Below are 257,943 nucleotides of genomic sequence, written 5' to 3'. Positions count from 1 at the left end.
AAAACTTCTCAGTGTGTGTGTGTGTGTGTGTGTGTGTGTGTATGAAAAATGTTGAAATCTTTACTTAGTATAGAGTTGGTCTTCTGTGTATAAAGTGAATTAAAATTGAATCTTAATGGAGAATGGGACTGGGAATGGGGAGAGGAAAGAGGAGGTATGGTGGGAGTGGGAGGGTGGGTATGGTGGGAAGAATCACTATATTCCTAATGTTGTACTTATGAAATTTGTATTCCTTAAATAAAAGGTTTCTTTGTGGGGGAAAAAAACTATATATGGGAAGTGGATTCAGTTCAATAGGGATGCACTGAATGGCTTAAATTCAAGTGAAGGTCTGTGTGGATATACAGGCTCGAGGTTTAGGAGACAGTGGTGTAAAAAAGGAAAGACTAAGAGCTTCCTGGGTGGCATCACAAGGGAGAATTGTGAGCCATTACAGGGCTTTGGGTGAGCACTGACCACCCGCTGATGTGGCAAAGATGCAATATAGTGATAATAAATATCTCTGAAAGGTATCAAATGCAATGGTACAAGGGCCAGGAGACCCAACTTTTTGTTCCGTACCCTCCATGTCCATGTGGTTCTAGACATTTACCCTCTTTGGGTTTCAGATTCCACAGTTATTGGTGAAGATCATTCCTGTATGCACACTTTCTAGTATGCCTTGAGTCCCAACAAGATAACACATGTGAAAACATATGCAATCAAAAAGGGCTGTGTGAGCATTTCTTGGCTGCTTCATTCATTTGTTTTCCAATTTTTTTTGGATGACCTAACATGCAGAGGGCATGATGCCAATAGTTGTCAGTCATACATAATACCATTAAAAAAGTTAAAGTTGAAAATAACAGTAGTCATCTGCTTGAATCATATGACTCCAGATGACATATTCTGTAAATCCAGTTAGTGAAAGATGGTTTGAATACAGTTGAAGAGGCACAGTTGTGGGGAGCAACCCGGACTGGACTGAGTTACTGGAATTAAGACTTATTCTATGCATCTGCTCTCCCACAATATGGCGCTGAGAAGGGAGAGACGGCTTCTGCACAGCTGCCTCCAGTTCAACCAATAGGCAGCAGGACCTGCTCCTGATTGGAGGAGAGCAGCGTACTCGGCATGTGGGCAGCCGAGTTAGGATTGGCAGAGGAGGACTATAAAGGAGGAGAGAGACGGCATGCACCAGGAACATCTAAGAGGAACATCTAAGGGGAACACCTGTGCAGCCCCCGAGAGAGCCGGCCAGCGGTGTGCCGCTCCCCTGCGGAAGTGGGGAATGTGGCAGGGGGAACCGCCCTTCCACAGAGGTGGAAGGGATGGTAGCCAACCCGGGAAGAACCAGCAGCAAACCCGGGGAGGGCCGAGCAGACGAAAGAACAGCGCAGGGTCCTGTGTCGTTCCTCCACGAAGACGGGGAGCGACACACAGTGGATACAACAAAGGTGGTTTTGTAAGAGGTGACAACTGAGTTGGTGTTATGGCTTGAATTTGGGAGCACACAAAATTTTCACATTGGTGACCTTATTTGGAACAGGGTAATTGCAGATGTAATTAAGTCAAGATGATGTCATACTGCAGTAGTAAGATGGGCCCACATTCCAAGAACTTTGTGGATAAACATATACACACACAGGGAAAGCCGTATGAGGATGGAAGTTTCGCCTTGACAAGTTAAGGATGAGGCCTAGAACAGATCTTCAAGGGAGGATGGCTCTGCCACTGCCTTGATGTTAGAATGCAGCCTCCAGAACTTCGAGATGATCCAGTTCTGCTGTGTAAGCCACTGAGTTGGTGGTGCTTTATTATGGCAGCCTTGGTGTAATCCAATCAGTTATGTGGAAATGCAAGGCAGACACAGATAGATGTGTATGGATAGATACAGTTATATGCTAAGAATGGATATATTCGTACATTTATTGTTATAATTAAGCTAACAACATGCAAATAAATATAACCTTTATAATACAATAATACAGTACTAAGGATCTAAACATTGGTACATAGTAAGTACCAAATAAATGTTTATTGAATCAGCATATAAGAAGAATAAAGGAGATCACAGAGAAATGGACTGGTATCAAATCTGTGTTTTAATCTGTTTCATGAAACCAACCCTCAACTTACCACACACAGAAAAATATCAGGAAAGTCCACAATTTTGTTAAAAATGCTACTTAACCTTTGTTTATTCTGTCTAGGAAAACAAAGAAATAAAATGAAAAATGTCACCGAACAGAAATTCAAAGTTTGCAAAACTCAAAGCTCTGAAAAAAATGGCCCTTCAAAAGACTGAAAGCTGTAATCCCGAGAGACCACCGCCATAATAAATACTTCTCACACAACCTGGAGCTCCTGAGCACAAAGCCTCCAATTAAAAGCCCTGAAGACCAAGGTCCTCTATTTCTTCACAGCAAGAGCAGCAATTGTCAAATTAATACAGGAAGTATACTCCTAAATCAAGTTGTTGCAAATCTGCTCCTAGAGGAAGCACGTGGAGCTTTCACAATCGCTGTCAAGGAAAATGAATCTCGATTTGCTCAACACATTTTGACTTTGTAATTTTCAAGATTAACCCTTGCCTTTGCCTGACCCAAATAAAGGCAAGCTTTAAAGATGCACTTTAGAATTAGGGAGGTATGGGCCGGCGCCGCGGCTCACTAGGCTAATCCTCCGCCTTGCAGCGCCGGCACACCGGGTTCTAGTCCCGGTCAGGGCGCCGGATTCTGTCCCGGTTGCCCCTCTTCCAGGCCAGCTCTCTGCTGTGGCCAGGGAGTGCAATGGAGGATGGCCCAAGTGCTTGGGCCCTGCACCCCATGGGAGACCAGGAGAAGTACCTGGCTCCTGCCATCGGATCAGTGCCGTGCGCCATCCGCAGGACGCCGGCCGCGGCGGCCATTGGAGGGTGAACCAACGGCAAAGGAAGACCTTTGTCTCTCTCTCTCTCTCTCTCTCACTGTCCACTCTGCCTGTCCAAAAAAAAAAAAAAGAATTAGGAAGTTATGTATGTTCAGAGCAGATGGTAGGAGAGCTAATTGCTTGTGTGTGTGTCCACTACAGGTGTGTGTGTGTGTTAAGGATGTGTGTGTGAGGGCAGTTAATTCAGGAAAAAGGGCTCATCTAGTGGTGGTGGTGTGGCTTGCAACTTTGTCAAGAGGGACACTAAATAGGGAAATGAGTCAGCTTTCAAGAGGAAAATGGCACAGATCTATCAATAGCCGACTGTGTGACCTTAGGAGAAGTAGCTTAATTTCTCTGGCTTCAGATGGCTTCAGAATCTTCATCTGCAAAACTAAAAGACTAAATCATGTAATGTTTAAAGTCACTTTCAGTACTTAATTTAAATTTAAAGTCACTTTCAGTACTTAATTGAAAAGGGAATGGAAGAATTACTTGTTGTAATGGTTAGGATACCTCATGGGACTCCCGCATCCCCTATCAGAATACTTAGGTCCAAGTCTCAGCTCTATCCCTGATTCCAGCTTTCTCCTGTTGTGAACCCTGGGAGGCAGTGATAATGGCCCAACTAATTGGAGCCCTGTCACCCACAGGGGAGACCCAGACAGAGTTCCAGGCTTCTGGTTTTGGCCTGGCCCAACCTTAACTGTTATAGGCATTTGAGGAGTGAACCAGTGAATGGGAGATCTCTGTCAGTCTTTTCTCCCTCTTGGTTTCCTTTTCTAGCCTTCAAATAATATAGATAGATAGATAGATAGATAGATAGATAGATAGATAGATAGATATTTTCATATATTTATATATATTTTAAAGATTTTATTTTTTTGAGAGGTAGAGTTACAGAGAGAGACAGAGAGGAAAAAGTCTTCCATCCACTGGTTCACTCCCCAGATGGCCTCAACCGCAGAGCTGATTTGATTTGATCCAGGAGCTTCTTCTGGGTCTCCAATATGGGTGCAGGGGCCCAAGCACTTGGGCCATCCTCTACTACTTTCCCAGGTCATAGCAGAGAGCTGGATTGGAAGAGGAGCAGCTAGGACACAAACCGGCACCCATATGGGATTCTGGCACTACAGACAGAGGCTTAACCCACTAGGCTACAGCGCCGGCCCCATTTTTTCTTTTTTTTTTTTTTTAAGATTTTAGAAAATGAATAAATATAATTTTAAAACAAATAATTAAATTAAAATGTCTAAAGTTTGGAGGAATGAAGAATGTTATGAGTTCTGCAGAAACAGAAAAGAAGCTATGTCCCAAGAAATGCTATTATATTCATATTTGAAGTACCCAGTACACAACTGTATACATTGTAAACACTTCTAAATAATGATGAATGAAATCACCATATGGATCAACTAATGATCTGTCAGTCAAGTATCTGTTCATCCATCACACCCTCAGCCCTGGACTGCCTGATTATCTTACTAACAAGTGAGGACTTTAGCACTTGATTATGGCAAACAAATTCTCTCTAAATAATTCAATTTACATTTATTTGCATATTCACTTGGTCATTCATTTTTCCACCCATTAAAGGAGCAATCAGTACAGTGAAGCATGATGTTGCCATTCATGATGTAAAGTGACAATGACAGTGACAGGATGGCCCTTCCTCTCATGAAGTTTACAATCTAGTAGGATGAAAATGAAACAAGCTGGGGACCAGCACTGTGGTGTAGCAAGTAAAGTCGCTGCCTGCAGTGCTGGCATCCCATGTGGGTGCTGGTTCTAGTCCTGGCTGCTCCACTTCTGATCCAGCTCTCTGCTGTGGCCTGGGAAAGCAGTGGAAGATGGCCCAAGTGCTTGGGCCCCTGCACCTGAGTGGAAGACCCGGAAGAAGTTCCTGGCTCCTGGCTTCAGATTGGTGCAGCTCCGGCTGTTGCAGCCATCTGGGGAGTGAACAAGTGGATGGAAGACCTCTCTCTCTCTCTCTCTCTCTCTCTTTCTCTGATTAGGACTAGCCAGACAGAGATGGGGAAGGAGAGGATTGCAGCAGTGGAAACAACGTGTGCAAAGTTCTAGAAGAGATTGCAGGAGATGGCAGATCCCAGGGAATGAAAGTTATCTAGACAGCTCTCAGCACAGGGAAGGACAGTCACGTGGAGGAGGTAGGCACTTGGGCTAAGCCAAATTGGCGGCCATGGTGTTGCAGCTGCTAATGTAACATGATGAGATGTGCATTCTGAGAGCTGACTATTGCTCAGTGGTTCTCACCTAGGTAGTCATATAATTGACGTAGGCAGATTTTTAAAATGTAATGCTTAGTCCTATTCCAAAACAATTATTTTAACTCCTTTCAGGTGGAATCTGGACACTAGCATGTGTCAAAGTTCCTCAGATTATTCTGTTGTGCAGCCAAGGGTCAGAGCTACTGGAAGGGAAATCATCTATGTTGATACTAATGTTTAAAAGGGGAGTAGACCTCTGGCCTAACAGCTAAAACACTGTTAAGAAGTTTAAGAAGTTAAGAAGTCCACGACCCACATCAGTGTGCTGGGGTTTAATTTCCTGCTCCAGCTCCTGATTCCAGGTTCCTGCTAATGCAAACCCCAGAAGACAGCAGTGATGGCTCACGTAAGTAGGTTCCTGCCACCCACATGGGAGACTAGGATTGCATTCCAGGCTCCCAGTTTCAGCCATAGCTGGAGGGCCATTGCAGGTATTTGGGATGGGAGCTGTCTGTCTACCTATCACATGAGTAAAATTCTAAAATTTTAAAATTATAAAGGACGAAAGATATGGCGCAAGGAATGCAGGGATGGAGAAAGGGAAGAAGAGAGGGAAGGAAATGTGGGGCAAGGCCCTGAAGTTAGCATAACCAGTGACCAGATAAGCTGACATTCTGTACATTCTGATATGATGATGCATCACAAGCAACCCAACGTAGCTCTGCAATATGCCTGCCAAAATGCATAAGTGAACCTCATCATGAGTCAACACAAGCTCAAATTCTGCTCTCTTCAAAGAAATGTTATGAAAAGACAGAGAAAGTGGCTACATAATATACATGGAGGCCGGCGCCGCAGCTCACTAGGCTAATCCTCCGCCTGTGGTGCTGGCACCCAGGGTTCTAGTCCCTGTCGGGGCACCGGTTCTGTCCCGGTTGCTCCTCTTCCAGTCCAGCTCTCTGCTGTGGCCCGGGAAGGCAGTGGAGGATGGCCCAAGTGATTGGACCCTGCACCCACATGGGAGACCAGGAGGAAGAACCTGGCTCCTGGTTTCGGACCAGTGCAGCGCACCAGCCGTAGCGGCCATTTTGGGGGTGAACCAATGGAAGGAAGACCTTTCTCTCTCTCTCTCTCTCTCTCTCTCTCTCTCTCACTGTCTGACTCTGCCTGCCCCCCAAAAAATATATATATACATGGAGACTCAAGGCCATTTATGATCCTGGATTGACTTCTAAACTGGGAGTGGGGGTAGAGGGCAGAATTGGGAGGATAGGCTAAATTTGAATGTCGACTGCACATTATAAAATAATATTGAATCAATATTAACTTCCATGAATTGGATCATTGCTCTGTGATTAGATACAAGGATATTTGTTCTTAGGAGCTATATGGTGAAGTGTTTAGAATAAAAGTCATGATGTCTGCAACATTTACAACTGGTTTATTAATAATAAAATATTTCATGACAAAGATAACTATACACATGCATATATTATTGTACTATTCTTGCAATTCTTCTGTAGCCTTATATTTGTTTTCTGAGATAGAAATTACAGGAAAAGTACAAGTTTGAGGATTAGAGCCTGAGAAACCGTGGCGAGGACAGCCTCACTCAGGGCGGCCACTGTCTCCAGGCTCACTGCGGTGTTCACGCCTAGGAGTCGCGGAGCACCCGCCATTCCTGCCCAGACGCCCATTGCTGCCCTGTTTTGCAGCATAACATTCATTTCCTGGTTACTGGCCAGTCATTCCTCTATAAGTATCTGCAACAGCGAAGCACACAGGCTTGAACCACTGCAGTCCTTCACCTTAAGTCCAACATAAAAAATTCCTGAGACTTCCTTGGAGTTAATGTGACAAAGGTGGTGCCGTAAAAGATCCAGTGCTCAGGCATTTCTAAGGTCTGAGGAAAGGCTTCTGGTCCAGCTGTTAACTTTTCCTAGCAAACTTGTGGTAAGCAGGCCAGAGGTCTCTACTCAATATCTATTCCCTGCCTCTTCCTTGCTAACAGAACCCCGTATCACACAGAAGGGCATTGTGTCCAATAGTAGATTCCCTTTCAGGCAGAAATGGCCGTGTGACCAATTCTGGCCAACAGAACTGCAAGTAGAAGACTGTTGAGGACAATGGATAGGCTTTTGCTCTATCTGATAGGATGGGAAAGGTGTTCCCTTTTTCCTTTCCCCTGTGTCATATGTGGATGTGAAAACCAGAGTGGCTGAGGGAAAGCCTAGGAAAACCTCTGAAAGTCCAATATCAGGAACTGCTTTTTCATAATTTCATCTTATGTGATAAAAAAATACATTCATTTAGGCATAACTTAGTTCTGTTACGTGCCACCAAATCCATTGCTAACAGATGCAGACAATTAGGAACATGACAGCAATGCTAGGTTACCGAGAACCATTTAAGAGCGTGTTTTATCAAGAACTGGCTATTCGTGTGTGTCAGAGTATATTTTCTTGTTTTGTGTTTGGAGAGGATGGAAGGAAGAAGGAGAGATATCAAGCCAGGAAGATCAGTGCAGACAAGCCTTCTACCCACTGTTCACAGAAAGCTGTGCCCGCAATCACAGTCCTGTGTTTTGCTTCTTTTTATGCTTTGAACTTAAAAGAACAGGTGAGGGCTGTTCTCTTTGTGCTTTCTCTGTTACCTGGAAAGTGTCCTTTGTATATGTGTTTCTTCTTATGTAGGAAAAATAAATGAAAAACAAAACAAAAATCTCCAATTGTCTTTTATTGCTTAGTTTTAAGTGGAATTTTTGGGATCATCTTTTCTGAATTTGAAAGAGATCATTGCTTCCTTGAAACCCTGATTAACCAGGGGAACTCTGCAGCTGAGCAGATGAGATGAGGAGAAAGAAGAACAACACATAATGATACCACCTGCCTTGCTGTTCTCTATTCTTCCATTTTTGTAAATAAAAAATGGGGTAACACATTGGGGAAAATGTAGACAGTAAGAGAATAAATGTAATATTTTGGCACTAGAAAAATAAACTAAGTCCCTAGATGTCAGTCCTTTGCAGGTAGTATCCAAACACTACCATAAGGCTATTCTATTTATTTTTTTTTAAAAAAAAAGGTTCACTCTGATAGTCAAGTAATGGAGATTTGTTATACCATGGCCATATGTGTCATTAAAGAGAGAGTGAAAGCAAGACAAACAGAAAGAGGCAGGGAGGAGAGACAGAGAGAGAGAGAGAGAGAGAGCTCAAAAGTGAGATGTTATATAACATAGCCAGTCTGAGTTTGGACCTATGAGGTCATTCTAGAGCAAAACCAGGATTGGGATTCTTTTATCTCAACAGCAGTGTACTGAATTCTCATCTAAATGCAATTTGAACAGCCTGCAGCTGTTTCTGTGTTTCTACACTCAACTTTTTCACTCCCTACTGACAATTTACCTCTTCTCAATTTTCTTCATGACTTTCGTGTGTCTCCTGCTTTAAACCTTGTTGTATTCTTTCAGCTTCCACTGCCAACCAAACAATTCTTAGAACTACTCAGTCCAAAATTTAGAGCCAGAATCTGAAGTGGCCCAATTCACTACAGTAGTATTGGCTGTGTCAAAGGCCACAGGTGCCCTTGGATAAGGTTTCTGTCTTTGATTTGATTATTGTAGCTGGAAACAGTCATTTAGGAATAGGCAAGATGACTTTACTTCAGTAATGACCATGGATGGGCTAGGCTCTTTTAAAAGAGGAATTTGGAGGTAACCAAGGGCTCATTAAATACTTGTGAATGACATCAAAAACAAGGAGACACAACAATTCTGCTGGTAAGAGGCCAGCGTTGTGACAGTGTGTTAAACTGCTGCTTGTGACATCAGCATTCCATGTTAAAGTGCTGGTTCTAGTCCCAGTTACTCCACCTCCTATCCAGCTTCCTTCTGATGTCCATGGGAAGGCAGCAGAGTACAGCCCAAGCCACCATGTGGGAGACCAGCATGGAGCGCCAGGCTCTTGGCTTCAGCCTGGCTCAGACCAGACTGCTACAACAACCATTTGGGGAGTGAATCAGTGAATGGAAGATCTGCCCCCCTCCTCCTGCCCTCCCTGTTCTGTGTCACTCTGTCTTCCAAATAAATAAATCTTTAAACAATAGTGAATATATTGGTATGCACAGAATAACTCCCTATTCAAAGAAGCCAGACACACGGGGTAAAATGAGATACTAAATAAGCTGGTGACTAGTTGATTGGGTTTAGAAAGATGACTGCTATTTCCCTGTGGTGGTTCCAAATGACTGGGTTGATTTTCTCTCAGACATTTAGTACCACATTCTTGGAAAAACCTTGGCACTTTTACCTGGAATGTAAATGTCAAACTGTCAAACATCATTAAAAAAAGCTTTAAAATAATTTTTGAAAAAAGCTTTATAGGAAAGAAGAATGCATAAACACAATAAAGAGGTCAAATACAAATGCCAATCAAAAAGGAGGTGAAATAGACCAATGCTCAGCCAGTTTCTCCCTATAATAAACTTAATTGTGTTTGGAATTTAATCTACATAATTTGTTCTGTTTCAAACTGCATTTAGAATAATATCCTGTTAATAATTTGTAGATTTTTAGACAATGCGCCCATCAGCAGAGACATCTTTTCTGCACTACGATTTGTTCTTTTAAGCAATATCTTTAAAAAAATAACAACTATCCTGATTATATTTATAAGGCAATTTTATTTAAACTAGTCATCTAGGATATTTTCCTTCTTTCCCTATTTCCTTCGCTGTGGAAGTCTTGGAGTTGAAAGGCATGCTCTCCACATTCATTTTCATTGTTTTGGAAGTGCATTCCTCCCTCCTTTCTTTGGTATTAATTGTAGCGTGTGTGACAATCTATCTTAGGTCTCAAAATAGCTGAGGATTCATTAGGTTTCCTTTCATTGTCTCTTCGCTGTTTATACTTTTCTCTATTGCTCTGCAGGGAAAAAAAAAAAACACTATCTTCCTGTAACACCTTTAATCATCTCTTAATATTCTCTACAATTTTTACATGGAATGCACAGTAGGCACTTCTGAGGGCAAAGGCCAAGTGGGATCATTCCTTCAAAATTCATGAAGTGCCTACTAAGTGTTTAGTGCTGTGCTGCCTGCTTCCCCAGATAGTTTGCGGCCTTTCTTCTTCAAGCCTCTCAAGGTTATGATTTACACAAGAGCACACAGCTAGTAAGAGGCAGAGCAGCTGTATCACAGATAGACTTTGGAAAATAAAATTACAGTGTAATTTACCTCTGCGAGTATATTTTAGGATGTTGTAATATTGTAAAGTCAATAAATACTTTTTAAAACGTCATTTACTAGTCTGATTTATTTTTCACTTTACATCAACTGTATTTCATCTTTCTGTCGGCCTGCTTGCCTGTAAGACTTTGGGTTTCCTGGGGGAAGGTAGGGATTGGGGGAGCATCCAAGATGCACCCTTGATTCTGCCAAATTTAAAAATGAAGTCCTTTTTACATTCAGAATGACAGCTACTGACTGACCTCATGAGTGATGTCACAAACACCTTTCAAAGACAACCGAGTATTTTACATGATTTAAATTCTAGATTCTAGGGGATGGTGCTGTGGCACTGTGGGTTACGCCTCCACCTGCAGTGCCAGCAACCCATATAGGTGTTAGTTCAAGTCCCAGCTGCTCCACTTCAAATCCAGCTCCCTGCTAATGCACCTGGGAAAGCGGCAAGGATGGCACCCACATGGGAGACCCTGAAAAAGCTCCTAGCTCTTGGCTTCAGCCTGACCCAGCCCCAGCCATTGGGGCCATTTGGGGAATGAAAGATATCTCTCTCTCTCGCTCGCTCTCTCTCTCTTCTTTTCCTTCTCTCTTTGAATCTCTGCCTTTCAAATAAATAAATAAATCTTTGAAAATAATAAATCAATTCTAGATTGTGAATGTGTTATTGGTCAGTTCTAGGTTGTCTGCTCCTGTCCCTCTGCAGCAAGTCTCACCAATGGATCAAGCCCCCACCTTGAAGTCAGCAATGATTAAACGTTATGTGTCAATCTGACCTGGTCACAAGGAATCCAAGCAATTGGTCAAGCATTATTTTGGGTGTTTTGGGTCAAGCATTATCAAGGTGTTTTCAGACGAGATTATTGTTTATAGTAGTAGGCTGAATAAAGCGGATTACCTCCACAGGTGGGTAGGCTCATCCAATCAGCTGAAGGCCTAAATAGAACAAAAACACTGACTCTTCCGGAATTAGAAAGAATTCGTTCTGCCTGATGTCCTCTGATCTGGACAAAGGTGTTTTTGTTTTTTTCTTTTTCTTTCCTTTGCCTTCATACTTGAACTGAAATTATTATTAAAATCTTGGTCCTCCTTAATGGTGCCAAATCAAAATAAGAAAGACATAGTTTGGAAGTAAAAGGGGGAGATTCCAAGATAGTGGATAAAGGAACAACATACTGTGCTAGGCTAGGAATAAATAGTTTTTTTTAAAAAAGTGTAGCAAGTGCTCCTTCAGGGAAGAATTGGAGAAAACCTACAAGAGGAAGAGGAGTGCCATGGACCTGTGTGGAGGGTGTGGACAGACAGTACAAACAAGAGCATGGTGTGCATCCAGACTGGAGTCCTGGGGGCCAGCAATTGCTAGTGATTGCCCACAAACCCACAGAAGTAGAGGGGACATGCTTATCTCACCCCAGCTTCCCCATAACAGCACCTGATACCTGGCTGAGAAAGGACAGGTGCCATTTTGGGTTTGAGAGGGAGCCGCAGAAGACTTTGTGCTTGTGCAGAGCAGCTGGCTGAGACAGGACGCCATCTTATTCGCAGTACTGGCGGCAGTGGCAGGGAGAGAGCAACATCTTGTGTACTTGTGTGATCCAGGGATTCTAGCAGAGGGAAAAATCCACAGTTTCCACAGACTTTGAGCCTGGCTGGGAGGTGGCTGGGCATCCACATAGGATGGGGAGGTGCCCCCAGCCTCCCAATATCAAGACGTCTAGGCAGAGCTGGCTCTGGGAACATCTGTCTCACCATTGACAGGACAGGTTGGCAGGGCAGAGTGAAACCTCTACACCCAGCAACTGTAGGAACCTTGTGTGCTGAGACTGTGGGGCCTCTGTGGTTACATGAGAAGGTACAGGGTATAGCCAGATCTCTGGGCAATTGCTGAGTGTGACTCCACAAACTTGGAGCTCCTTGCTTGCCTAGGACAAGTCATTGCAGTGGGAACTGTGCTCACAGTGAGTACTGTGCAGATCTTCGGTGGAGAGCATGAATGCTGAACACCCTGGGGGCTAACACCTGGGCATTGCTCAGCTTGAAGCAGAGGAGGTAAGGGATGATCATACCAACAGAGGTGACCATTCCCCCCACCTTTCTGTTAACAAGAGATATATCACTCCCAACTTGGGTGTGATATATCACTCCACCTTGGGTCACTGACCAGAGCTCCCTGGCCATACCTACCACACACCTATTGGTATTCACTGAAAGTGCAAACATTCAACTAAGCCACAGAGACATAGCTCAAAGATTAAAGCCATCAGAGCCAAAAAACAACAACTCCACAAATGCCTAAAATAAATGTAGAAATTCAACAAACAAAAATAAGGAAGACACCATGACTCCCCTCAAAGGAACAGAAAAACATTTCAACATTAGAATGTGAAGATGAAGAGTTTGAAGTAATTCCAGAAACAGAATTCAAAAAATTAATCACAGAATTACTCAAAAGCCATCAGAAGAAAACCATACATGACATGAATGAAAATTTTTCCCATGAAATTGAGATTATAAAGAGAAATCAAAATGAAATTTTAGAAATGAAGAATTCAATGAATCAAATAAAAAAATGTTGTAGAAAGCCTTAACAGCAGGCTTGGCAAGGCAGAAGAGAGAATATCCTAACTCGAAGACAAATCTTTGGAAATCTTACAGTCAGACCAAAAAAAAAAAAAAAAAAGAAGAAGAAGAAGAAGAAAAGAAAAAAGAGAAAACTTCAAAACAGTGTTTGATAGGGCCAGCACTGTGGTGTACTTGGTTAAGCCTCCACTTGTGGCACCAACATCCCATACGCACACCAGTTCTAGTCCCAGTTGCTCCTCTTTTGATCCAACTCTTAGCTTATGGCCTGGGTAGCAGTGGAAGATGGCCCAATTGTTTGGGTCCCTGAACCCATATAGGAGACCTGGAAGAAGCTCCTGGTTCCTGCCTTCAGACTGGCTCAGCTCCAGCTGTTGCAGCCATCTGGGGAGTGAACAAGCTGATAGATGATCTTTCTCTTTGTCTATCCCTCTCTCTGTCTGTAACTCTACCTCTCAAAGAGATAACTAAAATTTTATAAAAAAATAATTTTGGAGAGTTATTAGATATTATCAAACCACCCAACATATGGGTCTTATGAATTCCTGAAGGTGTGGAAAGAGAGACTTGACTAGAAGGCCTATTTAGTAAAATAAATATAGAACACTCCAATTTGGAGAAAGAAAAGAATGTCTAAGTAGAGAAAGCACATAGAGCTCCTAATAGACATGACCAGAAAGACTTTCACCATGACACACTGTAGTCAAACTCTCCACAGTAAATAATAAAGAAAAGATTCTAAAATGTGAATGAGAGAAATGCCAGATTACTTTCAGAGGATCTCCAATTAGATTAACAGCGAATTCTCATTAGAAACCCTAAAGGCTAGAAAATAATGGCAAGATATAGTCCAAGTCTTAAGAAAAAAAAAAAAACTGTCAACCTGGAATACTGTACCCTGCAAAGTTCTCATTTATGAATGAAGGTGAAATAAAGACCTTCCATAAAAAACAGAAATTGAAATAATTTTTCACCACTCATCCAGCCTTACAAAAGATGCTTAAGGATGCGCTACACAAAGAAACACAGAAAGATAGCCATCATTATCAAAGAATGTGAAAGCAGAAAATTCCCCAGTAAAAGTATAAAAGAAATCCAAAAAAACCAATAGGAATATTTATGGAAAAATGGCAGGTCCAAGTCATTACTTATCAATAGTCACCCTGAATGTAAATGGCCTCGATTTTCCAGTTAATAGATACAGACTGGCTGAATGGATTAAAAAACAAGACCTATATTTTTGCTGCCTACAAAAAAGATACATGCAGACTGAAAGTGAAAGGATGGAAAAAGATATTCCACGCTAAATGAAAGCAAAAAAGAGCAGGTGTTGTCATCCTAATATCAGACAAAATAGACTTCAACATAAAAACTGTTAAAAGAGATGAAGAATAAGTAAGGGATCAATTCAACAGGAAGAAATGACTATAATAAATGTATATGCACCCAATTATAGGGTGCATGGCTATTTAAAAAAATTAATGGATCTAAAAGGAGACATAGATTCCAATATAATAGTTACAGGGCACTTCAACACCCACTTTCATCAATGGATATATCAACTAGACAGAAAATCAACAAAGAAACAATAGGTCTAATCAACACTATGAACCAAATGGACCTAATGGATCTCTACAGAACATTGCATCCCACAGTTTTAGAATACACATTCTTCTTGTTAGTAAATGGAACCTTCTCTAGGATGGACCACATGTTAGGCCATAAAGCAAGTCTCAGAAAATTAAAAAAAAAAATTGAAATGCATCTCCTCTGACCACAATGGAATGAACCTGGAAATCAACAACTCAAGAATCTCTAGATCATATGCAAACACATGGAGACTGAACAACATGTTCCTGAATGAACAGTGGGTGATAAAAGTAATCAGAAGAGAAAACAAAAAAATTTCTGGAAACAAGTGACGACAATAAATCATATCAAAACTTATAGAATATATCAAAGGAACTGTCAAGAGGGGAGTTTATAGCAATTGGTGCCTACATGAAAAAATTGGAAAGGTACCAAATAAGTGAGCTATCAATGTATCTCAAGGACCTAGAAAAACAACAAACAAGCTTCAAATTAGAAATAATGAAATAATTAAAATTAGAGAAAAAATAAAAAAAGTTGAAATAAAAAAATATGAAATAGCAGTGAAATGAAGAGCTGGTTTTTTGAAAAAATAAACAAAATGGATACACCATTGGCCCAACTAACCAGAAAAGAGAGAAAGACCCAAATCAATCAAAGCAGACAATAGATACCACAGAGATAAAAAGAATCAATAGGAATTACTAAAAAGAGCTGTATGCCAACTAATTGGGAAATTAGAAGAAATTGATAGATTCCTAGATACATATAATCTACCAAAATTGAGTCATGAAGACACAGAAAACCTAAACAGACCAATAAACAAGACAGAAATTGAATCAGTAATAAAGATCCTCCCAAAAAAGATAAGCCCAGGACCAGATGGCTTCACTGCTGAATTCTACCTGGCATTTAAAGTAAGACTAATTCCAGGGCCAGCACCATGGCGCAATAAGTTAATCCTCCACCTGCGGCACCAGCATCCTATGTGGGCCCCGATTCTAGTCCCAACTGCTCCACTTCCTATCCAGCTCTCTACTATGGCCTGGGAAAGCAGTGGAAGATGGCCCAAGTGCTTGGGCCCCTGCACCCACATGGGAGACCGGGAGGAGGCTCCTGGCTCCCAGCATTGGATCGGTGCAGCTCTGCCCATTGTGGCCATTTGGGGGAGTGAACCAACAGAAGGAAGACCTCTCTCTCTCTCTGCCTCTCCCTCTCACTGTCTGTAACTTTACCTCTCAAATAAATAAATAAAATCTTTAAAAAAATAAAGTAAGACTAATTCCAATTCTTCTCAAGCTATTCAGAACAATTGAAAGGGAGGTAATCTTCCAAAACTCCTTCTACGAAGCCTGTATCACCTTAATTCCTAAGCCAGAAAAAGAAAAAAACAGAGAAAGAGAACTATTGACCAATATCTCTCATGAACATAGGTGCAAAAATTCTCAAAAAAAAATTAGCTAATAGAATGACAGCACATCAGAAAGATCATTCACCGAGACCAAGTGGGAGTTATCCCTGGTATGCAGGGATGGTTCAACATTTGCAAATCAATAAATGTGATACATCACCTTAACAAAATGAAGAACAAAAACCATGTGGTTATCTCAATAGATGCAGAGAAAGCATTCGATAAAATGCAACATCCTTTCATGATGAAAATCTTAAGAAAACTGGATATAGAAGGAACATTCCTCCACATAATCAAGGCAATTTATGACAAACCCCACAGCCAGCATCCTTTTGAATAGGTAAAAGCTGGAAGAATTCTCCCTAAGATACAAGACCAAACAAGGATGTGCCGTGGTCCAGCCTCGGCAGTTTCAGGGGGTCCCAAAGGAAGGGAGGTGTCGGAGAAGAAGGAGACATTGAAGATGAGGTTTAGGTAGCAAGGGAAGGCATCACTCTGCTGTTCCTTCTCATAGCTTTATTTCATACTCTTTTTACACATATTTTTCATTAAGCCTTCTTCCTCCTAAGCCTCTATTCTTTCTGAGAAAGAACGCATCACAAATGATCGTCTATGCGTAACCTTTCTCTATTAATCTTGTTTTGTTTCATTTTCCTTTCATGGCCTCATTATAACCTTCCCATTAATCTTTTCTCTATTCATAGTGGATGCATCAGCTATATGAAACTTTGCTTAACTTATCTAAAGGTTCTAGAAAAAAAAAAGCCTAAGTTTTTATATGTTAATTGATTTATTTCAAAAGGTTAAAACTGTACAGAGAAAATTCTAATGATTATATCCTATTTTTCTAAAGGTAAATCACACCCCTAACAGCCATGTTTTTTATAGGACCTATTCCATTGCCTAATGGAAGAGCTCCTTGTTCTTTGTTCTACATTTCCAACCAGGGGCATAACATTCTAACCTTTGTAAGAATGGCAGTGCTTGTACATCAGTCTACTTGTCATAATATTAACTAGGTGCCTACCATTCTCATCATACACTCCTGTGTAAGGCAGGGGGGGAAGGGGTTGTGGGAACAAGCACCTGCATGCTCTTTATGTTCTATTTTCTTATAAAACTCCTCATTACTTATGTTCTTAATACTATTTTGCTCTAGACAAATTTTGGAAGATTCCCCTCTTATTTTTCCAGTCACCTCCTATAATTCATTTTTTTTTTACAAGGAACAACAATTTTGCTTACATTGATATCCATGATTCTTACAACCAAACCCAATGACTACATCATTATTAAGCCTATTAAAAACAACAAAGGAGATGGCTTCACTTCAGTCAGGGGCTTCCTGCTTTGCAGAATTCCCCTTCCTCCAGCTGTGACTGTATCATACAGCATGAATAACATTGCCTCCACCAAATATGCCCACTCTCACCATTGCTATTTAAATATAGGCCTGGAAGTTTTAGCCTGAGCCATTAGTCAAGAAAAATTAATCAAAGTGATACAAATTGGAAAGGAGAAAGTCAAACTATCCCTATTTGCAGATGATATGATTCTATATACAGGGGATCCAAAAGACTCCACTGAAAGATAATTGAAACTAATAAAAGAGTTTGGTAAAGTTGCAGGGTATAAAATTAACACAGAAAAATCAATAACCTTTGTATATACAGACAGTGTCATAGCTGAGAAAGAACTTTTAAGATCAGTGCCATTCACAATAGCTCCAAAAAGAATTAAATACCTTGGAATAAATTTAGCCAAGGACGTCAAATATCTCTACAATGACAATTACAAAACACTAAAGAAAGAAATAGAAGAAGACATTTATTTATTTTTATTCTTTTTTTTTTTTTTTGATAGGCAGAGTTAGACAGTGAGAAAGAGAGAGACAGACAGAAAGGCCTTCCTTCCATTGGTTCACCCCCTAAATGGCCACTACGGCTGGCTGGCGCACTGCGGCCGGCATGCTGTGCTGATCTGAAGCCAGGAGCCAGGTGCTTCTTCCTTGTCTCCCATGCGGGTGCAGGGCCCAAGCACTTGGGCCATCCTCCACTGCCTTCCCAGGCCACAGCAGAGAGCTGGAATGGAAGAGGAGTAACCAGGACAGAATCTGGCACCCCAATAGAAACTAAAACCCCAGGTGCTGGCACCGCAGGTGGAAGATTAGCCAAATGAGCTGTGGCGCTGGCTTAAGAAGACATTTAAAGATGGAAAAATCTTCCATGTTCATGGGTTGGAAGAATCAACATCATCAAACTTCCCACACTGCCAAAAACAATTTACAGATTATATGTAATCCCAATCAAAATATGAATGACATTCTTCACATATTTAGAAAAACTGATGATAAAATTCATATAGAAACACAAGAGACCCCCAATGGCTAAAGCAATCTTATACAACAGAAACAAAGGAGGAACCACCACAATACCTGATTTCAATAAATACTACAGGACATTTATAATCAAAGCAGCCTGGAATTGTCACAAAAATAGAAACTGCAGAAATCAATCTACATATCTACAACTGACTAATCTGACAAAGGAGCTAAAATCAACCCCTGGGGAAGCAACAGTCTCTTTTACAAAGGATACTGGGGTAACTGGATCTTCACATTCAGGAGTATGAAACCATACCTTACACCTTACACAAAAATCCACTCAAAATGGATCAAAGATTTAAATCTACAACTCGATACTATCAAATTATTAGAGAACATTGGGGAAACTCTGCAAGACATTGGCATAAGCAAAGACTTCTTAAAAAAGACCCCAGAAGCACAATCAAAGCCAAAATTGACAAACAGAATTACATCAAGCTGAGAAGCTTCTGTACTGCAAAAGAAACAGTCATGTGAAGAGGCAACTGACAGAATGGGAGAAAATATCTGCAAACTACACAACTGATAAAGGGCTAACATCCAGAATCTATAAAAAGCTCAAGAAATTCAACAACAATAAAACAAACAACCCAGTTAAGACATGGGCAAAGGACTTGAACTGCTATTATAGCCATCTGAGAAGTGAACCAGTGGATGGAAGACACCTCTCTCTCTACCTCTGCCTCTCTGTAACTCTGCCTTTCAAATAAATAAATAAATCTTTAAAAAAATAAAATTTTGTGACTGGAACATCCCCATGGAGAGAAAGGCCAGTTTGAGCTATATATTTCTGAGAATAAATTTACAGCTCATATCTCAAGAGAGATTTTCACAGGGGACAAATAGTATAAATATCTGAATTTGAGAGTAAGTTCATACCATTGTGATATGAAGACACTTCTGAAAGTTCATGGAAAATGGAATTATAAGATAATTTTTTGGTGATAGATATTTTTGAAATTATACATGAGGATGAATTAATCATCCCACTGTAATAAATCTGACATCCTTGAATAGTTAAGCTTATGAAAAATTAGAGTAAGACATCTTAATTAATTCTGTACTTCATGTAAGTGTGGAGTAAGTTCTGGCCACACAAAACTTGCTGAAGAAAGCATGTGTGTGAACTCTCTGACATGTAGTGGCCTCTGTCTGCTGTGTTTCAAAGGATTTATAAGCTGTACAACTGATTCACACAATGATGCAGAATGAGCTCAGGTCACTCAGAAATTTTGTTTGCTTGTTTAACTTGAAAGCTAGCTTCCTTGCCCTTGAATATTTCAAAAAGGTTTTATTAATAGTACCCACAAAGTGAAATAAATTATATTTTTCTCATTTGGAAACATAACACCCAAAACCTGAAAATCTGTGCCATGTATTTACTCCGCCTGTGCTTTATTCAACTTGGCCTCAAAATTGAGCATGGTAAAATTTCTGTGTTTTAGTTTCTCCACTTGTAAACAATTCTGTATAACAATTGTTACCAAAAACCAACCAAGGTTTATTATATATTCATTCACTTATCTTAGATAAATGATCATTTCTTTTTTTAAAGTAATTTTTAAGATATTTATTTATTTATTTATTTGAATGTCAGAATTACATACAGAGAGGAAAGGCAGAGAAAGAGAGAAAGGTCTTCCACCTGCTGGTTTACTCCCTAATTGCCTGCAATGACCAGAGTTGCACTGATCTGAAGCCAGGAGCCAGGAGCTTCTTCCAGGTCTGCCACGCGGGTGCAGGGGCCCAAGGACTTGGGCCATCTTCTGCTGCTTTCCCAGGCCATAGCAGCAAGCCGGATCAGAAGAGGAGCAGCTGGGACTTGAACTGGTGCCCATATGAGATGTCAGCACTGCAGGCAACGGCTTTACCCACTACACCACATTGCCGATCCCTGTGATCACTTCTTAACTTTTTTTCTCACCCTCTAAAATATTGCAGCTTTGAAAGTTAACTGAAAACACAGCTTGAGAACCAGAGATTTTTCCTCACAAAAAATATTGTAAACTGATTTTCCCATCTTGTATTTGTGGAGGAAATGGGGGGAAATCTGTATTGCGCCATCTTGCACAGGACTTTCTCAAGAAAAATATCACTTCTAATGATAATACTTGGTGAACAATTCAGATGGGTGGGCAGATCCATCTTATCAGTTTAGTGCTGTGTTGATCATATGTGAATTATTCCTGATTTAAAGGAGCTTTTCAAAAATTTTTAAGATTAGACTTCTTTAGAAAAGTAGTAATTTGATAGAAAAGAAACCTCATGGAAGGTTTTCAGTAGTAAATGCAAAGTTGACATTTGGAAGTGATAGTTAACATAGGTTTCATTCCCCCCCAATTTCTTAGTACTAGAGCCAAATACCATTTAGCCGATAGAAATCTTATCTTTAAAGTTTCATTTACTTGCTTTATTATAAATCTGCAGATAACAGCTTGAATTACACAAATACATAGAAGAGTAAAGTATTTCTTTCCCTAGCTCTCAATTTGTCTTCATCATTTCAGTCCTACAGCTAGTAGGGCATCGCTTTGGGCAAGGATTGATTTACTTCAGGAGGTTCAGCCATCTCCTTTAAGCATTTCTTTCCTCTTAGGGAAGATCGTTAAAGTATACTAATTGTGAGAACTGGCAGGATTTGTAAGCTGCTTTACCAACATGAATCTCGATTTTTCTGGTTTACAATCTTAGACTATGAAGTTATTCTATAGGAAGGTAAGCATTATTTTGCAGAGATAGCCTTATATAAAAATGTACTTGTTGATGAAGTGTCTTTAAAACTGATAAAACAAGCAAAACTAGTTTCTATAATGCTTATTTTTCTTCATTCGTTTACACATTGAATCTTACAGAATCAAAAAATAAGAAAAGTGAGATAAAAAAGGGAAAAGTAGAAAAAGACTACTGTCATTTATTAAATAGGTGGGAATTAAAGGATATGTTTTCAAAAACTGATACACCAGGTAGGAAAAGTTTAAATAAGACAAAAAGGGAGGGGACCAACATACTATAAAACACTAATGAAAAGGAACAATTAGGATAAAAATATAAACCTTCCTAGGGAACAAAAATAATGTTTAAAAAATGCAAAAAGTACCCACTGAAATAGAGAAAGATACTTGGCAACTGTAACAGCACAAAGAAATCATAATAAATAGTATAAAAGAATTAAGCCCAACTGTAATAATCATATCACCAAATGTGAATGAATGGGTTTAACTCAAGGTCAAAGACACACTTTAAAAATCATAAAAAAGACATAGTAGGACACTTTAAAATATGAAAATGCACATTTCACATTTAGGATATAACAAGTTTATAACACATTAACATAGTAACTACCTATATAAAATAAAACTATGAAAGATACAAAGAAAAATAGAAACACACTACTCAAAGGAAACTTTCAAACACAATACAAGTAAAGGGAATGAAAAAATAAGGCTATTAAAAGATTAAACAACATAATAAGGTAGACTTTTTGGCTATACAATGGGTATTATATAAAAATGGCAGAGAATATACAATCTTCTTATGTATTTGTGAACTGTTCACATGTATAATGAAAGAATTAACCATATATCAGGGCACAAAGAAAACATCAGCAGATACCACAAAGTAAAATTACACAAACAATGTTTGGTGATCACAATGAAGTAAGAACAAATTAAAACTGAACCCTAAACATCCTTTGACTTGGAAATTAAAGATAATTCTTTGAAATTAATTCTTAGGCAAATAGGAAATATAAGTAAAAGTTACAGAATTTAAGAAAATAAATGTATCTCTTGGATAAATTCTAAGTAGTAATCAGAGAAATTTTCAGAGCATTAAGTATATCAATTTAAAAAATGAATTCCCAGGGCTGGCACTGTGGCATAGTAACCTGCAGCAATGGCATCCCTTACGGGCACTGGCTTGAGTCTAATGTGTCTGGAAAAGCAGTGGAAGATGGCCCAAGGGCTTGGGTCCCTGCATCCACACGGGAAACCTGGATGAAGCTCCTGGCTCCTGGCTTTGATCCGGCCCAGCTCTGGCCCTTGCAGCCATGTGGGGAGTGAACCAGCAGATTGAAGACTTCTCTCTCTCTGCCTCTGCCTCTCCTATTCTGTAAATACACCTTTCAAATAAATAAATCTTAAAAAAAAAAAAAAAGAATTCTCAACTAAAAAGCTAGAAGAAAAACAAAGAGAAGAGCAAGTTTAAGAGTACAAATTAAGAGAAATTATTCTGTTTAAAAAAAAGGGGGGGGGGGGTCCAGCGCTGTGGTATACTACGCTAAGCCATAACCCGGCTGCTCCTCTTCTGATGCAGCTCTCTGTCTATGGCCTGGGAAAAAGTAGATGATGGCCCAAGTGCTTGGGCACCTTCACCTTCATGGGAGATCCAGAAAATGCTCCTGTCTCCTGGCTTCAGCCGTTGTGGCCATGTGGGGAGTAAACCAGCATATGGAAGACGTTTGTCTCTGTCTCTCCTTCTCTCTCTCTGGAACTCTACCTCTCAAATAAATAAATAAAATCTTTAAAAAATTATGTCAAATTAATGAGTAGAATCCTGTAAAATGAGAACATTATAATTTTTTTAAAAAAGGAGACATTGCAAATTTATATAGGCTGAAAGTGAAAGGATGGAAAAAGATACTCCATGCTAATAGAAAGCAAAAATTAACAATTGGGATTGTGTCAAGCTGAGATGTTTCAGAAAGAAACACTCAGCAAAGTGATGAGGCAACCAACAGAATGGGATAAAATATTTGCAAACTATGCAACTGATAAAGGGTAACATCCAGAATCTATAAAGAGCTGAAGAAATTCAACAACAACAAAACAAACAATCCAGTTAAGAAATGGGCAAAGGACTTGAATAGGCATTTTTCAAGAGAGGAAATTTCAATAGCCAATAGACATGTAAAAATACTCAGGATCACTAGCCATCAGGGAAATGCAAATCAAAACCGCAATGAGGTTTTACCTCACTCCAGTTAGAATGGCTTTCATACAAAAAACAACAAACAACAAATGCTGGTGGGGGTGTAGGGAAAAGGGTACTCCAATCTACTGTTGGTGGGAATGTACACTGGTTCAGCCACTGTGGAAGACAGTATGGAGATACCTCAGAGATCTGAATACAGACCTACCATAAGATCCAGCCAACCCACTCCTGGGAATTTACCCAAACCAAAAGAAATCACCATCTGAAAGAGTTATCTGAACCCCAATGTTCATTGCAGCTTAATTCATAATAGCTAAGATATAGAACCAACCCAGATTTCCATCAGCTGTTGACTGTATAAAGAAATTATGGTATATATACACACTATGGAGTACTACTCAGCTGTAAAATAAATAAATAATTAATTAATAAAATCCTGTCTTTTGCAACAAGATGGATACAACTGGACTTAGTGAAATAAGCCAGTCCTAAAAAGACAGATACCGTATGTTTTTTCTGATCTGGAGTAACTAATAGAATACCTGAAATGTCATGTTTTGGAGTGAAATGGACATTGTGAGATTCAATGATCGTCTACAACCCTTGTCTCTTCTGTGGAGCAACAGTGTTTTCTCCTTCATACTATCTGTTGAACTTTTTACTTGGTTTAGTGTTAACCTTAGGATCATAAAGTAAACGGGAAACAGATATCTGTAAAAATTAAGAGTGGGAATGTGAGAGGGAGGAGGCCGAAGGGTTGGAGCATGGGTGGGAGGTAGGGTGGGGTGGCAAGTGATCACTGTGTCTCTAAATCTGTTTATATGAAATACATGAAACTTGTATAACTAAGAGAAATTTTTAAAAATTTAAAAAAGTAAGAAATGATAAGGGAAAAATAGCTATTGACAAAGTTTTAAAAACATTTAAAACACAGATTATTACTTTAATGGAAATACACTTGAAAACTAGGACAAAATGGATATTTCTTTTAAAATCATATTTTAAGAAGTTGACCCATGTAGATAGAAAGTTATGGAAACTAGTTTGCATAGACGATAAATTAAGTAACTCTCTCCTCAAAGAAGCACCAAGCCATTTTATATATCTCATAATTTTTTTTAAAAAAGTTTGCATTGAAAAAAAGTCAAAACTACAAAAAGATATAAGAATGGTCCTTAGACATGAAACATGTTTAATCTTACTCAGCATAAGAGAAATGCTAATCAAAGAAAGGCAAAATAAGATACCATTTTTCACTTATCAAACTGGCAAAAAGTCCCAAGATTGATAATGTCTCATTGAGGCTGGGAAAAAAGTTGAATGTGGAATGCTGTAATCTTTACAGAGAGGAAATTAACAATATCTAATAAAGCATATTTATGCATATATCTTTTGACTCAGTAATCACTTTCTAGGAACCTCCTCTGAAGATAAACATTAAGGAAAATAAAAATACATATGTATGGCCATTCATTGTAGCATTATGTCTGTTTTTACAAAACATTAAAAACTCCCTAGGTGCTCATGTAAACTGACCAGATAAACTATTGCACCTTCACACCATGGAACATCATGAAACAAACAAAAAACATGAGAAGGATTTCTATGAACTTACATGGCAGTGGTTTCCAGACACAGTAAATGATAAATGCAGAGTACCTAAGAGCATGTGTGTGCAATAGCTAATAATCACTTGAAAAGATGATTAACATCATTGTCATTAGAAAAATGCAAATTGAAACTGCAATGAGATACCATTTCACACTAGAATGTTTATAATAATAAAATCGGTCATTAACAAATGACGAGGTAGGGAAATGGGGAATGATCAAACATTGTTGATACAGATATAAAATGGTACAGCCACTTGGAAAATAGTTTGGCAATTTCTTTTTTTTTTCTTTTTTTTTTTTTTATTTTTGACAGGCAGAGTGGACAGTGAGAGAGAGAGACAGAGAGAGAAAGGTCTTCCTTTGCCGCTGGTTCACCCTCCAATGGCCGCCGCTGCAGCCGGCGCACCGCGCTGATCCTGGCAGGAGCCAGGAGCCAGGTGCTTTTCCTGGTCTCCCATGGGGTGCAGGGCCCAAGCACCTGGGCCATCCTCCACTGCACTCCCTGGCCATAGCAGAGAGCTGGCCTGGAAGAGGGGCAACCGGGACAGAATCCGGCGCCCCAACCGGGACTAGAACCCGGTGTGCCGGCGCCGCAAGGTGGAGGATTAGTTGGCAATTTCTTAAAAGTTAAATATAGGCCAGCGCTGCGGCTCACTGGGCTAATCCTCTGCCTGCGGCGCCGGCACCCCGGATTCTAGTCCCGGTTGGGGCGCCGGATTCTGTCCCGGTTGCTCCTCTTCCAGTCCAGCTCTCTGCTGTGGCCTGGGAGTGCAGTGGAGGATGGCCCAAGTGCTTGGGCCCTGCACCCGCTTGGGAGACCAGGATAAGTACCTGGCTCCTGGCTTCAGATCGGCACAGCACAGAGGCCCCAACGCGCCGGCCGTGGCTGCCACTTGCGGGGTGAACCAACGGAAAAAGGAAGACCTCTCTCTCTCATCAAAAAAAAAAAAAAAAGTTAAATATAAACTTAACATACAAGCCAGCAGTTGCACTCCTAGGTATCTACCCACACATGAAAACTCATGTCCACAAAAGGTTTGTGTACGAAAGCTCAGACCACCATAGCTGGCATTGTGGTGCAGTAGGTTGAGCTGACAATTGTGAATCAGGCATCTCATATCAGAGTGCAGATTTGTGTTCTGGCTGCTCTGCTTCTGACCCAGCTTCCTGCTAATGCACCTGAGAAGGCAAGGAAACATAGCCAAAGTACATGGGTCCCTGCCAGCCACATGGGAAACCAGGATGGCGCTTCTGGCTCCTAGCTTCCATCTGGCCCAGCCCTGGCTATGGCAGGCATTTGGAGTGTATACCAGTCGATGGAGGATCTCTGTCTTTCCCTCTGTTTCTGTTTGTCAAATCAATAAATCTTTTCTTTATAAGAGAAATCAAGTCTATGAAATATTAAATAGACAAAATCTGACATAAAATGGGACACTATTCAGTAATAATAGTTATAAAATATTAACATATGCTATGACAAGGATGAACTCAAAAATATACCAAGTAAAAAAGCCACACTCAAAACACAATACATTGTATAATTACATTTGTCCAGCAAAGTTAAACTTACAGGAAGAGGAAGTAGTTAGAGGTTGCCTGCAGCTCGGAATGGAGGGAAAGCTCTAACTGGCTGTGAGGGATTTTTAGGAATGATGAACATTTTGCAAAGCTGGATTATAGTTAGGTTGTATTAATTCCATAAATTTATCCAAAATCATTGCACACATTTAAGAGGGGTCATTTTTGTGGAATTATATTATTTCTCAATAAAGGTTTTTTAGAGAACATACATATGGATTTTATGGTTAAAAATACACAGCAGTAAAGTTTCCATTCTTTTTTTTAAGAGCATGTATATAAAGTGACCATCCAAGTTTGTACGTTTGTCCTGGTTTTAGCACTAAAAGCTTCTATCCCAAGAACTGACATCTAGGCAAACCACATGGCTGGTCTCCTTACATGGATGCCACTTTTTGTTCAGGAAAGAAATGTGGCTGGGGAGAGGGACATGTATTCATTGTTTTTCTTTCTGAAGACAAAACACAGGTTGGTGTAAGGTGGGGAGAGTGGCATAGACCTCAGAAAACAGTGAATTTGGATACCTCTAAGGGTTGGGGATGGGACAGAAGAGATACGAGTCACACTTTGCTGTGTGTATGTTTTGGTGTGATTCTGACTTCTAAACACTTGTTAAGGTTCTACATATATCAAAAATAAAATTAGGGGTGGGTGTTTGGCCAAGTAGTGAAGATGCTGCCTCGAATGGCCACGTCTTGCATCTGAGTGCCTGTGTTTAAGTCTCAGCTCTGCTTCTGATTTCAACTTCCTGCTAATGTGCACCCTGTAACACAGCAGGTGATGGCTCAAGTACATGGACCTTCCTATTCCCATCCATGTGGGAGGCCCACATTGAGTTCTGGGTTCTTGGTTTTGGCTTGGCCCAGCCCTGGGTATTTCAGGAATTTAATGAGTGAACCAGCAGATGGGAGACCTCTCTGTGCCTGTCTTCCTCTCTGCCTTTTCAATAAATAATTTAAAAATTAAGTTAAATCGGCCGGCGCCTTGGCTCACTAGGCTAATCCTCTGCCTTGTGGCGCAGGCACACCGGGTTCTAGTCCCGGTCGGGGTGCTGGATTCTGTCCCAGTTGCCCCTCTTCCAGGCCAGCTCTCTGCTGTGGCCAGGGAGTGCAGTGGAGGATGGCCCAAGTACTTGGGCCCTGTACCCCATGGGAAACCAGGATAAGCACCTGGCTCCTGCCATCAGATCAGCGTGGTGCGCCGGCCGCAGCGCGCCGGCCGCGGCGGCCAGTGGAGAGTGAACCAACAGCAAAGGAAGACCTTTCTCTCTGTCTCTCTCTCTCACTGTCCACTCTGCCTGTCAAAAAATAAAAATAAAATAAAATAAAATAAAGTTAAATCAACAAAGGTGGGAAGGGGGTTGAGAGAGGACCTTAAGCCTGAAAACAAAACAAAACAAAAAGTACAACTATTTTTGAATAAATAATGCAATCACAGCAAAGGACAAAAAAAATTTTTAAAATACATAACATGGGGCTGGTGCTATGGCACCGGTTAATCATCTGCCTTTGGTGCCAGCATCCCATATGAGCACTGCTTCTAGTCCCAGCTGCTTCTCTTCTCTTCTGATCTAGTTCTCTGCTAATGCTTGGGGCCCTGCACCCACACTGAAGACCCAGAAGAAGCTCCTGGCTCCTGGCTGCGGATCAGCCCAGTTCCAGCCATTGTGGCCATTTGGGGAGTGAACCAGTAGACGGAAGACCTTTCTGTCTCTCTCCCTCACTCTCTGTAACTTTACCTCTCAAATAAATAAACAAAATCTTAAAACACACACACACATAACGTAACTAGTATTCTCAGGCAAGGGTGCAAGTAGGGATGGAGTTGCAACAATTACTTGCTATGGGCAAAAATAATTCTAAAACTATGCTATATATCTAAAAGGGTTGTGCAAGTGGATAAACTGATTGGGGGAAGAAATCAGGATTTTGAGGGCCAGAAAAATATGGATTGGGGAAGGCACAAAAGAACCTTGTGGGATGGCTTGGAATTGGAAGTACTGATGTGAATTCATGATTTCTGAAACAAAATGTAATGTGTAAACAAGCATATTAAATTGTATGTGCGTGGATAGTAGAGTATATGCAAATATACACTTTACAGTTCTTATTTTGCGCCTTCTGACCTTTTTGGTAAATATTTATTTACTTAACTTATTTAAAGGGTAGACCAAGAGAGGGAAGGAAGGAGGGAGAGAATCCATCTTCCATCTGCAGGTTCATTCCCTAAATGGCCACAATGGCGGGGGCTGATCTAGGCTAAAGGCAGGAGCCTGGAACTCCATCTGTGTCTCCCACATGGGTGGCTGGGGCCCAAATACTTGAGCCATCACCCACTGCATTTCCAGGCACATTAGCAGGGAGCTGGGTCAGAAGTGGAGCAGCTGGGACTGGAACCGGCACACCACCATGGAATGCCGTTGTCACAGGCCTACCCCACTGCACCACAAAGCTGGCAGCTCCTTCTTTTGTTTCCTCATCTTAAAAACTGTTTATAAGGGAACCCATTTTTCTTCAGTTAATGTAACAAAGACCGCACTGACATGGTTATGTTCTTACGAACCTCATTTCCTTAGGGATGAAGTAGTTGGTATCACTAAAGTATCTTGAACTATATGGAGCTTATGTTGAGAAATAGTTTACATTTTTTATTTTTACTGCCATTTTTACAAGAAACTGTCCCTTCATACATGGCATTTTGTAGTTTATTTTCAGGAAATGGTGATCCTGGCCAACTTGACTGAAGAGTCGCTGGGACCTTTTTCTGTCTGCTGAGTGGCCTAGTAGCACACTCAGGAGTGAGCAAAATCAGCATCCAAATCTAGGGATCTAGCCACACTCCCCAGGGTTCCTCAGAGAAACTGTAGATTCCAGATGCTGGAACATCCTTGGCATAACACACTGCTCAAAACAAGATGCCAAGTCTACCAGAGTAAGAGATGCCATGCTTTTGTGAATATACATGGATGAATGGACTGCAGGAAAGAGGGCTCCTGCTTGCAGGAGAATGCGGAGTACCAAGTGGTACATGTGGAAGGAATGCTGGAGTTGGAAAATCATGCCGCAACTAACAAGCTAAATACTAAGCAAGAATCAACTGGTGTAAAGTGAGAGAAAACCTTACCATGTATCTAAGAATGCTTATTACTAAAGGGTATTTGGCATAGCTGGTAAAAGGCTGGTTAACAGGACCAGGTAGCACAGCTTCCTGCTAATGCATACCTTGGGACAGCAGGTATAGATAGCTCAAGTAGTTGGGGCCCTTCCACAGAAGCTTGAATTAAGTTCCTGGCTCCAGGTTTTTGCCTGGTTCAGTTCAAGCTGTTGTGGGCACTCTGGGAGTGAGCCAGAGAATGGGAGATCTCTCAAGTTTTAATTGCTTATTGGTTGTAAAAATTGGTAACTACAGGGTCTGCACTGTGTAGTGGGTTAAGTCACTGCCTGCATTGCTGGCTGGGAAAGCAATAAAAGATGGCCCAAGTATAGGGGCCCCAGCCACCCACGTGGGAAATGCACATGGAGTCCTGGACCTGCCCTGTCCATTTTTGGCTATGTGGGGAGAGAACCAGTGGACAGGTCTCTTTTCCTCTTTGTGTAGCTCTGTGTTCCAAATAAACAAGTGAACAGTGAAGAGACAGACAGACAGACCCTGGAAAAACCAAACATCATCTTGACCAAGTGAGCCAAACTGACATCACCAAGAGGGATATTGAGCATCCTGAGAAGGCATCCTGTAACGACTGCTATCAATGACATCGTATTCTAACCCAGAATGCATAACCGGAAACTGATCATGAGGAAATCCAAAATGAGGAAAATTCCATGAAAAGCAGGGAGGGAGACAGGACAGTAAACTTAAAAAACATGTTAATGCCATGTAAGGCAAGAGTGGCCATGGAAATGATCCAAAGAAAAGGAGATTTAAGTGGTGGCAGGCGGCAAATAAACAACTAAATGAAAAAACAAAGGTTAAAAGTTTAACAGGTAAATCCAGGTAAAGGGTATATGGATGTTCTTTGTACTATTCTTAAGATGAATAAATTTAGATTTGTGAAAAATACATTATCCTCATGCTTTTCATGTTCCTGAGCACCAGGCAGAGGTTTCTCAGATTGGCATGTGGGAATTAGCACCCTACACAGCTGTATGTTCAGCAATGGGAGGGAGCATGGTTCGGTGGAAAGAACATGAAGTCTGGACACACACACTGAATTCAAACCCTGGTCCCAGCAGTTGCTAAGTGGGGATCCTAAATTCTCTTAGATACCTCAACTGCAGGACAGACAGCTAAGTCATAACACTGTTAAGATAAATAAACAAATGCTAACTACAATAGTGCTGAACACAGAAAGGGCTCAACAAATGCACCTCCTTTTCTTCCTTTCCCCTGGAGCTACCTTTCACTTCTCTGACAATCTCACAAGGGCCACACATGAATATAAAATCTTCTGAAACTAAGTCTTTTCTGGAGGTACATTTCAGGCAAACTGAATCCAGAAATCCTGGGTAATGGAATGAAAGAGGTTTATAAAAACAAGTGGTTTGGGGCCTGCGTTGTGGTGTAGCAGGTAAAAGCTGGCCACCTGTGACAGTGGCAGCCCATATGGCCACCAATTATAGAGTCCCAGCTGTTTCACTTCTGATTCAGCTCCCTGCTATTGTGCCTGGAAAAGCAGAAGATGGGCCCCTGCCACACATGTGAGACCTGGAAGAAGCTCCTGGCTCCTGGCTTTGGACCAGCACAGCTTCAGCAGTTGTAGCCATCTGAAGAGTGAACCAGTGGATGGAAGATCTCTCTCTCTGTAATTCTGATTTTCAAGTAAATAAATAAAGCTTAAAAAAAAAAAAAAAGAAAAGCCCAAAAGTGGTTGGGTCATGCCTGCTAACTGGTCAGTCCTGTTCAGAGTAAAAACAACAGGAGGAATGCTGACAGTATTTTCTTTATGCTAGAAAAGCCTACTGCAAATAAAACACTATCTTTTTCTCTTCACATATTCACAAGCCTATTCTGCAAATGAACATCCATCTACTTCCTAGAGTGAATGATAGCTTATTCCAAAAACAAATACCGAAGAATATCAATTCTATTTGTTTTATAAGTTATCTTTGAAGAAATGAAAGCCATTCAATAAAAAACCCATATATTAAGGAATTTCAAACAACTGTCTATTAGTTTTTTTCTCTTTCCACATATTTCTTGTTCATATTTAACAGATGACTCACTTTTATGTTGCCAATGATAATAATTCTATAAAAATCTACTTTTAAAAATGGAGAAAACAATTAAAATAACTAAATTGCATTATAGCAAAAAAAGTCATTGCCAACAGATTTAGTTTTACATTTAAAATCTTTATGAAAGATAAACAAATTCTGAATTTTCCTTTATTTTATAATTGAAAAATGAAATCACTTAACATGAATACTTGATACATAATTTCCTTGAAATCTCTCTATGGTGAAACAAATTGTACATATTAAAGAGTGTAAATAATATTGACACTCATGACAATTTCAAAGCAACTATAGGCATAACTTCAAATTACTATTAATTGTGGCTATTTTTGAAAAAAAATTGTGCACACAGCATACCAAAAAGACTCAGTGTCTCAATCAACATCGTCAGAGTTCAAAATATCAAATCCATGTTGTCAGAGTTAAAAAAATGTGGCATCATAGTGTGAAGACACTATACATTGCCATATCTTTCTCAGAAGTTTCTTAAAACAGGTTGGAAATAATGGAAAAATATTGAGTAGTAATCACTAACAAAAATACTTCCATGACTACTTTTTGCCCAAAGTGATTAAGGGCAAAAAATAGGAAATCTTGTTGCTTTATTAAGTGATAAACTGCTAATAAGCTCCCCTTAGAAGTTCTTTAGACATTATACCAAGTTGTCTTGGTCTTCTGATCATATATATATATACACACACATATATATGCATTTTTCTTCAAGTAAAGAAATGTTTAACAGATGTAAACTATTTATTGGATATTTGCCACCAAATATTGTTAAATACATTATCTTGCAGCATATCGCTTTCAAGTTAAAATGTCAGAAACAAACACCAATATTTACAATTCTTTTAAGGAATGTTATATAATGACACATTAAGGCGTAAATTCTTTTGGCTTATAATTCTTAAAAGAATGATAATAGCAAAAGTGATGCAAAATCTTCAGTGTGAGATTATGGTTAAGCTACATTTTACAAAAATATGGTGTAAGATGGCAATAATCCCATTCAACATCCTGGATTCGATCCCTTCAGCAGGGACTGATAATTTATACAGTCAAACTTTAAAATTTACAGATAAAGCAGTTCAATACTGCCACTGAGAAGTACATCTCTTAACATATACAACTTTCAGGCCACAGTTTTGAAGGTCTGAAGTATCAAGTTGGTTTGATGAATTAGTCGGTTGGCACTTATGAACACATTTATTGCCCTGTTTAAAAAGAAAAGAATGAGTGTTAATTTCATTTAAAAAATCTACCTCTTTAAAATATTTATACTTAATGTCACATATACTAATAGTAGTGATTAAATCAATTAAGGAAAAAATACACATTAGCATTATTATAACTTTTATTATACCTTGGATGTAATGGTTTTGCAGCATTTACAACTACTGTATCTAGGAATTACTGCCCCCTCGTGGTGGTGGCTGGCAATAAAGCACTGGAGGACTGCTGCTGATAGGCGGTGCCTCAATATCCACAGTTCTTTTTACATGCCAGACAAGTGACTGGTCAAAGAGGAGGATTCAGATGTGGTCTGTGGTTTCACAGAAGTTAAAATAAAATCAGGTATAGCCAAAGAGACAAGCTTCATGGAAGTTAATGAAATAAAATCTTTGATGGCCAAATGGAAGATTCAGAGATGGTCTCCAGCTGGTTTCATAGAAATTTAAGAAAATAAAGTTTGGTAAAGCATTATAGTCAGTCTCAAAATCAGTTGTCAACAGGCATGGATTCTTGGCAAAATTACTTCTAATTTGATTCATCCCAGTCTCTGCTACTATCTTTCAAAAAAAAAAAAAAAAGAAAATTCTAAACTACTTTTAGAATCAATATACTTTTATTTTAAACCAAAACAATCATGTAGTTTTAACATTTGGTATCTGAAAATGTACAAAAATATGTTCGTAAAAATTGTCTTATACTCCACCAAATTCAAATAGCCCATCTTCCCGTGACAAGGGCACAGAGCTGATCGGTTAGTTCCATTGTATGGCCTTATCAGTTTCTTGGTGTCATAGCTTGAGCTTGTCTCTTCATCACAGACATTTTTCTCAAATAGGAGGGACCAGGAAAAATTAGTGAAGTCAATGCAAATCCATCCCTCAACTGAAAGACGGCTTAACGATCAGGCTGTCATGATACATTATTCATTAACAAAGAACTGGAAATTAAAGAAGCTGCTGAATGGAGAAAAAGTAGCAACAAAGGAGCCTGAATACTCCATGTGTATAATGAACAATTTCATATTTATGAAAATTAGGCTTCAAATTAATTCCTACCTTTCAATGCACTTATTCCACAACAGATCTGAATCAGTAAGAATCAGAAACACTGATTCCATCATGAAAGTTATTCCTTTAATATGTTTTTGGTTATATGGACTTAGCATAAGAGATCAAGAAGAAACAAAAAAGTTTATTTTCAGAACACAACTGCTAGCTTTCTAACTAAGCTACTATGGTGCATTTTCCTTATAAATTTATACAAAATAAAATAAAACCACTAATAAAATATCTCAATATCTTTAATTCATAACATAAATGTAAATATTTCAATCTGTGAATTGTTAAAATTGACTCTGAATATTAGTAGAATCCTAACATATTGTTTTTAAATGTTATTACTGTAATAGTGGGACCTTTATAGGAAACCTAAAACCTCACTGGTAGGATAGCATGTTTGAAGCCCTTATTTAGATCATTATTCTGAATGTAAGCAGTTAGTGCTGTCTACAAAATTCCTAGCATGAACATCCTGTCATACAGTACTGCAGATGACATGCCATGCCCTCTTCATCTAAGCATGCATTACATGTATGCAGAAGCAAATATCTGGAAACACATAAAATTTCTTGGTTTTCTACAGTGTCAGCAACCAATTGTATGTTAATGCTAAAATTAATGTCTAATTTACATTTTTAATATATGGTACCATGAAAGCCAATTTAAGCTCCCCACCTTCCAGGACAGTGGATCACAATCGTTCCAGCAATTAAACATCACCTGGAGTGCTTTTCCAAATCACCTAAATCCTGGCCTACAACTCCAAGCTGATGGAATCAAAATCTCTGAAAGTGGAGGCTACGCAATGATTTTTAAAACTGACTCCAAGCAACTCTTAACATACAGACAGGACTGAAAACCACTGCTTTGACTTTGGTGCAGTTCTCAACAGACCTGCAAGTGCAGTATCACCTGAAAACTTCTTTGAAATGAAAACTCTTGGGTTCTACCCCAGAGCTACTGAATCAGATGTCACTGAAGTCTAAATATCACTGCTTCAGGGGTTGATAAAATAGGTCAGAAAACTAAGAATGCTTTCACATTTTTAATTGGTTACCAAAAAACAAGCACAAAAAATTAAAAGGAGGCTATTACGTGACAGGTGAAAATTATAATGCTCCATTAACTATACATAAAGTTTTATTAGAACAAAGCCACATCCATTTGTTTCCACATTATCTTTGGCTGCTCTTGCGCTACAACAGCAAAGGTGAAGCAATCATTGACACAGGGCCAGCGCATCTAGAATATTCAATCTCTGGTTCTTTTAAGGAAAAGTAACAACTGCTCTAGACTACTTATAATTGGATTAGCAACTACTCATTCTCTATCTTTAACAGTTGGCTTTCACTACCAGTTGCCTTGAGTATTAACATAGTAAGAGTTTATTATCATGTAAAGCCACATCCTCCATTTAAAAGAAAAGGATAAATGCTGTTACTCACTTGCCATCTTTAAAATACGTTTTCAGAGTATCACTGAAACTTTTGGAGTACTTTACAAATTCTTTCTTTTGGTGTTCAAGTGCCTACAGAAATGAAAAATAATTTTAAGAAATATTAAGTAGGAAAAATATCACAAAAGACAAAGATAGGAAATTACAAAGAATAAAGGATGAACTTTGTTTTACAGGTAAGCATTTTTAAGACTATCTCTTTTAACACATGAAACAGAATACTTAAACTCAAGGACAAACCCAAGAGTTAATTACACAAAATGATAAAATCATTTCCAATAATCAAACCCTGTTAATGTTCAAATCAATTAAAAAAAAAAAAAAAACCCTAAGTCTAAGCCAGCAACTAGGGTGGCAACTAGCAAGATTTCTACTAAACTTACCCTGCGGTTCTGGTATTGATATTTCTTGAAGACATTATTCACTGTATCAAGAAGTTCCTTTATTGCACTAGCTATGTCCCTGTTGGCAAAGGAAAACAATATTTTTAACATCAGCTACATTTGAAAGAAACCTGTGAGCAGATGCGTTTGTGTGAGTATAGGAACTACTAATCAGAATGCACTCTTTTTTATCATACGTCCACTTCAGCAAGAGCCCACATCTGACTAGCTGCTGGGAATGGGGGTTGCAGCCTGCACTTTCCTGATCCTGATTCTCTTGCACTGCTGACTAAATACTGCCAACCAACACCAAATCATCAACTTTAAACACAGCATTACTTACTTACCTGACAGTGTAAGAAGGTAATCACACCTATGTTTTCCTGTCTTTTCTAGTTTTAGATTTTTCCCCCCTTGGGCTACTATAAGTGAATTTAAGACACTGGGTTTTTCCACGTATGCTATCTCCAAGAACAATGTTTATGACAGTTTCTAACACATATAAGTAATTTCTGTGTTTCCCAACGTGACAAGCATATACCTGATTGTCCTGAAGTTTAAAATATTTTCTCCTGAAACATTCCTCACCTCGGAGGCAACATTCCTCCTCCTCATTTCTCTCAGACACATTTACCACTTATCTAACAACTAAGTATTTTCCTCTTCCAACCCTCTGCTGTCACCACTTCCTTTAAAATGTTATTTAAATTACTTGGAGAGACAGTATCAGATAGTGTTCCACCTAACCTTTTAAGCAATTATCCTTTACCTACAAATCCAAGTCCATCAACACTTTCCTCCCCGTTCTAAAGAGAGAAAGCAGTAAAATCAATTTCTTCATTTAGTTGACTATTCTTCCTATAGATGCATCATTTTCTAAAGCTTTGTCTACCTATGCCCCTTTGAATTTCCACATTTAAACTTCAGAGCAATTGTTTTTTTCTGTCAAACTGAACTTTATGTCAACCTCCAGTCTCAAATAGCCTCACAGACTCTTAAGCAAGTTTTCTTTTTTTCACATCTATTCTCTTGTCTGTTAAGTCATTCCAAAAACTTCTGCTGTCCAAATGCAATGTGAATGTAAAGACATGAGTTAACAAGATATAAATCTAGACCAATTCAAACATAACCTTTTATTACTGACATTTTAATCACAAATATTAGATTGAAATATTTTTTTCTTTTTTCAAGATTTTATTTATTTATTTGAGAGGTAGAGTTACATTACAGAGAGTGAGAAGGAGTGACAAAGATCTTTCATCTGCTGGTTCACTCCCCAAATGGCTGCAATGGCCAGAGCTGGGCCAATACTTTAAAGCCAGGAGCCAGAAGCAAGCTCCCCGCCAGGCCAGTCTCCCATGTGGGTGCAGGGGCCCAGGCATTTGGGCCATCTTCTACTGCTTTCCCAGGCCATAGCAGAGAGCTGGATCAGAAGAGGAGCAGCCCGGACCTGAACAGGAGCCCATATGGGATGCCAGCACTACAGGCAGAGGATTAACCTGTGCCACAGCACTGGCCCAGGATTGCAGTAATTTCATACCAAAAGAATTTCAGCTTTATGTGAAGAAAAATATACTCAATCCTCAGAATTCTGTGTGTGTCTGTATATGTGTTTCCCAGCATATTTTTCCAGTAAATAAACAGGTAGAAACTCTAAGAATTACAGGCCTTACAACATTTGGTACTTAAAAACTAATATTTTAGCCTACTATGAAGTAATGACATTTTCATTAAATATTTCAATGAATATTTACTTAGTACCTCTATTTTTCTAGCAATAGCAAGTCAAACATTGATATTAAGCTGAAATATTAAAATATCACATATTGGGGTAGTGTAATAAATTTTACAGATATACTACCTTGTCCATTTAGGTTTTTTTTTTTTTTGCTTTTAGTTTGGTAACAGCAGTCTATAAATTACATTATTGTTCTCTTCAAGCAAGCTGAATTCTCTGCATTGCTGTGATGGACATCAATCCATTATTATTTAATATAATGGTGTCAATACAACTATCCTATTATCTGAGAAAAACCTATGATTTCAACAAATAAAAAATATCAAATCTCTGAATACACAAGGTTCTCCCAATCCACAACAAGGCTATTTAAAATGGAATACAATGGAACCAAAATTACACACCGATCAGACAAGTAAGCTGTTTATACACAGCCTCATAGTAAAGTACATTTCAACATTCTGCTAAAAAGAGATTATAAAAATGTGGCTGCAGGCTAATCAACGAGATGAACATGTACTCCACATACACTGACAATGGCTGGATTCTAGAAATCAAAGGAGTAGTTCTGAAAGATGTTGTTTAACTCCCTTGAAAGGAAGAAAACAGGCAGAGGGTGGAAAAGGAGGGAACTTGCTAGACCCTATCCCAGATCTCCTACTAAGTATTAAAACTCTGTACTTTTAATAAAAGAGGAGGAGAAAAACACCAAAATTCTTAAATCATTCTGTTGATGAGCCAGGGTTGAAAAACTACTGCTGTTTAGGAACCCAGAGCTTCGATTTGATGCTTTCTTGGCAAAGGAATTTATAAAAATATTCTATTGACCAAAGTTATTTTTCCCTAAGCCTGGCCTACTATTTGGAATGTTAACATTAAAATGCTGAAAAATATTCTCTAAAAATAATCTGCAATAATTTATACCAAATATTATGGTATCTGTATGTATACAGAAAAACATTTATTTATTGCACCAAGGTCTGCACAAGGGAAGCTAAATGACATTAATTACCTGAGTTTATTTCCTACAAAAGAAAACTCTAGCGCTTGCATACACACACACACACACACACACACACACTTCAGACAATTAACCAGATAAAGAACAGGGTAAAATAACTATCATGTAATTACGTACAGTTTGGAGCAGATGGATTCTGTGATAAGCAACAGACAGTATGAGCAGAATGAAAAGAAATTTAGTAATTTGCAGCTATACAGTAGGGCAACTTTTGGAAAACATACAGTGAAAAAAACAGGCATCAGAGAAACTGTAAACATACATCTCATAAAAAACTGCATGGAAAAGTAAAAATTTTAACCACGCTACTAAAATCTGTCCTTCTTTTCCATGCTCTTTGGTCTAGAATGGACAGTTCTGGAAGAAATTCTGAAGCCATGAAGAAAATGCCTTACTTCAAACAAACCGGTGAAATCTGGCCAAATATACAAATGTAGACTGCAAAGAATAAACATATAAATCCAGGGCTTTTTTAATCTATTAAGCAACCAGTGTTCACTGGTCACCACTAATTGGAACATATTAAACTTAAAACAATTTAATAAAACATGTGCACAGCTTAGCTGTAGTCAAGCAAACATTCATTACTCAAATATATTAATTCATAGTGCTAGATGTGCTGTAAGTCTGTTAGAGTCTGTGCTGGTCTTTATGCATCATTTCAATTCTCCCAAGTAATGCCCCTTACTTTCAGATGCAGAAATAGAATGTTAGAAGCAAAGCAACTATATCCAAGGCCACACAGCTAAATATTGGAATGGAAATTCAAAAAATTTTTAAAAAGGATTTTTATTTATTTATTTATTTGAGAGGTAGAGTGAGAGAGAGAGAGAGGCCACAAAGGCCAGAGCTGGGTCAATCTGAAGCCAGGAGCCAGGAGGTACTTCCAGGTCTCCCACATGGGATCAGGGGCCCAAGTAGTTGGGCCATCTTCCACTGCTTTCCCAGGCCATTAGCAGAGAAATGGATCAGAAGAGGAGCAGCCAGGACACATACCAGAGCCCATATGGGATGTCATCACTGAAGGCAGATGCTTAGCCTACTATGCCACAGCACCAGCCCTGAAAATCCAAACTTAAGTCTGATAAAGATATCAAAAAAGTGAATATTTATTATCTGCCAAGAATGTTTTTATTGCTTTAATAAAACCTGCAGTGTCACCGGTTAATACGTGGTGTAGTAAATGTATGATATATGCTTACTGAAAAACGTTGCTAAAATAAATGAAGAAGGTATCTCAATGTGAGAGAACTTCAAAAAGTTCACAGAAAAGGGAAATGAAAGCAAAGTTTACTTTAGTGCAAAACATTTTGGAAATTCATGGATAGAGGCAGTCTGAAAAAAATTTATAGGAAATCCATATATAAAAAACAACTGTATGGATTTCAAAATAATGGCTCCAAAATAAACTGTAAAAAGGAAACTTAAAGAGAGCGAGAGAGAAAATGAATGAATATGCATGCGCACACTAGATCTTCCATTTGCTGGTTCATTCCCCAAATGCCTCTGGCCAGCCAGGGCTAGACCAAGCTGAAGCCTAGAATTCCATCTAGACTCCTGCATAAGCGACAGGGACCCAAGGACGTCAGTCACCACCTACTACCTCCCAGGATGCACATTAGCAGGAAGCTGGATGGGAGGCAGAGCTGGGACTTGAATCCAGAAACTCCAATAATGGGATGCGATTTAACTGCTACATCAAATGCTTATACTTAAATTTATCATTTAATTCCAGTCTCAATTAACATTTTGAAGTACTCTCATATGAGGAATCAAAATATGATTGAAGCAAAATAGTACAATAAAATATGGTGAGCCTGAAAGACAAGTCATTTTATATTTTGGTGTAATTTTATCCACTAATTTCCCAAACAATTAATGGTGATAAAAACATGTATAGAATATATTAATATATATCACAATGATAGAAATAATTATACCTTAGCCATCTATACTATTTATACATGGCTGAAATTTTACTCTCAGAAATAATATACACACACACACAAAAGAAATAATATACACAACACACTGACCAAATTATCCCTTCTAAGATAGAAAACAAATTTTCATCACCATTACCCTTATTTCAGTTGTGCTGAGTAGACTCCAGAAAACACAACTGAGATATTTCTACTATTTCCCCATATATGAGACAAGCCCCAATAAAGCCTTTATTAATGACTAAGTGGCTGTTAAGAACATGGTTTTCATTTTTCAAAGACTCATTTATTTATTTGAAAGAGCAACAGAAGGAGGGGAGGAGAGATCTATCTGCTGGTTCACTCCCCAAATGGCTACAAAAGCCAGGTCTGGGCCAGGCTGAAGCCAGGAGTGAAGAATTCCATCCTGGTCTTCCACACAGGTGTCAAAGGCCAAAGTACTTGGGGCATCTTCTGCTAACTTCCCAGGTACATTAGCAGAAAGCAGCATTGGAAGTAGACCAGCTGGGACTCAGACACTCAGACAGGGGAGATGTTGGCATCCACGAGCAGAGGCTGCACGACATGCTGGCCCCAAGAACACAGTTTTTAAACTCTAATAACCTTGCAGCTACCCAGAGTTTTGCAGAAATGTCTAGAGACTTACTAGGGGGAAAGAGAGTGGTACAGTATTAGGATAAAGGTATGGGCCTACCATTTCTATCCCAGCTTCAAGCACAATACTCATCTCTCTTTTAAATGGCACTGTGCTAAAAATAAGATGTCCTTTACCACAGTTCTTTCAAACTTTTTCACTCTCCGCATTAGTCATTATAAATTCATGATTGGGAAGTAGCAGAGAAGACCCTAGCAAAGAATGCATGGGGTTCGTATCTATCCACAACTTTCTAGTTCTGTGATCTTGGGAAGGTTCCCTAATTTCTTGTACCTCCATTTTCTCAACTGTTACAGCAGTTTACATTAATAAAGTACTAAAAAGAGTGGTGTGCTTAGCATATAATAGCTGCTATAAGTGACTGCTATTATTATTAAGATTATACTGATTCTACAAAACTCTACTTCAGTGACCTCAAGCAAACTCTGCTGAAATTATTTATCTATTTATCTGAAAGGCAGAGAGGGAAAGAGAGATCTATCTGCTGGCTCCAAATGCACCTAGCAGCATGGGCCAGGCCAGACCAAATCTATGTGGTTGTTTCATGGGGGTGGCAGGAACCCAAGTACTTAGAGCCATCACCTGCTACGTTCCAGTGTATGCATTAGCGTGAAATTAGAATTGGAAGCAAAGCTGGGATGAGAATCTAGGCACTTAGATATGGGGTGCAGGCATCCCAAGCAACAGCAGCTGCACCAAATAACTATCCTGAGAATATTTATAGATATGTAGCATGATTCATACAAATATGATTATCAAAATAGGTGAAACATATCAAATGAACTGAAACTCTAGAAACAAACTGTCTAAACAACCAAATAATAACAAAGTGGGATCACTGGCAATTTATTCTTTTATGGGCCAATCATCTTTACTTTAACTATACTAGATGAAAAAGAACACTGCATAAGCAGTTGATGATCTTCCCTTTTCTCATATTAAAAATAGCTAAAGGAAGCTGGAGCTTTCCTATAAAGGTAAACTTTAAGGCCCTTAGTAACTGTCCCTTGTGACACAGATTTTGGCTATTTAAAGGCTTTTTATTTTCCTGATCTTCAATTACTGCCAAAGAGGAGGAGAGCTGTTCCTTGAGTTGGATATGTACCATGAACCCTTATTTTCTAAAATGGGACAGCTTCCACTCCTTATACAATGCAAAACAGACATCCTCAGTAGCTAAAATAACATTTCCCAATGTGAATTACAAAGAATTCTATTTCTGAAAAACAAATGTTAATTTTTTTCCAAATGAAACTCCTTAGGTTCCTGAAAGTTAACACATACAATGCAGCCTCTTTCAGAAAAAGACCTGTGCTAACCTTTCCTTTCTAGAAATTTCTAGCTACAGTTTTATCAAAATGTTGTATTGACAGTGACAGTATAATCATTCCCAGCTTGTTTTATTTTTCCACTGAGGCTAAAAAAAAAATTACCAGACTCTGGTTTAAAGATATTTATGCAGTAAAAGTACTATGTCTGGAGTCCCCTCTGACACACTGTAGCCCAGAGGAGACTGTGTCTGGGCTGAGAAACACTACTCTAAGATGACCCCTCTTAATTACTGCTCAGCAGCCAGCCTCCTGGCCCCATGCACAGTATGAATCTTATTTACTTCAAAGGCAAGGATCTGGAGGTTCAAAATTTAGAATAAGCTAAGTTGCCTTCAGGAGTATATTACTTTATGCAATTTCTTAAATAAAAACAATTTTGCTATCTCATTACCAATCTCTCTAGATTTATCTAATCTCGCTGCTCATTTTAACTTGACAATTATATTTTTCCATTATTCACACAGTTCAAACTATATATTGGTTTATGCACATTTCATTCATTTCTATTGTTAAATTGAACATTCTAAAAACTGTTATTGTACTCTGCAGCAAAAAGCCATAGCTTAGAACTTCAAATTTTATTTCAAATCAATATCATACCAAAATCAAAACATCTAGAATAAGTGGTACTTTTGATATACTTTTAAGAAAAGAAGACTCAAAAAAAAAAAAAAAAAAGAGAGAGAGAGAGAGAGAGAGAGAAAGATAAAAAAAAAAAGAAAATCACTTACTTGATTGTCTGCAGAAACCTCACTCTATCATTGATCTCATCTGGGATCTTACTGAGAATCTGTTTAAGTGCCCGTGCCTTTTCATTTAGGTCCTGGAATTCTGCCTCTGGTCGTTCAATCATGTACTCTGATAAAACAGACAGATAATAAAAACCACCATGAACTTCCCTGCAGGTCTACTGCAAGAATTCCCAACCACTGGTCAAAGGAAGGTAAGAAGGAAAAAAGTTAGATGATTAGGAAAGACAAGGCTTGTAAAGCAGAATGTATTAGAGCTCAACTTAGTCCAGAAACATTAATGCTCACTCCACTTAAAAGTATCAGATCAGAAACTAAACATTTTCACTTTGAAGTAAATAAATTTCACAATATTCTAAAATATGAATTAGAAAGGGAAGTTTAAAAAGTTCATTAGTGTGCTGGAGCTACATTTCACAAAGAAACCTTAAAATAATTAGGGACATTCATAAATTATGCAAAGCTTATATACAAGAACACTTCAAAAAGTTTGTGGAAAACTAGTGTTAAAAGTATGAGTTTAGGGCCAGCGCCGCGGCTCACTAGGCTAATCCTCCGCCTAGCGGCGCCGGCACACCGGGTTCTAGTCCCGGTCGGGGCGCCGGATTCTGTCCCGGTTGCCCCTCTTCCAGGCCAGCCCTCTGCTGTGGCCAGGGAGTGCAGTGGAGGATGGCCCAGGTGCTTGGGCCCTGCACCCCATGGGAGACCAGGAAAAGCACCTGGCTCCTGGCTCCTGCCATCGGATCAGCGCGGTGCGCCGGCCGCAGCGGCCATTGGAGGGTGAACCAACGGCAAAGGAAGATCTTTCTCTCTGTCTCTCTCTCTCACTGTCCACTCTGCCTGTCAAAAAAATAAAAAGTATGAGTTTATTTTGGTGTCAAAAAATTTTGAAATCCATGCAAAAGTTTTTCATAATACACTTCTCACATATTATGAAAAAAAATTTTTCACCAAAATATTGCTCTGTACCAAAATAAACTAATAGTTTTAATTTCATTTTCCATGAACATTCTGAAGCACCCTTTTATGTCTGCAAATGGGAAAAGGGAGTTTAATAACCAAAACTCATACACTGTATGTAAACTGGTTCAGAACCTCAAACAACTTACAAAAATATTTAGAATATTCTTGGAATCTCACTTCAAAACATGAGGAAGATGGGTAGCCTAGTGGTTGAGAAGGCCACATCCCATATTGGAATACCAAAGTTTAACACCCAGCTCTAGCTAGGACCCGATTCCAGCTTCTTGCTAATATGCAGAACCTACCCCTGGCCGGATGCTGCAGGCATTTAGGGAGTTCGAACACTAGATAGGATGCTCTTTTCCTGTGTCTCTTAAATAAATAGCTCAATTTTTAAAATGCCACCAGATATCTAACAAAATGCTGGGATCACAGTAGAGTACTTTTGAAAAGGAAGTTTGATCACACAAGGCAGAGGCAAAATAACTCACCAAGTGGTACATTGTAGACTGGGATGTATTACAACTCTACCAATTCATCAATATGTTATGGGCTAACAGTCTAAATAACAATGAGGGCCATCTTAGAAATCTTAAGACTCAGTTGAAATAGCAACTTTCTGTTTTCCCTTAATAAATAAACTGAGTAACTATACCTCTACATTTTTTTAACTAGTGGGAAAATGGCAACTATTTTAAGTGAAACTCATAAAAGGCAGAGAAAAAGGAGAAAAGCAGTCAAAAATGATTATTATATTGCTTTCCCAAATCTGTGCTTGAAAGAAAAAAATAACCATTCCATAGAGCTCCTCTTTTGGTAAAACTGGAACTGCAAAACATTTTACCAGTAGGGAAAAAAGTAAGAACATGCAGTATAACTACTTTAAGTAATTAAATCTGACAAATATAAAATAAAAACAATTATCAATTTATATAATTTGTTTCCATCATAATCACAATAAAAAAGAATAAAGAAAGAAGGGAAGACTTTGCCAAATAAAACCAAGCAATGTTCTTTCTTCTGTGATACCTTCTACGTCATCAGCTGCCATTCGAAGAAGGGATTCAGTGAAGTTAACTTCTACACTTTTTTTCTCTAGAATTTTCATAATGATGTCTTGTGTGAGACCTGGATTTTCTTTTTCAGCCTATGAGAAAGAGAGTTAGTTTTGAAATACAGACATACAATTGGCATTCTGTAGTCAAAATGTAAAGTTTAAGGGCCAGCACTGTGGTGTAGTAGGCTAAGCCTCCGCTTATGGCACTAGCATCCCATATGGATGCTGGTTGTGTCCTGGCTGCTCCTCTTCAGATTCAGCACTCTGCTACGGCCTGGGAAATCAGTACAAGACGGCCCAGTACTCCGGCCCCTGCACCCATGTGGAAGACCTAGAAGAAGCTCCAGGCTCCTGGCTTCAGATTGGCCCAGCCGCAGCCATTGTGGGCATTTGGGGCAGTGAACCAGAGGATGGAAGATCTGTCTGTCTCTCCCTCTCTATGTCTGTGACTCTACCTCTCAAATAAAGAAAATAAAATCTTAAAAAAAAAAAAAAAAAAAAAGGAGAAAGGTAAAAAATGCAAAGTTTATAATCTATTGGGTACTTCTTAGACAATTTATAAAGGACAGAAATTGTAGTAGAGCTACTGTTATAATGGTATTAATTTATGTTTTGTTAGAGGCTTGTGCACCCATTTAGTTTCTACTATGACCTTGGTTCCATTTTCCATTTGAAGACAAAGTATTTAGTATTTCCCATTGGTTCAGTTACACTCATGCAATTGAACTAGTAAGAAAGACAGAAAAAAGACTATATATATATATATATATATATATATATATATAAAAGTATATATCTTGGAAATTTATAAATTACTCTTCTCAGGGATTGGTGTTGTGGGGTAGCAGGTAAAGCAGCCACTTGCAACGCCAGCATCCCATATGAGTCCCACTGCTTCATTTCCAACCCAGTTCCCTGCTAATGGCTTGGGAAAGCAACAGATTATGGCCCATGTTAGGGCCCCTGCCACCCATGTGGAGGATCCAGAAGAGGCTCCTGGCTCCTGGTTTTGGCCTGACCCAGAGGTGGCCGTTGTAGCTATCTGGTGAGTGAACCAACAGATGGAGAAGATTGACGCCGCTCCACAACCCCTCTCTCTCTAACTGACTTTCAAAATAAATAAATAAATACTTTTTAAAAAGTACTCTTTTCATTAGTTTAAATACAATTAGGGTTTTTGGCTAATATTTCAATGTAAGAATCAAGCAATAACTCATCTTACCAGTATTTTCCAGATTCCTTGCATTTAAATTAATACAATGCCAAGAAAAGCAAAACACAAAACAAAAATTTAACATTTCTTTTGCAGATTTTATTGAAGCTAAACAATCCCTTAACTAGTTTCCTATGCAATTACTTTCATTTCCTCTTTTATTTTCATAGCAAGAATATTTCCTTCACCAATTTTTAGGATATCATTAATCCTTTAACTACTTTCTAAGCTTGTTTCACTACTAGTTTGCACTGGTTTTATTGTTATTTAGACTCCCTAGGCACTACAATCTATTTGCCCTTTCAAGACTGAGAGTAAAGAGTTCTGAGTTTTCCAAAGTTAATTTTCAGATTCACGTTTTCTTCAGTAATTCTGACCTATTTTCTTATTACTTTTTAAAATTTGTAATCATACTCAGTTTGTTTCTATTAAGCTCTCAGTTTTAATCATTATGCTAATTTTCTTTCTTCTTTGCTCTAATATCAACCAGTAAAAAAACACAATTTATGATTTTATTCAGACTGTAATCTTTTTACTTCTTTATGTGTCAAGCACACTTAATCCACTTCCTCTTCAATTCACTTGTCATATCACAGGAGATACAGGTTTCTTCTGTTCCTATTGCTCTTTCCATTATAACACCTTGTTTCTCATTAGATCTCAAGTATCAAAAACTGAAAGGTTGTGGAACAAAATGGGAAAAGAAAATACACACATTTATCTCAATCCTGGGATCATTTTAACTGCTGTCAAGTGCCATTAAGGGGAAGCATTCTGAGAGACAATAACCTTTATAACCTGTTTTGATTTTTCCATCCAAGAATATATTTAAGATAACATCTATTTTAAAAAACAAAGCAAAACAGGATTTGCCTTTAAAAGAAATGTTGTCTAAATATGGCTTAATATGCATGAGTATTAATTTGGTGAATTGCCATAAAATTACATAGCATTTCACAATAGTAGTTTATCTTTCTTAGGTATGATTAAATATACCTACATAATGAATTATCTTGGGAGGCAAGGAAGCATTCTTTATGCTTGCAGGAAATGCCAGAAAGACATCCCTCTCATTAAATTAAAGTAAGGTGATGAATAGATTAAATGCTGAAAATCTGAGAATAAAGTTCTAAATACTAAATTGGACTCTACTGCCAACTGCCAAACCTGGAGTACTACAAAAGTCTAACAGAAATCCCTAACTTTCTCAGTTCACAGTGTTCCTAATGTTTAAAACAAAACCAAAAAAAAAATAGTAACAAGAAAAACAAAACAAAACAAACAAAAAAAAATAGTGCTGTCCACTAAATAGTTGTGTTCAAATAATTTAAAAATCATACAAGGAAAAATACCCAAAATGAAAGGCAAATATTTTATTTCATTCTTAAAACACAACATGGTTACTTATTAAGGGGATGCATGTGTCTAGTAGGCACTGTACAATTTCTCAAATACTGAATTTAGATTGGACCCTGCCACCTTCATTTCCTCTTACACAATTATTTTCTTGTGGTACTTCCTTTTTATCACAACAGGGATCAAAAGTTCAGCTTCAAAAGATATGACATCATGCACAGGAATGTAGCTCAATCTAACATGTTGAAACTACAAACTACCTCAAGTTTGTAGCTCATGGTAAGGACCACTATATGCCTTTAAATTTTAAAATATTTCTGGACACCATTCTGAGTCTGTGCCTGGACACACAGTATAGAATAGCAATCTTACTATCTTCTGGCAGAAGTTCTGGTTAAGCTGTTTACTTCTTAGTTTTAAAGCTTAAAGTTACCCAATGCCTTTGACAAACAAATAGATTTGTTCTTAAATCAGATACTCTAACCATCTATACCTGCCGGTTTTCTCCCAGAATACAACCTTGAACCCTTGGGTGTCTAATCTTTATAAAGACTCCAGTTGTGACAGAAAAAACATCCCAGGCCAGCGCCACGGCTCACTAGGCTAATCCTCCGCCTGCACACCAAGTTCTAGTCCCAGTCGGGGAGCAGGATTCTGTCCCGGTTGCTCCTCTTCCAGGCCAGCTCTCTGCTGTGGCCCGGGAAGGCAGTGGAGGACAGCCCAAGTGTTTGGGCCCTGCACCCACATGGGAGACCAGGAGAGGCACCTGGCTCCTGGCTTCAGATCAGCGTGGTGTGCTGGCCGCAGCAGCCATTGGGGGTGAACCAACAGAAAAAGGAATACCTTTCTGTCTCTCTCTCACACTGTCCACTCTGCCTGTCAAAAAAAAAAAAAAAAACAAAAAACAAAAAACAACAAAAAAAAAACCATCCCACAGGGCAGTAACATGCACTCTTGTGATTCAGTGATTCTCAACAGTGAGAAACAGGACAACAAATCAGAGGGATGCTAGAGGGGGACAATGGTGACTGGGACTCAAGGAGAAAACATATCTTCAGGGTTATTTTGTGAAAAACTATTTTAATCTTTTTCTCCAAATAATGAAAACAGATAAACGATTGATAAAAAGCACTGTTGCTGTGCACCAAGAACTGGGAAACAGATATAAAAAGATTTTGTGGTTGGGTGAAGTTTTTGCCATCATTTTTTATGAATTTATAGTTTAAAAAAAAAGCCACAAAAATCTTCATGCTTATTACGCATACCCTCTTATAATATTGTTTGAAATGTATCAACTTAAATGTAATAGTTAAAAATAAACCAAATCCAAGACTGGCTAATTCCCCTTCCTCCAAAATAACCACCTCCATCCCCAATGAAGAATCTGTGCTAAGCTGCCATCTGCAGTGCCAGCATCCCATGTGGATGCCAGTTCAAGTCCTGGCTGCTTTGCTTCCAATCCAGCTCCCTGCTAATGGCTTGGGAAAGCAGTGGAAGATGGTCGAAGTCCTTGGGCCCCTGCACCCATGTGGGAGATCCAGAAAAAGCTCCCGGCTCCTGGCTTCAGCCTGGCCCAGCCTCAGGCCATTGTAGCCATTTGGGGAGAGAACGAGAAGATGGAATCTCTTTCTCTTTCTCTCTCTTTTCCCTCTCTGTAACTCTTTCAAATAAATAAATAAATCTTAAAAATATCTGTGCTTGGGCCAATAAATAAATATAACCAAACATTACCTATGATCAAATCATATCTATCACAGTCATACAATTATACATCAGTGTTAAATCATTAGCTTATATGTCGGGATGATAATAATAATAATAAAATGAGCCTCATGCAACGGAGTATTGTATCTCTTATGAATGTCATTAAAGATATCATCAAGGCCTCAGACAGGGTTCTTTTTATGAATACTCATAGGATAAACTTCTGTCTGTTCCTGGTACCAGGAAAGTTATATAACCAGCATTTGCCTTACCAATACTACAGTGTGTAAAAGATTATTTTTCCTTCTTTTGCCACAAAGATACTTAAAAAACTATCATATTTTCCTAGCAACCAAATGTGTCATTCCAAAATTATACTGATAATTCAAGAAGAAAAACAACAAAAAAATATTGATTAATAGTGATGCATCCTAAGGTCTCTCCATTAACTCAAAGATTCAGCAGAATGTATTTTGTTTTCTTTATTTTTTTAAACTTTTAATCAACACATAATAATAATTGTTGGGTATAATACATTTCAAAAGAAGTATGCAATGTTTAATAATCACATCAGGGTTAATTGGTCTAATTCTAACTTCAAATATTTATCATTTCTTTGTTTTGTTGGAAACAGTCAAAATCCTCTCTGCTATTTTGAATCATAGAATTAATTGTCAACCACAGTTAATGTACTATGCCATAGAACAATACAAGTTATTTCTTTTATCTAAATCCCTGTACCCATTAATCACCTCTATCTTCCTCTCCTCCTTCTCAGCCTCTAATAAGTATTATTTTATTTTTTACTTCTATAAGAAGCTTTGGCAGGAAGTTTTTTAATGGTTAGTATATATACGTAAACATACACTGTACCACAAATTATTAGACACATCAAAATTGCTCTATTCTGGGGCCAGCGCCATGGCTCACTTGGTTAATCCTGAGCTGCACCAGCATCCCATATGGGCACTGGGTTCTAGTCCCAGCTGCTCCTCTTCCAGTCCAGCTCTCTGCTGTGGCCCGGGAAGGCAGTGGAGGATGGCCCAAGTGCTTGGGCCCTGCACCCCCATGGGAGACCAGGAGAAGCACCTGGCTCCTGGCTTTGGATTGGAGTAGCTCCAGCTGTAGCGGCCATTTGGGGGGTGAACCAACGGAAGGAAGACCTTTCTCTCTGTCTCTCCCTCTCACTGTCTGTAATTCTACCTGTCAAATAAATAAATAAAAAAAAATTGCTCTACTCTAACATACACAATTTAAATTCTTGTGTTGCTGTGAGATGTCCAATGACATTACTCATGCTACATTAAAGAAGTAGTGTTAACAAACTAATCCTTTTCGCCATAAGAAGAAATCAAACTGAATGGACTTATAATTTCAATTCCAATAAAACTTAACTATAAATTTAATCTACATTTAAACATTACATATTTTTTCCTGAAAAATAAGAAATTACTGACAAGAATAAATGCCAAGTAAATATTAAAATTTTGGGCATATTTATATATATTTGAGGAGGGAGTCATGGATAAAGTTTTATACAAAAGAGCACACAATTTTACACTAAGTTCTCTAGAGTAGACATATTCAATACAAATACTATGTGGGTCACAAAAATGAGCCGCCTATGTACTTCAGTTTTTTAGTGGGACCATTAAAAAAGACAAAAAGCAGTGAAATTATTTTAATAGTGCCACCAAAATGCTATCATCTCAGAAATACTGAATTAATTGAAAATGCTTCTTACTAAAACAACTTATATTCTTCTTATATGAAGTCATCAAAATTGGTGAGTATTTTATACTTAAAACACATCTCAATTTGAACTAGTCATATTTATGTGCTCAACTGCAACATGTGGCTAGTGATAATCGACTGAAAGCTCAGGTCCAAAGGCAATGAAAAAACTCTGTCACACAAACAGGTATTATTTTCCCTCCTAAAAACATTATGTTTGATAATTAAGCAATATGAAAAACATCTTTTCAAGACATGTGTTTACCAGTTAGTTTTCAACAAGTCAAATAATAGGCAGAAAGAATTCAAAAATATGCCCTAAAGCAAACAAGAGGGTAGCACTCTTAATTCAGAAGTTAGTTTCAACAGCACAAAGGACTGAGGAGATGAATGCTAAGAAAACAGCATTTGTTCTAGCTCACCTTTTCAAAGTGTTTTAAGTTTTATGGAGTAAGGTAGCTAAAAAGTTTTCACTAAAAGAATATAAGTTTGCAACTACAAGGTATTCACATTTATATAAAAATACTTTAATTGTCATAATAAATTATTTGCACCTTACCTTAATGAAAGCAGCTCTCAGTGTCTGAGCTGCAGACAGATTTACTCGTTCTAGCTGCAATAAAAATTTAAAATTAGTAATATGAATTTTCTAGAGAAAAGCACATTTCTCATATTCTACTCTGTAGTAATCATACTGATGTTTCTATCATCCAGTGAACAAAAGCATCTATTAATAATGGTAAATCATCAATAATTCTTCAAATAGGTTACCTAAAATTTTCAATGGAAACCATGAAAAATTATGTATTCAGTTATTTTAGTCTTTAAAGTCAGTTACACTCTTACCTTACAATTACATCTAAGTGCAGAATGAAAAATATCTTGTCATTAAAAAATAATAAATATATTTACTTGAATTATTAAATAGGGAGGCTTAAAGTTAGGTTCTCAACGTTGACACAGCTGCAGTTTTGTTGGGCAAATACATGTCAAGTATGTGTGTTTGTGTGTGTGTTACATGTGTGTGTTTATGCATGTGTACTGGATGTTAAATGATCAATACCATGAAAACATTTGCTATGTAGGCTTCCTATTTATCACCTTACTCCTTTCTAATTGCTGTTCAGTTTCTCAACCAGGGATAAAATGGAGTTTAGTCTTTTTAATTAATAAGTTTGATACTCAGTTGAAAACTATGGATCCTCTGGATTTCAGAGAAGCTTATATCTGTCCTTTATTTCATTACGATTAGGAAACGGTTATATAAAACACTGAACCAAATGTTCAATCCAAGTGTTTTATTTTTACATCATGTATAAATATGTGAGGTTTACAATTTCGAAAGACTTATGTTCCTATAAAAGAGCTTATACAATTCATTTTTCAGTGAATCAGAGAACACATAGAATTTCATAAAAATAACTCTACTCATTGTAGAGTTCACTGGCAGAATAACTAGCTTTAGTTAAATTCAGATTTCCACAATCCTAAAAATTGGGTTAATCAACTCAGTAAAACTCAACCATGTATATATATATTTTTTTACCTGGGATAATAAGAAAGATTGAAAAATAATATAATCTATATAGATTTCATGCAACAAAATGTTATGAACATATTTTGTACTATGCAACAAATAGCCGCCCTTCAATCCTATCAGTAATGAAAGTCCAAGTTCTACTTAATAAATTTCACACAAACACACGTGCACATCTTAAATCAATTATCTTCTGAACAACACAGAAATAACAAGAACCACATCACCCTACCAACTATTTACCTTAAGCACAAAGCACAAGCAACAAAATCTGCCAAAATAATTTATTTCCCCCAAAACAACAAAACCATTCCGGTTAGCAATTAACATGGCTTCTAAAAATCTTATAAAAGCTAATATTGCCTCAGTAGTAAGAAGGAAGGCACAAAAAGACTCAAAAAGCAAATACAGCTACATAGTTTACAAATTTTACAAAGTATGGGAGCAGGCATTAGGGAGCAGTGGGTTAAGCCACTGCCTTTGACACCAGTACCTGATATGGGTACTGATTTTCAAATCCCAACTGCTCCACTTCTGACCCAGCTCCCTTGCTAACGCTCCTGGGAAAGCAGTGGAGGATGGCTCAAGTGCTTGAGTCCCTGCCACCATGTTAGTGACCTGGATCAATCTATGCTCCTGGCTTTGACTTAGCCCAGCTCTAGCAGGCCACTGAAGCCATTTGGGGAATGAACTAGTGGATAGAAAATCTCTCTCCCTCTCTCTGTAATTCTACTTTTCAATAAAAAAAAATCTTAAAAAAACAAATTGACAAAGGATGTTTCCAGAAATGAAAAAGGTTTTCTACTTCCACATAGTTCATATAATTACAATGAATACTATTTAAGATTAAAATAACAACATGGCTCATCAGATCTCCATTTTTTGGTTGTACAAAGCAGGCAGTGGCAGAGAGACAAGATGAGTGTTCATCCTGAGAGGAAACCATTTCCTTATTTGGGTTTAGACCACACTGACCTCTTAACCAAGGTCTGAGTCAGATGTATGCCTTCAATTATCAGTATTATTAATTCATTCTGTACTGCCCTGACTGGTATGTAAAAGGGGCAAGGCAAATAAAAGAGGTGTAAAAAACTTAATAAAGAGCTAATAAAATGATCCAAGACAGACATCAATATCTCTAGATTTCTAGATTAAGTTTGCATGTGTGTACCTTACAAAAAAGGGGAAAGCAACAGAAGTCTAGACCTTTGAACTATGAAGGACCTCACCAGAACTCTGCTGAGAATCATACTGGGAAATATTTTATACACATACACCTTGCATAAACTCCACAGGCTTTCTTAATTATATGGTACCCACACCATCCAGGACAGTGTCAGGCATATAGGCACTTACATATTGTTTCAAATGAAGCAAATCCCTCATTCATAAACTAATCTAAAGCATTCTGATATTAATGCGTAATTTTAGTCTGTCTTACTTAGGAGCAAATATGTTACCTCCTCTCCTACTATAAACTGCTTTTCTTTCAGGCCCCTCATTTGTGACAAATGATTTCATAAAAATCATGTACATGTCCATCTTACCAAGGGTTTTTATGACAGTAGCAAGTTCCGATAATAACATTGTAACAACTATGATTTACTAAGCACTTACAATGGATTTAAGCTTATACAAAAATATAACATCTCCAATCCTCAAAATAAATCTGTAACTAGCTATCATCATCTTCATTTCACAGAGAAAGTTAGTTTGTATAAAAGTATCCAATGTTAAAAAGCTAGTACAGATTCAGGATTCATACCAGATTTGCAGCTCCAAAACCTGCTACAAGTCACTAATTCCAACCTGACTCCCTAACATGTGAGAATTTCACAGTTAACAGCAAAATGAAACTTAAAAAGCTTATTTTGGTGCAAAAAATTTACAAACCCATAGTTTTTGCATAATATGCCTTTCCATGAACCCTTTGAAGACTTCTCATACTCTCTTTGCAGACTGCAGTCTACTCTATCACTGAGTCTCTTAAACCAACACATTCTTTTTACCAAATGCAAAGATGGGATAGCAAAGAGATACAAAGATATACCCTATAGTTCTGGACCCCCAGAAGATCAGCTTAAATAAGCAGTTATATGAAGTGACTAGATCACACTCAACTGAAGTACAAAGTCTTTATAATGATGGGATTTGAACTGGTCATTCCCCCCCCCTCCCCCCAAGAAACCTTTTATTTAAGGAGTACAAATTTTATAAGTACAACTTTAGGATTATAGTGATTCTTCCCACCATACCTGCCCTCCCATCCCGACTCCCACCCTCTCCTCCCTCTCCCATTCCCAGTCCCATTCTCCATTAAGATTCATTTTCAATTAACTTTATACACAGAAGACCAACTCTATACTAAGTAAAGATTTCAACATTTTTTCACACACACAAACACTCAAAAATACTGTTTGATAACAAGTTTTACAGTTAATTCTCATAATACAACTCACTGAGGACAGGGCTCTTGCATGGAAAGTAAGTGCACAGTGACTCCTGCTGTTAATTTAACAATTAACACTGTTATGTATGACATCAGTGATCACCGAGGCTCTTAACATGAGCTGCCATGGCTATGTAAGCCTTTTGAATCCACAATCTCTGTCAGTATTTAGACAAGGCCATTAGCAAGAGGGAAGTTCTCTCTTCCCTTCAGAGAAAAGTACATCCTTTGATGGCCATTTCTTTCCACTGGAGTCTCACTCACAGAGATCCTTCATGTAGGACATTTTTTTTGCCTCAGTGTCTGAGCTGGTCTTTAAATAGTAGGGCCTGGCCTCATGGGAATACCTTTCTTGGAATTTTTCCCATTGTGAGGTTTCTTTGGGGCTCTGTAACACATGGGGACGTGATGATTATGTCTACGTTAGGGAAACCTAAGCATTTCCATTTTGTATCTAGTACTTTTAACTGAGTTCAGTGCCTTTTTTTTTTTTTTTTTTTTTTTTTTGGCTAGGGTATCTTTAAAGAACCAATGCAGTAATTTTTCTCAAGTTATTGATAGCTCATAATCCATATTTTGGGTCTAAGAGAAAAGAAACATACAACCACATTTTACGTTAATGGATGTCAAGACAGGGACAGATAATGCTTGGGCCTCATACATATCTGACTTCCTTGTCACCGGTAAAAGAGGGAAAGAAAACCAGAATGAGTGAAAAGCATAACATCTCATCCCACCAAGAAGGAAAAGTATCTGCTGACACACATTTGGAAAGAACAGACAGATTGGAGGAAGCTAACATTAGGTTTTGCCTCAGTTCCACATACTGCCTACTCAGTTTTATGAACTCCTTTGGCTCATAAACTGTTTCTATTCTTTGCAGTTTTTGATAGCACTTAATATCAACTGCAAACTTCTCTAATTTACATTCTTTGGTTGATTTGTGAAAATATTTTAAAAGCTCACACATTAATTTCTAATCCACAGAGATCTTATTTAATAAATTGCTTCTTCTGGAAATATCAGTTCATTCTTACACTTTTCTAGCATCAAGCTAGTGTCCTAAATCCGCAACTAAAAAAAAAATCCACTTTGTCTTTTGCTCAAGTTTGAAAGAGTCTTTCATAAAATCTTGTGTCTTTTTAAAGGTCAAAATAATAAGCTTAACTGGTTCTGAATTGTCTACAAATCCACCTGTTTTTTCAAAGTTAGGTAAGATGTGATATTCCCATGTTGATAATCCTGTCTCTATACCCTCTTCACAAAGATTACAGATCCTGTTTCCTTTTTTTTTGTTTGTATAAGATTTATTTATTTATTACTTGAGAGTCAGAGTTACACAGAGAGAGGAGAGGCAGAGAGAGAGAGGTCTTCCATCCCATGGTTCACTCCCCAACTAGCCACAACGGCCGGAACTGCACCAATCTGAAGCCAGGAGCCAGGAGCCTCTTCCAGGTCTCCCACACAGGTGCAGGGGCCCAAGGACTTGGGCCATCTTCCAGTGTTCTCCCAGGCCATAGCAGAGAGCTGGATGGGAAGTGGAGCAGCAAGGACTGGAACAGGCATCCATATGGGATGCCAGCACTTCAGGCCAGGGCATTAACCCGCTGCGCCACAATGCCGACCCCGATCCTGTTTCTTAAAAGAAATTAAACTGGACCAAGTCACAATAACGTAAACGCCAACTACATCTCCTATGATACAAATAAGAATGAAGTGCATTAGGTAGAAAAGTACGTATGTCAGAGGAACAGAAGTATAGGTGAAAGGGACTGCCCACTTGCTTTTTAACTGCCACAGAGAAAGCAAATTGGCTGTGTTGTGAACATACTAAGTTCACAAATGTTTCTCAAAGAGTCAGTTCTTGGGACTGCTAAGCTGTCTGGAAAAAAAAAAAAGGAAAAAGGTAAGCAGAGCCACCTAACTAGTCTAAAAACATTCCATTAAAACATTGCTTGCAAGCATACCAATTTCTATGGTCTGATAACAAATTGTGTCAGAAAATATACGTGAAAGACTCTAACACTTACTGTGTACCCAGTACTATGCTAAACATTTTATAATACCTTAACTCATTTATTTCAGAGCTGTGAAAATTAGTATACTATTGTTCATGTGCACTTTACAGATAAGCAACAGAGACAAGGTTATTCAGCCTAGTGGGTGGAGAGCAGTAATTCAAGTATAAAATGCTAGGGCCAGTGCCATGGCGCTCTAGGTTAATCCTCTGCCTGTGGTGCCAGCATTCCATATGGGTGCCGGTTCTAGTCCCAGTTGCTCCTCTTCCAGTCCAGCTCTCTGCTGTGGCCTGGGAAGGCAGAGGAGGATGGCCCAAGTGCTTGGGCCCTGCACCCGCATGGGAGACCGGGAGGAGGCACCTGGCTCCTGTCTTCGGATCGGCATAGCTCAAGCCTTTGCAGCCATTTGGAGGGGTGAACCAACGGAAGGAAGACCTTTCTCTCTGTCTCTCTCACTGTCTGTAACTTTACCTGTCAAATAAATAAATAAAAATCTTTAAAAAAAAAACAAATATAAGATGCTAACTACGATCATATCTGGATGATGGGATTACATTGTGAAGCACGTTTATAAAAGTCAAAGTTTGAGGTCTGATTGTTTTTCAACAGAAAAACAAACAAAAAAAAGTTAATTAGGTAAAGCTGGAGAAATATTACCAGGTATCATTGTTTACTAAGAATAGTTACAAGCTGCATATCTGCCAAGAGTCAATTAGATGCTTCTGCATGCAAGGATACTATTTATTCAGAAGTATACTTTTGTGTGATCTTTAGTTCCCAAATTATTTATTTCTGAAAACATGACAAATCTTGCTTCAGAAACCGTATTTCATCTTAAAACAATTCCTCTAAAAGGTCATACAAAAAGACTCCCAGTTTAACTTCTCTTGGAATGAAGAACTGAATCACAGCTCTCTCCTTCGTATATGAAGAATCAGTAAGCAATAATAGCTACATGAGAATGTGATCTAAGACTTGGCATGTTTCTAGAAAGCGTCCATCCCATTATGCAAGAAGACGACCTATTTCACTGTAATTTACAACACAACCAATATACTTGGACTCTGAACTCCACAGCAGCTGATTAAACAAGAAGTCTACTCCTTCTCAGCTGTCTGGCGTAGCTTTATTAAATCTAGCCAAGCATCAAGCTCCCAGAATTCCATAAATAACTTTGCCTTGTAAGCTGGAATAACAGTACTAAAATTTTGCCAGTTTTAAGGATGTCTTACTAGCTAAAAATCCTTTAAAAAGACATTTCTGGACTACCATGGTAGCTATTATAGATCTAAAAACAAAGAATAAAAGAATAATCTTTTTAATTCTTACAATACGTTATAGACAAGATTTAGTGAATCATTTAGCTTCAGAATACAACATTCTTCCTCACTGTGGTACTATTATTTTCAGGTAGGTTAATTTGACAATCGATTTTATCTTTAAATCTGAACAGCACAGTAAAATAGAGCCAAACTAAGCTAGAATTTCCCCATTAGTACATTTACAGAGAAATTCATGAATGAATCACAGTTAGATATTAATATTTAGTTGTTCAGGTATCTTATTTGCATAATACAATCACACATTGGAATGAACAGAGAACAATGCTAGAATGGAATGAGGTAGTTTGTAACTAAACACTTCACACTTGAAGGTACAATAATTACTTATCCCATTCCTAAATGAAGACCTAGGCATTTACTATGCCTAAACCTCTACAGTTCTGAACATGTTTGAATACACCACAACAGAAATAATTTTTTTTAAAGTTTGATAATGTGATGTCAAATCAGCAAATTCAATTTGAGTTTCAGACATGACGATTTGCTGCAGTGTATCTCAGCCTGTCACTTTCAGTCATTTCGTTCTCAAACTTAACATCTTACAAATAGCTCTCAGATGTAGCAATGCTTGCTAATTCTGGGTCCATTAATCTATACAGGAAAATACTTCAAAAGCTTCATAGGAAATTTGATAAATCTATATTCAAAAAACTTTTTAAATCTATGCATAATTTATTCATAATTGGAATTTTTCCATATCTTTTTGATGATCCTTCACAGGCAGAGATCTCAAAAATTTTTACAACAAAATAAATATATTTTAATTTGATTTTCTGTGAACTTTGTGAAGTACTCTTGTATGTTTTCAGATCTCATTGGAAGAGAATCACTGTCATTATTTACAGAAGAGATTACTGGTCCATTTGTAACAACTTCTTTTTATTTCAAGTTAATGTCCCTTACACTTAAATAAAATAAGAAAAAGTTTATCAATATTATTACAAATTTCATTTTTCCAGAATGCCACAGAACTCTTTTGCAAAGTCAAGATTCAAATAATAGCCATTTTTTCTATCTACAGAAAGACCACTCAAATTGCTAGAATAATAGTTTTTTTCATTTACTAGGAGTTCAAAGTGAAGATTTACATGTAAATTTTTCTCCTTCCAAGTAAAGACTCAAAATATCATATAAATACAGAAAATTCTCCCCAACAATTTTGCCCAACAGCCCAAGTCAGGTACATAGACGTGAAGCTGGAGTACTTCAGGGTAAAAATGCGATAATAGTTCTTAGAGTATCTAGGAAGTTCAAACTCTAATTATCATCAAGATAGGTCACTCATCAGTTTTCAGCGACTATCTGCTTACCTCATTGTTGCTACAAAAATAATTAAATAATTAGTTTGCTTAAATATCTTTGTTCCCTAATAGTCATGAGAACAGACATGCTGTTTTTTTTTTTCTTGTTCATACCTCCAGACTCTAACAGAGTATTTGCAAGTAAATACTGAGAACTGAAGCACCTGCTTCTAGTTATAGCTACTTGCAAAACACAAATAAAATATCAGAACAAAACTAGTGGAATTATTCCCTAAAGTGTTGGCTACAGCTACCATAGATAGGTACTAAAGGAGTGCCTCCAATACTAACGTGGTAGCTACAGAACAAGAACAGGGTTTTCAAAAGACGCTGCAACACTCCTAAACTGCCCTACTGCCTATACAGCTAAGTTTAGTCATGAGCCTAAGATCATGCAAATGAGATGTAAATAGAGTTCCTTTCAAAAGGAGTATTTTAAAGAAGTGAACTCAGTTGGAAACAGAATCCCACACTCTGTTACACTTTCTACCCTTCCAGATGAGATAGTTCAGGACATGATGATGATGATGATGATGGAGCATCAGCAATTACCCTGTGTGGTGAGGTGACCTTGATAATGGAAGCTGAAGAACAGTACCATGGAACAGATAAGAATCTAAGTTTCTAATGATATTGAATCATGGTAATACTAGCCCTGGAGCACTTGGCTCTAGAATCTTCCTTGTTATGTTACAGAGCCACCATTTTTAATTTTCCTTTGTGATCATCAAACCTAACACTATTTAAATGTCAAAAATTCCAAAATGTATATCTAAACTGGGAACTAGATCTGTAGTTTTCATAGTGAAGTGGATAAATATATCATTCTGATGCCAAGACTTATGATCATAACAAGTATCAACTACAAATCCAATAATGTGGGAAAAATGGTTCTGAAATCTCAAATCTTGCTCTAATAAAAATATTTTACAAAAGAGGATAAAAAATTAGAAATGATGAGGGCTTGCAGCCATAATAGGAATAAGGTTAATGATACTGAAAGCTAATTAGATTATACTAAAGTAGCAAGGAAAAGTAATTATTAAACAAAAAAGGCTAAATCCCCTGAATTTCTAGTCAAATGATCTACAGATGATTTCAGATTTGGGTAATTTTAGGAAATAATTTCAATTTTAGGGCTTCACCATTAGAGAGAGAGGGATTAATTAAATGATCTCCAAGTGCTTTCTAGCTCCAGAATCCACTACATACCTTGATAAATTAATTTAAAAGAAAAATCTAAAATGTACTGACATTAGGTCCAAGACAATTCCTCCATCACAAAAGCAACCACATCTTCTCCAGATACTGAGCAATGGTATCTTCTAAACAGAAATAACAAAAACGCTTAATAGGATTTTCCTGCCTATTCCTGCTAGCTACCTACCTTGAATGTAATTACCTCCTATTCTTCAACTGTCTCTTATTTCTCTCTTTCAGATCTTACCATATAGGTTTCTTCTTCAAAAAGCCTGTCCTGACTCCTAAAATGTCCTGCTATTTTTTTCTTAGTTAACATTTTTTTGGACTTCATTGTACTTACAACAATTTTTGATTTATTTGTGCTTTCATTCAATGACCAACTCTCCCACTATGATGCAACCTTTAGAAGGGAGTCATATATTTGTTTGGTGTGGTTTTCACTGTATTATGCCCTGACATAATGCCTAGCACATAGATGTAGTTCATTTATCCAAGTATTTTATATGTGAAAGGATAAACAAGCAATAAATGATGCAGTGATGCAGGCATTCAGGAATTGCACAGATCACATGTGGCAATGTTTATTCACTTACCTCATTAAACACAGGATACATAACTGCATAGAGAGGCATAGAAACCATGGAAGTGGTCTCAGCTTCATTCTTCATCTCTTCCATTGTCATCCTCATTCAAAAGCCAACTACAGTAGAAAAAGCAGTGCTAAAATGCAGAGGAATCTTCATTCACTGCAGTGTTTCTTTTCTCTCTTGGTGTGAAATGGGGAACAAAACATACACTGACCTAGTGAAGGAGGAACAGAAGACAGCAATTAACTATATTAAGGAAAAACAATAAAAATCAATAATTTTCCTCTCCAAATTATAGACGTCCTAATTTATGGAAAACTCATTTATTAGTATATTTTACCTGAACCCTGCTCAATAAGACATCTAGCTTTTCCTCCACAAACTCAAATATTGCCTCTTCCCACTGCTTACCTTCCCCTGGTTAGGTACTACTTCACAAAGCAGTGATTCAAGAACTGCTTTAACTTGAACTTAACAGTTCTCTATGGGGGTCGGCACTGTGGCACAGCGGGTTAACGTCTTGGCCTGAAGCACCAGCATCCCATATGGGCGCCGGTTCTAGTCCCAGCTGCTCCACTTCCCATCCAGCTCTCTGCTATGGCCTGGGAAAGCAGTAGAAGATGGCCCAAGCCTTTGGGCCCCTGCACCTGCGTGGGAGACCTGGAGGAAGCTCCTGGCTCCTGGCTTCGGATCGGCGCAGCTCCGGCTGTTGCAGCCATCTTGGGGATTGAATCAGCAGATGGAAGACCCCTCTCCCTTTCTCTCTCTCTCTTTCTCTCTCTCTCTCTCTGCCTCTCCTTCAATGTGTAACTCTTTCAAATAAATAAATAAATAAATCTTTAGAAAAAAAAAAGTGAGAGAGAAAAAAAAGCTTACAGATGCTCAAAGTTTTGGGTTCAAATCAAGAATTCAACAATATCAAGACATTGTTTTGAGAGTTTTAGAAATATGCTCCTTTTCAAAATACAACTACTTATTTCCTTTGCCAAGGTAAAAAATATCCCCAGTCATGAAGTGAAAGAGTATTAGTAGTGGCAAATCTGTATTAAACAAATTCATTAATACTGAAAATTTAATACTACTTAAAAAGCATTTTCATACATAAAATAATTTTTACATGAAGTTGGTCCTCACAGTAACTTACTTTACAGCTATAACTTCATTTTTACAGATTCGAAAGCAGGCTCAGATTATAAATAACTTGCCTAAGATCACACATGCAGAGATCTAAAACTTGATCTCAGGACTTTAACTCTACATTAGACAACCTCACATCACAAAACCAAGTTTAAAGTGGAAATAAAAATAAGTCCCACAAACCCCACCCACCATCACCACTTCCCCAATAAAGTATTTGGGAGTTATTTTTTCACTAATAGATGTATGAGCTTTGTGGTGCAATAGGTTAAGTCAGCATTCCATTTTGAAGCCCCGGTTTGAATCCAGCTTCTCAGGTTCCCTTCCAGCTTCCTGCTAATCCATATGGGAAGGCAGAGGAAGATGTGAGAAACCAGGATAGAGTTCCTGGCTCCAGGCCCTGGCCTGCCCCAGTCCTGGCCATTGTGGCCATTTGGTGAGTGAACCAGCAGATGGAAGATCTCTTTCACTCTCAGTCTCTCCATCTCTCATTCTGTTATACTCTGCCTTTCATGGAGAGGTTTTGTTTGTGTCTGAGCTGAAAATTGCTCCCACACTTCTCAAAACAACAAAAAGCCAATTCTTAAATTTTATTCTATAGGGCAAGAGAAAATCATTACTTGATCCGATGTAAGTACATGCTTTGGTCAAAGGGACAATGGAAGAGAAACTGAAGGCAGTGACCTGATATATCACTGTAAGAGTCAAACAAGGCTGGAATAATCATGAAGAGGAAATAGCTACATACTCATATTAACTGGTGTCCTGTTGTTCCTATTTCACTAATTAATATGACTCTTGGTGATCCACTTTTCCACCTAGAAATGAACTGAAAATACTATTCCATAATAAATTTGAACAAAGAGAGGAGCTAAAATGCAGTGATGCCAGTCAAAATGAAAAGGATGGAATGACTGTAGAGTATGAAGAGCAGAAGACATATTATCAATGAAAATGCAAATGAGATACAGCAAAACAAGGACTAGCAACAGAACTTTAACAGCTACCTCATTCAATTACAGAAAAAAGTATCTTAATAAGGGAAAACAGAAAATGAAAACTTTTGATTGCTATGGGAGAATTGGGAGAGAGAATCAGCATCACAAAAAAAATAGGAGTTTCAAAGAGAAGGTGGCCAAAATTTGTAAATGCTGTTGAACATGGACAATAATAAATGAAATACTAATAGGGATAGCAGGCACAATGGAATCACTTTTTGTTTTTTATTCTTTTAAACACACATGCACATCACTGCAGATACAAAAGCTGACAGTTAAGTGGCTAGTCACTTTCAGAATTCTTGATGACATCTCTACCTAGATACGCCAACAAACTTGTTCAAATACTTAATTTTTACCTTTTATAAATACATTGAACTTTTTTAAAGTTGCATTTTATAAATCTCTCCTCTAAGACTTATTTTATAGTACTATCAGCTGTCCTTTGTCATCAAAAAGAACAGTATTTTAACAGCATTATAAGCTAATAGTAGGTGGCTGGTCAATACCACATAGAACTACCTTCTAATATTGTTTCTATGGAAAATGCTCCAATTAGTCAATTTAGAACTCAACACTGGAGAAAACACAATCACAATCCTAGTTTAGGAAGGTACTCACTACTTCAATAGCATTTACAGGACATTAAAGTCAACACTACCAATAAGAATTTTAAATATTGAATTATTCTCCCAGTTTTGATTCAACTGTAAGTTAAAATATGTTTCTGTCATTCTTTCCAGTTGTATTTTAAGTTGAAATGGTTCAACAAGGATCAGATGAGCTGAGTGAGATGTGAGGCCTTACCTTCCCCTTTGACAGGATCCCTCCCTTTCAATTTAGTGGCACATTAGCAAAGTTTCAGCCTTTTCAGTATACTGGGTTCTGGGATGAGTGTTGATCATGCAGATGAAGACAGTTGAAGATCACTGGCTCCAAGGGCCTTAAAAAGTGATCTCATCCACCCCATATCTACAGTAAAAACCAAAGTACAAAAAGGGTGCAGTGACTTTCCCCTGGTCAATTTCTAGCTAAAAATAAGCAGTGAAAATGTGAGAGACTGTTATGGTGACAACAATAGCAAGAACCACTTTATCTTCATTTCAGATGTGTTGCTTTGGGAGAAAATTTTACAGTTCAAAGCAAGATTTGTGTTTGATCAATTAGCATCCACAGAATCAAAAAGAGACAGAGAACCAGAACTGGAGATGACAAGATCTTAAACATAAACTTGTAAACAAAATTTTCTTCAAACACCCCTTGTGATTTTGGGAACTCAAAATAGATTACAAGAAACCTTCTCATTTTATACTTTTTCCCTTATTTCCTTAAAGATATTCAAAACAGCACTGCTAACTTCTAACACAAGATGAATCAGCTTTAAATATCTTCTTGGGCTGACGACTATTATTGCTTGGTTAGAGTGAGAAGGCAAAAAGAAAAAAAAGCCCCTGCCATTCTACTGCCAAACTCTAAGACTTGGTGTATCGGTACCCTGCTCTACCAACTAGAGTGTGCTCATTTAAAGAGCTACACTCTTTCTATCTCAGGGCTCAGAATCAGCACTTCCTTAAACAGTCTCACTTTAGTCCGTCTGGGGCATGAGATAACTCTAGCACCAAAGTTATTTTACTCCCAAATAAAAGGAGTGGCCAAACAGAAGTTCTTGTTACTGGTATATGCAGTTCTTTGGTAGAAACAAGGCTTCCTAAGTGAATTCTACACTTACAATATGAATAGATGGGTATTCTGTTGTTGTTGTCTTTCTCTACAGGTTCAATGCAGCACATAGCCCTTCACTTGGTCTCAAATTCTTATAATTCCCACAATATCCCTTCCTAAAAAGGAGGCTATTCATTGATTATTTACTTAAATTTTCAACAAAATGCTCATGAACATTAAAGAGTTTATTCATTCTAGATAGGAATAGGGTTAGAGTTAGGGTTATTTATATTCCCATTTACAAGTATTTATGTTCCCACTTATAAGTGTATTTCTTTCTACTATAAAGACCGTAGAGTCAGCACAGCAGGCACATAGCAGATACTTAATTGCTGTTAAATAAATGAATGAGATAAGAGAAGGGTAATTTATAAGTTGAATCAGTCTTGCTAATACTCTTCCAATATCAAGGTTAGCAAAATAAAAATAAACATAAAATCTAAAATGTCTAGACTCATTCATAATTAATTAGTTTTTAACTTAAAAAAATTATTTGGGAGGCAGAGGGAGAAAGACAAGACTACGCTGCCATCAGCTGGTTCACTCCACAGATGCCTACAGTGGCTCTGGGCTGAGCCAGGGGTCAAAGCAAGGAACTCAATTCACATCTCCCGAAAGAGCCGCAGGAATCCAATCACTTGGGTCATCATTGCTACCCACTGGGGTAGACAGTTGAAGATCACTGGCTTCTTAGCAAGAAGCTGCAGTCAGCTCCCTAAACCAGGTGGGTATCAAACCCAGGCACTCAGATTTGGACACAGTTATCTGAATGAAAAACATCTTAATTTCTAAGCCAAATGCCCACCCCTTACTTTGTTAGCCATTCCAAGCTCTTCCCACTATAGCAAACAGAGAATACAACCTTCAAATGATTACAAATAAAATCAGGATTCCAACAAAAGAAATTTACAAGGAAATCAAGTAAAACTCTCAAGGTAACAGTGAACAAGTGTTTCAGTTCCTAAATGTTGGAAGATCTGAACTATCACAATTTCAGTCCCTATTAAAAATACTTATTTGGGGACTGGTGTTATGGCATAGTGGGTTAAGCCACTGCTTACCACACTGGCATCCCCTATCAGAGCAATGGTTTGAATCCCAGTTGCTCCACTTCCTATACAGCTCTCTAATGCACCTGAGAAGGCAGCAGAAAATGGCCCAAGTTCTTGGGTCCCTGCTACCCTGTGGGAGACTGGGATGGAGTTCTGGGCTCCTAGCTTTGACCTGGAGCAGTCTCAACCATGGCCATCTAGGGAGTGAACCAGTAGATGGAAGATCTCTATCTTTCTCTCTACCTCTTTCTTGCTCTCCTGCTCTTACTCTGTCAAATAAATAAATAAATAAATCTTTTAAAAGTGCTCATTTGCAAGATTGTTCATTCCAAACCTCCAGGGAAGATTCCAGGGATCTGCATTTCTGACAGGTAACTCAGATGATTCTTATAAACATGTCAGGCTAGGAACCATAGGGATGGCAAGCACAGTGGTTAGAGTCAGAAAAACTAGCTGCTAAGACCAATCTCAGGGATATGGATGAAACTGTTTGACTAAGCACCTGAGTTTACAGTTCAAATTTTGTGGAAGTCTCACTTATATCATATGCCTTATTTCTCTATTAGAAACAAAAAGAGGGTGAAACTGTATAATCTTAAAGGCCTTGATACTCAAAGATTTCATTACTGGTTATCTATTGTAAGTTCAAAAGTAATTTCATGGGAATTTTTTTTTAAAGAAGCCTCACATTAGATCATAAAAACTATTTAAAAATTCGAGTAAAGATGTCCTTCCCAAGAGCTGGTTGATTCAGTGTTTCAAATAACTGACAAGCCATTGCTTCCTCTCAATATGAAAGCATCAAGAATCATACCCATCAGATTCCTAGACAAACTAGATTTTTTTCCAAGATTCTCTAAATCACAACCTATCTATTTCACACAGATGGAAAGGTTGGCACTTGCTATCATAACCTTCACATCTTTTAGGGCCTTCTCATGTTGAAATGCTATAGCTATTTCCAAATGAGATAAAAGATTTAGAGGAGAAAGCTAGTTGAGAAAAGCGGGGCAGCAGAATGCAGTAAGTGAGGGATGCTACTGAGACTAAAATGAACTTAAGTCTTTAGAATATATATTACCTCTCTCTCCTTCCTTCCTCTTCAAATTTTATTTTCTATAATTCAAGGTCTTCCATTCTACAGGTTTTCTTAATAAGGTTATGCATAACTTAAACCTCCCTGAACATGCACTAGTCAGTTTAGTAAACAGATTTTTGCATTTAAGGGACATCTAGAAATAATCTCCTGTTCATTTGTGTAATTTATAGCACTTTGACTATATATGAAAAAGCACCTTCTCTCTGAGTATGTCACTTCACCTTTCTATGCTTTAGCTTCTTTTTAAGACTGAGAACAATGGAGCTGTATACCTAAAAGAGATATAGTTAAAATGAGGCAATTTCTAAACCAAACAGAAATTCTGTTAAATGGCTTTAGGTTATTAAGTACTGTATTTCTGCACTTTTAAACAACTACATAACTAAAGTAGACATTCCAAAATGAACTCTCACTTCATTGGGAAGTTTAACCCCCTCAATCAAACCTAGAAAGGCACCCTCTGTTAAGCCACATCTTCCAGGTAGCTGATAGTACTAACTGGTTCAAGAGCTCTAGCTTTGTTTTTTTCTCAAGATAAAAAAAAAAAAAAGACAAAATCTTCAACATCTCAACATATACAACTGATAAGAAAAGTATCTGCTAAGCCATTAAGAAGTCACAGAGGTTCTACCTAAAACACCATCTCAACTTCAATTAAAATGTCTTTGAGGGACCTGCACCGTGGCTCACTTGGTTAATCCTCTGCCTGCAGCGCCGATATCCCATACAGGCACAGGGTTCTTGTCCCGATTGCTCCTCTGCTGTGGCCTGGGAGGGCAGTGGAGGATGGCCCGAGTGCTTGGGCCCCTGCACCCACATGGGAGACCAGGAAGAAGCACCTGGTTCCTGGCTTCGGATGGGCGCAGCGCCAGCCGTAGCGGCCATTAGGGGAGTGAACCAACGGAAGGAAGACCATTCTCTCTGTCTATAACTCTACCTGTCAAATAAAAAAAAAAATGTCTTTGAAAACAAACACTGGAAAATGAGAGCACCATGCTTCATGATGGAAAAGTACCTAAATGAAAAGTGCTATAAATGTGACTCCATCAGCTTTATCATTCACTGTCAATCGGAGTATGTCTGTAACAGATAGGTGTTCCTTAACTGAAGAGCAGAACTGGCTCTAAACATATGCCTATAAATCAGTCATTTCAAAGCAAAAATTTATTTTTCTATAGAGAGTTAAGGTTCTAAGAAAAACTTCAAAGTCTACAACATTACCTAAAGTCAAATAAGAATAGAAGTGTTTGAGTCATACCCAGCAACATTAAGAACACTGTTACATGAGAGGTGGGGATAGTTTTCTTATGACATGGGACTAATACCTCTCACTTAAGATTGTTGTGAATATTAAATGCAGTTACAGATGAAGTGTTTAGAAGAGTGCATGGCACACAGTAATTATTCAATATTAGCTATAATAATTAAGCACAGAAAAATGCACACACAGTCTAATCTAGGATAACAAGTTCAGGTCTCTCTCGAAGGCAGGCCTCCTCCACAACTCTTGAAAGCCAGATAAATGAAGGAAGAATATTTGGAAACTCTTTATGATAGTAGACTTTCTTAAAACAAAACCAAAAACTTTTAATAAAATCCTATATATGAGAACAAACACACTAAATTGGTCATTCATCCAATAAACATATTAAGCAACTATTTTACCAGCCCCTCTCTTTCACAGGAGCTCCTAAACACCTCCTCCTCCATATCTGAGAACCACTACCCTAGAACAATCGGGACAAAAACATTTTCACCAATGCATTATGAAGAATAAACATGAGTGACCCTAACAGTAAGGTTAACGGCTAGCAAAGGACATCTGGATCCATATTTTTTCATGCTTGAGTTCCAGTTTTCAAGCTCTAAAGAGTAAATTTACCCTTACTATTGTCACACATGCTAATGAGTCCAAGAAACTTAAATGTGAAGACATTTAAATGTGAAGAGATTTTAAAAGCAAAAATAGCCATTATATATTATCTAATTCGCTCTCCAAGTTTTATAATTTAGAGACAAAAATCCAAAGAAATTCACATTAAAAAACAAAGGTGGGCACTGTAGTGGAGTGGGTTAAGCTGCAGCCTGGCACACCTTTCTGTGATGCCTGCATCCTCTGATTGCCAATTCAAGTCACAGTTACTCTGCAATTCTGATCTAGCTTTGTGCTAATGCACCTGGGAGGCAGCAGATGGCTTAAGTACCTGGTTTCCTGCCACCCACATAGAAGACCTAGATGGACTTCCTGGCTCCCAGCTTAGGCCTAGCCCAGTACCAGCTGTTACAAGCATTTGGGGAGCAAACCAGTGGATAGATGGACGGATCTATCAGTCCGCCTTTCAAATATAAATAAACCTAAAAAAAAAAAATGGTGATATGTATTTTAACCAAACATGCTATTGCGGCCTATTGTACTTTAGCAAGATAGTCTGCCCATCTGACCTACTACTAGTAGACTAACCTACCATCTGTGTCATCCATAGCTCAACCAGCATATAGTCAAGAACTCCAGAAACAAAATACAAGTATCTAGAAACTGAAGAGGGCATGTGGCTGTTTCAATAGAGGCATTAGAACACACAGCAGCACAAGTTTGTGGATCTCCAATTTGGTCAGCTGAGATCTGACACCGTAAAAGTTCACTCCATCACGTCAAGTGTACACTCTTACATATTTTGGGGGATGCTGTTTCTTAATACTGAAATTTATAAAATAGACAGGAAGTAATTATTTTTTTCCACATGCAAATGTACCTTATAGAGCAGGATAAATGCTCTGATTTCTAACAAAAAGACCCAAGTTTGGTTTTTTTGCTCAGTTATGTAATACTACTTAAATAACTTAATCTCTCTGAATTCAGTGGGAAATTAATGTAAGTACTCACCTCACAAGGTTGAGTACTGAATGTATATAAAACAATACAGTGGCTGGTATGCCTTATAAACAATTCATTTTGATACTGATATTTTATATAAAATTCTATGAACATGACATGTGAAAGGGCTGTAGCTAGGGTAAGACAAACCAGACACCTAGAGCACAAACTCTGACTTTCTTGACATGCTGGGTTAGTGCCTTCTTAAATTTTGCACCTTAAGTGTCTCTCTTGCCTCATCCTAGTTCTGTACCTACACAGTATATACAAGTATGGTCTTAATATTGATATCACAATGTCATAAAGACCACTTATACACCATATTTTCACAACCTTTTCTTCCCCATTTGCCAAAATGGTGTGTAAATTATTTGGGTCACCAGAAGTCACATATACTCATATCATCCAAAGAAAATTACTTAGTTTTGTAATACATAAAGGAATTTGGCCATCTGATGCATTTTACAACTATTTGTCAGGCTGCTTTAAAATCACTCTTCATTGTCTTAATGTACATGGGTCAACTTACTAAAGGAAGACATGGCCCAGAAGCAGGCTGGGTAGCAGAGTGAAATCAAGACAGGATCAATGACCTTCTTGAGATAATTCATAAATGGAGATAATCTATATAAGATAATCAAAGGTTAACAACAGAATCAAAGAGCTCATTACCTCGGAATTAGCTGATGGGAAGTGGGAGGAACAATAAAAATAACAACTGGCTCCTAAAATAGTCTGAAACAACTAGTTCAGGGAGAAAAACAAACATCGCCTTATAGTTGTGACAATCCTTACATCTTTTTACCCTATTCCAATGTCTACATTTTGCTAAATCCTGGTCTGAAATTTTGACAGGAATGCTTGGAAGGCAGGACATAAATCTGTCCCCTTCCACATGTCCATAGTTTGCCCCTAAATTTTCAATCTTTTGTGGCTCATAAACCAAATAATGCCTAACTGAATGGCCAGTTAGTATTTGAGGTGCATGTCTATTTCTTAATTAGTATTTTTGTTAATTCTACAAAATAAAGTAAAAGCTTCCCTTTAAAATCCCTCAGAAACTAAACAAAACAAGAGCCCTCAGAGTTCTTTATGCGTCTACGTACAACTGAAGGAATCTGTACTACCTAGAGTCTGTCTACTTGCTCTGCATCATTTATAATCTTAGATGCTACTATTTAATTCAACAACTGCCTGACTCTTCTAACTAACTGCCCAAGATCTACTATAAAAACATATATTCTCTTTGGCTTACAAAAGTTTTTATAACAAAAACACTTCCACAAGGCACTAAATGTTAATATTAGCCCCAGATAACAAAATCGCCTCTGGCTCATGTGTTTAACATTGGGTGCCAATGAAGCAAAGGTTCTATCTTGATGATACCATTTAATTTCACCTTTAGCTCCCAACTGATCTTAAATGCAAATGCTATCAGTCACAAAAAATGAGGGAGACAGAATGGTTATCTCTTTATATTATATTTACAGTTCCTCCCCTAATCTTCACTTTGCACAAGTTTAATTCATTTTCTAAGGAAGTATATTCAAAATTAAGGTAGCATCCTGGAAGTACACCAACTTTCAAACATACCAAAATGCCAATGTTAATATGGATAAAAACATCCACAAAGCATGTCTGAATAAAAGACTACAGCATTATTCAAAATCCTTTGGAATTAAGAGAGTCTTGTGACAATCTGAAAGGGTATAGGGAGCAGTTGCTGCCTAAAGGCTGGGTCTGACTCATTGAACATTCCCAACTGGCTTTAGCTGTAGTAACTTATATAACTCCGGGATGACAGCAAGGGTGTAACATTGTAGGATCTTGTCATTCCTTAGCTCCAACCTCAGTTGGATTCCAGGTCATTCTAACCTAAGATCAGATGGCTGGCTGAGTAAGGCAGGGAGAGATATTTCAAAGTGGAACCAGAATTCAAATTTCTTCTTCTCAGCAATGGCCCAAAACTATCAAATGAGAAAGGCTAAATGCCCATACGATGAACTTCCATCCCCCTTTTTTTTTTATCTAGTAAAGTATAAACTCCACAAAGAGAAATTTTATTAATTTTTGTATTTCTTAACATGTAGCATAGTACTCTGCATAGTCAAAGTCAGCAAAGGTGTTGGAGACTTCGTGATGAAAAGTCAGATGTAGTCCACGCCCTTGAGGATGTACAGTCTTGCAGGGAATAGACAGCAAAGAAATACAATGACATGTCAGGATGCTGTGTTGTCTAAGACTCCAGGGAGCACATCTGTGTGATGTTATACACTCACTTACATAACTTATACAAGTTCAAGGTACAAAATTTTTTTATAGAAGACAAAAAAGAAAAACACTGAAGTATATAGGTGATACTAATTCCATTCCATCAGTCCCAGAATGAGAAAGTTAAAAGACACATGGATCTGCTACACGCCTAACAGACTGAAAGCCACTGGACCTCTCATAGTGAACAGCTCACACAGCAACTATGACTAACTACATGTATAATATATGCATTTCTTTTCTAACATGGTCTGAGTAACAAGTCAAGTACTTCACATAGCATTGAAAGGAAAACTAATCTATTCCAACCATAAAGAAAAACTGTCTACATTAAGGCTGTCAGTCAACAGATTAAAAGTCAAGTTTGAATAGTAAGGAATATCTGCCCGCTACAATAAAGATAGTCTGTCACCGCAATACTAAGGTTAACTGTCTCCAATGGAATTCGATCACTAACATCATGTTTACTACAATGGCTAAAAACATGATCTCTTGAGTCAGCAGCCTAGATTCAAACCCTAATTCCAAAGCAATTACTGGTCTTGTGACCTTGAGCAAGTCCTTTAACCTCTTTGTAGTTTCCTCTTTTTTTTTTTTTTGGACAGGCAGAGTGGACAGTGAGAGAGAGAGACAGAAAGAATGTAGTTTCCTCATTTACAAATGGGGATAATAGTGCTCTACCTCACAGGATTGTAAAATTACATGACATCACTTAAAAACCTCAGCATGAGGCCAGTCACTCAGCTATTACTTCCTAACTTCTGGCCAAGGTATCAGATACCAGTTCTTTCCAATGTAGATTTAAGGTAATTTCACACATACTATATACTCAATAAATACATGGTAAGTGGATGAACCCAAGGATTATTACTATGCAACTTAGACTTACCTCTGGCAAACTTATTTCCAAGGGACTGGTCTGACTAAGTGGCAATGACTACCATTTTATATGTTCCACTCTTGTTACCCAGTAAGTCCTCGGTTTGCTCTATTTCCTTTCTCTCCATTTCCTCTCTCTTCTATAACCCATATAGCAACATCTAATTCTAGGTAACAGTGTAAGAATAAAATTGAAGAGATTCAAATCATTTTTAGGTAGTTACAAATCTGGTTATCCATGTCAAAAACGAAGGGTTACCTTGAAAAAATAAGATATTAACATCACAATATACCCAAGTTATATTTAAATTTTTTAGGGTAAGTGAGAAAACAACTTCATAGAAACAAAAATGAACCACCAAACCACACTGCTTATGGTCAGCAAATAAAATTTTTCTCATTGCTGCAATAAAGATGCTTTCATTTTTTACACTGTGTGTTCATGCATGAATATACAGTCCTAAAGCATAAGCCTCTAAGACTGCAACTTTGACATTACAAAGGCAGTAACATACATAATCACACTATTTAAATTCTACATCACTTTTAGTTTATATATTACAGGGAAACAATTATTTAACAGAGAACTGGTCTAAAATCTTAGTAACATTACCTATCAAAATAATTTTAACACTACAATAACATGAATATAAGAAGTAGTACATGAAGGGCTGGCACTATGGCATAGAGGACTAAGCCTCCACCTGCAGTGCTGGCATCCCATATGGGCAATAGATCCTGTCCTGGCTGCTCCTCTTCCAATCCAGCTCTCCGCATATGGCCTGGGAAAGCAGTGAAAGATGACCCAAGCGCTTGGGCACTTCTGCACCCCTGTGGGAGACCTGGAAGGGGCTCTTGGCTCTGAATGGGTCCAGCACTGGCTGTTGCAACCATTTGGGGAGTGAACCAGCAGATGGAGGACCTTTCTCTTTGTCTCTCCTTCTCTCTTTAACTCTCTCTCAAATAAACAAACAAAATCTTAAAAAAATAAAATAAAATAGTACATCAGTTCTATCTTCCACATACTGGGTATGCTAAGTAAATACGAAAATTTTATCCACCATCCAAATGACATTAGAATTGACTTTTAAGAAAGTTAAGTTTAAGACTTAGTAAAGAATTATATTCAGTAACAAAAACGGGGAGGGTTATCAATTTTGAAGCCAAATACCAACAATCGCTTTTTCAGTATCTTATGGAAAAGTGAATCAGAAAATCCACGAATATATATAAGGCTACAGCAAATTAGGGCTGTTGAATTTCTTCCATTACTGTGGTACTGTAACAGGCTATAAAATTTGTTTTCAAAACCAAAACCTAACAAAATGTATTCCTTAAGTCTCTTGACTTAAGGCAAATAATACATTACCTGAAGATCCTCTCAATAGTAATGAATTTTTTCAAGAAGCCCAATATACAAGTTACTCTGAAACAAGAAATACTCAATTTCACAAAGTCACCTTACAGAAAGCAAGTGATTAATAAATATAAAATTGACAGGAAGATAGTTAACAACAAGCAAACAAGCAAGCAAACAAAAAGATAAAGAGACAAGGGAAAAAGCACCATCATTTCCATACAGAAAGCTCCCTATCCTGATTTCAGAAACCTCAAATACAAAATGAAGATCATTCTAAAATTTTTATTAAATATCTGTAAAGAACGCCTTTGTATCTATTCTTTAAATTTCTTAAGCATGTTCCCACATGCTTCAATCCTTTATGTAGGCAGGAAGCTTATCTCTTTTATTCATTTCTGAATTTCTGTTTCTAGCAAAGTGACAGAAACACTGTGAATGAATATACTCATTTATTCATTCAGCAAATATTTACTGAACACTTACATCGTGCCATGTACCATTTAAGTACAGGAGTAGGATACACGACAAATCAGAGAGCCCTGCTCAGGTAGCTTAAAGTCCAGTGAGAGAAACAAATATTTACCAAATAAATCAGAAATAATTAAGATCCTCTTGTGATGATGCCACAAAGCAGTACAGAGTATAGTGAAGATACAGTGGAGACCTATTCTGGTTTTGGAAAGGAGCAGTTCAAGGTTAGGGAAGGCTCCCTTTAGGAATGACATTTAAAATGAAACTTGAAAAGTGTCTAGGATTTGGTCAGATTTGAGAACAGTCCAGGCAGTGAAACAAAACATGTGCAAAGGCCCTGAAGTCAGTAAGGACTTAAGTATTTAGTAACTGAAAGGGCTGACAAATGAGAAAGGCTGGAAATCAAAGCATATTGTCAACAGTAAATAAGAGTCAAAAGGGTTATAACCTTTGAACATTTAAGTCACGTTATGTGTTTTCTCACCAAAAGGAAATAATCTCAGAAACTAAGTCCTATTCCATAATATTAAAGATGCAGTTAGAAGATCCAGATTACCCATGCCTTGTTCCCACCAGTTACCAGCTACATGACCTTGAGCAAGTAAACCCAACTGAATCTCTTCAGTCTTTTTAAAAAGGCACTCAACCTATGCCATCTACTGAGACTACAGTGATAAATACAACATGGCCTCTCTTCTTCTATTTGTAAACCCCAAAATGAGAACAAATGTGGATAACAGTAAAGTGCACACAGATGCACACATCACTCTGTGAACTCTCTTAATTATCCAATATGCAAATGATCACTGTACTCAAGCATGTGGCCGGAAGATGATAAATGTAAGAGAAACATTCCAATGACATTCCAGCAGAGGTGAAATATCAAAACTGAAATGAATCTCAGAGATACAGAAAAATTCATGGTAAACTGAACCAAGAACAAAAACTGATATATGCTGAACAAGTAAATTATATTAACTTCACTTATTTCCAGAATTTCTCTAGTTCAAAAACTCTTTTCATAACCACACAGCTGCATGCCAAAAGTCAGAACTCATTTCACACCGTGCCCAACAAAAGCAAATATTTACACTGCCATCTAGAAAATGTATTAACATTCTTGCTTACCACCACTTACTAATGCATCTATGGTCTACTTAAACTACTTCACCTTTCTAATTTGACACAAAGCCAGTTAACTCCACACAATTTTCCACCTGTTTGGTTGACTCTTCCTTACAGGTGCACTATTTTGCTTATGGTGCTTATTATTCTCGATTTCACTTGATTCTATACTATCATACCTCTCCTTCCATTTTAAAGTTGTATCAATTTCCAGACCATCTTAACTTCCATAATATGGGAATATGATACATTTGATCCTAGAAAATATTGCTGCATTTAAAAATTACACACATTGCTAACATTAATATTTATAGTGTGTTCAAAATACAATGTATTTCAATGATCAACTTAGATAACAATAAACCATGACAGATGATTGCCAACTGCAAATAGAATATTTATGAATATAAACTTAATGTGAAAAAATCCTGACATCAATGAACATATTCCTACATTTCTATTAAAAAAAAAAAAACTATTCAGTATTAATACTGAGGAGCTGTCCTGGGTCGTAACAATTACAGGAGATAAGACTGGGAGAGGTGCATTAGTTTCTACTCCATATGAAATGTGTCCTGCTTTTCCATTCTTTAATACAAACTAAGAATGACTTAAAAGTCACAGATAGGGGCTGGCACTGTAGCGCTGCAGATTAAAGCCCTGGCCTGAAGCGCCAGCAGCCCATACGGGTGCCAGTTCTGGTTCCAGCTGCTCCACTTCTAATCCAGCTCTCTGCTATGGCCTGGGATAGCAGTAGAAGATGGCCCAAGTCCTTGGGCCCCTACACCCACGTGGGAGACCTGAAGGAAGCTCCTGGCTTCAGATCAGCACAGCTCCAGTGGTTGTAGCCATCTGGGGAGTGAACTGTTGGATGGAAGACCTCTCTCTCTGTCTCTACCTCTCTCTGTAATTCTTTCAAATAAATAAAAATAAATCTTTAAAAAAATTTAAAAAGTCACAGATGATGCTGAGAAAATTAAAATATGTAAGAGCCTCATTCTTTTATTTACACACACACACACAGAATCAAAGAGGGGAAAAGCAAATGAATCTCAAAAATATGTTACCTCCAAGAAATGCAATGTTATCTTCTTTTCTAGTAATGAGCACACTAAACTCTCCTTAATGCTGCATTATTTGAAACAAAAAAAAAGTGTACAGTAAGTTTTGTTAAAGAATTCCATCCCCACTGTTCTCAGTTTTACAACATGAGAGTGGAAAAACCACCTAAGGCAGGAAGGGAAAGAATATATCCTTTTCACAGTAAGGATGGAATACACTGTTTAAATGACTTTCTCCTATTTCACTATCTACTTTTAAAAATGGACTGTGGGAGAAGTCGATCGTTAATATAGCCCCAATAAAGGACAAAATACGTAACTGATACTGATCCTTTTTACTTTTCAAAAAGGTCAGAGAAAGTGCTTCAGTGAGGAATTTCACCCCAGTTTAGAAAAAAAAGAGAGAGAGAGAGGAAAAAAAAAAGTCACCCTTCAATCACTCATAGCTTCTTAGAAATCCATAAAATACCATTACTGTGTCACTTCCTCCACCTTCCTCAAGAAACACGGCCCGTCTCCGCACTTTGTGACTCCGCCGGCATCTCTGTCCTGTTCAGGACCAAGTCCCTGCCTGTGTGACCTTGGGCACGTCATTTACTCCCTCAATTTCTTCAACAGCATCCTGACGGGAAAGCTCTTCGAAAGCAGTTCCAGCCGTAAACAAACCTATCTTGGGTATCACACCCTCAACAGGGTCGAGCGGTTCTGCTCAGGGACCCCATCTCAAAACACTCAGAATCCGCCGATCTGTCAACATTTGACTCTTCCTACTCCGTTCTCCTTTTCCTTCAAAGGGCATAACCCCAGTCACCCCGGAGCGAAGACTTCCAAGCAACCCCTCCTTCCCCAGCCACACTTACGAAGCCAGGGGGAAACAGCAGCCTCACCTCTCCTGCCCCAAGCCACACCTTCGGAGGACCCCACCCCAGGCACATCCGCCCTCTCTCCTCTCGGGGGGAACCAGAGGCCAACCTCGCCCTTCCCCTCCGCCCCCACCTAGAGCACACTTCCTGGAGGCGTCCAGGCCCGAGCGGGGCGGGCAGGCGGCATTTACAAACCCGCTTTACGCCACTCGCGTAGGGTAACCTCGCTTACGCCCATAGGGCCCCGCTCCCAGCCCCGTCCGCTCCGCCAGCCAGTACCAAGCCCGAGTGCCTCAGCCCCGGCCCCTGTGTGACCCCAGACCTCTTCCACCGCGCGCGGAGACACGGGGATAGGGGCAGAACACCCGCACCTTACCGGCAACTGAGGCACTGACTTCACTTCCCACCTTTGGAGCCCTCTTCAACTCCCGGATCAATTCACTCCGGCGACGCCGGAAGGACCCGAGAGGAACCAGGCGTTGTCCGGAATCCTGCCCAGCCGGAGAGGCGCAGTGGCCTATGGGGACTCGTAGTCTCGCTCGCCGGCGTCGTCTGCAATTCCTGCGCTCCTAGGACTACACTTCCCGGCAGGCCATACGGCAGAGCCTAAGGCGATGGGTGGGGACACTCGTAGCCAATAGTAGGAGAGTTCCCGGCCTTTGCGGGAGGAGGTGAGAGGGAGAGAGAGGGTGCCAGGCTAGGGGAGGAAGGGCGGGGCCGGCTCTCACCTGCGCCAATCAGGGTGCAGGGTCGGCCCCGTAGGCGCCTCACCCAAGGAGGGGGCGGGCTGCCGGAGGAGAAGACGGAAGCGGGTGGGGGGGCCCGAGGTAGGGAACGTGGGGCCGGTGGAATGGGTCTGCAGCGCGGGCAGAGAGGGAGCCTGGAGTGCAGGGAGTGCGGGGACGCTCCGCGGCCGGGATAAGCAGCTCCGCCAAGCCCCAGACCCGCAGGTTGGGGAGCGATGGGCTGAGCCTGGGCTACCTGCGGAGGCGCCAGGGCGCGGCAAGGGAACAAGTCCAGGTGTGAGAGCGGGGAGAGGGTGGGAGGAAAGGGGGACCCCCGGTACGAGGGAAGCGGCTGGAGCAGCTTCCAAAGTGCAGGGAGCGGGCAGGGACCCGGGCGGCAGCAGCAGGAACAGCAGGGGGAGGAGCAACAGCTGCCCAGTTCGCCAACTGGAGGAGGGAGAGGCGGAGCTTGGGTCCCGGTGGAAGCCGAAGGCGCAGCCTGGACCGTAGTTTCCCGGGAGAGACCCGAGCAGGAGCGGGAGCTGAGCGGAGTGCAGTCCCTTCGAGCCTCAGCTCCAGCCGTCCGCCGAGGGTGGCAGGTGTGCGGGAGGTAAGCGTGGGCGCGTTTTCCGGGGCGTCCGCACACTGCCCGGGAGGAAGCGTCTTTGCACAGCAGTTGCAGCAGGGCACAGCTCAGACCGTCTGCCTTCGGCTGGAAAAACCGGGGCAAACCCTTTCGGGTGAAAGATGCACATTTTTGGACTTTGAGGAGGAAAAAAAAAAAAAAGAAAGAAAGGTCGCTTGACCCTGGGTATAAAGGGTGTGGTTAGTGTTTTTGGTTTGAGTTGCACGATTCAAACTGTTGTGGGAGGTCTCAAGATTAAGGGAACCCCTACTGATTGAGGACAGGGTGGACGGTATTCTGGATCGGTACGTAGCTGATGAAAAGCAAACGTCTCGTCGTTGATACAGAATTACTTCCGAACTGTATCCCTAGAAAATAACTTTGCGTTCTTCTTCAGCGTCTGCGGGTACGTTGGATGCTGAGATTGTCCGCTGCGGACCTGTTATCCAAGGTGGTTGTAATGCAGGTCCGTAGAATTCCGAGATCTGTATTAAGCTAATGCAGTCAGGAACAGCGGGATAGGATGGGTGCTCCCTGAACCTGTGGGAAGTATAACTTTTGCCAGTAATAGTGTAAAAATGTGTTTTAGTGGATGGGCACTTAGCTTTCCTTCCAGCGACTCTGGAATATTGGAACAAAGACCTGGACTCAGCCTACAGTGGGAACATATGGTGTACATCATTGCTGCTCCTTATTCGCTCATTTGTGTCCAGTGATATGTGTACATTTCAGAAAACAAGAGGACAAGGAAAGCTGTCTGAGGATCTTTTCTGTGTTTAGTGCATACGTGCTAAATGTTTACCCTTTGTATGAATTATGATGGGTTCAGGTTAAAAACATCATAAAATAAGAGTTTATTCTCAGAATTAAGCCATGTGTATATTTCTTTGAGTGTAATTATAATAGTACTTATGGGTGGAAATATGGTGTAGATGGAAATATGCTGAAGATAAAAGGTGCATCTAGCTTTGTGTAACTGACAAAAATTGCAGGCTTTTCTCTTTAGAAAAGTAGTAGGATCTATCTGGTGAGTTCATTTTTCATTTTCTTTTTGTTACAGAGTTCCCCAGATTACATGGCTTTTAATCATAGTAGGGTATTGCAGCACATTTTGTTCTGAAATGCCTTTACTGTGATAGTTGTATATTTCAGTCTGGGAATACTTTCATCTAGGTTTTTTTGAACTAGGGTCAATAAAATGGAGTAATTATCTTTTATTTTCCAGTTTTCCTGATTTACCTAGGATTTTCAATTTTATTTTTGTACTGCACACATTTGTTTTTGAAAAGAAATGGCTCAAAGGAATTCTCTGTTTAAAGTTCAGTCCTACTGAGTGCTACTACTGAAAAGCTTAAGTGACTTACCAGTATATACATACTCCATCTTTCCCACACTCACACTGCAGAACTATGGAGACAGACAAATCTTAGCAAAATAGCTGCTCTTAGATTGACCCGGAGCTGATCAGGTAAGTATTAGCAGCAACAAAGAGCTTAGGAGAATGAAAAAGCCACTGTAGCCACTAAAATTAGCAGCCATGGTAAGAGTCAGATTTTTATCTTTGCTACACCATTGGAGAATCTTATTAATCCACATAGCTGCTATGACTCTGTAAAATTATTTTGGTAGGAAAAACTGGGTACTAGGGTTTAGTGAGGCTTGCAAAAAGATCACATTTGTCCTTGTTATTTGTGATTAAGTGGATTGTCCTGAATCAGAATCTTCTATTCTCTTGTAGTCTGTACTACTAATTCATTTTATTAAACTCAATATTAACTGTAGCCAGGTTATTTCTCTCATGTATTAGTAATAGTAATGATAATTCATTTTATACTGGCAACGGAATTCTTACAAAGCCTTTGTCAAAAGATATTTTTGCAAGAGTTTTGTTGACAATAACCAAGCATATGAATAGAAAATAAGTATCACAAAGGTTGAAATTCAGATATACTTTGAAACCCAACTCTTTACAGGTCTTCTGCTCTGAGGTATATAAAAAGATAAGAATCTCATCAGAAAGGGATGAGTTTGTAGTATTAAGGTACTGAATTTTTCACGTTTTTCCAAGGTTTTGATCCTTTTTATTGTGTCAATTAGAGAAATTGGGTTGTTGTATCTTTTGAGAGTAAGAAGATCATGCTTTTATGTGAGAGAAAAACATTAGCAGTGTATGGTGCTTAGACATTTGTTTATTACCTTGAACTCTTGACTGATCTTAATTGATATTCACATTCCATCTTCAACTTTTCTTGATTGATGTTGAGAAGTTCACTATATATCACTTTATAAGTATATATAAAATAATACCTATGTTAAAAGCATATTTACATATTTTCTTGATTTTTGCTGCTACATTTGTCTATCAGTGAATATATGATATGTAGAGAAGGAAAAGCCACAGAGTACAGAATGTCTCTCTTGAATGCAAATTGCTCTGATGTTATTCTTTATCCAAAACTTGGTTAATTTCAAATTACAGTATATCTTGGATTCATCTTTCAATTTAAAATTCTGACTCAAAGCTTATTGAGTAAAAATAATTGAGTAGCATAGGTTTCTAACAGGAGGATTCACTGATGCATGCAGCATAAAAGAACAAGCTCTAAGTGGTCAAATTCTAAGGGTTTTGGTGAGGAGAGACAGGAGGATAGACGTGAAGAAAGCTGAGAAACATACCCTCAGCAAGAATGAAAAGAGATGTGATACTTTTTGTTAAATGCCTATGAGGGATTCCATGCCCTTTTCATTCCAATCATTGATCTCTAGAGACTACATCCCGTGGCTGGAGACATTATTTCAGAATTTTCATTTTAGCTGGAATCAGAGTGATATTAATTCTTTAGATTTTGAGTAATCATAGGTTATTAAAGTATTAAAGATTCTATATGTATGCATTCAGTTGTAAGTAAAACATTATTCAGAAAAATGTGAAAATGAAGTGAAAAGCTGAAGTAGTGTTTTCCATCTTATAACAGAGATATTTGAACCAGAGAAGAATGAGCCAGAGAGCCCTTTCCTTTGATTTTCTGTTGTTTTCCTGCCCTTTTCTTCTTGAATTTTTTCCATCCCTTCCTTTCTTTCCTTCTTGCTTTCTGTAAATTCAAAAGATTAAAGGAATCATGATCAACTGTTTTGTTTGTTTTGTTTTGTTTTTAATCTTACCTTTAATATTTCAAGAATTTAGTCTTTAAAGTTTGGAAAATGTATTTCATGTAACAAAATTATTAGCTTCTGGAGACCACATATGTTTTCTCTCTGGCTAGTCTTGAGCATTTTATGTCATGCTCAGCATAACCACTTACTGAATTAGAGCTGTTGGCCAACAATAATGTATACCTTGATATATTTTGCACTTTGATAGACCAGAGTCAGTTGACCTCACAGAAGGATTACTATGCTTAAGTCTTTCTGAGAATGTCCTGTTCTACTTAACTTTTGCAAAAGTATTGATTGAACAAAATTTGATTCAGAGTGTGAGTACCATGAAGACATCATAACATTGAGTGTCAGTATTTTTAGATTCATCTCAGAGATAGGGAACATGGATGAGAGGAAAGGGCTCTCCTACTGGTGGCATCCTAGGTCTACATTATATAGCCAGGGAATCACAGACGTGGCCTTACCACCATTTAACCTTAGGTCACTGGAGATGCTATGTTTATTGAAGCTTACCTTGAGAAAGCATATTTCATTCTATAAATACTGAATTTGTCCTTTAATTTTTCTGTTAAGCCTCTACCATAAAAGACGTTAGACTGATTTTGTTTAAGTGCATGTGGAGTTGGGCATTTATTGTTTTTGCATTTGACCTTCCAGAAGTAAATTAATCTGACTAGTGTTAGAATTAAGAATTCAGTATGTTTTCTCCCTCATGATTTGAAGACCTGAACAGTTCTAGTTCACTGTTCTTTAATTCTTTCTAGTGAAATTAATAGAGGCAGATATTTCACTGTTTTTGTTTGCTTTTTTAGCTTACTTAATACTAGCATGCTGATGGTTACGGATTGGTTGAGAACTGATGATTAATCTTCCTCGTTCATATTCCTTTGGCTTTATTCTGAATGGTTAGCACTGTGCTTTGTGTAGTTAGCTGAGTTCATAACTGTCTTCTTCACCAGATACGTAGTCTCTTTAAAACTGAGATTCACTGACCTTTGGACTTAACCTTGAGAGTCTTACACATGGTCCACATTGTGTAGGTTGCAGCGGTTTAACTGTTTGGCAACCTGTAATGAAGCATCAATTTTACAAACAAGTACAACTAGAAGAATGAATTTTTCTCAGACATATATTTTAGGACCAGATTTAGTCCTATGCCCACAACAGTTGCTGATATTATAGTTCTGAATGAATAGAGCAAAGAATGCTATTAACTGCAGTCTTGTATCCATATATGTGCTTTAGATACAGATTTACTCATTGGATACCATTGGAATTTTGGTGGTCTCTTCTGTCTTTGCATCTAAAATTCTGCTGACTTTAAGTAACATCTGCTATACACATACTTTTTTATGCCTTTTTTTACCTAACACATAGAAATAAAGACAGAAAAAAACAGATGAAAGTAGTATGAGGCTTTATCTTAACTAAAAATTAACTGGTATTGAATGTTCTATTTTTAGTTAAATAGTTACTAATGGTTAATAAACCTGAGTCACAAGGGTATATTTCATCTTTGGGCCATTTTAGGGAAGAGATACATTTTAAAAGCAGGTGTTAATGGCCCTCACTGCTGGCCTTCAGTGCAGCTGAACTGCTGAAGCTTGCGTGGTTCCTGCAGCTCCGGCCACTGCTTGGAGGCCCCCTTCTGGTTCGATTTAGGAAAAGAACCTTCTGAGCTCCTCACAGCTCTTAATTTAGTGTGCAAAAGAAAGCTGATGGAATTTATTTTGATTTAATAACCTCATTTTCCTAAGTGTATTGTTTTTCCCAGACATATCTCACACCAGAGTTCCCAGTAGCAGGAGCTCAAATGTCACAAAGTGATTTATACAGCACAACCTAGTAATTCAATGAGTACTAATCAACTTGTAGTCCATTTCTCCCCAGCATCTTGGATTTTTTTCAGTGCAGCTGGAAGAGCTCACTGGAACACTTCTGATATTTTATCCATATTGATTACTTCTGTCATTTCTAGATAACCTAAGTTTTGTTGTTTGCTTTTAGGTATTTTAACCGTACTTAACCTGAAAAGCTAATTTGATTGGCTTTCCCCCTACCTATCAGTAATTTGATATACATATTGTATTATGATGTTTAATTTTTGTGTACTTCACAAAGTATTTTAAGATCATTTAAGCAATTAATGTTTATTAAGAGAAATCAACCTTCCAGTTAAGAACCACTGCCTAGTATCCTAAATTGCTTACAGATAGTAAATCATATATTCCATGTCTAGGGAAGATTAAAACTATCTTATATCATAAGTCCTTTTACATATAATACCAGATGACATTTGTACAGTACTATCATTCTCACAGCTACTTAACATTGGAATAATTTTTGTTTGGGTTAAATCAGGAACATTTTAAAAGTCATATGATGAATTCTTGAGCATAATGTGTATCACATTGAAGTAAGAAAAGTAATTCTGTATTTCAAAGTTTCTGCTATGTTTGTAAAGCCCTAATAATATTAATAAAATTAACATTTTAAAAGATTGGGAAAGGAAACTTCAGGATCATCTTAAAAGCATTTTATTCCTTACATTATGTGACTCCAAACTGAATAATAATTTTAAAAGTAGCTTTAAATTATACATCACTTAGCAGTGCTTTCAGCTGCAAGTTTTAGGCACACTAACATAAAACAATAGGGTTTATTTTTCTAGAATAAGAATTCTAAATTCTAGAATTTAGAGCTTTCTGTAAGATAGTTGCTTCTGCTATTCTAGATATCACATTCTAGTTGAAGGAAAGAAGAAGGTGGACTGGCTATACCTATTGAGTCTTTCTCTTAATTAGGAGATAAAATCTTTCCCGAAGACTTCCAGCAAAAGCCCACTGTGCACTTCCTGACCCGTGTCATGTGGCTACCACTAGGATTAAGGGCTGTGAGACAGGAAGGACTTTTCATCTCTGTGATTAGGTGGAGCCGGGAGCAGGGAACAGAGATTTGAAAATGACTTTTGCATATCTGTCTATAGGCTCTGTCATAGTCTGATTAAAACCATGTTAACTTTAAATTTTGTTTGTCTCCTTCTATAAACTTGCTGCTGGTGTTTTGTGTGTTTAATTGGGGTTTTGGGTTTTTGTTTTATTTGATAGAAGATTACCAAATTTCAACTTTCTAAAGGCATTCCTTGGAGACCAATGTTATCTTTGGGTAAAAGGCCACTTGTATAAATATTTTTCTGTAAAATTTGATGATTCCGTTATACATCTGCTTTAAACCTTAAGATATTCAAGAATCTGTTTGTATAGATAGCACTAAAATATTAATATAATGCAAATGAAAGACAAATTGAATGTTAGGTAATCCTTTTAGGAAGATTTACATAGCTTCCTGACAAAAGAAAATCAGGCATTGTTCCCTAAAGAAAAACTCACTCTAAAAATGTGTTACTCTGGAAAATGGTGTTATTATCTGATACTAAAATGTGAAAAATACTGTCAACATCCATAGGATGATTATTACCTTAAAGTATGACTCATTAATAGTATGACACATTTTGGACTCAAGATTTTGATGAATTATGATTCCCTGAGATAGGAAAGCCCAACAGAGAGACTGAAACAAATACATTGATTTTCATTTCCCCTGCCTGGAAACTTCAGACTCAAGGATGTTGATCTTAGAAGCCTGACTGTCTTGCAGTTGTCTTTGCAGCTCCATATTGATACTTTTCATTGTCTAGTTTTTACTGGACTCCTTTAGTGAGTGGCTTAATTGGGATAAAACTCTTCATATACGGTCACTTGTAGATTTCAGAACTTTTCCGTAGTCAATCTGTATCATGAGTTTGGGTGCTATAGAGAGATAACAAAATATATGAAGTCCCTTATTGCTTGGCATAATCTTTTGTCAATCTAGTTAGCAAAGAAAACATTGTAGGGTAGGTTTATAGAAAAACAAGAATGTGTGGCTTAAGGCTATGATAATATTGTGTAAGTCCAGAAGCAGAATTGATCTATACCATAGTCAGGGAAGGCTTTGAGGAAGAATTAGGGCAAAGTGCTATCTTGGTTGATTGCAAGAAATGACAAACAATGGCCTGCAAGCACACTACCTTTGTTTGTAAATAGTTTTAATGGAACACAGCTTTCCTGCTCATTTACATATTGTTTATACTGCTCTCTCACTACAACAGCAAGGTTGAATCATTGAGATGAAACCTAACTGGCCCATAAGCCTAAGATAGTTCCTGTCTGGCCCTATTAAAAAAGTTTGTCAAGCACTGGTTCAGCTCTTCATTCAGATAAAACTGTGTTCAAATTTTTGTTTTATAATGACTAGCTGTATGATACTATGTTAATTAATCTCTCTAAACCTTGATTTTGTGATAGGTAACTTGATTCAAAGATTGTTTAGATTGATAGAATGAGATTTCCCAGAGAGTGCATTGCCCAGTAGCTGGCATGTAGTAAATGCTCGTTAAATGATAGTTTATTTAATGTTAGATTTTCTCTTACTAGGATTTATTATTTTGAGTTATACTTTTGAGTTATGAAAATATGTTTTTGAAGATCTGTATTTAACTGTCCCCTCAGTGCTAAAACAGATATTCAGGAAACTAGGAAAAGTATCTTCTCATTGAAAGAAATTTTTTTCAAGAATGTACAAAATGTACATTCTTACAGCTGGAGTCAGAAAAGAGCCAAGCAAACTGTGTATGGAAAAGTGCAACAACACTTTTAAGATAGTTAATTAAGACTGAGCAGGACAGTGAAGATTATAGGAAGCCATACAAGTTTAAAAAAAATTAAGGCTAGCTGGCACCACGGGTCACTTGGCTAATCCTCTGCCTGCGGGGCCGGCACCCCAGGTTCTAGTCCCAGTTGGGGCACCAGATTCTGTTCTGGTTGCTCCTCTTCCAGTCCAGCTCTCTGCTGTGGCCCAGGTCCTTGGACCCTGCATCCCCATAGGAGACCAGGAGGAATCACCTGGCTCCTGGATTCGGATCCGTGCAGTGCCAGTCGTAGCGGCTATTTGGGAGGTGAACCAATGGAAGAAAGACCTTTCTCTCTGTCTCTCTCTCTTACTGTCTAACTCTGCCTGTCAAAAAAAAAAATGTAGTTTTTTTGTGAGTGAAGGAAAGTGCTATTTAAAAGTGAATGTAGTAAACATCATTACTAATCTTACAGAAGTAAAAAGAGTTAGGAAACACTGTGAACAATTAAATGTCCACAAACTAGATAACCTAGATGAGTGAACTGCTGGAAAGACACAAATTACTGAAATCAACTTAACAAATAGAAAATCCGAATATAGAATTAGAATTTCCCCATAAGATGTTGCAAACCAAATCTGGCAACAAGTAAAAAGAATTATATATCATGATCAAGTTGAGTTTATTCCAAGAATGCAAGGTTGGTTTAACATGGGAGTCAATGTAGTAATATATCATGCCGATAGAATAAAAGACACATATTTATCTTAATAAAGAGAATTATTTGACAAAATGCAGCATACTTTTTTGATAAAAAACATTCAGAAACTTAGGACTAGCAAGGAACCTCCTCAACATGTTAAAAATCATCTACAAAAACCTCAGCTAAACCTCATATTTAATGGAGAATGCCTGATATTTCCCCTTAAGATTAGGAATAAGACAAAAATATCTGCTCTCACATTTCTGTTCACCATTGTATTAGAGGTTCTAGCCAGGGCAATTACACAAAAATAAGAAATAAAAAGCATCCAGATAGGAAAAGAAGAAGTAAATTCATATTCACAAATGATTTTGTGTTTAGAAAATCCTAAAACATCCCCCAAAATACTATTAGAACTGGTAAGTTCAACAAGATTACAGGATACAAAGTCAATGTAAAAAAATTATATGTGAAAATCCAAAGTGACATTCTTTAAAAATTCATTTACAAAAGCACAAAAGGATAAAATACTGAGAAACAAATGAAGCAAAAGAAGTACAAGCCTTGTACACCCAAAATGCTGAATGACACAGACATCACCTAAAGAAAGAAGACCTAAATAAATTGAAAAATATTGCATGTTATGAATAGGAAGACAATATTGTTAAGATGACAATATTTTCTAAATTAACCTACAGTGAATCCAAATATTAGATGCCTTTTGGGGGGAAATGATAAGCTGATCTTAAACTTTATGGAAATATAAGGCATCCTGACATCTATGTCAATGGAATAGAATTGAGAGTCCAGAAACAAATCCCTAACATTTGTGGTCAATTGACATCCACAAGTGTACTAAAATAATACAGTGGAGATACTCTTCAACAACTGTTACTGGGACAATTATTTCTTCATGCAAACAACTAAAATTGGGCTCTACCTCAAACCATATAAAAAAATGTAACCTAGATTGAATCCAAGGTCCAAATTTCAGAGCTGGAACTAGTTATAAGAATTAAATTTTTTTTTTTTTTTTGACAGGCAGAGTGGACAGTGAGAGAGAGACAGAGAGAGAAAGGTCTTCCTTTTTCATCAGTTCACCCCCCCCAATGGCTGCTGTGGCCAGTGCACCACGCCAATCCGAAGCCAGGAGCCAGGTGCTTCTCCTGGTCTCCCATGCGTGTGCAGGGCCCAAGCACTTAGGCCATCCTCCACTGCACTTCCGGGCCACAGCAGAGAGCTGGACTGGAAGAGGGGCAACCGGGACAGAATCTGGCGCCCCGACCGGGACTAGAACCCGGGGTGCCGGCGCCACAGGTGGATGATTAGCCTATTGAGCCACGGTGCCGGCCCAGAATTATAAATTCTTATGAGAAAACACAGAAGTAAATTATTGTTACCTTTGCCTTAGATAATGGTTTCTTAGATATGACACTAAAAGTACAAGTGACAAAATACAAAAAGTTCAACTTAAAAACTTGCTTTTCAAAGTACACAACCAAGAAGTAAAAAACTGCAGAAGGGGAGAAAATATTTGCAAATCAAGCATTTGAGAAGAGTCTCTATCCAAAGTCCATAAATAACTCTTACAACTTAGTAATAAAAAGATACTCCATTAAAAAATTAGACTAAGCAGAAAGGTTTTAGCCTACTGGTTAAGTCATCAGTCAAGATGTCTGCATTCCTAGATCAGAGAAATTGGGTTTGCCACCTGGCTCCAACTCTTGACTCTAGCTTCCTGCTAATACAGACTCTGGGAGGCATTGGTGATGGGTCAAGTAATTGGGCTCCTCCACTCACTTCCCTCTTCACCACGGCTTTCCTCCTCACACAAACCCAGGAAATCTGGAATGAGTTCTTGCCTTTGACCTACCCAACCCAGCTCTAGCTGTTGTGAAACAGTAGAAGTGAGTGTGTGCTCTTTCTGTCTCTGTGTCCTGCCTGCCCCCTCACAAAAAAAATAATTTTTAAAAGTATGCAAAGAATTTGGATAGGTTTCTTTTTTCAAACAAGGTATATAAGTGACTAAAAACAGGAAAAGATAGGCAGCATCATTGGTTACTAAGTAAATGTGAATCAAAATTGTAGTAAGATACTACTTAACATCCAATAGGATGGTTAAATCTAAAAGTCAATGGCAAGTATTAGTAAGGGTAAGGAGAAATTGGAATGTCATAAATTCTTGGTTGGATTGCAAAATGATGCTGCCTTTTTTTTTTTTTTTTTTTTTTTTTTGACAGGCAGAGTGGACAGTGAGAGAGAGAGACAGAGAGAAAGGTCTTCCTTTTGCCGTTGGTTCACCCTCCAATGGCCGCCGCGGCCCGCGCACTGCGGCCGGCGCACCGCGCTGATCCGATGGCAGGAGCCAGGAGCCAGGTGCTTTTCCTGGTCTCCCATGGGGTGCAGGGCCCAAGCACCTGGGCCATCCTCCACTGCACTCCCTGGCCACAGCAGAGAGCTGGCCTGGAAGAGGGGCAACCGGGACAGAATCCGGCGCCCCGACCGGGACTAGAACCCGGTGTGCCGGCGCCGCTAGGCGGAGGATTAGCCTACTGAGCCGCGGCGCCGGCCTGATGCTGCCATTTTAAAATATAGTTTGACCATTCCTCAAAATGTTTACTACAGAGTTAGCTTATAACCTAGCAATTCTGGGGGCGTATGACCAAGACAGTTGAAAAAATAAGTCAACACAAAAACTATGAACATGGGGACCGGAGCCATGGCGCACTAGGTTAATCCTCTGCCTGCGGTGCCGGCATCCCATATGGGTGCTGGTTCTGGTCCCGGTTGCTCCTCTTCCAGTCCAGCTCTCTGCTGTGGCCTGGGAAAGCAGTGGAGGAAAGACCGGGAGGAAGCAGCACCTGGCTCCTGATTTCAGATCGGTGCAGCTCAAACCCTTGCGGCCATTTGGGGGGTGAACCAGCGGAAGGAAGACCTCTCTCTCTCTCTCTCTCTCACTCACTTACTATAACTGTACCTGTCAAATAAATAAATAAAAATCTTAAAAAAAAAAACTGAACATGAATGTTCATGACAGATTATTCATAGTAATGAAAAAGTGGAAGCTATCCAGTGTACATCAACTAACATAAAAACAATGTTTTATAGCCATAAAATGAAATATTATTTGACCATTGAAAGAAAAGAAGTTCTTATAGATGTTACAATACAGATGGCCCTTGAAAACATGCCAAGCAACAATAACAGAGACAACAGACCACAAGTTGTTTGAAATAGCCAGAATAGACAAACCCATAAAGGTGTAAAGTAGATTAGTGCTAAGGGACAGAGGGGAATGGGAAGTTACTGCTAATGGTTATGGGATTTCTCTCTGGGGTGATGAGGTATTATAAAAATACTGGTGATGATTGCACAACTTTATGATCATATTAAAAACTACTGAGTTGTGCACCTTAAAAGGGTAAATTTTATAGTATGTGAATTACAAGTAAGTTTCATTTTCCGTGAATTTTTTGAAGACTTAGTATATATAACAAGCTACAGTAATTGTTATCTTTACAATCATGTGACTATAAGGCCAATGACTTAAAACCATAAACCTAGTTTCACTTTAAACATAATAGTGCATCAGCTGATAAATTTTAAGTAATGTTTTCCTCTTTATTCTCTTTAGAATATGACTTGTAAATGAAAACCATTAACAGGAAGAGCTCATTAATCAAATGGATCTGGAATTCCCGCTGATACACACCATAGAACTCAGGAAATAAGCCTCCAAATCCAGCCAAATCCCTTGCTGTAAAATTCACTTTATTCATCCATTAGTCCCTTAAGCCCTTATTCAGAGGCTGTTTACTTTTAATAAACTGTTTAATTTACTGTTTAATGCTATTTAATTTGTATATTTAGACAAATTAACAATAATTCGATGTCATAAACCAAAAATGAGAGAGGAAAAGAACTGTGGAACTAAGAAAGCAGGTTGTCTGAAGGAAGCCTGCTCTGATAACTCAGAGGTCCAGAAACGTGCCATGAGACAGCATGTAGTGCTCAGCAGGTATTAGTGGATGACAGAAGGATAGAGCTCGTAAGTTCAGAAAGATGACCTTCAGACAAGACAAAGAGGAGAAAGATGACCTTCATATGTGTCAAAGAGAGTATGTTGTTTGGGAAGAAAAAAGTGAATTACACATTTTCTTAAAGTTTCATGCAAATGGCTAAAATAAAAAGAAATTTTGGTGCTTAAGCAGTAAATTCACATCTGTTGACAGAATACCTAGCCTGGATGACTTAGAAAAAAAGCTTTGCTTTTTCTGTGTATAACTACATTTATATTTCACCCAAATATCTAAAATCGTGGTGAATGTTGGAATGTTTGCTCTAAAAGAGTGCATATTAAAGATTAAGTATCCATTATGTAAAATTTCTCCTTTCCTGGTTGAATTTAGGAAGCTCTGCAAGAAGTATTATTTCAACCATGGAGTTTTTAGCATGGGAAAATAGAAACAAGATGACTGCACATAGAAATTAATGAAATAGAAAAGGCAACATTGAAAATGTATTTAAATGTATTTTTAAATGTATTTAAAACCTTGTTTAGGCCAGCTCACTAGGCTAATCCTCCGCCTGCGGCGCTGGCACCCTGGGTTCTAGTCCTGGTTGGGGCGCCAAGAGTCTGTCCTGGTTGCTCCTCTTCCAGTCCAGCTCTCTGTGTGGCCTGGGGAGTCATTGGAGGATGGCCCAAGTGTTTGGGCCCTGCACCCACATGAGAGACCACGAAGAAGCACCTGGCTCCTGGCTTCTGATCAGCGCAGTGTGCTGGCCATAGCAGCCATTTGGGGGGTGAACCAATGGAAGGAAGACCTTTGTCTCTGTCTCTCTCTCTCTCATTCTCACTGTTTAAGTCTGCCTGTCAAAAAAAAAAAAAAAAAAAAAAAAAAAAAACCTTGTTTGGCAGATACTTGTTTGTCCATCATGTAAGGACTTTTGTTAGTATGTGAAGAGAAAGTGAAAGGTTTTAAAGAAGCAGTGGGTTTTGCATAGAGGGAAATCCAGAATCCTTCACTGTTTTTTGAGACTGGACTTTTGCTATGACCTAAACACGACACTGGTATATTTTCATACATACCTTATCCCCATTAATTTTTGAAACAATCCTGTGAGACAGGCACTATTGTAATCCCCATTTCAGAAATAAGGAAAGTGAGGTATACAAAGTTACATGTGGTTTCCCAGGTATCCCCACCTAGTGCCAACTTTGCATTTGTTTCTAGCTTGCATGGTTCTTCAATACAACCACTGTTTCAGAAGTAACCAAAATCTTCTGTGTATTGTACAGAAGGTCCATTGTTACTATACAGTATTTGTGTATTGCACCTTGCATTTTGCAACAGTGAATTCTCCTGCACTTATGAAACTTAAAAAGGACAGTTACATTTGGAAATCTGAGCCCTTAAAACATATAATAAAATCAAGATATAAAAATTCTAATTTCAGATAAAACTAGAGAACATCTAGGGATAATGCAAAAAAAAAAAATTAAAAATACACTGCAGTATTACTTTAAATAAGGTAACTCTCAAATTGGCAGCTTAACAGAAAGATCCCCTTACCTCACCTCATCTGAATTGAATTGTGCTTTGCAGAGTTTATATTTTGGAAAACAAAATATTTTTATTATGTGAGAGATAGACTCTTGATTTCTACAGACCCCACCACTCTGTATTCCACTGCCCTAGTGCATATTCATGTTATCTGCTAGGACACTAAAAACTTGGAGTTTCTTAGAAATTTAAATTATGAACTCTTTGATCAATTTAAAGTATGGTACTGAGTTAATATAATTTATAGAGTGTGGCTGTTTTTTTTAAATTAGAAGATCTGTGATTATACAAAGTAACTGTATCAAACTGTATCAAAGCTTAGATGCCACAAGCTAAGATTAAATTATAAAGCAGTCAACCATCTCTATTAATTTTCTTTAAATGTTTTTCTCCCTGTAGAAAGGAGAAGGGAATCAGAGTTTTCTAAAGCCAAATGAAAAATTCAAGATGTATAAAATTGCAGGTGCTTACATGGCTGAATATGTAGATTTTTCAGGAAAAATTATTGAGAGTATAAATAATCAGAACATAATAGGTTGTCAATGTCATTTTCAGGCTGTCAGCTTGATTGTCAGGGTAAAACTAATTGGTAAGTGGTATGCAATATTTTCATGTATGATTTCTTCTAAAGTCTTTTCAAGTATGTATGGCAATAAGCCTTAATAATAATAATAGCAAAAAATTATCCTTCATATGTGAAGGGGCAACATTTTAGAGCTGTATGGTGTCTTATATAAATGCATTTTTCCCCAAATTTTGTTATGTGAAGTTAAACTTTTGAAATTGCCAATATTTTTCACCTACCAAAAAGAAAACCAGCTCATATGGCTTAATCTAATATATTAGTTATTCTAAAATAGATAATGTTGTTCCAAATAGAGAAAGTAGATTTCAATAGAAATTAAAGTACAGGTTTGATTCTAGTTACTAATAAACATGTGTGCCTGTTTTATGCCAAAATCAGAGCACTTGGATGATCATTTTCCCTTTTCATTCTCTTCAGTCCTGCATTTGTTGGGATTTCCCAGAGCTTGGTCATAGGCTTTCTCCTCTTCTCCATAGTCCCTGAGAAATCTCATCTGTCCTGATAGTTTCCAGGATACTCATAACTTCCAAATGTATCTTTATTCCAAACCTAAACTCTGAACTCTGAACTCTTGCCTTGTTTATCCAACTACTTCCTTAACTCTGCAAGTGAATGACTTCATAGGCATCTCAGATATACCTGTTCAAAACAAAACTACCCAACCCTTCTCACCCATCTCTGCTCTGGGTCCAGTCTTCTCCATTTCAGCAAAGGCACCTCCACCCTCACTCAGTTGACCCAGGTGACAGCTGTAAGTCATCCTGACTCACCCTTCCTTTCTGCTATCTGTGTCCTGTCTAGTCAGTCTCTTAAATGAAGATATCCAAAATCATCTCCCCTTCAGCCAACTTACTCTGCTATCTCCTCTCACCCTGAATTGTCGCAGTAACCACCACATTTGTCCTTCGTCTTCTCTGCTGGACACCCTTTACTCCATCCTGTAAATCCTGGCTTCTTACATTGTATTGCGTTTAGAGAAAAAGGTAGCATCATTTCTGCCTACAAGGCCCCATATCACCTGGTTCCTACCTACTTAAGCCATCCATCTCTTTGCCTTGTGCTCACTGCTTTTGTTTTTTAGTTCCTAGAAGTCATAAAACTCTTTCCTGTCCTCAGGCCTTCCATCTTCTCTCCTGGAGTACTGCTGCTCTCCTTAACTCTTCATTTATCCTTCATCTCCCAGTTTAAATGACACTTGCTGAAGGAGGCCTTCCTTGATCCCCTCCCCAGCCAAAAATGGGTCCCCATTATTGCTTCACACAGCACATTATTATTTTGTCTTCATTGTACTTAGTGCATTTTATAGTTAGATACTCAGATGTGTTTGTTTGTTTGTTTTTAACAGGTAGAGTTATAGACAGTGAGAGAGAGAGAGAAAGAAAGGTCTTCTTTGTGTTGGTTCACTCCCCAAATGGCCACCACGGCAGATGCTGTGCAGATCCAAAGCCAGGAGCCAGGTGCTTCTTTCTAGTCTCCCATGCGGGTGCAGGGGCCCAAGTACTCAGGCCATCCTCCACTGCCTTCCCAGGCCTCAGCAGAGAGCTGGACTGGAAGAAGAGCAACCAGGACTAGAACCCGGCGCCCATATGGGATGCCGGCCCCTCAGGCAGAGGATTAACCAAGTGAGCCACAGCGCTGGCCCTTTAGATGTATTTCTTTGCTTAATATGAGCTCCACAGGTGAGGACCTTCGTCTCTTCTGTCCTGTGCCTGGAATACAACACATGCTGTCTGCTAGACGTGTAAAACATGGTCTTTGTTGGAAGTTGGTGTTTGAGGAAACCAGATTATTCAGCAAAGGACATGGTGATGAGGGGGTCTCAGCATGTGGCATGGTGCCTGGGACAGAGGGTTTGTTTCAAATTACAGCTGCTTTTGGGGTGATTAAATTTTTCCAAGCACCTAGATTGTAAGCTTTTAACAAGCAGATACTTTGTTTTCTTTACTGTTGTATCTCCATGCCTAGAAAAGTGCTTGGTAAATAGTAGGTGCTTAATAAATATTTGTTGAGTGATTGGACTTCTGTTTGCTCTTTTACAAAGTTCCTTTCTCACTACTTTGTAGGAATAATAAAAAAAATATAGCTGGAGCTCAGTAAACCTGATAAATATCCAGAAACCTTACTGCCTTTTTGAAAACATAATTCCCTCTCTTATAACAGCATTGATTCTCAAAAGCTCTGGACTCCCGTGAAGATTCTGGGTGGAGGGGGGGGTCGATGGTAATGAGGGTAATGAGGTTAGGTGGATAAATTAGAGTCACCTCTGTGCCTTTTGAAAATATTTATCTATTTACTTTACTAGAAATGCAGAGTGACAGAGGGAGGGACAGAATTCTTCAATCTGCTGATGGACTCCCAAGATATCCGCAACAGCCAGGACTTGCACGGGCCAGAGCCAGGAGCGCCATCTGAGTCTCCCACACAGGTAGCAGGGACCCAAGTGTTTCAGTCATCATCTGCTGACTTCTCAGGATAATTAACAGGAAGCAGAGTCAGAAGCAAAGGAGCTAGGACTTGAACTAAGCACACCATGATTGGCTGTGGGCGACCCAAGAAGTGGCTTAGCACCACAACACCTGCTCCTGTGCCCTTTTTCAAGCTACCTAAGTGTGTGCCTCTTGTCCATTATCTGTTACACATTGACTTTTTTTATAGGAATAGTCAATATTCCTTAGGTGTGCTGAGACAAAGGTTGAAAATATGTTAAATCAGGGCCGATGCTGTGGTGCAGCAGGTTAAAGCCTTGGCCTGAAACGCCAGCATCCCATATGGGCACCGCTTCTATTCCTGGCTGCTCCTCTTCTAATCCAGCTCTCTGCTATGGCCTGGGAAAGCAGTAGAAGATGGCCCAAGTCCTTGGGACCCTGCACACGTGTGGGAGACCTGAAAGAAGCTCCTGGCTCCTGGCTTCAGATCGGTACAGCTCTGGCCGTTGGAACCATCTGGGGAGTGAACCAGCAGATGGAAGACCTCTCTTTGTCTCTGCCTCTCCTTCTCTGTGTAACTCTGACTTTCAAATAAATAAATCTTTAAAAAAAAGGAAATGCGTTAATTCTATCTTGAAATGAATGTGGATGGAATATAGTTCATAAATGATGACTGTATATCAGAGGATTGTCAGTGTGCCTCTGCTACAGTACACATGAAGATATTTCAAAATGTCCATGGACATATTGAATTTAAAGTTACATCTTAGGGCAAAAACAGTTTGAAATTTGCATATTACAGCACTTCAAAAAAATTGTGAAAATACATATTATGGTAAAACCTTGTGTGAATGTAATTTTTCCCAAGAATTTTTTAAGATCTATTTTTCCATGAAATTTTCAAAGTATCCTGGTATATGTATAAAGAAGCTATAGAATGATTATTTAGTGATGCTGCTTTTTTTTTTCTTTTCTGCTAAGAAAGCCAGAATGCATGCTTGATTGATTATTCCTTTGGGTTTCTTGGATTTAATTCTAAACACTGTTGCTAGCCCATAATTTTTTAAAGGACAGAGAGGAATGTATTTCTTACTCTGCAAAAGCATGTTAATCATACTCAAGCCCCGTTTTCAAGAAAAATATTTATACTATAAATGACTGTGCTTGGGAGAGACTCAGTTATGCCACATTTACCATTCTTTTATGTAGTTTAAAAATTTGTGAGCTCTGCAGTCATTTTTATATCAGTTAATTAGGCATGAAATCCAGGAAGGAGAAAGGAATGTGGGTTAGAATCACCACAGGATGTCACAAATCCCAGAAATGGGAAAAGTGAGAATTCAACAACCAGCTGAACCACACATTACAGCCAGACCCTGAGCTACTGAGATGCTGCTTCACCAATTGGAATAGATGAAAGTGTCTCTTAAAGCCCTCTGCTGGTCTATGATTGTAAAATGTTTACAAACACTTTGATTGTTTATGCAGTTGAAGTATTTAAGCCCTTGAAAGGGCCCTGCTGGCTTCTATGGGGCACACACTCAAGGAACAAACTCTAGCATAAAGCTATATTTTCTGTAGTACATGGAGGCTGTTCAAATTTAAATATAAATGTCAACATAGACTAACAAGGGTTTATGAGTTGGCTTTAAAGAAATTAACAGTGCAAAATCTGAATTTACACATGGTTGGGAAGTGTTGAGAGTGCCCTAGTCAGAGAGAGCCATTAGAGTTGTTTTTTTTTTTTTTTTTTTTTTTTAAGATTTTATTTATTTACTTGAGAGGTAGAATTACAGTGAGAGGGAGAGACAGAAAGGTCTTCCATCTGCTGGTTCACTCCCCAAATGGCCCCAATGGCCAGAGCTGGGTTGATCCAAAGCCAGGAGCCAGGAGCTGCTTCTGGGTCTCCCACATGCGTGCAGGGGCCCAAGCACTTGAGCCATCTTCTACTGCTTTCCCAGGCCATAGCAGAGTGCTGGATAGGAAGAGGAGCTGCTGGGACTGGAACCGGCGCCCATGTAGGATGCCGACACTGCAGACAGAGGATTAACCTGCACCACAGTGCCGGCTAGATTCATTAGATTTAAAACTACCATGTTAGACATGAAAACTACTTCTAGTACAACTATATTCAAGTAATGATGTTAGTTGAACACAGCCTCATTATTTTAGTGATAGCATAAATAATTTTCAGGCTGCTACCCTGTAGGGCTCTCAGAATTGTCCACCTAACTCCTCTGTGGAATTTCTCCGTTTTTACTGTTCTGCATGCCCACCATGGGGTTCCGGTTAAACTGCCTTTGTGATCCCCTACCCTGAGTAGCTATTTGGTCCGGATTTCCAGCAGCATTTTTCTTTCCTTATTGAAGGATAAGCTAGTTGGCTCCATGGATTACTTTTCTTCCTTTCCTATTGTTCACAAATATCCAATCTCCCTGCAGCCTCCGGCAGTTCAATGAGCCATTCTGTTGTCTGATCTGATATTTCCAAAGCTTTCATTCAACAAATCCAATTCCTTCTTGATTTATATTTTAGTCTTTCAACAGGTTACTGGATCAAATCTTTCACCATAAACATTAACACATATATTGACATATATATTTATTGAGTTTATCTGTATGGGAAATAAAGATGCATTTTAATGCAAGATGTATTTTAGGGAAACAGTTTGGAAGCACTCTCTAATTGAGAAACCTTGAAAGAAAGCACACAGCTTTGTGACGATCACTCTGCTTGACCTCCTTTTAGAGTAATTTCAGATTTTTTTAATCTGTAGTACACCTTCACCACTGATTTGAAGTAGGTAAAAGTGACCAAGAGTACTTGCAGATTCAGTATTTTAAAGTAAATTTACAGGGACAAGCCCTGTGGCACAGCAGGTTAAAGCCCAGGCCTGCAGTGCTAGCATCCCATAAGGGCACTGGTTCAGTTCCTGGCTGCTCCACTTCCAATCCAGCTCTCTGCTATGGCCTGGGAGAGCAGTATAAGATGGCCCAAGTCCTTGGGCCCCTGCACCCACGTGGAAGACCTGGAGGAGACTCCTGGCTCCTGGCTTCCGGTCAACGCAGCTCTGGCTGTTGCAGCCATCTGTGGAGTGAACCATGAGATGGAAGACCTCTTTCTCTCTCTGTGCCTCTCCTCTCTCTCTCTCTCTCTCTCTCTCTCTCTCTCTCTCTCTCTGCCTCTGCATCTCTGTAACTCTGCCTTTCAAATAAATAAATGTCTAAAAAATAAAATAAATTCACAAGAGAAAAATCAGTGCTTGCTTTAAAAATAATAAAGTGGCAGACTACCTCAGAAGATACAGCTATACTTTATTTTAAAAATATGTTATTTTAGGTTAAGAGTTTGAGACAGAACCATAAGAAGTCTGGTTGACCCTGGATTCATGTACAATGCTGATCAGTGTCACTGGCTATTCATGCTTGGGATTGCAGTAAATGTAAAATGTGAATTTGATACTTTGGCATAAGTAGTCTTTTTAAAATATCTGCTTTTTGTCTATTTTTTACTTTCTTCTCTGTGATCCCTGAGATTCTAATATTACTGAAATACTTTAGGCTTAGGTTAATAAATTGAAAGCTTATATTATTAGCCACTAAAACAAATAGGAATTGCTAATCTCCTAAAATTCTTTTCTTAATTAAACCTCCAAATAAATGCACTTGGCCATCTGTCAAAATATAAGGTATTTTCTTATTTTGGAAGACATAGGTAAGCATATGCCCTTTGCAATTAATGTGCCATGCCCCTGGTAATAGCAAAGGAAGCAATTTCTAGTCCACCACTACAATTACATAGATTAGCTAATTGATTTTCATTAATCAAAATAAAACCAAAAACCTGAGTGGTTAAATGATGCAAGCAACTTTATTCCTCAGATTTTAAAATTAATGAATTCCGAGTCTCAGCTGACTTCATTATGTTACAAATCTAAGCCACTATGTGAAAAATTCTGACTCCGTGTAAATGAGGTTTTTGACCCATAGGGAATCAGCTCTATGAGATTCAGTGAGTATTTAAGCAGCTACAAAGGATTTTAAGAGAGAAAAGTCCATCTATTACTGACTAGGATATTTTGAGAAAAAGACACATTGAATAGCAACCTTTAAATAATCAAGTTGGTTAATTACAAATGACTTTGGTGCTAGATAGAATTTTTTTTAAGATTTATCCATTTATTTGGAAGGCAGAGTTACAGAGAGGCAGAGAGAGAGAGGGAGAGGGAGAGGGAGAGGGCGAGAGGGCTTCCATCCACTGGTTCACTTCCCAGATGGCCGCAACACAGCTGGAGCTGTGCTGAACCAGAGCCAGGAGCCAGGAGCTTCCCCGGGCCTCCCACTCAGGTGCAGGGGCCCAAGGACCTGGGCCATCCTCCACTGCCCTCCCAGGCCACAGCAGAGAGCTGGATCGGAAGAGGAACAGCTGGGACTTCGGCACCACAGGTGGTGGTCCCACCCTCCGGGCCATAGCACTGGCTGTGCTAGATAGACTCTTGAAGATCAAAGACCAACCCTCTTATTTTACTTATGAGGCCCAGAACTTAGCTTTTAAGACAAAGTTTTTGTTTAATATATATTGATTTACTTGAATGGCAAATTTACAGCAAGAGAGAGGTAGAGAGAGAGAGGTCTTCTATCCACTGGTTCACTCTGCAAATGGCCTCAATGGCAAGGGCTGTGCCTTGCCAAAGCCTGGAGCCGGAAGCTTCTTCACACATGGCTGCATGAGCCCAACCACTTGGGCCGTCCTTTGCTGCTTTCCCAGGCACATTAGCAGGGAGCTGGATTGGAAGTGGAGCAGCCAGAACTGGAACAGATAGCCATTTAGGATGCCAGCATCACAGGTAGTAGCTTAACTTGCTATGCCACAACACTATTCCCGAAGACCAGCTGTTTTAAACGACTGCAAGGTCAACGAAGTCAGTGGAATAGTGTTTACATAGTGCTTAGGAAGTGTTAAACATTCAAAGTCCATGTGAAGAATTAATAAATGACTCAGTGACCTAACAGTACAGGAATGCTGATTGTTGCACAGAGATTGGTGTTGTACAAATCACACTCAAGTTTTATTTTACTTGTTTCCAGAAAGTTCTCTAGTTTTTTTTTAAGTTTTTAATTATTTATTTATTTAAGAGACTCAGAAATAGAGGAAACTTCCAACTGCTGCTTCACTACTCAAAATGTTTACAAGAGCTAGTGCAGGGCCACGCCAAAGCCAAGAACCCAGGAACTCAGTCCTGCTCTTATAACTGAGTGGCTGGGACTCAACTACTCAAGTACTGCTGTCTCCCAGGGTTCACCTGTGCACACACATGTTATGGAATTTTTGAACTTGTAATTATACTTTATGCTGGCCTCTGTATATTCAGATGAAAGGATATGAACATCCTTAAATATCCTTCTTGACAATTGCCAAATGACCGCATTTCCAGAAAAGTATAAATCTATATCCTTGTAAGTGTTTTTGTCTTCATTCTTTGACTTGCAAATGTCTGGATCCAGTGCCCTATGTTCCCTGATAGCCCCACACATTTCTTTTTCTTCTCTATCTGGCCCCAAGACATAGGATATTTAATACATAATCTTAAAAGTATCCACCCACAAGATGATTTTTCACAGATAAAAGCAAACTAAGGATGCATGATAACTAAATACAGTGTGGGATCCTAGATGGAACCCTGGACTAGGAGCACTTTATGAGTGGAATAATTAGAGAAAATGAACAAGGGTGACACCCATTAATTAGTAGGTCTGTATCAGTGTTTATTTACTGGTTTTGATTGTTGCTTTTTAGGTATAAGTAAGATGTTAACATCTAGAGAAACTGAATGTAGGGTACATGGAGTCTCTATTTTTTTCAACTTCTTTGTAAGTCTGAAATGATTTTAAATAGAATTAAAGGGCTGGCACTATGGTATTATAGGCTAAGCCTCTGCCTGCAGCACCAGCATCACATATGGGCAATGATTTGTGTCCCAGTTGCTCCTCTTCCAATCCAGCTCTCTGGTTGCTTATGGCTTGGGAAAGCAGTGGAAGATGGCCCAAGTGCTTAGGCCCTTGCACCCCATTGGGGAGACCCAGAAGCTCTTGGCTTCTGGCTTTGGATTGGCCCAGTTTCAGCCATTGCGGCCATTTGGAGAAAGAACCATCGGATGGAAGATCTTTCTGTCTCTCCTTCTCTCTCTCTCTAACTCCACCTCTCAAATAAATAAAATCTTAAACTTGAAAGTTGTATTTATAAAATGCATGAAGTATGCATACCTTAAGTAAAAGGTTTCTAGGTTAAAAAATTAAAAGTATCTTTAAATAAATAAAAAGATTATAATAATTTCTTATATTTAAATGGCCATTTATAACACAAGTTTAAAAGATAGGGAAACCCCTTATGATCCACACTTAACACAAGAAATGGATGCCAACCATTTCAATGACTTGCCCAAGGCTACACATTACTTAGTCAGGGCTTCTGTTACATCATGTTTTCCTCACTACAGAAACTGCTTGGCTTTACTGTTCCATGCTCATAATGACTTCATGTTTTATGTACCTGGAGCCTGTATTCCATCAAGAGGTAGAGATTTGCCATTGAAAGCATAAATTAGTGGTGGAGTAAGAATTCAAGGCCAAGCCTTCTCACTCTTAACCTAATTTTCTCTTTGTTTTAATTTCAAAATTGTAACTGCTTTTCTCTGTCATTCCCCAAACATGTATTTAGAATCTGCTGTGAAAGCACAGCACCTAGCAGTATGTGTGTAAGAATGGATATGACTAGTTGAGGGACATCTTCAGTCAGGTAAGTTTGGAAAAAGTGGAAGCTGGTCAGCTAATAGGTGCTGGCAATATTGTTCTAAGCAGGGATGGTGCTAACTTACCCTTCAGAGAGGACATTAAGAAAGAGTACATCAGAACTGGCCAGCATCTTCATGGTTTCTTCTTACCTCTGAAAAAATGTAGTGCCCTTCTGCCAATGAAGGACCACTTACAGACTGTTGTTTGAAAATAAACTATTTTCTTCACATTAAGTTTGCTTTGGGGTTTGTTTTCTAATCCACTTAAAATTCTGCTTCACTACCTAGTTTGAATTGTCCTCATGTCTCTGTGGTTCAACTGGCTGGCATTCTCATTTCGGTTTGGTGCCATCAATTGGATCTCACCAACCTAGCAATGGTTCTGTAGAAGGGCCTCCTCCCAGATGGATAATTAATGTCAGGAGGAAATGTGCCTGCCTAGCTTTGGAACGTTGGGCGTCACACACAGCTCTGACACCAAGGAAGCAGAAGGCAACTGACAGGACAATAAGTATAACCTCCAATCCTCTGGGAACCTGGTTCCAAGCTGTCTGCGGTGTGGGTTTGGTGGGTGGGGAGGTTGGAGGAGAAGAGAAAAAGAGTATATGGACTGTTTTTGTAACTTTTAATGTGTTCAAACTCTATGGGTTAAGTGGAACATCTCTTCTGAATTCATCTAATCTGGCCAAGGTTACACAATTCAAATGAACTGAATTTACCTTTCCATCGTTGGTTTCACACATTGTTCAGGTTAACAATCAGTATCATGGAGATTGAAGGATTGCATTTCAGATCCATTCGTTACAATTCTGCACATGACCAGGTAGTCAAATTCATAGAGTAAGACCAGATGATGATTCTCTGCAGAGCAGGTAGTTTTGGATCTCTAGCTTTCAAGTGCTATTGTTTTGTTGTCAGGTGGGAAATATGCATCTGTATCTGACTAAGATTTCACACTAGTACACAAGCTGTTCCTGATGTACAATTAAGGCAGACAAACTCTTATTCAAGAACCCTCTTCAACCTATCCTGGATGGGAAGACAACAGTGTCTCTTATAAGTCTAACTCAGTTGTGATCTTTCACTCTGAGCCTGACTTCTGACATTTGAATACTAGACTTAGTACATTTGAGATCACAGAGTTTATTGGACATTTATGCATTGCAAATCTAGCCACTAGGTTGAGGCTTAAAGAGTCCCAGTAACAAGCTCAAAGATTGGTAATGGCAGTTTCAGTCTGCTAAACTATTCATTGTGCCCAGGTTAAAAACTTTATAGGCTTCTATTTAATGGCTGATGCCTTTGCCCAGATTCTCTGTTGATAAAACTGCATTCTCAGCTGTGTCAGTTTCCAGTTGTATCACCAAAAAAAATCAATGGAAAAGCTGGAAGCCATGTTAGCCTTTCAGATTTGACTAATGTGGTAGGATCACATTGAGTTAAGTAATGCTTTTATTATGTGACTTACATATGCCTTATATAGTACATTATATTATGATTACTAATTCTACATTAGCCCTCTAACACTTGTATATTCCACTGGTGTCCTAATTTCATGACATTAGAGTGATTTCTGTTGCATAAATGATAGCTTTCATTGCTTATAAATTGTGATTCGACACACTCAATGATGTCTTCTTCAAATGTATATTGCATTGATTGCATCTGGCAGCCCCATATGGTCTAACTTAGTTACAACCCTTCCAACTAAATTATGGTTGGAAACCCACTTCTGGGGTGCAGCTCAGCTATCTATTAAATTTCTCAGTGACATTCAGAACATGAAAAAATTTTAAGAGAATAAATTTGCAATACAAGTGGGAACAGAGGAGAAGATTTTCAATCTGTATTAATTTATTTTTTGAAATTCATTACTTGTGTAATTGACTTTCCAAGCTAATTCTAACCAAAGATGAGTAACACTGCCTTGGCAAGTGCTAAGATATTTCCATATGTTTAGGCAGAAATACCTAGTTGGATTCGTATATACAAGTAGAGTGCTGTGAAAAATGCTCTTAAGGCATGTTCTCCAGCACCTCCTCTCATCTTGGGCTTGCCAAAGACATTCCTTTCTATTTCATGGAGAAAAGGGACCCATCCGTGGTCACCCACAACCACCTGCCCCCTTCTAAAAATATGTGTATTCATGTACGTTGCTTTTTCTCCTCTTTCTGTGGAGCCTGGTCTGTGCTTCTGTCAAAGGTCATCCATTTGACTCGCCATCTACATCTCATCCCCTCTCCTGTCTTCACAATACTGCTCCTGCTGTGCTCCTCTTTCCTAAACAATAAGTTCCCTCTCTCCTGAATGATTACCACTGGCAACAAATGTCCTACTTTTCTTCTAACTTTTTTGTTGTTTATTTCTTTTCATTTATTTGAAAGCACAGCAGAGAGAGAAAGAAACTTCTATCCACTGGTTCACTCCCCAAATGACAACAATGGCAGGGGCTGCTGGGCCAGGCTGAAAACCAGGAGCCAATAGTTCCATCTAGATTTCCCACATGGGTGGCAGAGGTCCAAATACTTGGGCAATCTTCCACTGCTTTCCCAGGCACATAGGCAGGGAGCTGGATCAGAAGAACAGCAGCTGGGACTGGAATGAAACTGATGCTCAGATATGGGAAGTTGCATTGCAGGCAGCAGCTTACTTCCTGCTATGCCACAATGCAGGCCCTAGAAGCCAGAAGGTTTATCCAGGTGGCCCACGTGGGTGGCAGCAACCGAGTACTTAAGCCTTCATCGTGTGTCTGCCAGGTTGTGCACTAATAGGAAGCTGGATCAAAGGTGGAGGCAGGACTCAATCCCAGGCACTCGGATGTGGAATGCAGATGTCCCAAGTGGTAGCTTAACCAGCTGTGCCACAATGCCTATCCTATCTTAAACGAACAAGCAAAGAAAACCCTCTCTTGACTACCCACTTGTTCATTCAGTTGTTGTCCCATTTCTCCATTCTTCAAAAGAATTGGCTTTGCTCAGTTCCTAAATCTCTTCTCCCAGTTGTTCCTACACTCTAGACTTTCTCTCACTCTTGGCCTCTGTGTTCCCTGTATGTTGGCTTCTTCAGACTAACCAGACACATTGAACAGCAGCATTTGCCTTTCCTAATCCCAGACCTCAGACCTCAGCTGTCTGGGACTTGCTTCTTCCACCTTCCTCCTTGAAACCTGGTCCAAAAATCACCTATTTGGTGCAGACTTCCTAATCTTTCTTAAAATTGCAATCCTCCCTCACTCATTCACTCTTTTCCCCATTCTCAGAGATTTTTCTTACCCCATCATATTGATTACATTCTAGAACACTATAACTTACTTTCTCTTTAAAAAAAAAAAAAAAAAAGACGTATGTATTTATTTATGTGAAAGAGTGACAAAGAGAATGGGAGAGAGTGAGAGATTGTCCGAGTTGCCACTACAGCCAAGGGGGCCAGGCCAAAGCCGGGAACCAGAAATTCCAACTGGGTCTCCCATGCAAGTGGCAGGGCCCCAAGCAATTGGGCTATCTTCCACTGGTTTCTGAGGTGCATTAGCAGGGAGCTGGATCAGAAGCAGAGCAGCCACAACTCAGATTGGTGCTCTGTTATGACGTAAACAACTCAAACTGGCAGCAGCAGCAGCAGCTTAACCCACTGTACCACAATACCAGCCCCTGTAATTCCTGTTCTAAAGCTTTAATACAGGAGCTTTTGAAAGATTGAATTGTTTGACAGATCGAGTAGATAAAAGTCTTCTTTAAGAATGCCCCAGGCCAAGAAGATGTCAGGGGGAAGGGACCCAGGCTTTGAAGCCAGGCCCAACTGACTCTGCCAGCTCTTTCTTTTCTGTGTGATTCTAGGTGATATATTCAAAGTTTCCGTTGACCCAGATGTCAATAGGAGTGCCCAGTCTTCCTGAGTGAGGCACATATGGCTCCTGCCTTCGTAGAGCTTACAGTCTGGGGAGGGAATAAGTATTCAACAATAATCCTAGAAACAAATGCAAAAAACTGTAGCCACTAAATTGTGAAGGAGTAAAGGAACTGGCTTGTAAAGTCCCTAGCTGCTAATTAGTGCTCCAGATATTCCTTGCCCCACTTCTCTCGATCGCCACTGCCTGTTTGAGATGCAGTTCTACCCACAGGGCATTCTCTCAACTGGAGTGTGTCCAGCAGTCACCTGAAACATTCTTTGAGGATACAAGCAACTGAGGCCGATGTCTGCAATTTCTGCTTCCAGAATTTGGTGATGTGGCCCCAAAACTGCATTTTAACCACCTCTTAAATTCTCATGCAGAAGTCACCAGTCCTCAAACTAAGAAGTACTGATTAGAAAAAATAATTTTATTGTCTCCCCTTTTAATAATAGGTTATAAAAACATTATTTTTAAAGATTTATTCATTTATATATTTGTAAGTCAGAAGTACAAAAAGAGGAAAGAGAGAAATCTTCCATCCAGTGGTTCATTCCTCAAATGGCCACAACAGCCAGAGCTGGGCCGGGCCAGAGCCAGGAGCCAGGAGCCAGGAGCTTCCTCTGGATCTCTCCAGGTGGGTGCAGTAGCCCAAGAACTTGGGCCATCTTCCACTGTTTCCCAGGCACATTAGCAGAGAGCTGGATCAGAAATGGAGCAGCAGGGTCTCAAACTGATGCCCATTAGGGATGCCCGGCACTGCAGATGGAGGCTTAATTTCTACACCAAAATACCTGCCCCCCTATAAGAACATTTTAAAGTCATGACATTCTGAATAAATTATGCTATCCCAGAAGCCATTTTTGTTAGGACTTTGGCTTCACATTAAAGATATTATTGATCGTTGGAGACCCCACACACCTAGTATGATTATACTAGCATCTAATCTTAAAATAATTCATCCCAAGGACACTGTTGTCTGGTAGCTTTATTGCAAAAAAAAAAAAAAAAAAAAAAAAAACAAAAAAAACCTAAAAGTCCTAAAATGCAAAAAACTACCATTAATTTTAATGGCCAAAAAGTAAGGAACAGAAAAGAGAGTCACAGCCATCAAGAAAATTGACCTCAGAGAGCCTTCCTGCCAGGAACACTGAAGGCAGCAGTCCACAGATGGTGCCGATGAGTGCGATTACCAAGCCATGCAGACTCAAATATAAACATAATTTCACTCTCAGCCTAATTACACTTGGTCAGAGGGTTTGGAAATATGGCCTGTGGCTATGTCCCACAATAAGGTCATATACCAACACAAATATTTCTTAGTAAATAGAAAGTAATTTGGATATTACTCAGTTCAAAATTGGTGAAGGGGCAGGTGTTCAGAGTGTGTGGGTTCGAGTCCCAGCTCTGTTCCTGATTCCAGCTTCCTGCAAGTGAGCACCCTGGGAAGGACCAGGTGATGGCTCAGGCAGTCAGGTTCCTGTCACCCAAGTGAGACACCCAGATTGAGTTCTGAGCCGCTGGCTTTGGCCTGGCCCAGCTAGGCTGATGCAGGCATTGGGCAGTACATCAGCAGGTGGGAATTTACTCTGTCTCTTTGCTTCTCTCTCTCACCAACTCTGCCTTTCAAAAAATACAAATAAATAATAATTTAGAAAAAGAATTTGTGAACTGAAAAATCTGACTTGGGGGTTGAAAACAAAAGTATATCAATAATAATGTATTATTTTTTGAAAAACTACAGTGTCATAGCTTTATCCAAGAATAAATTTGTTTTTCCATATATTTGTATTTTCTAGGCTAAATAGATTCCATTTAGTATTCCAGTGTTTTGTCTTGTATGGCTTATGTTTATCTAACTTATTATGCATATTCCTCCTGGACCTACTGAGGAAAGTAAGTTAGTAGTTTTGAGATGGTTTGAAGGCACCGTCATGAATATCCAGTACTGAGCACTGCAGTAATGCATGATCCTCATAGGAGACAAGCTTATGACAATGGTCATGGACTTTAAGGTCTTTTGTCACATCTGCATGGTTTTTTTATTTGCTACAGACCAATATTTCTTCCTAAAGTTAGTGTGCCTGTCTCTACAAGCCTGTTCCTCTAATGTGTTTTCTTTTAATGTCCAAAGATAAGAAGCTAAAACATAACAAGCATGCATGTTAATATTGCACATAATATAAAAGTAAACATTCCGGGAAAGGGAACAGAGCTGACCGTCTTGAGTTTATAAATTTGTTATCCTTATGGATTTCATTTTTAACTGGTTAAAGTTCTGAAAGTTTTTGCTTATTTTAGTTTTTCAGTTGTAGTCTGAAAATTTCTGGAGAGAAACACTTTAATGTTGTGATCTTTATATAAGTGACGTACCCCAAACCATAGGCATATTCCGTAACTTTTAGAAGTGACAGCTTTTGTGCCTCATCCATTACTTTCCCACAAGACAAAGAACCTTAGGGTAATTCTCTAATGTTAAAAATTAAGCCTTAATATTATTTTTATCAATCTGATAGATAACGGTACCTCTGTGCATTTTTATTTTAATATTGAAAAGTTCAACCACATTTGTATGTGTTTAAGAACAATTTGTAAAATACAGGGGAGGCATTTAGCCTTGTGGTTAAGATGACCCATGTTCCCCATCGGAGTACCCGGGTGTGATAACTGGCTTCAGCTCAGGATTCCAGATTCCTGGTTATGCAGACTCTGGGAAGGTAATGGTGATGCTCAAGTAGTTATGTGCTAATGCACCCGGCAGGCAGCAAATGATGACGCAGGTACTTAGGTCCTTACCACGCATGTAAGAGGACTTGGTGGAGTTCTAGGCTCTTGGCTTTGACCTGGCCCAGCCTAACCTTTTATGAGCATTTGAGAAGTGGACTAATAGATGGGAAACCCTGCCCCTCTCTCATCTGCCTTTCAAATAAATATTTTTAACAAGATAAAATACATAAATATGCACATATTATATATATCTATCTGTATATATTACATATACAATACAGTCATAAATTTTGCACATATGAATAAGTATATGTAAAGCTGAAAAAATTAAGACTATATATGTATATGTTTACGTATGAACATGTTTAAAATTTCCATATCTCCCTGCAATTTTAAAGTTTCATTTTTACTTTTAGTTGAATCCATCTAGATTTTATTTAGATTTGAAGTACAAAGTATGAATTTTCTTCATTTTGTTGAATATGTGAACATCCTGTTCTCCCAACACCAATTATTTCTTACTGAAAAATTTTTCTTAACCCACATTTAAAATGACATTTTAAAATGTCAAATTTTATTATATACTAAATTATATTTCAATCCTCTCAATTAAAATTATTGTAGCTTTTTAATGTATTTTAGTATCCCATCACTGTTGGTTTTTGAATTTTATTTATTTATTTGAGAGGCAGAGAGCCTCCATCCATTGGTTCATTCCTCAGATTCCCTTGGACTGGGCCAATTTGACTCATTTCAGGTCTCCCACATGGGTGGCAGGAACACAATTACTTGAGTCATTACCGCGTCCTCCCAGGATCTGCATTAGCAGGAAGCTGGAGTCAGGTGCTACAGGTGGGTATTCAACCCAGAGACTCTATTATGGGATGGGAGCACTCCAACAAAAGTCAGGGACATCCCATTTGGGGTCTTAACCACTAGGACAAACACCCACCCCCCATTTTCTTTATTCTCAGAATCTTGTTAGCTGTTTTTGCTGCTTAATTTTTTCTACATGAATTTTAGCATTTTTCCTAATTATTTATTTTAGAAGATTTATTTATTTATTTTGAAAGGCAGAGCCTGATAGAGAGAGAGGGAGAGACAGAAAGATCTTTTGAATGCTCCTACACTCCCAAAATGGTCCAAGTGGCCTGGGGCTAGGTCAGGTCAAAGCCAGGAGCCTGGAATTCTATTCTGGTCTCCCACATGGGTGCCAGGGACCCATGCACTTGGGCAATCTGCTGCTGCTTTCCCAGAAGCATTAGCAAGGATCAGAAGTGAAACAGCCGGGTCTCAAACCAGTACTCATATGGAATGCTGTCTTCTCCGGTAGTGGATTAACCCTATGTGCCACAACACCAGCCCCTATTTTTTTTTTTTTAATTTATTTATTTAGTTTGAAAGTCAGAGATACAGAGTGAAGGCGAGAGACAGAGAAATCTTCCATCTACTGCTTCACTCCCCGGATGGCCACAATGATCAAGGCTGTGCCAGGCCGAAACCAGGAGCTTCACTGGGGTCTCCCACATGGGTGGCAGGGACCCAAACTCTTGGGCCATATTCTGCTGCTTTCCCGGGCAATTATTAGGAAGCTGGATTGGAAATGGAGCAGCCGGGGCACAAACCAATGCCCATATGGGATGCTGGCATCACAGGCGGCAGCTTTACTCACTAAGCCACAATGCCAGCCCTGGGCCCCTATTTTTTTTAAAGGTACTAGTTTTGTTGAAACTATATGATATATAAAAATATAAAAAATAAACTATATGATATAAAATGATATATATGATATAAAATCGGGAGAACAGAATTAAGAATAAGGTATCAATTTCCATTTATCTTTTCCAAGTTGTCTGTCTCACAGTTACTGTAAACGATTTACAGGTTGTTTGTTTCAACCAGGATCCAAATAAAACCAGGCATTGTCAATGCGTTGATATGTCTTTCAAATCTTTTAAGCCAGCTGTCTCTCTGCTTCCCAGATTCTCACTGCCATTTATTCCTTCATTTGTTTGTTGACATTGGATCAATCTAACCTGTGGATTCTCCCATCAGTTGAGTCTTGCTGATTGTACCCCATAGTACTGTTAAACATGTTCATCTATCCTGATTTTGAAAAGGATGTTGCATAAGAGATGAAGTATTCTTGTTTCTTTTTTTTTTTTTTTTTGCCCTCTTTCCTCAGCAGCATTTTAACTTTTCTTTGGTATAGGTATTTCTTATTTATTTTTTAGTGTATTCCTAGGGCTTTGAATGATATAATCTCTGTGGAGGCAATTTGGCTGTACTTACCAAATTACAAGTGCATGTATCTTTTGACCTAGCAATTTAACTTCTAGGAATCTTTCCTGCAGAGATAATTACACACCTATGAAATGACATATTTATAAAATTACTCATTGCCGTATTTTTTGTAATAACAAAATTTGCAATAATCTAAATTCCCTTTGGTAGGAGACAAATTAAATAAATTATGGCATATCCATACAGGGAAATGCTGTGAAACTGATAACAAAGAAAATGAGGAAATTCTTTTTTTTTTTTTTTTTTTTTTTTGACAGGCAGAATGGACAGCGAGAGAAAGAGAGACAGAGAGAAAGGTCTTCCTTTTCCGTTGGTTCACCCCCCAATGGCCACTGCGGCCGGCGCCAGGAGCCAGGTGCTTCCTCCTGGTCTCCCATGCGGGTGCAGGGCCCAACCACCTGGGCCATCCTCCACTGCACTCCCGGGCCACAGCAGAGAGCTGGCCTGGAAGAGGAGCAACCGGGACAGAATCTGGTGCCCCAACCGGGACTAGAACCGGGAGTGCCTGCGCCACAGGCGGAGGATTAGCCTAGTGAGCCACGGAGCCGGCCTGGAAATTCTTTATGTAATGATAGGAAGTAGACTCCAACGTATGTTGCAAATCAGTGTATATAAAATGTTTCTTATTATTTCTGGAAGAAAGGAGGTAATACATATAGTGTGTATGCATCACGAGTTATCTTTGGAAATAGTGTTGGTTGGTCCCATCAAGGAGAAACAGGGCTAACAGACAAGGAAATATGGAAAAGGATGTGCTTCTTAATACCTGTTGAATTTTGTACTCTGTCAATGTTTTTACCTATTTAACTCTTCTTAGTAAAAAAAAAATAAATCCATGTACAGTAATGTATTAAATGGTAGCTTAAAATCCTAAGTAACATGTTTTACACTTAAGATTTATTATGGCATTATTTAGAGGTAGAACCCGTATATTAAGGGGAATAAGATTTCATCCAAACATTAAGGGATACCTTGCTAGCAAGTAAGACAATCGAAAATGGAGATGGACAGCTCTGGATCACACGTGGATTTTTGCACAGTCTTGTACATTTAATTCCTGCATTAAATTAGTGGAAACAAACCGTACAACCTCTAAGTCGTATCCACCAAAACAGCATGGTGTAGTTAAGTGATGTGGACTTTGAAAACATCAGATGAAAGTTCAGGTCTTCTAAACTTGGTAGTTTTCAGTTTCTTAATCTACATAATGGGATTACCTCCATGTACCTGCAGACTTGTCATGAGGATTAGCAATCATTTTTATGATATTTAGAGGCCTAGTTTATTGTTTTATTATTCCAGCTCTAGAATACCATTATTAAATGATCTCTAGGGAGAAAATTGAGCTCAAAGGATACATTTTATGAGAACTCTCTTTTGATTTTGCAATTTAGACATGTCTATGGTATTTTTGAATTTTATTAAAATTTCTTAGATCTTCTTCCTCAAGGCATTCACATATGAACTCCATATGCAATACTGGAAATGAAAAAATATGTCAGTTTTGTTGTGGGGACAGAATACCCAACTGGGTTTACTCTAAGTTCTTGTCTTGGTATGAGAGAGGATTCAAAGCAGAAACGTAGATTAAGTGCAAGACCAAGACCAAGATTTATTTACATAAACAGAACACATTCAGACAGGAAAATGGACAGTGGGAAGAGTGGTGTCCACTGCTGCTGTGCCACTGAAGCTCCAGCTATCCCTTTATCAGGTAGGAGGGAGTGCCCTCCTGTACATATGTGGTGGAATGTGGGCAAGGCTTCAGTTCAGGTGGTGCTGGTGGCATCTCCACGTGGAGCTCAGCTATGCACGTGGTGGGAATGCCATCCTGTGTATGGTGAGGAAGTAAGGCTCGGGTTTTGCCAAGCCGGCAGCCATGTGGGGTCGGCATGGAAATCGGGGTTTTGGAATCCGTGTCCCTGGCAGGGAGACTACTGCTCTCTCAGCTCCTTTTCCGTGAACTCCCTGCCTCACCCACATCAGCATCTCCCATCCTGTTTGGATGACCTGTCCCATACTAGTCTGGAATTGACTTTGACTCTCACTGTTTTTTCTTATTAAGAATATGAAATGGTATATTTAAATACAGATCTATATTTTGTCACCATCTATAATCCGTGATGCTCATGACAAACTGATGCCCATTTTCTGTGGGATCAATTATCTGTATTTTTTAAAAACATCAACTCCAGGAAATTCATTCCGCCTAGAGGTTAAGGGGCTGGTTAAGATGCCCGTGTCCTACAGTGGAATGCCTGGGTTTGATTCCTAGTTCCAGTTCTTGACTCCAGCTTCCTGCCAATGCAGTCCCTGGCAGGCAGTTGTTTTGGCTCACATAATAAGGTTTCTGCCACCTATGCGGGAGACCGGAATTGAATGTAAGCCAACTGTAGGTATTTGGGGCATGAACCATCAGAGAGAAGTTCTCTGTCGCCATCACTCTCAAATAAATATTTTTTTAAAGTTAAGCCAGAGAACTTTCATTTTATTAAAATTTCCTTATACACAAATCACATCACATGATAAACTCTGACATACATCTTACAATCTTATTCTCTGAAATTTCTCTGGCACAACTAGGTTCCATTTTAGATAAGCTTAAGCTGCTTATATGTAAGAAGCAATCAAAAGTTAAAAAAAAAATAGACTTCTTCCAGTGATAATGTAAGAGGGAAAGCAGCGCATCCTGGCAGTGTGCCCAGGTTGTGGGCACTGGTGCTCACAAGACAGGATCCATCAGCTAGCCCCCAATCTGCCTGTGCAATGAGGGGAAAACCTTAAAGTGCCTATATAAGGAGCTTGATAACGGATTCCTATCAGTGAGGACTGTTACTCTATGAGATTCAAAAGAAAATAATTAAAGCTATTTCTCTAAAGATCTCTGAAGAGTGGCCCATTTCCAGTTGTGCTGCCTTAGACTTGTTCCCTGCTTACCCAACATAAACACTGCTGACTTCTTGACACCTCTTCCTGCATACTTTTTAAAAGTTACTCCTGTTCTGGAAAATCACAGGGAAATGTTACCAGGATATTTTCATAGAGCCTTTTTGTCTCTACTTGTGTTTTGCTTGATTGCTGCACTCTGCAATAGAAATCACAAGTTGCCTTTGCAGTCACTTGATGATGAGCAGCAGGAAGAAACCAGGGTACTCTCTGGAAATCCCCTTATTACAGTGTGTAGGCAGGTTTATAAATAGAAGGAGCAGGCAGATACTTTCAGATAGCACTAACATAACATTAGTCAGTGTCAGGGACATATTTAATTATAAGTTTGGGAGGGGGGTTAAAACACTAAGCAATAAAATCATTTTTCAACACATTTTTTCTTTCACCTTCCTTATAGTATGTGGTTGTGGTAAAGACCTTCAAAATGCAATGTACGTAACTCAATTTCCCCCAAGTTTAAAAAAAAAAAAAAAGTGTGAGCCAAGAGTATCTTTGTGACTAAGAAAGAACCACTTAATTTAGGCTGGTGTTCTATATCAATGAGGAAGTTCTTTCCGTCAATTTCTAACATTTCCTGGACAGGTGAAGTTAAAAGAATTCTTAGAGGAAATCATAATAAATAATTTTTCCAGATTTCTAAATTAATAATACATTCTGTAAATCATCAAAACAACCATAGGACAAATGAAATAGCAAATGACATATGAAAATGCTAATACGTTTAACAGGTAGCAAACACTCAGTGCCAGGTTGAGGCATGCAAAGTTACTAATATTTGACCACTTTGGCTGACTTAAATAAAGGAGGGATGGAGGGAGGGAGGAAGGAAAATGAAGGGAGGGAAGGAGAGAGAGAAGGAGAGAGGAGAGGAAGGGCGAAAAAAAAGAAGAGGAAGAGAGGGAGGGAGGAAAGAAAGAGGATGGATGGATGGATGGATGGAGGGGAAATAACCAGAGAGAAGGGGAGGGGGGGGGAGAAAGGAGTGGAGAGGGAGGGAGGAAGGCAGGGAGAAAAGAAAGAGGGAAGAGGGAGGGAGGAGGGAACCCTCCATATGTATAACCAAAATCTAGTTTGATATGAGACACTTTGGTGTGGGTAGCCGACAGCCCCATACACATTGTCCTCTATTGAGATACTATGTTATGGTAGTGTGGTTCTCAGTATTTTAAAATTGACATTGAATGCTCTAAAAAAAGTCTTTCTGTAAAAATTGATTTTCTTCAAATCTGTGCGCTAATACATTCTCAGAAAATTTTGCCTCATTCCCCAGCTCTTCAGGATATAGTCAAGTGTCGCTTTAACACTTGAAGATGTGACAAACTACAACTCCTTCCATTAGCAAAATAATTGAGAAGTGAATGACCTCACATCTGAGTATTTTTAGATTTTCAGGAACGTGGCCAACACTGAAAGATTTTATTATACAAGCAACATTTCAATTATGAAAAATCAGAATGTCCATTTTTTAAAAAAATCTGAATGAAAAGCTAAATATCTGTGTGAACAATGTGAACCTAACACATACAGGAAAACGCCACAAAAGTCAATTATGTCATCCTTTTGTCTTCTGTTTCCTTAGTACCTAGCACAGGGGCTAGCCTGTAGTTGGCAAGGATGTCTATATTTAATGAATGAAATAATGGAGTGAATGAAATTCTAAGTATTGCATTCACAATTCAGTATTTCTTTAGCTAAGAAGTACTGCACAAGAAGTTTTTCGGTAACAGTGACTCCCTTTCTCACCTATAAAGATGAGGCAGACAAGATGTTTCCAGCATGAACATCCCACAGTCTTGTAGAAAGCAAAGCCCATTGCCTGAGGGAGGAACAAACAGTAGAGGTTTCTTAAACCCTGAAAGGGAAAATTAGGACCATTAATGCCTTGGCTTAGTTCCATAATGGTCTTGATTAATGATGAGTTTTTACTCATCTCTCTGAAACTACTGGCAGAAATTTTGTCGTAGGGCTTGTGTGTCACTTGGTTAGCTGTTCTGACACAAATCCAAAGGAAATCACTTACTGGCAAGTACAAATTCCCCCAGGTTATGCCAAAGAGAATTATTCATTACCATTTTAGGGATGGTCCAAATCACATTTCCAGGAGGATGGGGGACTAGCCAGCTCAGTGGGTTTTGTTGGCTCTGACTTTATGTTCCATAGTAATCACCTGCTTTAACCAAAAGCCTTTGGAGTTCAAACCAGAGCCCTTCTATTATTTGAAATCTCCTGAAGAAAGTTTGTTTTTAAATTAAAAAAAAATCTCTCATTGCCTCTTTAGTCCAGTTGTAAGAATCCTTGCTAGATAAGCTTAGCAAAAATCCTTCACCCTTACTCTGATCAGATTTCTCATTCCCCAAGCCTCATGTGTTACTACCCTGGGCTCCCTCCACCCAGCGTCCTCTGAAGTCAGGGTAGGCAGAATTGCCCCTACTCCTCATGTTTTGCATTTCTGACCTCTTCCCTGCTCCTTGGCTATAACACCGACTTGTTCTGTGTTTGGAGTTATCCTCAGTCTCTGCACTACTGCAAAACCCCCATTGCAGTCGTCCTTCTTGAAAAACTCTCTTACTGTTCTTAGTACATTTCAAGAATAATTATTTCTTTACCAACATTATTCTGATTTTTTATTTATTTCAAGTGTTTTTTTATTTATTTATTTTCATCTACTTTGAAAGACAGAGTGAAGAGGGAGAGAGAAAGAGAGAGAGGTTTTCCGTCTACTGTACATTCCCAAATGCCTGCAGTATCCATGGCTGGGCCAGGACAAAGCCAGGAGTCTGCAACTCTATCCCAGTTGGCAGATCCTCAAGCACTTAAGCCATCATATCCTGCTTCCCAGGCTGCATAAGCAGGAAGCTGGATTGGAAGCAGAGTAGCCAGGACTTGAACTGACATTAAGATATGAGAAGCAGATGTCCCAAGTGGCAGTTTCACCCACTGTGCCATAGTACCTGCACTATTCTAACTTTTTAAAGGACACAAAGTAATTCAGTATTTTAACTTTTAATTTTTGAAATTTTGTATGGTCTAAGATAGGAAAAGGATTGACCAGAGATATATTTATTTTGTTTCTAATTGTTGAGTCAGAACAGTTTCCCAAGAGCTTATTATAGTTGTGAAATATCTTTAAGATTTACAGCCTTTGTCTGCCACTAAACAGGTGATGTTGCAGCCCAGGCCAGCTCCTACAAAAATTCAAAAATTTAGAAGTCTCAAGCACTTCCAAAGAAAGGGTGACTTTTCTTCTGTGCTGCAGTTCGTCTTCAATTAGGCTTCTCCTGATGCTGGGACACTGAAACAGTGTAGTAAACACATACCAGGGAAGAGTGTCTGGTGCTGTTATTAAGCAGTTGCCTGGGCTGCAGCACCTCCCATATCAGAGTGCTTAGATTTGACTCCTGTCTCACTTCTGATTGCAGCTTTCTGCTAATGCACACTCCGGGAGGCAGCAGGTGATGGCTCAAGTTCTTAGGTCTCTGCCACCCACCTGGGAGATTCAGATTGAGTTCATGGCATTAGTCTGACACATCTCCAGCTGTCAGGGTCATTTGGGGAATGAACTGGCAGATGGGAAATGCCTTTCTGATTCTCTTGTTTTTCCTTTCAGGTAACATAAATAAATAATAACTTGAAAATATATGTATACCAAAATATTGTAGAAATTCTGGGTTTTTTTTTGGCACCTTATTTCCTTGGTTGTTTCCTTACATTCCCAAGACTGACCTAAATAGGCAGATCACCAGGCCTGACTGTGCTCTTGTATAAGTGCAAAACACTTTGGAATTTTACTCTTGTAATGCAGTAAGATCACTGCTGGTTGCTGTTAATCGGTAAGTCCCAGCTACAGAGTTCTACCAAATCACTTTGGGCTATCACTGGTATGGAACCAATTCAGCCAGTAATTAAGGAATGCCTAGTACTTAAGAAAAGGGCAACGTTTCAGTTCCTTTCTACTCTGATCATTGGATTATCCCATAAAAGCAAAAACATTGTTGGAAAGAAAAATTTCTAGTTCTAAGGATTTAAAAAAGCAGTTAACGGACAATTTTTTTTTTGACGGGCAGAGTTAGACAGTGAGAGAGACAGAGAGAAAGGTCTTCCTTCCATTGGTTTACCCCCCAAATGGCTGCTACAGCCGGCGCGCTGCGCCTATCCAAAGCCAGGAGCCAGGTACTTCCTTCTGGTCTCCCATGCGGGTGCAGGGCCCAAGCACTTGGGCCATCCTCCACTGCCTTCCCAGGCCACAGCAGAGAGCTGGACTGGAAGAGGAGCAACCGGGACACAACAGGTGCCCTGACCAGGACTAGAACCTGGGGTGCCAGTGCCGCAGGTGGAGGATTAGCCTAGTCAGCCACGGCGCTGGCCAAGGACAATTATTTTTAATAGGTTATAATCTTGACTTTCATGCAAATAAAAGTGAACATGTGTCAAACATTTTGTTTAGCTTATTAATGAGAGAACCAATAAGATGTATGATGAATTAAGCTGAGAATCTAAAAGGCATACAAGCATGTAAGCCTACCAGAAATAACACAATTAATTTGCTTAATAGATGCAAAATTGGTCAATATCCACAGGGCAGTAATAAGTTGCATTCTACCATAAGTGTGTGATGTTCATTTTAGTAGAAAAGAATTTTTTCCTTCACTATCAGCCTTCTACAACTTAGGGAGTTGTGAAATTGTTCAAAGGAAGAATGCAGACCAGAGTCAGACAAGTCAGAAGTGTATTTTTGGGGCTGACATGGTGGCACCATGGGTTAAGCTGCTGCCTGCAACACTGGCATCCCATATGAACACAAGTTCAAGTCCCAGTTGCAACACTTCTGATCCAGCTCCCTGCTAATGCACCTGAGGAGGCAACAGAAGATGACCTAGGTACTTGGGCCCTGTCACCCACTTGAGAGACCCAGATGGAGTTTCTGGTTCCTGGCTTTGGCCTGCCCCAGCCCCGACTGTTGTGGCTATTTGGAGAATGAACCAAAGGATGGAAGATCGATCTCTCTCTCTCTCTCTCTCCCTCTCTCTCTCCCTTCCTCCCTCCCTCCCTCATTCCTGCCTCGTAATTCTGCCCTTCAAATAAAGTAAATCATTAAAAAAAGAAAGTGTATGTTTTTCAGACAATGCCATTTACTATCCAAAACACTCAGTCATCATCTTAGCCTATTTCCAAGTCTTTCATAACTTTTCTGTTAAATTACATCCTTTTTTTAAAAAAATATTTGTTTGTTTATTTAAAAGGCAGCATGACTGAGAGAAGGAGAGACAGAGTGAGAAATATCTTCCATCCATTAGTTCACTCCCCAAATTCCTACAACAGCCACATAATCTGCTTTGCCATAACGCCCACTGGTTTATAAGTTACTCTCTCCATGGTTCTGCCCTTTTGATTTATCCAGCCATTTGCTCAAGGTTACCTCATTTGAGAGATACTCAAAGAACATTTCTTTTTGCTTAATTCAGTAGTTCAGAGAGAAATAACATAAACATGTATCCTATTGAAAACTGCAAGTTAAGAGCGTGTGGGCTGTGTGGCTAGAGACAAATGTGAAAAAAGAGAAGAAAGGGTCAAATCACGGACATTTGAACTTACCCTGTGGAGGTTTGGCCGACTGACTGGCTTGGTTTGAAGCAGATTGACAATAGGCAGACTAACGGGAGAAAAGCTGTGAAGAAATTTATTAGTGTGCATATGCACAAGAACCATACAAAGTATGAGAACTCAACAAAAAGCTAGAAGCTTGAGGCTTATATCCCCACTTCATTGGTGAGAGAGATGTGGGAGAATCAGGTGGCTTAGAGAAATAGTAAATGATTTGGGGGAGATGCATGGATGGAGGAGATGCAGATTAGCTTGGAGAATGATTCCTTTTGAAATTTGAATGAGCCATAGAGGCTGACCATATTTTTGGACAGTCAGTCCAAGTGTGGGTACATTCCTTGATCTTCTTTCTGAGATGGAGAATGACATTTCAGAGATAGGAAGGCACAGAAGGCAATTGTGTTTCCTGCGGTGGGTCTGGTCTTAAGGCAGATAAAATATCAAAATGAAGGCTCTTCCATCATAGGTGGTTTTCAAAGAACCTTCAATTTAAACCAACACACCAAGGTGCCATATTTTGGGGTACTATTTTCTGAGCACTAACAGTATCCTAGTTTTATTGATGTGATTACAGAATTAAACCTCTTTGTTGTCTTTTTCTCTTGGTTTTGACCCATTGGTTTTATGAAACATCTCAATTTAGAAGCAGTTTTTAGGAAGAAAGAAAATTTAAAATAGAAAAAAAATTTGCACTTCTTAAAAAAAAGAAAAGCAGAGGCATATATTTATTTATACCATGATGTGTTACCCCTTTGGTAAGTGAAAGTTTAAATTTAAACCTTCTTACCATTCTTCTGATTCACTTTTGCCCATCATTCATCATGCTCATGACATGATACTTTCATAATGCATTTTCTGATTGAAACCCTTTTAGTGCCTTTGTGATTGAAAATGTAATCATAGGCATTTCAAAGAATCCTGGGATATTCTCTACATTTCCATTTGATTATTTGTGTAATCCACCCCCACACTCCTACCCTACACACACATTTCAACTTAATTATGTACCTGAGGTTACACAGCTAATTTTCAAAATCATCAGGAAGCTCTGACAGTTTAGCACCTGAGCAATCATCCTCCTGAGTCACTCACCTTTCTCTCTTTGAGAACTATGATTTATTCTGAGAGATTTGGCAAATTCTCAGCCTTTAACTGTACTGCTTGGCATCTAACAGATAGTCCTTTTGTGTATCCCAAGGACAAAAGATTTATCTACTTGCACAGATTTATCTATTTGCATGTGTCTTCTATTCTTGGATCCTTCGTAAAATATGTGGTCGTTGTTTTGCAAGAAAATCAGTTGGATCCTTTCTTGAGTGATGAATATTTGCATTGCTTACCGTAAATTTACATCCTTTATGACCCTTTCTGTTCTATTCTGTATACACGGAATGTCCTAGTGAGAATAGTTCCAGATTCAAGTGTAAGAAAAAACTCAACTGTGAGAGGCAGCACCACTAAGTCAACCGAGGAACACAGTTAAACAAATAGCCTAAAGCTCACACCTGCCGGGCTATGACACTTGCACAGGAAGTGACAGCTGTGTCACAGCTTCCCTTTGTGCCTGAGGACTCACTAGCTTCTGTGGACATTGATAATCAAATTTATTCCAATTTCAGAAAAGTTAAAAATGAGGGAGGGATGAAGCGCCATTCGCAGTGCAACTGAGGAAATTTACTAAATGATAGGTTGCTAAAGTGCAGATTGTTTCAAAAGGTGCTTTTTTTTTTTGCTTGAAAACTCCTTTGCCTGATTTCCCGCCTCACTGCTGCTGACCGAAACTTAAACCTTTCTCTCAGTGAAGTAAGAAAATACGGTGTGCACCTTGTTTGTGCTTTCACCAAGTGCACTAGTGCTAACTGAAGTGAAAGCAATGCTTTACAAAGTTGGAGTGGAACACACCCATCAGTCCTAAAGTTCTTACCAAAATATGGCAAACTGAAAAAAGAGTAGTGAATTGCATCCGTCCATGCAAATTTTTTAAAAAGATTTATTTATTTATTTGAAAGTCAGAGTTACACAGAGAGAAGGAGAGACTGAGAGAGAGAGAGGTCGTCCATCCTCTGGTCCCCAATTGGCTGCAAGGGCCAGAGCTGTACCGATCTGAAGCCAGGAGCCAGGAGCTTCCTCCAGGTCTCCCACATGGTGCGGGGGCCCAAGGCCTTGGGCTGTCTTCTACTGCTTTTCCAGGCCATAGCAGAGAGCTGAATCGGAAATGGCACAGCCAGGTTTTGAACCAGCACCCATATGGGATGTCGGCACTGCAGGTGGTAGCTTTACCCACTGTGCCACAGTGCTGGCCCCTAAATATACCCCCTTTAAAGGTCTTATTTTCATGTTGAAATGTTCATTGTTTTATGTGATTGAAATAGGTGTTGTTTTCATTATTTTTCTTACTCCTACCCCAGTACATTGACTTGATAAAATGAAAATTTAGGAGCTATATGTTGATTCCTTCAATCAAAGGAACTGCTAGTCCTTTGCATGCAAAAAAAAAAAAAAAAAGTCTGAAAATTCACAGGCAGGAGGACTTCAAAATAATATTATTTATTTTAGGTATTTATTTTTAGTTATTTCTTATGGCTTTTTTTTTAACAGCAAAAAGACCTTCAGTCATTTTTCTCAATTACTGAAATTTAACTTATAATTAAAAAACCATTAAAAAAAACTTTAAATAGTTGGGTGATCAGGAAAGCCTAATGGAGTAATGAATAATCAATCTCCATAAGATTAACCTTCAGGCAAATTGAAAAAAAAATCTTTTTAGAGTGTTAATTTTTAGTTTTGTGATGTCTTGTACCTCAGTTACAATATTTAGTTCCCTATTTTAATAAGTATTTTCAGAAGTATTTTATACAATGAGGGTACTTCAAAAAGCTTGTGGAAAATGGAATTAAAAGATAAATTTATTTTGGTGCAAAAAAATGAAATCTATGCATACATACATACAAGAAGTTTATAGAAAATATACATGAAAAAAATCTGCAGATTCCAAAATTTTTTGCACCAAAATAAACCTCTTTTTTGAAACTCGCATTACATTTTAGTTTTTTATTTATTTTCCATTTTAATTGAAAGGCAGGCAGAGACAGAGACAGGTAGAGAGAAATCTTCCATCCGCTAGTTCATTCCCCCACTGCAACAGCCAGTACTAGGCCAGGCTGAAAGCAGGACCACAGAACTCAGTCAAAGTTTTCCATGGGGGTAGCAGGACCCAGGTATTTAAACCATCATCTGCTGCCTCCCGGGGTGCACATTAGCAGGAAGCTGGTTCAGAAGTGGAGTAGCTGGGACTTGAAGCAGATACTCCAATATGGAATGTGGCCACCCCAAGTGACAACTTCACCACTGTGCCATATGCTGTCCCCAAACTTACCTTTTAATTCCATTTTTCCATGAACTTTCTGAAGTGTTTTCATCCATACATACATACAACCTATCCTTCACTGGCAACAATGAGGAAAAATGTGAGAATTAATGATCACCTATTCATTGCTTACTACTTCTACCTTTTCTACTACCACAGCACTGTTACTGTTATACTGCAGCCCCCTGTTGTTTTTATGTAAAAGTATTTTTCATTCAGTAGCTTCAGAATAATGCTCTGTGTGAGAGTAACACATTTGAGAATCTATTGATTATTATTATTAAAACTGGGGCCCTGGCATTTTGTAGACTGATGTTAATACACTCATGTTTGGATACCACCTTTTGTGATTGCTCAAGGTGATGTACTTGTTGTTAATGCATCACATGCCCAGCCATTGCATTGTGCCAGAGTTGGTGACAGTGTCACTTTGTCAGGTTGGAAGGATGGTCTCACACTCAATGAGGAAACACTTTGTCAAAGGGAATAAATAATGGAAATGAGCTTCTACCTCTGGGCTCAGATTAAATTAGCCTTGAGATCAGTTCAGGTGTGGCAGCTTCTCTTGCTGTTCCTTCTAATGCAGCATCATGGACCTGCATCTCATGCAATGTTAATTCAATAAATATTCATTTGGCTCCTAGTATGTGTAACTCATTAGGTTCTTATTCTGATTATCTTAAGAAGTACAAAGATGAATACACTTTCACTTTTGTTTCAAAAAGACTAGGAAAGGACATGATGCATGCATAAAATTTTCTATAAAGAAGGAGGCGGTCATGTGTACTATTGGTGAAACAGGATAAAAATTTCCCCCAGAGGCAGAGGAAAATGCCATTTGAACTGAAGAACCAGAGGGTATTCATGAAGGAGATGAAAGAGGAACAGAATCTTGTGGAGTACCTAGGATTTGAACTTATGAAACTGGTCTGGAATTGTTCCAGAAGCAGATTTAGATAAGCCAGCAACAGGAGAGGGACACTGTGGGAAATGAGCCGCAAAAGGGAATCTGACTAGAACTGCAGGATCCGTGAAGGAGAAGGGTGGGTAGAAAGTTGCACTGGGTCACAGTGTACAGGAGTAGGGATTTTGACTTTTGGTCTACAACATGGAAGAGCTTCTGAGGCTTTGTAAATATAGGCATAAGCTGGCCGTAGGGTACATCAAAACAGTTAACCTGAAGGCTATTCATATGCTGGATTGAACAGGGCAGTAACGTAGGGTTCAGAGAATGGCTGGTGTAGTCACTGAGAATGAATTGAGAGAAAGAACTGCTCCTGCAGCCATGGAAATGGTCATGGGGTGGTGGGAGGGGTGGTGCTGGGAGTGCAGTATGGAACGAGTGTCAGCCTGCCTCATGCTGTGACAACAGAATGCCACAGACTGGGTAACGCATAAAGAGTATAAATCTACTGACTCAGTACTAGAGGCTGGGAGACCAGGATTGAGGAGCCAGCTTATGCAGAGGGCCTTCTTGCTACATCATTGCACGACAGAAGGGCAAAGAGGGCAAGAGAGAGCGGAGGGGAGCTGAACTCCACCCAATCCCATGATAATGAGCCTATTTCTGCAATAACAGCATTAATCATAAACACCTTCCACGAGACCCCACCTCCCAACAGCACCACATGGGGGATGAAGTTGCCAACACATGAACTACTGGAAACACATACAGACCACCTCATTAAGTGTCAGCACATTGTTGAGCATGAGGAAAAAAAGGTTAAGAAGGGTCAGAGACTTTGATGTTTTAAGAAAAAAGAATGAGTTTGATAGATACAGACCCCTGTTTGAGCTACCTTGAATTAGAAGTGCCAGCAGAAGTTGAAGAGTAAACATCCCAAGAACAGTTAGCAATGCACGTTAGAAATTAATACAATAAATAAATAAATCTAGAGCTAGAATTTTTCTTATTTGAGAGAAGAGATTGAATAGGGAATTGAAGTACTTTTTATTTGAGAGTTCGTGAGGGGACATGAGGAATGTTTTACGGAGAACAATGGAGGCCAGGACTGGATGCTTGGAGAACACATGCATTTACAAGGTAGGACAGGGAAAGGAAATTCACTACCATACCACCACTGAACTCTGCACCCCATTGCCATTCAGAAAACGCACTCAAAAGTAATCAGAGGCAGCCGAGGTAGAGAGGCCAGGACTTCAGGGCTGGGGGAAGTGGAATCAGAAAGGCTGGACCAGCCTAATGGAAGTGATTTTGTTTGCAAACTGGAATGCTTACCTTCCAAAAAGAAAAGATCATGTGGCTGTGGATAAACATGTGTTTCCAGTTCAGAGTTCTTTCAAAACAATTTCCTGTAATAACCAGCCCCCACCACTCACAGCCACATGGCTTCTGATTTCTTAGCAGAAGATGTAATCAAGAGCCTGCTGCTCACCTCCCTGGAAGTACCCTTTCCCACAAAGTTGATGAGCACTCTTTACAGGAGCCCTCTACAAGCCTGAAGGATGCATTTGTGGCTTTGACATCTCTGTGGCCCCCAGGAAGAGAAACCATCAGACCTACAGTTCCACCAAACACTACATAATTCTGCATCTGGACCATCTGCCATGGACCAGAGGGTTCTTAACATGAAGTCAGTGAATGCAATCTTCTGTTATCCGGTACATGCATTTTTTAAGGGATGGTTTACCCATCCCTTCATCCTTAAAAGGCTGTCTTTCCTTAAAAATATAAGAACCACTTAGTGCATGGTACATTCATATACAATGGTAGAAGTTCCTGGAGGACAACATCCTTTATATATTTTGATGTCTTGGCCGAATGAATGGATAACAGTGCTACATTAGATGGGCCAGAGGGAATGATGAACTCCTCACATTGACTCTACTGCCTCTTGTTTGACTTGGCAAATATACCTAGACAGAAAACATAGTGGCTGGCGCCATGGCTCAATAGGCTAATCATCCGCCTGCAGCACCGGCACCCTGAGTTCTAGTCCTGGTCAGGGCTCCAGATTCTGTCCCAGTTGCTCCTCTTCCAGTCCAGCTCTCTGCTGTGGCCAGGGAGTGCAGTGGAGGATGGCCCAAGTGCTTGGGCCCTGCACACACATGGGAGACCAGGAGAAGCACCTGGCTCCTGGCTTCAGATCAGCGCGGTGCACCTGCCGCAGCAGCCATTGTGGGTGAACCAACGGAAAAGGAAGACCTTTCTCTCTGTCTCTGTCTCTCTCTCACTGTCCACTCTGCCTGTCCAAAAAAAAAAAAAAAACACACACACACATAGTTTCTCACAGTAGTGCCTCTGTCAGTATAACTAGTGGCTTATAGTGTGTGTTTCACAATCATTCTTTCTCTTAATCTCATGGATTAGAAATTAGTTTCTTCATTACACAAATGAGGAATCTAGGGCTGAGAGATTGTGTGTGACTTGCTAATGTTCACATGGGTGTTTTCAGACCTGGGACTTAAATCCAAGTCTGCTCTTGAAGTCTCTTATCTTCTCATCAGTTATCCAAGATTGGAGAGGCAGTTTACCTTAGTAGTTAAGTCCCTTTACACATGCTTTGGATTCAGTCTGGCTCTTGGACTTCCCAAATAACCTTGAGCAAGTTCCTCCCCTCTCAAAAGCTGCATTTCTACTTATAAAATGATAACAATACAAATTCCTACTTATGTGGTGGTTGCAAAGTTTAAGATAGTCCTCGTAGATACTTAACAAATGTTAGCTATTACTAACATGGTCTCATGGTAAATTCACTTGTAAGTAAAAATGCCTGTAAACCTTATAGACTTGACTCTGTATTCTGGAATGCTTATTTATTGGCAATAAGTTGGCATTTGCTTCATATAAATAAAATCCTTTTCTATCCTGAAATTTGATACTCATGTTAAATGCAGTGGTTTCTAATTAACTGTGTCGTTGACTGACAGATACACCTACCATAAAGTGAATTTAATTGTTTTGTCTTAGAGTAGCTAACATTAAATAAAAACAGTGAGGCCCAGGGTCGGTTCTTTACAGCACAGAAGTTAAGATGTATGTCAGGGGCCAGTGTTGTAACACAGTGGGTTAAGTCGCTGCCTGCGACACCAGCATCCCATATCGGAGGGCCTGTAGGAGTCCTGGCTGCTTCGTTCCCAATCCAACTCCCTGCTAATGCTCTTACGAAGGCAGCTGAAGATGACCCAAGTGCCCGAGTCTCTGCCACTCACATGGGGAGACCTGAATGGAGTTCCAGGCTCCTTGCTTTGACCTGGAGCAGCCCCAGCTGTTGTAGCCATTTGGGAAGTGAACCAGCAGATGAAAGATCAGTCAATCAGTGTTGTGTAATGATTAAGACCATGGGCTTTTGAATTTGACTTGGATGTAAGTTCCATGAAATAGTATTACATCCCATACATTAAATGCTGGCTAAGTCTTATGTCCTCTTTAAACTTAGAGGGGTCCATGGATCAGGAGGGAAAATGGCTCCATATGCTGTATGTCTGCCCTGTCCTGGCTTGTCTGCAGCGAGAATGCCGCCGTAGCTGCACAGTGCCAGTGGAGGCTGGGGTCAGCAGCCTGGCAGAACAGCTGTGCTCTTGGCACCTGGCTTCTGTGCCACTGCAGCATGAAGGACAGAGTCTGCCCAGCCGCAGTAGCTATCGCTTGAGTAGTGGAGGTGGTGGGAATCCATGTTCACGTAGGAGCTGGTGACACCATCCTAAACAAGCAGCAGTGACATCAGCCTGAACATGGGATGGGAGGTAGTCCGGGCAGGGGTGGGGGGTGTTGGGGGAGGAACCTGGGACTTTTCAGACAAGAAGACAACGCTTCTAACCTTAAAATGTGAAGGATTTAGAAGATGTTTTCAGGCAGTTCTCTGAAACAGGAATTACAGATATTACAGGACTCATTAAGATCTGCATAAAAAGCCTGTTGGAAACCTACTGCTCTTCAGTTAAATGTGTATGCACTCTGCTAATTGAGTAATGGAGACTGTTAATGCTCAACCCTAATTAAAATACAATTTTCCAAATGTGTTTGCTCAGTATCACTTTACATATGGTTTTAATGATGGATTTTTTTTAAAAAAAGTCAAGACTAAGCAAGTGACTTAATTGTTTGTATACACAATTTAGCTTTCTAGATGACGGCAGTGACAAAATGGGAGCATATATAGGACAAGCAATCCTGTCCCCCTTGTGTGCGAGTTGGGCTGAGATAGGACTTCTGGAGAAACCGAGGCATAAGAGGCAGACATAGTATTCAGAGATATACGGGCCCTGATGCTACTTTCTCCTCGCGTGACAGAGCATGGCCTTAAGCCCTTCCGGTTGGTTCACGTACCAGACTAGCCTGATTTTGGAGACATTCACTTAAACAGAATTACCCCTTTGTTGGTATCGGCTGACAAAACAACAAAAGTCTGAATAGCAGGACAGTGTTGCGGCAAGAATTCAGCTTCATTCCCAACTTGGGTAGGAGACTCTTCCCTGCCCAAAGATTGTCACGGAGAGCAGTAGCCTCTCAGGGAACCCAGCATGTAAGGAACAACCTACAAGGATGTGCTACGCCTGCGCCTTCTCTGGGTTACCACGTCTTGTGGACTCTGCAGCCTGGGCTGAGTAAAGTTGGACTTGTGACAGGTGTGTGTGTGAGATCTCTTCTCACCTGTGGGTGACCCAGCTGCAAGATGCATTCATTCTACAAAATGTAGGAAATGGGAAAGTGGCATTTTCAAATGCTTGACTTCAGTAGTCCATAATGAGCCCTGTACATATCTGATTTTCATCATGATGGTTCTGGACCCACATAGTTTTATGGAAGCTAGAGTAAGTTGGGTCAGGATCATGATCGAAATATATGGAGCAAGGCTGTGACAAACTGAGAAAGTAGCATCAGCAAACACGAGTTATACATCCTTGTTGTATATGCATGTATGCATAGTCTGAAGCTCATGGAGGTGAGATCCATGGCTATCTTATTACTGAAAGAATCCTCAGAACTTTCCAGTGTTACTGTTCATTTGGCTATTAATTGACCTTTTAAAAGCAGTACTTTTCAATATATCCTTTAATGGGGACTTTCATTATAAACACTGTGTCTACAAAACTTTGACCCACTTTATAACTTTACCAAGATATAATTCTTTATATATTTCTTCTATTTCTCTGAAATAATAATAGTTAATAATTCATATGTAAATATTTGTTTTGTAGGCTTGAAACTGTATTCCAATATGGCTTTGCTTGGACTCTTCTCTTTGCTGGTTCTGCAAAGTATGGCTTCAGGGGCCCCTTTCCCTGATGAAACCATTGCTGAGTTGTCAGTGAATATGTATAACCATCTTCGATCCACTGGGGAAGACGAAAATATCCTCTTCTCTCCACTGAGCATTGCCCTTGCAATGGGAATGATGGAACTTGGGGCCCAGGGGTCTACCCTGAGAGAAATCCGCCATTCAATGGGATATGATAGCCTGAAAAATGGTAAGTGTGCTTAGATTTGATTTCTCCAGACAGTTTGACTTTAGCTTTGAACTCAGTTGTGTTGTCTTATGCCAGAGGCAGCAATATTTACGAAGGAGAAGAAATAATCTCATTTAGATAATATGGCTAGGAGAAAGATAAAGCAATAAGAAAGATGTTGATTCTTAGCTCCATTTATGGCACAGTGAATCTAAGGAAATCACATCTTTTTAAAATCATTATTACTTAAATAAACCCCACTGTGATAAACAGCACTAAGCATGATTCTGAGGTTTCTAATCTAGAGGGGGAAAGCTTATATGCATCAATTATCACAGAAATAAATGAAAAATTATAACTGTTTTACATGCTGTATATAAAAAAAAAGCAACATGGTTTGGGCCAGCGCTATGGCACAGTAGGTTAATCCTCTACCTGTGGCGCTGGCATCCCATATGGGCGCTCTAGTCCCTGCTGTTCCTCTTCCAATCCAGCTCTCTGCTATGGTCTGAGAAAGCAGTAGAAGATGGCCCAAGAGCTTGGGCCCCAGCACTCACATGGGAGACTGGGAAGAATCACCTGACTCCTGGCTTTGGATTGGTGCAGCTCTGGCTGTTGTGGCCATTTGGGGAGTGAACCATCGGAAGGAAGACCTTTCTGTCTCTCTCTCTCTCTCTCTCTCTCTCTCTCCCACTGTCTGTAACTCTACCTATCAAATAAATAAATAAAATCTTTAAAAAAAAAACATGGTTCTTCAAGAATATCAGATATTTTGGCTTAAAGCCAATTGTATCTTTAAATGATATTAATGAATTTTTTTTGAAACAGTGTGTTATTATAAAAGTTATGTATGTAACAGAAAATTTCCAGCCAAAAATATTGTAATAACTTTGAAATTATGTAAATTTTATATTTTAATGCACCTAAGGTACAAGTGAATTAACTCATTTAAAAGTTAAGAACTGAAACAAGTTCTAATAGATTTTCTAGTTACAAGACTTTTTAAAGGTCCAATGAGAGTAAAATTTAGAGAAATATCATGAATTTTATGCAATATAATTAAACTTAGTTCTTCCTGATAATTATAAAATAAAACTAATTTAATGAAACTAACCCGAATACTTTGAAAGAAAATAACATAAAACATCTCTATTTTGTAGAAACTAACCAAATTTATAATATTAATGTACAGAAAGTTAATTTGAACATCAAGATACAGAACAAACATTGAAAAATCCTTACCATGCAATGTGAACAATAAGCCTGGTACAGTTCCCTTGAGCCCCTGCTCTTTTAATGTCCCTTGTCATGTTCAGTGCTCCTCCACTCCTTGATCTCTCACCACGTTTCTCTATTAATAAGCATCCTCTCTCATCTTGCAGGTGAAGAATTTTCCTTCTTGAAGGATTTCTCTGACATGGTAACTGCTGACGAGAGCCAGTATGTGATGAAAATTGCCAATTCCCTCTTTGTGCAAAATGGATTTCATGTCAATGAGGAGTTTTTGCAAATGTTGAAAAAATACTTTAATGCAGAAGTGAATCATGTGGACTTCAGTCAAAATATAGCCGTGGCCAACCACATCAATAGATGGGTGGAGAATAGCACCAATAGTATGTCATTTCTTTCCTTTGTTTCTCTTACAACTTGGCTTTAACTCTTTTATTTCCAAAGGCATATGTTTCCTCGCTCCCTTTGCTAGCATTCAGCTTGGTATGTAATAATTATTTTGTATTGGTTGTGGTCTATTTTAGCAACATTATATATGAATGAGCATTGAAAAAAACAGTAAAATCTTTTGGCATGTGTAGAATATTGGTCCTCTTAATCTGAAATCTGTACTCTCTGATTGAGCCAACTATTTAATAAATTAGTTTCTAGACAGAATGAGACAGTTTTTGGCTCCTTTAACAGAAAATGATTAAAATAAAACAAGAGAGGGTTAGATCAGAATTTAAAGATGTTTGTCAGCTTCAGAAACACAGAGTTTGATTAATAACATAAAAATTGTATAGGATTCATTTTTCTTAATAAAGAAGTCCATGTTAAACCCAAATAAATGATGAGGAATTAGAAAAAAATGCACTATTTTTAGTTTTATTTCTCATTAATATTTTTAAATATATTTATGTTTTCCAAATGTTTCATACTTTATCATTTAGTTTTCATCTTTTTTCCAGCAACATAGTTGAAACTAGGTTAAAAAATGAAACTACAGAAAATAGATTACTATACCTGTAATAAAGTCATTTTGCCAAAACTCTCTAAAATAATGTTAATCTAAAATTTTATTCAGGATAAAAATAACCTCATCAGATACTCTCTGTCCTATAATAACCAAAATATTAGGGCACCTTCTGCCTTAAAAAGTGCTGTGTTTATACACAGAGCATATACAGAGAATACAGAGCATATTTCAACTGAGAGAGTAAAATATAGGATAGAAGAGAGCTGTAATTGTTTAATATTTAAAGAATAAATCAAGAATAATAACTTACCTAAACTAGATTGAATTATGAAAATCTGTTTTAAAAGTTTTTGAAACAAATTTTTTTTACCAGAAAACTTTTACTTAAAGTATACAAAGTTCATTCATTTTGTAAACAACTTTAGGAACATAGTGATTCTTCCACCAAACACACCCTCCCAACCGTACTCTCACCTTTCTTCCTCCTCCCTCTCCTATTCCCATTCTTATTTTTTACTAAGATCTATTTTCAAATAACTTTACACATAACTTTGTAAGAGTAACTCTATGCTAAGTAATGAGTGCAACAAATAGTATGAAAAAAGCTTTTATTATATCTCATTTCATACAAGCATTCCTTTTTAAGTTGATATCTACTTTTCAATAAATGTTTAAATAAAATGTAAAAAAAAAAATTGTAAAACTCCTGTAATTAAACTAGTGTGGACCTTGTCCATGAGTGGACAGAACAACCAGTGAGATAGAGCACAATCCTGAATAAGACCCATGGAAATTCACCATACAATAAAAGTAGAACCTCCAATCACTTGAAGACTATTTAAAAATTATAGGAGATCTATACCTTAGACCATATATATGAATAAACCTGAAATGTAACAGAGATAGATAAGTCTGAGAACGTGGTTGGAAGAAAAATGATAAAATTAATTTCTGACTTGGATCTCACCTGGGTCTAACTATGACTTAAAATTCAATCACAACAACAAAATTATTTAACTACATAGAATATAAAGATCATAACTAACAGCTTCACAAAAACACTATAACACCATAACAAAACCAAAAGCCAAGTGGGAGAAAATATTTCTTTTGTATTATCACAGATAAAAGACTTAAAGTCCTAAAAGAATAAAGAATTTTTTACAATTGAGGAAAAAAGAAAAACCAAAAATTAATGGAAAAAACATGATATGTATAAGTAATTTTTAAGTGACCCTTAAATACATAAAAATATGTTCACCCTTAAAATATATTTACATATATAAACTATATTCAAATATGTATTGTATAATAAAATGGAACTATAATGTGATACTATTAATTACAAAATAGGAAAATAATTTTGAATGCTTAGCACATCTGCTACCAGTGCTGTGAGAAAGCAAGCACTCTTTGTTAATGTAAAAGAAAAACTTTGGAGAAGAAGTTGGTTCTATCTACATAAGTACATATGTACTCATTTCTTGATTGAGCAGTTCCCTTTCTAGGAGTTTACTAAGAAGAGGAACTACAATGATATACAACACATTTGTGTAAAATTCTTCACTGCATCATTGTTTATAAGTGTAAAAGATTAGAAACATTCTAAGTTTACACAGAGTAGACTGAGTAAACCGTGGTTCATCCACTCCATGGAGTACTCTGAAACTTTTTTAGTTTTTAAAAATTTTTTAAGGTGATCAAAATTACAGGTATTTCATATATACAGATTTAGGAACATAGTGATGCTTCCCACCCTGCCCTCATTTCCACCCTCACTCCTACCCCTCCTCCTCCCTCCTCTCTTACCCTCTCAGTTTTTACAATAGTCTACTTTCAGTTTACTTTATACTCATAAGATTAACCCTACACTAAGAATTCAACAATTAGTAAGAAGAAGAAAAAACAAAAAAAACACTGTTCCTCATTAGTCCAGACAAAGGCTGTAAATAGTCATGAAATCTCAGAATGCCAATTTCACTCCTATATGGTACATTTTTTGATACTTTGTTACCTCAGATCAGGGTAAATATATGGTATTTGTCTTTTTGAGACTAGTTTATTTCACTAAGTATAATGGTTTCCAGTTGCATCCATTTTGCTGCAAAAGACAGAATTTCAGGGCCGGCGCCGCGGCTCACTAGGCTAACCCTCCGCCTAGCGGCGCCGGCACACAGGGTTCTAGTCCCGGTCGGGGCGCCGGATTCTGTCCCGGTTGCCCCTCTTCCAGGCCAGCCCTCTGCTGTGGCCAGGGAGTGCAGTGGAGGATGGCCCAGGTGCTTGGGCCCTGCACCCCATGGGAGACCAGGAAAAGCACCTGGCTCCTGGCTCCTGCCATCGGATCAGCGCGGTGCGCCGGCCGCAGCGCGCCGGCCGCGGCGGCCATTGGAGGGTGAACCAACGGCAGAGGAAGACCTTTCTCTCTGTCTCTCTCTCTCACTGTCCACTCTGCCTGTCAAAAAAAAAAAAAAAAAAAAAAGACAGAATTTCATTATTTTTATGGCTGTTATTCCATGATATGGTTGATTTCATGTCTTAGCTATTGCGAATTGAACTGCAATAAACGTGGGGGTACAGATAACTCTTTCATATACCGATTTCTTTTCCTTTGGGCAAATTTCCAGGAGTGGGGTGGCTGGGTCATGTGGTAGGAATATTCAGATTTCTGAGTTATCTCTATACTGTCTTCCACAGTGTCTATACTAGTTTACATTCCTACCAATAGATTAGGGGACCTTTTTCCCCACATCCTTGCTGGCATTTATTGTTTCTTGATTTTTCTGTATAAAATCCACTCTAACAGATGAGATGAAACATAATTGTGGTTTTCATTTGCATTTTCCTGATGGCTTCTGTCATGAGTGGCACACATAGGGCAGCTCTGTTTTCAAATTTTTGTGGAAACTTTTGGCAAACAGCATTGTAAGCTAAATTTATTTTCACTCACCTGTTTTCATCCAGTCAAAAGCATAGTTATTAGTTATTTGTTTTTTGGTTTGTTTTTTTTTTTTTTTTGGTAGAAAGATGTCCAGTAAACACAGTGAAGAGTTTGAATTGGGTGACATTTAATCATGTTCATTGTTCAAGCATAAACTCAGAAACGTTTATTGTTTCTCTGTGTTAAGAATTTTACATACATCCTTGCAACTAAAAAGTGATGAACAAAGCCAGAAATTTCACTGTATGAAGTTCCATGGTTTGTGTAAGTGTCAAGATACTGCTGGTATTGTTTCAGTTGGTGTGAGTGTTTTGGATGCCCTTAATTCCCACATATATAACTGTATGTGTGTGTGTGTGTATTTTTCCTTTGAAAGTTAGATACTTTTCATTTTCATTACAAGGTTGTATTCAGTTTTTCTGAGCCACTCTGAGATATGGGGGTTTAGTAATCTTTTGTTTTCCCTTCGCCTTCCAATTTAACATGAATTTTTATCTGTCTATTTTTTTTTCTTAAATAGATTTGTTGAAAGACTTGGTATCCCCAAGAGATTTTGATGCTGTGACTCACCTTGCCCTCATCAATGCTGTCTATTTCAAGGGGAACTGGAAATCACAGTTCAGACCTGAAAATACTAGAACCTTCTCCTTCACAAAAGATGATGAAAGTGAAGTCCAAATTCCAATGATGTATCAACAAGGAGAATTTTATTATGGTAAGACAGACGTCCTGGCTTTCATTTCTTTTTTACAGTGTGTCAACACATTTCTAAGAAGGAACATGCAATATTCATTGCTCATACTGCTTGTCAGTCTAATTTGTGTCACAATTTCATTTCCTTTGCTCCATTTTGAAAGGACTGTGATCAGATCCTGAATGAATATTTTATGTATTAACAGTTCCCAATATGTTTCTTCAATTTATAAAGTTGACCATTCCTGCAGAGTGGCTTCATTCACTTGAAAATACCTGACATTGTATAAGAATATTCTGATTTACTCCAAAAAGTCACTTGTTTTGAGATCATTTTCATTGAACCTTATGTTCCACTAATAACTTGATTTGGGCTCCTACTATGTTTTGAATTACAAGTATTCAGTATTCTTCCTAGAAAAGGATGTTTTCTTTCCACTTTAAAATTTTTATTTCAGGGGCCAATGCTGTGGCTCAGCAGGTTAATCCTCTGCCTGCGGCGCCAGCATCCCTTATGGGCGCTGGTTCTAGTCTCAGCTGCTCCTCTTCAGATTCAGCTCTCATATGGTCTGGGAAAGCACTGGAAGATGGCCCAAGTCCTTGGGCCCCTGCCCTTCTGTGGGAGACCCAGAAGAAGCTCCTGGCTCCTGGCTATGGATCAGCTCAGCTCCAACCATTGCAGCCATTTGGGGAGGGAACCAGAGAATGGAAAACCTTTCTCTCTGTCTCTCCCTCTCTCTATAACTTTGCCTCTCAAATAAATAAATAAAATCTTTTTAAAAAAATTTTTATTTCTTATTTGTATATAGGAGGTGTCCAAAAAATTCATGGAAAATGCATATTATGATTAAACTGTGCATAGATTTCAAAAATTTCTTTGTACCAAAATAAACTTACCTTTTTGTTTTAAAGATTTATTTGTTTAAATGACAGAGTGGCAGAGAGAGGGAGATCTGGCGAGAGATTTTCTATCTGCTTGTTCATTCCCCAACTGGCCACAACAGTCAGGTCTAGGCCTGGCTGAAGCCAGGAGCCAAGAACTCCATCTGGGTCTGCCACATGGATGGCAGACACACAAGTACATGGGCCGTCTTCTTCTGCTTTCTCAGGTGCATTAATGGGGAGCTGGATCAGAGGTGAAGTAGCCAGGGGTTGAACTGGCCCTCCTGTCTATAAAGCCAGTGTTGCTTGCTGTGGCTTAACCCTCTATGCCACAACACTATCTGCTAAACATACCTCTTAATTTAATTTTCCATGAACTTTCTGAAGTACCATTGAATATATGGACAATATTTGTCCAAACATAGTTTCATTTATTTTTTTAAAGATTTATTTATTTATTTGAAAGGCAAAATTAGAGCGAGAAAGAGAGAGAGGGCCGTTCCAAAGCCAGGAGCCAGGAGCTTCATCCAGGTCTCTCATGTGGCTGCAGGAGCTCAAGGATTTGGGCTGCCTTCCGCTGTTTTCCCAGGCACATTAGCAGGAAGCTGGATTGGAAGTGGAGCAGCCAGGACTTGAACCGGCGCCCACATGGGATGCCAGTGCCACTACGCCACTGCTCCAGCCCCAGTTTCATTTATTGAGTGCCTGTATTCATAATACAACTCACTTTCTTTAGCATTAATTTCAAAGATGTCTCCTTGGATTCTTCAGAAGTTAAGGGTATATTAGTCTGTCCTATACACTATATTGAAATGTAATAATCGTTGTCATAAGCAGAAATGTAATTTTAAGACAAGTATGTTAGAGCTGTTATTATATTTTTAAAAAGTATGTTGTAATATTAAAAGACTAATTGCAGCTGATCAAATTAGCAGTCAAAGTAAGAAAGGAGAATACTTATTCATATTAAAAGCGAAGTGTTCAGTGTGATGTCTGAAGAACCCAATCAGCCATAGGAAAATATTCATAACAAAAACATTACACTTATTTCTTTTTAATCAGGGAAATTTTAAAGTAGTGACATACAGTTTATTTTAAAGACCTTTAAAAAGATTGATTTATTTATTTGAAAGAGTTATAGAGAAGGAAGGAGAGAGAAAGATCTTCCATCCACTGGTTCACTCCCTAGATGGCCACAACAGCCAGGGCTGAGCCAGGTGGAAGCCAGGATATAGGAGTTTCATCTGGGTCTCCCACATGGGCAGCAGGGGCCCAACACTTGGGCCATCTTCTGCTGCTTTTCCAGGAGAATTAGCAGGGTGCTGATTAGAAGTGGACATGAACTGGTGCCCATATGGAATGCTGGCCTCACAGGCAGTGGCTTTACCAGCTACACCAAAGTGCTGGCCCTAAAGATTTAATTTTTAAAAAAACAAGCCTAGTTAATTTAGTTAAATTTATAGCTCACAAATCTAGTTACCTAGTTTATCTTATTACCTAATTTGGAGATCTTAATCATAATATGCATTAGATATTGTACAATGCCTAGATTTTGTTTTGGTTGTGCAGTTTTGGCCTCAAGACTTGTAGTTGTGATGATAATAGTGTACCAGGTAATACACTGTCAAATTTTTTCTCTCTAGAGATAGGGAGGATGTTGGTAAATGTGATTGACAACTAATGTGGAGATGGGGCTTCATTTTTCTAGGACTTCTCATTGTTTCTAATGATATCCTACAAATATATTGAATTATCTCATTTGAAAATAAAGAGTAAGTCCAAAGAACAGGCTAGAACAAATGTGAAGTAATTCTGGGAATTCTAAAATAAAATGAATTCTGTGGTGCTGAGAATTCATTTGAATTTCAGGGCCTATTTTCGAATAAACCTTCTTTTTCAGATGCCTGAATTTTTTCCATTCTATTCACTGTTTTGAAAAAAGATTATAACAAATTTAAATATGTTTTAAAAGCTTTGATATGGCCATTTATGGTTTTTCTTTTCTTTTTAGGGGAATTTAGTGATGGCTCTAATGAAGCTGGTGGAATCTACCAAGTCCTAGAAATACCGTATGAGGGAGAAGAGATAAGCATGATGTTGGTGCTGTCCAGACAAGAAGTTCCATTGGCCTCCCTGGAACCCTTGGTCAAACCACAGCTGATTGATGAGTGGGCAAACTCTGTGAAGAAGCAAAAAGTGGAAGTATACCTGCCCAGGTGAGACCCCTCCCACAGTGCAGAGGATGGGCTATCTGTGAAAGTCTGACCTGAAAAAGCTTTTGCCACTGCGTTTGCATTTGAAGTCTTTTGTTATCTTCTTTGTGTGTATGCGTTTTTGTAGTATTCTTTCATACTCACATGGTCCTGCCAAAGATATGATTCAATGCTCTTAGCCTTGCTTTAGGGGGTTTTTCAGTTGATTGCCTCAGGCTATCATTTGCAGTGACCATCATGTGTATTTTGTTAATATTATAGCTGATAGTACCTGAAGATAAAAGTAGCTATGATGTTACTGCAAGAACTGCAGGCAAGCCACTGTCTGCAGTGCTGAGATGCAACCATAAATAAGCAGGCAGAACCTATTCTGCCCCAAATCTTACCCATGTCTGAAAGAATAAAATTCATGCAAAGCCTTTAATGTCTTGGCTACCATCCTGTAATTCTGGCCACCCACCACGTCAGACTTTTTGTAGCATGTTCTGTTCATGTGCTTGTGGTTATAGCACGTACATAATGCTCTTTTAATGCTTCTGAGTTACCATTTATGCTCTTGTTTTGGCCTTAAATACCCTCCTCACATTTCTTTGCCAAATATCGTTCCTGTGCTTCCAGGGTGCAAGTCTGTACCACTTCTAGGAAACCTTCTATGAACTGCTCAGTGGAGCAGCTGGCCCTCAGTGTGGCTTCACTTCTGCTCCTCCTGTTATGACCTACTGCCAGCCCACAATGACCTTACCTTCTGGTGGGTCTCATTTTCCTTCTGTAAGTTCTTCTAGGGCACAGCTGGTTCTCTCCCCTGTAACAAGGGACATTACAACTGTGCTCAGAATGAAATCCAGCTGAAGGAATTTATCCTGTCCTTGAGTACCTTCAAGTCACACAGGAGACCCACATATGGCATACAAATAGGAAACACATACAACATGTGTATAAATGTGTACATCTTAGGTTGGAAACCAAAACACATCAGTTAACAGATAACGTGTGTGTGTGTGTGTGTGTGTGTGTGTATGTAGAAGTACAGTTCCAATATTCTTTCCATTCTAAGAAAATTTTTCAAATATGATTAATTACTATGAGCATATAAAAGTGATAAGACATTGATATTAAAGCTGAATTATTAAAAACTCCTAAACCTATTCATATTTATTCTAATTTTAGGAATTATCATTTAAAAGGAAATCTTATCTAGATATTTATTTTTCCAAAAACTTAAGATAATTTTTGTCTAGAAAATTAAAATATGTTATATATTCAGAATATATGATGGCACACTATGTAGTATATTCACAAGATAACATTATCCTATGTTACATATTCATTACATAGCATTGTTATATATTATATGGTCACAAAATATAATCAATATGTAGCCATCTTTTTCTTAGTCTACGTATAAAAATCAAGGTACTCAAACCAGATGATTGATTTTTTTCTTTTAGACTAAGATATTTAACATGCAAATCTTTCCATGATAAAACATAGATGTAGAATGATTCCACTAAAGTCTATTCTCAAGGAGAAGTAATTGATGAATACCTAATGAGCTGAGTGACAATTAGCTTTTACATGTTTAATATATAAATGATCTGTCTTAATTCCAAAGGGCAATTTACTTTTGAACATTAATAATCAAATGTAAATTATTATCCAAATCGGGTCTAAACTTGTAAAAGAGGTCATTTACTCTGGTGATTTTTTTCTATCATTAATTTTATATTTTTCTTTGCATTTTATAAAGGATTTATTTTGATCCTATGAGTAATAAAATACAGTGTCCATGAGTTAAGTGCAGTAACTACAAATGCTCCAGCTCTGTTAGAATGCAAAGTTATGTCAGAGAATTTTAGCTGAGTTATAAGTGAATGTTTAATAAGTATCATATATTCTAATTCAACCATATTCACTAGAAAATGCGGCCTCCAGGTCCTGTCCATTGAGAAATTGAATGTGGCAGCAGAAGAAAATTAAATTTTCATTTTCTAAGAGATACTCTTCAATTATGGAATATTTAGCTCACTTGCTCATATTAATGCCTGTTACTAAACGAGGCACAGCTAATTACCATGTATCCATTTTTCCAGGAGTCCTATGAACTCTCCCTCTGCGTGGCTAATGCATATACAGGGAGGCTGAAAAGCCAGATCAAATAAACGTGGCTTCCCTTTTTAACAGATTGACTGTTTTTAAATGCATACGTGTTATAAGAATCAGGGGAAACTATCTACCCGCTCCATTTTACAGCATTAAGATTCACTGACTGTTGAATGAAGGTGATGACTGATGTGACCCAGTTTTAGCAAAGGTGAAAGATTTTTTTCTAATATCTAAATTCTAGGTTTACTCAGCTGTCAGTCTTCAATGGTTTGTATAGTTTCATTCATACAGAGATATTACTCTGAAAATGCAGCTTTACTTTTCTGTAATTTGACCAAATTCTTGTCCTGAATGACAGGTGCTTTTACTCTTTATTATTCCAGAGTTTATACAATACAAGCAGCTTTATAAGAGGTATAGGTTGTTGGCAGGGGGACAGGGAGTCAGAGGTGGGGGTGGATCCAGAAGTAGCAATTACTTCTGTATTTTTCTATATTTTCCTCTGAAAACAAAACCTACAGGAATAGGAAACTGCATTGAATTGAACTTATATTTTTATCCAAAATGCAAAAATCTGTTCAATAATTGCTATACCCATGTCATATTACCAAATCCAGTGAAATATCACAAGGTTCATACACATTTGGACATCTTTAAGATTTAGGTAGGATTACCAGGTCTTCTTCTAGTTTATCAATGGAAGCAAAATAACTCTTCTGTTATATAAAATATAAATGTAAAATATCTAAAAGGCACTTTAAAAATACTACTTACCATGGAGTAATCAGAAAAATAATTGTTACCTATCATTGCATTGATTGTTCAGTGTACATTTGAAGTCCTAGTTTTTATTCTGTGTTCATTTCATAGATAGCTTTCTTTACATTTTTCTCCAAATAGATTTTTCAAAAACCTGATTTTTCTTGAATTGTGTCCTTTTCATTACATACTCTTTTTAGTATTTGCTGAGATAACTTAGGTAAAAGAAAATGTTTCTAAACTCAACATCATATATTCTTTTTATTTATTTAAAAATATTTATTTTTAAAATATTTATTTATTTGAGAGACAGAATTACAGAGAGAGGGAGAGACAGAGAGAGAGGTCTTCCCTCTGCTGGTTCACTCCCCAGATGGCCGCAACAGCCAGCTGGAGCTGGGCTGATCTGAAGCCAGGAGCCAGGAGCTTCTTCCAGGTCTCCCACGTGGGTGCAAGGGCCCAAGCTCTTGGGCTATGTTCCATTGCTTTCCCAGCCCATTAGCAGAGAGCTGGATCAGAAGAAGAGCAGCTGGGACATGAACTGGTGCCCACATGGGTTGCGAACAGTGGAGGCTTAACCTACTGTGCCACAGCGCAAGCCCTATACAGTTTGAATGCAGATGTACCTTGCTGTGCCACTCTCACTTTTATGGTCTCAGGTTTGTCATTTGTGATCAGAGTGTTGGAAATCAAAGCATGTGGAGTAGTTTTTCAGTTTGTAATCAGAAACCATTCTGTTGCTTTGAAATGGATATTTATTTAAAGAATTTAGTTTCATGATTGTAAAAGAAAGCAAATGATAAATCATTTGGATTTGTTCAATAATAGGAATGGTTCTCATTAGATTTTTTTATGAAAATTGATGAGCTTCTAAATTGTTTATAAATTATATTATCTTCTATGCAGATTATGTTTGCTTTTTCAAACACTTGGCTTCATATGTCTATCATTGTCCATGCTTCTGACTCTCCATACCTCTTCAACTTGAAAGAAAGTTGTAAATGTACAATTATGTTTTATGTCTTTATCAAAACAACCTTAATAAGGCTTGCTTTGGCCTTTTATTTTTACATTCAGTGAATGTAAAATCTGCTTGTAATGTTGTTTTATTTTTAGAAACCATTATTTGCCGTCAGAAAGACCTTCACTCATCTCCTCATTCTACCACCTGTTACCTGTGTGACTAGGGCAAGTTTGTAAGGATCAGTTTGGTCTTCAGTAGCCTAGCTATTATAATAGCTATCTCCTAGGGCTATTCGAGATCCTCATATGGGTGGTTAAATTAACTATTGTACATTAAAGGATTTTCTCACCGTCTGAAACATAGTAAACACTCAATATAAGGGAGATTATAATGATTGTTTCAATATTAGTCTATACTGAGAGGAAAGAGAATAATTGAAGAAAAGCGATTTTCTAAAAGTTTAGTAAGAAAAAAAAAGACAATGTAAGGAGAAACAGAGATTATTTACATCCTACTTTCATCTTTGGAAAAAAGAATCTTATGCACAACTAGGTTTTATTTCATTTCAATCCAAAGGCTTTCCTATCCCAGGCACTGTAAATATTGAAATAAATAAGATGCTTCACTTGACTAATTTATGGTTAAGGTAGCAGAAACTAATACAGCTATTTAACCAAATTACTTGTTTTCACAAGAATGCAAATATACCTCCTAATATCTATAATAATGTGACATACACAGCTGGAATATAATATTAGAAAGCTCTTCAATGTATTCCTCTTACATGCCAGCATGTAAGTCCTAAGACTTTTGCAAATCTTTTAAATCCTTCCAACAATGCTCTGAAGTAGGTATTGTCATGACCATTTTCCACAAGCCGAAACTGAGGCTCCAAAATTAAGGAGCTTGTGGGAGGCATTTGGCATAGCATTAAGATACTGTCTGGGATACCTGCATCCCGTATCCGGAGGGCCTCTGTTTGAGTCCTGGCTCTGCTCCCAATTCCAACTTCCTGCTAGTGCATATCCTGGGAGAGAGCAGGGATGGCTCAAATACTTCGGTCCCTGGCACGCAAGTGGGAGACAGAGTGAATTCTAGGCTCCCGGCTCAGCCCCAGATGTTGTGGGCATTTGGGGAGTGAAACATCTGATAGAAGATCTTTGTCTCTCTGTCTGTTTACCTCTCTCTGCCTTTCAAGTAAATAAAAACAAGTTGCTTTCAGGAAGTAAAAATAATCCTTTACTGATATTTTCCTTCACTTGGCAATTTTTGATGGATCAGGGTATTGGATGCATATCTTTGCTCTGCCGCGGATCAGCTGTCTGACCTTGGTTGCTTTATGTCATCCTTGTGCCACTCACTTTCTTTTATTATCCAAGGATAATAATGATATCTGCCCAAAAGACTATGGAGATATTTAATCTATTTTTATACTCTCAGAATGATTCCTGGTACACAGTAACCCTCATAGAAGCATTCAACAAATAAACAGATAGCGACACACACACACACACACACCTGAACTCATCAGATGCATCTGCTAGGGCACCCTCTGCTTTCCTACTCCTTTCCTTTTGAGGTGTGTATCGTAGAATAATTCTGCTTTCACAATCGATGTCTGCTTTTGGTAAAAAACAAAATGAACAATGTTAAGTCTAAGTTAAAGGATAAAATTCAATACTTAAATGAATGTTTGATAAGCACATAATTTTCTTTTGTTCTTATTTTTCCATAAACATGGGCCTGCTAAACTGCTTTCCCCTGATCATTCCTCTTGGTGTCTGTATCTTGTTTACAGCATCATTTCCTTCTCCTTCTTCTTAAAGCAACCGTCAGAAATGATACTGTTTTATCATTTAGTGACTAACACAGACTTTGCTCCTTTAAGGACACAGTGTATTACCTAAAACTTCATATTTATGCTCTATATTGATCAGAAAGTGAATCTTAGAGAAAGGGGAACCGGAAATGATACTATTTTATCATTTAGTGACTAACACAGCCTAAGCTATTTTAAGGAAACAATGTATTACCTAAAACTTTGTATTTACTCTCTGTATCAATCAGGCAATGACATTTTAGAAAAAGGGAAACATTTGCATCAATCCAGTTGTTTTCACTTTTCCAGAAACAACCCTTGCTTTTAAAAATGCGTTTGTTAATGCAAGTCTGTGTGGTTGGTGCATGTCTTTCACTAGAAAGACTGGTGATGCAGTTCATTGGTGTGGGGGAAATTCCACATGAGGACAATGAGACTTGCTCTGAAAGCCATTTTCTAATGTTAGTGTTTTGTTGATGACCACTGTACTTGTTTTCACTTAATTTTTAAATAATGCTTTATTTCTTTTTATGAAAGTTATACACATTTATTCATAAGTCATTAGGTCTATTATAACAAAAACCAAATACCTATTATTCTTTCATTTAAAACAATCTACTATCATTATAATGGCACATAGTTTGTTTTTTTTTTTTTTTTTTTTAAGATTTATTTTATTTATCTGAAAGACAGAGTTACAGAGAGAGGTAGAGACAGAGAGAGAGGTCTTCCATCCTCTGGGTCATTCCCCAGATGGCCACAATGACTGGAACTGTGCTGATCCAAAGCCAGGAGCCAGGTGCGTCTTCTGGATCTCCCATGGGGGTGCAGGGGCCCAAGGACTTGGGCCAACTTCTATTGCTATCCCACCCAGGCCATAGTGGAGAGCTGGATCAGAAGAGGAGGAGCTGGGACGAGAACCAGAGCCCATATGGGATGCCGGCACTTCTGGCCAGGGCATTAACCCACTGCGCCACAGCACCAGCCCCCATAGTTTTTAAGATGTAATATTTAACACATTTCCACTGATTAATTGTTCTTCTGTGATGATATCATGAGAACAATCTCGAGTTACTATAACCATGGAAATGTACTTTTTAGTGAAATACATTTTGTGTTTCCACTCTCTGGGTTGCATGAAGTTGACCTTTGAACGTATGAATTGTACAGCAGAACTTGGCTCTTATTTAACCTTGTCCATGGGGGATTAGGGAGTGAGCTGCAACATGTGACTAGGACACTAAGAAGAAAATGAAATACATGGGTAAGTGTGTGATTAGTCATTACCATATTAAAAGAAACAGTGTTTCTTAGGTTATTTACTGGGTCACAAGATTACAGAACCACTCATTTACAACTTTACATAGTACTATGCTAATGAGTCCTGATCTCAAAATCCATTTGTTCTGTCATACATTATGGCTTTGTGCATATACTATATATTTTCCTACTTAAGAATGTAAATCCTACTCAGGTATGTCATTCTCTTTGATGGTCCTTGTTTTTAAGAGCATAATCAAGTGCTCTTTGCAGTCAAAAGCCAGATTTGGCATAATTTACCATCTATAAATCCAACATTATCTATCATTTTATTCCTGTCCCAGGTAATAGGATGCAATAACTAAACACCTTTCCCCCTACATTTTCTCCAGGTTCACAGTGGAACAGGAGATTGATTTAAAAGACATTTTGAAGTCCCTTGGAGTAACTGAAGTTTTCATCAAAAATGCAAATTTGACATCCCTGTCTGGTAAGAAATGGATACCAATTTTAAAAATTTTATCCAATAAAATCTTAAAATGATGATGTTAAATTCTCTATTTACTGTGCTCTTCTGAGCTACAACATAGTTACCAATTGTCAAATAAATCTAACCAGAAATAGATTTTACTTCTATGAGCAAAACTATAAATACAGCCTTAACATCCAATTTATGTTTTCTGATCCATTCCTTATCTTTGATAGTAGATTATGTTCTCCAGAGACCTGTCCTATACATCACTGAACTTTTCATTCCCTCGGACACGATGCCTTAGAGACTAGATAATCAATAAATGGGTTGATTGAATATACCAAGATGTGCCATTGTAATAAATCAGAAGAGAAGGAAAGAGGAGAGCATAATTGAGTGCCTGATATGAAAACTAAACACTTTTTAAAAGAATAAAGAAAACCGACAAGATGATGTAAACAGTTCACTAAGTCTATGATGAAAAATGGTGGTTTGGCAGCAGTCTTTTAGCCTAGTTTCTCTCTTTTTTTTTTTTAAGTTTTTTTATTTGAAAGGCAGAGTTACAGAGAGGCAGAGACAGAGAGAGATAGAGAGACAGAAAGCAAGAGAGGTCCTCCATCTGCTGGTTCACTCACCAGCTGGCTGCAACAGTGGGAGCCGCACCGATCCGAAGCCAGGAGCCAGCAGCTTCTTTCAGGTGCAGGGGCCCAAGGACTTGAGCCATCCTCCATTGCCTTCCCAGGCCATAGCAGAGAGCAAGATCAGAAGTGGAGCAGCCAAGACTCAAACTGGTGCCTGTATGGGATGCTGGCACCACAAGCAGTGGCTTTACCCACTAAGCCACAGTACTATCCACATAGCCTAGCTTTTAAGATAGCCATGTCCCACATTGAAGAGCCTAGATTCAGAACCAGGCTCCACTTTCTGGCTGCAGCTTCCCACTAATGCCTACCCTAGGAGACGGCAGTGCCAGCTCAAGTAATAGAACCCTGCCACCCATTGAGTTCTCAGTTCCTGGCTTTAGCTTGACCCAGTCCCAGATATTATGTGTGTTTGCTGAGTGAGCCAGCAGTGGTAGCATGCTGTGTCTCTCTACCTCACAGGAAAATAGCACACACACAAAAAAAAACTGTTTTGAAAAAGCAACGTCAAAGTGTAATTGACATATTGGAGTGTTGAGTCATGTATTTTAAACGTCCCAAGGACAGAAGATGCTAATTGCAATGACTTGATGAGTACACACTGTATACATGTGTTGAAATATTACACTGTACTCTATAAATATGTACAATTACATGTTAACAAGTCATATTTCAGATAGAAAAATTGTTATTCTTTGATTAACAAGGATTTTTTTGCATTTGCCCATTTATTCATTTCCCCAACAAATGTCTGTTGGCTCTTATTTTACATTTTGCTATTTAGTTTGTGTAATGTAAACTAATTTAGTATCCTGTGGATTAGGGATTAGCTGGTGTGTTCACATTGTCATTCACTGACAAGTCATTTCATGAAAAAAAATTCTGAGGTAACTGTTTTGAGGAATTATTGATTTGGATATTCCAATTTGTTCACAGTAAAAACTCAAAGAATGTTGGTAAAGTATTTAGAGTGTACAAAATGCTTTAGAAAGTATTTTTAAACTGCTGACCCCAAGAAATTCATCAATAAAAAAAAAGCATCAGAGAACTTAAGGATTAATAAAATAAACTTATATAATGGTTTTTTTTGTCATTTAAATAGATGACAGAAAATAAAATAGAACATGTATTTTGATGAGAGAGGTATGTAGTAAGATAAAAGAAACTCAGCCAATAAGGCCTGTAAATGTGGAATTCATCAAGTCCAGTTATCCAGCTGGAGAGCCATGAGGTGATGGAAGTTTCCTTAGCAGTTCACCTGTTAAAGGAGAGATTTTACTTTTCCTTTCCTGCAGCAGCAATCTTTAGAAATACAACTTCTGGGGCCAGTGCTGTGGCGAAATAGGTTAATCCTCCACCTGCAGTGCCAGCATCCCATATGAGCACCAGTTCTAGACCCAGCTGCTCCTCTTCCAATCCAGCTTTCTTCTGTGGCCTGGGAAAGGAGTGGAAGATGGCCCATGTGCTTGGGCCCCTGCACCCACATGGGAGACCAGGAAGAAGCTCCTGGCTCCTGGCTTCAGATTGGCACAGCGCCAGCCGTTGCAGCCATCTGGGGAGTGAACCAATGGATGGAAGACCTTTCTCTCTGTCTCTCCCTCTCCCTGTCTGTAACTCTGCCTCCCAAATAAATAAATAAAATATAAGAAAAAAGAAAGAAGAGAGAGAGAGAGAGAAAGGAGGGAGGGAAGGAGGGAAGGAGGGAGGAAGGAAGCTTTTAAACCTGAAGTGTGAAGACCCATGGATTGAATTCAGGGAAACTGATGCCCCACCCCTGAAAATGCCCATAAGTGTGCATGCATGTGTGCTGTCTCTCAGGGCACACAGGCAGACAGACACACAGAGAGAGACAGGGAAGGGGAGGGGAGGGGAGGGGAGGAGAGGGAAGTCATATTTTTCAAGAAATTTCCAAGAGGAATTTGTGATCAAAAAACCTTTGCCCTCCCAGATTCAAGATTGGGCAGACTGTTTTCTAAGCAGCACTCAGCTTCCAGCAATAAGTTGATCCTGGTGTATTTTGTATCAGAACTTCAAGTCCTCATCCAGAGAGCTTATAGCCCTAAGCACTAATAGAGCTTTTCTGAATGTCTACTATATAAATGTTCCTGTCCACACAAGAGAAATGAGTCTTCCCTGAGTAAATGTTTTCGTGGCTCATATTCAGTCCCTTAGGGCTCTGAACCCTTCAGTGGGGCTGTCAATAAGGCAGGACTGGTAGAAACTTAAAAGGTTATATGGTATCTTTGTACCTGAATCAGAAATAAACCCATGGCTGAGTCACCATATAATCTACAACTCTAAAGCTCTTTTCCTGAGGAACCCAGAGAATCTGTCTTAGGATACTGGCCAAATTCCAACTGAATAATTATGTTCTGCTTTCTTTACATGACTCTCTCTGCAGTTGATTAGCGATCCCTCACTGTGTCACCTAAACATCCAGGCAGTTCTGTTGCACAAAGTAAATGGCTGCAGCCTCCACTCCTGAGGGAGTCGCACTGCAGTGGCAAATCGATTCTTGTAGTCAGTGTAGCTTATAATTTCTGACATCTTTGGAAGGATTATGTGCTAACATTTAATTGCCTTTGCTATGCACAGAGACAGTAAAGCAGAAATATACATTATGAGTGCAGATGGTTTGGGATTTGAAATGATACTAGAACCTCTATATGTTCATGTGATGAAACCGCCATGGGGGACTGAATCCTTCTCAGTGCCCTGCTCACAGTTGCATTCCCAACCCCCAGCCTAGAGCTGACACATAGTTGAGACCCAGGAAATGGTCACTGAAGGATAAAACAGAAGGGAGGAAGAAGAGAGCAGGTCTCCTCCGGCCCATCTTACACATTACATTTCTGGAAACATTTGCCTGCGTAAAACATCAGTAGGAAATCCCAGATTTGCCAGTCTCAAACATCACCCAATTGAGGTCTTCAGGATCACTTGATGGAAGATCCAAAGCAAACCTGTCAAGATTTCAGTGGGACTCCTTTGATCCTTTTATTATTTATTTATTTATTTATTTGAAAGTCAGAGTTACATAGAGAGAGGAGAGGCAGAGAGAGAGAGGTCTTCCATCTGTTGGTTCACTCCCCAATTGGCCGCAACAGCAGGAGCTGCGTTGATCCAAAGCCAGGAGCCAGGAGCTTCTTCCAGGTTTCGCATGAGGGCACTGAGGCCCAAGGATTTGAGACATTTTCTACTGCTTTCCTAGGCCACAGCAGAGAGCTGGATTGGAAGTGGAGCAGCTGATTCTCAAACCGGTGCCCAGATAGGATGCCAGTGCTTCAGGCCATAGTGCCAGCCGCTCCTTTGAATCTTCATTTATTAGTTTTGTCAAAGTCTCGGTTGCCCCAATGTGCTAGTACTCCAACCAACACATCCCTTCTCTTTCTCCTTCCCATGCCCCCATACACATTTAAAAATCATTCAAAAACTTTTTTTTAAAGATTTATTTATTTATTTGGAAGACAGAGTTTCAGAGAGGGAGAGAAGTAGGGAGGGAGGGAGCGATAGAGAGAGAGCAAGAGTGAGAGAGAGAAAGAGAGAGAGAGATCTTCCATCAACTGGGTCACTCTCCAAATGACAGAAAACAGCCAGAACTGGGCCAAGCCAAAGCCAGGAGACAGGAGCCCAGAGCTCCATCCATGTCTCCCACATGGGTGCAGAGGCCCAAGTACTTGGGCTGTCTTCAGCTGCTTTCCCAGGTGCATTAGCAGGGAGCTGGATTGTAAATGGAGCGGTCAAGGCTCAAACACCTGTATGAGATGCTGGCACTGTAGGCAGTGACTTCATCTGCTATGCCGTAGCACTGGCCCCAATCAAAAACTCTTAATTGTCACAACTATAAAACACTCCTCTTCCTTTATAGTCTATAGCATTTATTTCTGCATTGTTTATTTGGGTCCCATATTCTCTGCTTTTTATGGATGGTATTTTTTTCACACATCTAGTTTTTTGCATCTCCAAATAATATCAAAATATTGGTGATTAAAGTGTTCAGTACTCTTAATAGCCTTCAAAATGCCCAGGAGAATTATTTTCATGCAATGTACTCTGTATTTTAATGAGGATCTAATGGTGTTTAGTTATTTAAGATTAGTTATCTTCCATGCTACATCTACTTCTTTCATTAACAATTGTTTGTGAGCTAGTGTGAACAAAGTACTATGTAGCACAACTATAGAATTGACTGTGACATCAAGCCTGAGCCAAAAGAACATGCAGTCTTTCAAGGAGAAAGTCATAACAGCTGAATTTAGTAACACGAAGACTGATAGAAGTATTTTATTAGACAAATGGTTCTCAACAAGGACAGTTGCCACCCCCCAGCTCCCTCTACCCCCCCCCACACACACACCCTACTCCACCTGGGACGATTTGGCGATATCTGGAGACCTTTATACCTTTATAGGGAATGCTCCTAGTTTCTAGTGGGTGGAGGCCAAGGACGCTTTGAAACATGTGCAGCACACAGAAAGGCCCTCTCAGTGCAGGATGATCCAGCCAAACTTCAATGGGGATGAGACTGAGAATCCCTATACTAAGAAAAACTTCAAGAGAAGAGATATGGAAAAAAGAACCAAAAGGCAGAACGAGTACGTATTGGATCCAAAGACTGAGGACGGATTTTAAATGCATTGAGTTTTTAGCAACACCTGAGAAAGTCACTGCATAGAGTGTGGGACAGAAGCTCTTGGACAAGAGAGGAGGTTTCATTTCATACCCCACTCCCTGCTGTTGGGGATTTTACTTTGTATATGTTACTTTTTCAAATAAGATTCTTACTTAGCAATTAGAAGGAAAATTAAGTAGCATTCATGGAAGAGTTAATTAGCAAACTTTTAAGCACCCAGAGAACAGCTCAGTGCAATTGTGACCCTGCTACATTCTTCAGTTATGTAATGAAAATGTTATCTTTCTTCAAAAACAGCAAACACGGTTTAACAGTGGGGAACAAACAGCCTGCATCACCTTCTCTTGCTTCTGGAAGAACTGACTTGACATCCTTGGCGCAGACCCCGAGTTCACCCTTCCACTTTTTATTCCCTGGCATCCAGTCTTATTTCAGACTCTCATTACTGCTGCCCTAGACTATTTCAATAGCCTCTAACTGGTTTCCAATCTCTCTGCAATCTAATCTGTCTTATCTACCACCGCTAAGATGAATCGCCTTAAGTCTCCCTCTCGTTGCAGTCCCTGCTGAAGTCTGCTTTTGGTCTGCTCGGCCCCATCCATTGCACCCTCAGCAGGGCACTGAGCCCTCAGCCCCTCCAGGCTGCACCCTGGGTGATTGCTTATGTACGACTTGTGCTCCAGCCACACTGCACACTCGCTCTGTGCTTCGCATCTCCCCAGCTCCCATCTTGATGAAATCTTCCCCTCTCGAAATACTTTCTGAACAAGCATCAGCTCAGATATGCTCAGCCACCAGAATTGCACCAACCAGAAGTAACCACTGCTTCTTAGATTCTTGATAGCTTATGGTTTTCTTTATGGAACATACCGTAGATCAGCTTACATCACTGTTATTTATGCATCTAATGTCGCCTGTTAGAATTTATTTTTCATTTTCATTTGCTTATTTTATTTGAGAGGCTGAAAGCCAGAGAGAATGACCTCTCATTCACTGATTCACTCAATGAACGCACAGGGGACAGGAACTCAATCCAGGTCTCCCACATGGATGGCAGGGACCCAAGGTCTTGAGCCATTACTTGCTGCCTCCCAGAGTGTGCATTAACAGGAATCTGGAGTTGGGAGCAGAGCCAAGACTCAAATCCAGGCCCTCCGATATGGCATGTGGTTGTTCCAAGTGGCAGCTGTATCAAATGCCTACTTCTCCTGCTAGAATTCAATCCCCCTGCCCAAGATGGAATCTTATGCATTTTTCCTCCAGTGCCTATCACTGTACTTGCTGCTTGCTACTCATTCAGTGAAGAAATCAGTAAAATAGGATGCTCAGTATATATTGTCTTAATTTTTTAATCTTAATTTGATGTCCATTGTTTTTGACACTAAATTCCATTAACATAAAATGCAGTGAACTTTGCAATAAACATGCATGGCAGAGAATGGGAAGAATCATTTGCCTTCTCAGGTTCTATTTAAATGCTCATCCTGGTGTAGTGTAAGGCTATTTTTGTAATGGAAATGAATGATTGTCAGCATTTGGATTAATAGATAACCCTCCTGGAAGGAGAAGGGGGAAGGAGAAAGAGTAGTAAATCTTTCAGCATAAAGTGCAAGCTTTAATAAAGGAGCCAATAAAGAAAAAGGAATTAGGAAGACACAGAAAACTTCCATGCAGGTCAGACTCAAGTCCCATAAAGATTTATTCTGGATTCACTCCTAAGTCTTGCCCTTGTTTGTTCTCTCTCTCCTGGCACCTGTAAGCCAGAGGACTCTATTTCGCTTCCATTGCTGTAGTTCCAGTTCTGCCCCTCCTTTCTTGTCTGGACTGTTGCAACAGCTAACAAACTCGATCTCCCTGTTCCTAGCTGTTTGCTCATCCAAGTCACCCTTCCCTGCTGTTTCACAGATATCTTCGAAAACCAAAGCAGTTGTTTCCCCTCTCTTCCAGCCAAGCCCACGCTCTCTAGTATCACGATCAGAGCTCTTAGGATTGTGCACAGCCCACACCACTCTCCTACCTCCCCACAGCCCAGGCTTCAACTGGGCAGCGCAGTCTTTCCCAGTGTTTTCCTTGCTTTGCCAATACAGGCCTTCTGTTTGGGGTGCCTTTGCCCTTGTCCTCTTATTCAGGAGCCAGCTCAAAGGTCAGCATCACTGAGGCACTTCCCTGACATCCCGCATCCTCCTACCTGCTTGATTTTCCTTCTACTGGAATGTGCTAGCCCTGGCACATGAACCCCTCTTCACCTCTGCCTTCCATGGTGTGTTGACATACTTGTCTCTGAGCTCCAAGCTCCTCAAAAGCAGGCAGTGTGCCCCAGAACCCAGTGTGGTGTTGTGGGGGGCAGGACAGATGCAGAGTGGGTGAGGAAATGGCACTGATCCCTGCCTGCCTACAAGGAAGGAGGGGTTCTCTCACACCTCCCACCCTCCGTTGTCCCCTCACTGCAGCTCACAGCCTCCTGGGCTCTGCCTCTGCAGCCAGAGTCTCCCTCCACCAGAAATGCTCTTCCTTCTAGTCTTCCTGTGGCTGTCCCTTTTGTGTTCCTTGCAACCCAAGTTTGCCTTCTTCGTGTGGCTTTCCAGACACGCTGGCTCAGGGAGGCCCTCGCCTCTGCTCCAGTCACCTGCTGACACATCAGCCTACCTTCTTTTCCTCCTGACTTGTACCACACCAGAAACTGGGGTCATTAACTATTTGCTTACTGTCCTTTTCTATAGCATCTGCCTCCTGCTTATTAGGAAGGAACTGTTTGGTTCCCCCACACTGTACCCAGTGCATGTTTCTGGCACATAGTAGGTGCTTAGTATATGACAGAAAAGATGGGTGAACAAATTTTTATTTGCTGGTTCTTTTAACTAAAGCTATTCCACAAAGCAAACAAATGCTATTCCTACTTGGAAAGAATTCAAACTGTAGAAACGTTTCTAAATTTCATTGGTGGGGATAAAGCTAAAAATATTTTAGTAACTGAAGCACAGAGATGCCTGTGATATTCTAGAGTTCTGGCATGATACTCTTTATTTTGTTGTTTTAAGCATGGCCTTGGTGGTGCAGAAACCTATTCAAATTGGCTGTGCTAGAAACAGTGCCACAAAGGAAATAGTGGCCTCTGGTGGCACAGTGACCATCCTGCCAGCATTATGTTAATCTCAGATCGTTGAGCTTTTGGTGCCCGACACAATCTCTCAGATGGAAAGGGCGCTCGATAAATATTTGCTCATTGGCTGAGTGAATGCCTTAGCTCACTGTGCTCTGCTTCCTTCAGGAGAGTTTGAATTACTGCCCTCTCCCCTGGGCATTTGCTGGCCCTGTTCCCATCGCATCCACCAAAGAAAGCCTGGCTCCACGCTGCCCAGAGGGACCAGTCACTCGGCAGCAGTGTCTGCCATGGCCAGGAGAAAGTTTCTTGGAGCTCTGTAGAGATTTCTTTTAAAAATGTGTTTGTCTTTGATTTAGTGAAAGAAGAGCTAACTTTTCTCAAGCCAGTAAGACTAGTTCTCCAGTGTAAATCTCTTTAATACCATACTGTGATTCAACTCATAGCTGTCTCAGTGTACACCAGGTGCCTGGCCGTGTGCAGGGCATTGTGGCCGAGCTGCATGGGACAGGCGAGGGGCAGGCCCTGGAGGGGTAAATGACCTTGCAGGAAAACTGGTCTTTATTTGCCCATAGTTATCAGGATAAGGGATGCTGGAAGGTGGGTGTAGAAGGCTATGAACATGCCTACAGCTTTCTGGGAACTGATCTACTTTTTTTAACTTTTATTTAACAAATATAAATTTCCAAAGTACAGTTTATGGATCACAATTGCTTTTTCCCCCCATAACTTCCCTCCCACCCGCACCCCTCTCATCTCCCGCTCCCTCTCCCATTCCATTCACATCAAGATTCATTTTCAATTATCTTTATATACAGAAGATCAATTTAGTATATATTAAGTAAAGATTTCAGCAGTTTGCACCCACACAGAACATAAAGTGTAAAGTACTGTTTGAGTACTAGTTATAGCATTAATTCACATTGAACAACACATTAAGGACAGCAATCCTACATGAGGAATAAGTGCACAGTGACTCCTGTTGTTGACTTAACAAATTGACACTCTTGTTTATGTCATCATGGAACTGATCTACTTTTAAGATATAAAGGCCATGGACACAGGCTTTCTTAATCCCTTTCAGCATATATTTCATTTTACCATAACAGCTTACAGTCTGTCCCATGAGGCAAGAATAAAAACTTTTCTTTTTGTCTCAGTATTTGTGATGTGATTTCTTATTTGTCACATTTTCTCCTACATGTGTAACCAAAGAATGGTGTTTTTCTGAAGGTTAAATATCATAAGGTTTTGCTTCTATCTGCACATGTTTGCTTTCCATAGTATAGCTCTTAGACTTTGGGAATCCAAACAGTGGGTTCCAACTTGGTTTTGCTATCTTTGAAGTATATATATATCCAACAACACTGGTCTACCAGTGTTCTCTACTGGTCTCTTTACTCCTCTACTAGATCCAATTTTAAAAATGTATTTATTTATTTGAGGGGCAGAGAAACAGAGACAGATAGAGTTGCCACCTGCAGATTCCCTCCTCAGATGCCTGCACTGGCTGGAATGGGACTGGGCTGAAGCCGGGAACACAATACAGGTACCCAACATGGGCTGAGGGACCTCACCACTTGAGCCGTCACCACTGCCTACCAGGGTCTGCATTAGCAGGAAGCTGGAGTCAGGAGCTGGGGCTAGGGACAGAGTCCAGGAGCCCCAATATGGAATGGAGAAGTCTCAACTGCTAAGCTAAGTGACTGCCCCTAGATCCAGTGCTTAAGATTTTGACTGTGCATGTGTCCTTCCCACTCTTTCTCTCTCTGTTGCTGTTCTCAATTTTCTTTGAGTCCCTGCTTCAGGTTAGTGTCACGTGTTGTATTTATTATAAGAATAAACTTTATAGCCCTAACTGTGAACAGAACTGTAGTGTCTGTAAAATGACATGAAAAGACTGTACACTCTAAGTCTTACACTATAAAATAGCTAACCCCTTCCACTCAAATCCCATTTACTGCAGAGTGCTGGCTTAAATACTGAAAAATTGCACATTACGAAGAAACTCCTTCTATTTAGGTTAGTTCGTTTGGTAGACCCAACTGTATGCCTGGAGCCAGGGGTACTAAGGAACGACACAACCTCACCTTAAGGATGTTGACAGTTCAGGAAGAGGGAGACATTGGTGCAAATATGAATATTATGAAGCTTCAGTGTAATTCTGATTTCAGCAAGAAAGAATTATCAGATCTATTTTTTCTATTTAGGAATAGAGGAGAGGGGCCAACATTGTGGCATCCCATATGGGCGCCAGTTTGAGTCCCAGCTGCTCCACTTCCAATCCAGCTCCCTGCTAATGGGGCTAGGAAATCAGTAGAGGATGACCCACATCCTTGGGCCCCTGCAAACAAGAGGGATGCCCAGAGGAAGTTCCTGGCTCCTGGCTTCTGGTAGGCCCAGTTCTGGCTGTTACTTCCATTTGGGGAGTGAACCAATGGATGGAAGATCTCTGTGTGTGTGTGTGTGTTTGTATGTGTGTATCTCCCTCTCTTCTCTATAAAACTCCGCTTTTCAATAAATAAATAAATAAATAAAAAATAAAAGATTCAGTGGAGAGTAAAAGAGGTCATAGGGCTGGAAGCTGAGCCATGAAGGTAGCTCAGGTGTCTTACTGTACAAAAAGATTGAGAGAGTTTCTGGGGGAAAACAAAGGCACAGAAGTGATAAACATAGTACATTCAGCTCACTTCAGTTCTAATAATTTGGAGCACAGCATTTGGAGTGAAGAAAGCTAAACAGATGAAGCAGAGGCATCCTCATGGGGCCCTGATCCCATGTACTAATCGGGTATACCACACCTTCTATAGTATACTGAAGGTGAGGTTGGACACGAAGCAAGCAGAAGGGGTGAAGGTTTTAAGGAGGCAGGGACGTAATGTGTTTTGTATCTTGATACGATCATCCCGGAGGAAGCTGTAATGTGAACTGCAGGCAGTTAGGAGAGCAGTCCTCCATTGCTATGCCTTGACATGCGATGTGACATCCACTGAGTCGCATTTTAAGAATGATTTGCATATGTTACTGAATTTAATTTTCTGATTTTAAAAGAGCTTTCATCTCCACATAAACTGATGAATGTGGTCTAGGATTTTCTTTTTCTTATAGGTCCCTTGTTCATTTCTGATAGCAAGGTAAGACTGCCCACAAAGTTGAATAGCTTTTATTCACTTTAATGTCTAAAATGGTTTTATAACAGCTAATCCTAACTGTTCCTTTAAGATTTGGTCCAAATCCCCTAGGAAATTATTTAGGCTTGGAATTTTTAATTCTGAAGATGGGAGAAATTTTTTGTTTACTGTTTCAATTACTTTAGTGGTTACTGGATTACACAGATATTCCATTTTTATTCCTTGATTCAATTTTGTAACATATACAATTCTATAAAATACTGTAATTCATGGCATATCTGTTCATTGTCAAAATTATCTTAGATAAGAAGCAAGAATCTTTTAGGAAAAATAGGAACATTCTGAATTGCATTTGCTGAAATGAGTTCACAGATCTATACATCTGTCAAAACTTATCAGATGGTGCATACAGTTCATGGTAAACAAATTAGTCCTCATAAAGTCAATTCAATGTACTTGTGGAAGACTATACCTAGTTTTTTGTAATTTTTTTTTAAATCTTTTTTGGTATCTTTAGATATGTTCTCCTATTTGTTCATAATACCACCTGTCTGGGCAGGGCTATCTTTCTTTTTTTTCCCCCATGAATCTTGTTGAAAGGAATGTCTACTTCATTATCTTTGAAATCACTAGAACTTTGAGAAAAACCCTCAGCATCCTTGCTTTCTTATCTTTCTATAGCAAGTACCTTGAGTGTCCCTGCCACAACCAGCACCCTCATTTTGTGTGGGTGAATGAGACCCTATGAGAGAGAGGACAGGTCACTCTGGGAGGTTACAACACTTGGGGAAGAGGCCAGAGATACAGGGATGGAACAGGCATCACAATGGCACAAAGCAAGCCACTACTTGGGACGCTGTCATCCTGTGTATGAGTGCAGGCTCAGTCTTTGCACTTCTGCTTCCAATCCAGTTTCCTGCTAATGTATCCTGGGAGGCAACAGATGATGGGTCCCAGTGCTTGGATCCCTGCCCTCAAAGTGGGAGATCCATTTGGCCCAGCCAAGCCCCTTCTCCCTCTCTCTCTCTCTCCTCCACCCTAACCCTCATCTTTCTGCCTTTCAAGTAGATGAAAATAAGTAAGTAAATAAATAAATATTTTTTAAAAAGAGAAGGGAAAGGGATGATTTTTGTTATTTCAAGGGGCCTAGTGTAGCCGGCAGATCGTGGGAGTAGCTATCAGAGGCAGCTTCCTCTGAGCAATTCAATGTGGCTGAAATAAAATCATCCGGCGCCTTCGCAGAGAACACCCTCAGATGACTTACACAGGGCTTAGCTGACAGCCTGAGTGTTCATCACCCTTTAGAAACTAGCTCCTATCATGTTTGCTTCCTTTGCTGATAGACTAACAAAAATAGGCAGCAAAATCTGAAAATAATACAGTACCACTTAGCTACTAAGTGGTTAATATATTTCACTGTCTTGGAATTCATATGCTTGTTTTGCAGCTAAATATGCTTGGATACTTAGTGCAATATCTATTTTTCCTTTTGTTAAAGCACAAACAACAAAAAATACTCCTCTAGATTTGAGGGAGCTAATTATACTTAATTGCTAAATGTAAAAACTTGATTGCCTCTGTTTTCTTCTAGTCATCAAACGCATCCTAGAAGCAAACATCATAATATGTGAGATGCACTATGTAATGATGTGATTCTTATATCTTAAAGCCAAATACGATCTGAGAAAGATATCCCTATTATAAGTGTATTCAGAGATGGTATTGTTAGTTGTCTTGGGACTCACTTAAAATTATCAGGTGCTGTGCAACAGGTGTACCAAGGCTGCTGTTGAATGTCATTCCATGTGCATTTAAGATAATTATATGTTTTGGAAAGCTTGCAGGGAAAATAGATGTTGTGGGTAGGACTTGGTTACTTTCAACATCTTGCTCAGCAGCCTAGAGGGAAATCAATTGTGCCCTCCCTGCATAGTGCTGGGCATCAGCAGCAAAATTCTTTCTCTTAAATTTGCACCAGACCTCCTAGAACCAGGAGGAAGAAAGGGTTATAACCTTGAGTAATCTTGCTTTCCTGTGCTTCTAAAAATGTATTTGGGGCATCTGAAAAAACTTGAGAACTCAAGACTGAAAGCCATTTTATGGTTTGCTAAAGACTGAGTGACTTGAAAAACAGTAATCTATTTGCATACAGTTCTAGAGACCAGAAGCCTGAGTTTCTTCTATTGTCTCTCTCCGGGCTAGCAGATAGCTGTCCTCGCCCTCTCTCTGTACTCGGGGTATTAGTGACAGAATCAACATTATGTGTGTGTCTGTATGTCTATATCATATATATATATATCTGTATGTATACCATATCGTGTGTGTGTGTGTGTGTGTGTGTGCACATGCACATGTGTGGAAAGGGAGAGAGAGCGAGCATGAGAGTGAGGCAGAGACGGAGAAAGATTTATGGAGGCTTTAGAAATCTAAAATTTGCAGACCAGAGACCCAGGAAACTGCTACATGCCAAATCCAAGGGTGCTTGGCTGGCAGAACTCCTCCTTGCTCGTGGGTGGCCAGTCTTCATCCTCTAAAGCCTTCAGCAGGTTGGACGGGGCTGACTGTTCTCGGGAAGGTAATCTGCTTTACTAAAAGTCTGCTCATTTAAACATTAATCTCATCCAAAAACACCTTCACAGAAATGTCCAGAATAATGTTCAACCAAATATCTGGGTGCCATAGCCCAACCAAATTGACAGAAAAAAGTATCTGTCATATATAATCTTCTATACCTGTACTTGTGTTCAAATTCCCTGTTGTAAGGACACTATTCATACTGAATTAGGCCACATCCTAATGACTTCAGTAAATTTAAGACCCACCTCCAAATACAGTCAACTTACTTTTATTATTTATTTAAGAGAAAGAGAGGGAGAGAGAGAGACAGAGATTTCCTATCCACTAGTTCACTCCTCAAATTCCAGTAATGACTGGGGTTAAATCTGGGAGCTGGGAACTTAATCTAGGTCTGCCATGTGTATGGCAGGACCAACTACTTGAGCCCTGATTACTGCCTCCCAGGGTCTGCATTACCCAGGAAGTTGAAGTCCAGAGCAAATCTCAGAATCAAACCCGGTACTTCCATTTGCAACATGGGTGTATTAACTGTTAGGCCAAACACCCATCCCCAGTCAACATTTTGAAGTACTGATGGTTAGAACTTCTATGTAAGACTGTTGGGGGAGCATAGTGCAACAAGTACCATTCCTTATTGAAAAGTAAGTTTGAATGATAAGGCAATGATAAAGCTCCTCCTTGCTGCAGAATTCTTAAAACCTGGGTCTGTTTGCTTGACACATAGCAAGACAGTCGCTGACATCATGGTGGCAGAAGAAAGTCGGTGTTTATTGCAGAAGTACAGAGCAAGGAGCTGGGCAGCTGTGACTTAATTCCCAAGCTCCTCGAGGGGTTAGGGTAGAGGTTCTTTTAGATTGCAGGTGGAATTGAGAGGCGCATGTTTCAATATCCTGTTCTTTTGGGAATTTTGATGATGGTAAGATGAGCTCCAGTTCGTCAGGTGGTATAGTTACTTCTTGCTCAGGGCTTCAGTTTCCTGGGAAAAAACCATCCAGACAAGACTTAACGTCAAGGTGTTATATCCTTGGGGGAGATAAATGACCTCCTAAGTCTTGTGTTCAGGGACCCTGTAAGCTCAGCTGCATCAATGCCTCAGTTCAGTGAGTTAATTTTAGTGAGAGGCTTATTTGCAATCACAAACTCAGTGCAAAAAAAAAAGTTCACACTAAGGGAGGGAGACTGGGAGACCTGGGCAACTAAGACCTGATGGTGTTTAGCACCTGCATGAAAGCACTGTATAAGGGTGCCTGTTGTTTGGGACAGGTGTTTAGTGTATCAGTTAAGTCTTCTCCTGGGTAGCTCACATGCCCTATCAGAGTGCGTGGGTTTAAGCCCTGGCTCTGCTCTGCCCAGGTTTAGCAGTGATGGCTCTGGAAGTTGGGTCCCTGTCATTCACAAGGGAGACCTGGATTGGCTTCCTGGCTCCTGGCTTCAGTTTGACCAGTCCCAGCAATTTGCGGGCATTTGGGGAGTGAGCCAGATGATGGGGGAATTCTTATTCTCTGTCTTCTGTCTCTCTGTCTCTCTCTGCCTTTGAAATACGTAGAAGAAATAATTTAAAATGTTATTTTCCATCATTCCAGGGTACCACGTTTCTGAATCCCCACATAAACCAGTTAATTGGAATGGAAAGTAACTTTATCCACTGTTTTACAACCTATAAGTCAATTTTATTTTTCTATGCCAAGGTTATTTACTTAATCATAATTAGAGACTAGGTTAAAAAAGTGAAAAATTTATTTTGGTTATATCTAGATTTTTCTCTGTTTTCATTTTGTATTTTTATATTCAAGTTAGAGATGTTTTTATCTTGAATTGTGAACTAATGTGCAATTGCTTTTAAAAATAGTTTGTACTTTTTCTGGCAATATAAGGAATAAACAGTGGAAAAATTACCAGTGAAAGTGAAGGATAAAATTAACAAGAAAATACAAAATGAAGACTTATTAAAAACCACATTATGCTGAGTGTAATAAGCAAATCCCAAAGGGACAAATACCACTTGTTCTCCTTGATAGGTGACAACTAACTGAGCACCAAAAAGGAAACCTGTTAAAGTGAAATGAACACTATGAGAAACGGTGACTTGATCAGCCCTCACCCTGACTGTTGATGAGCAGCTTAATATGTTATCCCTCTTAGTATTTTTTTGTTTGTTCTACTTAATACTTTTGGTTGAATACCGTAATCAATACACAATTCTTCTTAAGTGCTGAAACTTAACTGAAAAGTGATCGCTGTTAAATATAAGAGTGGGAATAAGAGAGGGAAGAGATGTGCAATTCAGGACATTCTCAAGCTGACTTACCTCAAACGGTAGAGTTAGAAACATACCAGGGGATTCAAATTCAATCCCATCAAGGTGGCATGTACCAATGCCATCTCACTAGTCCCAGTGATCAATTTCTGTTCACAACTGATCATAATGATAGGACTAAGAACCAAAGGGATCACATAAACAAGACTAGTGTCTGCAAATACTAGCTGATAGAATCAAAAAGGGAGAGAATGATCCAACATGGGAAGTGAGATACACAGCAGACCCATAGAATGGCAAATGTCCTAACAGCACTCTGGCCTCATAATCAGCCCTTAAGGCATGTGGATCCGGCTGAAATGCCCATGAGAGTATTTCAGGCATGGAAAGCCAAGACACTCTGGGGGAAAAAAAAAACCTAAATGAAAGATCTCCACGAGTGAGATCCCAGTGGAAAGAATGGGTCATCAAAGAAGGAGGTACCTTTCTCTGAAGGGAGGAGAGAACTTCCACTTTGACCATGGCCTTGTCTAAATATGATCAGAGTCAGTGAACTCAGGGGGCTTCCATAGCCTTGGCAGCTCATGACAAGAGCCTAGGGTGATTACTGAGGACATAAACAAGAGTGTCAATTTGTTAAGTCAACAACAGGAGTCACTGTGCACTTACTCCTCATGTAGGATCTTTGTCCTTAGTGTGCTGTACATTGAGATTTAATGCTATAACTAGTACTCAAACAGTATTTTTCACTTTATGTTTCTGTGTGGGAGCAAACTGTTGAAATCTTTACTTAATGTATGCTAAACTGATCTTCTGTATATAAAGAGAATCGAAAATGAATCTTGATGTGAATGGAAGGGGAGAGGGAGTGGATAAGGGGAGGGTTGCGGGTGGGAGGGACGTTATGGGGGGGAAGCCATTGTAATCCATATTCTGTACTTTGGAAATTTATATTCATTAAATAAAAGTTAAAAAAAAACACATTTTCAGTCGTTCTATCCTGTCAAATGAAATCTTGTAACCTTATCTGGAATCTCTCATATCACTATCTTCCTTGTACCTCTCATACCTTTGTAACAAAAGGTACCCTGTTTCTCATCTCTGATACTTAAAGAAATGCCTCTTTTTTTGCAGATAATAAAGAGCTTTTCCTTTCCAAAGCGATTCACAAGTCCTTCATAGAAGTTAACGAAGAAGGCTCAGAGGCTGCTGCCGCCTCAGGTATTCAGAAAGTTATTTGCTAAACTCTTCTCACCTTTTCTAGATTTGTGTTTTTAAAGCCATCTGGGATCAGGGAGGGTGATTCTCAGAACCAAGTCACAACAACACAGACTCTGCTCTAACTTGGGAGTAACCAGCGCTGAGCCAGCCTGAATTTTCTAACTAGACTGTGAAGTGCGTCCTCACTCCAGTGCCCCTTTGCGGAGTAACTCCCATGGTCGTGTTCTCCCTAATGAGAGACTGGATGCGTTGGCAGCAGTGGGAGAATAGATTTTCCTGCTGTGTTGCCTGTTTAAATATTTTAAATATTTCCCTGCTGCCCACTTAAGGATTTTTCTTTCTACTTAATTGCTTGCGGAAGTTGGTTTTTAATTTTGTCAGTGAACACTTTTGACTTTTTAAAAGCACATACATAAGTGAGAGTTTGTAACAGTGTCTAAGTAATGTTAAATGATTTTAATGAAGTGATAAGTTTAAGTAAATAACCGTTCAATTTGACAGCAATCACATGTTCAAAATACAGTGATGAATGTCCTTCCTCATTTGAGAATTCTGACCTCCCTAGTTAGCTGGCAGTGGTTTTTCCATGACTTTTCTCCTACCTGTCTTTCTTGGGGTCAGGTGGATTTATGTCAATCTCAGGTTCAACAGATTTCATCAGATTTCTGTAGGATCCTTCACCCAAACCCTCCGGTAAAATGCTACTATATTATATGCGCACATGTTTTTTCTACCTTATTGTTCACAACAGTTATTTTCAAGAAATAGAAACAGTCATCAGAATCTGGAAAGCTTAAAATCTTGAATAATTTAATACTGACATTTTTCTGGTAACTGCACTGCAGCAAGTATACAACAACAATCATCCTGGAATGAGGATCACAGGGAAATTCAGCCTCCCAGCCGTGGGAAACACTGCAATCTCAGTGCTGACTTCCCCTTTAATCACTGCACCCTGACTGCTCAGCTGCAAGCCTGGAGACTTGCTATGGAAAAATACGCATCTCAGACAAAATAAGTCATAACTTGAAAATGTGAATTTTCTTTTTTTTTTTTTTTTTTTTTGACAGGCAGAGTGGACAGTGAGAGAGAGAGACAGAGAGAAAGGTCTTCCTTTTGCCGTTGGTTCACCCTCCAATGGCCACCGCGGCCAGCGCACTGCAGCCGGCACACCACGCTGATCCGATGGCAGGAGCCAGGTGCTTCTCCTGGTCTCCCATGGGGTGCAGGGCCCAAGTACTTGGGCCATCCTCCACTGCACTCCCTGGCCACAGCAGAGAGCTGGCCTGGAAGAGGGGCAACCGGGACAGAATCCGGCTCCCCGACCGGGACTAGAACCCGGTGTGCCAGCTCCACAAGGTGGAGGATTAGCCTAGTGAGCCATGGCACTGGCTGTGAATTTTCTTACCTTCATTGTTTTTGTTGTTTTGGAATCATTTTTTCTTTTGTCTTCCCCTTCCCTTAACTCAAAGGACATTTTCATAAAAAGCACCAGTTTTTATCTGAGACAGAATAAAACTTTCCTAACAGCCAGAATAAATTGTCCTATTATTTTTGGTGGAATGGAAGAAGAAATTGTGTACAGTATGTGTTACTTTAGTTTTGTTTTTTAAAAAGATAAAGTAAAAATGTTAGTGCTTTTACAAGTTTCCTTTAAGTCTGTGAAATTGTGTTGTCTGTAAATTGTTGCCTTTGTATTAAAAGGGTAGCCATAGCTGATTCTGAGAAGTTACTCGTTAGTCTCTGCACAGCCATAGACATGTAATTACTTTCTCTCTGCACTGCAGGAATGATTGCAATTAGTAGGATGGCTGTGCTGTATCCTCAAGTTATCGTGGACCACCCATTTTTCTTTCTTATCAGGAACAAGAGAGCTGGTGAGTCTATTGTGAGAACAGAACTTTCTTTAATAAACCAGAAAGAAATTTTCTTTCTTAAGTGGAGGGTTTTTTTTCACTGTGTTTATCAGATCACATTTGACATTCAAATGCTTTTGTAAAAAATATTTTATTTATTATTTTTGAGATAACGTACTTTTTAATTTACATTATAGTCAAAGGTTTAATGGCTCTGCTAAATAAAGAGTTCAGCAAATCAAAAGAAGAAAGGTTATAGCCCAGCAGGAAAATACAGCAGGGCTATAACCAACAATCAAATGAAAAGATGCTCAACTTCACTCACATAAAGAAATTTTAAAAGTCACAAAAATCGTTGAAACTCTAGTAGTATATAATTTCTATCAGTTTGTTTAACAAAGAGTTAAAGCAAGTTTTATAAAACACTCTATTTACAGCAAAACTGGCAGGCATTTCTCTCTCTTTTTTAAGTTTTCTGTTGTTTTTAATTTTATCTCCTACATACAAAGGAGAACATGCAGTATTTGTTTTTCTGTGTCTGGTTTATTTCACTCAACATGATGTCCTCCAGTTCTAACCATTTTGCTGCAAAAAAAAAAAAATAGAATTTCAGTCTTTTGTTTATAGTTGAATAGCAGTCCAATTTTTTTATTCATTCATCTGATGTATAAACCTGCCATATGACCCAGCAATCCCACTACTGGATAAATACCCAAAAGGCATGAACTCATTGTATCAGAGACGTACCTGCTGCACCATGGTTTTTTTTTTTTTTGTTTTTTTTTTAAGATTTGTTTATTTATTTGAAAGTCAGAATTACACAGAGAAGGAGAGGCAGAGAGAGAGAGGTCTTCCATCCAATGGTTCACTCCCCAGTTGGCCACAACCGCCAGAGCTCTGCCAATCCAAAGCCAGAAGCCAGGAGCTTCTTCTGGGTCTCCCACACGGTGCAGGAGCCCAAGGACTTGGGCCATCTTCTACTGCTTTCCTAGGCCATAGCAGAGCTGGATTGGAAGTGGAGAAGCCAGGACTCGAACCGGCACCTTTATGGGATGCCAGCATTGCAAATAGTGGCTTTACCTGCTACACCACAGTGCTGGCACCTGCACCATGTTTATAGCACCACTGTTCACAATAACTAAAATGTGGAACCAACCAAGTGTACATCATTAGATGAAAGTTCAACTGCTTTTTGAAAAAAAATTGCATTGTATAAATCATGTATATTGATTAAAATAACTTGCAGTTTTATTTTTACAACATTGGTCATACTCAGCAAGAAGGAAAATAAATACTCCTTTCTTTTGTTCACTTCTAAACCAATGCAGGCACAATTCTGTTCATGGGACGAGTGATGCATCCTGAAACAATGAACACAAGTGGACATGACTTTGAGGAACTTTAAATTACTTCATTTGAATAGCAAGGAAAACAGTAACTAAGCACATCCTGTTTGCAATTGGTATATATTTAGCATTTGTGTTTTGCAGTATATCTTATGGTAGTATTTAAAGTAGCTCCAGATTAAAAAAAATACATGTAAATTATAAGTTAACTTCTCAAGGAACGTGGTCAGTATTATGGTAATGGTCCTGTTATGTCATTGTATTTGTTGTGCTGTTGCTTAAAAATAAAACTACATATTGAACATGTGAACAGCTGTGTTTTTCATTTTAGAAGTTATTACAGAAAGAAACATCTAGCTTAAATTTAAAAACATAATTTCTTTTCGAAATCCAGATACCATCTAGATACAACTTGGAGAAATTTGGAAACAATGATGTTTCTGAACATCTTAAATCTTCCATAGTGATGCAGAAACAAAGCACCAAAGTAAGTTAACATAAACTTGAATCTGACAAGTAAAGATAAGTAATCCACACAAATTCCAGTTTTTTTTTTCAAATCTGCATATATTATGGTGCAAAGGAATGCAAAATGGACATCTTTTGTATGGCTATGTGACAAACACTGTTAGAAAAAAGCATGATGTTATGTAAACTCCATAGGTGATATCTGTGGGTGACTTTTCCGAGCTTTTAAAAAGCCCCTTGGTTTCTGGTTTCATATGCCTGATGGAGTTACAAGCCTGGGAATCACCATGGTTTGCTGCTGCAAATAAAATTTAAACTGCAGTTTCTTCCCAAAGTCCCAAAATGAACCATATAAGCAAATTAGTAGAAGTAGGTACTTGAGTATGTGACTGGAGAATTAGCAAGAAAAACTGTCCAGTACAGATCATGGAGAGTAGCCAAAAACAGGGCTGAACTCTGGTCACAGAGATGATTTGGTTGCTCTGCATGTGGTCTTTACAATTTGAACTTGAGTGTTTGTAACTAGGCTGTCACATTCCTTGCTTTTCCCATTGGTTGCCTGGGTGATTCGTGGATGCATTTGAGATTCCTGGAAAGCTGTAGCGTTCTTTTTTTCTTGTACAAGAAGTTGGCTATCCCACTTGGAGGCAGTGTCACAGGCAAGGACTCCAGTAAATTACTTTGTTATCTTTTGGCAAAAGTAGTGGTATTTCTTGGGAAAACAGATCCATTTAAGCCAAATCTTCTTCCTTTTTTTAAAGATTTATTTTATTTGTTTGAAAGGCAGAGTTACAGAGAGAGAGAGAGAGAGAGAGAGAGAATATCTTCCATCCTCTGGTTCACTCCCAAAATGGCTGTAAACGGCCAGTGTGGGCCAAGGTAAAGCCAGGAACCAAGAACTTCATCCATGTTTTCTCCCACATGGGTGCAGGGGCCCAAGCACTTGGGTCATCCTCTGCTGCATTCCCAGGCACATTAGCAGGGAGCTGGATTGGAAGCGGAGCAGCCAGGACTCCAATAGGTACCCATATGAGATGCTGGCATTGCAGGTGGCTTAACAGGCTACACCACAGCACCAGCCCACAAATTTTTATTTCTATGATTAACAGTCTTGGAAAATTTTTGAAACATTTAAAATTAAAAAAAAAATAGTTTTGCATGTTACTTTCTTATGCATTAGATATTTCACTATGATTTGGAGCTATTAATAAGAATTGACATGATCATTAACTTTGATTTAGTTCAAAAGAGTTCAGAGAAACAAGATTTGACCCTTGATCTACAAATTCTAAACTGTGAGGATAAACTTGAAAGCTGGCATTTTTTCCCACAAGCTCTGTTGTACACTACATCTGGAATACTGCTATAGTAAAGGAAACATGTAGAATAATTATTTAAATTGTACAAGTATTTAGATATGGTTAGTTTCTAGAAAATTAGATCATTCAATAAAACATATTAAATTAGTGCTTCTCAAACTTCAGTGTGTAATGGAACCGTTTAGGAGTCATGAAAAATACAGATTCCAATTCAGTAGCTCTGTTTGCTCTTCTTTACCTTCTCTTTTTTCCTGCATGGAATTTCAAAAGCAGTTTGCCAAGCTGCTCCTCCCACTGCTATTTGCAGCTCCATGGACCCACAATTTCCTGTCTAACCTGGTCCACTGGGGGCTGGTACCAGCCTTCCTGGTCCGTGTCTCCACCACACCTCTACCACTTTCCTTTCTTATTTGCTCTTTCAGTGTGAACCTGCCAGGTTCTGTTGGTCTCCTGGGCTTCCCATCGCAAATTTCTAAGGCTCTATCTCCAGTGTGTATCTTCTCTCCTTTTTAACTATCTATATTGCCCTGTGTGACTTGGACCATCCTGTTGCTATACTGCCATCTTGGGCTGATATCCAAATATACTTTTTTTTCTTTACATAATGTGGACAAATGAAATAATCTGTCTGCATATTAGAGCAGTTGAAATATATTCTTTGAAAATATGGAGACATTATGGGCAATACCAACAAGCGACTTTATGAAACATAACAACACACTAGCTAACACTGAATTTTTTATAGCTTATATTTTCAGAACATTTACACTTCATTTATAAACTTATGTTATTGTAAAACAACGTTCTTGTTTTCACTTATAATATGTGCAGGTTGGGTTAACTGATCTTTATTCAGTGTTGATATTCTAAGTTTCTGATATCATCCCTTACCATATTACTACTTGTGAAGTATTACATCTGTTGCTATGTCTATATCAATCAATTAAATGAGTTACCTCTCATGAACAGAAAATTTACCTCTCACAGAGAGATTATCATTAGATAAATGTGGATTTTTATCAACTCCAAATACAATTTTTGTTAGCTTCTGTAAGGTTATATTGTACATTCAGAATGTTTACTTTAAAATATTTCACCACAATTTATATATGCTTTATCTGAAAATGGATTATCTCTTGTTTTTAATATTCTTGTGAAATGCTAAAATATAAGAATACTTTAGAGTCAATTTTTTTCTTTTTGTTTGATTTTTTTTACAGTTTACTCTTGAAAAATTAACATTGTGTGGTTCAATTCCATTTTCCTTAAAACTTGGTTTATGATCCAGCAATCCCAATCACATGCATTATTATACAGACAAGGAAACAAAGCTTCCATACAGGTTCACACAAAAACTATGTGTGAATGTTTACAGCGGTATTATTTGTAGTTACGAGCAATTAGAAATAACACAAATATCAATAAGTGAGTAGACAAAGTGTGGTATATCCACACAATGCATTGCTACATAGCCATAAAAAGGAAGGAACTACTGATACACATAACTTAGATGAATCTCAAAGGCCTTTCTGCTGAATAAAATAATGTCTTGAAAGTTTATATTCTGCATCATTGTGTTCATACGACGTTCTGGACAAGATAAAACCCTTGCAATGGACATCAGATGAGTGATTGCCAGAGGCTGAATGTCAGGAGTGGGTGTCACTTCACTGAGACATCACAAGAGAGGTTTGGTGGACAAGGAACTTTTGTATGTTAATCATGATGAAGGTTACATTAATCTATACATTATAAAACTCAGAGCTATACACCAAAAAGGGTGAATTTTTATGTATTTAAATTTTTTAAACCATGCAATCCAAATGATTTTAGAAGCAGTACATTTTGTTTAAAAACTTAGTGTCATCATTTATTCTTATTTATAAAGAGAAGAACTACCAAGCTATCAACACATTATGAGAAATTTCAGTGTTACAAAGGCTGACACCAAATTTTAATGATTTCTCTTCATTTACAAGCACAATTTACTGGCCTTCATGGTTTCTTTCCTGTGTCATAATACATAGGTGTAATGCAAAATGTGATTCCTGTTAAGTAGAACTGATTTTTGGAAAAGTGAGCACTTCTGATTTCTTAGTTGGCCTATAGTCTACTGGAGTTTCCTTTAATGGCCAATTCCCATAAAGGACTCACCGCAGAAAGGAGTCATTTATATGAATCTTATCAGCTAGTCAGGCTGAGTGGGGAAGTCATTTTAAAAATAATTCTTCCTTGGCAAAGACAGCACTGTATTCATTCATTCACATGTAAATTAGACATTTGGTAGGTAAAGTGCCTGTGAATCTGCTATGTGTATCAAATAGCATGATACGGTTAAAGAAACGATTACTTCATCCCATTTGAATTCCTTAATTACATATCCTATTGGGTTATGCATCTAATTTATCCAAACCTCAGTTTACACATTTTAAAAACAGCAGTAATATTTCTTGCTCAATTTTAAAGACTGTGGAGTTTGAATAAGAAACTCAGCAGGAAAGCACTTTGCAGAGCATAGTGTCTGTGTGGATGAGTTTGATGTTACAGTCAAATTTCTTCCTTTTTTTCTCTGAAGGGCTTTGGGAGGGAAATGCCATAAAGCATCCTGGGGGAGAGCTAAACTGCTCCTCAGTAAATAATGATGGATGTGGAAGGACTTTGCTCATCTGTTTTCATACTGAAGAGAAAAATCTCCAATACAGAGACTAAACCTTTAAAGCAAATGTTAAAAAGAAGAGAAAAAAAAAACCTGGTATTTGTTTTGTCAACTTTGTTTTGCACTCCTCTGCTCCCTTTTCTTAACTTCTTTGAGAATATTTGAATTTTTTCCCTAATTCTATTTCAACTTACCTACTCATTTTTCATTATTTCTCTTTGAATGTTTTAGTGCTTGTTCCAGAGATTATAACTATATTTTCACATTTAGTATTAATATCAATATTTCCCTTATCATTAGTATTTTGCTGCTTTGTGTGGAATGTGGAACTCTTCCAACCATGTAATTACCTTATCATACTTATATTGTAGTTGTCTTATAGCACATGTGCATACAATGAAGAAATCCCATCAAATAATAATTTTTGCTTTCAATATTTATGCATATTAACAAAAACTCAAGAGCAGTAACATAGCCTACTGTTTATCCAAATATTCGCTTTTTTAAAAAAGATTTATTTATTTATTTATTTGAAACACAGAGTTACAGAGGGAGAAGGAAAGAGATAGGGGGGTTGGAGAGAGAGAGATCTTCCATCCGCTGGTTCACTCCCCAGATGACCACAGTGGCCAGGGCTGGGCCAGGCTGGAGCCAGGAGCCAAGAGTTTTATCTGGGTCTCCCACAGAGAGTGGGTGGGTGCAGAGACACACGTACTTGGGCCACCTGCTGCTTTCCCAGGCACATTAGCAGGGAGCTGGAATGGAAGAGGCACAGCCAGGACACAAACCGAAGGCACCCAGATGGGATGTCGGTGTCGCCGTGTCTGCACTGTAACTCACTACGCCACGATGGATTCTGTCCCGGTGGCCCCTCTTCCAGGCCAGCTCTCTGCTGTGGCCAGGGAGTACAGTGGAGGATGGCCCAAGTACTTGGGCCCTGCACCCCATGGGAGACCAGGAGAAGTACCTGGCTCCTGCTATCGGATCAGCGCGGTGCGCCGGCCGCAGCGCGCCAGCCGCGGCGGCCATTGGAGGGTGAACCAACGGTAAAGGAAGACCTTTCTCTGTCTCTGTCTCACTGTCCACTCTGCCTGTCAAAAAATAAAAAATAAATAAAAAATAAATAAAAGAACAGGAATATTAGTGAGAATACATTTTAGTGTTTCTTCATCTGAGAATGTCTTTATTTTACTTTATGCCTGAATAATATTTTCAGGGGATATGGAATTCTGAATTGATACTTCATTTCTTTCAGTACTTTAAAATGTCACTTTATTGTTTTCTAGTCTTCTTGATTTCTGACAGAAATTCCAGTCATTTGAATTAATATTCCCTGTAAACACTATGTTATTTTTATCTTGTTTGCTTTCAAGACTTTTGTTATTGTTGTTTTTCCACACTTTGATTATGATTTATCTGGATGTGGTTTTCTTTGGGTTTATCCTCAAAAATGTGGTTTCTTTGTCCTAAATTTTACCCTCTATTTTTTTCAAAATAATTTTCTGCTTCAATATCCTTCTCTTCTTTCTTGTGGGATGTAAATTAGAGCTTTAGGTATTGTCCCACAGCTCACTGAGACTTGTTCATTTTTAAAAATATTTTTCTTGTCTGTGGTTCAGATTGCTTGGTTTGTTTGTCTGTATTCAAATTCAGTGACTCTTTCCTGTAGCATCACCCATTCCACCATTGAACCTATCAAGTGAATTATTTATTTCAATTATGTTTTTCAGCTCCAAAATTATCATTTGATTCTTTTTTATAACTTTTCTCTGCTGAATAGTTTCAGCTCTACTTTACTTTTAAAGGTGTTTGCTCTTCTTTGAGCATAATTATAATAGCCACTTGAAATTTTTGTATTTTGATCATCTGTTTCACATATATAGGTTATTTCTCCCATCATGAGTTGTTAGGATTTTCCTGAATTTCTCTATGCTCAATAATTTGGGTGGTATTCTAGATATGTTGAATGTCCCATTTAAATCTGGAGAATGTTGATTCCACTTGTTTTGCTTCATTGTAGTAGGCATTTGACCTGGTTGAGTTTAGGCTGCATGTTTTGGTTTGCTTCCTGTGGGCTGTGTTTTCAATATATCAGTTTTGTAGTGTTATTTGGATCTTCCCAGCATATGTACCCCTTGGGATGATTCTAGTACTTGAAGCTTATTCTACATCATAGTTCATTTATCAAGGCTTTTGAGCTATTACTTAAAGTCAGTCCAACATCTGATAGATTAGGAATTGTTCAATACATCACACTCAACTTTGTGAGATCCATTTTTTTAATTTCTTTGCAATGGACTTTTTAAAGTTCTCCAGACCAGTGTTTCTAAAACTTTATTGTGTTCAAAGATTGTGAAAATCCTGAAAAAATTTAGATTGTGGGGATAGGCATTATGGCACAGCAAGAAAAGCTGCCACCTTCCATGCCAGCATCCCATATGGGTGCTGGTTCAAGTTTTAGCTACTCTGCTTCCAATCCAACTCTCTGCTAATGTACCTAGGAAAGCAGTAGAGAATGGCCCAAGTGCTTAGGCCCCTGCACCTATGTGGGAGACCAAGAAGAAGCATCTGGCTCCTGGCTCCACCCTGGCCCAGCTCTGGCCATTGCAGCTGTCTCTTCTTCTCTATATATAACTCTTTCAAATAAATAAGTATTTTTTTTTTAAATGAAATACAGAATCCCAATCCTGGCTTCTAGATCTATTAATCACAATCCAATTTTTTTAAAAAAGATTTATTTTGTTTATTTGAAATGCAAAGTTACAGAGAGAGGGAGAGGTCTTCCATCTACTGGTCCACTCATTCCCCAGATGGTCACAATGTCCAGGGGCTGGGCCAGCCTGAAGCCAGGAGCCAGGAGTTTCATCCTGGTCTCCCACATGGGTGCCAGGGGCCCAAGTACTTGGACCATCTTCCACTGCTTTCCCAGGCTATCAACAGGGAACTAAGGAACTGGATTGGAATTGGAAGTGGCTGAGACAAAACGGATGCCCAGTGCGATGCCAGAATCTTAGGCTGCAGCTTTACCTACTGTTCCACAATGCCAGCCCCTGAATTATGTATTTCTAACAACATTCCAGGGAATGCTTATACCGTTTGTCAAGAGACCACACTTTGAGGAGGAAGACTGTAAGTTACTGGCATAAACCTGAATAAATATGCCTCACTTATTTTCCTTAACAGTTTTAAAGAAGGCACAAATTCAGCATTTCTTGGTATTTTTAGCTTCATCAGAAATTAATATTTCAAAAGTAAATTTTCCCAAGTAAGAGTCCTTTTTTAAATTTCCAAACCTTTCAATTTGACTGTTTTTATGGGAAGCCTTTGTTCTTTAAGATTTTATTAATTTATTTGAAAACTAGAGGTACAAAGAGAAGGTGAGAGACAGAGAGAGAGATCCTCCATCCGTTCATTGGTTCATTCCCCAAAAGGCCAAAATAGACAGGGCAGAGCCAGACCGAAGACAGAAGCCAGGAGCCCCCTCCAGGTTTCCCACGTGGGTTCAGGGGCCCAAGCACCTGGACCATCCTCCATTGCCTTCCCAAGCACACCAGCAAGGAGCTGGATCAGAAGTGGAGCAGCCGGGACACGAATCAGTGCCCATACGGGATGCCAGCATCTCAGGCGGCAGCTAAATCCAATACACCACAACACCAGCCCCTGGAAAGATTTTCAAAATGTCTTATATTCATTCTTACATATTTTAAGATCTTCTGAACATAACAACCTTTCCAGTAAGTCTGTGTAATTATCACGAACATCTGTTAATATACCTGCTGTCATGTAAAGGCAAGCATGCAATTAACGAGATGCCTAATGCTGCTTGTTCAGTCTCATCAAAGATCTGTTGCTTGTTGAGTTTTATGCCTGTCACATATTGCATCAATGCATGATTTTTCCCTTTTGTTATTTTCTTGTCTTTTTCCTCTTAACTTTACCTCCTCTTTTCAATGAAATGTATCTTCCTGCTTCTTCATATCTGTGGGCCAGAAACTCATGTTAAAGTAAAAACAATAAGGCTAAGATGCTATGTATTTTTTACAAAAGTACATGACATTTACTGTTCAGATTTTAGAATTTATTTGTTTATTCAATTCCAGCTTCTACTTTTAGTTAAATGTTCAGACAGTTATGATTGGTCCAGATATATTCTACGTTGTTATAGATTCCATCATAAAGTGTGCTCCTAGGGATAATTAAAAGACTATTAGTCTTCTAACTTTTTTTCAGGATAGTAATAACCTATAAAGTAGAAGGATTTCCAGAATTAAGTTCTCCAAATGTTCAATTTGTGAATAAATTTTCCTTTACTTTTCAGTGCTTTAGCCATTTGTAACTTTCTTGGATAAAATATTTTTGTAAGAAATGGAAATTTTCATTTATTCGTGCCTATTTCAAGCTTAATACAAAGTTGGAAAGTATGATAGAACTATGAAAGAGTAAAAACTTATTTTCTTAAAAGGAGAAGAAGCCCCTTGATTTACATTTTTTCTTAGATTTGCCCATACAAGATGTGATGTTTAGCCCAGTCACTTTGTTTCATGTCTGCCAACACAGATATTCTCAGGGAAGTGCTGAAGCCTCTAGGTGCATGTAAAAATAGCTTCCAGAAAACACCCTGCCTGAGAAGAAAGAGGGAGAGACTTCTCCAGAGGAATCAGTTTGATTTTTTTTATTCACTAATTTAGTTTAAAGTAGAGAAGATAATTTAACGTTAATTAAACTAAAAACTAAAGGTGGGTCATGTCCATAATGATTTGTGATTTTGGTGAGATAATGATTTGTGAAAGGAATGTTTAATAATGAAAATAAATGTAATCCAAATAAAAAACATTCTTTGTCCAGATTTCTTGTTTATCGTACAGCAAATAGAAATGTATGCTTCTTCTCCTTGAAAATTGCTGAATTTTTTGTTTCCTTGAGAAAAAATAAAGTGTTTATTTGTGACATATGGCAGGTTCCAGGAAATGTTTCTTCTGCAGTCATCACAGCGTCTAGCTGACAGTGCAGGTTTTGTCCCTCCTCAAGTAGGAAACAATGTTTCATGTCTCTCCTTTTCTGAAAGTTTTCATAATTCAAGAAAATATAAATCTGACATTCACTCATGCAATTGCTCTTTGCTCTGACTGTTGTTTAAGGAAAATTGCTGATGAAGAGACTACCCTTTCCGTATGACTGAGTGATCCTCCTCTGGTCTTTTCTACTTAAATATTTATAACAAGACACGTGAAAAAATGGATTTGGATTTAAGACAGAATTGAACTTAGACCTCAGATCTGCTACTCACTAGATGTCTGTTCTTGAAGCGAGTTGTTTAATTCCCATCTATATGGTCAAATAATGACATCTATTCCTTAGGATTATCCTATAGATTAAATAAGATAATGTGTATGAACAATATAGTTATGTGCATAGGGCATGAAGAAAGATTGCCTATTGGGTCAACATTGCTGTATTTAAGCTTTTCTCGTTTTTCGCATTTCAACATTCAAGAAAATGGAAGGACCAACGGTGTTTTACAGTTACCAGTGGTCAGAAGGCAGTCACGGCCTAGACGCCATCGCCTGCACCGCCTGGGGTGCAGAAATCTTGTCACAGGACTGTTGTGCTTTGGTGTCTTGGTCAACAAACCGCTTGAGAAAGAACCATAATGACTGCTTGGGGGAGCATTATAAATCTTGGTTATTGTGTAAAAACCTTTCATTGATTTTTTCTGTAAGATAAAGTGCCAGTTTCAAGTCGTTCGGAGAAGCTGTCAATAGCTTGGAGGAAAATCCTGAAGACAAAGCCGGCGCCCTGGGCACAGCTGAGTCACCGGTACTCCTGGCAGCACAGGAGACAGTGATGGGGCCGACAGAGAGGGCAGGGTCTGCACAGCCAGTGCCTGGGAGCGGCCTCCGTGCTGCAGAAGCGCTGCATTCGGTTCATATTTGCATTTTAAAGTACGCACAAGTACGGTCTACAATGAAATGTATTTACCGAGTTTAATCCAAGCATTCTAGTTAATGTGCCACAGTTGAGCTGACAGACTTCTTTTTTAACAACACAGAAAATAAAAAGGTGTCTTACAATTGAGGCTTTTTTTAATCTGATGAAATAGCATATTTTTCACTCCAAGACTTGTAAGAAATCGTATTTATTAACATATATAGCAAGGGAAATATTGTCACCCATAATTTTTGAAAGGGCACCCTTTCATTATTGGTCAGAGAGTTATTTATTTAGAAGCTCAAAATCCAAAGGAAAGAAAGGCATTATAAGAGGAGAAGAGCTAATACTCCCACGCTGCCCACGAATGGTAACGATTTTCAGGCGAACGACTCCAAGTTAGCCGAAGTACGTTAGACGTGGCCACCACTAGACTGAAATGAGGCAGTGAGCGTTAGTGACTGAGATGTGTGCTTGTGAGATGGGAAGGAAGTGGCAGTGGGAGTATCTACTGACTCTAGCTCAGTTTTCTCCTAATTTACATTTTGTAATTAGCTTAATATCATTCTTACTTTACACTCTGCACTTGCTAATTAGAGGCGCCCTGGAGGAGGCCGGTAATTATCAGATTTAATGACAGAGGCTTCATATTTTTCTGGAAAATTCCTCATCTTCAATACAAATATTTCCTCAGATATGATTACTTTAATTAGCTGGATTTTACAGTTTGTAGGAGTTGTGGTTGCACAATAATTCCTTAAGCAGATGATAGTAAATTTTGAATTTCATCATTTTTACATGGATCAAATTGCAGCCAATTTTCAAGGCATTTCTTAGGTCATAATCATGCTGATAGAATAAAATTTAAAATAAATCTTAGATTTTTAAATAATTTTGAAAGAAAAACTCTTTAATTTACTCAGACATATTAAATGAACCAAATAAATTGGGATGTATTTTAGCTTCTACTTCAATTAGTAGTTTCTGAGCCTTTTGATCAGCAAATATTATGTTAATAAAGCTAAAATTCTTCAGCAAGAACTGAAGTATGAGATTTTTCCCTCCTCAAAAAGAAGACAATGTTTCATCTCTCCCCTTTTCTAAAAATCTTACAGTGTATGAATATATGAATCTAACATTTGTTCATACAATTGTTGTTTGCTCCTACAGTTTCAGGAAAAATTCTAGCTCAAGTGTTGAATTCTACCTGGGCAACCATTTTAAAAGAGAATGATATGCCACAAGATGTCACTGTAATCCTAATAAACTGATAAGGTAGCACACACTTTTATTTCAACATTTAAAGGTAGTTGAAAAAATGCTCTCACAAGGAGCACAAAAGCACTTCGTCATCTGAGTTTTTTGTTTTAAAAGATGTATTTATTTGACAGAGCCACATAGAGAGAGGGAGAGACAGAGAGAAAGAGATCTTCTTGGGCTGGCGCCGTGGCTCACTTGGTTGATCCTGCGCCTTGCGTCACCGGCATCCCATATGGGCACCGGGTTCTAATCCCGGTTGCTCCTCTTCCAGTCCAGCTCTCTGCTGTGGCCCGGGAGGGCAGTGGAGGATGGCCCAAGTGTTTGAGCCCTGCACCCACATGGGAGACCAGGAGGAAGCACTGGCTCCTGGCTTCGGATCAGCACAGTGCACCGCCATAGTAGCCATTTGGGGGGTGAACCAACAGAAGGAAGACCTTTCTCTCTGTCTCTCTCTCCCACTGTCTAACTCTGCCTGTCAAAATAAAAAAAGAAAAAGAGAGAGAGAGAGAGATCTTTAATCCCCAGTTTGCTTCTCAGATGGGCACCACAGCTGGGCCAGGCCAAAGCCAGGAGCCCAGAGCTTCCTCAGGGTCTCCCATGTGGGTATTGGGAACCCAAACACTTGGACCATCTTCTGCTGCTTTCCAAGGCCATTAACAAGGAGCTGGATCAGAAGTGGAGCAGCCTGGACTTGAACCAGCACCCACATGGGGTGCTGGCATCATAGGCGGTAGCTTTACCTATTATGCCGCAATGCCAGTCCTGTGAGTTTCTTTATACATTCACATATGACTATGAGAAGTGCACCCTGTATGAGTCTCTGTAGTTCAATGACAACTTTCAAAGAGCAGAAAAAGAATCCTTCACTCTTTTGAAGTGAAATAATCTTCATTTTCATGACATAGATCCAACTAGCCAGTTTCTGTTCTGGATTTGAAATGGAACAATACTTTTGACTCATTAGAAGTTAAAAACTCAAGGTGAAAGAACCTGCTCCTTATGCCCATTCCATGATGTCTCTGATGTTCATGAACAGTGTCATGGGAAGCCAGAATGGAGATAAAATTTTAAGAAAAGCACAGCTTGGCCTACGAAAGAAAGAAAGAAAGGGAAGAAAAAAATTCCTTCTTGGTAATGTACTTGAGACACATATTGAAAATGAACTAAACATTATGTTAACATCACTGTTGAAGTCCCCTTCTGATTCACATCCCATATTCAGCACACACAGGTTTGAGCAAGGTCTATAAACCTCTGTTTCAACTACGTGAGGAACCGGGGGGAACAATGTGAGCTTAGCTGGTTCTTCCCAGATCACTTTTAATGCTACCAGAAGAGACAAAAATTTACCACTTCATAGAAAAAGTTCTTCCACGTCCACAAATACACAAAATAATGTTAAAGTGTTCTTAGGTTTTACTGGGCCTGAATGGTTAGCATACATGGACTTGGTGGCAACTTTTTAAGCTGTCTCTTTTCTAAAATATTTATTAGAAAGGCAGACTTAGGAGAAGAGAGAAAAAGAGAGACAAAGAATCTCCTTTCTACTGATTCACTCCCCAAATGGCCACAATGGGTAGGGCTGGGCCAGATGGAAGCCAGGAGTTTCCTCTGGGTCTCCCATGTGGGTTTAGGGGCCCATGCACTTGGGCCACCTGCTGCTGCTTTCCCAGGCACATTACTAGGGAGCTTGATCAGAAGTAGAGCAGCTGGTGAGTGAAATAAGCCAGTCCAAAAGGGACAAATATCATATGTTCTCCCTGATTGATGGCAACTAAACGAGCATCTAAAATGATACCCATTGAAGTGAAATGGACACTATGGGAGATAATGACATGATCAGCCCTTGTCTAGACTATTGAGGAACAACTTACTATTTTATTCCTTTTAGTATTTTTGTTGTTGTTGTTGCTCTGTTCATTCTACATAAGACCACTGGTTGAACTCTGTAATCAATGCACAATCATTCTTAGGCATTTAAAATGAACAGAAAAGTGATCTCTGTTAAACATAGGAGTGGGAATAAGAGAGGGAGGAGATATATATATATGTTGGCACATGCTCACTCGGACTTACCTCCAATGTTGGAACTAGAAATGTGCCAGGGGATTTCAACTCAATCTTACCAAGGAGGCAGGTACCAATGCCAGTGCACTTGGTAAAGTGATAAGTAAGTATAAATACACAACCGATCAAAAAGATAGGGTATGTGTCGATGAGATTTCACAAATAAGACCAGTGTAAGCAAATAATGAAGGATAGAATTAAAAGGGAGAGAATGATCCTGCGGGGGAAACAGGACACACAGCAGACTCATAGAATGGCAGCACTCCTGCCTCAGAATCAACCCTTGGGACATTCGGATCTGGCTAAAAGGTCCACGAGAGTCTCACAGGCATGGAAAGCCATGACACAGTGGCAAAAAACAATCTAAATGAAAGATCCTGGTGAACAAGACCCCAGCAGAAGGAACAAGCCATCAAGGAGAGAGATGCCTTTCTCTGAAGGGAGGAAAGAACCTCCACTGTGATACGGCCTTGACTAAACAAGTTCAGAGTTGGTGAACTCAAGGGGCTTCCATAGCCTAGACAGCTCATAGCAAGAGTCTCGGGTGATTGCTGACATCATAAATAAGAGTGCCAATTGTTAAATCAACAACGGGAGTCACTGGGTACATGCTCCCCATGTAGGATCTCTGTCCTTAATGTGTTTTACTATGTGTGGGGAGCAATTCGGACTAGACTAAGTTACTGGAATTAAGACTTATTCTATGCATCTGCTCTCCCACAATATGGCGCTGGGAGAGGAGAAAACAGCTTCTACGCAGCTGCCTCCAGTTCAGCCAATAAACTGTAGGACTTGCTCCTGATTGGAGAGCAGCGTACTCGGCGTGTGGGCAGCCGAGTTAAGATTGGCGGAGGAGGACTATAAAGGAGGAGAGAGACGGCATGCACCAGGAACATCTATGGGGAACATCTAAGGGAACCCGTGCAGCCCCCGAGAAAGCCGGCCGGCGGTGTGCCGCTCCCCTGCGGAAGTGGGGAATGCGGCCAGGGGGAACTGCCCTTCCACGGAGGTGGAAGGGATAGTAGCCAACCCGGGAAGAACCAGCAGCAAACCCGGGGAGGGCCGAGCAGACGAAAGAACAGCGCAGGGTTCAGTGTTGCTCCTCCACGAAGAGGGGGAGCGACACTATGAAACTTAAAAACAACACTACTAGTCGAACAATGCCCTATACCTTGTGCGGTTGTGTGAGTACAGCCTGTTGAAATCCTTGCTTAGTATATACTAAGTTGATCTTCAGTATATGAAGGTAATTGAAAATGAAACTCGATGAAGGGCGGATGGGAGAGGGAGTGGGAGAGGGGAGGGCCACGGGAGGGAGGGAGGTTGAGGGGGGGGAAGCCACAACAATACAAAAGTTGCACTTTGTAAATTCATATTTATTAAATAAAAAAACTACATATCAAACAAAAAAAAAGAACTTAATACTTTACCCTTTTAGTATTTTTTATGTTCTACTTAAAACTATTGGTTGAACTCTGTAATTAATACACAGTTACTTTTAGGTGTTTAATTAATGCTATAACTAGTACTCAAATAGTATTTTACACTTTGTGTTTCTGTGTGGGTGCAAACTATTGAAATCTTTACTTAATATATGCTAAATTGATCTTCTGTATATAAAGATAATTGAAAATTAATCTTGATGTGAATGGAAGGGTAGAGGGAGTGGGAGAGGGGAGTGTTGTGGGTGGGAGGGAAGTTATGGGGGGGAGCTATTGTAATCCATAAGCTGTACTTTGGAAATTTATGTTCATTAAATAAAATAAAATAAAATAAAATAAAATAAAATAAAATAAAATAAAAAGAAGTGGAGCAGCTGGGACTCAAACCTATGCCCATATGAGATGCTAGAACTGCAGGCAGCTGGCTTTACCAGCTATGCCACAATGCCAGCCCAAGCAAATCCTTTTAACTAGGTAAATAAAAGCCTTTGGCACCAGTAACCTTGATGATTCCTTTTCCTGTTACTGGATTTTTTTACATATTCACATAACAATTGCTAATTTATCTTGCACTAGAGATCCATAGATAAATTAGACATGGAGCTATGTGCTCTTGAAATGCAACTGGAGGCCTGCACCTTGGCTCAATAGGCTAATCCTCCGCCGGGTTCTAGTCCCGGTCAGGGCGCCGGATTCTGTCCCGGTTGCCCCTCTTCGAGGCCAGCTCTCTGCTGTGGCCAGGGAGTGCAGTGGAGGATGGCCCAAGTGCTTGGGCCCTGCGCCCACATGGGAGACCAGGAGAAGCACCTGGCTCCTGCCATCGGATCAGCGCGGTGCGCCGGCTGCAGCACGCCGGCCCTGGTGGCCATTGGAGGGTGAACCAACGGTAAAGGAAGACCTTTCTCTCTGTCTCTCTCTCTCACTGTCTACTCTGCCTGTCAAAAATAAAAAAAAGAAAAAAAAAAAAAGAAATGCAACTGGAGGAGGCAACTGTGTTAGCAGATGATGTTAGGAGAGGCGCTTGTGTTGGGAGCAGCTGGGGATGAAGGGAAGTTCTGCAGGAGGCTGGCTAAAGAAGTTCAACTCTATAGTGGTCCCAAATAGAAGACCATGACGGTCATCCAGTGATAGTATCCTCACTCTTGTGCTTTCCTGGAAGGAAAGAAAGCCTACCAAAATGCATGATTTCTGTTTCTTATTCCATTTGATAAGTTTACTTGAATAGTAAAGACCAATCATTTCTAATGTGCATGATATTGTTAAAATGTAAGAAATCATTTACTTAAAGATAGAAAAGACTTCTAAGGCAATGGGCTCTAAAGTGATACAGACATGTTCCCATAATCACATTGAATTCTATATTTATTTGCTTCTGCACATATTTATTGCAAAAAGATGTCTATTTATTGAATCATTGGTCTGTTTTAAAAACTAAAATATAAAAAACTCATTTTAATGGACAATAAAGATATAGCCAATCCTATGAGTGTATCCCATGGGGTAGAAGTTCTCTCCATATTGGTAGAACATATTTAGATTCCTAAAACCAGTCCCCAGAGTTGGGAAAATGGTTTGTCACCTGTGGTAGGCTGTCTCTAGACCAAAGTGAGGGAAACCCAGGGTAGGCCTAAATGACAAATCCTTTGGCCTGACATACTGGCCCAGGTAAGAGACATTGATCCCGTCCCAGCACAGAAGACAGATTTTACTCTAGGAAGACAGACTTCCTGAGTAGTAACTTCATACCTGGAGAGATACTTAAACTGTTTCAGAGACTTGCCCTGGCTGGGGCAGGTAGCTCCTATACTCCTCCAACCTCAGAGAGCTATTTTTTTATTAACATCATGAACCTCATAAGAAAGGCAGTGGAATGCTATGTGTACCTACCCATACCTGCTCTTGTTCATGTTTTTTGCCCTGCTTCTTTGCTGTTGGGATATACACCCAAGTGTGAACCCTAAGTTGGGTCCAAGTCATGGTCAAACTCAACCTGCAACTCTGACCACCTTCATTTGCTCTGGCCTAACACCTAACACCTACTATGACTTCTTCAAGTGAAACTTCTCTCTCTCTCTCTCTCTCTCTCTCTCTCTCACACACACACACACACACGCACATATTTCAGAGGAAGGCAAAACACCCAGTGTGAAAAAGATGGTTAAGGGGTAGGCATTTGTCTAGTGGTTAAGATACTTAGAAAACTAACATCCCATACAAGAGTGCCTGAGTTTAAGTCTTGCCTCTGTTCGTAATTCCAGCTTCCTGCTAACGTGCACCCTGAGCAGTAGATGGCTCAAGCATTTGGGTCCCTGTCATGCATGTGGGAGACTCTGATTGAGATCATGGATTCTGGCTTCATCTGGCTCTGCCCCAGCTGTGGTGGATATTTGGGAGAGTAAACCAGCAAATGGGAGCTCTTTTCTGTGTATATGTCTCTGTCTCTGTTTTTCAAATATAATGAAAGTAAATAAATAAATACATTTTTCAAAAAAATGGCTAACCCTTCACCACTGGTTCCCTCTTCTCCCAAGCTCACAGTGACTATACAAGCCAGCTGGCCTTGGAGTTGGTTGCAGCTGAGAAACTGAGTCCTGGCCCAAGTATGTGAACAGACAGGTATATGTCCCTTCACTATCCCCCAGCTCTTTCTCTCCCCTTCCCACTGGCTGGGTGCAGCACATCCAGCCAGGAGCTCCGGCCCCAGGAGCTGGAAGGACCACAACAGAGAAGCAGCTGCATCCCTGAATGGCCATTTCATTGCCCAAAAAGGCAATGAAATAAAAAAAATGCCCACTTGGACCGTGCCTGAGCAAGAACTGTAACTTGTATAGTTATCACTAAACTTTAATCTCTTTGTTTAGTAAAGCTGTTACTTTTCCAAGCATACAATTAACATATTTATTCTCATAATAGTACACTATGTAATAAACTTAAGATAACAATGTGTGGTCTGCCGTCAGTAAGATAAATTAATTTTAAATGAGTACTTGATCGTTGTGAGGTTACTGTCTCTCAATATCATTGAATAAACAGGACAAGTCCTAGGAAAAATTTCTAAGTCCTGGCAACTTAGGTAGCTTCTTGCACAGCCCCTGTGGGACAACTGACAGGTATTGATTAGGTTTTTACCACTTGTCGGCTTCTGCCTCAGAATCAAATATTTGAAAGAGCCTTTTGCTTCCTGGACCTGTCTGATCAGGATTCTGCAACTTTTGCCTGTTTGCCGCTCTCCGAGGAGCTCCAAACTGCAGTTTAGAAGACAGTGATGGATTGCTCTCCAACACCACCAGGCTGAGGTTGCCAAAGGTATTGATGATCTTTAAACTTTTCACCTGCACCCTATCTAAGCCACTCTCAGCAGCAAGATATATAAGATATATATATTTTTTCATGTTAATTCATTCACCATTAATTGAGCACCTACTTGGCTCTGTGATGTCATAGAGAAGAAAATGTGGCTGACTCAGTCCCTACCCTCAAGGAGTTTACACTCTAGTGAAGGAGGTGGGAAGAAGAGAGAGACCTGTACAAAGGATCTCAGGCAAGGTGCATGACAGAGGAATGTTCAAGTGGCTATTTGTTAAAATTAATTGAGTGAGGCAAACTAAAGTTTCATTAATTTTATGGTAAGCAATATTATATATATATTTATATTTATTTTATTTATTTGGAAGGCAGAGTTGAGAGAGAGAGTGAGAGAAAGAGAGAGAGTGAGAGAAAGAGAGAGAGAGATCCTCCATCTGCTGGTGGCTGCAATGGCCAGGGCTGGATCAGGAGCCAGAAGCTTCCTCCAAGTCTCCCACATGGTTGTAGGTGCCCAAGCTCTTGGGCTGTCTTCCGTTGCTTTCCTAGTTGTACCAGCAAGGATATAGATTAGAAGTGGAGCAGCCTGGACCTGAACTGGCACCCATATGGGATGCCAGCATCTCAGGTGGAGGCTCAACACCACGTCAGCCCCTACTTTCAAAAATACTGTAAAAAAGGAACCTACTGAGGTGGGTATTTAGTCTAATAGTTAAAATGCCCACTTCTTACATTAGAGGAGTCAGGTTCAAATTCCAGCTCCACCTGAAGTCAGGTGGAATTTGAACCTGACTCCAGCTTCCTACTATGCAAACCATAGGAGGTAGTGGTAAAGGCTCAATTGGCTCAAGTAATTGGGTTCCTGCCAGTTATGCAGAAGACCTGGGTTGTGTTCCCAGCTCCTGGCTTTGGCACTGGTCCATCTCTGGCATTGCAGGCATTTGGGAAGTGAACCAGGGAATGGAAGACATATCTCTCTCTTTCTCTATGCCTCTCAAATAAATTAAAAAAAAAATTTTTTAAAGGAACCTATTAAAGTTTTTTAAAAATTAGCATTTGTTAATTAGCTTTCTATTTCCTTTTTTTCAGGGAACACTTCCTTTTTCCATAGTGCATTTATTTAAATATATTTAAACCATTATTTCTGATTTTTGGTTTGGACCTTTATTTTGTCTTGAAAGTCAAAATGTTCACTGATTCTTTATAAACTAACCTACTTTCTGGATATTTATGGCATTCCCATTTAACAGGCAGAACACAAATTAAACAGTGTTAAAATACTTTGAAAAGACAGAGTGCTATGGAAGCTTTAAATTATAGCAGGGCAGATAAGGGAGAAATTGAAGGCAATTCAGAAGTTTTGTATGCATTTCCCCCCATGGGAGACAAGCTGAGTTCAAACTATCATTATAAGAACTCAGCTCCTAGAATGTTTCAAAAAACAAAACCGGGAAGATAAGGCTTCCAAACCAAAAATGTCAAACAAAAACAAACCATCAAATGGGATCATCTAAAACAAACTACCTACTCCCAACACTATCATGGGAATGATGAGACTAGAACAATTTTTCATAAAAGTAAATGTTATGGACACTTAACCCATGTACATCTCAGGACCAGAATTGCTATTTCTGTGTGTTCACTCATAGGACTAGCCCCCAAAGCCTCCTGGGATGCTGAACTTACTGTAAGGAATTGGAGGTACAGAGGTTCTCATTAACAGTCCCTCCCCATCCCCCTGAAAGCAAGTATTTGTGTTCACAAAGAACCAAATTCAATCATCTATTTTATAGTTGAGGAGACAGAGACCCTGTGAGGTGCAGCTCCCACCCAGTAGAGCCAACATCAACTTTCTCTTCACGTCGACCCTGTCTGTCCACGTCCTGTGTGCTGCCACTGTGCTTTGCACATATCACACAATATCAATTCTCAAAAAGCCTAGGGAGCTGTTCCATTTCCATTTATTACATTTTAATTTATTTTTATTTATTTGTAAAGCAGACACACACACACACACACACACACACACGCAGAGATCTCCCATCTGCTGGTTCATTCCCTAAAATCCCTCAACAGTTAGGACTAAGTCTGGACAAAATCAGGAGCCCAGAACTCCATCTGGGTGTTCCACATGGGTGGCAGGGGCCCAACTCCTTGAGCCATCACTTGCTGCCCCCAAAGGGGAACCTTAGCAGGAAGCTGGGATTGGGAGCAGAGTCCAGGCTCTAGCCCAGGCACTCCAATAAGGGATGGGGATGTTTAAGTGGTACCCTAACTGTGAGGCCAAATGCTCTCCCCTGTTGATTATTGAGGAAGCTGAGCTTCCAAGCAGTTGTATTCCATGCTCAGGGTCACACAGATAAAATGTGAGTCCTGAAAGCCCTTCTTTAGACTCAGCATTCTTTTTTTTTTTTTTTAATGTATTTCTTTATTTTGGAAGGTAGAGTTATAGGGAGAGAGAGAGAAGTCTTTCATCCGCTGGTCCATTCCCCAAATGGCCACGATGGCTGGACCTAGGCCAGTCCGAAGTCAGGAACCAGAAGCTTCTTTTGGGTCTCCCACTTCAGTGCAGGGGCCCAAGTACTTGAGCCATTCTCCGCCACTTTCCCAGGCTCATTAGCAGGGAGCTAGATTAGAAGTGGAGCAGCCAGGACTCAAACCAGTGCCCACATGGGATGCTGGCACTGTAGGCAGTGGCTTTACCCACTATGTCACAGCACCGGCCTCTAGACTTAATCACTTCATGCTTGTGGTGGTAACACAGAACTCAGGGCTCAGAGTTACCAAGGCCAGCCAGCATAATCACACTCCTCAATTCTTACATAAGACACTCAAAAATAGTGTTGAGAGAATGAACAAATAAAAATTGAATGCATATGACATAATACTATTTCCTCACAAGTTGAACTGCACCAAATTTTCACCAGTATATTTCAGAATGGCTCCAACCGTACAACTGGTAGATAGCGGGTTCACGTGCTTCCACACGTACCTCGCTAATTTAAACATTGTCTAAAAAAATGAAATTAACTATGAGAAGGAAAAGTTACCTACAAAGATGTTGTGATCTGAGAACACTGCTGAGATATACCAGGATATATTGAAGACAATAAAAATAAATGGAAGAATCAATGCAATATTGACTTTTTGAAATTTCTAATAAAAATGTTATATAGTTTTTATCTATCTATCTATCAACTATCTATATTTCCCTTATGTGGGGATTGATTTATAAGCCAACATATTGCTCTCTGATACTCCTTTAATGAAGTTTTAATATCACATAGCAGCTGTTGAGTATAGGAGCCCAACAAGGCAGACAAAAAAATCTATTGTAATCTACCATTGAGGCTGGCATTGTGGCATAGTGATTAAGCCACAGCCTGAGACACCTGCATCCCATATTGGGATGCCCATTTGAGTCCTGGCTCCCCTGGTTTTGATTTAGCTCTCTGCTAATGCACCTGGGAAGCCATGGATTATGACTCAATTATTTGAATTCCTGCCACCCGTGGGGGATTCCTCCACCCAAATGGAGTTCTTGGCTCCTGACTTTAGCCTGGAATAACTCTGGCTCTTGTTGCCATTTGGGGATGTGAACCAGTGACTGGAAGATATTTCTCTCTCTCTCCTCTCTCTCTCTCTCTTTCTCTAATGCATTTAATTAATCTTTTAAAACTTATACCATAACTATATGTCTCAGACTTGCTAGGATCTTAGTAATTTTAAATATATATTCTAGGGCGGGCATTTGGCCAAACAATAAAGACACCACTTGGGATGTCTGCATCCTATATCAGAGTGTCTGAGCTTGAGTTCAGGCTCCACTCCTGATTCTAACTGCCTGCTACTGTGCACTCTGGGAGCAAGCAAGTTTTTTAATATCTATAATCCATGTTAGACACAAACTGAGTTCCTAGCTCCTAGTATCAGCCTGGCCTAGCTCTGGCTTTCGCAGGCACTTGGTGAGTGAACCAGCAAATGGGAGCTCTTTCTCACTATGTGTCTCTGTCTCTCTTTCTCTCTTTCTCTGCCTCTCAAATAAAATTTAAAAAATAAATAAAAATTAAAGTATATATTCAGCTCTAAATCTTCACTACAAAACAGTCCATGTTTGTGAAACTTCCACTTTTTGACACTAACATGTTCTTTCCCAGATTTCTTCTTGAGACAAACTTCAACATATTCAACATTAACTTACTCAACAAATATTTACTGGCCATCTATAATGTGCTAAGCCCCTGGGAAATAGGAGTGAGCTTTAGTTCCATTTTTTGGTTCAGAAAAGTATGTAGCTTTTGTCAACTTGATGGTGAATTGCACATTAAAATTCAGTTGACCTTTAAACAAAGCTAAACTGACTCTCTTTGCTAGAAGTGTGATTACCTAGGAAACTTCATTCAAAGAAATGAATATATTTTTGTTTTAACTTTTTTCAGTATTTCAGAATGGATGGATGAATACATTATCACAGATTCATATAACAGAACACTATGTATTAAAGAGGATAAGCTGGGCTTTCAGAGATTAAAGCGAAAAAATCTTTAAAAAATTGTGATATTATATCTATAAAATGTTAAAACAATGCCATATAGTACTTTATGTACTAAATGTGTACCTCACAAACTCATGTTGAAATCTTAACTCCTAATGTGATGCTATTAGGAGGTAGACAATTAGGTTGTGAGCAGAGTACTGTGAATGGGATGGGTGCATTGTGGTAAGACAGAGTTCTCCCATCATTTTCCCACCGTGTGCAGACTCAGTGAGAAGATGCAGTCTGCCGCCCTGAAGAGATACGCTGGCACCCTGAAGCAGATTTCAGTCTCTGTAACTGTGAGAGATAAGTGTCTGTTGTACATAAACCCATTCTGTAGTACTTGTTATAGTTATTGACTTGCCTAAGATAGAAATAATGGCTAATACATAATCTAAATGTAAATGTAAAAACTTATGTGGGTTGTTAGCAACAAATTCAGGATAGCAGAGAAAAAAGCCAGAAACAGGTGAAGGAAGAGTAGCTAAGGCGGGAAGTTGTGAAATGTGTCTGCACTAGATGCAACTAGATGCAACTACTACCTCCAGGAGTACAGGTAAAGCTACTCTCCCTACTTTGTGTGCTTTTCCTGGAGTCACGGTGCTGCCTGCCTTGGTCTAATGCCAGAAAGTGGTTGTTTCCTATAAGAACAATTTAGCTGTTTAAGGTAGGAAAGCAACTCCTGGTCCTGTTACTTACTTACAAAATGTAAATATTACTGTACTCATTTAATTCTGAAATTAATCAAGGAAAGGATGGAGGAGAGGAGGAAGGAAGGAAGGGAAGGAAGGGAAAGAGGGAGTGAGGGAGGGGGCAGAGAAAGAAGGGAAAATCTCCTGAAATTAACATAGTAAAAGGTTGAGATGTGGCACAATTGAGTTTCCAGTTCTGGAACGGTGTTTAGACTTTATACAAGGGCATTTTTCAAAAAGTCCATAAATAAAGGCCCTTACAAGGTAAGTTTATTTTTGTGTAAAAATTTTGAAGTCCATTTATACAAGGGGTCTTCAATAAGTTCATGGAAGGTTTGCATTATGAAAAAAACTACACATCAAAACTTTTTGCACCAAAATAATTTTTTAAATTCCCTTTTCCATGAACTTTTTGAAGTCTTCTCACACTTTTCCATATATTTAAACATTTCATAATTTTAAAAAGTGAACCTTGAAGGTGGAAATAATATGAAATAAAATGTTCTGACAAGCCAGAAGGAGAAAAAGTTTTTATTGATCTGCTACCCTAAAATAACTGCTTTGACATTTTGGTGTGTATTGTACAATCATATGTGAGAAGTGAGACCATGCTTTTTGTTATCATTTTTAAAAATTGATTATGTTAACAACATTAGATATTTATCTCCACATCTTCCCTGAATGACATTTACTATATGTCAGCAACATGCTTTATTTAATCAATCCTCTCTTCCCAGAAATGCAAGCTGTTTTAAATATTTTAATGAGTATGCTTGTTTATTCATTTTTTATTTATAGCCATGATTACTTTTTGAAATATAGTGTATAAATAAAATTTACAGATCAAGCTAAACTATATAAACTAAAATTAAGCTATAATCTATGTGAACTAAAATTTTTAGGTTTGAATTTGCCAAATTTCAAATAAACCAAAAAAGACTGCAGTAGGTTATATCACCAAAATATGAGAAATCACATACTCTCAGAGCAGCATTTAATTTTTTTTTTTAATCTTTGGTAGTGGGGCCAGTGTTGTGCCATAGCAGATAAAACCACTGCCTGCAACACTGGCATCCCATATGGACATCGCCTTGTGTCCCTGCTGTTCCACTTTGGATCCAGCTCCTTGCTAATGGCATGGGAAAGTAGACAAAGATGGTTCAAGTATTTGGACCCCTGCCACCCATATTGGAGACCCAGAAGAAGCTCTTGGTTTCCAGCGTTAGCCTGGCCTACTGCTGGCCATTGTGGCCGCTTGGGGAGTGAAGCAGTGAATGGAAGACCTCTTTTCCTGTGTCCCGCCTTCTCTTTTTCTGTAGCTCTGACTTTCAAAATAAATAAACCTTTAAAAAATCTTTGGTAGTTACATGAAGTGGTACTTTAGTTTTGGAGATTTCTCTTTTATGTTTATTTTTCTATATTTTCACTGAATATTCACGAGTTTTTCTTATCATACCTTAAGATTTCTTATTGATTATATAAGCCTTTTCTTATGTAAAGTAAATATTTCCTCCAAAATATAGTTTGTCTTTAGTTTGGTTTAGAGTGTTTATAATGTCCTGAATTTCATAAAGTTAAATTTATAAGTATTTCCCTTTATGTTTCCTGCATCTATATTTAACTACTTATGTATACTTTATCATTTCTATTTCATTTTATATCTGATTTTTCAACTCATCTGGAGTTTATTTTAGTGTATTTGTCATACAGTGTTAGGAATATAATTCTATTTTTATTATAAGTTGTTCAAAATAGCTGATCAGCTGTTTCAAAGGCATTTGTTGAATAATCCAAATTTAGATCACTAATTTGAATATTTCTTATCCTTATTTCTTATATATCCTCTTTGTGAATTTTATATTTTAGTCACATAATAAAATAATTCATTTTTCCATACAAAGATATGTTCCCAGTATGTTTTTGAAAGAATTTAGGATTTTTTCCTAGAGTTCACATTGTGTTAAACTTTTCAGTGCAATTTAACCTGAACTGTTGACTTCTTTTATTTACTTCTCTTTGAATTGTAGTTTACTCATGTCAAGAGAAGAAAAAATATATTGGAATGGGATCTATTGATTTTGGACGCTTAAAATTATTATAATAAAAATCCTAGGAATTCTCATTTATAAGCAAAATAACTGCACACTTAGCCAATATTTTCTCTTCACTGACTTAAATCTTATTTGGGAACAATGAGGCTGACGAGATGATCCTTTATTTAAGCTATTGTATGTTATCTTCTAATTTATTAAAATCTCTGTTTCACACCTACGTGTCTTGTTCCTTTCTTAGGTCAGCAGAGGGGGATGAAAAATCAAAGGATAACTCCAAACTTTCATATTTCCATCATCTTTCTCACTTAAGTACATGAATAATTACATTTCTCACATTTCTCCTTGTCAAATTACATGAAGTTACACAGTTATTGCCATAGGAGGGAAAAAATGAACAAGATATGTTTTCATTGGACAAGCCTTATTAAGATTTCAGAACTATATCTATTTTATTTTTCATTAATGTAGTTATAAATATCCATATAATTTCACTCTTACAGAATTTTATGAAGGTCTCATTGAATCCTACCCAAAGAATATATCTAAGCTTCTTTCTTTCTAAATCATTGAGTTTTCTAGAAAAACTCAACAGCAACTTTACATTATGGAAAGCTGAAAATACAAAAATATAGAGAGAACAATAAAAATAAACTACCTTGTGTCCATCACCAAATTTCAATTTTGGTGATTCTCCTGATGTTATACATAAGAGTGTTAATTGTTAAATTAATGACAGGAGTCACTGTGCACTAACTCCTCATGCAGGACCTCTGTCCTCAATGAGTTGTATTATGAGAGTTAACTGTAAAACTAGTTCTCAAATAGTTTTTGTGTGTGTGTGCAAATTGTTGAAATCTTTACTTAGTATAGAGTTGGTCTTCTGTGTACAACTGAAAATGAATCTTAATGGAGAATGAGACTGGGAAGGGGAGAAGGAGGAGGAGGAGTGAGAGTGTGAGTAGGAGGGTTGATATGGTGGGAAGAACCACAATATTCCTGAAGTTATACTTATGAAATTTGTATTCCTTAAAAAATAAATTAATTAATTTAAAAAAATGTCAGTGATTCTCCTCATTCTGCGGTTTTTGCCTCAAGAGTCTTTGATAAGGTGCTGTCTCCTTCCTTTTCCTCTGATCAAACACTGTGTTAGCCTCTTACTCTCTGTTCCTCCTCAGTCTTCTCTTTAAATTGCCAGTTTCCTCTTGAGTTCAACCATCCCCCTGGCTTTATATAGCTTCTTGTACCAATTCCCCAATGTATATGTTGTGTGATTTGGTTATAGTTTGAGTATGCACCCCAAACTTTTATGTGTTGAAATTTAACCCCTATTGTGAGCTATTAAGAGAGAGGAAACTTAAATCACTGTGGTCCTTGGAGGTGGGACTTTGGGAGGTCATTAGGATTAGGAAAGTTTTTGGATAGAGCCCCCATGATAGAATCATAGTGTATTTATTCAAAAAGGGCGAGAACAGCAGATACACACAGACACACATGTGCTCCCTGTCTCTTACTACATGGTGCTCTGTGCCACCTCAGGAACTCTGCCATCAATGAGCTCATTGCCAGATGTGGTCCCCAGGCCTTGTACCTCCAGGACTGTGAGCCACAAAGAAGCTCTTTTCTTTATAACTTACCCGGTCTGTGGTATTGTGTTATTAGCAACAGAAAACAGAATGAGTCATATGTCCTGTTCAGATATTTTCTGAGGAACATCAAACTCAATAGGACCCAACAAGAAATCACTATCTTTATACTCTCCTCCCAGCTCCTTCTTCAGTTATCTCAAGAAATAATGCATGTGTCTACCTGTTCATATCAGAAACAGAGATATAATCCTTGATAATCTTCTCCCAATAAATCACCAACCTAGCTGCTTTAGTTTATTCTCCTGAACACATTTCAAATGTGCCTGATTCCTTCCATCTCCAAGGTATCACTCCAGATCAGCCTTGTCCAATTCAGTGCAATGCAATCCACACATGTGAGTAACACATGGCTGAAAAGCCCATGAGAGTATTTCAGGCATGGAAAGCCAAGACACTCTGGCAAAAAGATCTCTGTGAGTGAGATCCTAGTGGAAAGAACAGGTCTTCAAAGAGGGAGGTGCCTTTCTCTGAAGGGAGGAGAGAACCTCCACTTTGACTATGACCGTGTCTAAACAAGATAAGAGTCGGAGAACTCAAGGGACTTCCATAGCCTTGGAAACTCATAACTGGTGCATAGGGAGATTACTGATGCCATAAACAGGAGTGTCAATTTGTAAAGTCAACAACAGGAGTCACTGTGCACTTACTCCTCATGTAGGATCTCTGTCCCTAACGTGCTGTACACTGAGGCTTAATGCTATAACGAGTACTCAAACAGTATATTTCACTTTGTGTTTCTATGGGGGTGCAAACGATTGAAATCTTTACTTAATGTACACTAAACTGATCTTCTGTAAAAAAAAAAAAAAAAAAAAAAGAAATTATCAATTCCCAATTTGACTCTCACTGGGATTAAACATGACAATAGGTCTGATCTGATTTCATCATCATTTAAAAAAAATCATCTATTATTTTTCACTTTATCTTTCTGTGTGGGAGCAAACTGTTGAAATACTTACTTAAGGTATACTAAGCTGATCTTCTGTATATTAAGATAATCGAAAATGAATCTTGATGTGAATGGAAGGGGAGAGGGAGTGGGAAAGGGGAGGGTTGTGGGTGGGAGGGACGGTATGGGGGGGGAAGCCATTGTAACACATGAGTCGTACTTTGGAGATTTATATTCATTAAATAAAAGATAAAAAAAAATAAATTTTCCAGTAGTCTCATTTCAAAATAAAAAGAAACAGGAAAAATTGAATTTAATAGTATACCTTGCTTAACTCAATATATCCAAAATATTGTCATCTATATAAAATTAATAATCTATTAAAATTGATAATCTATATAAAATTAATGTAATATAAAATTAATTTATAATCTATATAAAATGTAATCTATATAAAATCTATATAAAATTAATAATGAAATGCTTTACAATATTTTTTCTTACTAAGTCTGGATTCTTGTATGTATATTTTGAATTTAAAGTATATCTCCTGCCAGGTAAGTATAGTTCGGCACAGGCTCACTAGGACTTACTCCTAATGGTAGTGCTAGAAATGTACCAGGGGATTCCAATTCAGTCCCATCAAGTAGGCACATACCAATCCCATCTCACTTGTTAAAGTGATCAGTTTAAGTTCATAATTGATCAAAAAGATAGGACTAAGTGTCAAAGGGATTACAAAAATAAGACCAGTGTCTGCAAATAATTTATAGAATTAAAAAGGAGAGAATGATCCTACATGGGAAGCAGGATACAGAGCAGATTCATAGAATGGCAAAAGCCCTGAAAAACACTCTGGCCTCAGAATCGGCCCTTAAGGCATTCAAATCTGGCTAAAAAAGCCCATGGGAATTTCACAGGCATGGAAAGCCAAGACACTCTGGCAAAAAAAAAAAAAAAAAAAAATTAAAAAACCTAAATAAAAGATCTCTGTGAGTGAGATCCCAGCGGAAATAAAGGACCATCAAAGAAGGCAGTACCTTTCTCTGAAGGGAGGAGAGAACTTCCTCTTTGCATATGGCCTTGTCTAAGTAAGATCAGAGTTGGTGAACTCAAAGAGGCTTCCATAGCCTTGGCAGCTCATGACAAGAGCCTCAGGTGATTACTGACATCATAAATAAGAGTGTCAATTGTTAAATCAACAACGGGAGTCACTGTGCACCTGCTCCCCATGTAGGACCTCTGTCCTTAATGTGTTGTACTATACGAATTAATGGTAAAACTACTACTCAAACAGTACTCTATACTTTGTGTGGTTTTGTGGATGCAGTCTGTTGAAATCTTTATTTATTTGGTATATACTAAGTTGATCTTCTGTATATAAAGATAACTGGGAGTGGGAGATGGGATGGTTGCAGGTGGGAGAGAGGTTATGGGAGGGAAAGCTGCTATAATTCAAAAGTTGTACTTTGGAAATTTATATTTATTAAATAAAAGTTGAAAAAAAGTATATCTCAATTTGTTCAAGCCATGTTTCTATGGCTCAATAAACATATGCAGCTAGTATCTACCATATTGGACAGAGCAGTTCTAGACCAAGTCGGAACTATCCCTTGTTGCAATGTCTGGTCATGGTTTTCACACATGCCCACTGGATCACATTATAATTCATTCTTCATGGGAATGCCAGAGTGCAGTTTTAATATTTTTAAATGGCAATATGTTCCAGTGTCTTCTAGCTAAAATCCTGCAATGACTTTCTACTTTTCTCTTTGGCTAAAGCCTTAAAGTTTTAACATAACCTACAGCACCTTCTGTGTGTGATCTAACCCCTTTTTAGCTCTTCAATTTGTATAACATATGAAGCTTATTTTTGGTGTCACAGCCTTTGTACGAGCTTGAAATATTTTTGCTCTATCCATCTTTAATTCTTAATTAAGTGCCACTTATTCGCAGAAATCTTCTTAACATTCATTTCCACTCTCCTCCCTCAGAGAAGTTTCAGATTACAATCACATGGTCTTACTGCCTACAGTACTTTCTCATAGCAAAAAATATCTGTGTTGTTATTTGTTCAACATAAGACTCTGATTCAAGACTATTTGTTACTCTTGTTCACTTGTAGCTCTACACCAAGAATGGTGCTTGGCACTGGATAAATATTTACTGAAAGTGTGAGTTTGACCTTCATCACATTATCCATATGAGAAAAAGCTAAGGTCACCAAGATGGGCTCAGGCCAGTGGTGATTCGTACACTTGGGCAAAAGGAGGGAGGCCTTTGTCTCTTTGAATACAAAGCTATTCCATTCTTGAGCAGAATTAATGCTTCATTAACAAGAAGAAAAGGGTGGCTATTGAGCAGGTCACCAACATTGTCTTCCAGCATTTATCATTTATCATTGTGATAGACTGCTTACCTGTTTTGGCTTACTTGAGCACCCTCATCCACCCACCCACACACTCCTTCCAACTCCCAACCCTCCTCACCCCTCACTCCTACCAAAAAGCAAGGCAGAGCCATTCAGAGATAAACTTATAGATGGAGGAGTTTTGTTTTTACTTGAAAAAGTAAAAGAGAAATGAACACAGTTAACCAATACTTTTAAACTTCTTCATGACTCACTCATTCGATCCTCCTATGAATTCTGGGAACTTCATTAGATTGATGTTATCACACACAATTTGCATAGTGCAAAAAATCGCAAATCGGAAAAATCAAGTGATTTGTCTAAATGTATTTGGCAATTTGATGTTAAGATGTGGAGAGAGACACAGGTGTTCTGATTCCCTAGATCAGACTCTTGGCCCTATACCATGGTTCTTGGAGTACCAGCATCATCAGGAGACTTGTAAGAAAAGCAAATTCTCAAGCCATTCTCCAGACCTAATGAAGCAGAACCTGGGAGTTCAGCCCAACAGTTGTGTTTGAAAAGTCTTCAGTGTGAGTTTAATGCATGCTAAAGTTTGAGAATCCCTGCAATATACCCTGAAACTATACCCTGAAGCTCAACTCAGGAACTCCTTGTTGGCCATTCAAGTTCATCATAAAAAGTCAGTTATCTTGATGTTGCTTTCAGATGTAAAGGGATCTGGAATTTAGGGATTAAATTATTGTTCCCATTTTCAAGGTTACATTCTTGAATGAATGAGTAGAGGATGGTTGGCCTCCATACACAGCCTGAGTTACATTTCTCTAGGAACACACACAGTGAGTCAGGGAGAGTCTGCATCTAATAGAATTTATTTTCATTTATTTAATAATGATTCACTCTGAACTCTCTCCTCTGCCAAAATAAAAATGCTTTGCCCTCTATTTCCCATATACTTCCATGAGCCAAACTTTTTACCATAAAACCTGCAGTATTTCCTCCTTTCTGAGAAACAAACCAAAAAATCTATTTCAGGAACTGATAATTATCCCTGAAAAAGATGTTTTAATTTTAGCACAAGATAAATTTGTCTTCTTCCAACCTTGATTCTGTCTTTGGCTACATTATTAACACTAGCAATTCTAAGTCATAAGCCATGGGCCTATGCCCTGCATACTGGCTGCTCTCCACATTTTTGGTGAATCTGTGAAAAGCAGTGAGAAGCCTATGGTCAATTTAAGGACCAATTGACATTTTGACAAAGTGTGTCACTTGGTTTGTGTTACTGGTGTTGCCTGTTGATTACCATGTGGTTATCCACAGATGTTTTTCTGTTTGTCTTTTTTAGAGTTCTACATTGCCACATTTTACAATATTATCATCCTCAGAGGGTACATCTTATATTCTATGCATGATATCCAATCAAAACTTACCTCCACACTGGGAGGAAGCATAAGCTGACTTTGAAGTCAGGCTAAACTCTCCAATAGCTGATGGCCTTGATCTAGTTGCTTACTTCTATTCAGTCCAGTTCTTCATTAAAAATTGGGCATAATGTTATATTCTCAAATCCTAGGGAAGATTAAATTACATGGTGTTCTTGGAGAAGGGTAAAACAAAGTGCTGTGCACTCCACAGTGTTTCTGACTCAATGGGTGTGTGGGAATCCAACAACGTGCATTTCCAAAAGGTCCCAGGTGATTGCTAACACTGCTTGCCTAGAGCTCTGAGAATGCTTTGAGAACCACTGAATTCATGTTAATTAAATGAGCAATGCTATATGTAAAGTGCTCAAATTAAAGTCATTACTTAGAGGCCAGCGCTGTGGTGCAGCAGATTAAACCATTGTTTGCCATGATGGCATCCCATATGGGCACCGGTTCAAGTCCTGGCTGCTCCACTTTGGATCCAGCTCCTTGCTAAAGTGCCCAGAAAATCCTTGGACCCCGGTACCCATGTGGGAGACCTAGATGAAGCTTCTGGCTCCTGGATTCCTCTGGACCCAGGGGATGCAACCATTTGGGGAGTGAACCAGTGGATGGAAGATCGATCGATCAATCTCTCTCTCACTCACTCTCTGTCTCTCCCTCTCTTTGTAACTCTGCCTTTCAAATATCTAAATAATTTTTTTTAAAAAATAGTCACCTAATGAAAGTTAGTCCCCTTGTCTTCACTTCTATTCCAAGTACCATCGAAAGAAAGGAAATACAAGATCATATACATTGATTAATGACATTGGATTGAATAGACTTGAACTAAAGGCAATTTTCTTTGGGCCTGGAAGCAAACCAAAGAGATATTTCTGTGGAAATAAATTAAATAAAATATTATAGACAGGTGTGAACATTTAGAAGCTAATGATAGATACTGGCAGAGTTATCAGGCAAAGGGCATATCCACATACTGTTAGTAGCAAAATAAAAATATATATAATTTTAAAGGATAATTCAATAGTACTTACCAAAATGTAAATGATACAAACACTTTGACTCAGCAATTTACCTGCTAGAAATATATCCTTCAGAAATACACAGAAATGCAAAAGGATATGGTGCAACATATTTGCATAGCAAAGCCTGAACTCCAGGATGCAAAGAAATGTCATTTTCCTACCTTCAACTTGATTATAATATATAATGTTTCAAGCCCATTTACCCCAGGTGGCAAAAATAAATCTCATTCATTCAGCACACATTTCCTGGCATTTTTCTGGACTTACTTCTGAAAACCAGGAGGTGTGCACAGAGCAGAGGTACGGGATGTTTATGTGGAACATTTGGCCTAACAGCTAATCCATTCTTTCTGTTGTCTCCTGATTTGGCCATCCTTCTGTTGGTACTTGACAGACTTCATATGCAGATTCTGCTACCTCATTGCATGATTTTTCTCCTCACAGTCCCATCTTCTCTGCTCCATCCTTGTCTACCTCTATTGTCTCCAAACCTAGTTGGGCTGGTAGACACTAGTGAAGGCTGAGACCTTGACTCTTCTGACACCACTCTCGTGTGTTTGGAATCCTTCTGCGACTCTTGTGTCTTGTAATTTTGGAGCTTGTCTAAGGCTCTAATCAACTACAGATCTATTTATGTTGATCCTATTAATAGAGCAGATCAATAAAGATCAACAGCTAGCTTTGGAAGTGTCACAGACTGCCATTTGAAACCTTGTATTACTTCAGTTTTCATCAAATACTGAGGAAAATCACCATTTTGATGGTGAAAAATCTTGTTTTCAAGACAAGTCCCAGATGTAAGCCACTCCTTAATCAGTGACTCAGTGACTCAGTGATTATAACTTAGCACCATGCAAATCTGTGTTAACTATATATAGTTCTATTTTTTATGCAAAAAATGAGTCTAAAATGGTCAAAATAGCTTTTATTTTCAAAATGATAGCAGCTGTTTATTGTTAATTTTGAGAATAATTTGGGGAGTTATGTGCTTTGCTTTTTGTCCAAAAAAAAAAAAAACCAGAAATGACTTCACTGTTTAGATACAGAAAGAATTATGTTAAATCATTGAGCCAATGTTGCTTGGAATAGACTTATTTAAAACATATTTTGATTGTGTAACTGTTCTGAACTAAACTTGGCTGCCAAGTCTCTGAATGTTATATAACCACAGAGAAAATACGAAAATAAGAAATAAAGACAGAATTAAATAAAAGATAATGAGACTGTGGCAATTCAACATGCAGTTTTTAAGCACCTATAATGTGCCAGATGTTTTAGATACATAGATGAGACACAGCTTCTGCCACTGAGATACCAGACAAGATAAGGAGATAATTAAATAATAGAAACAAAGTTCTGGCAATAGACACACAATATAGAGCCAGACAGAAGTTGTCCTCTCTGGAGAAAGGTTCATGGTGGAGGTCATGTTTCATCTGTGGTGGGAGAGGGAGGGAAGCATTTTCAAGAAGCAGGGACACAATTTATCAAGAGGCACTACTCCTCTTCATTAGACTATAAGCTCTGTGTTGGGAAGAAGAACATCTGATGGACATAATACAGGCTTAACGCCTACAAGAGAGCCTTCTGCATAACAATAAAGCAATATGTATTAGTTGAATGAGTGAAAGCACGACTTCAGGTAAAAGTGAGTTGTTCTGTATGGGTAAAGCACAGTAAGATGGAGATCACTGAGAAAGGCTAGAAAGGAAGGTTAAGACCAGAGCTGTAACTATGCCTTTCTAAGAAATTGGCTTTTGCCTTACAGCTATGTTCCAGCTTTTAAGAGTCACCTATATCCCATCAAAAATTCCCAAAAGGCACTGGCATTGTGGCATGGTGGGTAAAGATACCACTTGCAGATGCCCGCATCCTATGACACCTGTTCTAGTCCCAGCTGCTCCACTTTCAATCCATCTCCCTGCTAATGCATCTGGGAAAGGAGGATGGCCCAAGTGCTCGGGCCCCTGCACTCATGTGAGAGACCCAGAGGAAGCTTCTGGCTCCTGGCTATGGCCTGGTCCAGCTCTGGCCATTGCACCCAATTGGAGAGTGAACCAGCAGATGGAAGAATGAACACTCTCTCTGTCTCTAACTCTGCCTTTCAAGTAAATAAAATAAGTCTTCTTTTAAAAAAAAATCCCATTGGGATCAGGTGTTTAGCTTAGCAATTGAGATGTCCAGATCCCATACGAAAGTACTAGGTTTGATTCCCGGCTCCTTATTCCAGTTTCCTGACCATGCAGATCCTGGGAGGCAGCAGTGATGCTTCAACTAGTTGAGTTCCTGTGATCCATGGCTTTGGTCTTGCCCAGCGCTGGCCATGACAAGATGAGGGGAGAGTGAACTCACGGATGGCAACTCTCACTGACTGCTTCTCAAATAAATCAGTAAATAAAATTCCCAGTGATTGTTTCATTATAATTTTCACTACATTTTGATGCAATCTTCTGCACCAGATTAAGAATCCAAAGAAAGATGGAAGCAAAATATATAGTTCTACTTCTTGCTAGGGTCCTCAAGTGCTTACTCCTAATCCCCAAGCCTTGTTGCTCGGCTTGAGGGTAGATGCAACGTGAGCACAGAGAAGGAGACAGGCAGTCTCTCGCCATGGACATTGCCCTGGGGAGCACTTTGCTTAACGGTTGTTGGGGTTGTAGAAAGATTAGTTCGCCTCTTTGTTTAGAAGATTGTGTAGTACCTTTCCTGGCTGCTGCCTTTGAATGGGGGCTACTTTGCACTTCCTGACCTCATCTGTAGATCCTAGAAGCCAATGTCAAGGCAGCAAGAAAAACTTCCCTTAGCATTCTACTTCGGTGTCTGATAGGAAGAGGTAGAATGCACACCAAATGTGTAATTGTAAATTTCCAGTCACATTAAACAAAGTAAAAAGAAGTAACTGGAATTAATCTTAAAATATACTTTGATGTGGTACAAATATATTTTAACAAATGTTAAGTCCAAACATTATCTATGAAATAATTTTCAAACTAAATTTTTAGAATCAAGTGTCTGTCTCAGTTTGGATTAAGCCTCATTTCAACTATTTGATTCCTGTTTTGGTGAAACATTCGCTTGTGATCAAAGCTGGCCATAACTCTTTATTACTTACAGGGCAAGTTCAAATTCTTATTACAAATGGATTTGCATTTTACAAGTTGTCTTCAAGGGTTGCAGGGAAGGCACCTGATGGGGGCCTTCTCAGCACAAATTTGGACAGATCACCCTCTCACTGTGTCCTTTCTTTGTAATTCAGTAGGTATAAACTTGGAGATTTTAAGAACTCCCAAGGAATATTTTTCCTGACTCAGGTCACTGCCTTAATTAGATAGAAGCAACTTTCTAGAATAACTTATCTTTCAACTTTGTATCACAGCTTTGAAAAATTGATGAAATGTACTGTCTCTTAAAACACAAATCAAACTTTCCTTGCACAAAGGCAATTCGATACAGTGCTTTGCAGATGGATGGGGCTACTTTCAATGGCCTGGTAACTGAACAGCAACTGGATATGCCCTGTCTGCTGTGTCTCAGATTTATTTTTTCAGACAGAGCAAGAAAGAATCGAGATCAGAAAGATAGAGTAAGATAGCAGTCATTACTTTTAAAATTTTTTTAGTTTTTTTTTTTTCCTTTGGCAAGTTACCTCATTCCCACAGACTTTATAGAGCTGCTTATGCTTTATTTTCTGAAAGTGAGAGCTATGATCTAATCTCTAGTCTATGGGTTACTTAGCACACTGAAGACAGCTAATGAATACTAAACAGGAAGACTTATTTGAACTGCTAGCACCATACACTTCCTGGTTCATTCATTGTGCCAACTTTCAGGGCAGAATATTATGAATAGACAGGTAGTTCAATAGATTAATGACTAAATTTACTTGCTAGTTTGCTGCCAAAATCTTGTTACCTATAATTAAATCATACTTCTTGTTTTTTCCCCATGAATCACAGGAAAATTGTGCTACTTACAAAGTATAAATCCAAAGTTTGAAGAAAGCTAGCTCTCTATCATTGAAAAATTTTAAGAGGAGATTAAAATCCAATAAGCTACATTTATCATCAATCCTTAAAAGTAGAACCCCTACATTAACTTTCTGGCACCTCAAAATCAAAAATACTTTAATGATAACAGGCATAGGACAGTCAGAATAATAGCTGTAATTTGTTACAAATTGAACACATTTGTTATAATTTTAAATTCCATTTAATAAATTTTTTATTTCTTCAATTCTATTCCTTTATTAGATCCAACCACTTGGAAAGCACCTAATGAACATCTAATATGTTCCAGCCACTGTTCTAGGTTTTGGAAAATAGATACAAATTTCAATTTTTTTTCCATTGTTGCATCTCAGTAATTTTTATTGCAACTGGAAGATAATACATCACAGAAAGTTTATGGTAGTCTGAGGAAAAGTGTTATTTACAATAAATGATGAAATTGTTCATCTTTGGCAATATGATTACACATGAAGAATGCAAGATGCAACTATGGATGCCTCTGAAACAATGCTACCAAGTCCCTACGGGTCAACTGAAGGGTCTGTCTCCACACTGCTTCTTTAGGTTAACACAAACTCAAAAGAATGTCACATTCTTTCTCCTGTATGGCTCTCCCTTTCTATTCATGATATTGTCAGTTTCATACAGAAAAAAAAGGCTTTTGAAAAACTATTACTCCTGTAAATTAATTTGGTCATATAGATCTATTGGCCGGGGGTGGGGGAGAATCCAATTTTAGTGGAGCTTACAGTCTATTGAAATACCTATTGAACACCTGCTCAATAAAATATTTGAAACACCTCTGGGCTGGCGCCGTGGCATAGAAGATTAATCCTTGACCTGCCTTGCCAGCATCCCTTATTGGAGCCAGTTCAAGACCCAGCTGCTCCACTTCTGATCCAGTTCCCTGCTGATGCACCTGGGAAAGCAGCAGAAGATGCTCCAAGTTCTTGGGCCCCTGCACCCATGTGAGAGACCTGGATGAAGCTCCTGGCTCCGGGCTTTGGCCTGGCCCAGCTCTGGCTGTTGTGGCCATTTGGGGAGTGAACCAGCAGATGGAAGATCTCTCTTGTTCTCTCTCCCCTTCTCTCTGTATATTTCTGACTTCCAAATAAAGAAGTGTTTTTAAAAAATATTTAAAGCACTTAATGAAATATTTTAATTTGACTGGAGCATTGATTGCTTTTAACTTAATTCTTGTTTAATGGAAAATCCATTAGGTGAGTGTTAGAAATCAAGTGCCAACCAAAGTCTTTTGATTACAAAATTTATGTTCTTTAAACAACACTGCGAGAAGTACTTATCTTTCTTTACAACTTGCTGAGGATTAATTTAGGAAAGCTACAAGATCCCTAAATCTTTTAATAGTAGTTTTTTTTTAAATATTTATTTATTTATTTGAAAGACAGAGTTAGAGAGAGAGAGAGATCTTCAATCTGTTGGTTCACTTCCCAAATGGCCACAATGGCCGAAGCTGAGTTGATCTGAAGCCAGGAGCCAGGAGCTTCTTCTGGGTCTCCCACGTGGGTACAGGTGACCAAGCACTTGGACCATCTTCTACTGCTTTCCCAGGCCATAGCAGAGAGCTGGATCTGAAGTGGAGCAGCCAGGACTCAAATTGGTGTCCATATGGGATGTGCCACAGAACCCCTAACTCTTTTTTTTTTTTTTTTGACAGGCAGAGTGGACAGTGAGAGAGAGAGACAGAGAGAAGGGTCTTCCTTTGCCGTTGGTTCACCTTCCAATGGCCGCTATGGCCGGCACGCTGCAGCTGGCGCACCACGCTGATCTGAAGCCAGGAGCCAGGTGCCTCTCCTGGTCTCCCATGGGGTGCAGGGCTCAAGGACTTGGGCCATCTTCCACTGCCTTCCCGGGCCACAGCAGAGAGCTGGACTGGAAGAGGGGCAACCGGGACAGAATCCGGTGCCTCGACTGGGACCAGAACCCGGTGTGCTGGCGCCGCAGGCGGAGGTTTAGCCTATTGAGCCGTGGCGCCGGCCAGGACCCTTAACTCTTAAGAGTTTCTTTTCCTGATTCTGTAATAATATGGTCTAATCTAAAGACAATCTCGAGAAAATTGAGTTGCAATTTAAAAATGAAGATAATAAGGCTACAGATAATACTGATGATATAGGCCATTTCTAAAGAATTTTATAATGAAGACTTATAAAAACTCAGGAATGAAAATGCAGTGTAATCATATTCTTATATATTTGATTAAGATGATAGAAATTATATGGTAAGCTGAAAATGTTTCATTTTATATTCATATATATTAACCTTGATTCTCTTAGGTTTGTTCTGATTTTTTAAATTTTATTTATTTATTTTTTTGACAGGCAGAGTGGACAGTGAGAGAGAGAGAGAGAGACAGAGAGAAAGGTCTTCCTTTGCCGTTGGTTCACCCTCCAATGGCCGCTGCAGCCGGCGCACCGCGCTGATCTGATGGCAGGAGCCAGGTGCTTCTCCTGGTCTCCCATGGGGTGCAGGGCCCAAGCACTTGGGCCATCCTCCACTGCACTCCCTGGCCACAGCAGAGAGCTGGCCTGGAAGAGGAGCAACCAGGACAGAATCCGGTGCCCTGACCGGGACTAGAACCCGGTGTGCCGGCGCCGCAAGGCGGAGGATTAGCCTAGTGAGCCACGGTGCCGGCTGCTTTCTTAGAAATTCTATATATCCATGCAGTGCTAGCGCTGTGACCTTGTCAACCATAGCCTCCTCCATGCTCCTGGGGTCCTCTCATGGCCAAGCTGCTTCACACTTCTCTTGAATGCCTGTTACAAATATAGCTGTGTTTTAAAACATTAGAGAATATGGTGGTAAAGACAGTGGATAATTTTGGAAACAAGAAAGAGGCTGGCAACACAATCTCTTAAATAACTGGAGATAATCCAATTATTTAGAAAATCACTTGTTTTAGTACAGAGTTGGTCTTCTGTATATAAAGATAATTAAAAATGAATCATAATGAAGAATGGGAGAGGGAGTAGGAGGTGGTATGGGAGTGGGGGTGGGAGGGCAGGTATGGGGGAAGAACCACTATATTCCTAAAGCTGTACCTATGGAATTTATATTTATTAAATAAAAGCTTTCTAAAAAATTCTGAAATTTTCATTGTTCCGGTTTTTACTGCCTTATTTAAATAAAACCTAGACTTGTCTTTGAATTTTTTATCACAACTCAAAAAAAATCAATTAAATCTACTATCTCTTAAGCCATGGATCAGCCTTCATTGTCTACCCAGGCAAGTCATGGCAGTTTACCTGAGATGGGAGAGTGGGTGCAGTGCATACAAGTGTCTGAGCCCCTGGACCATCTTCTCGGTTTCACTGTGTATCATTATGTGCTTACTCAATTTTGGCTTCTTAAGGAAGCTGCTAGTACCTCAGAGTCAAAACACCTTCCTCTCTCTCAATTTCATTCATTTCACTGCATTTCTTAAATAATTTCTTGGGGATGCAACAGTGAGCATCATACAGCCTGAAAATTTACTCACAGTCTACAGAGAAAACAGATGCAAGAAAAACAGGAGTTCAGTGTTGCCACAGACACATGCATAGAGTCTAATGGAAGCATCATAACCTGATCTCAGGCCCACATTGGGAACTCAGATTACCTGGCGGACGTGATGCCCATGAAAACCTCAAAGAGAGATTGGGGAATCCTGAAGGAGGGCAAAATATGGCAACACATAACCTCTGTCCCATCTGAATACACAGCCATCACGAATTTCACCTTTAGTATTCCATAGGTTTTGTGTCTCCATTCTAGATAGCAAGTTCCATAAGTCAAGATCCTTATTTGACATGAACTTCTCTCTTACATGGAATCTAGAAATCCTCCATCAAGCTGTTCATTCTGTGATACATCACTAATTCTGGTTCTGAGTCATACAAGAGACAAATGAAACACAAAAAAAGGTTGTATTAATTACACCAGAAATACATCTTGCAGAAACTGAAATTTTTCTCATATAGAAGCTGACACAGTAGACATTTTAACCCTTCTAAGGAACAATTCAAAAATCTTGACTTTCATTTACTAACTAAAGTAAAGGCCACGGAATAGCTCTAAGGGAATCATTTCCATTTTGTTCTGCGTGTGCATTTGTCAAATCCCACATAGAATGGTATACATAACATAAGCAAATACTGAATAGTGCTAAAGAGAATAACTTTCCTTACCATACATCAAAATAATAGCATTGAAAAATCGATTCCAAACAAAGCAATTTCAAACTCAAAGAGACTAATTGAATTTTAGTTTCCTTTTTTCCCTTTCCTCCTGCCTCCACATACTTGGTCCCAAGAGCTCACATTAGGAATTTTAAAATGTGCATTGTACCCAATGCTGGTAAGTGTATAAAAATATGCACTTTAAATAGAACTTTTAAATATTAAATTAAATTAGTTTTGGAGAGCAATATGATTATCACCTCTAAAAACATACACCTTTAGCCCAGCAATTCTATTTTAAGAGTTCCTATAAGTATTAAAATTTATCACACATAGCTACCAGTACTAGTAGTCATTTCAAGACTATATTGCTGGGGCCGGCTCTGTGGTGCAGCGGGTTAAGGCCCCGGCCTGCATCACAGGCTGGCATCCCATATGGGCACTGGTTCTAATCCTGGCTGCTCCTATTCTGATCCAGCTCTCTGCTATGGCCTAGGAAGGCAGTAGAAGAAGGTGGCCCATTGTGCTTGGGCCCCTGCACCTAGGTGGGAGACCCAGAGGAAGCTCCTGGCTCCTGGCTTTGGATCGGCACAGCTCCGGCCGTTGTGGCCATCTGGGGAGTGAACCAGCGGATGGAAGACCTCTTTCTCTGTCTCTACCTCTCTCTATAACTCTTTCAAATAAATAAAAATAAATCTTTTAAAAAAAGACTATAATGTTAATTTATTTATACTTAGGTTGTACAGATGATATGTAGTATGATTTTGTTTTTGGTAACTGATAAAAGAAAGCAATATGTAAGTATATATCAGTATAAATGTGAACAAAATTTCTGCTAAAATATAGTTCTAAATATTTAGAGCAATTGTCTCTGATTAATAATATTAGAATCAAAGAGCTTCTTTATGTTTTTCTGTATTTTTGAAATTTTTTGGAGTGGAGACATATGATATTGATAATTAGAAGCTCTATTATTCTATTAAATTTCTAATCCCAGTTTCTTTCTTTCTTTTATTTTTATTTTTATTTTATTTCTTTTATTTACTTATTTAAATTCAGAGTTCCAGAGAGAGGAGACACAGAGAGAAAGAGCATCTTCCGTTCATTGGTTCATTTCTCAAATGGCCACAACAGCTGAGGCCGGACCAGGACAAAGCTAGGAACCTGGAACTTCTTATGGGTCTCCCACATGGGTGCAATGGACCAACTATGTAGGCCATCATCTTCTACTTTCCCAGGTGCATCAACAGACAGCTGCATGGGAAGTAGAGCCAGGATTTGAATAGGTAGCTTTTATGGGCCAGTATCTTCCACCATGCTGGTGCCACCCACAACACAAGCCCTTCATCCCAGCTTTTCTCAGTGTGTGTGTGTGTGTGTGTGCATTTGTGATGTGATGTGTGTCCTGTTGCGTCTTGCTGGTTTCTGTTGGTCCTAGGCCCTTGCTTTGGACTCAGATCCATTACCAGTGTCTTTGTCACGAGCAGGACATCCTCAATGCCAAATTTAAGCTGGAAGAGAAAGAAGATGTTGGAAATTAGTAATGCTAGGGATGACATTTCGTAGTTTATGAGCACACATCCAGATTCAGCAAAAAATCTGACATACTTTATGTGGAACATCCATGGCACATATTTTTGTGCGCAAGTTTCTCAGGCTTTGACAGCAGGCAATGGCTTCTCCATTCTTTGACCTTTAAGTTAGGCAGTGCAATCATCATATAATTTTCAACTTTCTCTGTTTAGTGGTTGTTAGTCTAAGGCTAAAACTTTTTGAGAGAAGCTGTGCTGTTCCTTTTTTGGAACCCACAGAGATTAAACTGCAGCTGGGTAAAAGATCAAACTACACACTTCCTCAGTTGCATGGGGAGACAGAAAGCTCAGTGCTCTGGGGAATTCAAAAATGCCACATTTAAAAAGATACTTCTGGGGTTCTTTTCAAAAATAGGCCTCGCAGAAAATGCATATATAACAAGTATCTGGAAATCTTCATCATTACAAAGGGAACATTCAGTAACCCACACTTCATTGTAAACAAAATGATGATTAAAGTGTTTGCTGTTAATGTTGAAATCTGCCTTAGGAAAATAGTAGCTTGTGTCAAAATCAAACACAGGAACATAAAAGAGAGACCAAAATGCCACTCCCTGAGACGTTAATTTCAATATTGTTGATAACTCTTGGCTTGTTTGCAAAGAACCATTTCCTTTGGAAGATGGGAGACAAGCACACGCTATATTTGACAGATTATTGCCTGGTAGGAAACAGAACTACTGAGTGTAAGGTGGTGTTGCCTAATGAATTGAAGATTTGCCGTCATGACGTTTTGCAAGATGAGAACTCAGTAGTTCAGGGTTCTGAAAAGGACAAGCTCCTCAGGAGCAAGTCCTTGGTGGTTCAACTGATCAGCATTTACGTTATGTTGTTCAAAGAGCAGCACCCCCAGAGAACCTAGTTAGGAGAGTTAGGATGTGGTTCCAGGCTCCAGGTGTGTATGAAATAAGCGAATAACCCAACAGCAATTCTCAGTCATGTGTATAGGTGTCTTGTTAGAAACTTCTCCAGGAACTTGAATCTAAAATAAACGTAGACTCTTGGAAAAACCACACATCACTCAGAGATCTTAGCTCTAAGATGGTTTCCAACCCCTTCCTTGTTTAATTTTGACTTGAACAGAAAGCAGATGGTCTGGTATGGCAGGACTTCTCAAATTTGGGTGTGTACGCATATCTTCTGAAAATCTTGTGTCCCAGGGGAAGCTGATACTGCTGGATTTAGTTCTGAGTGACAAGCTCCAGGAACACTCTAGTGCACCATATTGTATATTCAATGTGTAGGGCTCCAAAGCATTGGGAAAGTCCTCTGCTTCCTCAAAGTCATGTATTTAAATCAGTGGAAGGTGGTATCTGTTAGGCTGTGAACAACTCCTGAAACAGAGGACTTCGTTTGACCAGAACTGTAACTTTGTCTTGTTGGTGGGTACCTGGCACATTTTTGGCCACATTTGGTGCAAGTGACACTCAGGGCAGGGGCAATTACATCCCTTTCATGGCTGGACGTGAAGGGCTCCCGGGAGCACAGCTCAGACTGTAGAACCCCGCTTTGCATCTCCTTGGCACAACAGCAGGATTTAGAGACTGTGTCCTTGCCTCAGAGACAGCAAAGGGGAATGCAGGACAGAAGGTGAACACCTTGCTCTGTGGCTTCCCAGCCTTCAACTCTCTAAAATATACTTTTTCCCTTCCATTCCCACTTCTCTTTGAAAGGTCAGGCCAGATTCCAGGCCATGGTCTCAGTTTATCATTGCATCAGTAGTTTGGCTTCCCAGCATTCCCACCGAGGCTCAGAAACTGCCTCCAAACTGCAGTCTTTGACTACCACCATCCCCATGCTCTTCATTGACCCTGCTGCACTTGCCAGCACATTGGAAAAAGGCCACCCCTCTTAGGGAGATGGAGCCGTGAGACAGACCAAGGCATAATTTGGCCAAGTAGAGTGGGGTTGACTGAACTCACAATCTCACTGTCTTCTAAAGGGCTTTGAGCAAAACACAACCTGCCCAATCGCTGCTGCTACTCCTCTGCACTGGGGCTGTGGGCTTGCCGAGAACCTTTGAGCCTGGGACTTTACCCGTGGGTGTGGCTGCTTCTACTACATTCCTGCCTAAGACCCGCAAGGCTTACAGGAAGCCTTGAGGAGACCTAGGGAGTAGGCTGGGGCTCCTGGCTGTTTAGAGCAGTTCAGTGTGGGCTGGTGCCCAGACAGTTTTGACACTTGACTAAGACACCTATTCTGTATTCTTGGCTGGGAACCCTTGCTGTAGGCCCCTGCAGGGCCAGAGCAATCTGACTAATGCTTCTCTCTGTGACAAGGAAATTGTCAAAAATAGACTTGAAATCTTGCCAGGCCTCCCCACGATTTCTGTGTAGTATGACCTTAAAAATACTGGATAAGTCAGAAGCCCAAAATAGTTCAGCTCTTGGAATAATAGAATCTTGTTTTCTCCTTCTTTAAGTTGCATTGCTAATTGTTAAATTTTAGACTTTGTTTATACAGATGTTGTCAAAGCCAGAACTCCATAATCTTCAAGAAAAGTGTTCATAAAATTAAGTACCAGGGAATTTGCCATTAATAGCTCTCTGATTCCTACTCTGACCTGATGGTTGTTTGGAAGAGTGGTTTATTTTTTTCATGATTCTTTTTGTTGATTCCAGGATTAAAGGGAGAATATGGTCTCTGTGTCTCTTTCTGAGGTGCAGTACATGATTCACAATTGGATCTGCTCTGATTATGTAAGAAAATAACACATATTCTCTGCCAGTAGACTACAAACATTTTAAAAATACATGTTTATAAATATTTGAAAAGGATTCTACTCATTTTATTTTTAATGCATTGCATCCCTTCTTGATTAAATTATCTTTGTATTTCTGGAGGCTTTTGTTTTATGTATTTTTGATGCTATATGCCTGGTGACTAAAGAAATAAAACTTTTCTTTGGATTACAGCTTTTACCATGCTTTTGTTGTAAATTTTGTTTCATTTAATGCATTTGAACTAAATTTTGCCTTATCTGATATATTGGTGTTTTCAGTCTTCCTAACTTTTAAATTACATTTGCCTTTATAATTCTGCATATCCTTTTCTTTTGAAGCTTTGTTTCCATTTCTTTTCAGGTACAGTTCTTACAGAAAACAAATATTTGTATTTTAAAGAACCCAAATTAACTTATTTCCTGATAGGGAAATTTATTTACTTGAATTTATTGCAAAAAATTAATATTTTGATTTTATTCTCATTTACTAGTTTTTATTTATTATTTTTCTATTTTCACCTTTCCTTACATTCTTGTCAATCAGATTAAGTTTTTTGCTAGTCGAGTTTCTCTTTTATTCCCTTACCATTACTTTTAAATTAATTTATTTTATGATTCCTCATGGCCCTAGATAGAACACTATTTGTTATTCTAAGAATCATATATAATCCATGTGTCTTTATTAACACAGAAAAATTCCATACCCTCTTCTGCCTTTTAACATGGAGAAATTTCCATTGGCTCTGCTCCTGCATTCTGAGTAAACCACTTTGTTATAGTTTAAACAGGATTGGGATTCCCAACTCGTGCAGATGGTTAAATCCCAAAGTCATGGATTGATGGTACTACCAGGATGGAGATTTTAGCTAATCATGGTGTCTGAAGCTAGGGTCTTTGTGAAGCAATTATATTCATTTAGTTTCCTGGAGTAGAGCCCTAACATTAAGTCATGCTGACTTTATAAAAAGAGACCACATAGACATAGATACGCGTGCTTCCTGTCATTCTGCTGTCAGTCTTGCCATGTGATCCTTCCTCTGCCTATGACCATGGTCCATTGCCTTCATCAGACACTGGGCCCAAAGGGATGCCCAGTCTTGGACTGTGAAACTCCAAAACCATGAGTCAAAAGAAACCTTTCCCCTTCATAAGCAGCTTCTCTCAGGAATTTGTTGTAGTGACAGAAAAGCTGAGTAAATAATCCCTATTCTCCCCAACAGCTAATACTTGGGATTTACAGCAACAGTTTCACATTTTCAGTGCCACAAATCCTAGATAACTTTTCTGACACAGTACTTTATTTTGTTTAGGGATAAATACTTAAAATTTAAATATATTCATTTCATATCATGCTATCCATTTATTTTATCTCTATATTTTAAAATCTATGGCATCTCATGGTTCAACATAAGGAAATTCATCATTATGATTCAATAAGTAAGCATATTAAAGGTGGAACATCATATTGCCTTTCATGCTTCGCTTTTAGCAAAATCCTTCATGACACAGATAGTGAAATAAGTACGATTTTATCCATCAAGTCTCCCTTTCATTGCACTTCCAAACTGAAAACCACTACTGTCATTTTAGTCAACAGTTAAACTTTACTATAAAATATGTTGATGTCTTTTTCTGCCAAAGTAACCTGCAACTCATATGGCAATATCCAAGTACCATTTGGGAATTCAGCAAACTAGCTGGTTTGTGACACAGACTCCTAGAAGATTTAGGCTTGTGGATGTGTCCACATTTTCTGTGGAGCTTACATTAAAGACTTCACAAACACCATAACTTCTAGGAATTCACATTTCCTTTACTGAACAAAGAGTTATGGAATACTCAAGAAGTTGCTGAATCATTATTTCTTGGCTATCCTGCCTGCTAAATCAGGAACTATGAAATAGCTTGAGGGAAGCACTGAAAAATTTGCATCCATTATATTCAATTGCCTGTATCTGTCTAAATCATATTTGAAAGGATGGAGACAAATATAAATTAAAATTGAACTTTGCAGAAAAGCTTGGAGAACCTCCTCAGGATATATTAAATGTACAAACTGAAAACTGATGTAAGTGAAGAGTTCAGTCCTATGTAGACTAAAGGATGGCAGCAATTTTGTGGACAATTTTCCCTTCTTGTCTTCCTATTCTCTCAGATACCTGGAAAGGTTTTTCTAGGGTAAATAAAAAATACAGATAAATTTTAGTGGTGCTGAATGTATGCAGAAGCAAATTCTCTATATTAATGATTAGGGTAAGTTGGTATTTACTTTCTGGAAGATAATTTAAATGTATATGAGCATACTTTGCTTTTGAAAAATGCATATATTTTTTAAAATTTGATTTCTTTAAAACTTAATCTTTTAAAAGTCTATGTTAAGGAAACATCCAATAGTTATACAAAGATGAATGTAAAACTGGGCTCAGTTATTTTTCTTAACAGAGAAAACAGTAAACATTTCATACACATTTATTAAGAACAGCCTGGCGTGGAAAGTCAAGACACTGTGGCAAAAAATGCTCTACATGAAGGATCTCTTTGAAAAACTCCAGTGGAAAGAAGTGGCCATCAAAGAAGGATGTACTTTTCTCTGAAGGGAGGAGAGAACTTCCACGTTGCTTGTGGCCCTGTCTAAATACTGACAGAGTCTGTGGACTCAAAAGGCTTCCCTAGACTTGGCAGTTCATGTCAGGGTGATCACTGACGTCATAAATAAGTGTCAGTTGTTAAATCAACAACGGGGGTCACTGTGCACTTACTCCCCATGTAGGATCTCTGTTCTTAGTGAGTTGTACTATGAGAATTAACTGTAAAACTTGTGTTCAAAAAGTATTTTATATTTTTTGTATGTGGGGGGATAGGTAGGGGGGTGCAAATTGTTGAAATCTTTACTTAGTATAGAGTTGGTCTTCTGTATATAAAGTTAATTAAAAATGAATCTTAATGAAGAATGGGATGGGAGAGGGAGTAGGAGGTTGGATGGGAGTAGGGGTAGGAGGGCCTGTATGGGGGGAAGAATCACTATATTCCTAAAGCTGTACCTATGAAAATTGTATTCATTAAATAAAAGCTTTCTTAAAAAAAGAAGAGCCTGGTTAAATAATTTATTGTGTATCCATACAGTCATGCAATAAAACGGTCACTTAGATATTTATGTATTGACATCAAGCAGTATTCACAATGCATTGATTGAAAGAGTAGAAGCATATAGAAAATGTCTACATATCTATTTGTGAATACATTGAAAAATATCACAAAATGTTATCTAAAGCCTTATTGGTAATGGTATGTTGATCATATTAGTTATTTTGTGAATATTTGTTTATAAATGACTATCTACTTTCCTTTCTCCTCCAGATCATTTCTTCTTTCTTCTGATTTTATCCTCCTTACTGAGGCTAACTTTTAGAAGGGAAGGGAGCTTTCTCTCTTCCCTCTGAAGCTCCAATACTTTGAGTCTATTGTAATGAACTGACAAAAAAAGATTAACAAGAGACAAAGTATATGATTTATTACATGCATGGAGGCATCACAGGAACGGATACTCAATAACCCAAGAAACCCCTCTATCTATCTCTATCTATCTCTATCTCTACTTCTATCTATCTCTATCTCTATCTCTATCTCTATCTCTATCTCTATCTCTACCTATAGCTAGCTATCTCCTGTTCTTAGGGGAGAGGAAGTAGGTGGGTGGAGGCAACTTAGATGACGAGCAAATAATTCTTAAGAGAGAGAAATAGTCTCCAGTAGCAAATGATAGCTTGTAAGAAAGTGCATCTGGGCTCTAGGTATGGTGTCAACTCTAGTCTTCTTTCCTGTGATGTGCGTCAATCTGCCCCAGCTGATGAGCTATCTGGGGATGGGATATACAACAATTGATTGCTTTCTGGAGGATACGCTCTTATGTAAACAGGAAACCAGAGGAAGCCCTTGCTTGCATTTTGCTATTTTCTAAGCAATTTTTGTTAAAAGTTGTTAGCATACCAAAGCACTATGCTTTGCGGAACATTTTCTGAACACCAAAAATCTGTTGACTCATTTGAAATGAATATTACATTCATATTTCAGTAGAAGAAATAGAAGATTAAAATAAAAAAGATGGGAAAGGCATCTTGTTGTTTACAAAAATACAGATAACTATTTTATTTTTCTAAAACAAAAGAAAAAAGAAAAACATCACTATACTTAATAGTAAACTTTCAAATTCATTCTATTTAAAGTAGCAACAAAATGGTTGCTTGCTATCACTACAATTAAGTAACATTTTTGGCAGAATTATGTATTATTTTTGTCATTAAAATAAAATCAATAAGTTTCTAGAGCTAACATTTTGCAATTAAAACTAGATTTTATGGCCAACTAAATGCATTTTATTCATAAAATCTTCAAAAACTCATACAGTAGGAACATTTAATACTTTTCAGTAATGGAGATGAGGGAAGAATTCACAGAAACAGAAAACAGCAATAAACATACCTTTCTTATTCAAAAAAGATTTATTTATTTGATAGGCAGTGTTGCAGAAGAGAAAGGGAGAGAGAGAGTTTTCATCCGCTGGTTCACTTCCCAAATGGCCACAACAGCTGGGACTGTGCCAGGCTGGAGCCAGGAGCCACGAGCCAGGAGCTTTATCTGGTCCCCCACACAGGTACAGGGGCCCAAGCTCTTGAGCCATCTTCTGCTGCTTTAACAGGCTCATCAACAGGGAGCTTGAATGGAAGTGGAGTAGCCATGACTTGAAATGGCAGCTATATGGATAATCTTGTGCCAGGATGGCATCTTCTACCATATTTGGGGCTATTAACCTTTGAACCTCTTCAACTACAAAGTCCACCTCTTCCTCCATGTTTCATAACAGGAAGTTGTCTTTCCCCTCCATGAGTAATACAACTCTTGCTATCTCTGTTCCCTGAAGATCACAAAACATTTTCTGGTTCTGTGTGTGTGTGTGTGAAAAAACTTTGGTGTGGTAGTAGCCAAACTTTGTGCAGGGAGGTGTTTCTACCTCTAATTCTTGCTCCTAAAAGCAGAGATTTGGGGACCAGCGCTGTGGCTCACTTGGTTGATCCTACACCTGCAGCGCCGGCATCCTATATGGGCTCCAAGTTCTAGTCCTGGTTGCTTCTCTTCCAGTCCAGCTCTCTGCTGTGATCCGGGAAAGCAGTGGAGAATGGCCCAAGTGCTTGGGACCCTGCACCCACGTGGGAGGACAGGAAGGACCACCTGGTTCCTGGTTTCGGATTGGCGTAGTTCTGGCCATGGCGACCATTTGGGGAATGAACCAACGGAAGGAAGACCATTCTCTCTGTCTCTCTCTCTCTCACTGTCTGTAACTCCACCTGTCAAATAAAAAAATAGCAGAGATTTGGTAAATGGCAAAGCTGTATTTTGAGTCATGAACCTATGATGTGTGTGTGCAAACATATTATCTTAGGAACAAATACAAGTAAATTTGATGTAGGAACGTAGGAATGCCTGTCACTGTAGGTCAGAAATATTTCTGTTGGCATTGGGGCCTAGATATTGATATTGACTGCATCTGTCCATACAAAACTTTAACAAATCTTCTAAATAAGACTTCCCTAAATTATTCTCCCAAATACATGATGATGAAGTTTTAGAATTAATTTTGAGTTAATTAAAAACAATGAGAACTTCTAATAAAAGGAATAAAAAGCAATTGCTAATTACTTGCTCTGGACTAAAAAGATTTGTTTAAATTTTTCAAGTATTTTTCCCCAAGGCTACATTTTGTTATGCTTTCTTTGAAAAACTCCTCCAGTCGGTGACTGCTGGAGTTTCCTTACTTTTTTTCCAAAGTGAATCCCAAGATATCCATGCTATTATTTCAGCAAGAAGAGATGCAATGGACCAAGAGAGGAAAAGTCCAACAATCCTCACTGAGGAATTGAATTCTTATCACAAAACAAAGACATTTCTTAAACAAGATTCAAAACAAATATATTTTTAAGTCCATAGCTGTGCTTTTTTGTTTTTGTCTCTTTGGTCTTGTCAGCCAGTAGTTTTTCATTTGCCTATCAAGCTGAAGAGCCCTTTCCTTGTCAGTTCAGCTGGGGGCTATAATACATCATGTGTCTTTGAAGTGGAACAAACATTCTTTAGTAATACAACCAATCAAAAATAAAAAAGAACATATTACAGGAGATTGTGTGGCTGTCAATAAAGATGTTTTCATAGCAACTGTTTCTCCAAAACACAGTGAACAACTGCAGAATTCTCTTTTACGAATGCTGAATACTTTTCCCCCAAAATCCTATCTTGGTAATGTTGAGAAGCTCTATTTTAGACCCTGACATACTTGGCATTGATGTTCACTCTAACTACCATGAATCTGATTATCTGTTGTGCCTAAGCGAGTGCAAACAGAGGAGTACCACACATTGATGAAATTCGACAGTCCTTTATTGCTGGCAGTTGAGAGTGGGCTCATGCCCTAAAGAACTCTCGATCCCAAAGCTCAAAACAACAAGGTCTATAAAGGAAAAACCATAAGGAGAGGATGGGGAATACATGGTTGCTAGGATCAGGGGGACTACATGGTTACTAGGGTCAAGCTGACTTAGGCCTATGCGAAACTGCTATCAATTACAATCTTGACAATACAATTACAATCTTAACCTGAGTCTAAGTACCAACCTAAATCATATGTGGGACATAGACAAATTTCAATCTTAACATTAATCCAGGTGCAGCCTGTTTTAAGTGTGAGCAGTCATGCTAGGGAGTTTCTATGTTTTGCCAAGCAGGATGAGGTGTACCGTTAGTGTCTTAGTTTTAGACCGCAGTTAGTTTCAGACCATAGTCTCATGGTGGGGGGTGCTTTCTCAAGATAGAGTCTTGGGTGCTCTAAAATGGAGTCCCTACTGTCAAGGTGCCCACTTCGACACAAATATTATTTCAATATGCATTTTATCCCTGAATTTTATGGCTTTAGATATCTGTATGGTGCTAATCATTGGCATAATGATTAAGAATATTATTTTTGACATTTGTCTTTGCTCCAGCTTAACCATTTTAAAAATCCATACAACAGAAATGCTTAGTTAATAAGGACTGTGAGAATAAAATAAAAAGGCTCATATGTTTACAACAGAATATGGCAAATAACTGCTAGATAAATTTATTTTGTCAAAATTTAGAGGTAAGATTTGTGTTACCTTAATATAATTAATTGATAAATATTCTCTTTGCTATGAAGTTAAATTCACATATTCAGATTTCTGCTTAAGTAACAAGGTACCCAGCATAGATGTCCCTCAGTCTATGATGGGGTTATGTTTCAGTAATCCTACAGTAAGTTGATAATATCATAAACTGAAAATATTGTAAGTGGAAAATGTGCTTAATACACTTGGCTATAGAACAGCTAGAACATTATAGCTGTGCCTAATCTATCTTAAATGCTCTCAGAAGACTTACATTGGTATACAGTTGAGCAAAATCATGTAATACAAAAGCTATTTCATAACAAATGTGAAGTATCTCATGTAATTTATTGATTACTGTGCTGAAAGTGTAAAACACAATGCTGCTATGGGTATACTTTGCACCCTGGTAAATTTGAATGCCTGTAAATCAAGGAAGGTCTATATTGCCTTTTGAGACACACAGTTCCCATGCTACAGTCTTGTGGATAATGATCTTTATAAAAATGTGTCAAGATTAGAAAAAAAATTCAAAAGCATACAAAAATTTTCAAGAAATACACCTTGTTGGAGGTTCAGCTCACTTTGTAGAAGCAACTGTAATAATACGTTCTCTTGAAAAGAGCTGCCCAATTAGATCAACGCGAGCAACAAGGGCTTTCCTCAGGCCTCAATCCTATTGACATTCATATAGGTCTACCGTTCTTTCTGACCCACTCACTTCAAACAATTATTAATTGTATTTATTTGAGAAGTAGAGAAGAGAGAGAGAGAGAGACAGAGAGAAAGAGAGAATATGAATCTGCTGGTTCACTGCCCAAATTCCCGTTTCATGCTTCACTACATAGAAAACCCCAAGAGTTGGGGTGGACCAGGCCGAAGTCAGGAACCAGAAATACCATCTGGGTTCCCACATGGGTAGCAGGGAACCCCTATTTGAGCCTCCCAGGGTATGCATTAACAGGAAGATGGAGTCAGGAGCAGAGCCAGGACTCAAACCCAGTACTATAATATGGGATGAGAACATCCCAAGTGGTGTCTTAATTATTAGGCCAAATGCGCACTCAGTATTTTCAATTCATCACAGATTCTAGAAAACTAATTAGAAATGATTTTAGCAGACAGCTCTTACATAAGTGCTATACATATATATGGCAACACAGAGACTTCTATCCCATATTGACATTTTCACCCATAAATTTATCATAAATGACCTAACAAAAGATTATTTTTCTAACAATAGGTGTTATGCTGCAAGCTGTTGACATACTTTATACTCACAACTATGCTGTATTTCATTGTTGCCTAAATATCACTGGGTATGAAAGAGTTAAACAGGAAGCCTCCTGAAGCAGGCCAACAAAGAAAGCCTAATGGTGTTTCATATGAGGTGGCATAGCATTCTCATTTCTGCTCAGTGGAGGAAATCTGCTTTCAGTTCCAACCACAATAAGAAAGCCACTCTTCCAGACAAACTGGGCTAAATAACCAATCACGATGCTAGAGAAGACAATGAGCAAAACCCGGAAGCGGGTGCGAGGAAGACGGTACTCCCCGCAGAGAGAGCATGCAGAGACAGTTGCAGCATCAAGTGAACCCAGAGAAAAGACATTCCCTGTTAGTAAAGCTCTTAACCCTAAGCATTTTTACAGAACCTCTGAAGAGCGAAGCAAAGCTTCCCGAGCAGCGCTCTGGTGGCTTCTCAGCAAGTTAATATGGGGTAATTCACAGTAAGGACAAGGGCAGAGGAAAGTCACAGCCTCGGAGGGTTGTCCTGGAGCATGTCCACAGGAGAGCCAGCGCAACAACTGGAGAAGCACGAGAAAGAAGGGGAGGGCAGACTGTGTGGAGCAGAGACCAGTGGTATTCCTTGGATACACTCATATCTTGCAAAGTCTCTTTGCTAGTTCTTTTGTGAGGAGGCACCACAAGCCAGCTGTCAATCTTTTGCCCTTGTGCATACTTGTATGAATTGTATTTTTTTAAAGTACCATTCTTAAGCTCTATGGTGAGTTTGGTGATTCTCAAAAATTGTCTTCTTGGCACTTAATCACAATCTCTGATTCTTTTCTTTATACTGTATGTTTACTGTTTGTTCCTCTCCTGTGCTAGAACGTAATTATGGATGAGGACAGAGGACTTGTCTTTTTTCTCCTTTTATTTAAAAAAATCGACAAGCACATAATGCTGTGCATATTTGTGAGGTTTCATTACATGTGTTTTTTAAATATCCAATCAGGATAAATATATTCCTTCTTTCAAGTCTTTAATATTTCTTTATAGTAAAAACTCCCATATCCTATCTTCCAGGATTTTAAAAACAGAGACATATATAGTACATTAATGTTATGCATGGCCACCATATTGTGCAACAGAACCTCAGACCTTCTTATTTCTATCCAGCTACAGCCTTGTATGTGTCAATTTGTCTGTCTATATAACGTCCACAACCCCAGGATGCAGAACAGTGCCTATCACAGAGCAAGTGATACTCAAATGTTATTTTGAGGTCTTTAATGCTCAAATCAACTTTTTTTTAAAGAAAGATTTTATTTATTTATTTATTTGAGAGGTAGAGTTACAGTCAAAGAGAGGGAGAGACAGAGAGAACGGTCTTCCATCTGCTGGTTCACTCCCCTAATGGCTACAAAGACTGGAGCCAGGCCAATCCGAAACCAGGAGTCAGGAGCTTTTTCCAGGTCTCCCATGCAGGTGCAGGGGCCCAAGCAATTGCGCCATCCTCCACTGCTTTCCCAGGACACCAGCAGAGAGCTGGATAGGAAGTGGAGCAGCCAGAACACGAACCGGCATCCATGTGGTATGTCGGGGACGCATGTGGAAGCTTAGCCTACTCTGCCACAGCGCCAGCCCTTCAAATCAACTTTTTGATTTAGGACCTGTTACTGTCTCCTTTTTATGATAAGAAAGTTGAGGGAAAAAGAAGCTAAGTAACTTTTCTAAGCTCATAGAGTAATAAATGTATAATCAGGATTTGTGTGGTGGAATGAGGTGAAAAGGTCATATCAAGATGGCCGCTGAGGTGAAAAGGTCATGCCAAGATGGCCGCTAACAATAGAAACTGCCTGGCAACGGGCCATGATTGGATGGCTTCGGAAACCACATGACAACAGAGGAAGCTACATGACAACAGAGCCTGACTGACGGCAGGCCGTGATTGGATGGTTTCAGAAACTGCCTGGCAACAAGAGCCTGACTGGCAACAGGCAGTGATTGGATTGCTTTGGAAACTGCCTGGCAACAGGCTGTGATTGGTTGGGGCATAGACCGCCCCTTGATCGGATTGGCTGGTCTTGACTATATAAGCTGTTATACTAACTGAAATAAACGAGTCTGTGGGCTGCTTGCCTGCTTTCACCCAGCTCCCGGGGTCTGTGTGGTGACTCCGCGCCTCTTGCCCCCACCACGCTCCTCCTCTCAGACACGAATCCACTGCAACATTGTTGAGAAATGAACTGCAACAGATTTGAACCCAGGAAATTAGTCCATAACATTCACATCCTTTAAAAAATATTTTATTTATTTATTTGAGAGGCAGAGCTACAGACAGTGAGAGGGAGAGGCAGAGAGAGAGGCTGGTTCACTCTCCAAATGGCCACAACAGCCAGAGCCAGGCCTATCTGAAGCCAGGAGCTACGGGCTTTTTCAGGGTCTGTCACGTAGGTGCAGGGGCCCAAGGACTTAGGCCATCTTCCACTGGTTGCTGGACCAGAAAAGGAAAGGAGCAGGCAGGTCATGAACCAGCGCCCACATGAGAGGCCAGCACTACAGGTGGAGGCTTAGCCTACGGTGCCAGCCTCCGTAACATTCACATTCTAACCACTACTACCTTTAGTCATTATGTGGGTATTCATGTGTGCACATATTTGTTGTATAAACAACTGAAAACAATTATGCTTGGATGCATGCATGATACATTAAAGTATAACTAAATCATTTTGAATGTAATTCAAATTTCTTCTGACCATGGACAAAGTTATGGCCTCTAATGGATACAATGATTAACTTCATCATATACCTTGTACTGCATCAGTTTTCTTTGTAACCTCAATTACACTTGCTTTATTACTATTATTGTGGTTTTACAGAACTTTATGACTGGAAAGTGCTCCATTCATAGAGTTGTACCTCATATGTGCTAGACATTCCTGCATTCTCATTAGTAATTATAATTTTTTATGTAGTCAGGTGGCCCCAGGTTTGCAACTCCATGTCTTTTGTGTTACATCATATTTTCTTTAAAAAAATTTATTTATTTGAAAGGCAGAGTTACAGAGAGGCAGAGAGAGAGAGTGGAAGAGAGAGGTATTTTCCATTCACTGGTTCACTCCCTAAATGTCCACAATGGTCAGAGCTGGGGCTGGCTGATCTGAAGCCAGAAGCCAGGAGCTTCTTCTGGGTCTGCCATGTGGGTGCAGGGGCCTAAGCACTTGGGCCATCTGTTGCCTTCCCAGGGGCATTAGCAGGGAGCTTAATCAGAAGTAGAGCAGCAGGGACTTGAACCAGCACCCAAATGGGATGCTGGCACTGCAGGCAGTGGCTTTACCCACTTTGCCACAGCACTGGCCCCCTTACATTATCTTTTGTAGATAGTTCATATTGTAGAGTTTACTGACTTAATTAGGTCATTTAGTTTTTGTAAGCTAGAACTTAGGGACCACTTCAGTTGACAATAAAAAAAAAAAAAAGAGCAGAATATTGAAATGTGAGAGTATCTGAAAAAAATCCATGGTGTTTGTACATCCTAGACATAAATGTTACAAAGAGTGACGAATTTCCTTCCTTGTCAAGTATACAACCAAAGCCACACGATCACCGAAACCAGTTGAAAATGTATACATTCAGGCAATCAGTTTGATGAATGCTTTACTAAATTTACCAAGTTACCAGTTACTGCTCAGTTAAAGAACAGTCACAATTTCAGATGATAATTATGTAGCAGACAAGCCAGGTATGCTAGATAACCACCCCGCTTCCCTTCCTCCAGGACAGACTCCAAAGAACAAACAGCTTCGGAGCACTTGTAGATGAATTCTAAAATCCTTTTCAGTTCTAATGGGTTACAGTGCTAAGCAACTCACAAACAGGAAACCTCAGGCAACATAGACGATTATGCTGAAATAGTAACATACTTCTAACTCATTGATAGATGCCTCTGTTCTTTTCATGCAAATAGGTTTTAGAGCCAAATTCATGCTTTTGTGAAGGGAGCTCAGTACCCATTGAAGATTTAATTTAATGGTTGTGTTTCTGTGTGATATGCACAGATCATAGCACCTATTAAGTGTGATAATTTAATCAACATGTCCCAGATGTCATCACTCAACAGCTGGGTGGCCTGATCCAATTAGTTAACTACTCCAAACCATGGTTTCCTCATCAGCAAAGTGAAAAATAAAATAATAACTACTCAGTGTTGTTATGAGGATTAAACAAATTATTCATGGGTTCCAGCTGGCAAATAGTAAGTGCTCCTTGAATGTATATAAGTGGAAGTACCAGTAGTTGTAGCTGGTAAATTTAGAGAGCCCATCAATTCTTTTTCACCACAAATTCGATTAGTGAGAATTATGCTTTTTTTTTTTCTAGTTGCACTGCTATATACAAGAATGTAACTTCCATCTGTAAAGCTATTCAAATATTGAGTCAGGGGAAGATTAATTTAACAGAGTTTGATTGCCTAAACTGGCTGAGCATCTTTAAGGTGGGTCAAATAAGATGACTTTTGTTAGTTTAAATAGGTTTTGGTCACCTAAAAGCAAAGAAGAGGATCTTCTCAAAAGAAAGTCCAGTTTGGGGGTCAGAAAATTGGGGGTACAGCTTAGTGTAAGGAGAGACGGTAATTAACTTCCCAGTTGTGTGCAAGAAACACTAGAGGCTCATTCAGAGTCAGGTGAGTGTTGCAGGAGGTGAGGGGACCGGGGAAGGGAGAGCAGGGCAGGTGCAAACAAGCAGCTGTCACCATGTACCACATCCACCCTGAATGTGTTCTGACTGAAAAATAAAGCTGTAGCAACAAAGAGAAAGAGAAAAGCCATCATTTTTCTCTCCCATTGAGATTCACCCACAGGGAAACACACAGACCACAATAATCCCCAGGTTGGATTCATATGGTAGCAAGGGTCACTTCGTTCCATGACCCCAGTTAGAAACAGAACTGAAGTTTTAGCCTGATCCTATATTAGAAATAAAATAGGCAACAGCACCCATGCCCTAGAAACATCACAATAATGAACCCAAGAGTGCTTCCAAGAGGGTTATGTACGAAGTTGGAAGAGTATAAGGAAATTGTAATTGAGCAAATATTGGAAAATAACTCGCTGAGTCTCATACTGCATGTTCCTAAATTTTGGGTCTGTCTAGTCTTCAAATGAGATCTTTCTCTGATACTAGCAACCAGAAGGATGAATGTAATCTACTTTGTGCATCTTCTATGTTCCAGGCACAGATGCGTTCCATCTTATTTAATACTCACAACTTTATTAGGTAGATGGGATTCTTAGCTTCGTTTCACACACTGAGAAAACGAAACTGCAGAGAGATTAATTAACTGCCTAAGTGCACATAGCTGATGACTCACAGAATGGAATTTGGACTTACGTGATGCCAGATAAGGTGTATTCTTTTATATTTTACAGTAACTTTCCATTTCATTGTATTTTATTGGAATATATTTTCATTGTAAGGAAAACAAACAGTGTAGATAAGCAAACTGAAACATATCTTTACATTAAAAGATTTAATTGGCTTGAGAACAGTTGTTTATTTAAAACTCCTACTCAGTGCTTGTACATATTTCTATTCAGGTGGAGGGTTAACGAGGAATTTCTCTCGTCTGTACAAGGTTCCTAGGGCAATTCTTTAAACCTAATGAATATGCAAATATGGGAGGGCCAAGAAAAAGCTGCTTATGGAGGCTCCCCGCACAGGCTGCTAACATCTCTGTCTTTCTTCCTGCTTACAGCCACCCTATTCCCAGGCTCGGGCTCATATACACCAGCCAGCTCGACTTTCTGGGTTTAGTGCCTAACAACTTCACAAATGTGGTCAGAACATTCAGTTAAGACTGAACTCCATTTTCTCCCCAGTCTTAAAATATCCTTCAGCAGCAACTTATTTGCAGATAAGAGAAACATTTCCCTTCAGTTTTTTTTTTTCATTCCTTTTTTTTTTTTTTTTTTCAAATACTGTACTTGGCTGGAGGAAGGGTGTAGACATAGGCAAGAATAAAGAGAATACATATGGTAGACACCACAATTTCTCAAACTGAGAAAACCTAGATTAGGGAACTCGACTCTAGGTAGATCCTCATGTAAAGAATCAACAAAAAAGGAAGAGAAAGGTGAAAACGTTCAAATGAGATTTCTGACCAGTTGACTATTTTGATTGATAGACTTTTTACCATATTTATGATATCAGGAATAAGAAAGTTTTGGTCATAAAACTGGCATAGCTTTCTCCCAACATGAGGTCATGTTCCTTTCTTTGCATCCACTGAGGAGAATTAGCCATCCAAATGTCCAGAAGTTCTTGGTCCTCTTGCGGTACCACAGCACTCAGCTCTCAGATACAGTTTAGATGGGAGCTGTCCACTAAGCAGCCCACTCCCAGAATGGGCCTGTGTGGGAATGGGGCCAGTTACATTCCCCAGCTCTTCATCACAGGAACTAGGCCAGGAAAGGATGTATGACTCAGGCCAATCAGAGTACTTTCATGGAAATGTTTAAGCAGAACTGGCAGGAAATAGCTTTGCTCCTTGCTAGTTACATAGCTGTACCAAGTATGAGTGCAGAGCTACCTCCTGCCAGCTGTTACTTCATGGAGATGTGGAGATGCCAGGCTTAAGAGGAGGAAGGCAGCAATCAGAAATAGGCAGAGGCTGTGTGTGTGCGTGAGAGAGAGAGAGAGAGAGAGAGAGAGAAAGAGAAAGAGAGACAGAGACAGAGAGAGAAACAGAAATTCACTCTGTGAGGCCAAATCCAAGATTTGGTTTTAGCAGAAAAATGCCCATTTGCAGAGCTGATTCAAATTGGATCGTTGTCATTTAACCAACAGCCTGACTAATAGCCAAAACTCAGAGTTTTAAGTAAACACAATCTGTGAGAATCTATTTTCCAGCTCCCATTCTCTTTGTCATCTGTCCTGAAAGAAGATTTATAAAGGAAATTCTGAAGTCTATTTTGCAAGTACATAATAATTATAGTACTCAGCAAATTTATTCTGTGCTTTTGTGGGACAAAGCACTATGATAAGTACTGGAAATGCCAAAAAGACTAGAGCAAGAATGTATCTCATCTTCATGGTGGAGACATATTAAAAAAAGCCCATGACTCCAGAAAGTGCTTTAATTGACGTCTTTAGCAAGTGTTGTGAGAACAAATAGCAAGCAAAGTGCTCCAAAGGATTTGAGTCTTGAAGAATAACAGGATTTTGCAAAGCAGAAAAGAGAGGAAAGGACATTATGTGGAGAGAAAATAACAGTGCAAGGGCATGAATGTGTGAAAAAAATACCCACTTAATTAGTGGAGTAACAGAATATTTGATGTGATCACAGTATAATGTTGTAGAGTTGGGTAATAGTGGGAGATTAAGAAAAACAATTAAGCAGAATCCCAATTTTACAAAGTCTGAAATGCTGTGCTAAATAGTTAGAACTTTATCCTATAGGCTATGAGAAGCCACTTGCAGCTCTAAGCCAGATGAATCACATAATCTGATTTGTGAATATATGGATGTAATGAACACCTATAGATCCATAACCCTGAGTAAATAATCATCACCCCATGTGTGAGATTGGGCAACTTTTCACATGGCAAAGAGCCATTTTCATTTATTTTTCTATGAATTTGCTGCAGATCAGTACATTTTACTGTAGAGTACTTGGCCTTTTTCTTTTCAATTTTCAGAAGCTCTTTATGTACTATATATATCTTTGTATTATGTATTAGTATATCTTTGTTTTACATATATATTTGTTGGTTTTTATGAGTCTTTATTAATATAAAAGAGAACAGATTCCATGTATTTCATAGGTGCAGTTCTAAGAAGATAACCATAATTCCCTTCCTCCCACTCACCTTCTCCTAATCCCCCCTCCTTCCAATCTCTTCTCTTTTTTTTTCATTAATTTCTGCAAAGGCCTAATTTTAATCTACTCTAAATCACAGACTTAATTTACCACTAACCATAACAGTTAACAATATATTTGAAAGGGAGAGTAAGAAAGCACCAATGAGAGAGAAGACAGAGCGAGAGAGAGAGAGCGAGAGAGCACTGCCATTTGCTGGTTCACTTCGTAAATAGCCTGAAAGGCTGGGATTGGGCCAGGACAAGACTGGGAGCCAGAAATTCAATTCAGATCTCACATGTGGAGAGTAGGAACCTAATTATTTGAACCTTCATCTGCTGCCTCCCAGGCCACACGTTAGTCAGAAGCTATAATTACTGGTGTAGCCATGACAAGAACTTTGATACAGTACAGGCTGCAGGTGTCCCAAACATTGCCTTAGCTGCTACACTAAATACCCACCCAATCTTTGGCATTTACTTGGCAAATAGTTGTCTGCAGTCTGTCATTTATATTTTTTACTTTTATTTTTCACAATATAAATATACTGTGAAAAAATTTAAACTATTGAATATTAAAATATATCAGTCTTGGCCAGCGCCGTGGCTCACTAGGCTAATCCTCCGCCTTCCGGCGCTGGCACACCGGGTTCTAGTCCTGGTTGGGGTGCCAGATTCTGTCCCGGTTGCCCCTCCTCCAGGCCAGCTCTCTGCTGTGGCCAGGGAGTACAGTGGAGGATGGCCCAAGTGCTTGGGCCCTGCACCCCATGGGAGACCAGGAGAAGCACCTGGCTCCTGCCATCAGATCAGCGCGGTGCGCTGGCCGCAGCGCGCCGGCTGCGGCGGCCATTGGAGGGTGAACCAACGGCAAAGGAAGACCTTTCTCTCTGTCTCTCTCTCTCACTGTCCACTCTTCCTGTCCAAAAAAAAATATATATATATATATATATCAGTCTTTTCTTGCTTCTAGATTTGAGTCACATTGAAGAATGCTTTCCTGTTCTGAGATTGCAGAGGAATTCACAAGTGCTTTTTCTATATCTGCTTGTTTCTTTTTTCAATCCTTGATTTAAATATCTGATCCATTGGGGAATTTATCATGGTTTATGGTGTAAGAAATGGATCCAATTTTATCTTTCTCCATATGGCTAGCCAGTTATCACAACACTTATTTAAAAGTCCATCTTCTCCCAATGATTTGAGATACCTCCTACATTGCATAGCAAATTTCCATATGCAATTACATCTATTTCTGTATTTTGTTCCCTTTCCATTAATTGGTCTGCCTGTTTATGTGCTGATATCAAACTGAATTGTAGAGGCTTTCCAGTAGTCAAAAAAAATCTGAGATGACTTTTCTTTCCAGTCCTTGTTTACAGTATTACTTTTCTTTCTCAGAGGTTAGCTAAAAATTTTTTGCTAGTTTTAATTACTGATAAACTTTATAACTAATTTATTTGTCGAAAAAAGCTGAGAGGCGTTGAGTTAGAATCAAGTTAAGTTTATAAATGAAGATGGGGATACTGCTCTTTCTCACATGGTGATTTGGGTCTAGTTCTTTTGGAAGAACTTGAGTTTTGCTCATAATAAGCATTGTACATTTCCTCTTATGCTTGTGTCAAAGTACTTTCTTCTGGTTTCCTTATTTTTCTATAATAAATGAAATCTGTTCTTCAGTTACATAGTCATATTTTTGTTTATATATAATATTTACATACAGAAAAATTCTATTGATTTTTATATTCTTATTTTAGAGCCTGTTACTTCATGGAATTTTCTTCTTGCTTATTGTATTTTTCTATAGATACTTTTGACCTTTCCAGATGTATAATCACTTTTTTTTTAAAAAGATTTCACATATTTATTTGAGAGAGTTACAGACAGAGAGAAGGAGAGACAGAGAGAAAGGTCTTCCATCCACTGGTTCATTCCCAAGATGGTTGCAATGGCTGAAGCTGAGCCATCCAAAGCCAGGAGCAGGGAGCTTCTTCCAGGTCTCCCATGAGGGTGCAGGGACTCAAGCACTTGGGCCATCTTCTACTGCTTTCCAAGTCAATAGCAGAGAGTTGGATTGCAAGAGGAGCAGCAGGGACTCAAACCGGTGCCCATGTGATAAGCTGGTGCTACAGGCAGAAGCTTAGCATACTATACCATAGTGCCAGCCCCTATAATCACATCTTCTATTAATAAATATTACTTTATCTCTTTTCTAGCCTTAGGCCAGTAATTGCTTTCTTGTATCTAATAATTGCTCTGGTTAGTATTATGGACTGAATAGTTGTACCCTCCCAAAGTCATATATTGAGGCTGTAATCCCTAGTGTGGCTCTGTTTGGAGAAAGGAAGTAATTAACATTTAATGAGGTTATAATGGTGGGGCCCTGATCTGATAGTGTTAATGTCCTAGTTTAAGGTAATCTGTATAGTAGCCCTATCAGACTAATAAAGTTAGTATGTATAATACAGTTCTCAACACAATGAATAAAGTAGCACTTTTGTTTTGTCTCTGACTTTAGAGGAAAAACATTCCAATGTTAAATACTAAACACTAAAGTTTCCCCAGCTTTGGGGATGAGATAAATATATTGTAATATGCTAAAGAAGTTTACTGAGTATTTTAATATGAAGGGGTACTGCTTTTTGTCTAGGGTGTCTACTATATTAATGGAGAAAAATATAGGTATGATTTTTCTTCTTAGTCCATTGATTTAACAGATAATAACAGATTTACTAGTACCGTTGGAGGAGCTGGCACTGTGGCAAAGTAGGATAATGGGTGCCAGTTTGAACCCTGTCTGCTCCACTCCCGATCCAGCTTCCTGTTAATGGCCTGGGAAAGCAGTGGAAGATGACCCAACTGCTTGGACCCCTGCACCCACATGGGAGATCTGGAAGAAGCTCCTGGCTCCTGGCTTCAGATCAGCTCAGCTCCAGCGGTTGTCAGCATCTGGGGAGTGAAGCTGCAAGTGGAAGACCTTTCTGTCTGTCTCTCCTTCTCTCTCTCTGGAACTCTGCCTCTCAAATAAATAAATAAATCTTAAAAAAAAAAAAAAAAACTATACCATTGGAGTATTTTGGCTAATATTTTAAGATTTAGATTTGTGTTTTAAAGAGAAAATTCTGACAGATTTCGACAAATGTGGTAGAAGGAGGATATATTGGAAAATGTTTTTTACAATCCAGGTAACAAATTGCTTAGGCAGCAAACTAAGGTGAGAGTTTCATGTGGTTTCTGTGTTTATATTGGCCTTCCCCAGTAGTCAGCCTAAGGGCCCAGGAGTCTTTAAGTCCAAGGAAAGCACGGCTTGTTTGTTTTCTTCCTTGCCTGTCCCAGATCTCACTACAGGGGATGATACAGTCACTCAATGAATTAATTAAAGTCAGAATGAAGGAGTGGGTGTTTCGTTTAGCAGTTAAGATGCTCACATCCCACACTCAAGCACCTGAGTTTGATTCCTCACTCTGGCTCTTGGTTCTAGCTTCCTACCAAAGCAGATCTTGGAAAGCACTGTTGATGAAGAAAGTACTCGGGCTCCAGCCATGCATGTAGAAAACCTGATCTGAGTTCCTTACTCCCAGCTTTGGCCCATTCCAGCCCCAGCTATTGTGGTCTTTTGGGGAGTAAAGCATCTCTCTCTCTCTCACTCTTTCCCCCACCCCTTTCTGTGACTCAATTAATTTAAAAAAATTTAAAGCACTGAATAAATAGGAATTAAATGGAAGGAATAAACCCAGGTGCTATTTATCACATAGAACTGAATAATGACAATGATAACTGAATAAATGAGTATTACTAACTTAGGTAGGGAACTTGAGAAAGAGAGATGACCTGGGAATGGGCAAGGAAGACAATGATTTGTAAGATTTAGATATATCATCTTGAGGACTTGATAAGTCATCTGAGTGGAGATCTTCAGTAGGTATTGTTTCGTTCCCTAAGAACCCTAAATGGATTATTTTATTAGGTTTTCACTTTTTGCCAGATAATGTGATAAAGGCTTTACAAAATTTGCTTTATTCTAATATAACAATAAGATAGTAGGACTACTATCATTCTCACATTAGGATAGAAACCCAAGACAATGAAGTTGAATAATTTGTCAAGAACTTCTAACAATTAGGGGGTAGAACTGACATTCAAGCTCAGGTAGTCTAGTGCCAGTACCTAAATATGACTTTCACACCATTCAGATGCTTAGGGTGTAGTGAGCAACTGGTGTATTTACTGTAGTTGAAACATTGGGAATGAATTAACTTTTCCTTCAAGAATGTATGGAAGAATAGTGAAAAGTAGTAAGGGGACAAAAAGCTGCAAACAAAAGAATTTAAGAGGCAGGAAGAAGGGGAACCCAGGGAAGAAACTGGAAAGGGGCACACGATAACAAGGAACGAAAGCTAAAAATAGAATATGTCGTGAAACTAGGGATCCCAGGTACCAAAGAGTCTCAGGAGTAAACTACTTTACGTAAGAAATTTGGTTTATTTTCTGACTCTGAAATTTTAATTTTAGGTTCTAAAATTCTCCATGTCAATCAGGTCTTCTTTTTCTAATTTTTATTTTTTGTATCTCCCAAAAAGTTATCTGGTATGATATATTGCAGGATATCCACAAATATCTTAAGGAAATGAAATTATCAGAAAATTAAAGCAAGAATTCTCTTTGTCGTAAGACCAATAACTTAGGAAATTTACAAACTAAAAAGTGCATATTTTATAAGCTTCTGTTGCTTAAATATATTTCAAGTCATTGGTCAACATATAAACAATATATGCAACTTCAGAAAAGGAATTTGGTTAGTTAAGAATTACAATCTCCAGCAGTTTCTGAAATTCAATTTTTATAATTGGGTGGGATAATATTAAACACTCTGTCATCACATTATTGTACTAATTCATGTAGGCTTCAATTTGAACGGCCATAGAGGGAATAAATAACCAACACAGTGATCAAATGAGCAAACAATATCTTAAAGTGTTTTTTAATGCAATATAACTAGTGTAACAACACAGTAAATTATATTAGTTTTGTTTTGTGAGCTGTATAACATTTCCTTCCTTGTAGGATATAAGATGCAAGATCAATGACATTACTCACTTGGCTTTGGTTGAAAATATTCCAATGCAGCATTGCCATTTATTTTCACAGTCATTTAAATGCAATTTGTTGCCCAGTTTTGTGATTCTACTTTATATTTTATGGAGTTGATAAGATTCCAGAATTGCTTTCAGAATCATCCATCTCCAGTGTAGGGGAAACTTTTAATCTTTCTATCTCCATGCAAGGAGAACTGTTGTAGAAATCAGGCACATAAAATAAATTCTTCCAGAGGAGGAATGATGGAGAGAATGAACTGGTAGAATTTGGTTTCTGCAACCTGTAATTCTAAATGATCTTGCAACCCCTTTCCTTTTAGAAAGGGTTTTTTGAATATGGTAACAACTGCCATCTAGTGGTTGACTTAAGATACTAAATGATGAACTAGACAATTTTATTTTTATGTAAATAATAACATGAAGAAGTGTAAAGTTTTGGTCATTGTATCTCGCCTACTTTTTCTTCATGTTGCAAAAAAAAATAGGAGAAGCATAGATTCTTCTATAACAGAACATTTTAGTGCCAAATTTGATGTAAGAATATTTTACTGCCTTTTGTGTAAGCATCTTCAAAATAAAGGGGAAAAAATAAAACAGAAACAAAAGAAAAAGAAGAGAAAAAAAGAAGCATCTTTTATTTGCCATATAAACAATGTGTGATTATAGTTCTTAAATTATCTCAATTCTAGGGTGATTCAATTTTGTCATTGAGCAAGTGTTAGAACTAATACTTCAGATGAAATTAGAATAAATAAAAACTGATGCATGTAAATTGAGATGTCACAAGAAAAAAATCATATTTAAACACTCTCTTATTTTTACTAAACTATCATGTACATGCACTTCACCACCTAAAGTGACAGAATTAACTTTAGTCTCCATGCCAAAGGTAATGGTCAATTTTCAGTCCTTATTTTACTTAAGCTCAGCAGCATTTGACACAATTGATAGATGCCTCTTTCTTTCTGGAAGCACTTTTCTTGGCTTTCAAGACAGCAAATGGTTCTTGCAGAGATAGCTACATAATTTGTGGGGCCCAGCGCAAGATGAAAATGTGTGCTCCCTTGTTCAAAAAGCAAGAAAAAATGCCACCTTAGTCATGTGATTTACACAATTCATATTTCATAGCTCATACTTGCATACATATTTCTTTTTTATTTTTCACCCAAATAAACCTTTTATTTAAGGAATATAGACTTTATGCATTTCCTAAGTACAAATTTAGTAATATAGTGATTCTTCCCACCATACCCACCCTCCCTTCCCTCTTCCTCTTCCCTCTCCCATTCCCAGTCCCATTCTCTACTAAGATCCATTTTTATTAACTTTATACACAGAAGACCAACTCTATGTTAAGTAAAGAATTCAACAATTTGCACAGAAAAAAAAAAAACAAAAATAAAAAACAAACAAAAACCTATTCCTCAACAGTCAAGACAAGTGCTGTTCAAAGTCATTGCATGTTCAAGTTAATTTCACTGCTTTTTTTTTTTTTAGAAACTTAGTTAACTTTAAAGAAGCATCCAAGAATGATACATCTTTTACAAGCACTTAGACCAAGATTGATACATCTTTTTCAAGCACTTATAATACAACTCTTTGAGGACAGAAGTCCTGCATGGGAAGTTAATGCACAGCGACTCTTGTTAATTTAACAATTAACACTCTTATGTATGACATCGGTGACCACACAAGGCTCTTGACATGAGCTGCCTAGCTACAGATGCCTGTTGAATCCACAAACTCTGTCAGTATTTAGACAAGGCCATAAGCAAAGTAGAAGTTCTCTTCTGCCTTCAGAGAAAAATACCTCCTTCTTGATGACCACTTCTTTCCACTGGGGTCTCTCCCACCAAGGTCCTTCATGTAGGACATTTTTTGCCTTAGTGTCTTGGCTTTCCATGCCTTAAATGCTCTTGTGGGCTTTCCAGCCAGACCAGAATTAAGGGCTGATTCTGAGGTCAGAGTGCTATTTAAAGCATTTGTTATCCTATGAGTCTGCTGTGTGAACTTGCGTATGCATTTCATCCTTCCCAGAACAGTGGAGACACTGCACAAAATTAACTCAACTATTTTTATTTCAACTCTTTTTTTTAAGATTTATTAATTTATTTGAAAGGCAGTTACAGGCAGAGGCAGAGAGAGAGAGAGAGGTTCATTCTGCTGGTTCATTCCCCAGATGGCTGCAATGCTGGGTCTGTGCAGATCCAAAGCCAGGAGCCAGGAGCTTCTTCTGGGTCTCTCACGTGGGTGCAGGGGCCCAAAAACTTGTGCTATCTTCAACGGCTTTCCCAGGCCATAGAAAAGAGTTGGATCAAAAGTGTAGCAGCCAGGACTTGCACCGGCACCATATGGGATACCGGCGCTGGATGCAGGGACTTTACCGGCTAGGCCACAGTACTGGCCGCTGTTTCAACTCTTGATATGCTCACATTCTTACAATACCTGCCACCTTCTGTTTATGTGAATGTAAGGAAGAACTGTAAGGAAAAAGATCTGTGGATGATTTTTTCTATCCCATTTCTAAAGTATTGTTTTCGATATACATGGCTAGCTAATTCAGGGAAGTAGCATAAGTAAGAAAGGATATTATCAGGTCCCTTGATGTTCATCTCCCTGAGAAAGCCATTAGCTTCTTTCTGCTCAAAAAGCAATTCTGATTTGAATAGAAATCATGGCCTCATGGTGCTATCAGCATCACCACTTACATTGCAGTAGGTGTAGTGTGCTTCTCTGTGTTGGCTCTTAGCCATGCATTGTGGGTCCACTGACGTTCTCAGAGGGTTTCAGGAATACTGTATGTGAAGGGGCCATCAAGGAATGGTGAATACACAAATTATATGTATCTTCTCTCTTCAGTTGCTCAATACACTTTCCTTACAAAACACAGATTCAAAGATAAACTTAAGAGGCTGGCACCATGGTTCACTTGGCTAATCCTCCACCTGCAGCGCCGGCACACTGGGTTCTAGTCCCAGTTGGGGCTCTGGATTCTGTCCCGGTTGCCCCTCTTCCAGGCCATCTCTCTGCTGTGGCCCAGGAGTGCAGTGGAGGATGGCCCAAGTGCTTGGGCCCTGCACCCGTGTGGGAGACCAGGAGAAGCACCTGGCTCCTGGCTTTGGATCGGCACAGCGCGCCAGCCATGGTGGCCATTTGGGGGGTGAACCAATGGAAAAAGGAAGACCTTTCTCTCTGTTTCTCTCTCACTATCTAACTCTGCCTGTCAAGAAAAAAAAAAAGATAAACTTATGAGAAGTTGGTGACAGGTGAGCAATCATCTTGTCTGAGTCTGAGGCATTGAGCAACTGCACAGGTCACAAGGTCGTGAAATCTGAGGTGCTTCCTCATTTTCCTACTGTATCTCTGGCTGCATTTTCTCAGCCTCCCTTATTGACTCTATATGGTTTGCCTGCAGGCATCTTCTCTTATCTACTCCTTTCTTACATGGTATCACAGAGTCCTGGCTTTAAATACCACCTATGTAAAAATTACTCCAGAATTTGTACTCCCAGCCCTGACTTCTCTGAGCTCCAGTCATACATATCACACTGCCTGTCCAGCCTTTCCACTTTTTTATAGAAAGCTTTTATTTAATAAATATAAATTTCATAGGTACAACTTTTGGATTATAGTGGTTCTTCCACCCATACCCACCCTCCCACCCCCAAACCATCCCACATCCTACTTCCTGTCCCATCCCATTCCAGCCTTTCTTCTTAGAATCACAAGGGGCATTTTCTAACTCCCAATCTCCGCTGTAAACTTCTGCCTTCCCTTACCCAACTCAACTCATGATTCACTTCATCACCTAAACATGAGTCTTCGACTATGCTTCAGTCCTCCCAGATCTAATCCAAACTCAAATCTTCTCAACTTTACTTTTAGAATGTGCCTCTAATTCAACTACTTCTCTTGGCCGGTGCTGCGGCTCACTAGGCTAATTCTCCGCCTGTGGCCCTGGCACCCTGGGTTCTAGTCCCGGTTGGGGTGCCAATTCTGTCCTGGTTGCTCCTCTTCCAGCCCAGCTCTCTGCTGTGGCTCAGGAAGGCAGTGGAGGATGGCCCAAGTGCTTGGGCCCTGCACCCGTGTGGGAGACCAGGAGGAAGCACCTGGCTCCTGGCTTTGGATTGGCGCAGCCATGGTGGCCATTTTGGGGGGTGAACCAATGGAAGAAAGACCTTTCTTTCTGTCCCTCTCTCTCTCACTGTCTAACTCTGCCTGTCAAAATAAATTAATTAATTAAAAAAAAAAAAAACAGTACTTAGTACTTCTGTCTACCTGTGTGGGGAGAAATGGGAGACACTACCACTGTGGCTTGGACTTCTACAAAGGCCTCCCAGCTTCCATCCCTCTCCTTATGGTTGCCTTCACACAGCAGCCAGAGTGAGCATTCTAAGAACCATTTCACAAACTTTCCCTGCTCGAACCTCTCCACTAGCTTCCCAGTGCATGTTGAGTACACTCCAGAAATGGCCACCATGGCTGCGCCGATCCAAAGCCAGGAGCCAGGCGCTTCCTTAACACAGCTTCCTCATCTCCTAAGCTCCCATCCATTTGCCTTCTTTTCTACTGACATCATCCCAAGCTCCATCTCATTTCCATTCTTTACACTTGCCCTTCCCTCTGCCCAGATAACATCTCTTCACTCCAGATCTTCAGACTCTTTACTCTCAGGTCATCCTATTCCCCACTCAAATATCACCTTATCAGAGAAGTCTTTCCTGGCCACTCTACCTAAAATAGCATCCTTAGTCTGCACTCCTACCTTACCTCATATCTTAGTCTGTGTAGACACACCTTAGACTGAGTAGCTTGTAACATATTTTTTTTCTCGCAGTTCTAAAGGCTGGGAAATCTAAGGGAAGGCACCAGATTTGCTCTCCAGAGTGGGCTCATTTCTTTACTCAAATGTGATGCCTTCTTGCTGCAAGCACACGTTGTAGAAGGGGTAAATGAGCTTTCTTGAACCTATTTTGTAAGAGCAATGATCCCATGAGATACAGCCCTCGTAATCTAATAACCTCCCAAAAGGACTCACCATCACTTTGAGGGTCAAGAGTTCAACATATACATTATGAGGAGACACAAATATTCAGACTGTAACACATGCTCTATTAGTTTTTTCTTGCTGCTTTTCAGAGCACATATTGTAATTGCCCTCTTGTCCCATTTACTTATTTGTTATCACCCCTGTCTAACCCAAGAGAATATGAATTCCCGAGAATACAAGGTCTGTGTCCATTAACTGCTACAACTGCAACTGCTATAATTGCAAACTAGAATAACATCTGGATCATAGAAGGCTCTGAATAAATATTTACAGGAGGAATAAAGATAAGCTTTATATTCACATTCTTGGAATTTTTCATAACACAGTGATTTTCACTGTGTAACTTTTCAGCAAATGTTGTGGAAGGAAGGAAGAAGTATGGGACGAAAAAAAGATGGGATTGGATGGAAGAATATCCACTTGTCAGTAAGTTGTTTGTTTTATTTTATGTGATTGGTATCTAAAGTATTAAGACGAGATGAATTCTGCTAATATATTAACGTGTGACTTTTAAAAAAATATACATATCTTATTATTCTACTAATATGGCTGAAAATTATTTTTATTGGAAGACAATTAGGATTCAGAGTTAAAGTTCAATAACATTTTCTTATGAACTTTCCGCTCTGATTTACCTTACTAGAAAGATACATAGACAAAATATACTTAGCTCTCTATTTAGTTGTAATAATCTCACAGGTAAAATTAAAAATGAGATTTGAATTGTGTTTTATTGACAGACAACTGATTACTTTATGGCTATCTTAATTGCACTTCATTCCTTTGTTGACAAATATGCCACTGTGTTTTTGTTCATCATGCATGAAAATTGATAAATTCTCATTATGATAACTGGGGGAAACGAGAACTTAGATCTCCTTAAGTGTAACAAAATTGTTATATCTCAATAAGGCTAGCCCAATTCTTGCTCTGTAATATATAATGAGTTAATTTGCAAATCTCTTTCAGTTGTAATTCAGAATACATTAGTTTAATAAAATAGCTGTGTCTGTTAGGAGTAAATTCAGAGTGTTGTAAAGTAGATATAAGAAGTCAACACCAATGGGTAAGTTGGTAGATCTAGCTAAAAAGGTATGGCCTTAATACTATTGTATTTTTATTTATTTGCTTGTACTATTTTAATCTTTTTCAGAACTAGCACTTCACCTTGAATGATACACTTTTAGGAGTGGTTACCTCGTTTTGGGTCAAATTCAGTAAACATTATCAAATATCTCAAATCTATGGCAAATACTATGCTAAAACTTGGAAACACAGTCTTGAACAAGACATATTTCCTGCCTTCTGAGGCTCAGAGTTTACTGGGAAAACTAATAAATAAATAATTATTGCAAGACAATTACAATACAGGGATGTAATATCAATATGCACAAAACAATTAGAGAGCAAGATGGGACAATTTCTCTTGAAAGACAAATAGGAATAAGTTGGTAAGGGTTAAAGTGTGGGGACAGGGTTACAGGAGGGGGAAACAAACTAATACATGGTACATGTGTTTCAGACATAACTAACATATTTGAAATAAGCAACTATGATACATAAATATTACCGGGGGTGAGTATAGTGGTAAGAGATGAGGCTTTTGATGTAGACATTAGCCAAGCCTATAGAAACTTGGGCAATGTGCTTAGATACCACCATGTTACCAATGAGCTGTCACTGAAGATTTGAAGTCAGAGATTGATAGAGGCTAGTTATGTCCTAGGCAACCATGCTTCCCAAACTTCAAGTTTCATACAAATCACTTGAGGATCTTTCTTAGCTGTGAATTTTGACTTAGTATGGCTCAGGGGATGGAGGGACCTGCTTTCCAGCAAGTTCTCAGGTGATGTGCTGGCTGCTGGCAGTCGGTAGACACACTTGTGTAGCAATGCTTTAGGGAGCTTCTCTTTGGGGGTGTTCAACAGGGACAAACACGATGGCAGGGATAAAAAAGAGGCTGACACAGTGGTTTAGGTGAGAAATAATGAGGGCTTAAGGTCAACACAGTGATAATCACTTAAAATATTGGTGGTGGGAGGGTTTGAAAGAATTTTACAAATATTTTCTCCCAACATTTTAATGAAAAAATTTAAAGCATACCAAAAAGGTTTATGTTCACCAGCATTGTGGCATAGTGAATAGGGCCACCGCTTGCGATGCAAACATCCCATATAGGTACCAATTCAAGTCCTGGCCACTCCATTTCTAATCCAGTTCCCTGATGATGGCCTGGAAGAAGCAGTGCAGGATGGTCCAGGTGCTTGGGTCCCTGCCATCCTTGTGGCTTAGCACTGGCTGTTGCAGACAGCTGGGGAGTGAACCAGTGGATGGAAGATGTCTCTTTTCTGTCTCTCCCCTTCTATAACTCTGACTTTCAAAATAAATAATCTTAAAAAAATCTTTAAGAATTTTTACAGTGAATACCCATATAACCATCCCCTAGATTCTACAAATAACATTTTATTCTATTTGCTTTATCACATATTTATCCATCTGCTCATTGCTCTATCAATTCATTTTACTTTGGGGATGCATTTTAAGTTGTGGACACTAGCACACGTCTTCTTAATAAAGAATAGTAAGAGTCATTGAAGACAGAGGTGAGAATAGATTACTTATTAAGTTTATGGTTGATAAGGAAGAATGCAAAAAGAAATGTTCAGAGGGTGATCTAGAAGAGGCTGCATCGAGTTTGACCCAATAGCACTGAATTAGGATAGCAATTTAACATAGCAGCTTTGCATATGCATGTGTGCCATCCACTTCTTTAGTCAGGTCTCTTAGGCAGAAATACAGACTGGGAATCGTCAGCTGGTCACTTACACTACAGGATGACACGAGACTGCTGAGTCACGGAGCATGGAAAGAAAAAAGAAAAGGATCAAGGACAGTATCCTGAGGAAAATGACATTTAACATCACCTCAGGGTAAAAAGATAAATGAGAGTGACTGCAAAGGATTAAGGAGGAAAAGGAAAATCAGTTAAGGAAGGGTGAGTGACAGAAATCTTCACTGCTTGGGAATAGTGTGGTTTTAACATGCTGAATTACACTTTATATTTGTGACAATATACAATTATATATGTTGCATATTATATTTACACATTTCTATTTAATAATATAAATTGCACCACCAATTGTCAGTCCCAGGTTTGCACCGTTAGAGAGTAAAGGGCAATTCAGACAAGGTCATGCACAGCCATTCTTTTAGTTCTTTCTTCAGAAATGCAAACCAAAGTTCCTTGTTCCACCCTGAGCAGGCTTGGTGACTAACCAGTCCCCAATCCTATCACAGGTGAACAGATCCACAGGCAAATGTTTATAACATAGTGGAAGTTGCTTCTGACTAACTTTGTCTCTTACTCAAAGAATCAGTGGTAGTGAAAATAATGAAGGTACATTTGCACTTCAAATTTCAGAAGCAAGCTAAAAACTAACTCAATACATTATTTTTAAGTGTTTTTAGTTTAAACATATTGTATCACATTATGAAATTTAATTGAGAACAATTGAACTAAAGAAGGGGGAAATATGAAAAAGAACCATGATTGATAGAAAGGAAAAATGGGGTCAATCAAGCAAAATTTTCAGAGAGAAGAAATGGGGTCAGCAAGCTTTAATCTAAGGGCCAGATTTTAGGCTTTGTAGGCCACATATGTCTCTATTGAATTTTTGTAATGGAAGGAAGGGAGGAAGGGAGGGAGGGAGGGAGGGAGGGAGGGAGGGGGAGAGAGTGAGAGTGAGAGTGAGAGTGAGAGAGAGAGAGAGAGAGAGAGAGAGAGAAATCTATCCACTGGCTAATACCTGCAACAGCCAGAGCTGGAATTGAACTAAGCCAAAAGCAGGAACTCAGTGCAAGTGTCTCCTGTGAGTGGCAGGGACCCAACTACTTGAGCAACCACCTGCTGCCTCCTGGGGTGTGCATTAGCAGGGAGCTGCGATTAGGAATGGAGCCCGGACTTGATCCCAGGCCCTCTTTCTGTTGCTTCCATCTCTCCTGTCATCCCAAGTCTTGTACAGTGGTTCTGTTTCTCCTTTCCTTATCCATGGAGCTTAGTGTTGTAATGGTGTGATTCTGCTCTCTCTTCTTTATAAAAAAATTTTAAGTCATACATAATGGTTGTTTACATTAATCAGATACAGTGTGACATTTTGATCCACTCATGCAATGTGAAATGACCAAATCAGGATAATGAGCACATCCATAACCTCAAACTTCTATCAGTTCTTTGTGCTGGGAACATTCAAAGTATTCTGTTCTGACTATTTTGAAATCTACAATAAATTATTAATTATAGTCACCCTTTTATGCTAGAAAAGCACTGGAACTTATTCCTTCTAAGTATAATTTTGCTCCAGCTAACTGATCTCTCTTCTATTTTTTTAAAGATTTATTTTTATTTATTTGAAAGAGAGAGCTATGGAGAGAGGTAGAGAGAGAGAGGGCTTCCATCCGCTGGTTCACTTCCCACATGGCCACAACAGCCGGAGCTGTACCAATCCAAAGCCAGGAGCTTTTTCCGGGGCTCCCACGTGGTGCAGGGGCCAAGGACGTGGGCCATCTTCTACTGCTTTCCCAGGTCATAGCAAAGAGCAGGATCAGAAGAGGAGCAACCGGGACTAGAACTGGTGCCCATACAGGATGCCAGCACTGCAGACCAGGGCTTTAACCCTCTGCACCACAGTGCAGGCACCTGACCTCTCTTCTTACTCCTCCCATTTTCTTTGAGTAATTTGATCCAGTCCCATGGATTCCATGATTAAAAATGTGTTGAAATCTCTCAAACACGTAAGTTGAATTTTTGTCTCTTTCTCCTAAGTTCTAAATCCATATCATGATGCGTTTACCAGATAGTTCCATTTGAATGTCCTTGAGGGTCCTCAAATCCAGTGTGTTATACAGATGAATTTGTTTTCCTACCACCTCCTCAGCGCACTGTATTACTATTTTTTGTACTTTTTTTTTAACTTTTATTTAATGCATATAAATTTCCAAAGTACGACTTATGGATTACAATGGCTTCCCCCCCATACCGTCCCTCCCACCCACAACCCTCCCCTTTCCCACTCTCTCTCCCCTTCCATTCACATCAAGATTCATTTTCGATTATCTTAATATACAGAAGATCAGCTTAGTATACATCAAGTATGGATTTCAACAGTTTGCTCCCACACAGAAACATAAAGTGAAAAATAATAGATGATTTTTTTAAATGATGATGAAATCAGAGCAGACCTATTGTCATGTTTAATCCCAGTGAGAGTCAAGTTGGGAATTGATAATTTCTTTTTTTTTTTTTTTTTTTTTTTTTTACAGAGGATCAGTTTAGTATGCATTAAGTAAGGATTTCAACAGTTTGCACCCCCATAGAAACACAAAGTGAAATATATTGTTTGATTACTCGTTATAGCATTAAATCTCAATGTACAGCACATTAAGGATAGAGATCCTACATGAGGAGTAAGTGCACAGTAACTCCTGTTGTTGACTTTACCAATTGACACTCCTGTCTATGGCATCAGTAATCTCCCTATGCTCCAGTCATGAGTTTCCAAGGCTATGGAAGCCCTCTGAGTTCTCCGACTCTTATCTTGTTTAGACAAGGTCATAGTCAAAGTGGAGGTTCTCTCCTCCCTTCAGAGAAAGGTACCTCCTTCTTTGATGACCTGTTCTTTCCACTGGGATCTCACTCACAGAGATCTTTTGTCAGAGTGTCTTGGCTTTCCATGCCTGAAATACTCTCATGAGCTTTTCAGCCAGCTCCAAATGCCTTTAGGGCTGATTCTGAGGCCAGAGTGCTATTTAGGACATCTGCCATTCTATGAGTCTGCTGAGTATCTCACTTCCCATGTTGGATCACTCTCCCCTTTATTTACTCCATCGGTTAGTGTTAGCAGGTACTAGACTTGTCTATGTGCTCCCTTTGACTCCTAGTCCCTCCACCATGACCAACTGTGAACTGAAACTGATCACCTGGAACAGTGAGATGGCATTGGTACACTTTGTTTTGTTTTTTTATTTATTTGAAGGGCAGAGCTACAAAAAGAGAGGAAGAGACAGAGCAAGGGAGAGAATCTTTTATTCGCTCGTACACTCCCTAAATGGCTGCTCCCAGGCTAAAGCAGGAAGCCAGGAGATTCCTCCAGATCTTTTACATGGGTTGAAAGGCCCAAACACTTGGGCCATCTTCCACTGCTTTCCCAGGTGCATTAGCAGGAAGCTGGATCATAAATGGAGCAGTCAGGACTCAAACTGATGCCCATATGGGATGCTGGCATTACAGGTGGTGGCTTTGCCCATTACATCGCAATGCCAGCCCCACAGTAGTATTATTTGTCTAGCTGTCAATATCAAAAACTTTAGATTTCATCGTTGATTTTTCCTTCTGCATATTCTCAATGTCTAATCAGTCCTGTCAATGATGGCTTCTAAAGAGTATCTGGAATTCCCCCATATTTTGTTCAAACTTTTGCAGAACTCACATAAGTTGCCCCAGCCTCCAATTTTGCTCCCTTCCATACATTTTCTACAATGCAGTCAGGTGACCTTGTTATAGTCCAAATATGATCATATAATTATTTTTATTAAAACCTTTTAGGTTGGCCAGCGCCACAGCTCACTTGGCTAATCCTCCGCCTGCGGCCCCGGTACCCCAGGTTCTAGTCCCGGTTGGGGCACCTGTTCTGTCCCGGTTGCTCCTCTTCCCATCCAGCTCTCTGCTGTGGCCCGGGAAGGCAGTGGAGGATGGCCCAAGTGCTTGGGCCCTGCACCTGCATGGGAGACCAGGAGGAAGCACCTGGCTCCTGGCTTTGGATTGGCGCAGCCATGGTGGCCATTTTGGGGGGTGAACCAATGGAAAAGGAAGACCTTTGTCTCTCTCTCACTGTCTAACTCTGCCTGTCAAAAAAAAAAAAAAAAAAACTTTTAGAGGAGCGTGTTTTGATTGGCACAGCAAGTTAAGCTGCCACTTGCCACACTGGCATCCCCTGTTGCCAGGCCTGTTCAAGTTCCTGCTACTCCACTTCCAGTCCAGCTTCCTGCTAATGCGCCTGGGAAGGCAACAGAAGATGGCCCAAGTACTTAGGCCCCTGGCACCCACTTGGGAGTTTCTGGCTTGGGGCTTCAGCCTGGCCCAGCCCTAGTTGTAACCATTTGGAAAGTGAATCAGCAGATAGACGATTACCCCTCCCGCCCCTCACAGACTTTCTATCACTCTTTCAAATAAATAAGTAAATCTTTCAAAAACCCTTTTAGTGGGTCCCACTTATAGCAAGTTAAACTGCCTTATAAAATAAGGAGGACACATATTCCTGTTTGCCCGAGATAGTCAGATTTACGGTTTCAGCTCAAGGGTCCCATCTGTTAGTGGTCCCTTTAACTGTCAAGAGGGTCCTGCTTTCGATGATAACTTAGGTTGTCAGCCTGCATATGAAACTCTTCATCATCAGCTTTGGCTTGTGGCTCATCTCTCACTTGCTGTTCTCTTCTCCATCCCAAGCCTTGGCTACCCTAAACTACCAGACACGCCAATCCACAGTGCCCCATTTCACCTCCAGCCTTTTGCCTGGGCTGTCCTTTCCCCAAAACGTTCTCCCTTACTCTGTCTCCCTGACTCCTGCTTCACCTCAGGCATCAGTGCAGATGCCAGTTCCTCTAGACAACTTCTCCAGCTCTCCATTACCCCAGTAGATTAAGTGTCCCTTCTAAGCCATTCCATGCTATCCTATAGTTGCTTTTATTGTAGCACTTTTCATGTTAATTGATATTTCCTACTATTTCTCTCACCTTAATAATGTAAATTTCTTCCTTGCAGAAATCTTATTAACTGCTGTATTTCTATCACAGTACCTGGCACACACAGCAGAAACTAAAATGCTTTTTAATAAACTGGGATAGAATTTTTAATCAATTTGAACATAGTTTTATTTAAGTTTAGATGGAAACTCTTTATAAAAATTGACTTACTCTATGATTTAATAAGCAATGATCATTCAGCATTTTAATATCATTCACCATATTTATGCTGTCAAATTTTGCTGTTGGAAAAACAGAATGAGCAGTGAACCCTGTAATTCATTAAAGAAAACAATAATACATGATGTAAAATATAATTTTAGATTTTTGTTTAGTACTTATCATAATAATCCTTTTTAATCAGTTCTCTGTAGGCTGAAACATCAGTTAATTAAAATGATTTCAGTTTCATTGAAATTACTTGACGCATTTAGATTGATTTCTACCAGCCAAGATAGCTCATATTAAGACATAAAGCAGAATAAAGTCTAAAGAAACTGGGTCTCATTGTTAGGGATTGTCAATAAGCATATAACACTGATTTTATTGTTAATGACAGGTTAATTGACTTGAAAAAGGAAAGTAACAAAAAACATTACAAGTTTCTAGCAATAAGTTCTTTTTGAAAGTTGGTGTGATTTAGGCAAAAATAAGTATATAGACCAAAATTTGGAGACTAAAACTAGGGTGCAATCAAAGAAGGGTAGAATATACTGAGGATTCATTTCATACTATGCATTTATTAATCTCCTTAACCCTGAAGCAGCAACTAATTATGCATAGGAAACATCAGTAACTTTAACAGACTTTGACAAATCAAAATGGAACCCAACCCTTAGCATATATTACATTATATTTTTTTGCAAATGAAATTTTCAAAAAAGTGAGATTCATTGCCATTTAGCTAGTTACCATTTCCACTGTAGACAGTAAAATCTTCAGGCCTTATCAGGTAGCTTGTGTTATCCTAAACAACAGTATATATGTATGAAAATAATTTTAACATTCTGAGAATCAGCAGTATTATATCATCAGATTTGAGACAACCCTTACAATCATTTACTTTCTCCTCTTGCATCTTTTCTCAAAACCACTCTTTGCTACATTTTAGGTTTCCCAAGTAGAACTATTGCTAGCTAGCTCATCCTTTTATTTATTTGAAAGCAAGAAAACCTTCCTTCATATGTCACATAAATCCTTGTGCACACATGATGTTATCATACCACAGCATGTGAGTTATATTGGTATGACATGCTTTAGCCCTCTGTGGGTTTCAGGGATGATAAATCGGTGAACTAACTGGGATGTCCTTACTCCAGCAGCTTGTTCCCTCTCTAAAATATACTCCAAAGCAGTGACTCCCAAGGTTCCAAAGGCAGGTCCACAAGTTAGCGTCAGCAAAGGCAAGGGCAAGCAAGGGAAATAATGAAAACAGAGCTGAGTTTTATTTAGTGCTTTCCTATTTTGGATGACCTAATATATCTTTTTATTTTAGAAATGATGATGAAAACATAAGAGTATTTCTGTTGTTGCTTTTTGTTACCTTCAACAAGGTCTCAGTTGGATGCCAATTAATTATTTTTAAAATATTTTTCATGTCTATAAATACCCAAATTGAAAACTGACTATTCTACACTATGAGTTTGTAATAATCAAATAAGTTATAATTTTCTAAAACTTTAAACTTTACTTATTTATTTGTATTTATTTATTTATTTGAAAGGCAGAGAGAGCTGAGAGACAGAGATCTTCTGTCCTTTGGTTTACTCCCTGAATTCCTGCAACACCCTGAGCTGGGCCAGGCTGAAGAGGGCATTCTGGAAATCCAGATGTGTCTCCCGCACAGGTGTCAGGAATCCAACCACATGAGCCCCCTAGGATGTGCCCCCGCGGATGTGCTTCAGCAAGAAGATGGATTTGGGAGTAGAGCCAGAACCCAAACCCATTCACTCTGATTTGAGAAGTGAGTGTCCCCAGTGGCATCCTAACCACTATGACAAACACCTGCTGCATGACTATATTTATACACGTACACATGCACCTGTGAATATGCATGCAGATAATGGTACTTCATAAAGTTCAGGGGAAAATGGAATTAAAAGATAAGTTTATTTTGGCCAAAAGTGCTGATATCCATTTTTTCATATTAATTTCCATAAACTTTTTGAAAACTTCTTGTATATAACTTTGATAGAAGATTCCATACAAAGCAAGGATTTTTTTTTTTTTTTTTAGGAAACAAAATGAGGAGCCAGCACTGTGGTATAGGGGGTAAAGCCACTGTATGTCAGCAGTGCTGGTATCCCATATAGGCACTGGTTCAAGTATCAGCTGCTCCACTTTCCATCCAGCTCTCTGCTATGGCCTGGGAAAGCAGTAGAAGATGGCCCAAGTAAGTTCTTGACCCCTGCACCCGCATGGGAGACCCAGAAGAAGCTCCAGGCTCCTGACTTTGGATTGGCCCAGCTCCGGCTGTTGTGGCCATTTGGGGAGTGAACCAGCAGATGTAAGATTTTCTCTCTATCTCTCCCCCCCCCCCTTCTTAACCAGTATTTTATTCCATGTTTATGACATGGCAATCACTGTCTGATGTGACAGATATCAAGGGGCAAATAAACAGTAAATCTACTGTGGTTGTGAGTCAAGTTAGCTAGTCACTTGTTTGGAGAAGTTGCTTCTTGAACTTCTGGATTAGATTAGTTCTCTTTCCCTGCAATAAGATGTTTTTTTTTAAATAATGTGTTTTCCATTTAATTTCTAAGTTTATATTTATTTATTTATATTTATTTCAAAAGTAGAGGGTGGGATGAGGGAGAGAATATCTTCCATTTGCTGGTTCACTCTCTAAATGCCAGCAACAGTTGGGGCTGGGCCAGCAACCAGGAACCTTGACCTGCATCCTGGTCTCCATGTGGGTGTTAGGGACCCAAGCACTTAAGCCTCCTAGGATATGCATTAGCAGGAAGCTGGTTGGAAGTGGAGTATCTGCAACTCAAACCAGGCACTCTGATCCAGGATACAAGCATCCTAAGTGGCAGCTTACCCTCTATGCCACAACACCTGTCTCAGCAGTAAGCTGTTAAGTCAGCACCCAATATACATATATCATAATATACACTATAACTGTAACTGACTTATTGTGAATTTGATGTGAGTTATCATTTCACATCTGATCTCTAGCTCCATGAGAATAGCGTGTGCTTCTGTAGAGTCTCCAGTCTTCTCGGAACCCAGCGCAATGCCTGATACATCAGAGTTGCTCAATAAATACATACTCAACTAAAATGTTAGAATATGAGTTCCAGGAGCAAGAATATTCCATTTCTTCCATAGCATCTTCACAACCATAAGTCAGGATAAGAATGGTTTTACTTCTGTAAATGTCTCCAAACAGATCAAGACCTGGAGTTGAGAGAAAACATAGAACTGAACATAATAATATACAAGTGCATATCCACCAGCTACAAAATTTCTTTTGTGAACCTTACAATTCTACTGTTCTGTCTATCCCTACATTCCCCCATCCCCAAGAAACACCAAACTGCTTTCTCTCATTATAGGTTAGATTTCATTTTCATCAATAGACTTGTTGTTATTGAGTAACTGTGTGATACGCAACTCTATGGTATGATATATTTACTTTATGGATATATCACAATTTTAACCCACTTACTTCTTTTAAAATATGTTTATTCATTTGAGATACAGTGGGACAGAGAAAGAGAGAAAAAGAATGAGGGAGGAAGAGCTCCCAATCACTCCTTAAATGCCTGGAGTGGGGAACACAATCCAGATCCTCCACGTTGATAGTAAGAATCCAATAATTGAGCCTTCCTGCTCCCTCCCGGGTTGTGTACTGGCAGGAATCTGGAATCAGGAGCCAGATCTGGATGCTGAAGCCAGGTACTCCCATATGGGATGAAGGCATCTTAACTGGCATCTTAATCACTAGTCTAAATATCCACCCCCATTTACTTCTTGATAAACATTCAGTTTATTTCCACTTTTGGATTATCACCAATAAAGCTGATATGCACATAAATCTGAAATTGTATGGTTATGTGCTTTCATTTCTCCTGGGTAAATACCACGAGGAGAATGAAGGGGGCATATGTTAGATGAATGTTTAGCTTGTTAGTAAACTGATTAGAACATTTTACATTGCCAGCTGAGATATACAGGAGTTCCAGTTTCTCCACATCTTAACATGATGTGATTCACTCTAATTAAGTGTACAAGGGCAGGGTTGAAATGCAGTTTTCTTTTCTTCCACGGTTGTGTCCTTGGAACATTAATTTTTCTTAGTGGTCATCTGTGGTATTTCATTTCTTAATATCTTTGTTTTAAAGATTTAGTTATCTAAAGTCAGAGTTACACACACACACACACACACACACACACACACACTTGTTCACTCCCCAGATGACCGCAATAGCTGGGACTAAGCCAGGAGCTTCATCTAGGTCTCCCACATGGGAGGCAAGGGCTTAAACACTTGGGCCATATTCCACTGGGCTTTTCCCAGGCCATTAGCAGGGAGCTGGATTGGAAGTGGAACAGCTGGCATATGAATTGGTGACCATATGGGCTGTGGGCATTGCTGGTGGAGGTTTTACCTAGTCCACCACAGTGCCAGCTCCTCATTTTCTAATGTCTTATAATAGTTCTTAATGTACTTGTAACCTTACTCTTGCTCATTCTTGTGGAATTGAGTTATGATTAAGAGTCTTAGTTTGATGAGGTCTTCTTCTGTTGACGTAGTAAAATCCAGAATGCATCTCACTAAAATCAAGGTGTTGGCAGAGCTCTGTTCTCGAACCTCTAGGGGCGAATCTATTTTCTTGTCTTTTCTGGTTTCTAGAAGTTTTCTGCCATCCTTGGCTGGTGGCTTCCATCTTCAAAGCCAGCAGTGACTAGTTGAGTCTCTCCTATTGTATCACTCTGACACTAACTCTTGGAATTACACCTTGGCCAATCCTAGAAACCCTTCCTAATCTAATAAGATGGTTAGCGACCCTATTTCTAGCTGTTACCTTACTTCTCCTTTGCAATGTAATAAGGTGATAATAGTCACATATGTCTGGGTATTAAGAGTGGTTATCTTTGGAGAACAACTGTTTGTCTCAGCACAGGAGGGTTTGTGGGTCCTTGCATTTAGTTGATTGTACTTCCCTTGCCAGATCTTAACACTTCCCTTTCTTATCTTTCCCTCTTCACATTCCAGTTGCCAAAGAGCACTTTTGGCTTCCTTTCTCTTTCTTTATTTTCCCAGAAGTTAAGTCTTTCAGTGATGGTCCCTTTACATCATGCCTGTGCTTTTATATCTTCCATACTTTGAAGTCTCTTCCCTGTAGACCTTGCTTTGATTTGATTGAATACTTTTATATGTTTCTGATTTTGAATGGACTTATTCTTTCTGGTGATGGATGAGGTCAACTTTAGCCCCTTTTCTTTTCCTGTACTCCCCAGAATTTTCCTTGGTTTGCCCTAGAGTCTTGCAGTGGGTTAAGGCTGAGGTTGGCACAAAAGAGACACCCCAAACATTTTCATTCACAGTTATTTTGAAGTTTCTCTAGTCTCTGTTTTCAAGGTCAACTGACAATAAGGGTTTTCAGTAGACATACATTTCCCTTCTGTTTTGTCTTAAATCATTTTTGGAGGAAGTATTAGGAGGCTGGTAGTAGGCCACTATCACTGCCTAAAGTTACCCACAAGTTCTATATTTTCTTGGTTTCACAATATTGACAAAATACTCAATTGCACTGAAAAGTATTTTGGATGGTAGTATTAAAAAAAAACCTTCATATTCCAAGTTACTGGCACTCCTTATTGTAAAGATCTGACAGTGAAAGTTTAGAAAAACAAAGCAGAAGTGTTTGTTCAAAGTTAATTATCTAACAGCATGTTTGCTCAGCTTTTCTTAACCGATATTGTTCAATATGGAAGTTGTCAAAAACTTCTGTTAGTTTAAACCTTAATTGCTTTGTGGTCATATCAAAAGTAACTTATAGGAGCTGGTGCTGTGGCGTAGCAAGTAAAATAGCAGCTTGCAGTGTCAACATCCCATATGGACACAGGTCCGGGTCCCGGATGCTCCACTTCCAATCCATCTCTCCGCTATGGCCTGGAAAAACAGTAGAAGATGGCTCAAGTCCTTGGGCCCCTGCACCCATGTGGGAGACCTGGAAGAAACTCCAGGCTCCTGGCTTTGGATTGGCTCAGCTCTAGTCATTGTGCCCATTTAGGGAGTGAATTGGTGGATGGAAGACTTCTCTCTTTCTCTTTCTCTCTTTCTTTTTCTCTGCCTCTGCCTCTGCCTGTCTGTTACTCTAACTTTCAATAAAATAAACTTTAAAAAAGAGAGAGAACAAAAATCTCTTAAAGTAGCTTATAATTTTGAGATGATAGTTTTTTTTAAATCAGCCTTGTTAGTGATTGCAAACATGCTGTTCTATCTTCATGAGATGAAAGTGTTTTGATCAGAAGAATGACTTGTATTTTAATAGAATCACTCCGGGTGTTGGGTTTGAGGACACTGCAGGGCAGTATGGCATGAAGCAGAAGACAGAGGCAATCATTGTTTTTTTTTTTTTTTAATTTAATAAATGTGAATTTACAAAGTGCAACTTTTGTATTGTTGTGGCTCTTCCCCCCCAACCTCCCTCCCTCCCACGGCCCTCCCCTCTCCCACTCCCTCTCCCATCCCACCCTTCATCGAGTTTCATTTTCAATTACCTTCATATACAGAAGGCAATCAATGTAATGAAACTACTAATCCATGAGGAGTCTCACAGCAGGCTAGTGGCCATGAAAGGTAAAAGGGCAGACCATTCTTTTTTCTTTTAATTGTTAGATATTATCTATACATCTTCATGGTGTCCAATATGAGATTTCAGTACATTTATTGATCAACTCAAAACTTAAGCTGTCTTTCATCTCAAACATTTATTTTTTATAAGAAATAATTCTCTTTTCTATTTTGAGTTATATGTATATAACTATATATGATATATATGTATATATATGAGTTTTATATATATAACTATATATACAATATATTTGTACATACATTTCAATCATATATAGTAATACATATACAATGTTGCTATATAAAAATACAATTTCCCTGCAATAAAACACCAAAGTTTATTTTTACCATATCTAATACCTTTTTTAAAATTTAAAGTACATAAATTTCAGGTATTTCATATATGCAGATTTGGGAACATGGTGATACTTTTGACCCCACCATGCCTCCTGTCCACACTCTGATCCTTCCTATCTTATTCTCTATCTTAATTTTTACAATGATCTAATTTCAGTGTACTTTATTAAAATATTTCTTTATTTATTTGAAAGTCATAGTTACACAGAGAGAAGGAGAGGCAGAAAGAGGTCTTTCATCCACTGGTTCATTCCCCAGTTGGCCACAATGGCAGAGCTGCACTGATTTGAAGTCAGGAGCCAGGAGATTCTTCTGGGTCTCCCATGTGGGTGCAGGGGCCCAAGGATTTGGGCCATCTTCTACTGCTTTCCCAGGCCATAGCAGAGAGCTGGATCAGAAATGGAGCAGCCAGAACATGAACCAGCGCCCATATGGAATGCCAGCACTGCAGGCGGCAGCCTTACCTGCTACACCACAGTGCGAGCCCCTCAGTTTACTTTATACTCATATTTTTACTCTTACACTAAGTAAAGTGTTCAACAAACAGTAAGAAGAAAAAAGATCCTCAACAGTAGAGACAAGGGTTGTAAACAATCATCGAATCTCAAAATGTGAATTTCACTCCTTTATATTACATTTTTGATACTCTGTTAGTTACTACAGATTAGGGAAAACATATGGCATTTGTCTTTTTGGGACTGGCTTATTTCACTAAGCATAATGGTTTCCAGTTGCATCCATTTGTTGCAACAGACAGGATTTCTTCTTTTTTTCCTCTTTTTTTCCCCAGAGGAGTAGTACTCCATAGTGTATATATACCATAATTTCTTTTTTTTTTTTTTGCTGAGTCTCAGAAATTTTTATACTTGTAATTTATTTTTCTTAGTTATCAATATTTTTAAAAAAGCTATGCTGACATATTTCTTTTTTTTAAACTTTTATTTAATGAATATAAATTTCCGAAGTACAGAATATTGACTACAATGGCTTCCCTCCCATAACGTCCCTCCAACCCACAACCCTCCCCTTATCCACTCCCTCTCCCCTTCCATTCACATCAAGATTCATTTTCGATTCTCTTTATATACAGAAGATCAGTTTAGCATACATTAAGTAAAGATTTCAACAGTTTGCTCCCACACAGAAACATAAAGTGAAAAATACTGTTTGAGTACTAGTTATAGCATTAAATCTCAATGTACAGCACACTAAGGACAAAGATCCTACATGAGGAGTAAGTGCACAGTGACTCCTGTTGTTGACTTAACAAATTGACACTCTTGTTTATGGCATCAGTAATCACCCTAGGCTCTCGTCATGAGCTGCCAAGTCTATGGAAGCCCCCTGGGTTCACTGACTCTGATCATACTTAGACAAGGCCATGGTCAAAGTGGAAGTTCTCTCCTCCCTTCAGAGAAAGGTACCTCTTTCTTTGATGACCCATTCTTTCCACTGGGATCTCACTCGTGGAGATCTTTCATTTAGGTTTTTTTTTTCCCCCAGAGTGTCTTGGCTTTCCATGCCTGAAATACTCTCATGGGCATTTCAGCCAGATCCGCATGCCTTAAGGGCTGATTCTGAGGCCAGAGTGCTGTTAGGACATTTGCCATTCTATGGGTCTGCTGTGTATCTCACTTCCCATGTTGGATCATTCTCTCCCTTTTTTATTCTATCTGCTAGTATTTGCAGACACTATTCTTGTTTATGTGATCCCTTTCGTTCTTAGTCCTATCATTATGATCAATTGTGAACAGAAATTGATCACTGGGACTAGTGAGATGGCATTGGTACATGCCACCTCGATGGGATTGAATTCGAATCCCCTGGTATGTTTCTAACTCTACTGTTTGAGGTAAGTCAGCTTGAGCATGTCCCGAATTGCACATCTCTTCCCTCTCTTATTCCCACTCATATTTAACAGCAAACACTTTTGAGTTAAGTTTCAGCACTTAAGAAGAATTGTGTATTGATTACAGTATTCAACCAAAAGTATTAAGTAGAACAAACAAAAAAATACTAAGAGGGATAACATATTAAGCTGCTCATCAACAGTCAGGGTGAGGGCTGATCAAGTCACCATTTCTCATAGTGTTCATTTCACTTTAACAGGTTTCCTTTTTGGTGCTCAGTTAGTTGTCACCTATCAAGGAGAACAAGTGGTATTTGTCCCTTTGGGATTGGCTTATTTCACTCAAAATAATGTTTTCCAAATTCCTAACAGCGATCACTTTTCAGTTAAAATTTAAACACCTAAGAATAATTGTGTGTTAATTACAGAGTCCAATCAATGGTACTAGAACAAAAAAAATACTAAAATGGATAAAGTATTACATTGTACATCAACCGTCAGGACAAGAGCTGATCAAGTCACTGTTTCTCATAGTGTCCATTTCACTTCAACAAGTTTCCCCTTTGGTGCTCAATTAGTTGTCGCCAATCAGGGAGAACATATGATATTTGTCCCTTTGGGACTGGCTTAATTCACTCAGCAGGATGTTTTCCAAATTCCTCCATCTTGTTGCAAATGACTGGGTTTCATTGTTTTTGACTGCTGTATAGTATTCTATAGCGTACATGTCCCATAATTTCTTTATCCAGTCTACTGTTGATGGGCATTTGGGTTGGTTCCAGGTCTTAGCTATTGTGAATTGAGCTGCAATAAACATTAATGTGCAGACTGCTTTTTTGTTTGCCAATTTAAATTCCTTTGGGTAAATTCCAAGGAGTGGGATGGCTGGGTCGAACGGTAGGGTTATATTCAGGTTTCTGAGGAATCTCCAGACTGACTTCCATAGTGGCTTAACCAGTTTGCATTCCCACCAACAGTGGGTTAG

At 39.0% G+C, this 257,943-nt stretch overlaps 2 protein-coding genes across 7 annotated transcripts; one reads left to right on the top strand and one right to left on the bottom strand.

Annotated features, from left to right (window-relative positions):
- Positions 1-32,412: 32,412 nt before the first annotated feature.
- Positions 32,413-79,090, bottom strand: PDCD10 (programmed cell death 10). 3 transcript variants are annotated; one of them, XM_089331005.1, is made up of 9 exons: positions 79,003-79,090; positions 64,656-64,820; positions 61,720-61,927; positions 51,835-51,888; positions 45,241-45,358; positions 43,231-43,357; positions 35,812-35,890; positions 35,418-35,500; positions 32,413-32,895 (listed from the first exon to the last, which is right to left on the bottom strand). In XM_089331005.1, the coding sequence occupies exons 3-9, from the start codon at positions 61,813-61,815 to the stop codon at positions 32,814-32,816; spliced, it is 639 nt and encodes a 212-aa protein (XP_089187131.1). In that variant the 5' UTR covers positions 61,816-61,927; positions 64,656-64,820; positions 79,003-79,090; the 3' UTR covers positions 32,413-32,813. The 3 variants fall into 3 exon arrangements, with proteins under 3 accessions (XP_089187131.1, XP_008264664.1, XP_069929298.1); XM_008266442.5 differs by lacking the exon at positions 64,656-64,820; XM_070073197.2 differs by lacking the exons at positions 64,656-64,820; positions 79,003-79,090 and adding an exon at positions 78,651-78,748.
- Positions 79,091-79,345: 255 nt separating this feature from the next.
- On the top strand, positions 79,346-168,481 carry SERPINI1 (serpin family I member 1). 4 transcript variants are annotated; one of them, XM_089331004.1, is made up of 10 exons: positions 79,431-79,453; positions 80,374-80,442; positions 130,870-131,139; positions 132,501-132,731; positions 136,765-136,959; positions 139,831-140,035; positions 147,330-147,427; positions 164,883-164,969; positions 166,757-166,846; positions 168,154-168,481. In XM_089331004.1, exons 3-10 carry the CDS (start codon positions 130,890-130,892, stop codon positions 168,228-168,230), a joined length of 1,233 nt encoding a protein of 410 aa, XP_089187130.1. In that variant the 5' UTR covers positions 79,431-79,453; positions 80,374-80,442; positions 130,870-130,889; the 3' UTR covers positions 168,231-168,481. The 4 variants fall into 4 exon arrangements, with proteins under 4 accessions (XP_069929293.1, XP_089187130.1, XP_008264665.1 ...); XM_070073192.2 differs by lacking the exon at positions 80,374-80,442 and having other exon boundaries at positions 79,346-79,453; XM_008266443.5 differs by lacking the exon at positions 80,374-80,442 and having other exon boundaries at positions 79,444-79,961.
- Positions 168,482-257,943: the final 89,462 nt, after the last annotated feature.

The sequence above is a fragment of the Oryctolagus cuniculus genome, chromosome 4 (assembly GCF_051225735.1).
Source record: "Oryctolagus cuniculus isolate XC-2025 breed Fujian yellow rabbit chromosome 4, ASM5122573v1, whole genome shotgun sequence".
Classification (NCBI taxonomy): domain Eukaryota; kingdom Metazoa; phylum Chordata; class Mammalia; order Lagomorpha; family Leporidae; genus Oryctolagus; species Oryctolagus cuniculus.
This window is presented reverse-complemented; position numbering and strand designations above follow the sequence as displayed.

What these genes read in the sequence shown, in the direction of transcription:
- SERPINI1 (XM_070073192.2), top strand. Translation starts at nt 130,890, where the DNA reads ATGGCTTTGCTTGGACTCTTCTCTTTGCTGGTTCTGCAAAGTATGGCT. An exon ending in AAATTTGACATCCCTGTCTG is followed by an intron (nt 147,428 to 164,882) that starts GTAAGAAATGGA and finishes CTTTTTTTGCAG; the next exon opens with ATAATAAAGAGCTTTTCCTT. An exon ending in AGAGGCTGCTGCCGCCTCAG is followed by an intron (nt 164,970 to 166,756) that starts GTATTCAGAAAG and finishes TCTGCACTGCAG; the next exon opens with GAATGATTGCAATTAGTAGG.
- PDCD10 (XM_089331005.1), bottom strand. Translation starts at nt 61,815, where the DNA reads ATGAGGATGACAATGGAAGAGATGAAGAATGAAGCTGAGACCACTTCC. An exon ending in TGTATCCTGTGTTTAATGAG is followed by an intron (nt 51,889 to 61,719) that starts GTAAGTGAATAA and finishes TTTTTATTGCAG; the next exon opens with CTAGAACGAGTAAATCTGTC. An exon ending in GGCAGCTGATGACGTAGAAG is followed by an intron (nt 43,358 to 45,240) that starts GTATCACAGAAG and finishes CTGTTTTATCAG; the next exon opens with AGTACATGATTGAACGACCA.